Genomic DNA, 288,358 nt, shown 5'->3' with positions numbered 1-288,358 from the left:
TTTGCATAATGGTAACAGAAAATGACATATACTTTTGCCTTCAAGGCTTTGTCAAACTGAATGGTCTCAATAATATTACTATCAATATTCACTGTAGAATCATAAAATAGGCATAGGTTCAATATTACTTTTCAAACATTTTCCTAACTGACAAAAAAAATTGTAAATGTAGTTCACTGCAAAATTATGAACTGGTCTCTCTTTCTCAGCTAAATACTTTTCCATTTAGAATGAAAGTTGAATGTATTTCACTAACAAAAAATTTCTCACTGAATTTTGAACAAACAAAGTTTCTGTTTTCATAGATAGTGGTCTTTCTATTAATTGTTATTTATCCTGAGCATAAAGGATAAACCGTGGATCCTTTTACCTTATTAATATGCACTTTCAATACACAAGAGGAACCCAATATTGTACAGAATTTGAATTGAGTAGCAAGAGTAATTAAAAGTTTCTATAATTAAGTAACTTTATGCATTTGAACTGCTTTCAAAGGGGGGGGGGCTTAGTCTTAACCACTGTAGCAGAGCAAACTAAACACACTTTCAATACACTAGAGAAACAAGTACTTAGCAAGCATGAACATATAACTCTCAACAGTTGCAGTTCTGAACTTTTACTGCAGTTAAACACAAATTTGAGATATTTGTAAGATCCTTTCAACAAACAACATTAATTTTAGCACACTCTAATGCTATATTAATTTTAACATGCCTTCAATAAAGGACACTCGGTAAACACTTTAGAGTGGGAGGGACCCTAAGTGGATATGTGACTGAGGATAAATCATGGTAGGTACAAGAGTTCAGTCAAATTTTACCTTATATTTGGATACAATATAACATCCTATGTTCTGATCTTTCACTGTACATTACTATAGTGTTCCATTACAGTGATTGCGCAATGTGGTGGCGATTGCATGTTGGTAGGTGAATTTGCAGGTAGAATTGATAGACTCTGTCATTTCTTGGTGGCGATGATAGATACCAATTCCAGAATAGTTCCAGCTCTTTATCCATCCATCCGAGACATTGGAAAGCGTCAGGATAAGCCTCTCTCGGAACCAGTACAACACACAACTTTTACATGAGCAGTTGATAGTTTGGTAGCTCATCCCCAACTGACTCTTGTTCCACCTTTTCTACCAAGGCCAACCACAATTTGCGCTCGCTACACAGTTCCGTTCCCGAGGGGAACCACAACACCTTTTACATACAAAATAACTAAGAACCCTAAGTGAAGGTCAGCAGTTTACATAACGGCAAACAAACATTTTAAATAAAACAGGACATTTGCCTATATTGGTAGTTCTACACAAAATTATTTAAATAAAATTATTTAATTTTAAAGATAACCAAAGCGATTATATGAGGAAGACAAAAGATCATTACAGAGATTATACTTCATTACAGTATCGAATTAATCGTACACTAATTACAGAAGTTCAACGATGGGATGTTGAACAAAATAGAAAGCTAAATGAATTAACAAAAGGTATGTAATGTCTAAGCTATGGTGCTACAACGTCAAGTGCAATCTGCACCTTTTGTGTCATCATTCACACTGCAGAGTCTTGTACCATCTGGTACCATGAGAAGCAAGCGGAGGATTTTTATTGGTGGCAGGTATCCTCTTTTTACAACAAAACTGCACGCATGTATTAACAGGATTCCTTATTCATAAGAACGACAAAGTACTTACCTTTAATCAAGTTTTTGTGGTACAAGCTCTTCTGTAAAAGACCACATTAGCCTTACTGCTGGTGAAGTACAAGTACCGCTACAAACACTACACTCTCGTAGCCCGTGGCGTGAACTGACAGATGGCAACTAGAATAGCTTACGCCAGCTAGTAACTGTACTGACTGCAACTGCGACTGACTGCCTGCCAATGGGCTGACTGTCTGCGACTGACTGGACCCTCCAGTCCTCGGCGGCGATCTAAATACTGGCGGTCCAGAGGCCGTTGCACGGCGCGTTGCTAGTGAGTTTGTCTTTGGCCTCTCCCTTGAAAGGCGCGATTGATTCACCGCCTGTTATCAATCTTCTTGCAACCTTTTTGCCGACCGGTGTCCTGGTGACAGCTTACGCCAGGACATGCCTCCTCCCGAAATGCCGCACCGTTGTTGGGCAGGGAGGCTGCGAACGACCAACGGGAGGGAGGCAGGACGCTGGATGTAGAGATGAGCCGGGAGACGTTGTAACCTTCCCGTATATAAAAATTTCCGGTACAAAATTGACTGAGAATTGAAACTGATAAATTTTGGACGTAAGCAGCGCTACCTCATGACCCTGTGAAATCAACCTGAATAAACTGAAAAATTCTTACCTCATAATGGTGTCGCCAGATAACGCTGTCTATATATCTGCTCCTAAATGTCGCAGCTTAGTGCAATGCTGGCCTATCTACTACTACTGAACAACATTTGTCTGAGATTTGCATCATTAGATAAAAAACTGACTTTGCTTGTTGACACAGCTGCATAGCTGGTCCTCTGATTATTAAACAACACATGACTATGATCTGGGAAAATTTGTAAAATATTTAAATTCAGGTAAATGACTGGTGAAAACATATGTTCTGAAAAACCTTATTATTGAAAACATTTCTGCAAACCATTACATAAAAAATTGAACCTTACAAGTCTGACTTAATTAGTGCTGACAAATCACAAAAAGATTGAAACAAATTCATATTAACACGTCAGACAATAAATTTTATGTTACTCATTTATGTGTCTTCAAGGAAGCTTTACATGACAATTTTACAAATTGTTGTGGCGTTCAAAGGCCAAACAATAAAATTAAAACATTAAATAAGTGTAATATAGAAATCATCAGTAGTAATCTTATATATTCTTAGCTGAAGAAGTGTTGGCACTCAGTGGCCTGTCAAAATTTCATTAACTGATACAGTTGATATACAAATCATTCTCCAGAAATAAGTGCTATTACATGTAGCATTTAGCTGTTAGTAAGTACATATAATAATGTGTAAGTGACATGAGAGATACCTAAAATGTATGACGTTTAACCTAGTGATCAAGGTGCCTATCCTAATGATACATACAGGTAATGAAATCTATACATAAGAGCGGAATATTGCAATATATTTTGAACTAGCAATGCATTGCTTTAGGATTGATGGTTAATATTTGCTTTTGATTTACTACTAGAAATAAAATGTTGAACGTCATTTGTCATTCGTCATCAGTCAGCTGCAGCAAGGTTATCAAATAAGTATATGTGATCGCATTCACGAAAGACAGAAAGAAGTAGATAAAATACAAGTAGCGGAGCAGGCTTAATAATTAAGTGTCTATAACATATAACATAAAAAAATATTTCAAAAATGATTATGATGACATAAAATGTTATTCCTGGAAAAAAATACAAAGTGCATTATTAAGCTGAAAGAAGAAATGTTTGCATATTATGCTGAAAAGTAATAAACTCTGGATTAACATGTAATGAAAAAATTGTGTTTAATATGAACGTATTCTAGGTGTCTCTTCCAAAAACATTCAGTCATTATACTATGCGATATATGAATGCTGTCAAAAAGAACTACAACAAATACTTAAATAACTACATAGCATCTCATAACTAAAAGGAAAACATTATTATCATCATATGCAAAAAATAAAGACTTCAGTATTCATCATCATCATTTGTTTGTGTCAGCTCAAGGCATGACTTCTCTAGTATCATTTTCTTCTTATAACATTATTACTATCATTATTCTCTTTCATATTAATTCATTCTCATCATAATTTCATATATTATAGAGTTTCTTACATGTAACATACCTCATCACTAAAATTAACGTACATAGTTTTACTTGATAGTCTGCCATAATCGCGTCATACTCTGAAAGAAAAATAATTAGTCAAGGCTGTTATCACACAGTGTGTATAGTATGTTCTTGTTAATGGTTGTTAATTCCTGTCCAATCACTTTTCATGGCAAGGTGTTGCATTTTCTCTCTTTCGTTCTGATGGTAAAATATCCACGTCAATTGACAGTAAACATTGTGATTGTTTAATTTATTTATTTCACAGGTTATTGCTTTCTGCAAATGATGAATATGTGGATTAATATCTAGCATTTACATTATATACACATTAAGGGAAAACTTATTTCTACTGATGTGATCAAATATAACATAGAAAAATTTTGTTTCGTTTTATAACATACATCAAGGTATGAGCATATAGCATAGCATAATAGAAAACTGTGGTAAGTAAACATCCATAGACAAGATTATTTTCAAGTGCAGAAACGCATACACAATATCACAATGTAGTGGCGTAAAGAAATGTTCAATAAACAAGATAGTGGGATATCATAATTCAAAAATGTCAAAGTGAACTGGTGTTTGCTAAATCTTAAAACCTACATAGTACATACAGAGAATATTCTACTTTCTATAGGAAAACCATCATATATGCTTCATGAAGCGGAAAATGTGTCAGTTCTGTGATTACAGTAAGTGAATTGACCTGCTAAGTTCAAGTTACTGCGACTTTGCCAAGAAAAATTATGTGATTTATAAAATGTGCATGGTCCGATATTACGACAAGAAAAGTGACCTGCTAATCTTTCCTTGCCGGCACTTGCCAAGAAAAATACAAGCATAATCAGTATGTGGGGCATAAATGAAAATGTAACTAGAAATGGCATTACAATATGACAAATCATCAAACAAGTTCATTCTATTAAGGGTTTGACGTTTGAAATATGGTGGTTACCTTTTGACTTTCTGGTTCGTAAAGTTTCGATATGTACTACATTTGGGCGAGGAATACTGCGGATTCTATATGGACCAGCGTATAGAAGTTCAAATTTATTACATCTACTCTTTCCTCTGTTGGATAAATTATGTGTGAGTACCAATATCTTCTGTCCTATGTGAAACTGGCTCAAAAATGGCTCTGAGCGCTATGCGACTTAACTTCTCAGGTCATCAGTCGCCTAGAACTTAGAACTAATTAAACCTAACTAACCTAAGGACATCACACACATCCATGCCCGAGGCAGGATTCGAACCTGCGACCGTAGCTGTCGCTCGATTCCAGACTGTAGCGCCTAGAACCGCACGGCCACTCCGACCGGCTATGTGAAACTCACGGAGTTTACAAACCTGTTTTTGCTGTCTTCTGCGGCGCTGAGCGGCACGCTTGATATAGTTGAGGGCAATGTCAATTATTTCGTGGTGGCTTAGTCGACGTGATGCAGGGAAAGATACCAGTTCTTTAATTTTATTGGGCGGTTCAACGTTCTTCAAAATAACAGAAGGAGATAACATAGTGGAGTCATTTGGTATAGAATTAATAACATCTTGGAATGAAAAAATGTGTGTGTCCAAATCAATATGTTTCTTGTGGCAGTATATTCTACATAGTTTACCAAATTCTTTCATCCATCTTTCAGAAGGGTTCGAAGAAGCATGATACTTGGATATATAAATCGGAGAAATGTTTCTAGCTTGTAACATACGTGTCCATGTTGCAGATGGAAATTGTGGTCCATTGTCGGAAATTACTTTCAATAGATGACCTACATGACGTAGAAAATGTTTTACGAATGCATTTGAAACAGATTTAGCAGTAGCTTTGCGTAGCGGAGTAAAGGTAACAAATTTCGAAATGAGTTCGACAGCAACAAAGATGTAACTAAAACGTCTATTAGATCTAGGAATCGGTCCAAAGATGTCTACAGCGGCCATATGCCTTAATTTAATGAGTACAATAGGATATAACGGTGGAATATGTGAAGTAGTGGCTGATTTAGCTTTCTGACAGATTTTAAGTGACACTAAAACTCGTGGAATACGTTTCTCGATGTTGGCAAAATAACAATTCTGTCTTAGGGTAAGAAAACATTTTCTGGCTCCATAATGGGCGTTGCTTAAATGAGTGTACCAAGTTAATTTGTTAACTAGCTCTTCAGGAATGCAGAGTAACCAATTGTTGCTGTCAGGGCGAGAGCGGCGAAACAAAATGTTGCATACAGTATAATTGTTTCTAATGGTAGCATAATTCCTATCTTGGCAAAGGTATTTAGTTTCTTTCCAAACATTGTCTTTGCTCTGTTCTTTCGCCATGTCTCGTAATGAGGACGAAATGAAATTTTCAAATGCGACTTGTTGAATATACGTGAGACTCAAATTTGTTTGGCAGAAGTTGGCTTCGACGTCTTGCTGATTGTTGCTGAGAGAACGGGATAGTGCGTCTTCTACAATATTTTTCGCACCGGAAATATGAGCAATTGTAAAATTAAACTCCTGTAAATAAGGTTCCCATCTACTTAATCTTTCATGCGTGATTTGGCGGAAAGTAAAAATTATATATCTCCATGGTCTGTGTAAACGGTATTATGTCTTCCATAAAGAAAATACCTAAATCTGGTGAATTTCCTTACAACACATAATGTTTCAAGCTCTGTAACAGAATAATTTTGTTCAGCAGGTGATAGAATGCGACTTGCAAATGCGATGTTTTTGCTTACTGCAGTACCATCTTCTTCGATTTCCTGAAAAATGTGTACGCCTAGAGCGGTGTTAGAACTGTCTGTAGCAATGGAAAAATTTTTGGTGGGATCTGGGTGTGATAAAAGTTGTGCGTTCAACAAGGCACGTTTCAGATTAATAAATTCAGATTGTGCTTGATTATCCAAGGGCCAAATAGAGTTTTCAAAAAATGTTCAAATGTGTGTGAAATATTATGGGACTTAACTGCTAAGGTCATCAGTCCCTAAGCTTAACCTAAATTATCCTAAAGACAAACACACACGCCCACGCCCGAGGGAGGACTCGAACCTCCGTCGGGACCAGCCGCACAGTCCATGACTGCAGCGCCTGAGACCGCACGAACAGAGTTTTCGCCTGTCAACTGGCATAATCTAGGGATGTCTAAAGGAGAGTAATGAATAAATTTACGAAAAAATAAATTAATGCTAGAAAACTAAGTAGTTGTTTCCTATTCGTTGGAACAGTAATGTCACGTAAAGCTTGAAGTTTTTCAGGGTCAGACGCAATGCCTTCTGCTGATATTACATGTCCAAGGAATTTTATGGAAGTTTTACCAAAGTGCGATTTGCTAAGATTAACTGTGAGTCATTGTGCACGAAAAGTTTGTTAACAGTTGTTCAAGAAGGAAATTATGTTGAGACCAATTAGATTTTGCAATAAGGGTGTCGTCTACGTACGTTGTAATTATGTCTTTACGTTCTTTCGGAAGTATTGTACTCATAACACGAATATATGCTGCTGAAGAAATTGTTAAACCAAACGGTAATTTGCAAAATTGATAATAACCACCAAAACAGAGAAAAGCTGTGTACTTTCTGCAGTTCGGATGGAGCTGAATCTACCAAAACACGGATTTTAAATCTAAAGTGGAATAAACCCCTTACAGCGTGACTGTGGAGGACGGAATACTCCCGACCATATCCCCCCTCACATCTGGCTTGCGAGACAACGGGAACATCCTCCACGGCACATATCCAGACGCGATGACGGCGATGGCAACTGCGATGTCGGGTCCAGGTCCATGAGGACTGCGAGCGGGGACGACGGGGACGAGGGCGTACCGTCCATCCACCCCTCCTGGGGTGCCCTGGTGGCACCAGCGGGCGGCTGCAAAGGCCACGCGATCCTATGAGGCCGTGAATCTGGGGGAAGAAAAGCAGCAGAATCACAAAGCAAATGACGTGCGCTAATTTGGTTCTGGTGGCGACGCTGCAATCCATTGAGATCTGCAATCAGATTCATATACGAGACCATGCGCTGCTGGATTACGCCTCTTTCCGAGCGCCCATGCTTGCCATAAACCCTGAAAAGAACAAGAAAGCGCGACGCAAAGCGATACTTGTGGACCATTGACGGCGTTGGATGCTGTGATGGGTGTAGCAAGTGTAGCAGAGTTGGTTCAAATGGCTCTGAGCACTATGGGACTTAAATTCTGAGGTCATCAGTCCCCTAGAACTTAGAACTACTTAAACCTAACTAACCTAAGGACATCACACACGTCCATGCCCGAGGCAGGATTCGAACCTGCGACTGTAGCGGTCGCGCGGTCCCAGACTGTAGCGCCTAGAACCGCTCGGCCACTTCGGCCAGCTGTAGCAGAGTCCGATGGCGGCGGCCATGCAGAAGTTCCGCCGGTGATGGTCTATGTCGTGGGTGGGAGCGATACGAGGCGAGAAAGAGTTGCAGCGCCCGTTCACGTGTGTAGGTGGTGCGCAACTTGATCATGTGTTGTTTGAAAGTGCGTACTAAGCGCTCTGCTTCTCCGTTGGACTGCGGGTAAAACGGAGTACTTGTTATGTGATGAATGTCATTTAGTTCACAAAACTGTTCTAAATCGCGTAAAGTGAACTATGGTCCAATGTCCGACACAAGTACTTCTGGCAAACCTATGCAAAATGTGAAGGACAACACTTGAACTGCGCTACGTGATGTAATAGAGTTCATGGGCACCGCAAATGGAAACGTACTAAAAGAGTCTACCACTATGAGACAACGAGTGTTCCAAAATGATATTGCAAAGTCAAGCGGGCCTGTGTGGCCGAGCGGTTCTAGGCGCTTTAGTCTGGAACCGCGCAACCGCTACAGTCGCAGGTTCGAATCCTGCCTCGGGCATGGATGTGTGTGATGTCTTTAGGTTAGTTAGGTTTAAGTAGTTCTAATTTCTAGGGGACTGATGACCTCAGACGTTAAGTCCCATAGTGCCCAGAGCCATTTGAACCATTTTTGCAAAGTCAGTGTGCTTTCGTTGCCATGGCGATTAAGTCTTAAGTCAAGCTGAGAATGTTTGTGGCGGAGCGGATTGGTTTTCCGCGCATGCGCGGCACTGTGACGCCATCTATTCAATGTGGGCGTTCATGACCTGCCGAGTACAGCGCCGTCGCAATTCTCCAATGTCCTTGGTGGAGCAACCGCCAACACATCCTTTTCCAACACTATGGGAATAAGCACACGCAATTGTCCACTGTCATTGTGAACCAGAATAACACCTTGTTGAACTGAAAGGTTATGCCGACTTGCAAAATATCGGCGTACAGTTAAGTTCTGGATGCTGTTCAATGAACTAGGCCAAGAAGTGCGAATTTAATGCAGCAAAATCTTCAGATCTAGGTCTACTTCCGTGTCCTGTGCTATTTTTCTGTAGCGCACGGAAAATTCAGTCCTGAGCATCGATTTGGCAACAAGATGCGGCATATTGGAAATTTGTGGTAAGGTCTTATGGGACCAAACTGCTGAGGTCATCGGTCCCTAAGCTTACACACTACATTAAAAAAAAATCTTTATTTGATCATTATCATGATACAATTTAACCTACTACCTAATACATTAGTAGGTCCTATTTTTAACTATTACAATATTCTATCTGCAGCTATTATTATGTTTAACACTACAGGTTTCTACTGTGCATTTTCACCACTATGGGGGTTATTCTACTATACTACTGTTAATTAGGATACTACTTGTAAATGGTTATTATTATGACTACTCTACCTGCGGCGTTACAAGTGTGCCAGAATAAGATACAAACCTAATTGTTGGCCATTCCCACTGAGCTAATCCTAGTAGGAGTGTCCCTGGCACTGGGCTGGCCGGTGACGTCATCGCTGCAGTTCTATACTGTTTCAACTATCCTAGTTTGAACCTATAACTAACCTTATATCTAATGTCATAATTGGTGCGTGGTCAGGTCCGGTGGTGATGTACTGCCCCCCCCCCCCCAACCTATTCCAAAAACCTGGCGGATTCCAGCCGTGAGGCGGCTGGCCAAGTCCAAGTCCCGGTGGAACAGGGAGGGTGTACGTGACAAGTCTGGTATTTATTTATTTATTGATTATTTTTTAAATATTCTTTGAGGACTTTTTCGGAGATTACATCTGCTAGACGATTCAAAACATTGAAAGTGTTTTCGTGCCTGAGCAGATGGTGCGTGTCGTTATTCGGCAGTTGTTCCCTAAATTGTTGTGCAACATCGTCGAAGAGGGGACACTCGTAAGCCACGTGGTCTGAAGTGCCCTGCACTGCTCCACAGTCACACGCTGATGTTGCCCTTTTCCCGAACCGACACAGATATGTCGGGTAGGGTTCGTGCCCAGTGAGAAAGTGCAGCAAGCCTCTAGTGGGTTTGATGTAAGTGAGTTTTAGGCGTTCCTTTATGTTTGGAAGCAGCTCGTATGTTCTTCGGCCAGTCTCATCATTATCCCAGAGTTCCTGCCATAATTCAATTCCTCTTCTTTTGATACTTTGTTTATCCCCTACATATACCCCCATGATTGCTTCAATTTTTTCTCTTTTGTTGTTCTTTATCCAATACAAGGTGGCCTGTTCCCTAATTTTTATGTCCATTGGACAACCCCATCAGTACTAAAAGTGCCCCTCCTGGAGTTGTTCTGTATGCTCCTACTGACCGTAGGAGCATATTTCGCTGCACTCTTCTTACGGCCACGGCAGGCATGACCCTCGTGAGCCTGTGTGCCCAGACCGCTGACCCGTAGCCTACTATGGATGTGAGGATGCTGTTATGGTACAATATGATTAGATCAGGTGGGAGATGGAATCTTTTGTGTCCTATTCCGATTAGCTTGTTTAGTACTGTTAGTGATCTCTGTGTTACCGTGTCAATGTGTGATGCATAGTTCCACCTCTCGTCGACGATGACACCAAGATACCGGGCTTCTCTGCGCCTGAGAACTGGTAGGCCATTTATTCTAAATGTAGGATTTCTTAAAAGTTGACCTTTAAGCAACAGGTAGGTTGACTTATTAGGTGCGATGGTCATTTTTGTTTTATGACACCATGTGGTCAATATTGTAATGGCTCTTTCTACTTTTGGTTCTAAATCTTCGCGGCTACGGCCGCCGACCAGTAGGAGGAGGTCGTCTGCGTAGGCTATGACCTCTAGCACATCTTCACTGCTCTTTAGTTCTTCTAAGAGTGGTTCCATGTTTATGTCCCAAAAGAGTGGGCCCAGGACGGATCCCTGGGGACACCCCTTGGTGATTTTCTTGCTGACTTTGCCGCTAGGGGCCGATAGCCAGACCTCCCTTTCTTCACAATAGCTCCTGAGACAGCCATATAGTGGCCCTGGGACATTCCTTCTCCCGGAAGCAGGAGAAGAGCGAAGGCCACCACAGGTTATCAAAGGCGCCACTGATGTCCACCATGATGCCGACTATGTACTTGTGCGGGGTAGAGTCGCAGACATCCGCAGCCAGAGCGATTGCGTCAGACGCCGACCGTCCTGTCCGAAAACCGAATTGTCTGTCACTCATGCCGCACAGGACTCGGTGTGCAGCCAGCCTGTCTGCCAGCAACCTCTCAAAAAGCTTGCCCAACAAGTCCAGTAAACATATAGGTCTGTATGACTAGGCTTCTTTGGGGTCTTTGTCTGGGCCTTTTTTGATTACAACTACATTCGCCTTCTTCCATATTGAGGGGAATGTCTGAAGCCGTAAACACTCATTGTACAGCTGAGTGAGAGGTGCCACCAGCTGGGGGGGCGAGGTACTGTATCACTTCCGCAGTAATGCCGTCTGGGCCAGGAGCTTTGCCTTTTTTAAGAGCTTTTATGTGGGAGCTTACCTCTTCTTCGGAGAAAGGGTAAACCACTCGGTTGTTTTCGTAGACCCGTTGGTTTTCTCTTCTTATTCTCTGTTGTTCATCAGAGTCAGCATCCTCTCTATCGTCAGGTAGCAGAGCACGGAGTAGGACCCCCGCAGTTTCCTGCCAGGTCTCCGTCATCCGGTCCCCGTCGCTGATGGTAGACAGCACCATAGGTGATTTGATTTTTTCCCGTACTATTTTGTTAGGTAATCTCCAGGGGTCTGTAGCCAATTGGCTTTGTACATACTTCTCCCAGCTCCTCATCCTGACAGCCTTGAGTTCCTGTTGGAATTGTTCCCTGCTTCTCTGTATACCTGCAGCCAGTGCTGCTTCTCGTGCCAGACGACACACCGCTGGTAATACCTCCTCGCCCTCCTTACTGCCTGGCGCATTTGCCCCAGTTCGGCTGACCATGGTGAGAGGGAGGCCGCAACGGCCCTCCTCCTGGTTGGTACAGCTGCCTTCACTGCCCTGGTTATCGCACTACTTCATGTAACTGAAACTAACTTAAGCTAAGGACGACACACACACCCATGCCCGAATGAGGATTCGAACCTCCGACGGGGGAAGCCGCGCGGTCCGTGACAAGACGCCTCAGACCACTGGGGTACCCAAGATGCGGCAGACACATCAAAATCAGAGCCTGGGCTAATCGGAAGGCGAGATAGGACGTCTGCATTGCCACGCTTTACCGTATGTCTATACGCAATTTCATGCTGATACCGCGAAAGCAACGAAGCCCAACGTTGCAATTTTTGAGCAGTGAATGTTGGAACCGGCTTTGACAGATGAAACAAGGACTGCAAAGGCTTGTTATCTGTTACTAAATAGAACTTGAGACCATACAAATAGTGATGGACTTTTGTCACACCATACACAATAGCGAGAGCCCTTTTTCTATTTGGGAATAATTGCACTGAGTCTGAGTTAACAACTTTAAGGAGCTCTTTGCGGTGTGGGGGAGTAGCCATGTATGTGAAAAACGGTATCCCATTTGAGTCAATTGATGTTTCAAAGTACTGCACTGAAAAGGTGTTTGAATGTTGTGCAGGTGTGGTTAAATTCAGTGGTGCTAAACGTCTTACTGTTGTTATTTATAGATCCCCAGACTCCGATTTCACAACATTTTTGCTAAAGCTAGAGGAGGTTCTTGGTTCACTTTATAGGAAATACAAAAAGTTAGTTATATGTGGTGACTTCAATATTAATTGTTTAAGTGATTGTGCAAGGAAAAGGATGCTGGTAGATCTCCTTAATTCATATAATCTTATGCAAACCGTATTCTTTCCAACGAGAGTGCAAGGGAACAGTAGAACAACCATAGACAATATTTTTGTTCATTCGTCATTATTAGAAGGGCATTCTGTTAGCAAAAAGGTGAATGGCCTTTCAGATCATGATGCACAAATTTTAAGTCTAAAAGATTTTTGTGCTGCAACACATGTTAAATATAGTTACCAACTTTTTAGGAAAGCTGATCCAGTTGCTGTACAGACTTTTGTAAACCTTATCAAGGAACAAGAGTGGCAAGATGTTTATAGTGCTGATACAGTAGACGATAAATATAATGCTTTCCTCAAGACTTTTCTCGTGCTCTTTGAAAGTTGCTTTCCGTTAGAACGTTCAAAACAGGGTACTAGCACAAACAGGCAGCCTGGGTGGCTGACTAAAGGGATAAGAATATCTTGTAGAACAAAGTGGCAATTATATCAAAACGTTAGAAACAGTCACAATCTAAATGCAGCAGCCCATTACAAACAGTATTGTAAGGTGCTTAAAAAAGTTATTAGGAAGGCAAAAAGTATGTGGTATGCAGATAGAATAGCTAAGTCTGAGGATAAAATTAAAACCATATGGTCAGTCGTAAAGGAAGTGGCTGGTCTGCAGAGACAGGTCGAGAATATAGAATCAGTGCGTAGTGGGGATGTCCGTGTTACTGGTAAGTCGCATATATGTACAGTACTTAATAATCACTTTCTGAATATAGCAGGTGAACTAAATAGAAACCTAGTCCCAACAGGGAATCATATAGCGCTCTTAGAAAAAAGTGTTCCGAGACTGTTACCTGAAATGCTCCTCCATGATACTGACAAGAGGGAGACCGAGTTAATAATTAAATCACTAAAGACCAAGAACTCTCATGCATATGACGGGGTATCTAGCAGAATACTGAAGTATTGTTCCACGTATGTTAGCTCAGTACTTAGCCATATCTGTAACTTTTCCTTTAGGAGTGGTCGGTTTCCTGACCGATTAAAGTACTCGGTAGTGAAGCCACTTTATAAAAAGGGAGACAGGGATAATGTTGACAACTATAGACCTATTTCTATGCCATCGGTGTTTGCTAAAGTTATCGAGAAGGTTGTATATACAAGGTTACTGGAGCATTTAAATTCACATAATTTGCTGTCAAATGTACAGTTTGGTTTTAGAAATGGCTTAACAACTGAAAATGCTATAGTCTCTTTTCTCTGTGAGGTTTTGGACGGATTAAATAAAAGGTTGCGAACGTTAGGTGTTTTCTTTGATTTAACGAAGGCTTTTGACTGTGTTGACCACAAAATATTACTGCAGAAGTTGGAACATTATGGAGTAAGGGGAGTAGCTTACAATTGGTTCGCCTCCTACTTTAAGAACAGAAAGCAGAAGGTAATCCTCCGCAATATTGAGAGTGGTAATGATGTTCAGTCCCAATGGGGCACTGTTAAATGGGGCGTTCCCCAAGGGTCGGTGGTGGGGCCACTGCTGTTTCTTATTTATATAAATGATATGCCTTCTAGTATTACAGGTGATTCAAAAATATTTCTGTTTGCTGATGACACCACCTTGGTAGTGAAGGATCTTGTGTGTAATATTGAAACATTATCAAATAATGTAGTTCATGATATAAGTTCGTGGCTTGTGGAAAATAATTTGATGCTAAATCACAGTAAGACTCAGTTTTTACAGTTTCTAACTCACAATTCAACAAGAACTGACATTTTAATCAGACAGAATGGGCATGTTATAAGCGAGACGGAACAGTTCAAGTTCCTAGGCGTATGGATAGATAGTAAGTTGTTGTGGAAAGCCCATGTTCAGGATCTTGTTCAGAAACTAAATGCCGCTTTATTTACCATTAGAACAGTATCTGAAATAAGTGACATTTCAACACGAAAAGTAGTATACTTCGCATATTTTCATACGCTTATGTCATATGGTATTATTTTTTGGGGTAATTCTTCTGATTCAAAAAGGGTATTTTTGGCTCAAAAACGGGCTGTTCGAGCTATGTATGGTGTAAGTTCGAAAACCTCTTGTCGACCCCTATTCAATAGTCTGGGAATTTTGACATTGCCCTCACAGTATGTATTTTCTTTAATGTCGTTTGTTGTTAGCAATATTAGCTTATTCCCAAGAGTTAGCAGCTTTCACTCAGTTAATACTAGGCAGAAATCAAATCTGCATGTGGATTGCACTTCCTTGACTCTTGTGCAGAAAGGAGTGCAGTATTCTGCTGCATCCATTTTCAATAAGCTACCACAAGAACTCAAAAACCTTAGCAGTAGCCCAAACACTTTTAAGTCTAAACTGAAGAGTTTCCTCATGGCTCACTCCTTCTATTCTGTCGAGGAGCTCCTGGAAGAGCTAAAAATTAAGCAAATTCCCGTGTTACATTCTTGATTTTCTTTATTTAAACTAACGACTTGTCGCCTGAACATGTTTCTTATATTTCATTTCATTCTGTTTCTACAATCGTGTTATAATTTCATGTATTGACTCGTTCCATGACCATGGAGACTTCTCCTAAATGTGGTCACACGGAACAATAAATAAATAAATAAATAAAATAAATAAAGACAAAAGCAATAGGTCTGTCTTGTCCACCAATTTTGTACGAAATCACAGCAAAACCACTGGCGTGGCAGGGTCAAAATGCACGAACATCTGTCTCTAAGCAAGGCATTTCTGAAATGCTTCCTGACAATCTTCAGTCCACACAAAAGGTACATTTTTCCGACGCAAGCGATGCAGTGGAGCCGCGATCAGAGAGAGCATTCGGTATGAACCGAATGCGGTATGTCATCTTGCCTAGTATTGACTGCAGTTCAGACACATTGCGAGGAACAGGCAAGTCACGGACTGCAATCAAATAAATTGGAGGTCATGCACACCCTGACTGTTTATCACGTGAACTAAGTTAAAATGGTTCTGAGCACTATGGGACTTAACAACTGGCGTCATCAGTCTGCTAGAACTTAGAACTACTTAAACCCAACTAACCTAAGAACAGCCGGCCGGAGTGGCCCTGGCGGTTCAAGGCGCTACAGTCTGGAACCGCGCGACCGCTATGGTCGCAGGTTCGAATCCTGCCTCGGGCATGGACGTGTGTGATGTTCTTAGGTTAGTTAGGTTTAAGTAGTTCTAAGTTCTAGGGAACTGATGACCTCATCAGTTAAGTCCCATAGTGCTCAGAGCCATTTGAACCATTTTTTTTAAACCTAAGAATATCACCCGTACCCATGCCGAGGCAGGATTCGAACCTGCGACCGTAGCTGTGAACTAAGTACTGCAGTTCAGTTTTAAAGAGCGACACTTGAGTCTGCTCCTGACAACACTCGAAAAAGAGTACGCAAATTGGTAATGTGTTCCTCTGGTGTACGACCTGAGACAACAATATCGTCAAGGTAGTTTGAACAGAACGGCACTTTTGCAGTCAGTTGTTCAAGTAAAGTTGAAAAATGGCGGGCGCGGAAGCATTCCCGAAGGGAAAACTCAGATACTTGAACAGTCCTAAGTGTGTATTTACAACAAACACTTTCTATGATTCTTCATCCAATGGAATTTGCAAGTAGACATCACGCAAATCTATCTTAGAAAAGTAACATCCTGCACCAAACCCGTCTATGAGTTCCTCAGGGTGAGGTAACGAATAAGTGTCAACTACTGTCTATGGGTTGACTGTAGACTTGAAGTCAACACGAATGCGAATGTCACCAGAAGGCTTAGGCAACAAAACGACAGGGCTTGCCTATTGACTGGCTTGAATGGGAGCAATTGCACCGTTATCTTGCAGTTCTTTCAGTTCACTGACTACTTTGTGTCGTAAAGCAATTAGAACGGGGCGGGCCGGAAAATACTTAGACTGTGCTTTGTCTTTCAATGTAACATGCGCTACCAAGTTAGGGATTTTCTCTGCCTCGTGATGGCTGGGTGTTGTGTGCTGTCCTTAGGTTAGTTAGGTTTAAGTAGTTCTAAGTTCTAGGGGACTGATGACCATAGATGTTAAGTCCCATAGTGCTCAGAGCCATTTGAACGCTACCAAGTTAACTTTTCCCATTGCTTCTGACAATAGTTCAGGAAATTCTTTAACCAACCTAGCGACACTGTCTTTTGATGCAAATGTAGAGACTGACAGCGCATTGTCGTGGATGTTAAGACCAAGCAAATCAAAGGCGCTGGCCGGAGTAGCCGAGCGGTTCTAGGCGCTACAGTCTGGAACCCCGCGACCGCTACGGTCGCTAGTTCGAATCCTGTCTCGGGCATGGATGTGTGTGCTGTGATTAGGTTAGTTAGGTTTAAGTAGTTCTAAGTTCTAGGGGACTGATGACCTCAGAAGTTAAGTCCCATAGAGCTCAGAGCCATTACACAGGAAAGACGAAGCAAGGCAGATGATAGAAGTGGATTGCCACAGGTGAAGAAAACTGTCTTACATCAAAGAGCTCTGTTGGTATCACAAAGAAGTTCCCGATGGTTTTAGGTCTGGAACAAAGCATTGCAAAGAGGTGAAAAGTAGATCATTGCTAATCGGGAAAGAATTATTGGAAGCTTTCAAAATCCGGTACTATTGAAGAATATTAAAACTAATTTTAGGTCAAAGGCATCTAAACCGAGAATGTTCTCACTGTCTCGTGATTTCAACACAGTAAAATTCACTGTCTTAGTGTGGGATTCGTAAGTTGCAGGCAAAATACAATGTCCAAGCACTGGAATTTCCTGTCCATTGTAAGTAGTGAGGTGATTGGTATATTTAGAAACAGAACCTGTTGTAGGTTTGGAAAACACAGCGTTCATTGCATGTGTACGAGCCTGTTTTCTCTGGGAGCAGGCAAATTTTGGTGCCATTGCAAACAAACTGCATGGACATGGTCTGTTATCCTCACGTATAACATGTTGCATTACGTGATGGGCAATCCTGTCTTTTATGGCGAGCAAAACATCGAGGGCAAGATTGTACTAAGTTCGCAGGCCTGTTTACCTGTTTACGCGGCTATGAACGCGCTCGTTGTTGTGGCTGCTTGGGGCGTTCACGAGGAAGCGGTGACTCGACCCGACAAATCGAGGCCTGCTCAAACGTATCGGCCGCTATGGCACCCGAATCATATTGCTCTAAGATTTGCAATACTCAGGGAAGTTATGATTCTAAGTATTTTAAGATCTGTTCCCGTATTCTACTATCTGGTACACTGAATGTTATTGCATCTCTTGTCATTAAATCACTGTAGAAATTGCCACAACAAAGCTTAAATTTACACTTCATAGTCACGCTCTTTAGTTGTGTGTGCCATTGACGGTACGTCTGTTTCGGCTTTTTCTGCAAGCGAAAAAACTGATATCTGCCTGCAGCTATTTGGACTTGCTGGTCGTAATATTGAGTTAATGCAGCGATTACTTCGTCATAACTGAGTTCGTCGGGACATACGTTTGGGAATAGTTCGTGTATTAACCTGAACACTGGGGACCCCACAATCGAAAGAAAGTATTAGCTTTACAGAACCTTCAACACCATGAACTTGACAATGTGCTTGGAACTGTGTCACGTATTCGAGCCATTCCTCTTCGGTGTCGTTAAATTGCCCGAATGGTGTTATGCTGGTCGGCGGCACTTGTTGGGCTGGTCGGTCTGTCGGTTGTTGTCGTGCGGTCGACGCAGCTTCTGCAGCCAGAAGCTGTTGTACCGTCGTCGTTGTTGGTTCTGAAACTGAAAAATTTGTGTTAGATCCATCACATTGACCGTCTGCGGCTGAGGGACTGGGGCGGGGTAGCCACGATTTACACAAATACATTATAGCGAAAAAAGCAAGCAAAGCCTCTGAAAAGAGAAATTTGATTAGTTCTGCGGCTCACCTCCTGGAATACATGCAAGAACTCAACAACAAATTAGCAAAATGATCACCACTGCAAGCTGAAACACAAGAGAAGCAAGCAATATCTTCTTCTGCACTGAATTATCCTCGTCACCACTATTGTGTCGTCGTTGGTAGTGTAGAGTCTTTTACCGTGAGAAGCTATGAGAGGATATTGTTTGGTGGCCAGTATCCTGTTTCTACAACGGAACTTCACACATATATTAACAGGGTTCTTTATTCATAAGAACAAGAAGCTACTTGTTTTTAAGCAAGTTTTTATGGTAGAAGCTCTTCCGTAATAGTTCGCGTTAGCCTCACTGCTGGCGAAGTACAGGTTCCGTTATAAACACTACAGTCTCGTAACCGGTGGCGTGAACTGACAGACGCCAACTAGAATAGCTTAAGCCAGCATGTTGTGGATTGGCAGGAGAGCCAACCCACGAATTTTAGAGGAAGCCGAAAGGCACGCGTTTTAGCTCACGCAGGCTGGCGTGAGGTCTGGAACAGGACAAGGAAATTAGAACTTAGAAAAACGGACGCAGATGGTGGATTACTTAACTTTAATCCATTAATGTTGAACGTAGCTCTTGTCTGTACATTATTTACAATATCATTAGTAACTGAACATGGCACGTTGCTAGGTCGTAGCAAATGACGAAGCTTAAGGCTATGCTAACTATCGTCTCGGCAAATGAGAGCGTATTTTGTCAGTGAACCATCGCTAGCAAAGTCGGTTGTACAACTGGGGGCGAGTGCTAGGAAGTCTCTATAGACCTGCCGTGTGGCGGCGCTCGGTCTGCAATCACTGATAGTGGCGACACGCGGGTCCGACGTATACTAACGGACCGCTGCCGATTTAAAGGCTACCACCTAGCAAGTGTGGTGTCTGGCGGTGACACCACATTCCTCCCCCGCAAATTGGCGTACGGTTGTGTTATAAGGCTTCCGCCCGCCGTGGGGAGGACCCCATGTTGACGTATGCGACGAGGTGGGGAGCCTAACAACAGGCGAGGCTGTGCCACCCGCACCCTGCCATTCGGTCCGCGGGGAGCTAGGAAACGCCTGAAAGCTGCTCCAGGGTGCACGCCAACATGCGGTGTATGCGCCCGCAGAGAGACAGGAGGGGCCGAAGGGTCGACCTCCATCGAGCCGGGGCACCCGACGGGCGAAGACGACATATAGTCCGGAGCGGGCAAGAGTTCCATGTCGGAGGACAACTGGTCACGCGAAGCGATCGGCGGCGCGTGACCCAGGGAGGCGCCCGGCGGTTGCAGCGACGCGTCCACTGTGGGCGTCGCCGGCGGGAGAACAGGCGGCGGCGGCGGCGCGTCGCCATGGGCCAAATGGAAGGCAGCGTCGGTAACACCTGGGGCTGAGGCGAGCCAGTAGATGGGTCCCCAGGGCGCTGACCGGACGGCTCCGTCGCTGAAAGCAGACGGCGAGCGGCAGATCCCGTGCGACGACAGAGGCGCAGCTGGTTGAGATGCCGGCGCACCTCACCAGAGGCCCCCAAAACCAGATACATAGCGCGGCCGAGGCAGCGAAGAATGCGCCCTTAGAGCCAACGCCGTGAACCTCGATAGTGACGATAGTAGACAACGTCGCCTGGAGCAAAAGCAGGTGTCTGCCGCTGCACAGGAACCTGATGCGGCGGATGTAGCAAAGACATCAAGGTGCGATGAGGGCGACCGTTAAGAAACTCAGCCGGCGAGCGACCATCTCGGGGCTGAGAGCGATACGAGGAAAAAAGAGCAATAACGCGTCCTCCCGAGAAGAGACTCTTTCAACTTCAACATCTGTGACTTGAAAGTCCTGACCAATCGTTCAGCGGCACCGTTTGACTATAGCGAAAACGGCGCGGACGTCAGATGTTGAATACCATTGGCCTTGCAGAATGACTGAAATTCTGCTGACATGAATTGTGGGCCATTGTCGGAAACAATAGTCTGTGGAAGACCTTCAATGCAAAAGATAGCAGATAACGCTTGGATGGTGGCAGATGTCGTGGAAGACATCCGGACAACAAAAGGAAAATTACTGAATGAATCGACCAGAACCAACCATCGAGCATTCCAGAATGGACCAGCAAAATCGATGTGTAAGCGTTGCCAAGGGGAAGTGGCTTTCGGCCATACAAAGAATTTCCGCGGTGGTGCGGATTGTTGTTCGGCACACGCCATGCAAGAAGAGCACATATTCGTAATCGCAGCATCGAATCAAATGGTTCAAATGGCTCTGAGCACTATGGGACTTAACACCTGTGGTCATCAGTCCCCTAGAACTTAGAACTACTTAAACCTAACTAACCTAAGGACATCACAAACATCCATGCCCGATGCAGGATTCGAACCTGCGACCGTAGCGGTCACGCGGTTCCAAACTGAAGCGCCTACAACCGCACGGCCATACCGGCCAGCAATCGCAGCATCGATTCCGAACCAAGTACAGTGCTGACGAGCAAGTTGTTTCGTTCTCACTATACCCCAATGTCCTTGGTGGAGAAGCTGTAAGACAGAGGACTGTAACGAAAGTGGGACCACGACCCTGGACTGGTCATTATCAGAACGCAACAGCAAAACACCACGTCGTACAAAAAGTCTCTCCTTGTGAGCAAAAAATCGGCGAACCAACGGGTCCCCGATCCGTGACTTTGACAAGGGCCATTGCGTAGCAACAAAACGCAGAACGGTAGCAAGGACAGGGTCAGCAGCTGTGGCTGTAGCTACACGACGAAAATCAATCGGAAACGATTCGACCACGTCATCGGTTTCCGCATCAATGAACATGCTAGCAAGTTCGGAGGAATCGAATGCTCTATCCTCAGCAATAGTCAAACGGGACAACGCATCGGCGTTTCCGTGCTTAGCAGTGGACCGATACAAGATATCGTAGCGGTACTGCGAGAGGAAAATAGACCAGCGAATGAATTTCTGCGCTGTACGTGGAGGTACAGGCTTGTTCGGATCAAAAAGCGATGTCAAAGGTTTGTGGTTTGTGATGATGGTAAAGTGACGACCATACAAGAAATCGTGAAACTTTGTAACACCAAATACGAGAGCCAATGTTTCTTTCTCGATCTGTGAATAATTTCTTTGCGCAGGCGAGAGCAATTTGGACGCAAAGGCAATAGGGCGATCATGCGATCCATCTTTGTGCACAAGCACAGCACCGATCCCGAAATCCGATGCATCCATCATCAACAAAAGGGGCTTCTGGGGATCGAATGGCGTAAGGCAAGTATTGGAAAGCAACGCCGATTTCAACTGGCGAAAGGCGCGTTCGCATTCCGTCGTCCAGACGAACGGAACACCTTTACGGCGTAAGCGATAATGCGGAGGTGAAATGGAAGAGGCGTGCGGCACATATTTGTTATAATAATTAATTTTTCCCAGCACACTCTGTAGCTGTTTCAAATTCTGCGGCGAAGGCAAGTCTTGTATGGTACGGAGGTGCTTGGGACTAGGATGTATGCCTTGGGCATTGAGTACATGTCCCAGGTAGGGTAAGTCATGAGCAAAAAAACACACATTTGTCCTTCCGCAAGCGAAGACCATTTTGTCGCAAGACCTGAAATAATGTTCTGAGATTGGCTAAATGTTCTTCTTCCGTTTTTCCGGAGATCACAATATCGTCCAGATAGTTTGCTGCAGTAGGGACCGACGCGCAAACAGTTTGCAGATATTGCTGAAATAATGCAGGGGCGTATGCACACCCGAATGGCAGTCGTTTGAATCGATACAAACCAAGATGCGTGTTAACCACCAAAACGCGCTGGGATTCTTCGTCCACTGGTATTTGCAAGTACGCATCTGCTAGGTCCAACTTCGAAAAATATTTACCCAGGCACAGTTTGTCAAAAAGATCTTCTGGGCAGGGTAAAGGAAAAGTTGCAATCACTACTTGTGGATTCACTGTTGCCTTGAAGTCCACACAGAGTCTCAATTTTCCCGAAGGTTTTGGCAAAATTACTAAGGGTGATGCCCAGAGAGAAGCCTGCACACGTTCAATCACACCTTGTGATTCCAAATCGTGTAATGTTTTTGCGACCTCATCACGCAACGCGTGGGGAACATTGCGCGCTCTGAAAAATTTCGGTTGCGCGTTTACTTGCAGTACCAAATGTGCTTTATAGTTCTTAGCGCAACCAACGCCCGGTGCAAAAATTTCTGCAAATTCTTCACATAGACGAGAAACACTGTCTGAAGGCACAGTCTGGTTCATTGATAGGACCTGATTTACTATAGACAAGTTAAACAACTTAAATAAATCGAAACCAAACAAGTTCACTGCAGAAGAAGAACGAAGGACGTAAAATGACACAAGTTTTGTTTGTCCTTTGTATGTTGGAAGAAGACTGCACTGTCCTAACACAGGGAGCCCGTGACCTGAATATGTAGTTAGCTTAACATTTGCGGCACGCAACGGAGGTGTGCCCAGCTGTTTGTACGTGTCTTGATTGATCAGTGAAACTGCAGCTCCGATATCGAGCTGGAATGGTATCACTTTGCCATTAATGTCCAAGTCCACAAAAAGTTTATTGTCCTGTTGACGACAAGAGCTACTGTCTCGTGCAACATGAACTGACACTGGTACAAAATCACTTGCGACTTGACGGGCTTTCCGGCAATGTCGACGCACACTGTTTGTGGGACGAACACAGTCACTGTTAGAGAGAGAGGCACTGGGCGGAGTGGAATGAACTATATGAATTTCCATGGGCGAAGTTTCACGAGCCTGAGTATTCTTGGTTCGATTCCGATTCCGGCGCGGAGCAAAGGGCCTGGAACGGTTGTGAGTTTCCGATCTGAGCTTTTTCTGGCAAACACTCTGAACATATCCCTTTTTGTTACAGAAAAAGTAAATAGCTCGGCGTGACGGGCAATTCTCACGCGAATGTCTAGTAGCACACCGCGGGCGCGATTTTAGCACTGCATTTGCTTGCCTGCACGGCACACGTGGCTGAGAGCCTGGTGGCAGCTGCGCGGCCGGGCGCGAGGACTGTTTACCGCTCCGTGCAGCTCGCCCGGCGGGCCGGTTAATGTGACACACAGCTGACGAAGTTTCAAATGATTCCTGAGCAAAGTCAAGTGTGTCCTGCCGATCCAATATGTCCATCACTTGTTGAAGGGAGGGATTGACTAGTTTCAAAATCTGTTCCCTTATACGAACATCGGAAACGTTCTGTGCAATTGCATCACATACCATAGTATCTGAATAATGGAGTCCACATTGACACTCAAACGCACAATCCCTAGTAAGCCTTTGCAAGGTTGCAACCCATTCCCTATTAGTCTGACCTGCCGTACGTTTTGTGCGAAAGCAGGTATACTGTTTGGCAACTACATTGACTGATTCTTTGAAATATGCATCTAATGCAGACAAAATTTCGTCGTAGGACAGAGTTGCTACGTCGCGTCGGGGAAATAATTTGACGATCACATGGTACGTTTGGGCGCTGACGGAAGACAACAAAAATGGCTGCCACTCGTTACCTTGAATTCTGTAGGCGGCGAGATGGAATCCAAATTGGCGTGACCACTCCGTCCAGCTTTCCAGTACAGCATATAAAGGGCGAAAAGTTGGTGCAACTGTGTGTTGTGGCTGCGTTAGCGGTGGAGCAGCAGCTGCCGCATCGTTTTGCATTGCACGTTGACCCTGGACGAGCTGTCCAAGGGCATCCAGTAAGGCCTGTGTCTGCTGATTTTGTAAGCGATAAAATTCGGACAGTGCATCTGGAGATAGTGGCGAAGCCATTACACATGTAAATCAGGGCAGTATAGTTATGAACGCGGTATGGCCTCGTCGCCAAAATGTTGTGGATTGGCAGGAGAGCCAACCCACGAATTTTAGAGGAAGCCGAAAGGCACGCGTTTTAGCTCACGCAGGCTGGCGTGAGGTCTGGAACAGGACAAGGAAATTAGAACTTAGACAAACGGACGCAGATGGTGGAATACTTAACTTTAATCCATTAATGTTGAATGTAGCTCTTGTCTGTACATTATTTACAATACCATTAGTAACTGAACATGGCGCCTTGCTAGGTCATAGCAAATGACGTAGCTTAAGGCTATGCTAACTATCGTCTCGGCAAATGAGAGCGTATTTTGTCAGTGAACCATCGCTAGCAAAGTCGGTTGTACAACTGGGGGCGAGTGCTAGGAAGTCTCTATAGACCTGCCGTGTGGCGGCGCTCGGTCTGCAATCACTGATAGTGGCTACACGCGGGTCCGACATATACTAACGGACTGCGGCCGATTTAAAGGCTACCACCTAGCAAGTGTGGCGTCTGGCGGTGACACCACACAGCACAACATCATTTATTCTTCAAAATGGCTCTAAGCACTATGGGACTTAACATCTGAGGTCATCAGTCCCCTAGACTTAGAATTACGTAAAGCTGACTAACCTAAGGACATCACACACAGCAATGCCCGAGGCAGGATTCGAACCTGCGACCGTAGCAGCCGCGTGGTTCTGGACTGAAGCGTCTAGAACCGTTCGGTCACAGTGGCCGGCTCATTTATTGTCTAAGGATATCCACACTGCTGGGATGTGGAACTTAGTTCCTATGTATAAGGCTGCAGCGAGTCTACACACATTTCTGGTATCTGCATTGTTCGTTATCTTGTAGTTTCGATCGGTCTGAACGCGATTAGGGATGATTTACCCATTTCAGATTAAAAACTTATGAAAGTGACTGAAATAGAGAATTATCGGAACACCTTGAGATACCAATACTATATTACACTGATCGGCAAAACTTAAGGATGAGGTAGATAAAGTAACATGACATGTGAACTATTTGGTGGAAATGAATACGGGTGCATGGTACCAGGTGTTTTCCAGTCATGCACAGAAAACTAGAAGTCACATGGCGCCAGGTCACTATGGTTATACGGGCAAACAAGAGGCCGTTGCAGGAACAGAGAAAGGCAGTGTGTGACAATCAGCGAGCAGTTACGAGGCACGGTGTTCTTCATCACATCATGGCCCGGAGGCATTATCTCAAATAACTAGACACGGGGAAGAATCACCGGGAAACAAGACGAAGGATGAAGTGCGATGAGTTTAGACCAGGAGTTTGGTACTGTTCCTAGCATGAGGAGTGCTCCGAACAACAGGCACTGCTGTCCGAACTAGAGGACATGATCGCCCACGGTGAAGTACGTCAGCAGATGAGGGTTACATTGTGGAACGCTCAAGAAGGGACCCGCGTCAAAGAGCGGGTGCAATTGCAACCACATATAGCAGGACTGCAACGCATTCCCACGCTCCACAGTGACATACCTACTGCATGGGGGTGGTCTCTTTGCCCGACTACCAGTAAGTTGTGTTCCGCTGACAGCCACACGTTGCCAGTACCGTTTGCGATGGTGCCAGGAGCATACAAACAGCACCAATCAGGAGTGGGATCGCGTGCTCTTCTCAAATGAGAGAAGATTCGGTCTCATTAGTGATTCTGTATCATGTCGAGATGTCGTATGTCGAGATGTGGGAACACATAATGCACCCAGGAACGTTGTCCAACATTTTCGTTTTGGCTGTCCAGGTGTTATGGTGTGGGAAGGCATAGTGTCGCATGGGCGTACTAACCTCCAAATCTATGAATACTTTACACTCACCAGTATTCTTTCTTCATATGCGTCTTTACCGGGGTGCATTCGGCCCAGACTTCATTTTTATGTATGACGTGGGCGACTGCATCGAAGAGCACAGGTGGGAGAGTTCTTGCAACGGGAGGACGTTTGGCGACTGGATTGGCCCGCCCGCTCCTCCAACTTAAATCTTATCGGGCAGGTGTGGGACGCGTTGGGGAGACAAACTGTAGCAAGTCCACACGCACCAATGACCATCCAACAGTTGCCAACTGCGCTGGTGGAGGAATGCACCATTCCCCGTTTTCAAGAAGGGACGTCGAACAGATGTGCAGAACTATAGACCTATATCTCTAACGTCGATCAGTTGTAGAATTTTGGAATACGTATTATGTTCGAGTATAATGACTTTTCTGGGGACTAGAAATCTACTCTGTAGGAATCAGCATGGGTTTCGAAAAAGACGATCGTGTGAAACCCAGCCCGCGCTATTCGTCCACGAGACTCAGAGGGCCATAGACACGGGTTCCCAGGTAGATGCCGTGTTTCTTGACTTCCGCAAGGCGTTCGATACAGTTCCCCACAGTCGTTTAATGAACAAAGTAAGAGCATATGGACTATCATACCAATTGTGAGATTGGATTGAAGAGTTCCTAGATGACAGAATGCAGCATGTCATTCTCAATGGAGAGAAGTCTTCCGAAGTAAGAGTGATTTCAGGTGTGCCGCAGGGGAGCGTCGTAGGACCGTTGCTATTCGCAATATACATAAATTACCATGTGGATAACATCGGAAGTTAACTGAGGCTTTTTGCGGATGATGCTGTGGTATATCGAGAGGTTGCAACAATGGAAAATTGTACTGAAATGCAGGAGGATCTGCAGCGAATTGACGCATGGTGCAGGGAATGGCAATTGAATCTCAATGTAGACAAGTGTAATGTTCTCCGAATACATAGAAAGAAAGATCCCTTATCACTTAGCTACAACATAGCAGGTCAGCAACTGGAAGCAGTCAATTCCATAAATTTTCTGTGAGTACGCATTAGGAGTGATTTAAAATGGAATGATCATATAAAGTTGATCGTCGGTAAAGCAGATGCCAGACTGAGATTCATTGGAAGAATCCTAAGGAAATGCCATCCGAAAATAAAGGAAGTAGGCTACAGTACGCTTGTTCGCCCACTGCTTGAATACTGCTCAGCAGTGTGGGATCCGTACCAGATAGGGTTGATAGAAGAGAGAGAGAGAGAAGATACAACGGAGAGCACCGCGCTTCGTTACAGGATCATTTAGTAATCGCGAAAGCGTTACGGAGATGATAGATAAACTCCAGTGGAAGACTTTGCAGGAGAGACGCTCAGTAGTTCGGTGCGGGCTTTTGTTGAAATTTCGAGAACGTACCTTCACCGAGGAGGCAAGCAGTATATTGCCCCCTCCTACGTATATCTCGCGAACAGACCATGAGGATAAAATCAGAGAGATTAGAGCCCACACAGAGGCATACCGACAATCCTTATTTCCACGAACAATACGAGACTGGAATAGAAGGGAGAACCGATAGAGGTACTCAAGGTACCCTCCGCCACACACCGTCGGGTGGCTTGAAGAGTATGGATGTAGATGTAGATGAACTCCTTACCAACCTCGGGCCAGCTTGGGAACATGTTACAGAACATCACAGACCTATTAACGAACATATACTGCCTTTTTAATGCGCAGGACACCATTACAACTGACGCTGATTTCAGTGTAATTGATGTCTTTGAACAAAAGTGTCTTCTCTTTTCGTCTGATTGCGTATTTCTTTTAGTTACCTTCTGTACTATACCGTTGCATTTCTCTCCATATATGGTCCAAACTCCATCGAGCTTTGTAACTTGACAGTGACATTATTTTTGCACACCAATATACACTCATGCTCATAAATTCAGGATAATTGCAGAATGTGGTGACACACAACGTGGCACTACACAAAACTGGCGCTAATAGCATAGGTACATAGGGAACACACACGACACAGATCAGTAAGTCCACGGTATTGGTGATAAGTTGAGAAAACTATCCCGAAACACATGTGCTACAAAACGCCATTATTTCGTGCGCGTGTACCCTGACATTAATATGGGATATGATCACCATGCACACGTACACAGGCCGCACAACGGGTTGGCATACTCTGGATCAGGTGGTCGAGCAGCTGCTGGGGTATAGCCTCCCATTCTTGCACCAGTGCCTGTCAGAGCTCCTGAAGTGTCCTAGGGGTTTGAGGACGTGTAGCGACACGTCGACCGAGAGCATCCCAGACGTGCTCGATGGGGCTTGGGTCTGGAAAACAGGCAGGTCACTACATTCACCTGATATCTTCTGTTTTAAGGTACTCCTCCACGATGGCAGCTCGCTGGAGCCGTGCGTTATCATCCATCAGGAGGAAGGTGGAAACTTCTGCACCCCTGAAAAGGCGGACATATTGGTGCAAAATGACGTCCCGATACACCTGACCTGTTATAGTTCCTCTGTCAAAGACATGCAGGGCTGTAAGTGCACCAATCATAATCCCACCCACACCAGCAAATCGTGAACATAACCTGGGGCCACAATTCCAATGACCATGTACTGTGTTCTTGACACCAGACTTAACGGGCTCTCCTGTGACCAGGGTCAGTGGAATGCACGTTGCAGGTCTCTGGGCAAATAAACTATGTCTGTTCAGTCGTCTGTAGACTGTGTGTCTGGAGACAACTGTTCCAGTGGCTGCGGTAAGGTCCCGAGCAAGGCTGCCTGCAGTACTCTGTGGCCGTCTGCGGGTACTGATGGTGAGATATCGGTCATCTTGTGGTATTGTACACTGTGGACGTCCTGTACTGTAGCGCCTAGACACGTTTTCTGTCTGCTGGAATCGTTGCCATAATCTTGAGATCACACTTTGTGTCACACGGAGGGCCTGTGCTGCGACCTGCTGTGTTTGACCAGCCTCCAGTCGCCCTAGTATTCTACCCCTCATAACGTCATCGATTTGTGTTCTTTGAGCTATTTTCAACACACAGTCACCATTAGCACTTCTGAAAACGTCTGCACACTTACTCGCTGCACCGTACTCTGACATGCGCCAACACACCTCTGCGTCTGTGGACTGCTGCCAGCGCCACCGTGCGACTACCGCAGGTCAGATGCACCGCATGGTCTCACCCCGAGGTGATTTAAACCCGCAAACCTCCCACCAGAGCGTTGTTTCATCATGTATCAGCATTATCCTTAATTTATGAGAATGAGTGTAGAAGACGCCTGTATAACCAGAATAATTTCTTTCAACACATAAACTATGAATTTTACTGTTTCTCTCGTGGTTTTGTTCCTGCTAGTGGTAACAGAAAATTTAGTGCACCAGATATATTTGCTGTAGTTTGTGACTTTACTGCGTGTGTCTTGCAGGAAACTGACAAGCATTTGCAGTGTTACCGCTGGATATATTTCGTAAACCACATCAAATACTGACGAATCGATTCCACAGACCGAACGTGAGGAGAGGGGCTAGTGTAATTGGTTAATACAAACCATAAAAAAAGGCACGGAAGTATGTTTTTTAACACAAACCTACGTTTTTTAAATGGAACCCCGATAGTTTTGTTAGCACATCTTAACATATAAACAAATACATAATCAGTGCCGTTTGTTGCATTGTAAAATGTTAATTACATCCGGAGATGTTGTAACCTAAAGTTGACGCTTGAGTACCACTCCTCCGCTGTTCGATCGTGTGTATCGGAGAGCACCGAATTATGTAGGGATCCAAAGGGAACGGTGATGGACCTTAGGTACAGAAGAGACTGCAACAGCACATTACGTCCTCATACTAACACCTTTTTGTTGGTCTTCTTCGCTGACGCACATGTACATTACCATGAGGGGTGAGGTATACGTTCGACGGGCGTTTCATAGGACGTGGAGGACACATAAATTGGCCAGCCCGTTCTCCTGTTCTTACACCTCTGGACTTCTTTATGTGGGGTACGTTAAAGGAGAATGTGTACCGTGATGTACCTCCAACCCCAGAGGATATGAAACAACGTATTGTGGCAGCCTGCGGCGACATTACACCAGATGTACTGCGGCGTGTACGACATTCATTACGCCAGAGATTGCAATTGTGTGCAGCAAATAATGGCCACCACATTGAACATCTATTGGCCTGACATGTCGGGACACACTCTATTCCACTCCGTAATTGAAAACGGAAACCACATGTGTACGTGTACCTCACCCCTCATGGTAATGTACTTGTGCGTCAGTGAAAAAGACCAATAAAAAGGTGTTTGCATGTGGACGTAATTTGCTGTTCCAGTCTCTTCTGTACCTAAGGTCCATCACCGTTCCCTTTGGATCCCTACGTAATTCGGTGCTCTCCGATACACACGATCGAACAGCGGAGGAGTGGTACTCAAGCGTCAACTTTAGGTTACAACATCTCCGGATGTAATTAACATTTTACAATGCAACAAACGGCACTGATTACGTATTTGTTTATATGTTCAGATGTGCTAACAAAACTAACGGGGTTCCATTTAAAAAAACGTAGGTTTGTGTTAAAAAACATACTTCCGTGCCTTTTTTATGGTTTGTATTAACCAATTACACTAGCCCCTCTCCTCACGTTCGGTCTGTGGAATCGATTCGTCAGTATTTGATGTGGTTTACGAAATATATCCAGCGGTAACGTTAGGTGACTCACCCTGTATATCATATAGGCTATCTGTTTTCTCAAAATAGATTACATGTAACACCCATATGAACTGTTCATTTTCCTGAAATTATTTAATGTCCTGTTCAAGGAAGTATACTATCGCTTTTACAGCACATGTGTTTATGACAAGACTGATTACACAAAGTTAATTCGTGTAGACTGATATGTAGATGCCCTTGCACAGTTTAGTATAACTTTATAATAAGTTCCGGTCACGAAAGCTGGCAACGACCTGGAGAGCGGTGTGCTGACCACAAGCCTCTCCATATCAATATCCGGTGACGACCATAGGCTGAGGATGACACGGTGGTCGATCAAAAGCGTTAGGGTCTTCAGACCTGTTCGTACGGAGCTTAGTTAGTTCAGTTTTTTAATAAAGAAGTACTTGCCTTGTTAATACGTTATATTTGTTGGTTTTGTCTTGTCTGAGCCAACGATGTTAACTTCTTAAAGAGATACCTGCGCTGTTTACAACACTTGGTTTTTGCGAATAACGCGTATTTAAACGAATGGCTAGTATAGTACGTTACTTATTGATTTTTGCTGCATCTCATGGCGTTCTTTTCAGTGCAGTACAAGGTATGAATAACGCATAAATGAAATAAAGGCCCGCCGGGGTGGCCGAGCGGTTTTAGGCGCTACAGTTTGGAACCGCGCGACCGCTACGGTCGCAGGTTCGAATCCTTCCTGGGGCATGGATGTGTGTGATGTCCTTAGGTTAGTTAGGTTTAAGTAATTCTAAGTTCTAGGGGACTGATGACCTCAGAACCATTTTTTTAAAATAAAGCCGGCCGATGTGGCCGAGCGGTTCTAGCCGCTTCAGTCCGGAACCGCGCTGCTGTTACTGTCGCATGTTCTAATCCTGCTCCGGGCATGGATGCGTGTGATGTCCTTAGGTTAGTTAGGTTTAAGTAGTTCTAAATCTAGGGGACTGATGACCTCCGATAGTGCTTGTAGCCATTTTTTGAAATAAACCAGAATCTGTTTTCTGATCAATTTGTCAATATCCGTATCGCACGAGATTTTTTCCAACTGTACAGCGGAACCATTAATTTCCGATTCTGTGGACAAATGAGGTGTATTCATGAGCTTATTACATTCCATATTCATGATCTATGGAGAACAACATAATGAACTGTTTCAACACTAGTGCAGGAAGCACCTGGGGTTCTGCTGTATAGATTCTGCTTCATTTCACGTACGCTTAACTCTTATCTTGCTTTGTCTTGCAAAAGAACACCATGAGATGCAGTAAAAGTCAATAAATGAGGTATTGTATTAGCCAGACGATTAAATATACGCAATTCGTAACATCAAGTGTAGTACACGATGCACACGCCTCTTACGTATATGGTGTGGTTCCTAAGAATCGTCAAGTGCATTTTCCCGGGTGTTTCCGCAGATATCTGTATTTTCATTTTTTACCATGTCTAGCTGGAGTCAGCCCCAATAATACTGTTGAAGACTCATGCGACGCCCAGGGTGTGGAGAAAGTGTCGCTTTCTCCATTAGAAACAACTCGATTCCTGGTATTCATGGTACACTCATGAAATGGTCGTACGGCAAAATCCCCACTTCATCGCTACCTCGGAGATTCTGTGTCCCATCGCTCGTGCGCCGACTATAACACTATGTTGAAACTCACTTAAATCTTGATAACCTGCCATTGTAGCAACAGTGACCGATCTGACAGCTGCGCCAGACACTTGTTGCCTTATATAGGAGTTGCCGACTACAGCACCGTATTCTGACTGTTTACGTATCTCTGTATTTGAATACGCAAGCCTATACCAGTTTCTTTGGCGCTTCAGTGTACGTTTAAGATGTATCACACACGTTTTGGTAAATAACGTTGCTAACGCACATTGTGGAAAACGACATTTTCAATTAGCTGCCTCGATCAATCTACTGGGGTCTCCAAGCCAACATCCAACATTATTTTTAAGGCTTCATAACGCTGTTGCTGGTGTACCAGCCATTGGATCCCCCGTAAAGTCTGGCAAGTTTTTGTGTCTTTCGGAAAGAATAAACACTGTACCGGTATAACGGCACGAGGTACCCTTCTCTTCTTCCGTTTGGTTTCCATAATAGTCCATAACAAGAACACAACACTGCGATACTTAAAACACCCACTACATTCATCCATAAAGCTGACATATAGCGCTGTTGGATGAGAAGAACCTTTCCTCAGGAGGTATAATGGACACCCATAAGAATGGATCGTAGCGTTGGCGTTATTTTACTTGAAGCATTATTTTCCGGAGTTTCGTGCTTTCGCTTAGCGTGTTTTCTCTGTGAGCACGGCATTTGCGCACGACAGCACTCTGCTTATGTAAGTCCCGTTACGCGGATCGCCTTGGTTCCACGTGCACCTCTTTGTCTGAAACCATTCAGTTAAAATACCACGATATTGCTGCACCTAACTTTGCTGTTGGTGTTACCACAACACTGTTCTTGTTAATGTTTTTTTTTATTTGCATATTCTCCAGTCCCAGAACGTGAAATCTTTGTCTAAAGATGTAAGCCATTACGTAACTGCCTCTTTGTTGAGAGAAATCCGTCATTTCTCCGCATTTTGAATCGTTTAATACACACTAAGAACGTTACTCACAGCTACAGCTTTTTTTCTGCCTGCTTTTAATTCAGCAGAAAACACACGATAGTGACAGTTCGGAGCCACGTAGAGAATAATTAGTTAGCAACAACAGTTTCAGACAGAAACTCCACTGTGAACCAAAGGACCAGTCAATGATATTCCTGCTGTGATGACCATATTATATACTCTTATGGCCTACCTCGAAAAAGACGCCTGTGCATCATGTACCACCTGCTACTAAAAAAAACGCTTTTTGCAAACGAGCTTGCCAACTGTGTAGCCAACGATTAGAAAACGGTATCTTAATCTGGTTGTCTTATGTCGCGAGAGTTTGTCTGCAAATGAGTATGCGACGTTACGACTATGACGATCCGTGGTATAGGCGATATATTTCAGTGAGAAGATTCAACTTGATGGGAAATGAAGGTTGCGGGTTAACTATATATTTATTCCACATCTCCTCCAAAACCACTGTATCGAAGTCAGCGAAACTTAGTACACACATAGCTTATTATCTGAAAATACATCTACATCTACATCTACGTGATTACTCTGCTATTCACAATTAAGTGCCTGGCAGAGGGTTAAATGAACCACCTTCAAGCTGTCTTTCTCTATCGTTCCACTCTCGAACGGCACGCGTGAAAAACGAGCACTTGAATTTTTCAGTTCGAGCCATGATTTCTCTTATTTTATCGTGATGATCATTTCTCCCTTTGTAGGTGGGTGCCAACAGAATGTTTTCGCAATCGGAGGAGAAAACTGGCGATTGAAATTTCATGAGAAGATCCCGTCGTAACGACAACCGCCTTTGTTTTAATGATTGCCTCTCCAATTCACGTATCATATCTGTGACACTATCTCCCCTATTTCGCGATAACACAAACGAGCCGCTCTTCTTTGAACTTTTTCGATGTCATCCGTCAGTCCCACCTGATACGGATCCCAACCCGCTCAGCAATACTCCAGAATAGGGCGGACAAGTGTGGTGCAAGCAGTCTCTTTGGTAGACCTGTTGCACCTTCTAAGTGTTCTGTCAATGAATCTCAGTCTTTAGTTTGCTCTACCCACAACATTATCTATGTGATCGCTCCTATTTAGGTTATTTGTAATTGTAATCCCTAAGTCTTTAGTTGAAAATACAGCCTTCAGATTTATGTGACTTATCGCGTAATCGAAATTTAGCGGATTTCTTTTGGTACTCATATGAATAACTTCACACTTTTCTTTATTCATGGTCAATTGCCACTTCTCGCACCACACAGATATCTTATCTACATCATTTTTCAATTCATTTTGGTCATCTGATGACTTTAGAAGACGGTAAATGACAGCATCATCTGCAAACAATCTAAGACGGCTACTCAGATTGACTCCTATGTCGTTAATATAGATCAGGAACAATAGAGGGCCTATAACACTTCCTTGGGGAACGCCGAATATTGCTTCTGATTTACTTGATGACTTTCCGTCTATTACTACGAACTGTGACCTTTCTGACAGGAAATCACGAATCCAGTCGCACAACTGAGGTGATATTCAATAGGCACTCAGTTTGGTTGGAAGACGCTTGTGGCGATCGGTGTCGAAAGCCTTCCGAAAATCTAGAAATGTGGAGTCAAATTGACATCCCCTGTCCATAGCACTGTCTAGGTAAGAACTATCCTCATCCCCTACGATTGAGGGTGGGCAGATGGTTACAAAAGCATAACTCAGGAACGGCTGGAGTAATTTTTGCCTAATTTGTATACACACATTATCTGCATAAAAATACTGGGGGGGGGGGGGGGGGGGTTACATACCGCTAATAATCCTTGATATGGTAGTGAGCGATGGCAGGTAATAACATCCGAAAACGACCGATATTAGTATTGTACCTATCTATAATTTTCTGGGTCATTCGGTTCACTTATTACAGTCCCGTTGACTTTTCACCTCTAGATTTGGAGGGGGGAGACGCAAAGACAGTAACATACAGATGAACATATCTCTGCAACCCCTGAAGCTGTTTCTACGGGACTTCACACACATGTCACTTGCTATCTGGGAAAAAAGTCTTCTGATAGCAAGACACCCCTAGCATCTCTGTGGCCGAGGTTTGCGGTGGCAGAATAGCATAACTCAGCAACGTCTGTGGCAGTTTCAGCCACATTCGGTAAATACGTAACTCCTGTACCTATACTCTACCGTAAATTCCAGAAGAAAAAACCGTACACAATAGTTGAAAGAAAGCATAGGTCACACCCCTTTGCAAAAAGGTTGGTAGGATTTTACAGAATCTTACGGCATATTCTAAGCTCAAACGTAATGAGACATATCGAACTGAATGATCTCTTCTATGCAAATCAGCATGGATTCCGAAAGCATCGATAATGCGTAAACCAACTAGCACTTTTCTCGAATGACATACGGAAAGCTTTGGACCAAGGGATTCAGGGAGATGCAGTATTTCTTGATTTCGGCGAAGTACTTGACTCACAAGGGGAGGCCGCCAATTGTGAAATTCAGATTCGATTCATACTGCGCATAATAAAAGCTCATGGCCAGAGGTGTAATGTGGCAAAGCATCAAGATGCACTTCTCACCCGTTGTCGAAAAAATCGACAGTTAAAAGAGACCGTTGCTGTGAAATATTCTCTATGTTTTACATTTTCCTACAGCGTCGTGGCGCAGCGGTAAGCGCTCGGGTTCGTAATCCGAAGGTCGGCGGATCGAATCTCGCGCCATTCAACCTTTTTTTTTTAGTATTTGTTTTTTGTAATTCAAATAAATATAAATAAATTCAAATATATATATATATATATATATATATATATATATATATATATATATATCGTGGGGTCTCTACTCTAATTCGAACGTTTGACTTACACTATACGTATTCGTTTAGGAATATCGTTTCTACGTCTTCCGTCAACTATAAGTGTAAACATTATGAAGACAATTAATAACATTTGTGAAATACAACTTTGTTTGCGGAAAACATAATCATGTTCGAAGTCGCCAGTTTTTCCAGGACAAACGACTTTCAACAACTTATATGCATAATTGTTGCAACTGATTGCCGGGAATTTTATATATATATATATATATATATATATATATATATATATATATATATATATATATATATGAATTACAAAAAACAAATACTAAAAAAAAGTTCCATGGTGCGAGATTCGATCCGGCGACCTTCGGATTACGAACCCGAGCGCTTACCGCTGCGACACGACGCTGTAGGAAATTGTAAATCGTAGATGGTATTTCACCGCAGCGGTTTTTTTTAACTGTCGATTTTCTCGACAACGGCTGAGAAGTGCATCTTGGTACTTTGCCACATTACACCTCTAGCCATGAGCTTTTATTATGCGCAGTATGAATCGAATCTGAATTTCACAATTGGCGGTCTCCCCTTGTCAGTCAGTACCAACGCTTAATACCAAAAGCGCGATCGTACAGGGTATCAAGTGAAAGAGGGACGCAGCAAGTTATCTTGAATGAAAAGTCATCGATAGATGTAGAAGTAACTTCAGTCGTGGCCCTGCTACGTGTGTTGCGACCCTTGTTGTTCACGTTGCATATTAATGACCTTTTGAACAATATTAGTGGCTCAAAAGGCTCTGAGCACTATGGGACTCAACATCTTAGGTCATAAGTCCCCTAGAACTTAGAACTACTTAAACCTAACTAACCTAAGGACATCACACACACCCATGCCCGAGGCAGAATTCGAACCTGCGACCGTAACAATATTAGTAGTGTCACACATTTTGCAAGTGATGTAGTCAACTATAACACAGTACTGTCTGAAAGAAGCTGCATAAATAGTCAGTCAGATGTCGACAAGATTTCAAAGTGATGTAAGAATTGGGAACTTGCTTTAAATAATCAGAACTTTAAAATTGAGTCCTTCACAAAACGAAAAAAATGAAGTATCCTATGACCGTCATATCAGTGCGTCACAGCTGGAATCGGTCAACTCATACAAATACCTGGGTATAACATTTTGTGTGGACATGAAATGAAATGATTACTTAGGCCCAGTCGTGGGTGAAGCAGGCGGTAGACTTCGTTTTATTGGTGGAATACTGGGGAAATGTAGTCAGTCTACAAAGAAGATTGATTAAAAAGAACCCGCGCGTCCCATCCTAGAATACTGCTCAAGTGATTGGTACCTGTGCCAAGTAGGACTAACAGAGGATATTGAGCAGATACAGAGAAGGACGGCACAAATGGTCATAGGTTTGTTTGATCCATGGCAGAGTGTCACGGAGATGTTGAAGAAACTGAACTGGCAGTCTCTTGGAGATAGACGTAAACTGTCCCGAGGGAGTCTAAATACGAACTTTGAAGAAACCGGTTTAAACGATGACTCTAGCAATATATTACAAGCCCCCACGTATCGATCCCTTATGGATCATGGAGACAAGGCCAGGTTAATTACAGCATGCATTGGGCCATTAAGAGAATTATTCTTCCCGCGCTCCGTGTGTGAATAGGGCCCTAATAATTGAAGTAGCGTTTTGACGTACCCTCTGACATGCACTTCACAGTGGTTTGCAGGGTACAAATATAGATGTAGCTGTTGATTTAGAGCTCATTATTAGTATACAAATACTGTGGGAGTTAGAGACCCTGTCGTTCCAAGGAGTGAGGGTAGGGATGTAAAGGGGTGAGTTTAAAAAAGTTCGAAAACTACCTGTTGGAATTTCCTTGCAGGATTCAATTGATTTGAAAGCCTTTAAAGGTTTTGACTCTTTTGCAGGAATAATGCGTGATGTTGTAACGAGGTCGTGTAATTTTGGTTTTGTAAGTTATCGATGTGCATGCCAGAAGAGAGAGCAAGCTATATTACTGTTAAACAATCTCTGGTCTTGTCATGGCACAGTCTTTACCTCCGCGCAGTCTGATACATTCTAAGTTGAAGTGTGGTAGGTGGCGGACGTATTCAGTAGTGCTGTTTTGACTTGCGATTGTATATATTAGATGAAGAAAGGTTTATCATAAAGCACAGCAAAGATGAATACGATGTATATACTGAAAAGCGAAGTGAATATAAATTTTGAAGAGTGTTATATTTTTTAAAAGAGAAGACGTTTGATGTAAGACGGCAGCACTGCGCAACTAATTACACTACTGGCCATTAAAATTGCTACACCACGAAGATGACGTGCTACAGACGCGAAATTTAACCGACAGGAAGAAGATGCTGTGATATGAAAATTATTAGCTTTTCAGAGCATTCACACAAGGTTGGCGCCGGTGGCGACACCTACAACGTGCTGACATGAGGAACGTTTCCAACCGATTTCTCATACACAAACAGCAGTTGACCGGCGTTGCCTGGTGAAGCGTTGTTGTGATGCCTCGTGTAAGGAGGAGAAATGCGTACCAGCACGTTTCCGACTTTGATAAAGGTCGGATTGTAGCCTATCACGATTGCGGTTTATCGTATCGGAACATTGCTGCTCGCGTTGGTCGAGATCCAATGACTGTTAGCAGAATGTGGAAACGGTGGGTTCAGGAGGGGAATATGGAACGCCGTGCTGGATCCCAACGGCCTCGTATCACTAGCAGTCGAGATGACAGGCATCTTATCCGCATGGCTGTAACGGATCGTGCAGCCACGTCTCGATCCCTAGATGGGGACGTTTGCAAGACAACAACCATCTTCACGAACAGTTCGACGACGCTTGCAGCAGCATGGACTATCAGCTCAGCTCAGTGACCAAGGCTGCTCTTACATTTGACGCTGAATCACAAACGGGAGCGCCTGCAATGGTGTACTCAACGACGAACCTGGGTGCACGAATGGCAAAACGTCATTTTTTCGGATGAATCCAGGTTCTGTTTAAAGCATCATGATGGTCGCATCCGTGTTTGGCGACATCGCGGTGAACGCACATTGCAAGCGTGTATTCGCCATCGCCATACTAGCGTATCACCCGGCGTGATGGTATGGGGTGTCATTGGTTACACGTCTCGGTCACCTCTTGTTCGCATTGACGGCACTTTGAACAGTGGACGTTACATTTCAGGTGTGTTACGACCCGTGGCTCTACCCTTCATTCGATCCCTGCAAAACCCTACATTTCAGTAGGATAATGCACGACCGCATGTTGCAGGTCCTGTACGGGACTTTCTGGATACGGAAAATGTTCGACTGCTGCCCTGGCCAGCACATTCTCTGGCTCTCGCCAATTGAAAACGTCTGGTCAATGGTGGCCGAGCAACTGGCTCGTCACAATACGGCAGTCACTACTCTTGATGAACTGTGGTATCGTGTTGAAGCTGCATGGGCAGCTGTACCTGTACACGCCATCCAAGCTCTGTTTGACTCAATGTCCAGGCGCACCAATGCCGTTATTACGGGCAGAGGAGGTTGTTCTGGGTACTGATTTCTCAGGATCTATGCACCCAAATTGCGTGAAAATGTAATCACATGTCAGTTCTAGTATAACATATTTGTCCAATGAATACCCGTTTATCATCTGCATTTCTTCTTGGTGTAGCAATTTTAATGGACAGTAGTGTAGTAGAAATAATTATTGGCAGCTGGTTAACTTTGTTCGCAGGCTCCGAGCCGAGAGAAATGACCACTCCACTTTCCTGGACCATGCATTATAAAATCAACTGAATAAGTTGTTTGACTTCTATAGAAATTCTCTGTTGACACTGTCCCTATTTTAAATCATCGTTCACTTTGCTTATCGCAGTAGTGTTCAGACCAAAGTTATATGTGAAGATCACGCGAAGCTTTACTCTGTCTTTTTAAATCATGTTTCATTTTAAAATCCTTGTCTTGGAATATCATTCCATAGGAATAGTTACGCTCTGCATCCCACTGTTTATCATTACGCATGACCACATTGCACCATGCGGTATGAAACAGTTCGAATATTTATTCATAAACAGAAATCTAACATAGCCTGTGCCTGCTTGTTGTTTGTTGTTGTGCGTTAGAGAAATCTGCAACAATGTTGTCAAGAAGGTTAGCGGACATTTTGATTAGGGCCAGATAATTGTTTTATTCCAGTTGCACATTTAATAAAAAGTCAAGTTGTATTGAGAACAGTTACAGTTCAAAGTTCAGCCAAAGGTTAGCATACGAGTTTAAGCTGAATAATTCCTTGTGAGTTATATGTGGACTTTTTATAGAGTGTGAGGCAAGGTTGGGCTAAATTTCATACAGAAACAAAAATTGAGGGAAGGTTACAATGCATGAATCAATTGAACCTACCCTTACAGTACGTTCGCTTCATCCCATTACGTAACGATTTTCTGGCGTGTGACTTCATACATGCGCAATCATAAAGAGAATAGAACACAGACCATATACTTTTTTTAAATATAGGTTGTGTTATCAGACTGAAATGTAGTGTTGCTAGAAGTCTAGGTTAGTTTGAAAGCTGATAGCCGGCCGGGGTGGCCGAGCGGTTCTAAGCACTACAGTTTGGAACCGCGCGACCGCTACAGTCCCAGGTTCGAATCCTACCTCGGGCATGGATGTGTGTGAGGTCCTTAGGTTAGATGGGTTTAAGTAGTTCTAAGTTCTAGGGGACTGATGACCTCAGAACTAAGTCCCATAATGCTCAGAGTCATTTGAACCATTTTTTTGAAAGCTGATATTTCGGTTGTGAGTTGGTGAAGTGGTATCTAAGACTTCAACTAATACAGATTTAGTATCTAAACCTAAAAACAAGTTTCGTGAACATAACGAGTAAGCTGAAATCAATGTTACTTTCAAAACTCCTCGACAATGTTGTTGTTGTGGGTTTCAGTTCGAAGACTGGTTTGGTGCAGCTCTCCACTCTAGTCTGTCCTGTGATAGTTCATTCATCTCCAAATAATTACTACAACCCACAACCGCCTGCACCTGCTTACTTACTCATCTGTTGGTCTCCCTCTACCATTTCTACCTCCCACGCTTCGCTGCATTACCAATCTGGCAATTACTTGATGCCCTAGAATGCGTCTCCCAACTGATTCATTATTTCCTCATTAGTACGTGATGTAACATCTCATGTGCAGCATTCTTCAAAAGCAGCACACTTCGAAAACTTCTACCCTTTTCTTGTCTGAACTGCTTATGGTTCACTTCAATACGAGGTTATACTCCAGGCAAATACCTTCAGAAAAGACTTCTGACGCTTTAATTTATATTGGATGTTAACAAATTTCTCTTTTTCAGAAATGCTTCTCTTGCTACAGCCAGCCTACATTTTATATTACCTCTACTACGATAATTATCAGTTATATTGCTGATCTTATAACCAAATTCATCAACTATTTTTAGTGCCTTATTTCCTTATCTAACTGCCGGAACGTCGACTGATTTAATTCGACTATATTCGTTCCACATGTGTTACTTCAGCTGATTCTTGTCTTATATTGTCTTTTCAAGGCACTACGCGTTCCGTTCAACTGCTTTCACAACCCTCTGCAGTGTCTTGACTACATCAAGACTCGTAATCCCTATTAAGCACACAAAAAGACCTACAAACCCCATAGAACAATGCAAGCGAAAGGCTTAAAGTTCAACAAAAGTGAAAACATTTTCGTAAGGGCAATGTGCATACCAAACTATTATACGAGTTACAGTTACTTATTAAAACACGTGCAAATGAACAATATTAAACCGATTCAAGATAAATGGACGAAACAGACACGATTTCTACATTACATAAGTGAAAGTTACTTATTTAAACACATACAAATGATCAAGATTATATCGATACCAGGTAAAGGGACTGATCAGATCCAATTTGAACACTACACAAGTGAATGGTATTTATTAAAGCAAGTGCAAACTATCAGTATTAACGGATGCAAGATAAATTAAGTAATCAGACACCAATTCTAATCTAATGCAAATCGCCGCGCGGGGTAGCTGTGCGGTCTTGGGCACTTTGTGACGGTTCGCGCGGCTGCTCCCGTCGGAGGTTCGAGTCCTCCCTCGGGCATGGGTGTGTGTCTTGTCTTTAGCGTAAGTTACTTTAAGTTACATTAAGTAGTGTGTAAGCTTAGGGACCGATGACCTCAGCAGTTTGGTCATATGACTTACCACAAATTTTCATTACCATTTCTAATACAAACCAATACAGAATGCTCGTAACTTAAAAACATTAACGAAGTCAAAGACACTTGTAACAGAAAGGTGTCAGCTTCACAAGAAAACACTTGGCATGTACAAAACACATGGCATTGTAATACGGTAAACAGATAACAAGCAACAAAACCACAAATCCGTTACATGTGTCAATGTTGTGCATCATTCTTTAAAGTCATGAGTCATCCTGAATATTCTCACATCTTATTCTGACGTAATACACTTAAGAGCCAAAGAAACTGGTTCACCTGCCTAATATCGCGAAGGGCTCCGGCGAGCACCCAGAAGTGCCGCAAAACCACGTGGCATGGACTCGAATAATGTCTGAAGTAGTGCTGGAGGGAACTGACACCATGAATCCTGCAGGGCTGATCATAAATCCGTAAGTGTACGAGGGGATGGAGATCTCTCTTGAACAGCACGTTGCAAGGCATCCCAGATATGCTCAATAATGTTCACGCCTGGGCGGTTTGCTGGCCAGCGAAAATCTTTAAATTCAGAATAGCGTTCCTGACACCAGTCTGTAGAAATTCTCCGTGTGTGGGATATCGCTTTGTTCCGCTGGAATTGCCCAAGCCTGTCGGAATGCGTAATGGATATGAATGGGTGCAGGTGATGAGACAGGGTGCTTACGTACGTGTCACCTAACAGAGTCGTATTTAGACGTATCAGGGGTCCCTTATCACTCCAACTGCACACGCTCTACACCATTACAGAGCCTCCAACACCTTGAACAGTCCCCTACTCACATGCAAGGTCCATGGATTCATGAGGTTGTCTCTGTACCCATACACTTCCATCCGCTCGATGTAGTTTGAAACGAGACTCGTCCGACCGGGCAACATGTTTCCAGTCATCAACAGTCCGTTCTCGGTGTCGAAGGGTCCAGGCCAGGCGTAAATCTTTGTGTCGTTGAGTTATCAAAGGTACACGAATGAGGATTCGGCTCCGAAAGCCCATAACGATGATGTTTCGTTGTAGGGTTCGCACGCTGACAATTGTTGATGGCCCAGCAATTTGCAGACAGGTTGCCCATCTGTCACGTTGAACGATTCTCTTCAGTCCCGTTCTTCCATGATCTTTTTTCGCCCGCAGCGATGTAAGAGATTTGATGTTTTTTGGATTCCTGATATTCACGGTACTCTCTTGAAATGGCCGTACGGGAAAATCGCCGCTTCATCGCTACCTCGGAGATGTTGTGTCCCATCGCTCGTCCAACGACTATAACACCACGTTCAAACTCATTAAATCTTGATAACCTGCCATTGCATAACCTATCTAACAACTGCGCCAGACACTTGTTGTTCTTATACAGGTGTTGTCGACCGCAGCGCCGTATTCTGCCTGTTTGCATATCTCTGTATTTGAATACGCATGCCTATACCAGAGTCTTTGGCGCTTCAGTCTATAGGCAGATACACGAAATAACGTATACGGTACAGGTTGCAAAAACTTTTAAGTTCGCAAGGCTATGCAGAAGCAAAACACATAGTCACAGAGCAAACGCAACACTAAAGGCGACTAGACACGTTTACAATACCCGATGTATCTGAATGTATTAAAGGTCAACTCGGACGTCACACGCAGGATACTCACAGCGCTGACACATCACGTGGATGTGAATTGGGACAGACCGTGCAAATAAAGCGGTGCTCGTAGACACTGCCAACGTTGAACTGTGGCACCAACATTTTAAAGGTCCATTGTCGCTGACTCTGGTGCTCCCTTGTACTCGAATGGTATTGTTCAATTTCTCGACATTGTTCATCGAAAAAGGTGCCATGCACATGGTACTCAAGGATGGAGCAAAACTAATCCGTTAGCTTGCAGCAACTTACCCTCTGATATTAGATTACGGTTGTCTCCCCCACAGAGAGAACGGTAGCACTGATGGACACCATCGACTGATGGTGGTTCAAAAATGTTCAGATGTGTGTGAAATCTTATGGGACTTAAGTGCTAAGGTCATCAGTCCCTAAGCTTACACACTACCTAACCTAAATTATCGTAAGGACAAACACACACACCCATGCCCGAGGGAGGACTCGAACCTCCGCCGGTACCAGCCGCACAGTCCATAAGTCCAGCGCCTGAGACCGCTCGGCTAATCCCGCGCGGCATGATGGTGGTCTTATTCCAACATTGTTAGGCCAGGGTTGCTTTTTAAACTACACCGTGACAATGAGATGCCGTAAATACTCATATCGATCAGAGGAAGTAATAAATTTTGGAGCAGGATTACCAGACACAGTACTTCATCCATGAGTTATAACAGGAACAGGATTAGAGAGGAAATTAGAATTATATATTATTATCTTCAGCTGCCGACGGGCGTTGATATATATCAACGGGGACAGGTGAAAACGTGTGTCCCGACCGGGAGTCGAACCCGGGATCTCCTGCTTACAAAATAAATGGTTCTAATGGCTCTGACCACTATGGGACTTAACATCTGTGGTCATCAGTCCCCTAGAACTTAGAACTACTTAAACCTAACTAACCTAAGAACATCACACACATCCATGCCCGAAGCAGGATTCGAACCTGCGACCGTAGCGGTCACGCGGTTCCAGACTGACGCGCCTAGAACCGCACGGCCACACCGGCCGGCTCCTGCTTACATGACAGACGCTCTATGCATCTGAACCACCGAGGGCACAGAGGATAGTGCGACTGCAGGGACTACCTCACGCACGCCTCCAGCGAGACCGACATTCTCACCTTATATGACCACACATTACATTCGTAGTGTCCCTACCCAACACACTCATTACTCGTAAGACATTCTTACCAAGTCCCGTAAGAGTTCGGGTAATATGTGTGCATCCGCACAGAAGAAGAAGGTCATGGCTGGTATTCCCAGAACTATATACTTATGTGGGTATGGTATCTGTTCTTTCGGAGTTTTACCGAAGAACAGACACCATTGATGACCTGCAGTCATCTAGAACGAAATTAGAATTATATATTAATACCTTCAGCTGCTGACGGGCGTTGATATATATCAACGGGGACTAGTTAAAATGTGTGCCCCAACCGGGACTCGAACCCGGGATCTTCTACTTACATGGCAGGCGCTCTATCCGTCTTTTTTTTATTATTTATTTATTTATTTATTTTTTATCCAATGTCAGGCTTACCACCTTTGCTGACATACATTTTGTTGTACTGTCGCATAAATAGTGTCTACAAAGTCCATATGTAGACAAATAATGGCTAATTAGAAAATTAATTAATTAAGGAAATGAATAAAACTGAAAATGCCCAAATGAAAGACATGAAGACATTGCGGATAGTACAAATACAAAAGAAACATGCTCCTGTAGCAATGAAATGAAATTCGTGTCGGGGGCGACACCTGCTCACGACCCGACGTTCGATAGAGCAATAGAGCCATCTATCGACCCGTTCTCCAGACGTTGGTGTACGACTGGGTCGTCTTCTCGAAATTAACTAAGGGTCCGTAAGTGTGATCGATGTCTATCTCGGCTTCTTCGTCTATCTCATCTCTCACCCGGCACACCCCATCTGGCCGGCGGGTCGGTAAATGTAAGTCGCAAGTAATTAGCGAAGTCTTGCCTATATTTCTTATGCTGTTGCAGCTTCGTGTGTCCATCCAGGAGAAAATGCCAAAAATCAATTTTGTCCTTTTCCGATTCGTTATACACGTAGCCCACCACCATTCCCCGTACCCACGTCACTGCATTGGTTTTTTGGACCGGAAAATAATATTCTTGGGGGAACAAAAGTGTGTCTGATGAAATTGTGTGAGGGGCGAAGCGTAACAGGAACGCCAATATCTGTTGTGCCAAGTGCCATACTGGAGCCGTCCCACTACATGCTAAACGATGTTGATTAGTATCCACTGTTGCGCAACCTAAACATAGTGGAGTGTCAGCCAAATGAATCGCGTGCCGCCGTTGATTCGTTGCGAACTTCCTATTTATCACCACATACCATGTTGAGCGTACCGACGTTGGAAGGTAAACGGTCCGTATAACGCGCCATATCTGTCGCCAGTTCTTGTCTGGGTACTTCTTTTCCAGGGTATTCCTGGGGCACCGGCGCAGTAAGAGTTGGTATACGTCTCGCGTCGTCGGTAGTCGTGTTGTTGGAAAGGAATCTCTGACATAGCTAAGCTCCAAAAAAAAAAAAGACTTGAAATGTGACAGCTTCGGTGCAATATGGCCCACATTGACTGGAGGCAGCATTGAAGTGGGCGCTAGTACACCGGCCAACGCACCCGAGATATTGCGAAATTGACCGCGCCACTGTCGGAAAATCGTACTGACGAATAACGCCCGTGCCTTTGCATATACGTTCACTAGACCAAGTCCACCCTCTCCAGGTGGTAGCGTAAGCGTTGTGTATCGGATCTTAAACAGGTGTCCCACACCCGTCTCAGCCACCGAGAGCACAGAGGATAGTGCGGCAGCAGGGACTATCTCGCTCACGCCTCCCGCGAGACCCACATTCTCACCTTATATGTCTTCCACGAGTAATGAGTGTGTTGGGTAGGGGCACTATGAATGTAATGTGTGGACTTATAAGGTGAGAATGTGGGTCTCGCGGGAGGCGTGCGTGAGATAGTGCCTGCAGTCGCACTATCCTCTGTGCCCTCGGTGGCTCAGATGGCTAGAGCGTCTGCCAAATAAGCAGGAGATCCCGGATTCGAGTCCCGGTCGTGGCACACATCTTTCGGACACGTCCGAAAAAACAGACACCATATCCATACAAGTGTGCCGCAGACCACGTACGTATCATTCTGAGAAGAACGTCTGTCAGTACCTGTTTAAGGAGCGCCGAAATCTTGCAATTATCCCCATTAGGTGCACAAAGAAATTTCCGAAGTCCATTACCTGTGCTCGCTCGGGATTGTTGAACCCCTCCTGGCCGTAGCTCCATTCTGCTGGTGGCCTCTCGAGCCGCACAGCTTGTCTCATTCCACGGCTTTTGTTGTTTTCCGGCCCACGTGTGTTGTGCCATTACCTCTAGGTCTGCAGGCGCATACCACGCTGCAGCTGGCTATGCTCCCGTCCCCATCTCAGATGGTACAAGGGCTGAGGTGCCCACCGGTACAGTGACGTTCTTTGTGTGGTATCCACTCTCGTTGTCATGTACCCCAGATGTGTGATTGGTTGTCGAGGCTCTCCGTGGTGACAGCTCTGTCGCTCCATTACGTCTGGGTGCCGTGTGCAAAAGTGTCCATCATACTTACGCCACATCTGCACAAAGATAAGACCCTCCCGTTTCAGTCCTATCTCTAGATTAACAAACACATATAATACAGCCGTAACATCTTTACAATGTATATGATAGAAGGTCCACCTGTTTTCCTTTACCTAGGTGGTTACAATAACGAGGATCAACTACTTTCCTTTTTATACTTGAAAAGAGAGACAGCATTGGTCGTATACTTTTACTATCGCAAAATCGATTTTCTGTCACTGAGTGACCATCTTCAGTGCTGTATTATATAACTTAAATTAGTAAGCACTGGTGTCAATAAGCTTACGGCAATCACATAGACTGACAGTCTACGTGATTGCCGTAAGCTTATTGACACCAGTGCTTACTAATTTAAGTTATATAATACAACTAATTTATATAATACAACTAATTTAAGTTATATAATACAACACTGAAGATGGTCACTCAGTGACAGAAAATCGATTTTGCGATAATAAAAATATACGACCAATGCTGTCTCTCTTTTCAAGTATACCCATTATCTGGTCGTAGTGCACAGGACACTATGGAGTCGCCAATCAATACTTTTCTTTTACTAACAAAAACATGTATCACACCCACAAGTTTATGACCCTCCTTCAATTTCTAATTAAAAAACATAAATTAGATTTCTTTTTACTCATGTTGTCACTCATAAGGAGTAAAAATTGTATTAGCAGGTGCACATATACTTTTTATTTATAGTTAGACAGATTATATCCGACACCAGACTAAATAATATTTAACATACACACAGTACCCTACTTCATTACATGCTTAAGAACCACACCTACTTACTATCTGACCTACTGATACGCATATTGGTCTTCATAAGGCATGTCCACCATGCCTCCACATATGCTAATTTACAAAAAGGAAACTAGTATGGAAACCACTTGCTACAGCTACTTATCACATCTTTGTCCCATCGTATTAACAACTTTTCTATAATGTCCTGTCCTACAATAAACTTCTAAACAAAGACAGACAAGTAACATACAACCGACCACACGCGAAATATATTGAAGTAATAGTCATAACTACTTACACCTCATATTATTATCAGTCAAGGAAAAATAAGGAATATCAGTTTACCTGGCGATAATCCTACACATCTCATTCTGGCATACCCAGTTTTATATCGCCTTCACCCTTATTTCTTTCATGTCTTGTATCCTGTTTATATGGTCCATTAGTTATTACACGTCATCATATTGTCTCTGGATCGGCTCCTGGCAATACGGCGCTTCTACCGACCGTGCAGGCCTTGTTTTTTTTATCTCTAACTGCTCTTCTTCATGGTGGTACTTGTGGTTGTCTACAATAGGCAACAATAAAAAGAAAAAAAAACATTAGAGCATTTCGAAAGTTAGTACAGACTGTATGTCACTAATGCTTCACTTCCGGCTGCTTGATGTCCATTCTTTCTTCTTGGTGAACTAGATTCTCATCAATGCTCCTCTTGAACACAACATAATGTAGGGAACTGCCTTACTAATAATCTCTGTTCGAGCTACCCAGAGCCTAGAATAATAATACAAAAACATCATCATCTCCAATACACAGTTCATGTGAACTTGTGTCATTGGACAACAAAAACTGTGCAAAGACTCCAACGCATCATCACTCTCTAACCTAACTCATTCTCTCTGCTACACTATGGACAACATTCCATTGTGTAAACAAAGACTTAATTCCTGCCTATCACTAACCAAGTAACACTCTAACCTACATTAGTTTAGCAGATCTTTCCACCACACACCCACGTCTCCACCTGTACTGATGCTTCACATCTTCTGTGGGAGCCTCTTATTCAAATAATTTCGCGTCTGTTATAACACGACCTTTGCCACAACTTGTATACCATTTATTTCGCGTGAAACATACATAACACCCACAATCCAATGAAAGTCAACAGGAGAATCGAACCCCTAGAAAAGAATATCAATCGCTCAAGACAGACCACAGAAAAGCCAGACAAACCAATACTCTTACATGTCTCACTCAGTAGCCTACATGGCTATTCAAGAACTCATAACCCCTTTTCTCCAAGTAAAACCCAAAATTTTCCCCTGACAATCACCTCTAGATTAGCACTATATTTCTCAATAAGTGAATTAATTTTGACTAGCAAACCCAGTTATTCTACCAAAACACCTCTTGCAGGCTTGTTGCCTCAGTACTCATACTGCTATTGCATGAAGGGCTTAATGTTGCAGATGCGATGTATAATACAAGATTTTCATGACGTCAAATACCTTGCCACAATAATGTTGGCATGCATAAACCTGCGTATGCAGAATTAACCATAACATAGAGAGGAAAACTTGTGGCACAGCGCCCTTTGTATGCTAGACAGTTTGTGTGATTTAATAAGCACCTTCTGACCAGTTTCATAGCGTTGAAAGTTTACCTTCTTATCAATTTGCTCCTTTCTTTTCTTGTCAGCCTCTCATATTGACTAGATGCCCTTGGAAATCACTTCCTTATGTTCGCAGTGCTGATGGAACAACTCCTGAAATCTGTCGTCTGCCAGTTGATTCTGTGGGACAGTTACCGGCTGAGGAGGTTATTCATTACTTACAGGAAGTCCGGCAGAAAGGAATTTCACGATGTTTGATGTCTGACACAGTGCAGATGGCAAAGGGTGCCCAGTGTAAGCATGATCTACATCTACATCTACATTTATACTCCGCAAGCCACCCAACGGTGAGTGGCGGAGGGCACTTTACGTGCCACTGTCATTACCTCCCTTTCCTGTTCCAGTCGCGTATGGTTCGCGGGAAGAACGACTGTCTGAAAGCCTCCGTGCGCGCTCGAATCTCTCTAATTTTACATTCGTGATCTCCTCGGGAGGTATAAGTAGGGGGAAGCAATATATTCGATACCTCATCCAGAAACGCACCCTCTCGAAACCTGGCGAGCAAGCTACACCGCGATGCAGAGCGCCTCTCTTGCAGAGTCTGCCACTTGAGTTTATTAAACATCTCCGTAACGCTATCACGATTACCAAATAACCCTGTGACGAAACGTGCCGCTCTTCTTTGGATCTTCTCTATCTCCTCCGTCAACCCGATCTGGTACGGATCCCACACTGATGAGCAATACTCAAGTATAGGTCGAACGAGTGTTTTGTAAGCCACCTCCTTTGTTGATGGACAACATTTTCTAAGCACTCTCCCAATGAATCTCAACCTGGTACCCGCCTTACCAACAATTAATTTTATATGATCATTCCACTTCAAATCGTTCCGCACGCATACTCCCAGATATTTTACAGAAGTAACTGCTACCAGTGTTTTTTCCGCTATCATATAATCATACAATAAAGGATCCTTTTTTCTATGTATTCGCAATACATTACATTTGTCTATGTTAAGGGACAGTTGCCACTCCCTGCACCAAGTGCCTATCCGCTGCAGATCTTCCTGCATTTCGCTACAATTTTCTAATGCTGCAACTTCTCTGTATACTACAGCATCATCCGCGAAAAGCCGCATGGAACTTCTCCCTGAGGGATTTGAACTCGGGTGGTAAGTTGAAATGAAAACAGTTCTTATTGTATACCTCTTCAGCATATTCTTCCACTTCCATGAGCGAAAGTGTGTGCTGTTATCGGAGATCAGTTTCTCGATTCTCTGTACCTGTTTCAGAAATCTCTTCTGGAACGCATCTCTGCCGTGACTATGCAACAGAACCAAGGTTACAGATTTAGAGGTTAGTTCAATCATGACTGGAACGTAAGAGAACCAGCTCCTCGACCTCGGTAGCCGGCCTAGATGATCAGTGGCTCTGAGATGACACAGTCTTTCTGGTATAATAGGAAACCGGGGCATCTGATGTGAAGTCACGAGTAGTTTCGCTTTTTGTCATTGTCTGCATACCACCGATATTTTCTGGATTCTGCGTTCCGTGTTATTAAAATAGAATATGGGACTCAACTTAAAGAAACACTTCAAAGGTACAAACTCGGCATGGCTCAAATGAGTATATCACATTAACTTATTAAGGAGGTCGTTGGATTTGCACAATAAACTAGGCTTTTTTGAAGAAACAGGACTCCCTTCTGCAAGAAGTGGAAGTCCCGAATTGCTGGGTGTCCGCTGTTCTGCACTTTCCTTTTTAATTCACAAAGGACCGGATGCTTATCCTGCTCTCTTGTTATATCATTCAATGATGCTGAAATACAGTTCTCGAAAGTTACTTTCTCCATGTAGAATAGGATGTAGTGGTTTGCCACTAGTTCTTCTTCTATCACTTCAGACAACTCAGTAGGAGGATGTGACAGTGCGTCTGCCATGACATTAACCGATCCCACGATGTATGTGGTGGCAAACATGAATTATTGCAGATACAGAACCCAGCAGAGTAACCTTCCGTATGTCACTTTGCATTGAACAGGAGTTGCAGCGTCTTATGGTTAGTAAAGACACAAGTTGTTTAGCCATACAAAAGTAAGCGAAACTTCTGGAAGTCCCACACGATGGTAAGTGCTTCAAGTTCTCTAACCAAGTAGTTCTTCTCGCATTTAGACAGGATACTGCCCACAAACCCAACTGCTTTCCTCATCATCCATCCATCCTTTTCAAATTCCTAAAACGGGACTATGTCTAAAGCAGACTTTGCGCTGTCAGTAATAATGCAGATATCTCCTGACAGATCAGACTTTCTTCCCAGTCATCTCGCAAAATCGTGGCATTGACACTGTTGGCACGCTAACGAATCTATTGTTTCCTGGTCCTATGTGTCTGATACCGTTCTGCCACCTCAATTTTCGATGGGTCAGGTGATAAGCCAAACCTCATGATTATGTGTGCCAGAAATTAGCTTGAGCCAAACTGAAACAAGACTTCTCAATATTTTCGGTAACCTCATTACTGTGAAAGGCTCTGAGTAAAGCCTTCAACACTCGATTATGGTGGCTCCATGAGTTCTCAACAGTTAAGATATCACCCACGTACCACGTCACTTTTTGGCACAACAACTCATTTACTGCACTGTCCAGGCTGCGGATACATGCAGAGGAAGACACGACAAACACAAACAGAAGGCATTTGAACTGATAACAGCGATCAAACGTCAGAAAAGCCTATACTGACAACAGCAGGGCTCGAACTCGATATGCCAATAAATGTAAATGTCATCTGACTAGGGCCACCCGTCGGATAGACCGTTCAAAAATGTTCAAATGTGTGTGAAGTTTTATGGGACTTAACTGCTAAGGTCATCAGTCCCTAAGCTTACACACTACTTAATCTAAATTATCCTAAGGACAAACACACACACCCATGCCCAAGGGAGGACTCGAACCCCTGCCGGGACCACCGCACAGTCCATGACTGCAGCGCCCTACAGACCGCTCGGCTAATCCCGTGCGGCGGTAGACCGCTCGCCGGGTGCAAGTCTTTCGATTGACGCCACTTCGGCGACTTGTGCGTCGATGGGGATGAAATGAGGATGATTAGAACAACACAACACCCAGTTCCTAAGCGGAGAAAATCTCCGACCCAGCTGGGAATCGAACCCGGATTGACATTCCGTCGCGCTGACCATTCAGCTACCGGGGGCGGACGATATGCCAGTAACTTTAGCAGACGTCAAGAGATGAAAAAATTCGTACTCCGTGGTATTTTTGGAGCAAATCCTCCAGGTTTTAAGCCCTGTTAGCCTGTGATAATATTATTTATCTGGCGTGAGTCAAGCACTAAACGGATCATCCCATCTCGTCTCTCCACCACTCAGGGGTGTTTATTGTACAAAGGAACTGCAGGTTGGATGACATCTTGATCAAGCTTGACTCTGAAACATTCTGCAGAGCAGGAGACGATGTGCTGGCAGAAGTAAAGATATAAGGAGAGGTCATGAGTCGTGCTTGAGAAGCTCACTCGGCAGTCTGCTTTCGGCACGGCAGCGGCTCGGACGTCCTGTTTACGTCCCTGCAGCGTTAGCGCGCGCGGTGTTGTGGTTTTCAGCCAGCTCCGTGCAGCTTACTTCCGTCGACGCACAATGACATATTCACAACGAAAGTCGACATTGAAATACAATATTACGGAAGAGTACGCACTACCGAAAGCATCAGAATTTGAAGAGCATTTACGAGATGACGTTCACATCGATTACCACGACATAATAGGGAGTCACATCTCCATGAGTTCTCAGCAGTTAAGATATGACCCACGTACCACATCACTTTTCGGTATAACAACTCATTTACTGCGCTGTCCAGCCTGCGGATATATGCAGCAGAAGACACGACCAACACAAACAGAAGGCATCTCGTGAAACTGGTGGAAGACGCGACTCGTGAAAAAGATTCCCAAAAAGATGAGCGACCTTCAGTTCAGGCATTGGGGCAGTCACATTGGCCCTGTGAATGTGTAACATGCAGGTCTCCGCCAGGGGACGGTCCGTGTGTTCGAGTTGCCAATTAAGGTGCCAGCAAAAAACGGTAATCGCAGCCTTGAGACCCTGTGGCACTATCATGAGCACATTTTACCACGCACCTCGATCTGAATGGGGTGCGTCTGGTGCGCATCGACCTTACTAAGCAATTAGAATTATAAATTAATACCTTCAGCTGCTGACGGGCGCTGATATATACAGGGTGTTACAAAAAGGTATGGCTAAACTTTCGGGAAACATTCCTCACACACAAAGAAAGAAAATATGTTATGTGGACATGTGTTCGGAAACGCTTACTTTCCATGTTAGAGCTCATTTTATTACTTCTCTTCAAATCACATTAATCATGGAATGCAAAAACACAGCAACAGAACGTACCAGCGTGACTTCACTTTGTTACAGGAAATGTTCAAAATGTCCTCCGTTAGCGGGGATACATGCATCCACCCTCCGTCGCATGGAATCCCTGATGCGCTGATGCAGCCCTGGAGAATGGCGTATTGTATCACAGCCGTTCACAATACGAGCACGAAGAGTCTCTACATTTGGTACCGGGGTTGCGGAGACAAGAGCTTTCAAATGCCCCCATAAATGAAAGTCAATGGGGTTGAGGTCAGGAGAGCGTGGAGGCCATGGAACTGGTCCGCCTCAACCAATCCGTCGATCACCGAATCTGTTGTTGAGAAGAGTACGAACACTTCGTCTGAAATGTGCAGGAGCTCCATCGTGCATGAACCACATGTTGTGTCGTACTTGTAAAGGCACATGTTCTAGCAGCACAGTTAGAGTATCCCGTATGAAATCATAATAATGTGCTCCATTGAGCGTAGGTGAACGACGAAACTAAAATGAGCTCTAACATGGAAATTAACCGTTTCCAGACACATGTCCACATAACATGATTTCTTTATTTGTGTGTGAGGAATGTTTCCTGAAAGTTTGGCCGTACCTTTTTGTAACACACTGTATATACGGGGACAGGTGAAAACGTGTGCCCCGACCGGGACTCTATCCCGGGATCTCCTGCTTATATGGCAGACGCTCTACCCATCTGAGCCATCGAAGGCACAGAGGATAGTGCGGCTGCAGGGACGATCTCGCGCACGCCTCCCGCGAGACCCACAACCTCACTTTGTATATCGTCCGCCCCCGGTAGCTGAGTGATCAGCGCGACAGAATGTCAATCCTAAGGGTTCGATTCCAGGCTGGGTCGGAGATTTTGTCTGTTCAGGGAATGGGTGTTGTGTTGTCCTAATCATCATCATTTCATCCCCATCGACGCTCTTAAGTCGCCGAAATGACGTCAAATCGAAAGATTTGCACCCGGTGAACGGTCTACCCGACGGGAGGACCTAGTCACACGACATTTACATTTTACCTTATATGTCCATACACTACATTCGTAGTGTCCCTACCCAAAACACTCATTACTCGTGGAAGACATCCTTGCCCTGTCCCATAAGAGTTCGGGTAATATGTGTGCATCCGCACAGAAGAAGGTCATGGCCGGTATTGCCAGAACAGACACCATATCCATATAAGTATACAGTTCTGACAATACCGGCCATGACTTTCTTCTTCTGTGTGGATGCACACATATTACCCGAACTCTTTCGTGACTTGGTAAGACTGTCCTCCACGAGTAATGAGTGTGTCGGGTAGGGACACTATGAATGTGGTGTGTGGACATGTAAGTTGAGAATGTGGGTCTCGTGGGAGGCGTGCGCGAGATAGTCCCTGCAGCCGCACTATCCTCTGTGCCCTCGGTGGCTCAGATGGATAGAGCGTCTGCCATGTAAGCAGGAGACCCCGGGTTCGAGGCCCAGCCGGGGCACACATTTTCACCAGTCCCCGTTGATATATATCAACGCCCGTCAGCAGCTGAAGGTATTAATATATAATTCTAATTTCTGTCTAGATGGCTGCAGATCATCAATGGTGTCTGTTCTTTCGGACATGTCCGAAAGAACATACACCATATACAGAAAAGCTTACTAAAAAAAGGCCAGTCCTCGGCAGATGCCGTGATATCGTAATTTACGACGGCCAGCCAAAAATTTGTTCAGGATGCGGGCAAGAGGGAGATCTCAGATCAAGCTATATGCAACGTCGCATCATGCAACTGCCGTCAGGAGAGGAGAAGATGTCCCCGATCTAACGATGCTCCCATTGAAATGCGTTGGGGCCCCTCAAACTTCCATTTGATCATTGACCGTCGATAGAAGCGTCGCCTTCAATCGACACTGAGCAGCCTCCAATGCAGCTGCATGGAACTACAGACGGACATTCCGCACTGCCAGAGCGAGCCCCAGTATCAGCTTCGGAATGCGAGGAGGGAACGGCCTTGCAGAAGAGGTTAGGTACCGCAGACCTGGTGGTGAGAACCGACGCTTTTGTCCCCGATGGTGACAACCTCCAGTCGTTGCCGGATACCGACGCTCATGTCCGCAAACAACACTCCAAAACGACAGAAAGAACATCGACAGGCTCCATCCATACCTGCAGGACGAAGTCAACAGTAGACGAACATCTCGACAGTAACGACCATGCCCAGTGGGCAGGTATGATTGTCGGTTTCCCTGACAGGATTCGATTAGCAGCGGATTCAAATGAGACCTCTCGCAGTGCATGGTTCAAATGGTTCAAATGACTCTGAGCACTCTTAACATCTGAGGTCATCAGTCCCCTAGAACTTAGAACTACTAAAACCTAACTAACCTAACGACATCATACACATCCATGCCCGAGGCAGGATTCGAACCTGCGACCGTAGCGGTCCCGCCGTTCCGGACTGAAGCGCCTAGAACCGCTTGGTGACATCGGCCGGCCGCAGTGCTTGTTTCTGGATGAAGGGCAGCAGATGTGTTCAGTATCTGACTCCGTCACATAAGTGCGTCAACATTCGACCACACCATTAATTCCAAGGGATGACCGCAACACAAGCCTGCCTGCGTGGGCCGACGATATCAAGGACGTGACGTCAGCTGCAATAGCTAAAGCGGTTGCAGTTGCTTCACATCACGACAGTTAAATGCCATTGGACATTGGAGGGGATCCACTATTGACAGCGGGACCTTCTTCCCGTTTCCCATCTCCATCTCTTCCAACAGACGCCAATGCCAGGCCTACCGCTTTGGCACCATCAGTCTCAATACCATCAGTTCTGAGGTCAAGCTGCAGATGTTTCGTGACTTCTTGCATGTGACAGATCTCGATGTCGCACTCTTCCAGGAAGTGCGCGCCGACCAGTTCCCGTCTGTTTATGAATGCGACGGTTATAAGGCGCCATGCACGGATAATGGCAGTCGTACGGCCGTTTTTGTGAAGGAAGGCATCGTGGTTGATGGTGTGACCTACCTACCGTCTGTATGAGGACTCGCTGTCGCATATCAGGGCATCAGGATTGTGAATGTGTGTGCCCCCTCTGGTACAGACAAGAGGAGCCACCCTTCGAGATTTTATATGGAGGAGGTCACGTCCTCACTCGGGGGACGCTACGGTCATATCCTGCCACCACAGGCTCAAATACCACACTTTGGCACATGCAGAAAACTGCAACGCCTGGTGCAAGATGCCTTGGCGGAGTTCAAATGGTTCCAATGGCTCTAAGCACTATGGGACTTAACATCCGAGGTCATCAGTACCCTACACTTAGAACTACTTAAACCTAACTAACCTAAGGACATCACACACATCCATGCCCGAGGCAGGATTCTAACGTGCGACCTTATCAGCAGCGCGGTTCCGGACTGAAGCGCCTAGAACCGCTCGGACACAGCGGCCGGCCCTTGTCGGAGTATCCATGGCAATGAACAGGGATACACATATGTTAGCGGGCATTCAGCGAGTCGCCTTGCCAGGTCTGTGTCTCCCAGGTACTTACGGCAGCAACGCTAGATGCTGAGATGTGGCCGGCAGGCTTTATAGATTATAATACCTACCTATGCACCATCTCCCTCCCACAACAGAGGGTGTGGCACAGCAGGAGCACATGGAAGATGAATGTAGCGCTCCTCGAGGATCCTGAGTGTAGGCAGGGGATAGTGGAGACCTGGAGGAACTGTGAGAGGTGGCTCCCGACGTTTCTTCCCACGATCCAGTGGTATCTCGAGCGCGCAAAACCTGCACTGCAGTGTATGATGATGAATTACGATCGAGAGGCAGCAGCACGTCATAGAATATCATTTTATGCTATTGCGGAAGATATCCGCCCAGCTACTGTCGCCAAGGAGTCAGGCTGAGATCCGGAGACTGCAATCAAAGATCACAACGCTTACACACCGTAGTGTGGAGCGCGTAGTCAAGACCGGATTGGGAGTGAACCGCCGGCCATGTTTCACATCATCCGCGAACGTCGCAGATGTCGCAGAGTATTGATTTCCGTGCTGTATATGCCAGATGGCCGGCGCCTGACGGGCCGAAAGGATATTGCCAACGCCTCCTTGGATCATTACCGGCGATTCTACGCCGCAGAAGACCAGGATGCTACAGCGATGGATAAAGTCCTCCGCTTGCTACCTCACACCCTCGTTGTCAACGCTGTGGCGACACTCAAGGGCCCCATAATGGACGAAGACGTCACCGATGCTCTCAGCAAACGGGCGAACAACAGATCGCCAGGCCCAGATGATCTCGCGATAGAGTTGTATTTGAGGTTCCGTGATGTTATGATGCCCCGATGGGTTACGATGTACCAAGAGCTGATAGATCCTGCAGTGCAGATGACACCTGCCACCTGCCTTATATTGGTCCCTAAGGCATCTGCCACACGGGGGATTGGCTGTTAACGGCCTCCTACGCTGCTCAACAGCAGTTTCAAGATATTTACGAGAATTCTGGCTGCCCAAATTTGGAGTGTCCTGCACCAAGTTCTCTCTACCAATCAGAACTATCTTGACTGTAACAGTAACATAGATGGCCTCTGTGATTGCTGCGATTTCATGGCACTGGCGAAGGCATGTCACATGCACAGAGCCTTAGTGTCAGTGGACTTCAACCACGCTTTTGAAAGGGTATGACACAATTATCTTGAGAAGGTGCTGCGACAGCTGGTCGTCCCCCAATCCTTCATAAACATCGTCATGCGCCGTCTGCATGGCGCGACTTCATAGGTTACAATCAATGGACATATAGCGGGCAAGATCACTATTTCCCACTCTGTGAGGCAAGGTTACCCCCTGACAGTGGTTATGTATGCCATTTTCATGGAGCCATTGTTATACAGACTACAATACCGCTTGCAGGAACTTACTTTGATTGACCATACCTTTGTCTGCTGAGCGCATGCGGACGATCTGGTGTTTTTAGTGCGATCGTCGGCTGCAGTCCAAAGGTCACTGGAGTGGATTGTCCAATACGGTGCAATAGCTGCAGGCCGCTTGAACTTTGAGAAGTTTGGACTGGTGGTCATCGGCAGCTGCTTCCCAGAAGGGAGCTTGGCCCCACACCCATTCCGGAATACTACCACATGGTTGGGGATTATCTTTGTGTATGACAGTCGACGGACATCACACTTTACCTATACTCGTCTCCTACAAGGCATATGTACAGATATCCATAGCAACTTGTTGCGATCTCTGAACATGGTAAAGCCGGTGGCTTATATCAACCTCTATTTGGCGTCCAGGATGCCCCATCTCGCCACGGTCCTCCTGACCCCAAAGACGATAGCCCACAGTTTACAAGCAGTCTTTGGTTACATTGCCAGTGCAGGAATGATTATTAAAGTGCGATACTACGCTCACACTCCCTACCACAATGGGCAGTCTCAGAATGGTCGATGTGCGGGTTAGGGCAGCTGCCTTATATGTCGCCATGATGATGGAGATGTGAAACCACTGCCAGCGCAGCTTCACAGGAACTCTGATTGAAGAACTAGCCCCCACCTCTCACGAAGCACCCACTGCAGTGGCGCATATTTCGCAACCACTATCTCACTTAAAGGAGTTTTTTGTGGACTTAATTTATGTCAACGCTGGCCTGCGGAGTGAGCGACTGCAGAGGGCCCTTGATGTTTACTGCCATATGATACGAGGCCATCCCCGAAATCCGATTGAAAGTCGTCTACCCTAGGCTATTTGGCTGATGGTCTGGTATTCAGTGTATGGTGCTCTTTTCGATTCTGATGCCAGAGCGGCCTGATATTTACCCACATACTAAGATGAATGCAGTGATATGGATCAAGGGCCTGATCGTATTGTATCTTTACCGTGATGATGGAAAACACCTTCTCGATTTTTGGACCTTCCTATTGGAAAGATTCACTTGTATACGACGCCACCCCCGCTACCGCCAGAACTTTACTAATTATCGGGTAGTGTCTTCTTGGACCCTCCCCACGGTAGGGGTGTACCGGGTATGAGAAGGTAGCCTTATGTGCATGTTAATTTTATGGAACCAACCGGAACAAGTGACAGAATCATATGAACTCTTTCTTCGTGAAGACGTGCCCAGTCCGAATGATGGGTTACAACGATCCATAAACTTGTTGATCGATGGAAGTAGCGGGTGTTGTGCCTAATGTTGATTCCGCCGGAGGGGTAGCCTTTACTTCTATTTATGCTTTAATTTTTTGTTGGTTAGCTACCTTCATTACCCCTAAAAGGGCACCATTGCAAGAATAAAGATATTTTGTTTAACGTGCCTTTCTGCTCCACAAAAACAATATAAAGTAAATGGTAAGGCGACCGCTCACGGTTAAAAAAAGATCGATAGAGCACTTGTCCACAAAGGTCCTGAGTTCGAGTCTCGGTCCGGCACACAGTTTTAATCTGCCAGGAAGTTTCATATCAGTGCTCATACAACGGCAGAGTGGAAATCTCATTTTGGGAGCCTTATTCTAATTTCATCACATACTTTCTGCTTGTATGCCAGCAGAATGTAATACAGGGACACAGAAAACTTAGTGTGGTCCCTCACTGTGAATTTATCCTGGAAGTTCTTAATTACTCCCAGCTTCAGTAAAAATACAGATACGCTGGAATTCAAAATTTTGCACTGTTTCTTCTTCTCTCTCATTCCAACATCTTAAATCGCATCCCTCTACTCCTGAAATTTCCTTCAGATTTCGACTTCCGTCGTGACCTGACCTTCTGATGGGAGCCCCCTCTTTGTTCATACTATTTCAAAGATCCTACTTTCAATTCTTCTGATTCGAAACGAAGTTTTAAGCAGTTTGCAGGAAGTTGTTCCCAAGTTCTTGTTCCTCAAAACAAATGTGTCCGGGGTACCTTTCCATAACATGAATTCTCTGCTTCCTAAGTCCATAATTGACTGATTCTCTTGTGAGAAGTCCATGCCTGAGATCAGCTATATGGCTAGTTTTGGCACCGCTAAAAGTTCCGCTCTAGTCTGTTTCCATAACACGAAAATACAGGAGGACCTTGCTATCGCACCTCCGTGCTCTTCCAGTGTTCCATGGACTCTGCTGCTGTGAAGGCTTAATGTTGGCCAACTACTGTCGCACACATCGAAGAGAAGCAGATTCTGATATTGCCGACAGCTGGCTCCCACTATCTATAATAGAACAGCTTCCAGTGTCACAGTTCCTGCAAATAAAGACATGGCAGGGTGCAAATTGTAAGTTGTAACGTTCACCTTTTCCTCTAACAAAATATCCGTTAAATCTTCATACTCGATGACATTAAGGGATTAGCCGAGCGCCGCGCGAGATTAGCCGAGCGGTCTGGGCGCTGCAGTCATGGACTATGTGGCTGGTTTCGGCGGAGGTTCGAGTCCTCCCTCGGGCATGGGTGTGTGTTTGTCCTTAGGATACTATAGGTTAAGTAGTGTGTAAGCTTAGAGACTGATGACCTTAGCAGTTGAGTCCCATAACATTTCACACACATTTGAAAACACCTATTCGTTGGTTCCGCCCATCATAGCTTCTCGTCATTGCCAAGATGACGGGGCCCAACTGGATTTGATCATGGATCGGGAGTTCGAACGTCAGTTATGTCAACTTGTGATCAGGTTTGTTCCAAATTAGTCTCTCCCGGCCTTACCTTAGAGTTATTCTGGTACTGGTAAAGATTCAAGCCTCCTCCGTTCAGCAGGTATGGCGAGATTTGTTCGTCACCGTTAGTTTGAAACCAATTGTTTCTGTGTTCAGTATGAGATCGCCGTGACTCTGAAAACTTGCGCTCTGGCCCATACTGTCTGTACCAACTAATCTCCTCTTTACGCGAATTCTACCTCTTGTAGCATGTTCTTGAAAGCCTCGATGTCTTCACCACACCAACCTGCAAAAATCCAAACTGTTTCAGCCAAGCCTGAAGATGTAAAGTATTTCCGCTATCACTGAATGGCTGAAACTTTTGTACAGACAAGTACTGTTTGTAGTCAAAGTGCTCCAATTCAGATGACACTGTTCGTATGCTGATGCCCATACACTGACCATCATCAATTCTGACTGATGCAGGAGAACCTGAGCATGTCTAAACTTCTCATGTAGCGTGTCAATTGTGATTTACTTCATACCTCTATGATGTACAGGATCAAACTCTGGTGACAAACAGAGTAAGAAATCACCCCAAATGAAAAATTAATAAAAACATGGATACTGTCATACAATATAAATGTCTTGTTTAAATGAATGTGGCCCCAATGAGCATGAAACAAATGGACATCACATCACTCACTTAGATGTATTAAAGGGAGGAGGGAACGTCTAGCTATGAATGGAAAGAAATGGTTAATATCACAGTTAGGTTTATTGTCTTTAAACATTTAAGTTACCCACGTACTAAAAAAAGCAGTGACAAATGGACAAGAAATTATGACTCTATAGATATAACCTTGGAACAAGTGGATAGGGAGGATGAAATATAGTTACGTTAATAATTTGCAGAGATGACCAATGACTGCATGAGCTGTTAGTTAAATATAGAAAGCACACGGAAATATAGGAGCAAAAACCATAATATTGCCAAAATGCGCTTTGAGAACAACAAGCTGGTTGCGTGTCTTTAAAATCTGGGGCTTGGCTCCTGAAGGGGCCGAATTAACTTCACGTCTGAATGACATCGGCGGGTACGACGTTGGCCTATCTTATTAATATGCAGCTGGTGGCAGCAGCGACTGGAGAATGTGATTTCAGCCCTCTCTTTGTACTTAATTCTCAAGTACAGACATCTTTCCAGCCACAGCAAGGCTCGTCTTATCAATCACCTCTCCTGTCCTAACCTGAAGTCTTAATTCTGCAGATGCCTAAAGTGAAGTGGTTACTCTGGAAAGGCCTACAGTTGACGTATCTACCTGAGGCAACACCTAGGTCCAACGCTCAACATTTTTACTACAGCAAATTCCTCTTGAAAGGATTCCTATGTCATGCAGCCAGCTTTATAATTTTAAGTCTTGGAAACCTCCACTGTACTACACAGAAAAAGTAAAGAACAAACGATGAAAAGAAAAAAGTCACTGGCAATGCTCATCCAGATATGCAATTACAGAGCAGTGTAACTGAATAATTACTTGATGAAGGGAATCTGAAATATGTTAGCGGACAGTTTAGAGAAAGTTGGCCACGTTACAACTGGTACCACATACGCTCCCTCCGACTGTTCACGCACGTTCCCTAACTCTTCCCCTTACAATGTCGTGACTAGCAATCTAAGACGAGCTGTAGCTTCACAAAGATGTCGAACTGTTTCAGCAGATGTTCGTTAAACTTTATCCCCGAGGGTGTCTTCTCATTTATCCGTCTTTTTCATGTGGTTTTCATGTATTCTCTCTGACCTTCTACGTTGTTAAACTGTTCGTTGCTTATCGGAATCTGCTCTAAAGTCTTCACCGTCTAATTAACTCCACTGATGACAAGTTTGACAGATCTGTGGGAGTTTTACTTTAGCTCAGTTCCTGTTTTGTTCACCTTCTTCTTTACCTGCTGATCCACCTTCTTAAGAAAATCGCGGATCATTAATCGAATCTTTCTGTTCTGCAGATTGAGGTGAGGACGGTATGGGCGAAATCAACTCAGCATTTCGTATGATGATACTGGGCATTACTGCAATGTCCTCCTCCTCATGCTTCTGAATACTAACTACTGCATCGATGGGACGAGGTACTATCAATGGTATCTCGTCCTCATCTTCTCAATGTGACCCCTTCCTCTGTCTAATTCTAAATTGTTTAGTGGACTAATTCCAATTACACTTTCATTTGGAACCTCAGGTTACGGATGCAACAAGACCTGCGCTCTGACAGCTGCCATTTCCTCCCTAACGTGACGTGCTTCCATTTCATCTAACTGAATATTTTGTTCCAGAGCTCTGTCCAATCTAGCCTGACTTCTAGAATGCATGTAATTGTTGATAACCAGAAGAAGAAGATTCTCGACACAGTCTATCCTGTTTGGACACGCTGACTAACCTAAAATATATCGACACACAACACACATCAAAACTAACTCCTCCAAAACTTTTCCAGCGCGGTATCGATGCAGGCCAGAAAACTAAAACTAACAGACACTCATAAATATCAGCCCAAATATGACAACTGAAAAAGAAAACATGTAGGTTAAGCAAAATGCGCAATTAGCTTAATAATTTCCATCACCTTTACAAAAACGTTAACCATATGTCACAAAGAATTTAACAGAGCTTTGGCACTAAATTCCTCTCTACTTGGAATGATATGTTCGAAAGACACCACCATAAGTAAAAATGATCATAGACACAATCATCTCTTAGACCGAAGAACAACAAAGAAATCAGACGATAATCAAAATTTTAGAAATTTAGAATTGTTGAGTGCGAACAGATTAAATATAACGACAAACAGCTTCACGTGTTCCGCCATTTTGAAGCACGACGGTACTTTCCTAACTCAAAAATAACGAATGCAGCTTCTCTGACTCGAACTGAATATTACTTATGAGAAAGACCCTTTAGAATCGTCGGCGCCAATTTAGTACAGGACGACACTTGTCTGACACCATCAGAAGATTACCTAAAAGCAAGGTCCTTCGCAGGGTCGACAATTGACTACAAGAGGCCACTGCGCTAGAGCTCAACATATATGGTGCCTTTGACCAGAGTAGATATGCAGATTTTCCACCCCCCTAAAACTCAGGTGTATTGAATAAATGTGCGCAAGGTAAACGGAAGGAGAGGGGATGGTCTTAAGAAGTGAGTGGAGAGTGTGATTCTTGTTGAAGTACATAATGCTGAGTGAAATCGAGGAGTACGCCTGAAGTGAAAGAGCAGTGCCGTTGACTATAGTTTATTACACAGTATTCCACATTGGGAGCAATGCATTGCAAACGATGGAATAATCAGCTCACACACTGGAGATGAGTAAATCATAACATGAGCTACGTACAGTTACATAGTCGCCAGAAGCCAGAAACTGAATGGCAAAGTCCATAGGAAGAGCAAGAGCATGATTGCATCGTTCAGGTGGTTTTAGGAAAATACATGCATGGACCCAAATAACTGATTCATGGTTAGATTATCGACTATCAGAGCGCGTTTTACAGCAAAATCCACAGTGGTCTAACTGAAAACGCACCTATTCCTGGCGCACTAGCATCTCACCTCGTTTTGCTGCGAGACCCCACCACCTTCAAGAGGCAAGATACGAGTCGAAACCTCCGCAACTGCAGACAGCACGCGCGCTCCAGAGATGTCACGACATGGGCACAAGATGAATCCCATGCCTCAAATCCGACCACAGATCTCTATGGCTCTGCGCCCTGACCAAACCTTACTGCTTCGCATCCCGAATGAAGTCTTCCTGCTTCACATCCCATCCAAGAGAAATTTACTGCTCCATGTCCCGTCCAAGAGTCAAGTTTAAACGACGCTCATCTGAGCTTAATGTAGAAAAGACTGTTAACAATTACTGAATACCAGTCAGACTGAGAGTTTAAAATCCTGCTAGTGAGAGGCGACATAGCAAACATTTCCCTCTCTTCCAAAAAGTTTGTTGTTTAATGGGCCAATCACCTAATCTTTTAGTTTAAACAATATGCTGTGAGACTCCCACTCTCGGAAACGGTGGCTGCTTTGTTGTTGTTGTGGTCTTCAGTTCTGAGACTGGTTTGGTGCAGCTCTCCATGCTACTCTATCCTGCACAAGCTTCTTCATATCCCAGTACCTACTGCAAACTACATCCTTCTGAATCTGCTTGGTGTATTCATCTCTTGGTCTCCCTCTACGATTTCTACCCTCCATGCTGCCCTCCAATACTAAATTGGTGATCCCTTGATGCCTCAGAACATGTCCTACCAACCGATCCCTTCTTCTAGTCAAGTTGTGCCACAAACTTCTCTTCTCCCCAATCCTATTCAACACTTCCTCATTAGTTATGTGATCTACCCATCTAATCTTCAGCATTCTTCTGTAGCACCACATTTCGAAAGCTTCTATTCTCTTCTTGTCTAAACTATTAATCGTTCATGTTTCACTTCCATACATGGCTACACCCCATACAAATACTTTCAGAAACGACTTCCTAACACTTAAATCAATACTCGATGTTAACAAATTTCTCTTCTTCAGAAACGCTTTCCTTGCCATTGCCAGTCTACATTTTATATCCTCTCTACTTCGACCATCATCAGTTATTTTGCCCCCCAAATAGCAAAACTCCTTTACTACTTTAAGTGTCTCATTTCCTAATCTAATACCCTCAACATCACCCGACTTAATTCGACTACATTCCATTATCCTCATTTTGCTTTTGTTGATGTTCATCTTATATCCTCCCTTCAAGACATCATCCATTCCGTTCTACTGCTCTTCCAAGTCCTTTGCTGTCTCTGACAGAATTACAATGTCATCGGCGAACCTCAAGGTTTTTATTGCTTCTCCATGGATTTTAATACCTACTCCGAATTTTTCTTTTGTTTCCTTCACTGCTTGCTCAATATACAGATTGAATAACTTTGCTGCTTTAGCCAATCTGAAATCACCAGGATTACCGCCCCTTCGAAAGAAGACACCAGCTCCCCACCAGGGATATCTTAAGAACAGCGTTCAATCACGAAGGCGTAACTTCCCACACCCAACACACAGGTCGATGAACTCTAATAAGCATTGAGACCATGGAGGTGTGGGTGGAAAACAGCATTGGCCTAATGCAAGAAAGCAATCCACGGCCGCGTACGATCTTATCTACGGACCAAACTCCGGCCTAGATATTCGAGGAACATCCGCTTTGCTAACCAGCGCGGTGCCAGGCGGGATATGATCAAAATTCCCAGCCACACCTAGTGGACAGACCTCTGGGAGATCGTATCTGCAAATGGCCAGGAATTTTAGGACAAGTCAGTGCTCAGCACTACCCTGATAGCAAGGCTGTTCTTGCATTGCACTCTAAAGGCTGACCGACAAAAAGTTGGGGGGGGGGGGGGAGGAGGAGGTGTCTGTTTGCTCATCTGGTATATTGGTCATTCGTTCACCTGAGTCTGGCATGCTCCTACACACTGTTCTTAGAAACGCTTTGCTATCATGCCCTCCTGTATCCTGTTCCAAGACGCAGAAAAATCAGTATCCAGCCGTAAGTGCAAATTAACGTGAAATTCATCGAAAAATGTTGAGTCAGAGGGGAATAATAACCTCGGCAATCATCATTTGTGTATCAATACCGGGAATGTAGTAGAAAGAACGCCAAAAATTACCTCTTTATCTACCAGTTGAGAAACTAGTACTCTCAGTGAGAATGAAACCGGTAGGCTAGCTCGAGCTTGACATGTTTCAGCTTCTACTAACATATTCAATTACCAGTATTATAAACTAAACGAGCTTAGGTCACCAGGTATATACACTGTCAATTATGCCATGAAAATTTGGTCGACCATCCATGTTTTGTTTCATATGAGCTGAAGACTTCCTGGGTAATACACAGGTGAAAGTTGTTCCCTTTTACACGAGTAACACACAAAATATGTTTTCTTCCAGCTGTCCTTCCGGGATGCCAAACTGTCGGTTCTTGCACACTTCCAAACAAATACTCTGTGCTAATGACTCTTTTTACGCCCCTGCAGCTGGCAGCACATCCCACAGATGTTCTTTAAGTAGCAAGTGTTTCTTTTTAATTTGGCTGCATAACATTAAGAAACACTTTAATAAAAATGTATAACTCAAAGTCACTGAACATTATTCATATCAGAATACGTTATAAAAGCTTCTGTTATAGTTATCAGGCTCGCAAGGAGGGTGTGCTTGAAATCGCGGCTGAGCAAATCCTAACTACCGCCATTACAATGGGGGAATGTTAAGTGCTGCACGAAATAACTAACTGTACTTTGCTGAATAAAAATATTTCTTATATCCTGAATCACTTTGGACCCATTGTACCTCAAGGTACGAGGGTCACTCCAAAAGAAATGCACACTTTTTTTTTTTTAATCCATCTTCTATTTTACATGTTTGAAAGTTTTACAGTGTGTAGATACATCCTTTAGGAACAGTATTTTCATTTCTCCACATAATTTCCATCCCTCCCAACTGCCTTATGCCATCTTGGAACCAGCGCCTGTATACCCGCACGGTAAAATTCTGGTCCAACCTGTTGGAGCCACTGTTTGGCAGCGTGCACAAGGGAGTCATCATCTTCAAACCTTGTTCCACGAAGAGAGTCTTTCAGTTTCCCAAAGAGATGATAGTCACATGGAGCCAGGTCAGGAATGTAAGGCGGGTGTTTCAGTGTTGTCCATCCGAGTTTTATGATCGCTTCCATTGTTTTTTGACTGACATGTGGCAGTGCATTGTCGTGCAACAGCAAAACGTCCTGCTTTTGTCGATGTGGTCGAACACGACTCAGTCGAGCTTGAAGTTTCTTCAGTGTCGTCACATATGCATCAGAATTTATGGTAGTTCCACTTGGCATGATGTCCACAAGCAAGAGTCCTTCGGAATCGAGAACACCGTAGCCATAACTTTTCCAGCAGAAGGTGTGGTTTTGAATTTTTTTCTTGGATGAATTTGCACAATGTCACTCCATTGATTGCCTCTTCGTCTCTGGTGAAAAATGATGGAGCCATGTATCATCACCTGTCACAATTCTTCCAAGAAATTCATCTCCACCATTCTCGTACTGTTCCAAACGTTCGCTGGATACCGTTTATCTTGTTTCTTTGTGAGCCACTGTCAATATCCTGGGAACCCACCTGGCACAAACCTTTTTTAGCGCCAACATTTTCAGTATTCCGCAAACACTTCCTTCCCCTATCCCAACGTAGCATGACAATTCGTTCACTGTGATGCGTCTGTCAGCAGTCACCAATTCGTTAACTCTCTGCACATTGTCTGGATTGTGTGCAGTACGAGGCCTGCAGCTGCGAGGACAATCCTCAATATTGCCGTGCCCGCTTTCATCACATAACCTGCTTGCCCACCGACTAACTGTACTGCGATCGACAACAGCATCTCCATACACCTTTTTCAATCTCTTGTGGATGTTTCCCACTGTCTCGTTTCCACAGCACAGGAATTCTATGACAGCACGCTGCTTCTGACGAACGTCAAGTGTAGCAGCCATCTTGAAGAAATGCTGTGACGGCGCCACTCACGGGAACAGGTTGAACTAAGTTTGAAAACAAGCGGGAAGGATGTATCTACACCAACGAGTTAAAATTTCATAGAGTGGCTGAGATACTAGTTACAGCGCTCCTAGCGGCAACCAACGCTAACTCGGCCGCCATGTTGTCCTTAGTCAAAACATTAGGAAAGCGTTACTGTTTGTGTTGGAACTGTGTCAGCTGTTGTGATATTACTGCAATATTTAACTTTTCTAGCTGACTTTTTTGTTACAATATATAAAGTCAACATGTCTGCAGTGTGTTCAGCGTTCAACTGCACAGATCGCAGCGATAAAACAACAAATATTTCATATTATAAGTAAGTATATTAGTACCGAAATACGACATTCGTTTTTTAATGTTTATTAAAGAGTCATTTGCATTGGAACTGTAATTATGCTTAAGAAAAATGCAGGAAAGTAATTTATTTATCGTTGATTACAGATTTCCTTTAAAAGATAAGGAAATTACAAAAAGATGGGTTATAAATATGAAGTGAGAAAACTGGTTTCCTACTTCAGTCAGTTACCTTTGTTCAGCTCATTTTGAAGAGAAATATATGTACCACACAAATGTCCAGAGGCGCCTTTTGTCAAGAGCAGTACCTACTATCTTTAATTTTCCACCACATTTACAAAAGCAAGATAAAGTACTACGACCACAACCCGAAAGGCGATCTTTCGACAATTTGCAAGATAGTGCTGTTACAGTGACATCATTAGCACAAAGTAAGTCAATAATTTAATTTTACTCCGTGTTCTTATTACTTTGAATTACATACTTTCTATTATAATCTCATGGTGTAACTCTGTTATAAACTAATGATGTAACTGCATTCTTTCAGTGCCTATCGGACCCACATCTGTTTCTGCTGACCACAATTACTGTCTACCAAGCCCTAAGAAGTTGAAAACACAATATAACAGAGTACAAGCAGAGAATGTGCGACTAAAGAAGCGGATAAAGCAAATGGAGCAACTTAGTGTACGACACAAAAGAAGAATAGTGCAGTTACAGACTTTAGTTGCTGGTTTGAGAGGAAGCCTATGTAGTTCAGTTTCTGATATGTTAAACAGTGAACATGTAGTTTGTTTGTTGAAGGAGCTATTGGAACTCCAGTGCAGTGCTAAAGTATGCCATTATTCTCAGAAAATAAGGAAATTTGCCCTGACCCTACACTTTTATTCTGCCAAGGCATACAGCTACTTACGAAAATTTGTGAAATTACCCCACCCAAGAACGCTTCGCCGTTGGGCAATGTCAGTGGGTGGCCATCCAGGTTTTACTGAGGAGGGTTTCACTAAAATTGCTTCTGAAGTTGAGAATAGCACAACCCAAATTTTTGCAACATTGATGTTTGATGAGATGGCTATTAAGAAGGACCTTTACAGAAACCGAATTTGGTGAAGAAACCCATTATGTTAAACTGATAAAACTGCTGCTCAAACATTATTTTGTATGTCGAATAAATCACTTACGCAAATCAAAATCATCTGAGCAGAGAGGTAAAGTTGTGAGACAACTATACACGAAGCTTATTTTATTTAAAGGTCAGTGAAGACTGAAAAAATACGAATGTCAGTTAAAACATTGTAAAAATTAAATAAAATAAATTATTTTACTTTTCTTGTAGATTATTATTATTATTGAACTACTATGCTTGTGTTAACTACTTGTAACACATATTTCAAATAATATTCTCGTTCACAGTGTACTGGTTTTTGAGGCTTTGACTGTTTACTTTGAAATAGAGACAAAAATATCGCATTTCTGCGCCTGTTACTGTTTCCAATAGTTAACCACAGCATGTTTAGAAGTTTCACTGTAATATTCTGGTGGTACCTGCTGTAATTGCATTAATTTATGGGCAACAAGTAACGTTATAGTGGATAGACAGACTTGTCTTGTAGTGTTATCTACATCGAAAAGTTTAGCCATATTTCGACAAAATCATCCCTTTTTGCTGTTAGTATACACTGAAATCACTGCTGCCTATTGCTTGTTTTAGAAAAAATAAAGCTAGTATGGGCTATTTCAAGTAAGTCAAACGCAGTTACAAGGGGGCGGGACACAGCAGACGAATGCCTTGACTAAAGAAAACATGGCGGACAGAACTTCAATTTGCTTCAAACATGGCGGACCTATAGCCACTCTATGAAATTTTAACTCGTTGATCTACACCATGGAGGTATAAGGAGGGGAGATGCCATGACGTCACAAACTTGAAGCCGACAGAAACCCAGCTCCGCCATTGCAGTTTGGTCAGAAGACTCGTTTCCGATTGTGCTACTGTCTAGAGCTGCTGAAGGTTTTTTCATTTTAAAATGCCGGTTTGCGTTGTTTACGGGTGTACTAACCGTTGGAATAGTGCTACCAAGTTAAAAGGAATCACGTTCCATGCGTAAGTGGCCCCGTTCGTAAAATATTGTCGTTTATATTCGTGAGATGTGCGGCCTTGTTTACGTTTTGTGAAACTGTCTTCTTCTTATTTTATTTCAGATTTCCGATCAATGAAGCTCGTAGGGCTCTGTGGGTTCATATGCTTATTTTTCTTGACAAAGCACAAACGATGTTTGTATTTACAAATGAAATTTTGTATAAGTGTGTAAACGAGTAAGAAATATCATCCGGTATGTAAACTAGCATAGCTTTCGGGTTATGCTTTCAGTTTACATCGACACAAATACAGTAAAAGGTGATTTGAGTTTGAAAAGAGCTTTGTACACTGTTATTTTTCGTCATTCGAAGTTCGTATCCAAAAGAAACACTTAAGTTAACGAGACCAAATCAGTTGTATTGCTGGGGCAAAAACGCATTAAAAACAAAACGAAAACACCTGCAAAAGCTATTCTGACGTTGCGTTATGCATGTAAACATTGTAACACTCATCATCTGAAATTATTTCGCAGACATAACGTTAAATATGAAGAACACGCAATTCTAACAAGAGCTCTGTCACTGTTTTGACCAATCAAACATGGCGGCCCACCGGCTTCAAACAGACGTACAGCAGACGGCCATAGTGCCATCTCCCCTCCTTATACCTCCATGATCTACACACTGTAAAACTTTCACACATGCAGAATGAAAACTGTATTTTTACAAAAATAGTGTGCATTTCTTTTAGAGTGACCCTCTTATTTGCCAGCATTTCGCAACATGGCAATCTGTCTATGTGACATGAAAACACTCAGGAGCAAATCAATTAGAGATCGTTGTTGTAATGGAGCGGTAACGCTTTTGTTGGCACGGCGAATCATACGCCGTCAGACCTCTTGACAGTCGATCGAATGGGGCATGGGAAGCGCAGTACAGCGCATTGGATCGCGGCTATAGCCTGCAGTTGACGTCCAGCGCATGGAATACTCCATCTCGGACGTCGCGCAGGTACTGAGCATTTCACGTACCATCGTGTCAATGGTGTTTCGTGAGTTCCTCCGTCTGATGACAACCACAGCCACCGGAATAAACTGCCGTTGGCAACAACGTGTTGTTGACAGCAATCGCCGTGCGCTATCGCCGGTCGCAACAGTGGTCAGACGGACCAAAGTCCAGTAAATCACTTGCCAGTTCAGTACGGGATAATAGAGATCGGTGAGCAGCCATAATGTCCAGAACACCTTCCTCGGATGGGATACAGAAGTCAATGCCAGTACCACTACTCACTGTAGTCATAAGTCACAAAGATTAGCAGGGATATGAAAGCACTGGTGTGAGAACATTGCTATTGGATGTTGGGAGTGTGAAAGAAGATGAAATGGGCTGATAAGTTGTGTACACGTTGGTACACGCTGCTGGCGAGACACGCGTACATCAGTACCCGTACGATGGGATCCATCCCTTTGATTGCAGGCACCGAGTGAGGTAGCGGAATGGTAAGACAGTGGACTCGCAATTTAAATCTGGTAATCCAGCTTAAGTTTTCCTGTGGTTTCCTTAAATCGATTGACTCAAGGTAAATGATTACAGGGTGCCTTCAGATGGACGGTGAAGCTATTTTCGTGTTAATGGTGTTTATATTGGGTGACATGGGGCCTTTGGTATGCCAGCTGTCGTCTCTTAGCGGTGAACGATGCTGCACACTGGATCACTTGCTTGTGTACCTTTATACACCGCACATCGTAGGCGCCTTGTAGTTTCCACAATATAACCCGCTATCCTATCGCTCCAGAGCTGTAGTATGTCTTCTGCATGAAAGAAGATAAAAACTTGCGGTAAATTTTAACTTATGCATCGAAACCGTAAGTTTACCTCTGCGCCAGTTTCAAGTTCTTGGTTCGTGTGCTGAACAATAGACTAGCTCACGTGTCCATTATCTAATGAGCGCCTATTTGACATGACGATAATACAGCACCGAAAGGTGTTGTTTCCACAGGTGCAACTCAGTTATAATTGTGTGAGTACAGCAAATAAGTCAAACAAAGTTCTCTGCGAAGAGGCGCAAGAGAGATCCTGGGGAAACACCTACATGCGGTTGAATACACGCCTACAGCCTGCAAGAAGTCGTCATTTCTGCATTGTCTACCAGACTTATATAAAAAATCCAGTCCTCCAAAATCAAAAATAAATTGTTCTTCCAATTGCAGATTATGAAGACATTATTCCGCAAGGACTTTGTCAAGAAAGTTCACGCCACTTTGAGATGGTATTATACGTGTAAATGTAAGGTACATCTGTAACCTTCGCCATCTGCACTAGTACTCTACAAGAGGAAGTGAGAGTAGTAGCATGTTGTTCTATATTATTTACATTCACAAGACCACTCTATAATTCACATTTTAATGCCTCGCAGAGGTTTGATCGAACCATTTTCATTGTATTTCTCTATCGTTCAACTCTCAGAAAGCCTGTAGAAAAAGCGAGTATTTAAATGTCTCCGTGTGAGCTCTCTGGACTGTGCGGGATGAGTGGTGGGACCGATGTCCCCAGTGGAAACATTGTTGACAGTTAATAATGATTTTTATTGACTTTTTATAGAACTGATAAACAGCTAACCAGTTGCAAACGGGAAGGTTTATTTCAGCCCCTTTACCATGGTTTCAACGTTTATAAAACTGTCTTCTTCTGAACGAAATACTGACAGCTGGGTTACATGTTGTGGCGGAGATACGTTAAAATATGGCCAAATGGCGTCATGTGCACCCAATTGTATGTGTTTCCTTCTGAAGAAGATGTTTTTTTCAACGTTGAAACCATGCTGAAGGGGTTTAAATAAACATTCCATTTTGAAACTGAATGGTTGTTTTTTAATTCTGCTGTTGCTGCTCCAGCCATGTATAAAATATGACAACTTTTATTGACTTCAGTACATGACGTGAGGCAACAACGCCTCTCTATATTTTCCATGGCTGGCGCTGATGAAACGGCAGTGGCACCTGCCTGGGCTGCTGAGCCGGTGTCCTGCCGTTCTGGCGACAGCGCCCACGGAAGACTGGCAACCTTTAGAGGCCACAAACGCTGATGTCAGTGGCGCAGTAGTTACTTCGGCATCGTCAAGGTCTGGCGGCTCCTCGCTCCGCTCACATCACCTCAACAGCGTGTGAAGATTGCTGTGCGCCGGCCGGAGTGGCCGAACGGTTCTAGGCGCTACAGTCCGGAACCGCGCGACCGCTACGGTCGCAGGTTCGAATCCTGCCTCGGGCATGGATGTGTGTGATGTCCTTAGGTTAGGTTTAAGTGGTTCTAAGTTCTAGGGGACTGATGACCTCAGAAGTTAAGTCCCATAGTGCTCAGAGCCAACCAAGATTGATGTACACAGGTTGCGACTGGTTGCCCTCTGGAGGACTCGGCAAGTCCCACTAGGAACCCGGCGTCGATACCAGCAGGCTTGGATGCCGGGCTGGATCCAGGCGAAGCTCCCTCTCAAATTCATGGCTGCTGCTGGTGGTGCCAGTCGTCTCCGTCATCATGGTGGTGCTACTGGTTTCCAGCGACAAGGATTAGTTCCTGCCTCGAAATTCAGACTTATTTACATGCATCTTGATTGCATTTATTCCACTAAAACCTTGCACCTAATCGCATCGCACATAACAAGAGGCCTGCCATAGAGTGGTGACATAGCCCTGTTGGCTACTCGATTAATTCTGTACGGTAAGAGCTTAGAGCTGCACTCAGCTGTCCTGGCTTGGTTATCCACTTGCGTATTTGTCTACCGGCTGTCGGCCGTTAACATACTGCTCCACGGCGGCTTCCACACTGCTTCTCGTTGCTTTTGCTAGGTAGCGGCATACACCGGCCCCTCCACGGAGAAGATCCAGACCCTTGGGTCTTGCCCCGGCCCGATTCTCTATCGTAATTACTCTTACACTTAATCTGTAAAACAGATACATAATGCCGAAAAGTTCTTCGTAATTACTATACAAATTACAACATTCATGCTCATAAATTAAGGATAATGCTGATACATGGTGAAATAACGCTCTGGTGGGCGGTTTGCGGGTTTAAATCACCTCGGGGTATGACCATGCGGTGCATTTGACCTGCGGTCGTCGAACGGTGGCGCTGGCAGCAGTCCACAGACGTGTGTTGGTGCATGTCAGGGTACGGTGCAGCGAGTAAGTGTGCTGACGTTTTTAGACGTGCTAACGGTGACTGTGTGTTGAAAATGGCTCAAAGAACACATATTGATGACGTTATGAGGGGTAGAATAATAGGGCGATTGGAGGTTAGTCAAACACAGCAGGTCGTAGCATGGGCCCACCGTGTGCCACAAAGTGTGATCTCACGATTATGGCAACAATTTCAGCAGACAGGAAACGTGTCCAGGCGCTAAAGCACTGGATATCCGCAGTGTACAACACCACAAGAAAACCGATATCTCACCATTAGTGCCCGCAGACGGCCACAGAGTACTGCAGGTAGCCTTGCTCGGGATCTTACCGCAGCCACTGGAACAGTTGTCTCCAGACACACAGTCTACAGACGACTGAACAGACATGGTTTATTCGCCCGGAGACCTGCAAGATGCATTCCACTGACCCCTAGTCACAGGAGAACCCGTAAAGCCTGGTGTCAAGAACACAGTACATGGTCATTGGAGCGGTGGTCCCACGTTAAGTTCACGGACGAGTCCATGTATAGTCTGAACAGCGATTCTCACCGGATTTTCATCTGGCGTGAACCAGGAACCAGATACCAACTCCTTAATGTCCTTGAAAGGGACCTGTATGGAGGTCGTGGTTTGATGGTGTGGGGTGGCTGGTTCGAATGGCTCTGTGCACTATGCGACTTAGCTTCTGAGGTCATCAGTCGCCTAGAACTTAGAACTAATTAAACCTAACTAACCTAAGGACATCACACACATCCATGCCCGAGGCAGGATTCGAATCTGCGACCGTAGCGGTCGCTCGGTTCCAGACTGTAGCGCCCAGAACCGCACGGCCTCTCTGGCCGGTGGTGTGGGGTGGGATTATGATTGATTCACGTGTACCCCTGCATGTCTTTGACAGAGGAACTGTAACAGGTCTGGTGTATCGGGACGTCATTTTGCACCAGTATGTCCGCCTTTTCAGGGGTGCAGTGGATCCCACTTTCCTCGTGATGGAAGATAACGCACGGCCCCACCGAGCTGCCATCGTGGAGGAGTACCTCGAAACAGAAGATATCAAGCGAATGGAGTGGCCTGCCTGTTTTCCACACCTAAACCCCATCGAGCACGTCTGGGTCGACGTATCGCCGCACATCTTCAAACCTCTACGACACTTCAGGAGCTCCGACATATACTGGTGCAAGAATGGGAGGCTATACCCCAGCAGCTGCTCGACCACCTGATCCAGAGTATGCCAACCCCTTGTGAGGCCTGTGTACGTGTGCTAGTCATCATATCCTATATTGGTGTCGGGATACATGCGCAGGAAGCAGTGGCGTTTTGTAACACATGTGTTTCGGCACGGTTTTCTCAACTTATCACCAATACTGTGGACTTACAGATCTTTGTCGTGTGTGTCCCGTTGTGCCATTGCTATTAGCGTCAGTTTTGTGTAGTGCCACGTTTTGTGGCACCACATTGTGCAATTATCCTTAATTTCTGAGAATGAGTGTATATTAACCTCAGACTTTGTAAACCTATCTTTCATCCTTCGCTCGCGGGACCAGTCTATCGGATTGGGTTCTCTCACGACTCCGTCATTTCAAACATATAAGGCTGAGTAAAATCAGACTCACTGCAGCGCTAGGAATTTTGACACTGAATATCACAGTCACCTGATATCTACCATCCCAACACTGTTCCACGTGCTGCAACAAATTCTCTGCTGTAATACACCCGTCCTTAATGAACAGTCCGCCGGCCGAAGTGGCCGTGCGGTTAAAGGCGCTGCAGTCTGGAACCGCAAGACCGCTACGGTCGCAGGTTCGAATCCTGCCTCGGGCATGGATGTTTGTGATGTCCTTAGGTTAGTTAGGTTTAACTAGTTCTAAGTTCTAGGGGACTAATGACCTCAGCAGTTGAGTCCCATAGTGCTCAGAGCCATTTGAACCATTTGAATGAACAGTCCAGTCTTGTTTCCCAGGTGTCGTTAAGGAAGGTAAGGTTAAGGTCTGGTCAACATCTTTAGAGGTTCATCTGACCAGTACACCAGTGACTGTGTTACATTCAACATAGTAACTTCTGTCACAGCTTCTGACAAATGAAATGTGGGTCTCGATTTCACACTTAGTCACGTTGATTAACAAGCCACTACCTGCCAATTCTAAAACGCCTTACACCCATGAGTTTTAGTTGCTCATAACAGCTACCAACCACACCCAACCACGTAGTTGTATACAGAGTATAGCTAAAGCAAACTCGTTCTCTGCCAAGGTCGACCTTCCGTTTTACCCGAGAAGAGTTACTTGATGCATGCACTCTCACTCATAGCAGTCTCACGAGTCAGGCATGTGGTGACTACCCCATTCTGCATTGTTTGAGCTCACCCTCGGTCATCACCATGTGTCGGTCCCTGTCTTCTTCTAATAGTAGCACGCCTTCCTCTCTCACTTGCGGGCCGGCCGAAGTGGCCGTGCGGTTCTAGGCGCTGCAGTCTGGAACCGCGAGACCGCTACGGTCGCAGGTTCGAATCCTGCCTCGGGCATGGATGTGTGTGATGTCCATAGGTTAGTTAGGTTTAACTAGTTCTAAGTTCTAGGGGACGAATGATCTCAGAAGTTGAGTCCCATAGTGCTCAGAGCCATTTGAACCATTTCTCTCACTTGCACGGATTTATCGACTGTGCCAACTTCAGCACCCCTTCTTCTCTCGCTTGCACATTTTTCTGAACTGTTGCCAACTTCACCAGATCAGTGTGCAGATGTTGTTACACCCACTGTAGGACAGAACGTTCTGGATGCTCAGCTCCACTGCTAGACGTCGCTCTGGTGCCAGCTCTCGTTGCATCTTCCTAAACCCTTAGGCGACACCAAGATAGGACTTAACTGCCCATGTAACACATTTTTCTGAACTGTTGCCAACTTCACCAGATCAGTGTGCAGATGTTGTTACACCCACTGTAGGACAGAACGTTCTGGATGCTCAGCTCCACTGCTAGACGTCGCTCTGGTGCCAGCTCTCGTTGCATCTTCCTAACCCTTAGGCGACACCAAGATAGGACTTAACTGCCCATGTAACACATTTTTCTGAACTGTTGCCAACTTCACCAGATCAGTGTGCAGATGTTGTTACACCCACTGTAGGACAGAACGTTCTGGATGCTCAGCTCCACTGCTAGACGTCGCTCTGGTGCCAGCTCTCGTTGCATCTTCCTAAACCCTTAGGCGACACCAAGATAGGACTTAACTGCCCATGTAACACATTTTTCTGAACTGTTGCCAACTTCACCAGATCAGTGTGCAGATGTTGTTACACCCACTGTAGGACAGAACGTTCTGGATGCTCAGCTCCACTGCTAGACGTCGCTCTGGTGCCAGCTCTCGTTGCATCTTCCTAAACCCTTAGGCGACACCAAGATAGGACTTAACTGCCCTTGTAACACATTTTTCTGAACTGTTGCCAACTTCACCAGATCAGTGTGCAGATGTTGTTACACCCACTGTAGGACAGAACGTTCTGGATGCTCAGCTCCACTGCTAGACGTCGCTCTGGTGCCAGCTCTCGTTGCATCTTCCTAACCCTTAGGCGACACCAAGATAGGACTTAACTGCCCATGTAACACATTTTTCTGAACTGTTGCCAACTTCACCAGATCAGTGTGCAGATGTTGTTACACCCACTGTAGGACAGAACGTTCTGGATGCTCAGCTCCACTGCTAGACGTCGCTCTGGTGCCAGCTCTCGTTGCATCTTCCTAACCCTTAGGCGACACCAAGATAGGACTTAACTGCCCATGTAACACATTTTTCTGAACTGTTGCCAACTTCACCAGATCAGTGTGCAGATGTTGTTACACCCACTGTAGGACAGAACGTTCTGGATGCTCAGCTCCACTGCTAGACGTCGCTCTGGTGCCAGCTCTCGTTGCATCTTCCTAAACCCTTAGGCGACACCAAGATAGGACTTAACTGCCCATGTAACACATTTTTCTGAACTGTTGCCAACTTCACCAGATCAGTGTGCAGATGTTGTTACACCCACTGTAGGACAGAACGTTCTGGATGCTCAGCTCCACTGCTAGACGTCGCTCTGGTGCCAGCTCTCGTTGCATCTTCCTAAACCCTTAGGCGACACCAAGATAGGACTTAACTGCCCTTGTAACACATTTTTCTGAACTGTTGCCAACTTCACCAGATCAGTGTGCAGATGTTGTTACACCCACTGTAGGACAGAACGTTCTGGATGCTCAGCTCCACTGCTAGACGTCGCTCTGGTGCCAGCTCTCGTTGCATCTTCCTAACCCTTAGGCGACACCAAGATAGGACTTAACTGCCCATGTAACACATTTTTCTGAACTGTTGCCAACTTCACCAGATCAGTGTGCAGATGTTGTTACACCCACTGTAGGACAGAACGTTCTGGATGCTCAGCTCCACTGCTAGACGTCGCTCTGGTGCCAGCTCTCGTTGCATCTTCCTAACCCTTAGGCGACACCAAGATAGGACTTAACTGCCCATGTAACACATTTTTCTGAACTGTTGCCAACTTCACCAGATCAGTGTGCAGATGTTGTTACACCCACTGTAGGACAGAACGTTCTGGATGCTCAGCTCCACTGCTAGACGTCGCTCTGGTGCCAGCTCTCGTTGCATCTTCCTAAACCCTTAGGCGACACCAAGATAGGACTTAACTGCCCATGTAACACATTTTTCTGAACTGTTGCCAACTTCACCAGATCAGTGTGCAGATGTTGTTACACCCACTGTAGGACAGAACGTTCTGGATGCTCAGCTCCACTGCTAGACGTCGCTCTGGTGCCAGCTCTCGTTGCATCTTCCTAAACCCTTAGGCGACACCAAGATAGGACTTAACTGCCCATGTAACACTTAATTGGCAGCTTCTGCAAATATGTTAACTCCCCTCGTGCATCACAGATATAATCCCGTAGTGTCTTCAATGGCCTCTTCATTGTGAAAGGAGTCTACTGGGATACATTTATACGTGATCCCAGAATATTGTAACGATACTAATGAAAACTAAAATGAAACTATTATATTGTAAACTATATACCTTTATGTGATTAAAAGTATCCGGACACCTGGCTGAAAATGACTTACAAGTTCGTAGCGCTCTCCATCGGTGATGCTGGAATTCAGTATGGTGTTGGCCCACCCTTAGAGTTGATGACAGCTTACACTCTCCCAGGCATACATTCAATCAGGTGCTGGAAGGTTTCTTGGGGAATGGCAGCCCATTCTTCACGCAGTGCTGCACTGAGGAGAAATATCGATGTCGGTAGGTGAGACCTGCCACGAAGTCGGCCTTCCAAAACATCCCAATGTGTTTTATAGGATTCAGGTCAGGACTCTGCGCAGGCCAGTTCATTACAGGGATGTTATTGCCGTGTAGGGCCGTGCATTATGAAAAGGTGCTTGATCGTATTAAAAGATGCAATCGCCATCCCCGAATGGCTCTTCAACACTGGGAACCAAGAAGGCGCTTATAACTCAATGTAGACCTGTGCTGTGATAGTGCCAAGCAAAACGACAAGGAGTGCAAGCCCCCTCCGTAAAAAACTCGATCATACTATAACACCACCGCCTCCGAATATTAATGCTGGCACTACACACGTTAGCCAACTGCTTTGGCGCAGTGGTAACATCGGTTCCCGTCAGATAACCGAAGTTAAGCGCTGTCGAGCTGGGCAAGCACTTGGATGTGTGACTATCCGGTCTGCCGAGCGCTGTTGGCAAGTGGGGTCCACTCAGCCCTTGTGAGGCAAACTGGGGAGCTACTTGATTGAGAAGTAGTGACTCCAGTCTCGTACACTGACCTACGGCCAGAAAAGCGGTGTGCTGACCATATGCCCCTTCGTATCAGCATCCATTGACGCCTGTGGGCTGAGGATAGCACGGCGGCCGGTCAGTACCCGTGGGCCTTCCAAGTCCTGTTCGGATGGAGTTTAGTTTTTTAGTTTTACTACACACGCTGGCAGATGACGTTCACCGGACATGCCATGCCCACACCCTGCCACTGGATCGCCACATTGTATACCGTGATTCGTCACTCCACACAATGTTTTTCCACTGTTCAATCGTCCAATGTTCACACTCCTTACACCAAGCGAGGCGTCGTTGGCATTTACTTGCAGTGGATCCTGATGCACTTTGGAATTCCTGTGTGATGGTCTGGATAGATGTCTGCCTATTACACGTTACGACCCTCTTCAACTGTCGGCGGTCTTGTCAGTCAACAGACAAGGTCGACCTGTACGCTTTTGTGCTGTACGTTTCCCTTCACGTTTCCACTTCACTATCACATAGGAAACAGTGGACCTAGGGATGTTTAGGACAGTGGAAATCTCGCGTAATGACGTATGAAACAATTGACACCCAATCACCTGACAACGTTCGAAGTGCGTGAGTTCCGAGGAGCGCCCCATTCTGCTCTCTCACGGTGTCTAATGATTACTGAGGTCGCTGATATCCAGTACCTAGCAATGTGTGGCAGCACACTGCACCTAATATGAGAAATGTATGGTTTTGGACCAATATTCTTAACATCGGTTTGTTGCAGGATTCTCGAACATATCCTCAGTTCGAATATAATGAATTTCCTTGAGACAGATAAGTTGCTGTCCATGTATCAGCACGGCTTTAGAAAGCATCGCTCCTGCGAAACGCAACTCGCTCTTTTTTCACATTATATCTTGCGAACCATGGATGAAGGGTATCAGACGGATGCCATATTCCTTGACTTCCGGAAAGCGTTTGACGCGGTTCCCCAGTGCAGACTCCTAACTATTGTACGAGCATATGGGATTGGTTCCCAAGTATGTGAGTGGCTCGAAGATTTCGTAAGTAATAGAACCCAGTACGTTGTCCTCGATGGTGAGTGTTCATCGGAGGTGAGGGTATCATCTGGAGTGCCCCAGGGAAGTGTGGTAGGTCCGCTGTTGCTTTCTATCTACATAAATAATCTTTTGGATAGGGTGGATAGCAATGTGCGGCTGTTTGCTGATGATGCTGTGGTATACGGGAAGGTGTCGTCGTTGAGTGACTGAAGGAGGATACAAGATGACTCGGACAGGATTTGTGATTGGTGTGAAGAATGGCAGCTAACTCTAAATATAGATAAATGTAAATTAATGCAGATGAATAGGAAAAAGAATCCTTTAATGTTTGAATACTCCATTAGTAGTGTAGCGCTTGACACCGTCACGTCGATTAAATATTTTGGCGTAACACTGCAGAGCGATATGAAGTGGGACAAGCATGTAATGGCAGTTGTGGGGAAGACGGATAGTCGTCTTCGGTTCATTGGTAGAATTTTGGGAAGATGTGGTTCATCTGTAAAGGAGACCGCTTATGAAACACTAATACGACCTATCCTTGAGTACTGCTCGAGCGTTTGGGATCCCTATCAGGTCGGATTGAGGGAGGACATAGAAGCAATTCAGAGGCGGGCTGCTAGATTTGTTATCTTTAAGAAACGTTAATGTTCTGCACTGGACAAAAAAGAAAAGTATTCCAAAATCACACAATTACAATACACATCAGTTACATCCAATGTATACCGAGTATGTGGTATCTAAATCTCTCTCTCTGCTGTTGCCCTCCTTTTTGTTTCTTCCTCTTAGCCGCTTTCCTCGTCTTCACTAATACTTCCTATTAATTTGCCTCCAACGCACCCTTGAATTGTCATAGTTGCCCAACAAGCACAGTCATTGTCATTGTCAGCAGCTGCAGCTTCACATTTACTGGTGATGTAGTTTCAGTTACATTATACCCGGTTCCGTTTTACAAACTTCTTTGTCTTTCCATTTAGAGTATGTGGGCTTGGCGACATGACTCACTGCCCTGCTATGTACTGAGGCACTGTTCCGGTTCGCTTCACGGCCTCTTCTTGTACCTCCAGCGGCATAACTTCTACTCCTACTGGACCTTTCTCCATTGTTCCCTCACCGTTCTCGCAAACTCTCGGAGAGTCTTCCCTTTCCTGCCTCCTTTCTGGCTAATCATGTTCAATGGCGACATATACCACGTCGAATGGCGACAACCTTGTACTAGTGTCAACTTTGAAGCTGTATGCACTCACTACGAAGCATAGGTACATGTTCCAATCTGAATGGTATGCATTCACATAATAACTAAACATCTTTCCAACTGTCCAACGAACTCATTCCGTCCTTTCATTAGCTTGTGGATGGAATGGACTAGTTTTCAATTTTTTTAAGTAATCGTCTCAACTCTATTATCACATCTGTCATGAAGTTCGTCCCATGATCCATAATTATTGTCTCTGAGACCCCAAACTTCAATTTCACCTATTAACCAATGCCCGTACGACTGTGATTGCCTGTTGTTATGGAGTTGGTCCCAGCTCCAAATAATGAGAAAAATGGTCTATTATGGTCAGCACAAAACAATTATCTGATGATATTTGGTTGAATGGGCCTAACACGTCCATCCCAATGAAGCTAAATGGTTCCATAGCTTCTGGAAATCTCTGTAACAGTACGCGCTTCTGTTTTCAATCTGACTGCTATGCAGTATTCACACAGTTTCTGGCATGCTGATCAACATCATTCTTCCTTCCCTTCCACCAGTAATTTTCTCTGACTCTCCAATTCGTCGCCCTCCACCCTCATTGCCAATAAGATGTGATCATGCATTTCACAGATACTTCCAGTTTCAACTTGGCTGGGACCACAACTCATGGTTCTCATTTCGTTTCTGTACATAATAATCCAGCATGCATACTAAAACTCTGTTGCTTGCCATATTGTCTACACTCTTCATTGGCAATCTGTGCTGCTTGTCATTCCCCTGGGTTCTGACCTAGTGCTTGTACTACTGCTGTCTTCTTCCTTAACCCATTTGCATTACTGTGTTTCTTCCCAAATTTGTGGATTACTTCACTCGCAAATTCACTGAGTTTCAGTGCCCACCTTTTCAATCTACTTGGTTGGTTCTTCATACCTTGTAATCACTTCAAAGCAGTATGGTCCATAACCACCTTGAATTTACTATCATACAGGCAACAGTGGAAGTATGTTGCTCTGTACACCAAGCTGAGCATCTCCCTCTCCATTATGGATTAATTCCTTTCCACTGAGTTCAGCTTTCGTGATGCAAAGGCAATAAGAGATTCCTGATCTCCCACCCACATTATGACTTAAAACACATTCAAGAGTAAGATTCGACGCATCACTTCATAATATGAAGTCCTTTTGAAAGCCTAGAACACAAACACTCGACTAGATGTTAACACCTTTTTTAATTCAACAAATGCTCCCTAACATTCCTCCAATAACACAAACTTAACATCTATTTTCAGCAATTGTGTAACTGGTTTTGTAATATCTGCAAACCCTTTCATCTATTTCCTATGATAATTTCTGAGATCAAGAAAGGATTACAATTCTTGTATCATTCCTGGTAGCAGAAGAGCGTGCATTGCTTTCACTAATCTAGAATCACCTTCCTTACTAATGATATGGCCCAAACAGTTATTTCCTCCAGTACAAAGAGACATTTTTCCATGAAGAGCCTGAAACGGGTTGCTCGTAATTGCTTGGACACCCACTTTGGACATAGCCTATACTCTTGCATTTCCCTTGAAAAGACGTTGTGTCATCAGGATACACTGACGCGTTTTCATTCCCTTCAGAACTCCACCCAGCAACCTTTGGAATGTTGTTAGTGTGTTGCCGGCCGCGGTGGTCTCGCGGTTCTAGGCGCGCAGTCCGGAACCGTGCGACTGCTACGGTCGCAGGTTCGAATCCTGCCTCAGGCATGGATGTGTGTGATGTCCTTAGGTTAGCTAGGTTTAAGTAGTTCTAAGTTCTAGGGGACTGATGACCACAGCAGTTGAGTCCCATAGTGCTCAGAGCCATTTGAACCATTTTTTTTTTTTTTTGCTAGTGTGTTCTTCAAGCCAAAAGGCATCTTTCTATATTTGCAGTGTCCCCAGAGGGCAGAAAACGCCGTTTTCGGTCTGTCCTTTGCAGCTATTTCTAACTGATGGTACCCACTCCTAAAGTCCCTTGTCGAGAAGTACTGGCTTTGCCCTAGGTTGACTATCGTCTCTGTGATGCCTTGAACTGGGTAAGCATCCACTGTAGTCTTACTATTCAAGTGACGGTAATATCAACAAAAGCGATTCTTCTTTGAGCCATCCATAAAGTTCTGGGGCACAATCACAATTCCCACCCCCCTAGAGAATACTGATCTCTTCTGCTATCCCATAAGCCAATTATTGATTTACAAAGTCCTCCAAAACTGATTGCAGCGATTGTGGTTGTCTGTACAGCCTTCAATACACCGGTACTTCTTTCCCTATCAGAGTTTTGTGTTGTGTCACTGGTGTTGGAGGCAATGGCCCTTGAGGATAAATTCTAGAAAAAGTCCTCCGTCTGTGTTCTCTCTGTCCCCTTTCAATGCTTCCATTTCCCACGAAATGCAGTCCTAGCGACGTCCCATACCCTCGTGTAGTTTACACCATCTGTGTGGCAATCTTCCTTATACGGAAACCCTAGTGTAGTCAATAACGTTCCGTTCAACAACTTAACCTTCTCGGTGCCAAAATTATCGGTATTTATGGGTACTACTTTACCTCTGTCCCTCCCTCATATGCTTAAAATACTAAGTTTCACCAAACAAGGGGCTACATCCAAATACTTTGTTACCTTCCAGTGGTTCTACTACACATAACGTATCAACTGGTAAGTCAGGCTCTACATTTGTCCATAGGGACTTTCCGGTGCCTCCTAAAACACAGTCATGTGAATCAAGCCTTAGTGTTACTGCTCACAGTTTTACTGGATTGTCTCTTATACTAGACATTCACTACAGCAGAGCAACATTGACAATAGTTTCCCCTAGCTGGAATGTCTTACCACTATGTTCCACTATACATCGTTGAAGGTCAGGTATGGCATGATGTTGATGCAGAAAGTCTAACCCGAAGATTATAGTGTAGCCCTTGCTGATTTGAGACACCACCTCAACATATTGCTTAAATTTGGTTGTCTCCAACGAAATATTCATCACCTGACCCCAGTGGCCATATATCTCTATTCCCTACCCCACACAAATGGTAATACGGTGAGTTCCAACCTCTCCTACCTACAACTCCCTCTATGGCACTGATACAAGTGCCCCTGTGTCCAATAAAACTTTATATTCCCTGTCATCTATCGCCCCCACCTTCACACATTCCGCCTCTGCATTTGGTTTTACTGTTTTCACCTTAAATGAGAGCTCCTTCTGACGGCTCTGGAGTTCTTTCTTGAGTTCAACGGCTACTTCTCACAGACAAGACCACCTCCCTCATTATTCCTATATCCCTGTCGTTGGTGCATACCACGCCTACTATTATTTCCATTAAACTACCTGGAGTCCACGCCATCTCTACTTTGTACCTGATAGCACTCTCTTTGCACATCCCCTGCACAACCACAATGGGCTTTTCCATTCAACAGCGTGGAAATTGAAGTCTTCTCCCTATTACAAAAATGACTGGGAAACTATCTCGCGAGTTTCTACGTGTTCTCTGATGCGCTCTGCCACTGCAGCTCCTAATGCAAGTGGTCCACATAACCTTCCGATTACCGTACCTGTTCCATCTGTTATGCTTAACTTCACCCACATTATTTCACATTCGGAATGTGTAATTACCTTTCTATGTGGCAATAAATACGCTGCCATCGTAGGCAACTAAACTCTCATTGCGATATACAATAACGCGCCAAAACATCATGACTACAGCTCCATTAAGTTTCTGAGTGCAGACGCATAAATTCTACTTCCTCTAAATTCGATCCACGAAAACTTCACTTTACAATGTAAATCGAAAAGCACAGATGCACCTTGTGACACGCAGTATATCGACTGACGACTGAGACAGGTTTATATTTACATGCAAATAGCTGTCACCACCCTTCCCAGGCGATGAGTGTCCTCAGAACTGTGGTTTACAGAACACACAGCTTAGCTGGTGAGAACAGTCTGTAGGATGAGCTTCTACATTTAAAGAGAGTTTTCGAAGTAAATGGGTCTTCTTGACAACAGACACGTAAGATGGTATGAATAAAAACTAAGGTGTACATATGGAACGAGGAATAAGACAGAAAGAGAGATTTAAATCCATGGCTTTTCTGCCATATGTGGTACACTCCTCACCAGAAATAGATCAGATTACTGTCGAACACAAAGCTAAGACGATATTTTGCTCTCCACTCAAGAGAGCAGCATTTTTGGGTTCCGTCAAAGATTACTTGATGCTCCGCAAGGCTGGGGTTTAATAGATTCGCTGCGAGTGCGGCTTATCATACAGTATATCGGCTAGACGATTAGTTCAATCCGTGGAAAGGTGCATGGAACGCCGTAGGTACACCTTGTTTTTACAGCCCAGTAAATCGGCTGTAGCAGAGCACTGCATCGGCACCGGTCAGCGCACGCAGTATGGAAATTTCGAAATTCTAGTGCTGACTTCATCTTTTTGGAACTCGATTGTGAAAGAAGCATTTTAAATTCGTTTGTGGAAGAATTTACTTAACGGATACAATGGTCTCAACCTAGACAAATATCCGGCTGGAGTGGCCGAGCGGTTCTAGGCGCTACAGCCTGGAACCGCGCGATCGCTACGGTCGCAGGTTCGAATCCTACCTCGGGCATGGATGTGTGTGATGTCCTTAGGTTAGTTAGGTTTAAGTAGTTCTAAGTTCTAGGGGACTGAGGAAAACAGCAGTTAAGTCCCATAGTGCTCAGAGCCATTTTTGAACCTAGACAAATCATGGAATCCGGCGCTTTCTTTAATAAACTAGTAAAGATGTCGTTACAGCGCAGATAGTAATGGTACATCGATATGCGAAAACTTGTCGACCGCCTAGCCACGGATTCATTCTGTATATACTCTTTGTCGCCTAACAACGTCTCTGACGTTTTTATATCTTTGGTTTAAAACGCTGGAACGAGTGCTGCACTTTCAGCCTGTGAGCTCATTTTCAAAATGGCTGAAAGATATACGGCCGAAATATTAGAAGAAGAAGAAATAGAGTTCATGCAGCTGCACTCCCGAAATTTGATTGATCCGTTATTGCGCAGCGAAAGCTGTATAATGCACACTATGACCACTACCCCTGCGACACCGAAAGCAACATGTTGGTGCTGTGAGTATGTGACACGCTAAGGAAATAAACAGGGTGTAATGGCTGTAAGTGCAAATATTTCTGTTTACGACTGATAACGGTGTGATGAACAACATTACATCAGTATTACGTCATTTACAGGCGAATAATTATAGTTAATACAAGTCGTATGTTTTTAGGTTGGGTAGTGCCTCCATCTAGGCAGGGCACAAGCAAGCCTTTAATCCTTATTTTCTTCTGCGCAGCAGGTCATGTATTGAAGTGTGGACGCTTAGACATAACACAGTTAGTTTATTTTTGACAGGCGTACTGCAGTTAGTGGTGCAATGTGCGGAAACCGTCAGATAGTAAACTATTGCAATGTGTTTCTGGGAAGACTGTTTGGTGCAGGGAAAAACAACAAACACATTGATGTGTTTACATGTTAATATACCACACATAAAAATATCTGCACTTATACCTGTTAAACCCTGTATACCTGGACCGCAGCAAAAGGGGAATCCACGGATACACTGTGTCATCAAAAGTATCCGGACACCTGGCTGAAAATGACTTACAAGTTCGTAGCGCTCTCCAACGGTAATGCTGGAATTCAGTATGGTGTTGGCCCACCCTTAGAGTTGATGACAGCTTACACTCTCCCAGGCATACATTCAATCAGGTGCTGGAAGGTTTCTTGGGGAATGGCAGCCCATTCTTCACGCAGTGCTGCACTGAGGAGAAATATCGATGTCGGTAGGTGAGACCTGCCACGAAGTCGGCCTTCCAAAACATCCCAATGTGCTTTATAGGATTCAGGTCAGGACTCTGTGCAGGCCAGTTCATTACAGGGATGTTATTGCCGTGTAGGGCCGTGCATTATGAAAAGGTGCTTGATCGTATTAAAAGATGCAATCGCCATCCCCGAATGGCTCTTCAACACTGGGAACCAAGAAGGCGCTTATAACTCAATGTAGACCTGTGCTGTGATAGTGCCAAGCAAAACGACAAGGAGTGCAAGCCCCCTCCGTAAAAAACTCGATCATACTATAACATCACCGCCTCCGAATATTAATGCTGGCGCTACACACGTTAGCCAACTGCTTTGGCGCAGTGGTAACATCGGTTCCCGTCAGATAACCGAAGTTCAGCGCTGTCGAGCTGGGCAAGCACTTAGGTGGGTGACTATCCGGTCTGCCGAGCGCTGTTGGCAAGTGGGGTCCACTCAGCCCTTGTGAGGCAAACTGGGGAGCTACTTGATTGAGAAGTAGTGGCTCCAGTCTCGTAAACCGACCTACGGCCAGAAAAGCGGTGTGCTGACCACATGCCCCTTCGTATCCGCATCCAGTGACGCCTGTGGACTGAGGATAGCACGGCGGCCGATCAGTACCCTTGGGCATTCCAAGTCCTGTTCGGATGGAGTTTAGTTTTTTAGTTTTACTACACACGCTGGCAGATGACGTTCACCGGACATGCCACACCCACACCCTGCCACTGGATCGCCACATTGTGTACCGTGATTCGTCACTCCACACGACGTTTTTCCACTGTTCAATCGTCCAATGTTCACGCTCCTTACACCAAGCGAGGCGTCGTTGGCATTTACCGCGTAATGTGTGGCTTATGAGCAGCCGCTCGACCATGAAATCCAAGTTTTCTCACCTCCCACCTAACTGTCATAGTACTTGCAGTGGATCCTGATGCAGTTTGTAATTCCTGTGTGATGGTCTGGATAGATAGAAGTCTGCCTATTACACATTACGACCCTCTTCAACTGTCGGCGGTCTTGTCAGACAACAGACAAGGTCGACCTGTACTCTTTTGCGCTGTATGTCTCTCTTCACGTTTCCACTTCACTATCGTATGGGACACAGGGGATCTAGGGATGTTTAGGAGTGTGGAAATCTCGCGTAGAGACATATGAAACAAGTGACACCCAACCACCTGACCACCATCGAAGTGCGTGAGTTCCGCGGAGCGCCCCATTCTGCTCTCTCACGATGTCTAACTGCTGCTATCATCTGTTACTTTCTCCTCTTTGGGGAAGTGTGAGGGGGAGTTTGTAGCCTTTCGGCTTTTACTCCCCTGTGTACATGCGTGTGTGATTATATCTGTAGTTTTTTGGTGTCTGTGAAATGTGATGACTGTTCTGTTTGTGTTTGGTATTTGCCTGAGGTTCTACATCTACATTTATACTCCGCAAGCCACCCAATGGTGTGTGGCGGCGGGCACTTTACGTGCCACTGTCATTACCTCCATTTTCTGTTTCAGCCGCGTATGGTTCGCGGGAAGAACGACTGTCTGAAAGCCTCCATGCGCGCTCGAATCTCTCTAATTTTACATTCGTGATGTCCTCGGGAGGTATAAGTAGGGGGAAGCAACATATTCTATACCTCATCCAGAAACGCACCCTCTCGAAACCTGGCGAGCAAGCTACGCCGCGATGCAGAGCGCCTCTCTTGCAGAGTCTGCCACTTGAGTTTGCTAAACATCTCCGTAATGCTATCACGGTTACCAAACAATCCTGTGACGAAACGCGCCGCTCTTCTTTGGATCTTCTCTATCTCCTCCGTCAATCTGATCTGGTACGGATCCCACACTGATGAGCAATACTCAAGTATAGGTCGAACGAGTGTTTTGTAAGCCACCTCCTTTGTTGATGGACTACATTTTCTAAGGACTCTCCCAATGAATCTAAACGTGGTACCTGCCTTACCAACAATTAATTTTATATGATCATTCCACTTCAAATAGTTCCGCATGCATACTCCCAGATATTTTACAGAAGTAACTGCTACCAGTGTTTGTTCCGCTATCATGTAATCATACAATAAAGGATCCTTCTTTCTACGTATTTGCTATAGATTACATTTGTCTATGTTAAGGGTCAGTTGCCACTCCCTGCACCAAGTGCGTATCCGCTGCAGATCTTCCTGCATTTCGCTACAATTTTCTAATGCTGCAACTTCTCTGTATACTACAGCATCATCCACGAAAAGCCGCATGGAACTTCCGACACTATCTACTAGGTCATTTATATATTTTGTGAAAAGCAATGGTCCCATAAGACTCCACTGTGGTACGCCAGAGGTTACTTTAACATCTGTAGACGTCTCTCCATTGATAACAACATGCTGTGTTCTGTTTGCTAAAAATTCTTCAATCCAGCCACACAGCTGGTCTGATATTCCGTAGGCTCTTACTTTGTTTATCAGGCGACAGAGCGGAACTGTATCGAACGCCTTCCGGAAGTCAAGGAAAATAGCATCTATCTGGGAGCCTGTATCTAATATTTTCTGGGTCTCATGAACAAATAAAGCGAGTTTGGTCTCACACGATCGTTGTTTCCGGAATCCATGTTGATTCCTACAGAGTAGATTCTGGGTTTCCAAAAACGACATGATACGCGAGCAAAAAACTTGTTCTAAAATTCTACAACAGATCGACGTCAGAGATATAGGTCTATAGTTTTGCGCATCTGCTCGACGACCCTTCTTGAAGACTGCGACTACCTGTGCTCTTTTCCAATCATTTGGAACCTTCCGTTCCTCTAGAGACTTGCGGTACACGGCTGTTAGAAGGGGGCAAGTACTTTCCCGTACTCTGTGTAGAATCGAATTGGTATCCCGTCAGGTCCAGTGGACTTCCCTCTGTTGAGTGATTCCAGTTGCTTTTCTATTCCTTGGACACTTATTTCGATGTCAGCCATTTTTTCGTTTGTGCGAGGATTTAGAGAAGGAACTGCAGTGCGGTCTTCCTCTGTGAAACAGCTTTGGAAAAAGGTGTTTAGTATTTCAGCTTTACGGGTGTCATCCTCTGTTTCAATGCCATCATCATCCCGGAGTGTCTGGATATGCTGTTTCGAGCCACTTACTGATTTAACGTAAGACCAGAACTTCCTAGGATTTTCTGTCAAGTCGGTACATATAATTTTACTTTCGAATTCACTGAACGCTTCACGCATAGTCCTCCTTACGCTAACTTTGACATCGTTTAGCTTCTGTTTGTCTGAGAGGTTTTGGCTGCGTTTAAACTTGGAGTGAAGCTCTCTTTGCTTTCGCAGTAGTTTCCTAACTTTGTTGTTGAACCACGGTGGGTTTTTCCCGTCCCTCACAGTTTTACTCGGCACGTACCTGTCTAAAACGCATTTTACGATTGCCTTGAACTTTTTCCATAAAAACTCAACATTGTCAGTGTCGGAACAGAAATTTTCGCTTTGATCTGTTAGGTAGTCTGAAATCTGCCTTCTATTACTCTTGCTAAACAGATAAACCTTCCTCCCTGTTTTTATATTCCTATTAACTTCCATATTCAGGGATGCTGCAACGGCCTTATGATCACTGATTCCCTGTTCTGCACTTACAGAGTCGAAGAGTTCGGGCCTGTTTGTTATCAGTAGGTCCAAGATGTTATTTCCACGAGTCGGTTCTCTGTTTAATTGTTCGAGGTAATTTTCGGATAGTGCACTCAGTATAATGTCACTCAATGCTCTGTCCCTACCACCTGACACTGGACTCGCATTCGGGAGGACGACGGTTCAATCCCGCGTCCGGCCATCCTGATTTAGGTTTTCCGTGATTTCCCTAAATCGCTCCAGGCAAATGCCGGGATGGTTCCTTTCAAAGGGCACGGCCGACTTCCTTCCCCGTCATTCCCTAATCCGATGAGACCGATGACCTCGCTGTCTGGTCTCCTTCCCCCAAAACCAACCAACCAACCTACCACCTGTCCTAAACATCTGAGTGTCCCAGTCTATATCTGGTAAATTGAAATCTCCACCTAAGACTATAACATGCTAAGAAAATTTATGTGGAATGTATTCCAAGTTTTCTCTCAGTTGTTCTGCCACTAATGCTGCTGAGTCGGGAGGTCGGTAAAAGGAGCCAATTATTAACCTAGCTCGGTTGTTGAGTGTAACCTCCACCCATAATAATTCACAGGAACTATCCACTTCTACTTCACTACAGGATAAACTACTACTAACAGCGACAAACACGCCACCACCGGTCGCATGCAATCTATCCTTTCCAAACACCGTATGTGCCTTTGTAAAAATTTCGGCAGAATTTATCTCTGCTTTCAGCCAGCTTTCTGTACCTATAACGATTTCAGCTTCGGTGCTTTCTATCAGCGCTTGAAGTTCCGGTACTTTACCAATGCAGCTTTGACAGTTTACAATTACAATACCGATTGCTGCTTGGTCCCCGCATGTCCTGACTTTGCCCCGCACCCTTTGAGGTTGTTGCCCTTTCTGTACTTGCCCGAGGCCATCTAACCTAAAAAACCGCACAGTCCACGCCACACAACCCCTGCTACCCGTGTAGCCGCTTGCTGCATGTAGTGGGCTCCTGACCTATCCAGCAGAACCCGAAACCCCACCACCCTATGGCGCAAGTCGAGGAATCTGCAGCCCACACGGTCGCAGAACCGTCTCAGCCTCTGATTCAGACCCTCCACTCAGCTCTGTACCAAAGATCCGCACTCAGTCCTGTCGACGATGCTGCAGGTGGTAAGCTCTGCTTTCATCCCGCTAGCGAGACTGGCAGTCTTCACCAAATCAGATAGCCGCCGGAAGCCAGAGAGGATTTCCTCCGATCCATAGCGACACACATTTTGGTGCTGACATGAGCGACCACCTCCAGATGGGTGCACCCTGTACCCTTCATGGCATCCGGAAGGACCCTTTCCACATCTGGAATGACTCCCGCCGGTATGCACACGGAGTGCACATTGGTTTTCTTCCCCTCTCTTGCTGCCATATCCCTAAGGGGCCCCATTACGCACCTGACGTTGGAGCTCCCAACTACCAGTAAGCCCACCCTCTGCGACCGCCCGGATCTTGCAGACTGAGGGGCAACCTCTGGAACAGGACAAGCAGCCATGTCCGGCCGAACATCAGTATCAGCCTGAGACAGAGCCTGAAACCGGTTTGTCAGACAAACTGGAGAGGCCTTCCGTTCAGCCCTCCGGAATGTCTTTCGCCCCCTGCCACACCTCGAGACGACCTACCACTCTACCACAGGTGAGGGATCAGCCTCAATGTGGGCAGTATCCCGGGCAGCCACAGTCATAGTCTGATCGGGGGATGCGTGGGACGAGCTGGCCGTCCCCGACAACCCCCCATCCTGACCCCCACAGTGATGCCCATTGGCAACAGCCTCAAGCTGTGTGACCGAAGCCAACACTGCCTGAAGGTGGGAGTGGAGGGATGCCAACTCAGCCTGCATTCTAACACAGCAGTTGCAGTCCCTATCCATGCTAAAAACTGTTGTGCAAAGAACGTCTGAACTAATCTACAGAGAGCGCAAACAAATCGACACAAAATTTAAACGGTTATTAAAATACAAGATTGCCTAGTAAATGCAGTAATGCTGCTACTTGCGCACTGCTGACACACTGCTCGGCGGCGGAAGGAGACCACGCGATTTTACACTATTCAGGTACTAAAACGCGATGTTACAATTCTCAAATACTATAGTACGCCCGAAATTTATGAATTAAACAATGCAAGTACCAAAAACACGCAAAGAAATTAAGAATTAAACTATGTAACAAATAAGTGAGCTAGGAGTATACGACTTTCTGCTGGCAGCTGCTTATCCAACGGCGGCAGGGAGCACACTGGCTGTGGTTGGCGAGATGTTTGGTGTTGTATGGGAAGGAGCAGGATTAGGAATTGGATATTGGGATTTTTTCTTCGACTTAATCGTCGAAGATCGTCATGGGACGCTTGTACTTGTCGCGGGACATGTCATACCGATCTAGGGAATGGATGAGAGCGTTTCCTGATCTGGAAGAACCCTCATAGAAGGCCCTTGCCAGATCTTGGAAACGCTCTCTCAGGAGTGGGATATCGGCTGCGGCGTGCAGATCATCTATGGAGAATCCAAGAGGTAAATGCAATGCCCTTCTGAGGGCGCAGTTCTGCAGCCTCTGGAGTTTGTCCAAGTGCTGCTTTGCCGCGTATCCCCAGACAGGGCACGCATATTCCATTACTGGCTGGATCAGGGCCTGGTACACATTTACTCCTACTGGGCAGGGAAGGGAGCTGGTTGAGTTCAGGATTGGGTATAGGATGGACATTCTGGCGCAGACCTTCCTGTGGACCTCGTCTATGTGGATTTTCCACGTAAGTCGAGAGTCCAAGGTTACGCCAAGGTACCTGGCGGTTCTGCGCCAGGGGAGTTGGGTTCCATTTAGATGAAGTGCCAGGGGAGTTGGGTTCCATTTAGATGAAGTTGGAGAGGGGGGGGACGTTGAGGAGGTTCGCACCTTCCGAGCCTGCGGGTAATCAGCATAGCCTGTGTCTTTTCAGAAAAAAAAAAAATGGTTCAAATGGCTCTGAGCACTATGGGACTCAACTGCTGAGGTCATAAGTCCCCTAGAACTTAGAACTACTTAAACCTAACTAACCTAAGGACAACACACACATCCATGCCCGAGGCAGGATTCGAACCTGCGACCGTAGCGGTCGCGCGGTTCCAGACTGTAGCGCCAGAACCGCTCGGCCACCAGCGGCCGGCGTCTTTTCAGAGTTGATGGTGATGCGCCAGCGACAGGCCCAGGTTTCTGTGTCGTCTAAAACCCTTTGTAGCGTACGAATGACCAGGTCCTTGTTCGCATTTCTCGTGTAGAAGGCTGTGTCGTCCGCATACTATGCAGTGTGCACCAGGGGGTCCGTTGGTGTGTCCACAGTGCACAGGCTGTACAAGACGGGCCCCTGGACCGATCCCTGTGGCACCCCAGAACGAATACACCTTTTGGTTTAGGTGACAGTTTCTACTTTGATGGAGAAAGTTCTATTCGTGAGATAGCTTTTGATCAGCTGAACTATACTCCTGGGAAACCCTTGTGTGTACAGCTTGTAGAGTAGCGCTCTATGCCATACTGAGGCAAAGGCTTTGACTACGTCTAGTAGCACTATCCCGCAGTAGCCTCTGTAGTTGAAGCCCTCTGTGGCTGCTTCAACCATTCTCACGATGTCTAATTACTACTGAGGTCGTTGATATGGAGTACCTGGCAGTAGGTGGCAGCACAATGCACCTAATATGAAAAAGTATGTCTTTGGGGGTGTCCGGATACTTTTCACCACATAGTGTGCATATGACACTGACAGAGGGCAGATCGTTATTGCCTGATACCTGGAAACAAGCATCTCAGAAATGGCGGAGATGGTCGGCTGTTCATGTCTTACTGTGGTGAGCATCTATGGCAAATGGTTGAAGGTCGGTGAAGCCACGAGTGCGTGACAAGATGTTGAAGGTCCGCGTCTCATCATAGATATGGAGGTTGGAGGTTTGCACAGTCTGTGAACGAGAACAGGCGGAGATCTGTAGCAAATCTGACGACAGAACCAATGCTGACGACAGAACCAATGCAAGCACAAGAGTTTGGGAGAACACTGTTCAGTGCACATTATCACACATGGGATTCTGCAGCAGACAACGAATACATATTCTCATGTTGACCAAAAGACATTTTCAATTACTATTGCAGTGAACACACAATCATCAAGATTAGATCGTGGATGAATGAAAGTCCGCAGCTCGTGGTCGTACGGTAGCGTTCTCGCTTCCCGCGCCTGGGTTCCCGGGTTCGATTCCCGGCGGGGTCAGGGATTTTCTCTGCCTCGTGATGACTGGGTGTTGTGTGATGTCCTTAGGTTAGTTAGGTTTAAGTAGTTCTAAGTTCTAGGGGACTGATGACCATAGCTGTTAAGTCCCATAGTGCTCAGAGCCATTTGAACCATTTGATGAATGAAACGGGTCGTCTCGTCGAGTGAATAACGTTTCTTGCTACACGGGTTGACGGTTGCATTCAGATATAACATCATGTGGGTGAACAATTGCTCGAAACATGCACCACACCAAGGACACAGGTTGATGGGTGTAGGGGGAGGGGTGGTGGTGGAGAAAGTTAACTGGGGCTTCCATGTAACTTTTGATAGTAATCGAAAGCACCACAATAGCTAAGGACTACGTACACACTACAGCAGAACATGCGTATACCTTCATATTTGATGTCACATTCCAGCGAGCTAACTGTCTGTGTCGTAAATCCAGAATCGCGCTTTGTTTATTTGACGAGCATGATAGTAAACTCACGTTTACATCTTTGCCATCAGATTAACATTACCTGAACCTGGTGGAACATAACTGGGGCGCTAGCAGGCGCCAGCTGTGCACCCACAAACTACCAGCCCATAATTTACGAGAACTGCATCACCTGTAATTAGACATCTGGTGCCCCATACCTCTGGAAGCCTACCAAGGTTCAAATGGTTCAAATGGCTCTAAGCACTATGGGACTTAACATCTGAGGTCATCAGTCCCCTAGACTTAGAACTACCTAAACCTAACTAACCTAAGGACATCACACACATTCATGCCCGAGGCAGGATTCGAACCTGCGACCATAGCAGCAGCGCCTTTCCGGACTGAAGCGCCTAGAACCGCTCGGCCACAGCGGCCGGCGTCTACCAAGGGTTTGCTGAATTAATGCACACAGAATGGCTTCTTTATTGCTTTCCAAAGGTGGACCAGCATGTTATTGAGCACATGGCCATAGTGTTTTGGCTCAACGCTGTGTATTTCAATGTGAATTTACAATTTCGCAGCTATTCACTTCTGGTTCCAGTCAGCTTCCTGTCCTTAATAAAATGTGGGGGGGGGGGGGCATCTTTCATAATGAATTCTACTCTTGTTTCTTTAGCAGCGATGCTCCTACTGTTTACTAATATCACATTAACATTTCCTTCTACCGATCTTGAAGGACGAAAAATTTTCTTATGCATGCAGCATGTACACTGCCAGCTGCTCCTTTTATGTACTGTAAACTTTACCTATTATCTGGGAGAAAAATACGCATCTGATACCATCGCAGAATCATCTCAGTGTCTGGTTTAGACCTTCCTCTCGATTCCAGAGCAGAGGACTGTGATCGACTCTGAGTACAATGCAGCAAATAGTGCAGCGAATAGTGAGCCGTTCTCGCATTCTGTTCGAGATGCTAGAGCTGTCTTCACTACCCAGTCAATCGCCTACATGAACCGAGGATAGCCCTAGAATCCAGGTGGCAAACATCTTTAATGCCAACATGCGCTACAATATGTAGCCAATTGCACGCAATCCGTTCAATAGTTATCGGCTCTGTTTCATCCACATCTCGGACGAGACCTCCTGGCAAACATAGAATGCACACTGGTTCTTTCTCCCACCTGCCTGTTATTTCCTCATTCAGCTCCATTACTTGTCTAAAAGCCCCCATTCATAAGCCAATCAGTCGGCTGACCACCTGCTGAGCAGGTCTACCCCGACCACTTCGCCTCTGTGTGGGCGATTTTATCGCAGTTGGGTCTGTGATCCATGTACGTCGGTTTGCTGTCGGACCCCTGCCTGCTTGCACCAGCTGCTACCTGCCATCCCACACACCATCAGTGCAGGCAGGCAGGGTCTATAATGTAGTCGCAGCGAGCCCCCACACAATCAGAGTGGGAGGGGTGGCAGGATTCGGCTAACTGGTTCAGCTGTGGACAGGGAGCTTTAGAACTCGCAATGACCAGGATACCCAGCCTCTGTGTTTGTCCAGAGTTGGACTTATCAGGAAAAAGAGCCACTGCCACAACAGATGAGGTATCCTGTGCTAGCTCATGAGTTGTCTAGTCTTGGGCAGCAGCTCTTACCCGTTGTCAAGGCATAAGGAGACAACTGTGTGGTTAGTTCCTTGTTTCCCCCTCCATCCAGAGATAGGCACAGATGCAGACGGTTAATGCGCTGACAGCATTTTCGTACATCCACCTTCCGATGGATCTTGGGCAGACAGATTTTGCGTAGTAAGGATGGTATTCTTTTTAGGTCTTATTTTTATTGCAATCGATTTCGGTGCAAAAGAACACTGCAGTAAAAAGAAGACCTAAAAATACAGCTACGAGTGCCATCCCTACTACATAAAACGAGTGACAACGCGGTTTCAAAGCGATTCCAACGGCATCGAAGGTGACACAACGTTCGCCATTGCAGACCTGACGTCAATGTAGTTTAAAGAAACAGACTGAATTCTGTCAACTGTGGCCAACGCAGCATCTAGCTCTTTCGGACAGTAGCCAATTCTCTTTGTGTCCGCACAAAACAAGCATAGTTCGTATAGATTTCTTAATGTGTAAGACCATATAAATATCACGAAAGAATATACTAACGAAAGCAGTCAGATACTAACTGAGCAAGAACGAACAGACCGCAAGAAGAGATAAATTACTCTAGCGTGTAGTTAGTAAAGCTGCGGTGTATGCAAATTATGAAAATGGGAAAAAAACTAGCTCTAAAATCTGCTCTAGAAAGTTTTCAGTCTACACTAAATATCGCAAATTGGACAACTTCATACAACAAAACAAATAACATTATTCATAACAGCTGGTCTTGCCCCGGTGGTTGCAGCACTACTACTAACAAAAAAAAATTCGAGAACTAAATTTTGAGATTATTTGCTGAAATTATTTAGTAGCTTCTTGAAAAATATGGGAATGAAACTTCGTCGTCGAAACAAGTTCCTTAGGAGTGCCACAGAAATTAGTCCTAGTGCCCTTGTATATCAATGACATCTAATTGGCTCTGTCTTCCCGGAAATACTATTTCAGCACAGATCACCTCCAGCTTTACTTAACCGCCAGACTTGAAAACGTCAGCTCTGTCTCTATAAACTGAATGACGACCTCCCACAATGCGCAGATGGGCACAAATCCTGGGCCTTAAACTAAGTGCGAAGAAATTCCACGTGGCCTTAAGATTTCATCAGAAGTTTATCAGTCCTGCATTCCACGAACAAATGTCTCCTACTCATCTCTACACTATTGGAAAACGTCAAAGAACTTGGGTGCAACTTCGGATGAGCGCATCTACTTAACTCTCACTTAAATAAGATATTCCTAACTCTTGCTATCCATGTTAGAAGTTACGCTCATGATTGAACTCAGATTTTGCAATATAAGCTTCTTACGACGATATGAAGTCTGCCTTTCTGTAATCCTATCTTCTTACCGTTATACAAGGACATTCCCTATTAGTCTCTCTCTCTCTCTCTCTCTCTCTCTCTCTCTCTCTGTGTGTGTGTGTGTGGGGGGGGGGGGGCGTTCGGGGGGTGACACAATTGTTGTAATACACAGGGAAACCTCAATGAAAACAGACGAAGGAAGAAGTTTGTTTAGTCTCCAAATAAGAAAAGGACGAGATACTCTATAAAGAACATTTATTATCAAGGCGCGCTGGCTTCCAGAAACCTTGCTTAACATAAATACCAGTTTCGACGTAATCTGTGGTTGGCATCATATTGCAAGAAGCTGACACGGAGAACCATAAAGTTAGAACATGCCTTCCACAAGGCGTCTACGCAACATAATGGAATCCATAAAAATATTTTTTATAGCAGGAGCATCGAAACTCGATTACGAAAACAAAAACCTCCAAAAAACTTTCCTGCGGCACCGGTATTTAAACAAAACTCAACAAGCTTTTGAACGCTAAACTCAACAAGCTTTTGAACGCTGCGTCTACCATTAGAAAGTTTACTACACAAAGTTACAACGGTCTTATAAAATCACACGTCGCGCTGTGCCGCAACCAAGTAGCCATTAGTAGTATAACACCCACATTGAGAAACGAAACCAATGCAAGCAAATTCCATGGCGTCCTGTATCTTCTTTATCCACGATTGAAAGTTCACTTAAAAACAATTAAACTTCGTAAATATATCTAAATCCTGTCTCACTCAATTTTCGTGACCGGTTAATTTTCCAGCCATAGTCTCAGTTTCTCATAATCTCTTCTAAAGTTTCCGGCCCTAAATTTGGCGGTGTCAATTACTGACTTGTTTCCTAGCCATGTATCTTCGAAGGCACGCTTGTAAGAACTGATACGGACATCTACTATGTGTGCCATAACCTTCGCCTCACAATGTTTGCAAACATGTAGAATGTACTGCGACTGGCGGGCTTCTCAGGTGACAGTGCTGCTCTCTTCTTCCCAGGCGCCTGTTATACTGTGTTCTCGCTCTTATTTATTACCTCGAACCACCCCTTGTGACTTCTTTCACCATAACATATGGTGACTCAACAAATTTATGCTTTACTGACACATCTGTTATACGTTAAACTTCAACGTGAAATTATCTCCGGATTTTTTCTCTCTTCCCATGTCAGAACTATTACTCGGACCGCACTATTTTCCTTTCATCCGCCCATCAATTCCGATGGACAAATCCATTCTCTTGGGTGAGGAGTCTGTCGGCGTAAGCACAGAGTTTACACGTAGAATATTTTGAGTCCCATTCCATCTTTGTGTTTTGCCCTCCCCCCCCCCCCCCCTCCACCGTCCCATCTATAGGCCGAGATTACACCTTTATGTCATTCATTGATACTAGTGCGAACGCAAAACAAAGTAATTTTCCGAGGGTCCCTATGCGTAATGGTGTCTGCCGTATTCCATCAAATTAACATACAGACTGCTTGTTTCATTTCTTACAAATGTATTACATACGTCACGTGTGAATCATATCGTCTTTCGCCTGGACGAATTTAAAACTCATCTTTTGAATTACTACGTCCGAACAGACCTCGGAAGGCCCAACTGTACGACCGACCGCCACGTCATACTCAGACAACAGGCGTCACTATATGCAGATATGGATGGGCATGCGGTCAGTACACCGCTCTCACAGCTCTGACGGGAACCTGTGCAACCACTGTTACAAGGCCGTTGGCTTATTGAATTAAGTTTATATATGTTTTGCTGTGAGGTACAGAACGCATTATGGTTGGCTGGTTGATTTGGGGTGAGGAACCAAACAGTGAGGTCATCGGTCCCATCGGATTAGGGAAGGATGGTGAAGGAAATCGGCCGTGCCCTTTCAAAGGAAGCATCCTGCACTTGCCTGAAGCGATTTAGCGAAATCACGGAAAACCTAAATCAGGATGGCCGGACGCGGATATGAACCGCCGTCCTCCCGAAAAAACGCACTGTGGACACAAAGATTCTTCACAAGTCCTACTCTTAAACACAATCGAGTTGACATGCTTAAGGTCCGCCTTCCTTCTTTTTAAAAGTTACCAAGTTTTTAAAGCACTAGAATGATAAAGTAATAATCCGAAATTATTATGAGTTGCCGCGCTTCAGACTGGACATAAAATACTCGTACTATTGCCATGTGCCGAAAGACTTCCTCTTGCGTTTACAGTTTCGAGAAGTTTCAGGACATTTTTCTGCAGATTGCAAAACGTAAACTTACGCTGTCATTCGATCTGTCGAACCTCCACCACTGTTATGTAATCCATCACTGCACGAGGAGTGTAAACAGTGGACGATCAGAACTATTATGTAAATTGAAGGTGGAGGGGGGAGGAATGAAAGGAAAGGGGAGGGAAGGAACTATTGATTTCAGCTGCATCGGAATTTTGTGCAGAATCAGCGGCGACGAGTGAAAATGCATACTATAGCAGGATTTGGATTCGAACCCAGTATTTCCTGCTTACTAGGCAACTGCAATAACCACTGCGCCATCTGGACACAGTGTTTATCGGAGTTGAGCGGACTACCTCGGCACGGCTGTCGGCCGACCTAAATTCCCACCTAGAGTCACCTATTCCCAGTTCTCGTCCAGGTCCATGTTCTCCTTACTCTCTACTCTGATGATGATGGTGATGATGTTCGATTTGTGGGGCGCTCGACTGTGTGGTTATCAGCTCCTGTGCAAATTCCCAATCTTCGCTCAGTCCAATCTCGCCACATTCATGAATGATGAGGAAATGATGAGTGCAGCACAAACACCCAGTCATCTCGAGGCACGCTACTTCGAGATTCCCATAGGAACGTAATTGTGCATCCGCACTGAAGGTGGTTGATTCATTTCCCAGTGAGGCAAATAAATTATATGAATGTGCCCATGACCAAAAGAACACATGCAATGCATATAACTGATCAGCACTATGTTTATCTGTGTGTGTTACATGTGCAAGATCTGTTAGTTTATCCATGTCTGTGCTTCATATGCTCAGCTATAAAGGTTGTGAACAGACAAGTTATGTAAGTACTGTACGCTGTATCTACTTCATATATTTGCCTCAAAGTGCATGCATCCCAGTACCTCGCATCACAGTCTGGAACACGTCATCGCAGCGTAACTGGAATGCAAGTCTTCTCTAGTATCCTAGCTGGGTAAATCAAAAAAAAAAACCGAGACGTCCTCAAACTGCTTCCCCACTGCTGCACTCCACCTCTGAAACAAGATACTCTGCACTCATCAGACAATTCAATATGCTGTTTAATTCAAGAAAAAAAAAGCCCAAATACTTTCTTTTGTCAGCCTCATAACTTTACTCTCAAAACTCAACAAATATGGTCATTTATCTCTATCACACTGTAAAGAAAATGCTCACTTTTTTTGCTAGTTACTTTTCTTTCTGTTTCCGTTTCTCAGTCAGTCACTTTTTATCCCTCTCTTCACTACTTGTGTTTTGCCCATTCCTCTTTCACTCCCCCTTCCACGCCTTCGCTCACATTTAGTGCTGACACGGTCCACAATCTTAATCCACATGCCTATAAATTATCTTTATCATGCCATATTAGCTGTAAGATCTCACAGCATGTGTGTCATAACGTATGTAATTTAAAATATGAAGAATACTAGGTTCGATAGAAGAGGGCCTTGTTGTCTTAATCTTACCAGGATAAAAAGATCAGTAAATGATAAATTTAATAAATATGCCTTAACATCAACACAATACAAGATGTTCGTTGTCCCCATAGTACGGTATGCCACTGAATGCTGGGCAATAACACCAAAACACTGAAAGATACAGCATATTCTACCATACCCAAACCTTCATACAATTAGGAACTAATGGCTAGTGAACGCGAGGACTACTTATATATATGCCATGAAGCTATAAATAAATTCATAAAGATAATAGTTCATCGTTCGGAAGATGCAACAGACTGAAGAAAGTGTCGTTCAAAGATCTGAGCCCTGCTAAACCAGAGATATGCAAGAAAAAGGAAGAACTCGAGCAGGCTGAATATCTGCTTTACAGAAGCAGTTCTTAATCCACTTTCCCACTCACATATAAGGGAACTTTCCCATCTCGTACTCCTCGCGGGGTAGCCATGCGGTCTGGGGTGCCTTGCCAAGGCTCGCGCGGCTCCTCCAGTCGGAGGTTCGAGTCCTTCCTCGGGCATGGGTGTGTTTGTTGTCCTTAGCGTAAGTTAGTTAGATTAAATAGTGTGTAAGCCTAACAGTTTGGTCCCATAGTCACCACAAATTTCCATCTCGTACTTATCCTATAGCTGCTGGCTGCTCTTATTCTCCATTACACATTGAGAGATTTGTAACGTATCACTCGACATTATGGTCCGATTATAATTACTTGATAGCTGATGTCTGTCAGCTGCTACTCCAGTGTTGCCATATCGGCTGCCAGCCACCGCTCGGTTACAGGTGATGCGCAAACAAGGTGGGTCACTTCAAAAGTGCACAGAGCAATACTGAAAGTGGCCGTCGCGCGGTATGTCAGAAATGTAAGATGCTCTGTCGACAGCTGGTTTTAAGTGAAGAATGACTGAACTGCGGCAGACGACGCGTTTTATAGCCCTGAATTTAAAGTCACCTCCGAAACTAACCGCAACCTCGTGATGCGCTTTGTATCCGAAGAGACGGCGGTCAGCAATTTGTAGCAGGAAATAAATAACGATCGTTTTGTTCAAGGCGATTAAAGCTAATCTCTACGAGCAAACTCATGACAGAAAAAACTCAGGTTCAGCGCTAAAAGGAAACTGTAATTTCTGGTTATCATTGGTTAGCTGTTGTTACCCCACACTGTCTACACAAGCTGCCGCGTTACTAACCGATTGGCGCTTGATTGCAGGTCATAGAATAAACAGGCAGGTTCCAAACGAGAAGATAATGATATGAATAAAAAAAAGAAAAAATTTAAAAAGTCAGTACGATAATGAAAATGACGCAATAAAGAAAATATATTTAAATCAATTAATTGAATAAAAACAATAATAAAACTCTTTTGGCTATATTTTAAAATAAAATTTTACCCCATTCGAGAAGACTCGCACCTACGACCTCTTACACGTCAGGTTTATACACCAACCATTGTACTACACAACACTGGCTTTAGTAGTTATATTTATGACTGTTGTGACGCAGTCGCAACGCCAAGATGAATTGCAGCCTTCAAAAATTTGGCTTCATGTAACTTCATGCGAAGCTTATCTATTGTAAGCAGATCTTCATGAATACGATAACTACATATGTGACGCTCAATCGCGTCTTGTGTGGAAGTATCCAGTAGTGTTTGGTAGTGATGTGTAGGAAATGTGTGTGTTTCATTAGTATCGCTGCGTGTGTGTGTGTATGTTGTTTTTGGTGTGGTTATCATTTTTTATGAGATACAAAATAAATGTGCCAGACCCATAATTCGGGATCCAAATAAATAAAGAAAGAATGCCGAACTATGAACTGAAATCGAACTAACCAGTTGTTGTGGCAGTCTGACAACAGTGAAAGATTCGGGCGTGACATTGAGTGGTCTGATTGGAGGAAACCAGCTCCATCGCGTGAAGTAAATCGCGTCAAGTAATTTTAATCGGACTATAGTGTTGCCAGTAGATGTCACGCTTAGTGATTCGTCCTTAGAGATCTTACATGCAAAGAGAGAGTGTGTGTGAGAGAGAGAGAGAGAGAGAGAGAGAGAGAGAGGTCAACGAGAGAGAGAGAGAGAGAGAGAGAGAGGTCAACGCCTCTGTGCAGCAGTGTTTCTGTCAGGCTGTGGCGACATGTATGAACAGACAACAGCCAAGCGCAAAGTCCGCTGTTATAGCTCTGGCACTGGCAAAAAAGTAAGATGAAATTGCGGAGCCGGACTGAGTGGCCGAGCGGTTCTAGGCGCTACGGTCTGGAACCGCGCGACCGCTACGGTCGCAGGTTCGACACCTGCCTCGGGCATGGATGAGTGTGATGTCCTTAGGCTAGTTAGGTTTAAGTAGTTCTAAGCTCTAGGGGACTGATGACCTCAGAAGTTAAGTCCCATAGTGCTCAGAGCCATTTGAACAATTTGAAATTGCGGAAAATACGCTAGTACGCGTGTTTTGGACAATTGTATGCTTACTGGACCAATAATACATCTACCTAGCGCTATTTACGCTAACAGTACCGTCTGTATCAAAAAGAATCATCCGATTTGGCACATCTATATTTATGAAACCAATAAACGTATACAATGAATTTTGTTTTTTGATGGACAGTAAATTCAATAAGGATTTTTCTCATACCTTCTCAAAGGTGTTCAGAATGCCTCTCTTGAGATGCATGGCACATGTCAATGCGGTATTCAGGTTGTTCCCACACTGCAGCAAGCATGTCTTGGGTTACATCTTTCACAGCTGTTGTGCGATGTCTCAGTTCATTCATTGTTGTTAGTTATGGGGACACATAAACAGGTTCAAATGGCTCTGAGCACTATGGGACTTAACTTCTGAGGTCATCAGTCCCCTAGAACTTAGAACTACTTAAACCTAACTAACCTAAGGACATCACATACATCCATGCCCGAGGCAGGATTCGAACCTGCGACCGTAGCGGTCACGCGGTTCCAAACTGAAGCGCCTAGAACCGCACGGCCACACCGGCCGGCGACACATAAACAGAGTCTTTTATAAACCCCCACAAGGAATAATCACATACAGTCAGGTCTGGTGACCTTGGAGGCCAGTAATGTAAGGCTGAATCATTTGGTCCAGTGTGACCGATCCATTCTTCAGTAAACCTTTGATTTCAAAGTTCCTGCACTTCCAGATACCAGTGTGGCGGTGCCCCATCCTGGTGGTAAATGAAATCGTTCAAATCAGTCTCCAACTGTGGGAAAAGAAAGCTCTCAAGCATATCGAGATACGTGCGTCTTGTAACAGTGTTCTCGGCAAAGAAAAATGGACCATACACATTTCCCCATGAAAATGCGCAAGACACATTAAATTTTGGAGAGTCCCTCTCATCTTGTATAACTTCCTGTGGTTGTTCCGTACCTCATATTCTGACATTATGACGGTACACCTTTCCATTTAAATGGAATGTTGCTTTGTCACTAAACTCTAAGTGTGGAAGAAAACTGTCATCCTCCATCTTGCTAAGAACGAAATTATAGAACTCCACACTTTGTTGTTTGTCACTTTCACTAAGAGCTTGCAGTAGCTGAATTTTGTGTGCTCTCATGTGTAAAGGTCGACGCAACACACGCCAGACGGACATCGGGGGCATGTTGAGCTGTCGAGCTGCACGGCGAATGGATTTCTGCGGACTCCTTGTGAAACTATGGCGGATGGATGTGACGTCTGTGTCAGACGCTCGGGGACGGCCCTGCCTTTACACAAACAACCTGTTTCTCGAATTGTTCATGCCATCGTCTAATGCTCTGTGCTATAGGAGAATCCACACCATAGCTTGTACGAAAGTCAAGCTCAACAGTTATTACTGAACCGCACTGCACAAAACTTAGAACAGATAACGGCTCTCTGTTGTACCGACACCATTTTTACAAGAACTGAAGTGGGCGCACACTGCTGCTACCTAGCGGGAACCGTGTAAAACTCGAGGGTTTGCTCTTTCCAACAGTACGTTGTTCATGCACGTGTCTCAAATAGTTATGATTTTTTTTTTAAATCGTATGATTCTTTTTGATACACCCTGTTTATTGAGTTCAGTATAGTGAATGTAAAAGACATTTATGCAGCTTATACACTGATCAGTTTACATACGTGTCACCTGCCAGAGTCGTATCTAGACTTATCAGGGGTCCCATATCACTCCAGCTGCACACGCCCAACACCATTACAGAGCATCCACCAGCCTGAACAGTCCCCTGCTGACATGCAGGATCCATGGACTAATGAGGTTGTTTCCATACCCGTACACTTCCATCCACTCGATACAATTTGAAACGATTTATGAAGCAAAAAGCATCGTCTTTTGTCATTTGTGTCTCCTCCTCTTGGCTACATGTTTTATAGTCTACTGTTTTTTTTTTTTCCTTCGCTGTTAGCGATAATGGGAGTATAAAAACGTATTTGCACTATTGCTGAGAGCGGAACAGGTGAAACTACATTTCGATTTCTATGAAAGCAACTTTTATCAAGCTTGCAAAAGTGAAATGAAGTGAACAACATCGTAAATACCAGAAAAGAAAAAAAGCGAGTTGGTGAAAGCCATTAAATCGCGGAAGGTAAGTGTTCAACCATGCGTTTTTCTACTCCAAACTCTGTTAACAAAGAAGGAAAAGCAGTGGTTTTTAAAACATGTAAACTGCAGCGAACACAGAAGATGTTATGTAAACGTAAGCACCCACAGTCGGCTTCCTAAAAATCTTCAACAAATTACCACTCTCAGCCTAGGCCATGCCAGCTAAATTATTTCAAAGAAAACTGTACAGCTGGCTGGCTGAAAATCCATTTTATAATATAACGAATTTTTCGAAGAAAAAAATGTGAACATATTTTAAAATTTGTGACGTTCATTCAAATGAAACCTGGCCAGTGCGTCTACCTTTTCCTTACACGAGAGGTGGCGCCATCTATTGGTAGAGAGACTGACGCCTGCACACCGTTTGATGTTGCATAACGCCAGTGTGGTTTCAAGCTGAAGAGAAGGTGGTCAAACAAGTTATCGTCCACAACCGAACATGCATGTGAGTAAGCAGGAACAGCGAGAAGTGATTCGATTTTTGGCGACGGAGGGAGTTGAAGGCTGTGAAATGTATCGACAGATGAAGGCTGTGTACGGTGAGTACAATCTGAGCCGTTCAAGTTTTCGGGAATGGCGCAAACGATTCCTTGAGGGGCGCGAGTGACTGGAAGATGATTATCGTCCTGGACAGGCTCATCGTGTTATCACACCGGAAATGGTTGCGGAAGTGAATGCTTTTGTCTTGGACAATCGCAGAATCACCGTGGACGAGTCCATCGTTTACTGGGTATTCCCTACGAAGTGTGTGGCTGGGTCCAGGCCTGGATCCGACAGCAGCCTACTAGCTTCTTCAGAGACGGAATCGTCCGGCTACTGTCGCAATGGGATAAATGCATCAACAGTTTTGGTGACTATTTTTCAGTATGTATACTGTGTATAACTACATTTTTGAGTTAGTAAAATCGTTGCCGTTACTTTACTCTAGTGACCGGGTTGATTTAATGCCTCTTATAAAACATATGGCTAAATGTTTGTAGTTGTGTAGGTGATTCAGTATAAATGCTTTAAATTGTGTATATAATTAAGTATAAATATCTGTGACTGAGCATGTAAAAAAGGATGCCGAACATATGTTAAAGTGTACGGTTATCGACTGTAATTGTAACTAAACATGTTAGTGCTATGTACAAGACATAAAGCCTCTTCCGTTATGTTACTGGCTAATAAAGATGAAAAAGATGAAACACATCTGGTGAAAAATATCTTTTAAACTGCAGGAAGCGTAACACAGGGAAACATATTAATAATAAACTGCAAATAATGAAGCGATTGTTCTTCACGGCTCGTATAGTGCCACCATTCAAATGTCACACTTGTTCAAGACTGCCATGAAGTTGCGGCAGGCCTACCTTATAAGTTTCATGTAATTAGTTTTATTTGTATCCTAACATTTGCTATTTGGGGAGCAAAATAACTGATGATGGTCGAAGTAGAGAGGATATAAAATGTAGACTGGCAATGGCAAGGAAAGCGTTTCTGAAGAAGAGAAATTTGTTAACATCGAGTATAGATTTAAGTGTCAGGAAGTCATTTCTGAAAGTATTTGTATGGAGTGTAGCCATGTATGGAAGTGAAACATGGACGATAAATAGTTTGGACAAGAAGAGAATAGAAGCTTTCGAAATGTGGTGCTACAGAAGAATGCTGAAGATTAGATGGGTAGATCACATAACTAATGAGGAAGTATTGAATAGGATTGGGGAGAAGAGAAGTTTGTGGCACAACTTGACCAGAAGAAGGGATCGGTTGGTAGGACATGTTCTGAGGCATCAAGGGATCACAAATTTAGTATTGGAGGGCAGCGTGGAGGGTAAAAATCGTAGAGGGAGACCAAGAGATGAATACACTAAGCAGATTCAGAAGGATGTAGGTTGCAGTAGGTACTGGGAGATGAAAAAGCTTGCACAGGATAGAGTAGCATGGAGAGCTGCATCAAACCAGTCTCAGGACTGAAGACCACAACAACAACAACAACAACAACAACATAATTCCACAAGGAACCCCTTGATTGCGAGTTCGCAAAAGCCCAATTATGTTTACGGCATTCGACGCTCCACATATTGCCTGCCATGCAGCCACAATATTGGCTGCTAATGGTAACAGAGAGTGGGACTGGAGGTATCCAGTGGTGAGCAGAGTATGAGGCTAAGGAGCTTAGCTGAACCTCTTAGTCAACGATTAATTTACAACAGTACTGTAGTCATAGTCGTGTTGATACAAAGCAGAACAACGGCAACGATAAAGAAAGAAAACATTGCATTACATCTACAACAGTTAACGAAACTGACGTTTCGTCAGAAAGGAGCCCAAGGAATTTCGCAGAGTGTATAAGAAGTGGCAGATGAAACGTTTCTGCAAGATGAATCAGTGGAATGTGTGGTGTCGTATGCGCTCTACTGCGAGGACAATGTACATGAGAAGTGCAACGATGACGATGAGTGCTTAAAAAATGAAAGTGATATTGAAATATGTGTCGAGCCGCGTAGTTCATGATCCTCGTCGGGCAGCTAGCCACAAATCCCGTCTCCAGTGAACCGTAGTTGACAATAGTTGTACAAGGAGTGAATACTAAACACAATTACGTAGGTCTACATGGAAAATCATCTGCAGCATAGTTATAAAGAAAATCATTATGAACAGATTTCGAATAAGTCCGCAGCAATATGACCTTAAGAAATGCTAGGGATATTCAAGGAAAGACAAGGTGCACTTGTTACAAAAACTGGTTTTGTGTTTTTCAAGGATGCTCCATATGATTCACAGGATGTGCATGATAGTGACCTACTACGTTACGCACATCAAATTGCGCGCGAATAGGTTACAGCAGGGGCAGGCAAACGTTGCACGCGGCTCATGAGCACACAGCGCTGCACGTGTGCTGCTCGCGTGCAATCGTCGAACGGAGCAGTGGCGACAGTCGGCGGGTTGCCGCAGCGTAGTTCCAGGCTAAGCTGCGGACGTTGAAGCGAAGCGACCACTACGTAGTGAATTTCAATAACCGGAAAATGCAGAGTGAATCAAGGAAACGGAGAATTGGAAAAAAATGGTTCAAATGGCTCTGAGCACTATGGGACTCAACTGCTGAGGTCATTAGTCCCCTAGAACTTAGAACTAGTTAAACCTAACTAACCTAAGGACATCACAAACATCCATGCCCGAGGCAGGATTCGAACCTGCGACCGTAGCGGTCTTGCGGTTCCAGACTGCAGCGCCTTTAACCGCACGGCCACTTCGGCCGGCCTGGAGAAGTGGAGATTTGCTATCTTTTAAAAAGGAATGGGAGAATCATTTTTTCTCTGTGCAAAAACGTGGAAATTGGAATTGTATAATATGTGACAGTATTCTCGCTGGTCAGCGGAAGTTTAATATTGAACGCCATTATAATAAATTTCAGTATGTTGCCGTTCTTAGTGCAATAAAAGAGGAATTTCTCAAGCGATTTGGAGATATATCTTACTTATCCCAAGGTTTTGAATAGTTCTCGAGACAATCTGCTGTTTCTGTAGATGATATTCATCCCAGTTTGAAAATGGAATTAATAGGTCTACAGCGTAATTCTCGTCTGAGAGACAGGTTCCTTTTGGCAAGACGTGTGATAGATTTTTATCACGACTTTCCACAGCAAGTTTCCTCGTCTCCATCGTGAAGCCGCGAAGATAATGTCAATGTTTGGCTCGACATAAGTTTGCGAGAGATTTTTTTCTGTTATGAAAATTAATAAGTCTCGGTTAAGAGCAAACATCAGCAATGAAAATTTGCGTAACTGTTTGCGTTTGTCTGTATGTAGAAATGTTGTTCCAGACATTAAACGTATTGTAAACTCCACCTGTGATAATTAAATAAAACGTATCGTAGGTAATAGGTACTCTTTCAAACGATGATTACTTTCAAGCACTCCTACTAACCTTATTCCTTCATTCAATAAAGCAGGCCAGGAAACAAAACGCATTACAGAGGAAGAAGCGGAGAGACGATATGGTGGGGAGGGGAGAGAAGCGGGTGGCCAGCTTGCCCCTGTGTGCACGCAGAACACCTGTTAACTGCACACGTGCAAGTGCACCGCACACGTGCACAACTCCTGCCCGCCCCTGGGTTTCAGCGATTTCAAAGGAAGCAATGGATGGCTGTATAACTTCAAACACTGCTCAGAATTGGAAGACATAAGATAACGAATTTCAGACAAAGCATCAGCTTGACGATGCACAACTAACTGCAGAATCGGTCCGAAAATTTGTAGATGAGATAAACAAGCTAATCCCATCGTTCAGTAAGGAATTCCTTTTTAACTCCGATCAATCGGGATTTGAAGAGGAAACGCATATGAAAGGAACCGCTGAAATTTGACGTACCAAGAAAGTTGTATCATGATCAACTAACATCAATGCCTTAATGCATTCTTTTACAACTGTGCCGACCGTTTACCGTTGGATGGTGAATTGGCCGGAAAGTTATTTACAGTGCTGCGGTAACTTGGAGGTGCTCTGACCCCTGCGATTCTTTCTCGTGTGTGTGACCTTGCATGGCGGTAGAGAATATTTACATCACAGCAAGCAAGAATGGGAAAATGGGCTTAACAGAACAACAAATATGGTATGAGCACTGCATTTGGCCAATAGCTGGTCAAAATGATTGGCTTTTGATTGATTCCTGGTCTGCAAATAAAAATCATTCTTCTTTAGAGCAAACTATCCGTAAGAAAAGTGCGTGACATTGCAATTCATAACACCTGTAACCAAGGGACAAATTCAGCCTCTGGAGGTTTCCCTCCGTGTCTATAAAACATATTATTGCACTATCTGCAGCTACTCCTTAAAGAATACCCAGTTTCATGATAAGCTCCACGACAAACTGTTTCGCATTCGGTTACATGCCATCGCATTCAAACAGTTCTCATCATCCCGTTGCACCAACATGATTCTACAGTACTCTTTATAAGAGTTGATACCCAGCTGAACGTCCTGAACGGTTTGAAACTCCCAAGCAGATCGCCTTCGATCTTGATGGTGCGAACCTTTGTGATCACTTTGGCGCGTCAGTTCTCAGTCGATGTTCATGGTGCAAGTCAGTGATTTGTATTGAACATTTTGAATATTGTTGATGTCCATTTTGTGAAGTGTAAACCCATAGTAGCTTGATCTCTACACCTTCTGAACACTCATTTTCTGTCGCCCTCCTGATGTACATGTTGAGTCATTAGCAGCTGACATTTTTCCTGTCATAATTGTCAACACGAGACTTTCATAGGAGCCTTACTAAAGACTGAACTTGGGACCTCGTACTCAAGGTGTTCCTTGTCAGTCAGTACCTTCAAATGTTATAATGCATCAAATTGTGGGTTAGCCAGCCGGAGTGTCAGTCTGGAACCGCGCGACCGCTACGGTCGCAGGTTCGAATCCTGCCCCGGGCATAGATGTGTGTGATGTCCTTAGGTTAGTTAGGTTTAAGTAGTTCTAAGTTCTAGGAGACTGATGACCTCAGAAGTTAAGTCCTATAGTGCTCAGAGCCATTTGAACCCAAATTGTGGGTTATCACTTCTCTACGCCGAATATTTATGAAGAGAGAATGTCTTCTGTTTTCATACTCACATTGTCAAAAGCGAGAGAAACAATGAGTAGATTTAAGTTGTCCTAATGTTAATTGTAATGTATAGTTAGGTTATATGCAGTATTTGGAACAAACAATGTTGATTCAGTGTCTTCATTATATACAAATATTGCGCTTGGGCGCCCCTCTCAGCTTGGTTTCAGAAGCGGCCACTACTAACTGTGGTATGTCCTGTCCAGAAATCTCCCAGGCGCTGCTCTCAGCGTAGCGCCCAAAGTCATGGCTGTTATCATTCGGGCCTTAAATTGCCCTGGTTACAGCAATCCATGCTGAGTCATCGTAAGTACAAGGCAACTACATACCATTATACGAAACAGTGGTTAGGTGGCAAAGATGCTTCCATTGTGGCCAAACAACTCGTAACAATGAATAACGAAGTTACAGGTAGGTAGGTGGTAAGTTCCCATGGGACCAAACTGCTGAGGTCATCGGTCCCTAGGCTTACACATTAATTAATCTAACTTAAATTAACTTACACTAAGGACAACACACACACCCATCCCCGAGGGAGGACTTGAACCACCGACGGGAGGGAGCCGCACGAACCGTGTCAAGGCGCCTGAGACCGCGCGGTTACCCCGCGCTGCACGAAGTTACAAATGGCTCTGAGCACTATGGGACTCAACTGCTGAGGTCATTAGTCCCCTAGAACTTAGAACTAGTTAAACCTAACTAACCTAAGGACATCACAAACAGCCATGCCCGAAGCAGGATTCGAACCTGCGACCGCAGCGGTCCTGCGGTTCCAGACTGCAGCGCCTTTAACCGCACGGCCACGAAGTTACAGACCGTCCCTCTGTGCAGAACCCGGAATCGCTAGAGAACAGTCGGCCCTGGTCTCGAAGACCGACGTTGCACAATCAAAACGTGAAAATCAGTTATGAATCAATTTTCAAATGTTGCACGACATTCTGAACATGAAAAACTTCGCAACCTGCTGGGAACAGCTACCGTTCACACTCACAGGATGCTCGCCGAATCGAGGCAGTAGCAGAAATATTGCAGCTGTGTCAAGCTAATACAGGTCGCTTAACCACCATGGGTGAGTGTTGGTTGTATCATTATGACCTCGACCCAAAGGAACAAAGCAAGCAGTGGAAACATGTGGGTTTGCCACCGCTCAAAGAGGCAACGATTTTTCTCTTTTTGGAGGGAGTATGTGGGGAGGGGGTAGGTTTTCATTTCATTTCATTTCATTTCATTATCTCCCTGTATATCATTTAAATGATGTAGGAATTGTCACAGCAAAGTTATCATACTAGTACAAGTACTACAGACATAATAATGGAATATCACTTTCAAGGCATTTTTTAAAAGTACAAATTTAGACATATAAATTAAAATTTTTGACAATAAATTTACACACAATCAAAGTACTCATCTACGTCATAGAAAGTTTTGCTTAAAAGGTAATTTTTAAGCTCAGTCTTAAATTTTACTTCCTCTATTATTGCCTTCATGTACACTGGCAGAGCATTGTAGAGTTTTATTCCAAAATAACTTACATGCTTTTGGGTTTGTGTAGTCCTTACCCTTTCTACATACAAATTCTTACGAGTTCTAGTATTATAATTATGGCAGTCCTCATTTGTACGTAGATTTTTCATATGTGCTCTTGTACACAGAATGCTTTTAAAAATATACAGTGATGGTATTGTGAATATTTGCAGTTCTTTGAAAAGGGGCCTACTATGAGTTCTTGGAGAGTTATGTGTTATGATTCGTATAGCTCTTTTCTGAAATTTGAAGATATCTGCTAAGTTTGATTTAGTTTTACCCCAGAACACTATGCCATAAGACACGATGGACTGAAAGTAAGCAAAATACACTAGTCTAGTACAGTCTGTGCTGCATACTCTAGATAATATCCTCAATGCAAAACATGCCGAATTGAGCCTTTGGGATAAGTACTTGAGATGGTCTTTCCAGCTTAAGTTTTGATCAATGTTCATGCCCAAAAACTTTGTGGATTGTACACTCTCTATCTTCTTATCCATTAGTTTTAACTGGAGGTCCATATCTTGAGTTGCTTTGCCGTATTGTATATAATTTGTTTTACTTAGATTAAGTGTTAACTCATTAGCATTAAACCAATGTTGAATATATTTCAGGACTATATCAGTTGTGGTGGTTAATGATTTTTTTATCATCACTTATAATTATGCTAGTGTCGGGGGGGGGGGGGGGGGTGGCATTAACAGATTATGTTTGTAAGGGGTAAAAGCAAACGGGCAAACGGTCATAGGAGCACACTACTAAAAACTCCTGACAAGGTCATCAGAGGCTGCTAAGATGAAACGTCAGGGGAAGCAGTCCGAGGGGGTGCTTTTACTCCACGACAATCATCCAGCTCATTCTGTACTCACTCCACATATTCTCTTCGCATGGTAACCAGTGACTTTTTCCGCTTTCCTTGGATACAAAAACCAGTACAAAAAGAAATAAAAACCTGTCGTGTCCTGACACAAGACAGAGGGAAGACAGGGACTTACAGGTCAGTCTGGAATCTCCGAGTGATTAGAACCAAATCAAATTCATATGCACAGACGTCCAGTGAAGGCAGGTTGATTGCATGAATCAGCGCCGAACATTGTCAGAGCACACCAATGAGAGGCGCGGACTTTGTAACTCGATGTTTGCAGCAGCTTACTCAATTATACTCAAGGGTCTGATTAACACTATTTATGTGTCATCAGATTAACTACGGCGCTGAAGGCAAATTCTAACCATTAGAAAAAGCAATGGATGCAACTGGTTGCACAAAAGCAGAAGTGTCTGAGTCCTTGGGATGAGACCTAACAGACATAGGAGTCACTAGCAGTATTGTAAAACACGAAACTTTGGGAGCAGCACGCTGAGTGAGAGAAACAGGCTTGTCAGAGCTTACCTGGTGCAGGCGATGAGAAACACGCAGTTGGCGCCCCAACGATCTGACTGGGAATACAAAAACATGGATTTCTGGTGGCGCAGTGTATCTCCCTTCCTATAGACAGCCCACAAGTCCACTGGCATTCTGAAGGCTTTGGCCAATCTGACGACTGGCTCTGCACCTCCACAGCACCTCTGGCCAACAACATCCGGATTCTTCCGCTTCTCCTCCAACTCGGTAGGGACGGATGTTTCTGTTCTTTATTCTGGTCTTTAAATTATCAAACGCCAGGTTTAATAGCACCAGCGTTCAGCTGAAAGCTGCATGTCACAGCCTTCCCCTCATGGCTAACAACAACAGTGCTTTACATCAGATGGCACCGTCCAGACGTCTCTCGTGAGTGAGGACTGTTGTCATAGCACTCTCACCTTTGTAGACCCACTGACATTGTCATTAAGTTAGCAGTTAATTCTCTGAAGTGAAACTTCTCCCCTGGAACAGCTGCCCAGAGTTTCTGCAATTCGCATGGCTCTAACGTTACTGTTTACCTCTGGTAACCTAAATGCTATCATATTTGCCTGCTCTCTAAATTGCGTCTCTGATTTCCTACCTTGGAGTGCCCTAGCTGACTTCCATCAGCCTAAGCTTCACAATACAACACACAAGTCAATACGTCTTCAGTATATGATAAACCACTGCTTGGCAGGCATTTCCAGGACAATGAGGTGGAACAGACAACGTGCAGACTTCTACAATGAAGGCTTCGCCTCCTCCTCCTCCTTGGGTGTCTTTGGCATTTAAAACAAGATAATGACTCTGACACTGGGGTGTAACACAAGGTCCATCTTGCCTGTATAGCCATGCAGTATTTCCAAATGTGTTTCTTGGGTCATGCCAGTTTCCTTAGACTTCAACACTGTGCCAAATGCACACAACATGCAGTTGGATCAACTTTACACGCAAGACCTATGACCATATGGATTTTTGCAGGGACACTAAAGTCTTGTACTCACACGCCATGTATATCACTTGTTTCCATGTTGTCCTACTACTGTTAAGTCTGACAGTGTTACCTAAATGCACTGCAGTTTTTTGAATCTTGAACATCCCTTGTATTTATGCGAAGAGGAGTGTTAGTGCTGGTACTCAGTCAGTAATGGTGTATACAATCACAGATACCCCAGTCGTACAACTTTTTTATTCTGTGAAATACAACAAGGACTGCTCCATGCACAAAATTCCTTGATACTCTGCTGAACGACAAATTACAGCACACCAAGTATACTGGAGCCTGTTATTAACAACCAGATCTATCCTAAAAAAAGTGTCTTACCCTTTACATTACTCAAATATGTTTAGCTTTATGTAAATCCAAAATATTTCGCAGAAATGATATATGTTATGAAAGGTTAGGCCCACAGCTTCTCAGCATTTGAAAACAGAAGACACGGCCACTGGAAAACCGCAATATCACTTCATTTTATTCAGTGATTATTTCTGATACTTTATTATCATCTGATTGAAACTAATCAGATCTTACTGTCTATCTATGGTGATAGTCATTATCATAATGTGTAACGAATCATTAAATTATACAAGCATTTGTATCAGTAACTGTACAATTAGTACAGTCTGAAATTTGTGACCTTTACAATAAAGATGCATCTGTACATTGCAAAATTCATAAATACCATAGTCCATGTTAATTATATAGCTATATACCAAATATAAATCTTTATTCTGTACAATTATTCATGACAGAAAATGACAATTGTTCACCATAGTTGCTCAGTAAGACAGACATGTGTTTTACTAGATGGTGATAATAATAATGCTATGAAAACTAGTCCTTCAATGACGTAAAATCATACTGCAGCATTCTGGGGGTCAACTCTATAGAAATTTTTGCCACCAACAACAGATGAAATCAACATACTACTAACGAATCTCTGTAATCAGTATCCCCTGATGTGGACATTTCACCTGTAAGATTTTGGTTATAATTCAAACTTCATATTTAGTAATGAGGTTGGATGGGGGGAAACAGACTAGCAGAAAATGAAAAGTGAAAAAGACAGTGATTCCACATAAATGTAGAATTAATCACTCACTATACAGACTATACCATCTATATGACTGTAATTACATGGTTCTGTACGTATAGGCAGATTTTATTGGACAACAATTTCAATTTTTTGTACAGCATCATCTTGTTCCTGTGCAGGTCTATGCCCATGTACAGAAACACTCATAAAGCATTGTATTTCATCTAGGGAGATGTGTTGAATGCTACTTCCATTTGCTGCTAAAACTGAGCAAGACATGTTGCCAGTACTCCAGATTGGACAAGCTGCCATCCCATCATATCCCATATAGTGTTCTTTCAATGTGCTCTTAAGAAGTGATAGATATGCACAGTGGTAGTACAACAAGATGCATCTGCTTGATAAAGATTAATACAAAGCCAACAAGTCACATCTAATGTGTTGGGCTCTACAAGAAGAATCACTGTATCCAGATATGTTCTGTACTTACTCATTGTGTTAACAGAAATGTTATCAGCATTTTAAATAAAGCAAATAAAAAATACATTACTTCTTCATTGATTGAATAAAAGCTTATGACTACACTCACAGGCAAAGCCTTTGGAATTTAGTGATGGAATTTGGATTTCCAATTAAACTCATAAATCTTTGTAAAATGTGCTTGGATGATAATACAAGCAGAATTTTGCCAAGTGAAATAAATTCTGACCATTTTAAAAATAAAACTAGATTAAGACAGGGTAAAACTCTGTCCCCTCTTCTCTTTACTGTAGTCTAGAGAACAGTTGTTAGGAAATTGAAACTAATACCTGCTGGTATGCTGAGGTGTTAGCAAATACAGATGATGTGCTCATAAGAAAAAGTGAAAGAGATATTAAACAATTATTTATGGAGTTCACAGAAAAAGCGTCCAAACTTGGCCTCAAAATAAATGATCAGAAAACCAAATAAGTACAGTTCAAAGATACAGAGATAAAGAAGACAGTTCATCACATCTAACAATCAGCTAACATTTATTTGAATGTGTTGAGCACTTCAAATTTATGGCACAAAGTTAAACAAAATTAGAGAAAAGTAGAAGTGAAAATGAGACAGCAAAACGCTAACTGAACTACCCATACAAAAACTTCAAGCAACTAAATCACTGAGAAAGAAAAATAAAATGAAGCTGCACAACAGAATCATCAGACCAGTCCTAATCGATGAAGTAGAAACAACGAGTTTACCTAAAATGGAAAAACATCACTTACCTGCTTTTGAAAACAAAGTTTCTATGATAAAGAATCACAAAACTGGATTAGGCACACAAAACAGAATTCCACATGCTATCACAATGAGCATAACAACTTCCAGAAGACTTCAACGGGCCAGCCAGCTGGTAGGTTCAAAAATATTCAAGGAGAAGTCAACTGGTAAAAGACCAATGAGGAGCCCCAGAATTACATGGTTAAATGAAGTTAAAACAATATGCAACAAGGAAAGGCATAAATAATAGGCAAGAAATAACATGAGATAGAAGCATTTGTAAGCAACATGTGAGATCAGCATAGGATTTTTGAGACCCTAAAAAGCCAAAAATAAGAATAAGAAGAAGTAGACAAAGATATTCAAAGATCATAATATTAGCATAAGCTAGAAAGAGATGGAGAACAGCAGCAAACCTGTGAAAGGGCTGAGATAAATGCCACTCACTATGAGATGTGTACAGCTTGCCTTTCCCATAATGTAACATTATGTCACAGTTCAGGAGAACTCAAAAGAACCTCACTCCACTTCTTTGTCAGACAAGCAAGAGTCCTCTGAAAGCAAAGATGAACCTGAGTGCTAATTAAGATCACTGTACAAGCATGAACCACTAAGGAAAGGAAAATGTACATGAATGTGTACAAAAAACAGCAACTATGCTCATAAAAATAAAACTATTGAACAACTGTAAATGCTTAAACTTGTCTATTTACACAATACTGAAGTGGAGAACCTGATAAAGGTATTACATGAGGACAGACAAATAACTGAAGAGTTGACACACAAGAGTATGTAAGTGACAAATTGGTCAAAATTCCAATTTTGCATGGGGAACAACCTATGTTTCTTTACCAACAGTGTTTAGAGAAATCTAAGTGAGGAGTGTCTGCTTGCAGTTCCCAAGATGCCATCAGATGGCATCTGATGCAAGTTCAGGGTTGTTGGCATGGAGAATGATGCATGTGACATTTTTTACTCCAGGAGAATGAATACCATGTTTAGTAAGCACTGCATGTTGTGTTGTATTCACTACTTGTTTATGTGCATCATTCACTTACCATAATTGAGCAGAGTTAAGATGTCAAGTAACATCCCAAAAACAAAGAAGGCATGTAACCTGCCAAAAAGGTAAGTTTTAGCCATTTCTTTGGGAAGTCTTCAAGCCATAGCGAATATAAACTATGTAGTTACATTACAACCCCTTCATTGATTCCACTTTGTTCATTCTATCCAGGCATGCTGTAAATGCCACTATGGATGCCAATGACATCCAGATGCTGCATGAGGTTTTCTGACATTTATGAAGGGAAGCCCAAAGCATGTATTCAATGAGTTGTATTCTTTTTGTGAACATTGCAAGAAGATGCCATGGAAGCTATGAAGCTCCATCGGAGAGCAGAAGACAGGTGGCAACTACATTTACTATTCCAACACATCGAAGCACAGTATGGGTCTGCAGTAATACCTTCTTAGCAGTAATATGGATATCGAAGAACAAATTCTCTTGGAAGTGAGAAGAAAGGGGATACTGTGTTCAGGGATGCCCAATGCACATTGCCATGTCACACAAGAGAAAATATTGTTATTGTTTGATTGTTTGATTTGCGGGACGCTCAACTGTGGGGTTATCAGCGCAAGAGAAAATATAATGGCACTGACATACGTATCATTAAAAATCATGTGTGATCATTGCAAACAGGAGAGAGAGCCACTACTCCAGGCAGAAGATCCAAAGTTTAACTAGAATATTAACTGGCTTTATCATGTTTTCATGGAGAAATTTCCTAGCACACATATCAATGCTCGATTACTGTAGAGTTATCAAACGGGACTTTCGCAATCTCTGTTTTAATGGTGAAAACAGATACCTGCAACACCTGCAATAAACTGACCTGTGAAATCAAATGCCATTAGAAGGTTCTCTGTGATTGCTACAAATGAACTTCACCTCAGGATAGGTGAGAAATGTGCAAGACAACTTCCTAATTCCATGGTATCTAGTCAATGTCCTTCAAGCACTGTAGTGACTGTGGCTATTGGTGTACAAAAGGTTATGTTAACGCCTAGTTTGACTCACAGCAACATATTCTACATGCACTGTCAAATCACAATTTGTGTGTTCATGAGGGATATTCTGCTTTCATGTGTATGTGGCATCAAGGAGGAGGAGGAGAATATGGAAGCAACACTATTCATGTCTTTTAAAGATTCTGTTGACTCAGTTTACACCCAAACACTACTGAAAATATGGTTTGACAGCTGCGCTGAACACAATAACAGGACGATGCTGCGTATTCTAATGTATCTAGTGGCTACAGAATACTATGATTACACTGAACTGAAGTTTCTGGTCTCCAGACATTCTTATATGCCTTGAGATCAAGATTTTGGCATTACCGAGAAACAAAAACATGTTTGCAAGGCCATGGTATCTGAAGAAATTCAGACAGTAGTTAGAATTGCAGATCTTAGACTCCTTTTCTGCTGAAGACTATAGATAAAACTGATTTCTTTGGTGTCTCTCATGAATCTGGTATGTTCATAAACACATCATCATTCAATATAATTAATAAAATGTGGATTAAAATATCAGTGAGAAATTTTTCACAAATAAATACAAAGGCCCGCATCTCGTGGTCGTGCGGTAGCGTTCTCACTTCCCACGCCCGGGTTCCCGGGTTCGATTCCCGGCGGGGTCAGGGATTTTCTCTGCCTCGTGATGGCTGGGTGTTGTGTGATGTCCTTAGGTTAGTTAGGTTTAAGTAGTTCTAAGTTCTAGGGGACTGATGACCATAGATGTTAAGTCCCATAGTGCTCAGATCCATTTGAAATAAATACAAAGAAAATCTTCAGAAAAATGGAAGAGTGGGAGGATCACATTGTTTTGAGAAAGGGAAAATACGCAGAATTCAAGAACGTACACACCTACAACTACCCACTAGTGATGGCAAGAAAAAAGATTTACTGGCAATGCTGGACTATCTGGACCCAAAATATCATGAGTTCTATGATGAAATCTGTTCTTCCTAATTTTGTATTTTGTGGATACAATGATTATTAAAATTACTGATAAAATTATTAATGATAATAGTCCAAAACACAACATGGCACTGATTTTACATAAAAATACACAAATAAATCATTTTCAAGATCCCAGTTAAATTTCTTCTTTCTCCTGAAAATTTTACTTTTTGTCACTTGCATGCTTTTCCATGTTAGCACCTCAGCTAGGTATCTCATTTATACAATTTTCCTATACAACACACCTCCCTCACAAGAAATGAAATATTTTTTGAAAAGTACTTCTACATATGAATAACTGACATGCACTGATGATAAACGTACATCACTATAATTATTTGTTTTCCTTCAAATACTTCTCTGGAAGAAATGAAATATTTTTTGAAAAGTACTTCTACATGTAAATAACTGAAATGCACTGATGATAAACGTACATCACTATAATTATTTGTTTCCTTCAAATACTTCTCGGGATGAAAGATTTATCTGTAGTCAATCAACCAACCAATCAAATAGTTACTAAAAAATAAAATTTGTGTGCATTCATAACTGAAAAATTTTATTTGTGGTCTCAAAAATTATAAATTGTCCGCATTTTAATATATACGGGATACAAAAGTCATTTTCCGTTTTTTGCAATAAAAAATATTTGCAACAAACAATGTAAAATTGGCATAACATGTAGCACAACACAATATCACCATACATACATTCTATGTATTTGTATGTAAATATAAATTAAAGTAATTCTGTTTGTATTAACAGATGACTAGACAAAGTAATCAGTGATTACAAACAAAAATATTAAAAAATTGGCACATTCTTATAAAAGTTAAGTACTTCTTCAAGTATTTTCTCTGCATTTAAAATTTAAGATGACATAATGCACTATCAATATCACTGCACTTTGCTCACAATTAAATAGTGTCTGTTACGGAAGAACATGGAATTCCAGTCACTGGTTGCATTTAATGTGAAAGTAAAATAGAGAATGAAAGAAAGATTGGCATTTAAACCAGTCAACCATGGGTGGAAATAAAAGCTGTAATTTCCGAAGTATGTTAATTGTATCACAGGTGCACATTATGTCACACGCACATTATAAACTACAATAAATAAAAATTATTTGTGCTCTTTGTACTATTTCTAACAGGATTTCTAAACCATTTATTTAATTCAACAATAGAATAAATTAGATTTTAGTAAATGAGATCATAACACTAAGCAGTACAACATCAAGAAATAAAGCAACAGTAATTTGTCATATCCTACGATGGAATGACTTTCTTAGAGGAACCTCATTCTGTGTTTATATAATATTACATTTCCAGTCTGCAGGAATAACACAACAAATACATCTTTGGTACATTGGCTTTGGAGGCAATAAATTAAGATCATCTTCATCTGGAGAAACATCAAAATCTTCAATACTAAATGTGTCAGTGAGTTCTTGTTTACCATCCTTCATTCTTGAAAGTGGGAAGAAATTGATGTCTTCATCACTACAAATAAAGAAGATCTCACATTATCACATGCACAGGAAAAATTTTTAAATAAATGATTAATTTTCATTTACAAAAATGTTCTTTTTATTACTTCTCAAATAAATTTCTAAATTTCTTCATAATTAGCATATAATAAATTTCCTTTACTTCACATCTATGGTCACCTTTTTTTCTGATCATGCTACAAGTTTCATTCTATAATGACAAAGAAAAACATTGTGACCATAGACATGAAGTAAAGGAAATTTATTCCATACACAGGTCACTGTTTAATTCATGACAATGTGAAATTAGCATATACAGGGTGTACATAAAGTCCACGAACAGATTCAACTATTTACTGCACAAGAACCAAACATTGTACAGATATCATACACGTCATTTTGAAGAGAAAACCGGAAAGTTATTTATTTATTTATTTATTTATTTATTTCCGACTTAATTTCATCCACCCCAGCTGCTTTATTGCACTGCAATCTATTGACCATTTTCTCCACTTCCTCAAATGTGATCCTATTTCCATCATCATTCCTATCCCATTGTACATCGAAATCTGACACATTACTGATTGTATTTTCACCTACATTGAGCAACTCTTCAAATATTCCCTCCATCTGCCCAAGGCATCCCCAGGATTCACCAGCAGTTTTCCTGACCTGTCCAAAATACTTGTCATTTCCTTCTTACCTCCCTTTCGAAGACTGCTAATTACACTCCAGAATGGTTATCCCGCAGCTTGACCCATAGTCTTCAACCTGTTTCCAAAGTCTTCCCAAGATTTCTTCTTGGATGCTGCAATTATCTGTTTGGCTTTGTTTCTTTCTTCAACATAACTTTCTCTGTCTACCTGAGTTCTAGTATGTAGCCATTTTTGATATGCCTTCTTTTTCCTTTTACAGGCTGCCTTGACTGTGTCATTCCACCAAGCTGTTTGCTTCATCCTACCTTTACACACTACTGTCCCAAGACATTCTTTAGCCACTTCTAGTACTGTGTCCCTGTACCTTGTCCATTTCTTTTCCAATGACTGTAATTGACTACATTCAACTAACTGGTACCTTTCCGAGATCACTGTTATGAACTTGTGACTGATTTCCTTATCCTGAAGTTTCTCCACTCTTATCCTCCTACATATGGACCTGACCTCCTGCACTTTCGGCCTCACAATCCCAATTTCACTGCAGATTAAATAATGATCAGTGTCATCAAAGAATCACCTGAATACACGTGTGTCTCTCACAGCCTTCCTGAATTCCTGATATGTTATTATATAGTCAATGACAGATCTCGTTCCCCTGCCTTCCCAAGTATACCGGTGAATGTTCTTATGTTTAAAAAAGGAGTTTGTGATTGATTGAGTGATTGACTGATTGATTGATTGATTTATTTTGTCCATCTTTCAGCACTAACATGCAATCGATGTCATCAGAAGAGTTACAGCTATTTGTACAGTATGTTTTTACATACCAAAATATTACATAGTAAAAATATAGCAATGTTGTAAACTATTAGCTTACAACAGCCTTGACACCTAGATCCATACATAACAGTAAGCCATAATTTATCAGCATTAATATGCAATCAATGTTGTCAGAAGTATTATAGCTATTTGTACATTATGTTTCATATAGCAAAAATATTACATGGAAAATAAAAGACAGTGTTGTACCCTATTAGCTTACAGCTAGCTGCCTCTACATCCATAACTATACGTAACAGTATGCCTTAGTTTATCAATAAATTAGATCATCTTTTCAACTATTCTGAAATTCTTCTACACTGTAGAAAGTATTTTTCTTCATCCACACTTTGGTTTTAGTTTTGAAAATATCCATTGAAACCAATTGATCCTGTACGGGTAAAGTGTTGAATAATTTGATGCCTATGTATTCATAGCTAGATTGGGTTTTCTTAAGCCTGGTTGTGGGTATATCAATCATATTGTTTGTCGAGTATTGTGTTGATGAACTGATTTCCTTATAGTGTAGTGGTTTAAGTTTTCTTTTATGTTTAATAGGCAACAATATATGTAAAGAGATGGGACTGTGAGAATTTTTAAGTCTCTAAAATAAGGTCTACATGAGGTCTTGTTGTCAGTGATTCCGTAAAAACGTCTAATTGCTTTCTTCTGCCAAGTGAAAATTTTTTTGGCTCCTGGAGAGTTACCCCATAAAAGAATGCCATATTGTAGATGGCAATGAAAGAAGGCATAGTATGACTGAAGCAATAAATCTTGTGTAACACATGTGTGTAGTTTGGCTAGTAGGTAGATAACTCGTGATAGCTTTCGACATACATAATCTGTATGTGTCCCAAGTTAATTTTGAGTCAATGTGTATTCCTAGTAGTTTAACAGATGATAACTCCATGTTACTGTTTGATAAACTGAAGATTATTTTGACAGTCTTTTCATGGTTCATAGATAAGTCATTAGCTTTAAACCAGATATTAGATATTTTGAGACACTCTTCACTTTCCTCCTTCAGTATGTTTATATCCTTTCCAGAATTAGCTAATGTTGTGTCATCAGCATAGAGGATAGATTTACAGGGTAAGTTATTCGGAAAGTCATTTACAAACAATATAAATAGTAGAGGGCCAAGCACTGAGCCCTGAGGAACACCTCGTTTTATACTTAAAGTCTGTGACTGTTGGTCATTATGGCATACTGGCATACTGGCACAGAGATCCAAGAGTTGTTTCCCATTCCCGTTGGCCTCCATATCCTCTCCAAATTTACCCATAACCTTTTCATACCCTTCTGTTCGATTTCCAATCCTGGCATTAAAATCACCCACGAGCAGAGCACTGTCCTTGTCCTTTACTCTAACAACTACATCACTGAGTGCATCATAAAAACTATCCATCTTATCTTGATCTGTCCCTTCACAATGCGAATATACTGACACAATCCTAATTTTCTTGCTAGACACTGTCAAATCTATCCACATCAGTTGTTCATTTACATACCTTATTGCAACTACGCTGGGTTCCATTTCTTTCCTGATGTAAAGCCCTACACCCCACTGTGCTATTCCTGCTTTGACTCCTGACAGGTAGACCTTGTATTCTCCCACTTCCTCTTCTTTCTCACCCCTTACCCGAATGTCATTAACAGCTAAAACGTCAAGCCCCATCTTACTTGCAGCCTCTGCCAGCTCTACCTTCTTCCCAGAGTAGCCCCCATTGATATTAATAGCTCCCCATCTCATTACCATTTGTTTGCCAAGTCTTATCTTAGGAGGTGGGACTCCGTCACCTCGAAAGGTCCGAGGCATTTTGCTCTAATTGTTGCCAGCATCATATTTAAAGCACCAGGGAAGCAGGTTGCTAGCCTTACTTGCCCTGAGTCCCATATATGTAGTTACATGCTTTGTTAATACAAAAGCAGTCAATAAGCAGATTCAGAGGTCTGAAAGTCTATTTCTTTAAAAAAGCAGCCTACAAATAAGAATAAGCTTACCTGAACGATTGGCAATGAATAGAAAAATAAAGAAAGACCACCACTGTTTTGCAGAAAAATTTTCTTTTTTTTCTAAATAACAGTCACTCATATGAATCAATCATGTGTTATGCAATACAATGAGGTTTCCCATCCTTTGGTGACAGACAGTGGCACACTGCACTACTTCTCCATTTTGGACTTTGGTTAACTGCCAGTGGGACATTCTCTTCTCATACATACCATTTCTCTGAACAAATGGAAATTTCAATGTCCAAGACCACACTATCAGGAGAGCAATCCCTTGCAGTATGGGTAACATAAGAACATATATTATCACAGGCCAACTGTACACATCATGTAAACAGACTAGGTTGTTGATGTTATGACAAACTAGTGGACACTGGTCGTCGATATTGGTGTGATTAAAAAGAGAAACTTGTTTTTCCATTTAATCTTGTGTATGAAAAATTATTTTGTGTTTAAAAATAAGTTCACACTCTTACTGCACCAACTCTATGAGACACCTTCAAATCTGAAATTCACTAAGTTCCTTAGTTACTGCAAAATATCAAAACTAACTAAAATGCTTTTAACCCTCGAGCAGGTGCACCTATACAGGGTGTTACGAAAAGGTATGGCCAAACTTTCAGGGAACATTCCTCACACACAAATAAAGAAAAGATGTTATGTGGACATGTGTCCGGAAATGCTTAATTTCCATGTTAGAGATAATTTTAGTTTCGTCAGTATGTACTGTACTTCCTCGATTCACCGCCAGTTGGCCCAATTGAAGGAAGGTGATGTTGACTTCGGTGCTTGTATTGACATGCGACTCATTGCTCTACAGTACTAGCATCAAGCACATCAGTACGTAGCATCAACAGGTTAGTGTTCATCACGAACGTGGTTTTGCAGTCAGTGCAATGTTTACAAATGCGGAGTTGGCAGATGCCCATTTGATGTATGGATTAGCATGGGGCAATAGCCGTGGTGCGATACGTTTGTATCGAGACAGATTTCCAGAACGAAGGTGTCCCGACAGGAAGACGTTCGAAGCAATTGATCGGCGTCTTAGGGAGCATGGAACATTCCAGCCTATGACTCGTGACTGGAGAAGACCTAGAATGACGAGGACACCTGCAATGGACGAGGCAATTCTTCGTGCAGTTGACGATAACCCTAATGTCAGAGTCAGAGAAGTTGCTGCTGTACAAGGTAACGTTGACCACGTCACTGTATGGAGAGTACTACGGGAGAACCAGTTCTTTCCGTACCATGTAGAGCGTGTGCAGGCACTATCAGCAGCTGATTGGCCTCCACGGGTACACTTCTGCGAATGGTTCATCCAACAACGTGTCAATCCTCCTTTCAGTGCAAATTTTCTCTTTACGGATGAACCTTAATTCCAACATGATCAAATTGTAAATTTTCACAATCAACATGTGTAAGCTGACGAGAATCCTCACACAATTGTGCAATCACGTCATCAACACAGATTTTCTGTGAACGTTTGGGCAGGCATTGTTGGTGATGTCTTGATTGGGCCCCATGTTCTTCCACCTACGTTCAATGGAGCACATTATCATGATTTCATACGGGATACTCTACCTGTGCTGCTAGAACATGTGCCTTTACAAGTACGACACCACATGTGGTTCATGCATGATGGAGCTCCTGCACATTTCAGTTGAAGTGTTCGTATGCTTCTCAACAACAGATTCGCTGACTGATGGATTGGTAGAGGCGGACCAATTCCATGGCCTCCACGCTCTCCTGACCTCAACCCTCTTGACTTTCATTTATGGGGGCATTTGAAAGCTCTTGTCTACGCAACCCCGGTACCAAATGTAGAGACTCTTCGTGCTCGTATTGTGGACAGCTGTGATACAATACGCCATTCTCCGGGGCTGCATCAGGGGTTCCATGTGACAGAGGGTGGATGCATGTATCCTCGCTAATGGAAGACATTTTGAACATTTCCTGTAACAAAGTGTTTGAAGTCACGCTGGTATGTTCTGTTGCTGTGTGTTTCCATTCCATGATTAATGTGATTTGAAGAGAAGTAATAAAATGAGCTCTAACATGGAAAGTGAGCATTTCCGGACACATGTCCACATAACATATTTTCTTTCTTTGTGCGTGAGGAATGTTTCCTGAAAGTTTGGCCGTACCTTTTTGTAACACCCTGTATATAAAATGTGCCAAACACAAATAAAACTGTTTTGCTCTGTTCCATTGTTTTTTCACAGTTGTAAGCCCATATTTATTGCTTCATTACTGTGTCAGCACAATGACAAATTTTGTTGTAATATGTACAAGTGAGCAGCAGTAACAAAAAATAAACAGTGAGCTAGGTCAGAAACAATTCATGATCCATTTAAGAAAATAACCTACATTATGAGCCAACAGCACAATCCCGCAATGAGGTACTTGTCTATGAGATAATGAGTAATCAAATAAGTGGTTGGCTGAGATCTGATACAACTGGACTGTTTAATGCACTGAGTGGATTATTACAATTGGGTAACACTTGTGATGGCAACAGAATGATACAATGAAACTTTATTTTATTATTGTTTCTTAAAAAGTGCTTTAGTTCATATGATGTAAGTTTATTTTATCATTGTTTAATTAAATTAAACTATGATTTTTCCCTTACATTCTTACCTTGGTAACACAAAGACAGCTATTCTTTACATGTGTACAATGTACTCCACCCACCCTCTTTGGTTATGAAAATTGGCACACCCACTCAGTGGGTTAAATGATAGTGAGAAACCTTCTCATAGACTACTGTTGTTACTCTGCATCTTCAAATAAATCAGTAGGTGTCTTACAATGAAAACTGTGTAAAAAGTTACTAAGCACTCATTTGGGAATCTCAGTATCTTATGTCATATTTGCAAATTTGGTCATCAGTATCCTCACTCCAGAACTATTATGAAAGAGGACAAACACATAGTGGCTGACAAATGTATGTTAAGAACTTGGTGCTGTTTAGAAGTATAGAGGGAGCAGACTTTCTAAATTTATGACAAACATTGACTAAAATATGAAGGAAAAAAAAAATTGCTCAGTGGATCTGGAAAATCTTACGGTTTCTCGTGTGACAGTATCTATGAAAATCCAAACCTGACATAGTGCGTGCAATTTATTGTGGTATATGCGCAAGTAAATGTGATTTATGAACAGGCAATTACAAACGAATGCCTTTTACGTTTGTCACAATGCACCACTGAAATTCAGACTGGCATCTGAATAAGTATGTATTAATATGTTCAGTATTTCCTGACTGTCCAAAAACTGGAACAAACATTTGAAGTGAGTCAGTTGGTGTTACTCTTAAGGGAACTGCCAAAATTACATTTTCACCAACTGCGACATAGTCGCGTATACAAACAGTGACCCAGTACTGTCAAATGTTTTTTATTCCAATCTTTGATCACAATATCAATTCTTTAGACAATGACCAGTTTCAGTCTGTAATAACCATCCTCAGATCTTTTTTACACCATGTCCTAAAGTGATAAGGCCATAATAGTATCGTCAAAACATATAAATATAATGTGACGTATAAATATAATGTGATGATGCTGTGCTGATTATATGTTTTGATGATGCAATTATGGCCTTATCACTTTAGGACATGGTGTAAAAAAGATCCGAGGATGGTCGATACGGACTGAAACTGGTCATCGTCTAAAGAATTGATATTGTGGTCAAAAACTGGAATAAAAAAACATTTAAAATTACATTTGTCACAGATCATGCAATAATAATGTTAAGGCTTTCAACACATATAAATGTCTTCCACCCAAGTATAAACAAGGTTTTCAGGCACATTTTGAGCAAACAAATTTTGAAAGAAAATGTCCCAGATGTATTAGACATTCTTAATTCAATTAGGACTATGGTTACCTACTTTAAGAGAAGAGGATAGTTTACTACTTCAAGAGAAGAGGTCACTGTATGAGGTTAAATTCATCTTTAAAGCAGAAAGCTCGTTTTGTATTATCACGTAATATGGGAGAGAGTGTGGCAGATATGATATGCGAGTTGGGATGGGAGTCATTAAAGCAAAGACGTTTTTCATCGCAGCAAGATCTATTTACAAAATTTCAGTCACCAACTTTCTCTTCCTAATGCGAAAATATTTTGTTGAGCCTAACCTACATAGGTAGGAATGATCATCAAAATAAAATAAGAGAAATCAGAGCTCAAACAGAAAGGTTTAGGTGTTTGTTTTTCCCGTGCACTGTTCGGGAGTGGAATGGTAGAGAGATAGTATGATTGTGGTTCGATGAACCCTCTGCCAAGCACTTAAATTTGAATTGCAGAGTAGTCATGTAGATGTAGATGAACACTGTGAATAATGATCTTTTGCTGTAAAGTTGGAGGTTAAACCAATTGTGAGCTACTACCCGTATTCCATAATGGTCCAACTTCTGGAGCAATATTTTGTGATCAACACAATCAAATGCCTTAGTTAAACCAAAATAGATGCCTAGCATTCAAAACCTTTTGTTTAATCCATCCAGTATCTCATACAGAAAAGAGAATATAGCATTTTCAGTTGTTAAACCACTTCTAAAGCCGAACTGTACATTTTATGCCTCAAAAGTACACTGTATTCTGCAGGATAATGATGAAGATGTATGTAATTTTATTTCATCTGTATCTTATGATATCTCTTGTGAAGTTTAAATGTTGATATTAATGTGTTTTCAGAGCCTGAAACCTTTGGAACAAGCTGCGAGTTCCTTTCCAGAGCAGAAAATGGACATTAGTATGTTGTATAAAACTGCAATGTTTGTGGTTCCTAAATACCACTCATTAAGGAAGCTAACTGATGAAAAAATGTGTGTTTATCAAGCAGCTCAAAATATGTGTGCTAAAGGTAAGTTTCTAAGTTTTTGTAGACTTTATTTTAATTATGTGTGGGTTAACTAATTGTAGGATCGCAACATTATTTTGAAATTATTAGTTTGAACATATATACACTCATGTTCAGAAAAAACGGAATGCCTTGAACTACAGGAGATAGGAAATTCATATTCACAGGACATGTACATTACTGTGTTCTGCAGAAATGATTAGCATTTGAATCATGTCAGCCCACAGGTTCAAGTTCAATATCGATATCACAGTGCAACATCACCTACTGGTAAAATGTGCCCACAGCTCCTGTTGTTGCTATAAACCAAAGGTAATGGATCAGTGTGACTTGAGCAGAAGTGCAGGATACTTCACAGATGTATGCACAAACTGTACCATCAAATCAGTGAGTTTGAAAAAGGATGCATTATTGGCCTGTGTTTCAGCAGCGCAACAGGTGTGTGCCGAATGGTTCACGGAAGGCCATAGGGCAGATCGCACCACTCAGACCATCCCCCGAAAAGACCAACACCTTGTTCAAATGGCATTGCAGAACAGATCTGCTTCCTCTTCAGTTCTAGAGGAACAGTGTAACACATCATACACTATCAGACGTGAGAGTCCGTCGCTGGTTATCATGGCACGCGTTATGTGCGCGTCATCCACTTCTCCGCCTACCTTTAACGAATGTGCACGAACATTCTAGATGGAAATGGTGTATGAAATGACATCCCTGGGGCAGGAATGGCATCAAATAGTTCTATTTGCTTGAAAATGATGGTCGCATTTTGGTTTGCCGCAGACAGGGAGAGCGGCATCACAGTGACTGCATTCGCACAAGACATACAATGCCAACTTGAGCCCTTACAGTGTGCAGTGCTATTGGGTACAGCCACAAATCACAGTTCATGCACATCTAGGGCACTGTGAAGAGAGTGACCTATGTGAATGACATCCTGCGACCCATAGCCATACCCTTTCTGCATAACACCCGACACCATTTTTCAGCGATACAATGCACAACCACATGTTGCTGCACAAACACATGCGCTCTTGGTGTCACAGGACATCAGCCTTTTACCCTGGCATGCCAAGTCACAGACTTGCCGCCAGTAGAAAATTTATCGGATATGCCTATATCACAGGACACCATTCGCATCTTATATATGTCGATGCCATCACACATGTACCAAGTTATCATGGCCCACAGCGGGTCCTGGGCTTTCTAGGCAACAGGACACATGCTGAACCGAGGTGGCTGAAATGCTGATCACTTCTGCAGAACATACTAATGCACAAGGCCTATGAATATGAACATCCTATCTCTAATTGTTCAAGGCGTTCTGTTTTTTCTGAACGTGAATGAACACACACACACACACACACACACACACACACACACACACACACACACTCTCACACACACATGCAAAGCAACTTTCCTTCTCAAAATATTGTTATATTTTCAGTGCATTAGATGAAATTTGAGAACTAGGCAAGAGATTCTCCTCTCCTACATGATGAAGTCAGTACATGAAACTTCCTGGTAGATTAAAATTATGAGCCTAGCCGAGACAAACTTGGGACCTTTACCTTCCACTGGCAAGTGTTCTACTGACTGAGCTACCCTAGCACAGCTCACAATCCACCAGAAGCTCATCATGTATCTTCCAAAGTGGCAGAAGCGCTAGGGTAGGGGCAAAGATCTCTAGTTTGAATAGTCTGGCACACAGTTTTACTCTGGCAGGAAGTTTCACATCAGTACCCAGTCCAATCAGTATGAAAATCTATTTCTGTAAGTCAGTAGATACTTACATGAAAGCTACATATTCAACAAAAGTTCTATAAAGTGGTGGAAAAATAACTCCCAATGGCTTCCTCAGCTTACTTTCGTGGCAAGAAAAATACTAAATATACCTGCCATGAGTGCCTCCAGTGACAGAATCTTTTGCTGCATGGCAAACATAATTACTGAAAGATGATCACGTCTTCATGTAGAAAGGCGTAACAATCTCATCGAAGCACAATCACACCATAGTTGGTTGTTGTTGTTGTGGTCTTCAGTCCTGAGACTGGTTTGATGCAGCTCTCCATGCTACCTTATCCTGTGCAAGCTTCTTCATCTCCCAGTACCTACCGCAAACTACATCCTTCTGAATCTGCTTAGTGTATTGATCTCTTGGTCTCCCTCTACGATTTTTACCCTCCACACTACCCTCCAATGCTAAATTTGTGATCCCTTGATGCCTCAAAACATGTCCTACCAACCGATCCCTTCTTCTAGTCACGTTGTGCCACAAACTTCTCTTCTCCCCAATCCTATTCAATACCTCCTCATTAGTTACGTGATCTACCCACCTTATCTTCAGCATTCTTCTGTAGCACAACATTTCGAAAGCTTCTATTCTCTTCTTGTCCAAACTGGTTATCATCCATGTTTCACTTCCATACATGGCTACACTCCATACAAGTACTTTCAGAAACGACTTCCTGACACTTAAATCTATACTCGATGTTAACAAATTTCTCTTCTTCAGAAACGATTTCCTTGCCATTGCCAGCCTACATTTTATATCCTCTCTACTTCGACCATCATCAGTTATTTTACTCCCTAAATAGCAAAACTCCTTTACTACTTTAAGTGTCTCATTTCCTAATCTAATCCCCTCAGCATCACCCGATTTAATTTGACTACATTCCATTATCCTCGTTTTGCTTATGTTGATGTTCATCTTATATCCTCCTTTCAAGACACTGTCCATTCCGTTCAACTACCTACTCCGAATTTTTCTTTTGCTTCCTTTACTGCTTGCTCAATATACACATTGAATAACATCAGGGAGAGGCTACAACCCTGTCTCACTCCTTTCCCAACCACTGCTTCCCTTCCATGCCCCTTGGCTCTTATAACTGCCATCTGGTTTCTGTACAAATTGTAAATAGCCTTTCGCCCCCTGTATTTTACCCCTGCCACCTTCAGAATCTGAAAGAGAGTATTCCAGTTAACGTTGTCAAAAGCTTTCTCTAAGTCTACAAATGCTAGAAACGTAGGTTTGCCTTTTCTTAATCTTTCTTCTAAGATAAGTCGTAAGGTTAGTATCGCCTCACGTGTTCCAACATTTCTACGGAATCCAAACTGATCTTCCCCGAGGTCCGCTTCTACTAGTTTTTCCATTCATCTGTAAAGAATTCGCGTTAGTATTTTGCAGCTGTGACTTACTAAACTGATAGTTCGGTAATTTTCACATCTGCCAACACCTGCTTTCTTTGGGATTGGAATTATTATATTCTTCTTGAAGTCTGTGGGTATTTCGCCTGTCTCATACATCTTGCTCACCAGATTGTAGAGTTTTGTCATGACTGGCTCTCCCAAGGCCATCAGTAGTTCTAATGGAATGTTGTCTACTCCCGGGGCCTTGTTTCGACTCAGGTCTTTCAGTGCTCTGTCAAACTCTTCACGCAGTATCTTATCTCCCATTTCATCTTCATCTACATCCTCTTCCATTTCCATAATATTGTCCTCAAGTACATCGCCCTTGTATAAACACTCTATATAGTCCTTCCACCTTTCTGCCTTCCCTTCTTTGCTTAGAACTGGGTTGCCATCTGAGCCCTTGATATTCATACAAGTGGTTCTCTTCTCTCCAAAGGTCTCTTTAATTTTCCTGTAGGCAGTATCTATCTTACCCCTAGTGAGACAAGCCTCTACATCCTTATATTTGTCCTCTAGCCATCCCTGCTTAGCCATTTTGCACTTCTTGTCGATCTCATTTTTGAGATGTTTGTATTCCTTTTTGCCTGCTTCATTTACTGCATTTTTATATTTTCTCCTTTCATCAATTAAATTCAATCTTTCTTCTGTTACCCAAGGATTTCTACTAGCCCTCGTCTTTTTACCTACTTGATCCTCTGCTGCCTTCACTACTTCATCCCTCAGAGCTACCCATTCTTCTTCTACTGTATTTCTTTCCCCCATTCCTGTCAATTGTTCCCTTATGCTCTCCCTGAAACTCTCTACAACCTCTGGTTCTTTCGGTTTATCCAGGTCCCATCTCCTTAAATTCCCACCTTTTTGCAGTTTCTTCAGTTTCAATCTGCAGTTCATAACCAATAGATTGTGGTCAAAATCCACATCTGCCCCTGGAAATGTCTTACAATTTAAAACCTGGTTCCTAAATCTCTGTCTTACCATTATATAATCTATCTGATACCTTTTAGTATCTCCAGGATTCTTCCAGGTATACAACCTTCTTTTATGATTCTTGAACCAAGTGCTAGCTATGATTAAGTTATGCTCTGTGCAAAATTCTACAAGGCGGCTTCCTCTTTCATTTCTTAGCCCCAATCCATATTCACATACTATGTTTCCTTCTCTCCCTTTTCCCACTGACGAATTCCAGTCACCCATGACTATTAAATTTTCGTCTCCCTTCACTACCTGAATAATTTCTTTTATCTCGTCATACATTTCATCAATTTCTTCTTCATCTGCAGAGCTAGTTGGCATATAAACTTTTACTACTGTAGTAGGCATGGGCTTTGTGTCTATCTTGGCCACAATAATGCATTCACTATGCTGTTTGTAGTAGCTAACCCGCACTCCTATTCTTTTATTCATTATTAAACCTACTCCTGCATTACCCCTATTTGATTTTGTATTTATAACCCTGTAATCAACTGACCAAAAGTCTTGTTCCTCCTGCCACCGAACTTCACTAATTCCCACTATATCTAACTTTAACCTATCCATTTCCCTTTTTAAATTTTCTAACCTACCTGCCCGATTAATGGATCTGACATTCCACGCTCCAATCCATAGAACGCCAGTTTTCTTTCTCCTGATAATGACTTCCTCTTGAGTAGTCCCCGCCCGGAGATCCGAATGGGGGACTATTTTACCTCCGGAATATTTTACCCAAGAGGACGCCATCATCATTTAATCATACAGTAAAGCTGCATGTCCTCGGGAAAAATTACGGCTGTAGTTTCCCCTTGCTTTCAGCCGTTCGCAGTACCAGCACAGCAAGGCCATTTTGGTTAATGTTACAAGGCCAGATCAGTCAATCATCCAGACTGTTGCCCCTGCAACTACTGAAAAGGCTGCTGCCCCTCTTCAGGAACCACATGTTTGTCTGGCCTCTCAACAGATACCCCTCCGTTGTGGTTGCACCTACGGTACGGCCATCTGTATTGCTGAGGCACGCAAGCCTCCCCACCAATGGCAAGGTCCATGGTTCATGGGGGGACCATAGTTGGTACACCCACTAAGAATACAGTCAGCTTAAACATCAGAATTAAAAAACCACAAATGGTACATAGGAAAATATGAGTTAAAATTTTGTATTAAAGTGTTTAGCTTTCTTTGTTGTTATTTTTCGGAGACGATTCCTGAGGTAATGTATTGTAAGGTATTGCTAAGCAATTTATTTTTGTTTGAGATTAAACCTTTTCATTTTAATCGTCTCAAATGATATTTATTGTTGCTGACAAACTATTTTCACTTACTTATGTTTGCTAATTAGTGAAACATTTTTAAGATGATCTGGTTTGGTTGAAATAATTCATTCAGTGGAAATGAAGGATATTTTGTACATATTTAAATCTGACCTGCAGAATAATATATTCATTTCCTATCGATCAAGGCAATACCTAATATAAATTGTTTAAATGAACAATGTTTTGTGTTGAGTCCCGTATACACTACAGAAAGTAATTTCATTCTTGCATTTTTATATTAACGGAAGTCTCATAATTATGGTTCATAAGTTGCAGACTTACAAACTGCCTGAAAATAGTTATAAAAATAGCCTGAAACACTCCTATAAAGACATAAAGCCTGGAAAATAGCACAAAAATATAAACCAAATTAAAAATACAAAATTCTGGTGGTACATAACTTAGTGTAAAGAAAGCATAATATGAATGAAAAGCTTCTTCTTTCTGACACATATTTTGTGGATTAACATAATATAAAAAATGAACTTCGCATAACTTAAAATGTATTGGGGGAATTTATAGTGAACTATTTCGGCAATTCAGAATGAATTCAGCAAACCCCCAACACCCATCCTGGAAAAAGTATTAAAGTTGGTATAACTGGGGTCATATTTAGCTAAAACACACTGAGGTTACAGAAACTGGTCTTCCTAAACCTTACTTTAATAGGCATTGCAGTACAACAGTAGTATTCATGTTCTTAGGTGTAAAGGAACTCTATTTTCAGAGCAGGTTCTGCTTACTACAGAAAATGTGTTACATGTGACTCAATGACAGCCCAAATCAAGAATTAAGAATGGCAAGTACTAGTCAAAACAACATGCAGCTCCAGAGAAAAACATTCATATCTAAAAATAAATAAGCCCCAAAAATGCCAAACAGGAAAAAATGACAAATAAAATCCACAATTTTCTGGCCTACAATGACTCGAAATGAATATATACAAGGGTGGTTTGAAAAGTTTCGGAATCACCACGAGAGGTCAGCACTAGCACGAGTTGTTCCTGTGATATTCATTGAACTGTTTCCTGTAATCACATGCCAAGTCAGTACTCTTGGAGGAGAGCTGTGGCAGGGATGTGGCTCTGTTGTTGTTCCCGCAAAGTGATTTGCAAAGATGGAAAAAATTGAGATTTGATCAATGATTAAGTACTTCATAAAGAAAGGTATGAAAGCAAAGGACATTCATGCAAATTTCCAGAATACATTGGGAGACTCTGCTCCTTCATATTCAACTTTTGCCAAGTGGACAAATGAATTTAAATTTGGTCAGGAGAGATTAGATGATGATCCATGCAGTGGTCGGCCACGATTTGTCACAACTCCAGAAATCATTGCAAAATTGCACAAAATGGCAATGGAGAATCACCGATTGAAAGTGCGTGAAATTGCTCTTGCTTGCCAGATGTCATCTGAAAGGGTATATCACATTTTAACTGAAGAATTAGAAATGAAAAAATTATCTGCAAGATGGGTGCTGCGACTCTTGACGCTAGATCAAAAACGCATGAGAATGGACATATTGGAACAATGTTTGGCCCATTTTAGGAGAAACAAACAAGATTTTTTGTGCCAGTTTGTGACCACAGACAAAACCTAGGTGCACTAGTATATCCCAAAGACAAAACAACAAAGCAGTGAAAACATGCTGATTCTCTGCCACCAAAGAAAGCAACGACAATTCCTTCAGTGGGAAAGGTCATGGCAACAGTGTTCTGGGATGTGAAGGAGATTTTGTTTGTAGATTATCTACCCACTGGGCAACCAATTACTGGAGAATACTGCGCTAAGCTCCTGGACAAATTGCAACAAAACTTAGATGAAAAAAGGCCCAGGTTTAGCAAGGAAGAAAGTAATCTTCCATCATGACGATACAGTCATCTTCCATCATGACAATCTGCGCCCACACACGTGCCATTGGCATGGCAAAATTACACAAACTAAGATATGCATTGTTGCCATACTCGCCTTTCTCACCTGATATGGCTCCATCAGATTTCCATCGCTTCCCAAAACTAAATTTTTCTGACAAAGATTCACTTCAAATGAAGAATTGATAGCTGGAGTTGACAACTATTTTGCAGGTCTGGAGCAAACTCATTTTCGAGATGGGATCAAGGCACTGGGACATTGTTGGACCAAGCACATTAATCTGCAAGGAGACTACATTGAAAAAAAAATAATAATTATGTATCTATAATCCCTACATCGATGGCTCCACCCATGTCTTCTCTGTCGACTTCGCTCCTCCGAGCAATCACTTCGACCCTAAAAGCTTCTGGCTCAGTCAAAGTTAAAGTTCACCTATCACAATCCTTGCGTTTCCCCTGGACTTTTTACATAGCCGACATAGACAAGCCAATCCCAGGGGTGGATTTCTTGTCACACCACAAACTTTCTGCAAACATCATTCAGGGTACAGTGCTGCACCACCCTACGAACACACACGTACAGTGCGCTCGCTTTCACTTTCCTGCTCAAGTGTTCTCACAGCAAATCGTTTGATGCACAAGTGTTTCACCCTCATTGGTGACATTCTGAGGAGTGTGAATGTTTCACTGTCAGAGTATGAGTCTGCGATGAAAATCCGTCAGGAGAATGATGTCACATTTCACTCACCTCCAACGAGCTCACCCCTGCCAGCATTCAGCTGCAGAACCTTCAAGTCGTGACACCAGTGACATGACAAGTTTCTTCTACCGGCTCCGGCCCAGCCACTTCTCAGGTCAATCCTATGAAACATTTTGCGTGTGATGAAATGGTTTCTGCAGCAGGCGTACCACCCACAATGTGCCTGTCCCTCCCTGTGTCGTATGTACCAGTCAGGGTGCACGAACGCCAACCCTGCCCTCATACAAGCGACACGCCCACCTCCTCCACATGGACTGACATGATGCGTGTTGATAAACAATCCCCCTCTCCCGCGTGCCAGCCACATGACTAAGCCGACATCTCTGTTTCTCACACTCACCCAACACCACTCACGGCTGCACCGGCTTCCATGCGCACTAGTGACAGTCAACATTCGCCACACATCCTTGCTAGTCATTCGCTGCACTCGCTACCGGTCTCCCGGCATTCGCACACGTCACATGTGCGAGCCAAACATGTAACTTTCACACTGCCATTCCCTACTCATTTCATTGGTCATACTTCAACCCATGGGTGTACTCACCACACCACGGACATGTTTGTAAACAAGGAACCTCTCATGTGCAGCATTCAGTATTTCTGTCACTGACAGGACAATGCATAAGATACTTATTACTGACTGCCCTCCTATCCAGCATAAAGGCAAACACCTCAACTCTATTAAATTATGTGTGGCACAACAGCAAATTAATAATCTGTTTGCTGCAGGTATACTACAGACGTTGGACAGTAATTGGTTGTTGCCTATTTTCCTCGCTACCAAACATGACGGCTCATTTCACACATGTGGGGACTACAGGCAATAGACAATTACCCAGTGCCGAACCTCAACAACTTCACCCACCTGTTACCGGACGCTTCAATCTTCAGTGTAATTGACTGTTAGCGTGCCTGTGACACTGGCACTGGCCCGTGGGACTGGAAGATATACCCAAGACTGCAATTATCGCACCGCTAGGTTCATTTTGTGTCTAACAATGCTCTAAATTTCTTTCATTTTCTTATTGTAATGTTTAATTTTTTTTATGCTGAGTGCATGACTTTTCCTTTTTGATGACAGGATGAAGAACTGTGCAACACCGATTTTCATACAGATTCAATGTATGATTAAAACTAGTCCTTTCTATTAAATAACACACTTCCTTCTGGCACAAGGTACTTTGATCCCAGATGTTAGCCACCTTTCCTCTCATCTTCCACTGTACTTTCCCCAACTTGTGAAGGGAAACTGGACTCATCTTATTGTAATAATACCTAATGTGCCACCAGTGAACTTCTTCCCATTGCTCATCCAGTATATTCTCTGCATAACACTGTAACTGAGTCAATATATATGATTCTGTGAAACTATTCATCTTCCTTATTAGCAGAAACCAGCTGTTTGGACTGCTCTATTGCTGCCATTTGACCACCATGGTCTAACGAACCATTTCTTATGGCACTCGCACCTGTTTCATGAAATAACAGTTGGATTTAGGAATCTGTTATCTGTTATTACTACTGTGCTGTGCCATTTTCTTGTTGGGAAATTTACTGTTAAAAACAAACCAATATTAGTAGCTCTAGGTGCCAACAAATTGGGACAAATGTGTCCTAACAAAATACAGAGAAGCTTGTAGCTCAGATAAAGAGGAGTTCAGTGTTCATTCTCAGTTCATCCAATGATCAGCTAAAGTAGGGGTCAAGGCTCTAATAATCTGAGGACTTTCCATATTATCCACACACAAAACACAATTAGCTAAAATCTGGCGTACTGTAATCAGTAAATCAATATGCTAAAAGTGATTAGAGCTGCAAGGGAAGGAATTCATGGCTCATGATGCAAAGTCATTTCCTATACTCATTCCTAGAGGAAGTCAAGAACCCTCATTTTGTTGATTTCATTAACTACTAACTTCATTTTCAACTAGATATCTATCATCCACTAATTACTTTACTTTTCTCAAAAGCAAGAAGTTGACATGAAGGGGATTCACAAACTGTTTCACTGTTTGGTCTCCTTTAGCCCTTATCAGAGCAGTAGTTCATTTCCCTGAGTTTCCAATTCCCAAGACTCAACAAATACATATAGGGTGTAAATGGTAACTGTTTAAAATGTATAACAGTGCTGTAGTGGAAGTCGAGGTGAACAAATTAGTACACAACACATGTGACTGTCAAGCCAGAAAACAGACCAAATTGGTCTACAAAAGCCACCTAAGATACAGCGCATCCATGCTGAATGAGATTCTGGCTAATATCATTCTTGAATTTTAAAAACCCCCTGCTCTTGAACTTAAAAATGTAAATTGATTTTGTGTAAATTTTTCCTAAAGATATTGTACATTTTAACAATATAAAATTTGGAATTAAATCATTTTATTTATCTGGCCCTCTTACTTACTGTGCTTGAGAGGATTAAATTTAGATGATATTGTAAACAAAATTAGTTTCTGCATAATGTTTACAAAAGTCTCTATTCTTTTTTACTCTCATGGGAAAGTTTAAATTTATGTCACTGAAAAAGCCAACTAAGACAGCAGCATTAGAGGGAAAACAGATACTGACAATCTTGCACATGACTAAAAATAATAATGCATTCATTAATGTTGATACTAATCATGTATACACATCCCGTAGACTGTCCCACTGCCCATCATTTTGATATAAAGAATCATTCAAATGATTTATGAAACATGTAACTAACTAATTAACTACCTAATTTGTGCAATGAGCGTGTGCTGTAGCTTAATTAACTTTTGCTGGCCAATGTGAGGTGGTTTTCGGCTTTAAAAATCGCAAGTGTCCTGTATCGAACTGTTCATCACCACTGTGGTACATTGCAAATAGTCATCATTTACATCCCGAAATTTATTTTTCAATTAGTGCAACTGATGGATAGTCTTAACATTACCCACAGAATCTAAGACAATGAGGAAGTTGGTGCTATTATGTTATATTATCGGTTCTAACAACCCCATGAGTTTATGGATCCCAGCAGCAGGTAACAGAATTTCCAGAGAAAGGCAAGACCTGGAGATGTGATAAGCAGGAAAAAATGAAACAATTAGGGTGCCTTCACATTGTTCACACACCATTCACATTAACATTTAAGAATATGCTAATAATCACTTGCAGATGACAAAGGCAGAGAGCATACTGTGGGATTCATCAGATTATACAGATGTTGCACTACCAGGAACAAGACAGCATCTGTGCCTGCTCCCGGTAAGCAACATGATGGAATTTTGGTGACACTGAAAGAGATGGTGATGTATGTTTCACACATCATGAGGGGACTTCTCAAATGTCAAGTGGCAGTTACTTGGTCTCAGCACACAAGCCAGGAAAATGACTACTCTAGTCTTTCAACCTAATCCTCCCGTTGTTAATTATCTTTATATATCAGTAAATAAAAGGAAACCCATTGTGGCACAACCTACCATCTCTACAAACAAAGTTTATCTACACAATCTAAGTTTATCTACACAATCTAAGTTTATCTACACAATCTAAGTTTATCTACACAATCTAAGTTTATCTACACAATCTAAGTTTATCTACACAATTTAAGTTTATCTACACAATCTAAGTTTGAGAGGATGTGGAAGTTATGGGAGTGAGAAATGGCTGGAATTGCAGACACCACTTTCACCCTTATACAATTTAAAAAGTAGAATAAATTTTTCAATGCAGATCATCAAGAGCACACCCAAGATTTAAGCTATGGGAGAGACACTTATATAAGCTTCAGTGGAATAGTGGAGGAAATGAAGGACAATTTATTACAAAATAAAATTCAAAATTGTGGTGCATTTGTTTAAACATTGATAAATGCAAAGATGGAAGTAAAAGTTTTGTTAATATATACAGTCCTGATTTTTTTCTGTTTCTTATTTATCTTTAAGATTAATTACACAGAAAACTACTTTACTGTTCACAAGGCATAGCAACACAGTAATGTATTACAATATAACATTGTAATACCATATTTTTCCATAAATGCTTGCTAAGCAGAAGTGCAAAATAGCAACAAATATTACTGAAATACAACACAAAATACTGCCTACACAATACTGCAATTTAAACAAAATCATAAAACCCTTCCCCTTCTTTTGGTAAAAATGCTTCATAAGTTTTAAGACATCATTTTTCTTTTCCTTGCTGATTATGTTCCTCTGTTCCAAGGTGGCTACTTTCCTTACTCTGTGGCTGTAGTTTCTGGATTTCCATACCTCAACCTCTACAACACTTCCACATTATAAATGGCTCATACTTACACCACCACATTCTTCACACACTTTTCATAACTCATCACTTACTGAGCAGTTATTTTGAAAGGCGTCTTAGATCACAAGACTTTTAGTGCACTGGACTTGAGATCGTTTACTTCTCAATCTTTATTTAGTACCTTGACAATGCCATGTTGTTACAGCACTTTACAGCATTCAGTCAGTGAATGAACATTTTCCTTTTTCAGTAGTCTTTTTAGACTTTACAAACACCCTACAACAAGGCATACAGCTGTGACCAAGAATAGGGAAATAATGTGCCAGCTTATTAACAGGACAGCCATCAGAGAGGAGGAGGAGGCCAATGTCCAGGAATGTAGCACACTGTGTTGAGGACTAGGTAAAGTGACTGGGAGAGAAGTGTTGAGGCTGTGAAGTAATGAGGATGTGTGTGTCTTGGACCTGAGTCCAGATCACAGAGATATCATCAATGAACCTGAACCAGACCAGCAGTTTGGGATTTCTGCAAACTAGGAAGGCTTCCTCTACATGGCCCATGTAGAGGCCATGGAGGGTGCCATGTTGATGCCCATGGCTGTGCCACAGATTTTTCTGTATAGCTGCCCTTCAAAAGAGAATTAGTTTCGTGTTAGGATAAAGTTAGTAAAGTGTACGAGGAATGGTGTAGTGGATTTAAAATCCGATGGACACTGGGAGAGGTAGTGTTCAATAGCAGCCAGACCAGAGGTGTGAGGGATGTCAGAGCACAAGCAGTGATGAACAGTGATCCAGGAGTTAAAGGAATGGGGATGGTGGAGAGTTGGTGAAGGAAGTGGCTGGTATCTTTAATGAGGGAGGCTAGATTTTGGGCAATTAGTTGGACATAGTTGATCAATGAGGGCCAAAATTCTTTCAGTGGGGGGCACAATAGCCAGCTACGATAGTGCATCCAGAATTGTTAGGTTTGTGGAACTTTGGCAGCATGCAGAATGTAGGTGTGTGGGGTGTCATAGAGGTGAGGACAGAAGTGGACTCAGGTGAGAGGTTCTGGGAAGGGCCTAAGGGTTTATGCAGGGATTGGAGGTTATGTTCACTTTGTAAAGGGATGCCCTCCTCTAGTATTACCTTTCTTCAACAAGTAATCGATACCAAAAATGTTTTTTCAAATTTTGAGTAGGTTAATATTATCTCAGCTGTTTTTCTAAAAGAACTTCAAATGATTTTGTACACTATGTATTATATTTACAGCTAAAATCCTTAAAAAGGAATTGCTTTATTTTCTTTGTTACAATCGATATCTACTACCTCCGAATATACAGTTAAAATGACTTTTCTTTTATAAATGTTTAAAATTACAAAATATTTGGCACATTTAAAATCTATATTATTAATTTTGCAATTTAGTGCAATTTATTTCTGGATTTATTTATAAATCCTTTGGAATATTGTTAGTACCACAGAGTGAAGTAGTAGTGGGCATGCCTCTGATGTGATCAGATATGGTTTTTTTTTTTTTTTTTTTTTTTTTTTTTTTTTTTTTTTTTTTTTTAAAGAACAATGTAATTCATGGCTTTGTAAAGACAGTGTGATATAGAAAAACGTGAGACGATAAAATTTGGAGTAAAACAAAGATAAGTCAGTGCAGGATTACTTCAAAATTATTACATCAGTTGGAACCATGAGAACCTACAATGTTAAAAATTTCAGCTTCAAGAATCAGCCCCTAGACATGAAGAACTGGAGCCAACTATGAGAAAAGAAGATAAGTAAAAAGTTTATTCTAAATCTTACTCCTCTTGAAGCTTATTAAAAGAGTTAACTATGAAGACAGTGACTAACAACAAATGATGAAAGGGAAGGATAGATTACAAGTGGTGGCATCATCCGGGATCATTTGACTTATAATGAAAATTTGTTTGATGCATAAGAAGAAGGGAGAGTGATTTGTATCAATTGCAGTTTATCTACAAATGAATTTCCGATCACTCGAAGAAAGAAGACTGAGAGCTGGCCATCAAAGTAAATTACATCAGTAGTAATGATGTATTACCAACAATGACGAACTGGATCAAATGAAAGAGGCCTTTACAACTACAACCAGGGACATCAAAGAGGAAGGATAAGTACAAACTATTTGCAAAATTAATTTGTTTGTGAACTCGTGTGCTTGTTAACAAAATGAGATGATGTCAGGTGTGGTGTCGATGTGTAAGCTGTAGGACCCAGCCAGGACATGTTTGAACTGAACAAAATCATAGGCAGTAAAGAAACAGTAAAAACTGATATTTTGCAGTTAATTTTGACGAATCTATAGGAAATGAAGACAGATAACAATAGCAAATTTAGTGCAGTTAATGATTAGTTAACTGAAAAATTTACTTCACTACAAGGACAATTAAATGACCTGAAAACTGAAAACAATAGTAAAATGGGTAGGTTACAATACCAAATAGACCAAATTAGTATGAAGGAGATATCAATCTGTGGATTGACGCCACAAGTAATCAGGTTTCAGAGCTAAAAATGGGTTGTCAGAGGGGTTAAAAAGTGTGAATAAAAAAGTTTGGTGTGTTCAAAAATAAATTTGTTTGGAAAATGAGCTAATAAATGAATTGACAAGACAATTGAAGAATGTTAACGAAGTCAGAGTTGAACAGAAGGCCATAGCAGAAAATATGGAACAAAACATCACCAGTTTAGACCAAAAAATTTTAAAAGTTGAAAACAATATGCAAACTAATGTAAATGTTTTAGATCAAAAACTTTCAGCAATTCAGGAGTATTGCATTCACAAAAATCTGTATTCAAACAATGGTATTGCATGGTCCTACACTCCAATCAAAAGTTTTCCATCAGACAATTTACAGCCAGTAGATTTCTGCACCACTGTAGAGAGCAGTTGTGTGCCACGTATGTGTGGCAATCAAAAAATTAAATTTATTACAACATGTCTTCAAGGCGAAACTCTGTCATGGGTAAATTTAATTTAAGTCAGTGGGAAACATACCAAAGTTTCGAGAAAAGCTTTTTAAATGAGTTTTGGTCAGAAGCTAAACAGGGGAGGATTAAAAGAGAATTTTTTAATGGTCCTAATTATAAGAATAGGGACAGTACTCTCAAAGAGTTTTATACGAATCAACTTAAAAAATTAACACAACTAGACAAACCATCTGACAAAATGATCTTGACTGATGCACTTAGAAGGAGATTGCATAGAAGGCTGCAGTGGGATTTAGTACACAGACCTGATGGTTGTCCTGGACAATTTTTACGGTCGACAGGCTGTATAGATCAGTAGAAAGAAGTATGTACCATAACAAACAGAATGATAGAAATCACAATAGGAATAACTTCAGAAACAGAGATAATGGTAACTTCTATCAGGATCAAAATGTTAATAGAGACGGAAAATTTAAACATCAGCAGAACAGGAATAATGGGGATAACCATGGTCAATTTAATAGAAGAAACAATCATAGAAGTAACTACTCAGGAAATGGCAGTTTGCCTCAATGAAGGTCCACAGTTTTGGGGCGCAGAAACATAACAAGCAAAGGACCCTCAATTTTTGCAGATAGACAACAATAACAGTGTTAATGATATGGCACAGGTATCTGACATTGAGCAGAACAAATATCGGATTTCTTATTTATGTTTTGATCAAAAGGTTTGGGATACTATACTTCATTATGGTGATGTAGGTGCTAATCCCAAACCAGAATGTGAGATTAGTGAGAATTTTGATTTAATGTGTATTAATGATTTCTTCTCTTGGTCAGAAAACAGTGTTATTGATGTATGTAAATCAGGTGATGACTGTATTGGATCTGAAATAGGTGGTATTTTTGATGTAGATGTGAATGAGAGCTGTGAAATAACTAAGGTTGGTACATCTCAGGTGGGTGATATTGCAAATGAATGTAGGTGAGGTAAGTGATTTTCATAGAGATGAGACTTGTATTCTTAGTGATGTTGTTGATGAAGTAATTCTGGAAGAATATTATGATGGTGGTGGTGGTGGTGGTGGTGGTGGTGGTGGTGGTTTGTGGAGTTTAAGAATAATGAAGTTTCAGTGTTATTTGTGAATGATGTTGACAATACATGTAAGGTAAGTGATGTATGTGATATTGAAAGTGAGAGTCATGGAATACCAGTCTAGTCAAAGCAGTTTTCATTAATGTCAAGCAGAGTAATGATCCAAACAGTAATGGTGAGTTATCTGTGAGCCTAGAGAATAAAGATGAAATATTTTTGAAGTTTGTTTGGTACCTGATTGATAATAACATAGATAAATCTGCATTCTGGAATAAGTTAGCTGTAGTTAGTCAAAATTTGTATCCAAATTGATGGAATGAAGTGAAAGAAGATATAAGCAGGAAATGTAATTTTGACAGCAATGTATTTTGTGTTCCTTCTGCAATAATCAATGTTAGTTGTGCTATGGAAGCCATTCGTTGTGTTCAATTGTTACCTGACAACATGAGTAACCAAAGTAATGTTATGATATCAGTAAAGTTGATAAAACCCTGTAATTACACTGTGGATGTAGGTAGCATTTGATGAAATTGAAAGTGATCTTTCACATGAAGTGTCAAATAGCAGAGAAGATGATTCAGATTTTGGGTGTCTTTACATTAAAATTAAGACTGATCAGTGGGAACACAACTGTTTGATTGATATGGGTAGCCTGATTTGTAGTATATCTGAACAGTTTAGAGACAAGACCCAGTATAGTAAGAATTTTGTGGAAATGCCCATTGTAGGTGTAAAGATAATAGGAGCTACTGGTGAGCAAAGCAAGTATGTAAAATGTCGAGTACTGTTACCTTTTAGTATAGAAGATAAGATCTTTGAACATGGATGCATAGTGATCCCTAGTCTGGAAGAAAATATACATTATATTTGCACATTCATATGACTATATAATTGTGTTTTGTTTGTCAGGGATGTAGTATGTAAGATACGGTAATTTCTAAAGTTCTGTCATATTTATTGAGTAAGTTTAAATCTACACTATACTATGTTTGCAGATTCATACACCTATATAATCATGTTTTGTAATAGATTTGTGCTTAAGAATTCAATACATATATGCCATGAGACTAAATGAGTTGATCCTTTTACAATACTGAAATGAGACAATACCATTAAATGTCTAGTAGTGAGTCCTCATATCCTGTACTATAAAAATTAGGAATAGTACCTTAATATATCTTTGTGCATCATCTTATTTGTTGATTTTTTTTTCACTGCATTTAGCTATGTTTATTAAGGTTTTAATCCTATCTGACGAAAATCCTATATACTTGCTTGTGGAATATAAATAGGGAGAGCATATGCCATGTGATGTGAGGAAGGTATTAAACAGCTTATTTAGTACACAAAACAATGTTTCAGGATTTGATGTGAATGCTAGACAGGAAGTTACCTATCCGTTGGAGCTTATGATGAGAACTCTAGGGAGGAAACTGGAAGATATGGGTGGATCCACTCCCCTCACTGCTGTATGACTGTACCCTGCTGGCCCAGTTGACTTACAAGATATCATAGGTGCTGGGTAATGTACTCACACATCTGTCAACTACATCAGTGTTGTGACTGAGATTTGTAAATTGTTAGGCAAGACTGCCAAAGACAGTGTTATTCCTCAAAAATGTATGGTTTTTTTTTTTTCAATTAGGAGGATCAACTTCCCAATATATTATGTAACGTGAAATCAGAATGTATTTTTTTACCAATTGTAAATGAATTTCTAGGTCTCTATGTACATAGCTTGGTTTTTATGAACAATGATCAAATAGAGTGGAAGACTTTACTACTATAGAGACCTTTACTAGTATAGGCAGTACAACAAGATGTATACACGTCTGATTTTATACACTGATTTTGGTTCTCAAGCTACTCGATTATGTCATCATTCAAAGCTATGTATGACTCTGATTGCCTGTGTTTATCCTGAGTAAAGTAATATTGTATCTGATTGAAACTTGAATTGTGGGCAAACTCATGCTTACCTCTGTTTTGGGTACTCCTGGTCATTGCGACTGTGTGTGTGCTCAAGGAGAGTGTGCAACTATTAATTGAGGCTAGATGCTTCCTATAACTAATCTTTACATACGATTGAACTTATTGATATGCTCATGAACTTTATTCATTTTGTTGTGTCGAAACATTTTTTGCTGGTTTGTATCCAGTGTGGTTTGGATTCATGAGTTGGTCCCCACTTCATAAGCTTAGGCTCTGATATTTTTTCATTGTTTTGTCCTTTCATGAGTCAACATATCCTTAAATGCTCTGGTTTATGTGGCTGATTAATACTGTGCTATATTCCTACTCATGACTGAGTATATTCTTCTGGTCTGTACCCGTCGTCGTGAGTTTTTCGAGTCAGCTCATTTAGGCTCTGAATTTTTACTCTTCTCTTTTGGCGATTTTGAAGGTGTGATTTATGGATGTAATCTTGTAATTAGCAATTCTAGTATTTTACCTTGTCTCTGCATTTATTTCTATAGTTTAATTTTGTAATGTTGTAGTTTTGACTTTATATCAATTGTCTTGTGGCAGAATGTTCCACAGATCTGAAAATCTGAATGCCATTTCCTGATATATGTATAAATTATGACTTGTATAATAGATATTTTTCTTATGTTTTCTGTAATATATTATGTATCAGATACTTATAAACATCTGTATTACGTCTTTTGGCATCATTTTGTACACCATTTGGCAAACTTTACAGCCTGTCACAAGATACTGTAAACACATTGTTTCCAAATTTTGTGAGGGGGATATTGTAAAGGGACACGCTCCTCTAGTATTGCCTTTCTTCAACAGAAGTAATCGATACCAAAAATATTTTTTTCAAATTTTGAATAGGTTAATATTATCTCAGTTGTTTTTCTAAAAGAACTTCAAATGCTTTTGTATGCTATGTATTATATTTATGGCTAAATTTTTCTTTGTTACAATCGATATCTACTAACTCTGAATATACAGTTAAAATGACTTTTCTTTTATAAATGTTTAAAATTACAAAATATTTGGCACATTTAAAATCTCTATTATTAATTTTGCAATTTAGTGCAATTTATTAAATTTTTTTCTGGATTTATTTATAAAATAAAAATAGAAATTAATAGGAATTTATTTGTCAAGATATTTTTTTAAATTCTTTGGAATATTGTTAGTACCGCAGAGTGAAGTAGTAGTGGGCATGCCTCTGATGTGATCAGATGTGTTTTTTTTTTTATTTTTTAGAAGAACAATGTAATTTGAGGTTTTGTTGAAGGGGAAGCTGTAAAGACAGCGTGATATAGAAAAATGTGAGAGAATAAATTTTTGAGTAAAACAAAGAAAAGTCAGCGCAGGATTACTTTGAAATTATTACGTCAGTTGGAACCAGGAGAACCTACAGTGTCAAAAATTTCAGCTTCAAGAATCAGCCCCTAGAAGTGAAGAACTGGAACCAACTACGAGAAAAGGTGATATGTAAAAAGTTTATTGTAAATCTTACTCCTCTCAAAGTTTATTAAAACAGTTAACTATGAAGACAGTGAAAATCAACAAATGATGTGGGGGAGGGGTAGATTACAACTTCTGGGATAGGATCACACTGGCAGAGTTTATAGGTGGTGGAGTCACACAAAGCCGCACAACTGTGATTCCTAATGACAGTGGTAGAACTTTTAACCTTTGTCTGGAGGTAGGATGATTAATCTGGATCTGTTTTGAGGTTGTGTATGGCTATCCTTTCTTCTGCGGAAAGGTTAGTGTTATTAGGAAGGAAGCTGGGGAAGGATGGTGAGGCAAGGTTGGAGGTAAGAAATTCCTAGAAGGTGACTAGGGAGTGGTTAGGTGGGAGGTGGGGGAGGATCACAGCTGGATAGTGGTGTGACCTGCGAGAGGCAGGGTTCAACATTGGGATTCAACATAGAATTTCATTCTAATCCATGGCATACCATGCCAATGCAAATATTCTATCACTGGGGCCAGACAAAAACACCTCACCACGTCTGCTGTCACACTGAGGATCAACCTCCAACACACCTCAAAGACCTGTTACTAACAGCATTGCATGTCAAGTAAATGACAGTCGAGGATCACCTTCTACAGCATGTATTTGACTACATCTGCAATAGCTGGTCTATAGGATTTTGATAAAAAAAGTCTGAGGGCCAATAGCCTGCTCGCCATCCATCTACTTGAAATGCACTAGGTAGCGCTCCTGCTGTCCACAATGACTGAAGGCAACTATGTAATTATTTCACAGACCCTCCAGTCAGACATCTTAGCATTCCTTATAACAGACTGTGGAACAACACTAGAGACAAACAGCTTGTGCACCACTATGTGTACTTGCGTAGCATGAACAGGGACACAACTGAGATGGCTGCACATTGTAAGGTGTGTGGTACATCCCAGTAAACACCTCATCAGTAGTGTCAGTCCACCCACAAGCAAAGGGCAGTACTATTGCTTTCAGGTGATCTCTACAGAACCATTTCAGAAACATATGTGAATGGTAGTGCAGATGCAAAGACATATTTCTCATGTGTGATCTGGATGTCTAACATCTCAGTGGAAGTCACCATTAAGGTATTAGTCAACAAATTCACAATAGATCTCTCCCAGGTCCAACACCAAGTATTCAAGAACTTCAGTGACATTACTAGTATCTGCCATGTACTATATGCAATATTCTGCAGCTCATGGTCTAGTGGCTAGCATTGCTGCCACTGGATCACGGGGTCCCAGGTTGGATTCCTGGCTGGCTCAGGGATTTTCTCCTCCCAGGGACTGGGTGTTTGTGTTGTTCTTATCACCTCATCATCATTTGGGTAGTGGCGAGACTGGAAATGGAAAGAATGGAACCTGTACAGGTGCTGATAACCACGATGTTGAGCACCCCACAAACCACCATAATCATCATCATCATTCCATTCATATATTAATGGTCCAGTGGAACACCTAGTATAGAGTCACCATACACAAATGGCCTCTGCCCCTCAGGAGACTGACTGTGCAACACTATTAACCACCTTTAGAATCACCTACCACAACATTGGTAAGAGCACTGTTGAATTATTCCATTGACACCAATCACGAACAGTACTTAATTTATCCAACAGCTTTGGCCATCAACACCATTGGGTATGCAGAACCATCATTGACCTCCAAGGAGCAGCTATGGACACCACAAACAGGAATCATTCAATGACCCATCTACTAAGCCATCCCTATAGCCCATAGCAGGACAGACTGCTCCCTCTTTCGTAGGCAGAGCCCAGCTCAACGTCACAACCAACAAGGAAATTTGGTTCAAAAGTGGGGACAGCACAACCCCATACACCCTATGTCAGCAGACATGTCAACACCAACCACTCTGAGGTCAGAATCATGCCTCAACCACCACTATAACATCCACTGCCAAGATACAGCGTGAAGCTAAGGCAATTCACAGCAGATCACTGGAATCCTCCACTGCCATCATGAAGTACTCTGCTAGGCTTCACCACTGCCACCTCACCCAGCTGCTTCTCTACAGGCTTTGACTCCATCCACAGCACTTTTTGATAGGTCATTAACTCTGGAATATTTCCCAGATTCATATTAAATAGTCTTGTCTGATAGGCTCTAAATCTTCAGCAATATTCCGTGTGTTAATAATGACTGTTGGCAGAATCAAGTAGGTGCTGCACCTCCTGAAAAATATTTATTGTCCAGATCCACAGTTCTTGAATTACTTCATTGTGTGTTCCTGGATAGAAGGATCCAGTATCGACTTGCATGCATGTCTTGCATATGTATAAACTAACTGCATCCAGACTAGTGTTGACTATTTGCTGTGGGATGCAGTACTGTGAGCAGAACAGTAGAGTACCAAAATATCTATTATGTTCCGTTGGTGATTCTGTATTAATACACATATCAGCGAGATGTAAATTTCAGTGAGAATGCAGTAAACTCAATATGTATGTGGTTTAATGCAAGAACAACCAACACAAAAAAATATTGTTTGTGGAAGTCAAGAATTGAAATTTAGAGAAAAGTTTCAAACTTATTTTTGATAATATGAGTGGAAAACAGTGATCTAAATTCAATTTTAATAAAGCAATCCATCTTGATTGCATTTTGCAATAAAGCCTAATCACTTTATTAAACATTAGTACTTTATTCTGCGCTAATAAACATGATCATAAATGCTATTATTGGTGCTATCTAAAAGCTCTTGTGCTTTTCTGAACTATAATTTTTTGACATTGAACATCTTTGTATTGAATTAGTTCCAGTAACTTTTAGAATTTGATTATTTTTATTACCTTTATTAATTAAGAAATATGCATATTTTTGCTGTTTTAGGTAACAGAATAAAACCAGGTACTTGTGTAATTAAAACCAGAGTATGTTCTACATTTCAGTCTTATCCCTTTATATTGGTATAAAAAGATACAATATTTGATAATGTTGCCTATAAAATCTGAAGATCTTCTCCACATGGAATCACTGCTGTGTGTATCAGTTCATAATAGCAAAAGCTGAAACAACTCCTAAAAACTCAAATAAAATATAATTTTCATACTGTAACATTATTCATCATTGCTTTCATCTGATAAGTACCCCACACAGTCTCCTGATGGTAAAATGCCCTATTCTGTGGATGTATAAAAGACATTGATGGCTGTAAGGTTTTTGACCTTTTCTGCAGATAACGGTTTAGGTGTCATGTGAATGGGTTGCAAGTTATAATTCAAGAGATATTTGCCTCTTTGGTAGATTTAATATCCTGAACTACTCTTATGGACTGAAGGTAAAATTTATAGTATACATTCCCAGGTGAATTACACCTGTATTGCAACCATTTTATCTTTATCCAAGGAACTGACTCTCCCAAAGTGTTTTATCATCAACAAAGAAGGTCACTGAAATTAAGAAAAATGCTGTGCTCATGTTCAAGTGCATTTATCAGTGGTTGCCTAGGAACTAATCTGATCAAATTAGCCCAATTCCTTGATATATAAATTTTTGCAGTTTTTTCTGACAGTTGGATGGTGTCACTCTCCATTTGGGTGCAACCAATTCAAGAACCTATGGCTAATAACCTCCAACTAACTAACACAGTATTTTTTGTCATAAAATATATTCATGAGCACAACTGAGAAATTACTCTTCATGTCCTAGCCCCTGCAAGGCGCTAAATATACTGACATTGCTTGTTCTAGTAGTGCAAACAGAGTACATAGTATTATGCATTTATGATATGACACTGGTTGCCGAGAAATCATATTCTCCTGTTCACATTAAAGTTAGGCTTTAGTTACTCTGGAATCAAATAACAATGGCTGGAAACTGATTGAATTTCCTTTTAGCAAAGGACTGGTAATTAAAAGTATGTGCTTCCCACACAAAGACATCCATAAGGAGACTTGGATATCACCAAATGGGCTGATAAGAAATTAAAGTAATAAGATACCTGATGCAAAATTCAGAATTTGTTGACTGCCATGCTATAGCCCTAGATATTCACTTTCAGGAAGTTCATTTCCAAAATTCCACAGTTTTTCTTCATTGTTTACATTTTTGCCATTATGACACAGTAATAATTCTATTTGCACCTTATTCTGTTAGCCAATAGTCACCACAAGGGTATTCTGTTATGATCAATCAGTTCCAAAGTGTTTTCATTTATCATCTTACCTCTTACTCATTGCACTAACCATTCCACAGTGTAAGACCCACATTTTCCCTAGTTCTTCTCATCACCGCTTTCACTACTCCACATACTTTCACTGCATCAACATTTGAAAGAAAACTTATCTCCTCACAAACAGATAATACTATGATCAAATTAAAAAGTAAAAAGATACAGTACCTTTCATCTGTTTCCCACTCAACTAATGGTTGTTGTTCCCTTTGGGTTGAGGCACCTGGTTTATTTGGAATTGGTAGTCTCTGTATAGGTATTAGACTGGAATTCTTTTTATATTCTTGAAGTCTGTGATTCTTTTTAGCTTGCTCTATCCTTTGCTCTGAAAATAAGAAGACTTGTGCTGTTTGTAAAATTAAAGTGATATGACAGTCACAAAACTGTTTTATAAGCCTTAGATACAACAAAGCTAAACAGTGAAAAGGTCAGGGGTGGGGCATGGCTCTTTTCTGTAGAGCTTCATATCTCAATGCTCCATAGTAGTCACAATAAGCACTACTATTCTATTTCCCATTGTTATGCAATTAGTGGAATTCAAACAGTTAGTTACACATGTCCCACACTAAGACCATTGTACAACAAGAATGCTGCATTGGGGGAAGAGAACACAGGTTCTAGATTTCCTGCCAACATATTTCCATCATGGTGTGGTTAACATGTGAACTATAATGTTGGGGTGAAATGGTGTGGCAACTGGAAGCATACACCAAAGTTGATGTACAAGGAATAGTACAATTCTTGTAGGCAAAATGTCTTAAATTGCACACAGAGGCACCATGACATTCTGGCACTATAGAGACCAAATGCAAAGCAGTGTCCAACCATAATGGAAAAGTGCGAACAATTTGACCAAGGGTGTACATGACGCTGATCAGGAAAGGCCGTAGACACTAAAAATTAGAGACAATGTCTAGGCAACTGAGGAACTGATTTGCAGTGAAGACATAATGCATAGTGTGGAGATCACACTGTTGTAGAAATAATTCAAAAGCCAAGACCCCTTAAATACTGTTAACTGGATAACCGGTTTCAACACACTAAAGGTGCCATCATTGGATCTGAATGCATATTAACATTTATAAACCATTTGGATATAACGATACATGAGGCAGACCAGCTGACATAAAATCATTGTCACAAAAAATAAAAGAACAACTGCTCTCATGGTCATTCATTTCATAAGATATGTAACACCGCAGCCACAGGATAAAATTATTTGGTACATGACCGCTGCTCGACTAACAATGGCCGGCATATCGGTTATCCAGTAAACAGTATTTAAGCGATCTTGGCTTTTGAATTATTTCTAGAACTGATTTGCACTAATCACATAAGGTCCAACAATGAGGACATTCGCATAGCAGTTCTCGAGTGCCTCTGCAACAAACAAGTGGATTTCTGATCAAGGACTTGAACGAGATTAGATTAGATTAGATTGACTAACAGAACATTCTGCCAATTGTTGACTTGTGACTGTTGCAAAATAGTGTCATGTGTCTGTGTCACTTTGAAATGTAGTGCAGCATTCGGTGAAAATTACTTGACCTGCCATAATCATGCGTAGCTTACATTTTGAAGTCTCCTCATAGCTTTCCATACAATTAAATTTTATTTTATTCTGTTCATATTCAACACATCAACAAAGACATTGGGTAGGTAGCCAGCTTTCACCTGTCACAAGCCGAAATGATCTGTGGGTCTCAAGGATGAGTGACACCTCTTACAACGTTTCTGTTCAGGCTTCCCACTGATGTTCTGGCCTACAGTTATATGAATGGAAATTATACTTTCTGTATTGGATAAAAATTCAAAGCCAGTGAGGACAAAAGCAGAAGTATCATTACTGACACAAGAAAAAAGATTTCTGGATCAAACACAATTACAAATGCATATATCTACACCTACATCCATACTCTGGAAACCACTGGGAAGTGTATGAGAGAGGGTACTAAGTGTTGTTCCACACTGACCACCAGATGCAATGGTTTTTTCACATACCACTCGTGAATGGAGTGCAGAAAGAATAACTGCTGCAATGCCTCTGTGCATGCTGTAATTAGTCTTATCTTGTCTTCAAGGTCCTTATGGGAAGAATATGTAGGGGACTGAAAAATACCTCTATATTCCTCACTTGATATTTTTTGTGTAGGCTTTTGTGGGATATTTTGCATCTATCTTCACAAGTCTGCCAAATCCAACATTTCCATGATGTTCTCTCACAATTCAAACAAACCTTGACAATAGTTAAAATATTTAGACCATAATAACAACACAGTTTCAAAAGTAACAGGAAAACTAGTTTTGTTATATACATGAAATACATAGTCACAAGGATTTGAATCATTATAGCAATCAGATATCAGAGTCTGGAAATAGAATATCCAATTATTTTGAAAATAACACACAGAAAAATCACTTTGAACTACTTGGTTGCAAAAGTGTCAAAAAATTAAAAAAAGGAAGAGAATTGAATCAAACGGTCAAATGGCAACTGTGAAATAAATTGAAAGGACATTATAACATTTATAATGCTTGATATGTCTGCAGCTCGTGGTCTTGCAGTAGCGTTCTCACTTCCTGCGCACGGGGTCCCGGGTTCGATTCCTGGTGGGGTCAGGGATTTTTCCTGCCTCAAGATGACTGGGTGTTGTTGTGTCATCTTCATCATCATCATTCATCCACATTACAGTCGGAGGAAGGCAATGGGAAGCCACCTTGGCTAGGACCTTTCCTAGTACGGCAGTGCGGGTCTCCCGCATTGTCCCCTACGCTCCTCGGAGTATGGGACCTCATCATCATCATCATCATCATCATCATCATGCTTGGTATGTGGCACACAGATACATATAACAGCACAGGGGCTTAACTAGCTTTTATACTACTACTTGCATTTGACATTTTGTGTTGTCATGACTGCAGACGGGTGCATTTAGGTATGTGTGGGATTGTGTTTGTCAGAATAAATACTAATGACAAATAGTGGTAGTTAGAAAGTTAATCAAATTTCTGTGCTTATGCATATGTATATGCATCATACCACAATCAGCTACAGGTGAGTTATTGTCTTCCTTCACTTCTGTTTATCATTTCCATCCTTTTATATCTACACAAGGTGTGACATGAGCACAGACTCATTGTTGGCACAAACATAAATTATATGAGTTGATGGTGGCTCAAAAGCAAAGCTGAGAACTGAACTCTGGAGGAGGGAATGAAACTCAATGAGCAAGTCAATCTATGGGGAGCAGAGTGTCCTGACACCACCTGAACATGAGCATGAGAATAAACACAAATTTCACAAGCTGTGAGATGGTCGCAAAAGGCACAAACATCCAGAAAGTGTAGAATAAATTTCTTTATTTCTTGTCTATGATCACAAACTTATTAGGTTCTCAGACTACCAGTTTTGGTCAGCAATGACCATTTACAGATCTGCAGGAAAACATGGGAAAATAACAAATGCAGCTAGTGGATTGTCTACAGATTAAAACAATAAAATAAGCCATGATGAAAATTATTATTGACATACATGTGAAAATTATACTCCTCCCCCCCCCCCCCCCCTGAAAAGGCCTTTTCTTCACATAGGGCCAAAAACGGCATGGCTTTGGCTGCAATCTCCATCAAAAAACCAGCAAGAGCAAGAGATTCCGACCACAAAAGGATGCAGCTAGTTCCGCTGGAGAGGTGGAAGATTGAGGAGGCTGTGGTGAAGATTGGCCATCAGCAGGAGTGAGGACTCAACCTCTGGCAAGTAGGGGAAGGAGGGTGCCAGGTCAAATTCATGGCCTTCTCATCAGCGGTCATAAGATTGAGGAGGCTGTGGTGAAGATTGGCCATCAGCAGGAGTGAGGACTCAACCTCTGGCAAGTAGGGGAAGGAGGGTGCCAGGTCAAATTCATGGCCTTCTCATCAGCGGTCATGGGAGCTGTCCCTGCTGGTGCCCCATTTTCTGCTCGAAGATAGAATGGCAGAAGGTGTAGAGGGAGCAGCAGAGAGCGCATGGTGAGGTAACTGGGAGACTTCTACCTGACCAATGCTGTGACCAACTCCATCACATGGTCTATTTGGAGATGGTGGCAGTGGGGGCCCCACAGGTCATGGGTGCAATTCATTGGAGTCATGAGTCAGCTGCTCCCATATGACATCCACCATAAACAAATGCCAACTTTTATGGCCCACCACTTTGCTGGCAGCCCCCTGCTGTCAGGCAAAAGACTGGGCCCAAACAGTAGCCCTGTGAGGAAAACAGGGTGGGCCGCGATGGTCAAGGCATGTGACATGACGCAACAGATTCAAAAATCCAAAATCTGGCAGCCACGCGAACACTCCGCTGGGCTGCACTGCACTCATTAACCAGCATCACCGGGTATATGGCAAGAAAACTAGACATTGCTTCGTCATGGGATGTGGCAGACACAGTCTTTTTTATCCGAGTGTTAAACATCTGCACAAATTACTCCACCTCCACCTTAGAAGCTGGGTGGTAGTCATATGCTGGATACCACTGTGGATAAAAAATGAAAAATCTGCAAACTCCCAAGGAACTAATTCCTGAGTGTTATTAGAGACTAGGGTCTGAGGAGAGCCCAGTACCAGAAATCGCCAGCCACACATTAATGTAGATGTAGGAAAAGTGGCTGTCAGCGTAGCGGAGGACAGTTTGGCAATGTACGGAAAATTTGAAAAAGCACTTACCACCAAAAATACATGCTACCCAAGGAGAGGCCCTCAAAATCAATTATCGCCCTGTCCAAAGGATGCTATGGAACTGGCCGAAGGGAAAACTGACATGGCAATGCAGACTGATTCTGCACACAGGCCACACAAGCCCGCAAAAGGTGTTCAATATCGCGATCTATTCTATCCTCTGGGATCCACCATTATGCAACACAGACATGTACTGCAGGCTGCTGCCTCTCCAAGCCGCTGGCAACATCACCATGAGAGGTGCAGGATAAACAGTACAACCACAACATAAGCACTCTGTGTTTGTTGCCAATTGCATTTCCTACAGATGCTACAGTAACACATGGGACAAGCTTCATCGCTAGAGGTGTGAGAGGTGTGGCATTTGGCACAGCAATTGCAGACACCAATTCTTCCTCCGCAGATCACATGCCTGTTGATCACCTTAGCAGTGTCCTTCCATTGGCTATAAAATATGACGCCCAGCTGATAGGATCCAGTTTGAATCAGGATTCACTTTGGGCTGAGCACCAACAGCATCCACTGGGCCCTCAATCAGAGATCCTTTCATCCCAACACAGTCGTTCACTCAGAGTAGCATCCAAGGCTTCTCTCCAAATCTTATCTGAGTTCTCCGTACAAGCTGCTGACATCTTTATTCTGAGCCATATCTGAAGTCTTCACCCCACATCTCATCCAAGTTCTCCATGTTGGACCTGACATCAGCAGCCATCAGGGCACAGCTCACCATCACTTCCAGATCACACCAGCTGGGTCTATGGTCTCTCCAGTGTAGCCCATCTCTCCACAGTAGCCATGCTACTTATGACTGGCTACAACCTTCTCCCTTGCCAGGACCTCTATCCTGGACCATCCTTGATCCCTACTGCTCTCCACCAATCTGGGCACACTGTATAACCCTTTTTGGGTCCCTCACAGTGCTATGTCAGTGGAATGGAAAAAGTAGTGCTGATTCAAGTCCGAACGAATGCTTTGTTGTATTCAGTTGATGAGAGTAAATAAAGTTCATTTATTTCTTGCTTCTTGGGTACATTAAATGGTGTAGCTCTCTCAGTCATGAGACAAAAGTGATCAGTCACCAGCCAGCAAATATAATGCTACACCAAAGCCTTCAGATGATACATACTCCAGCACAACACATGCAGCAGCTGGAGTATTCAAGGATGTAATGCCACATGGATGACTACTCAACAGCTTTTCTCCTCTGTGGCAAACACGAGGACACCCTGGACAATACTAAACTTAGCAGAAAAAACATATGCCATACCAAAGCTGCTTCAGAAGGAGCGCGCTGGGGTCATCCTCTATCTGGACTGGGGAAATTATTTTCCAGAAAAGCGGGACAGTGGCCATGGCAGCCATAGCCTGCTGTACTATCAAGAAGAATCCAGCAATGTCTCATCAACAGGGGTAAGGCAATCTTTGTTTAGCATATGCCCCAAAAACTGCACCTTTGGGGAGGAAAAAAACTACAGTTTTCCAGATTACAACAAAGGTTATTCTACAGAAGGTGTTGGAAGGCCAGCTGCAGATTTTGTAAATGCTCTTCTCATGTAGACCCACTATCCAGATGTCACTGAGGCAGTTTATGCAACAGAGAATGCACTGAGTCAACTGCTCAAAATATCGTCGATAAATTGTTGGTGCAGACGAGATTCCAAAAGGCAAGCAATTAAAATAATAAAGGCCTTCAGCACATTTTGAGCACCAGGAAATTCCAAGAAGCAGCATCCATCAGTAACTCCAGTTATGTGTCGCACAGGACAATGCATGGAAAATACTGGCCCCCTGACAACTTTGCTAACAATTCTTTTGGCCATGGAATTGGATACAAATCCGCAATACATTGCATGTTGACCATGTGTTTAAAATCACTGCAAATGCGCACGGTGCTGTCTGGGTTCTGAATCACAACCAAAGGTGTGGCCCACTGACTCGAGGAAATAAGAGAAACGACCCCGAGGTCCAACCAATCCTGCAACTCGGCCATGAACTTGTCACGCATGGCAAAGGGAATGGGGTGGGGGGCAACAAAATTAGATTTCACCAATGGCTTAAGGGAGACGTGTGCCTTGAAATTTTCTGTTCGACCCAAGATATTCTGAAACAGCTGGTTGTACATCCATAGTAACAAGTTCAAATATTGGAAGGGGTCTGAGCGACACTAAATGTAGTTTGTCAACTACATGGAAGCCAAAAACACAACAGGTGTCTAACCCCAAAATATTTTGCATCAAAAGTGAATTCGCTACTAATACATTAAGTTGCCTTTCAATGTTCTTATATCATGCAGAAGCTGAGAATTGCTTCCTCAAATGAATGCATTGTTCCTGTAAGTCACAAATTGACATAGTGGCTGTTGCAACACAGGGCAACCCAAGAGCCTTTAACTATCTGAGTTAATTAGGCTGACTGTTGTGCCCATGTCTACCCAAAAATCAATCTTTCATGCATTCACTACCAACATTATTAGAATATGTTGAGGTGATGTTTGTGGGGTGCCAGAGACAGTACCCTGGGAGATAATAGGTGAAATTTATAATGTCTAATAAAGAGACACAAGAATGGTGCACTTCACAAGAATGGTGCACTTCATTGTTTACATTACATAAATTGTAAAATTTTACGTAAGCTGTGACTTTTAAATAAAAATTAAAACTGATTACAAATTTAACATGGCATTTTAGTCGCTGTACTCATGTAAGCAAGTGCTGAAGCCTGGTATTAGCTGAATAATTGATGATATTCCAGATGAACAAAACCGATGTACCAAGTTTGAATTTTAAATAGTATTAATGCAATCATGTAAAAAAATAATTTTTCAGTGAAAAAAAACAAAGCAAGAACTACACAGCATTAAAAGCAATGTAAAATTATTGTAATATGAGTAATTTAATTGTAAATTAACTACACAGTAACAGTATGTTTCAAGATGATTGTTATACTTTTACAAACAGAAATTCAGTGGAGGCCAGGTGGCTTAGGGCTGAAATAGTAGAGATTGTATGATTTTTTCACTTTATGTATTAAAGTACAAATGGAAGAAAAGGTATTTCGTTAAAGATACTCAAGGACCAGCTCATCTGGCTACCAATTTCAATTGGTGTATATATATATATATATATATATATATATATATATGTATGTGTGTGTGTGTGTGTGTGTGTGTGTGTGTGTGTGTGTGTGTGTGTGTGGAATGTTTCCCTCTATTATATATATATATATATATATATATATATATATATATATATATATATATATCTGCTTGTGTCTGTATATGTGTGGATGGATATGTGTGTGTGTGTGTGCGCGCGAGTGTATACCCGTCCTTTTTTCCCCCTAAGGTAAGTCTTTCCGCTCCCGGGATTGGAATGACTCCTTACCCTCTCCCTTAAAACCCACATCCTTTCGTCTTTCCCTCTCCTTCCCTCTTTCCTGATGAGGCAACAGTTTGTTGCGAAAGCTTGAATTCTGTGTGTACGTTTGTGTTTGTTTGTGTGTCTGTCGACCTGCCAGCACTTTCATTTGGTAAGTCACATCATCTTTGTTTTCAGATATATTTTTCCTACGTGGAATGTTTCCCTCTATATATATATATATATATATATATATATATATATATATATATTATCCCTAGGACTGCTATCTCCACCACTGACATGTGGTGGTGATTATGTGGTTTTTGTGCTAAAAAGAAATAAATATCATTATAGTGCTATGTTAATTATATCTAAAATTATTAATTTTGAATATATTTTGATGGAATAGTGACATTTGAAGCACAAGTTCTGATTAGAGATGGATGGGGAAGATACTCGACCATGCCCTTTCAAAGTAACCATCCCAATATGCCTTTCTACAATTCAGGAAAACCATACAAAACATAATTCTGGATGCCAATGTGAATTTCAACCATTGTCCTCCTGTATAAGTGACCAGTGTCTTACCACTGTATTACCTTGCTCTATGCAAGCCATCTGAACTCCCCCTTTCTCCCACCATTTCTCATAAGCTCCTCTGATGACCCTACAGAACTATCACTCCTGGGAAACAAAACATAGTGTAATAAGTAAGTTGACAACCACCACAGGGTTGCTACTTGAATGAATTTTTTCTCTCTGTATAGTTTTTATACACCAAAACATTAAAGACACTTTACAACCATGTAAGGAACCATAATCCATCCATAAAAACCTGCTTTTTGTTATCTGTTTTCCGTCAATTGTATTGCCAAGTCATAACTTACAAATTATTTTAAAAGCTTTAATATGAACATAGTGTAATTTACCTGGATAGGTTTAGAGAAGCTATGAGTTATCAAGTTCTATCCTTTTACTATCATGTTATGAAGCACCACTGGGGGTAAATGACAAGTCCCAACTGACTGAAATGTTTTGAAAGCAACATTGGTATCTCCCATCTCTTTCTTCATAACGCCTTACAACAGAGAGTTGATTCTGCCTTCGTTTTCTCTCTGTCAGATGTGGGAACCATGTAGTATGAACAACTGGTAAGCACTTGTGACACATAGTGTTGTATTTGAACTGTTATAAATATGTTTATCATACGTTGTGGCATGATATGAACCAGTATGTAAAATTTTTGAAGAGAGATGAATGCAGGTATAAACAAATGCCGGTATGAACAAAATGACAGGTGGAGCCAATTTTTCAACTCTCAAATCCACAGGTGTATGTGGGGGACATTACAATGTGCATATTTGATGATAGCGGAGATGGAAATAAAAGCAACAATGAAACCATAAAAATGACACAATATAAAAATGAACATCACCAACAAATATTGCCAATTTTACAAATAAAAAAATAGTGTGTGCTTATCAATTTCCATAATAGACACTGAAAAATGGCAAACACACAAATAAAAATACGAGGTATAATCTTGCAATTAGTTTAATACTAACTTACATGTGAAAAGTTAAAACTATATGCTAGTCTGGAATTCAGACCTAATTCCTGCCTTTTTCAAGCAGTGTCCTGTTAATTACACCACCTGAGCACAGTTTATGTATCACGTTCTTATCCATGATTCACGGCATTTAATTATTCAACAGAATCTTTATATTTTTCTCTTTCATTTTTTCTAATTATCTCATTTCCTCTTTTAGAAGGAATTGTTAACTTCGTAACTGGTAATGGTACACCACTACAATCCCATTAAATTAAGTCATAGTGTGAATGTGTTAGTATTACATTACCATTTTCACATCACTGATTGTCTCAGGTTAGGCAGAGTACATTTCACCTTTAATTTCCTCAATATTTTGTCCTTTAGACAACAGTTTTCCACATCATTTTCTCTCATCCCAGTTACTAGATATCATAATGTCATGTGCTCATAAATAAATGGAAAGGCAGGCAAGTAGTGTATTATTCTTGACAGGACATTTCATGGAATAGTGACTTCATAAAAAGGAAGAATGCAAATATCATCTGTAGCTTCAAGCTGCAGAAAGCAAATAGGAGGTGTTGGCAAGAAAGTTAGAGCACTTGTAAGCTACAAAATGCCATCAAAATAACCGAGAGTATTGCCAGAACACTTCACTGTATATCCTTGAAATCATACATAATGTTTCATATAAATGATCGGCTACTACTGAGTTTGGAATAATACCTCTGACAAGTTTGTAAAAAAAAATTTCATACTGATTTATAAAAAATAAAGGTTACTTTTGGAGAAATGGATAGATATCACTGTTTGATGGCCACAATCAGCATGATTTTTTTTTACTTCATGAGGGGCATTCAATAAGTAATTTAACATTTTTGTCTGAAAACAGGATGGTTTTATTCAGTATTCCAATACTCCATGTTATTCCCCAATATTTTGGCTGTAAACCCCTACTTTTCACCACAACCTCATTCAATGCAAAGGTCTAATGCCACCTTACTATAAGTGCTTATATGCCTGTGTGGTACCACTCTACTGGTCAAAGTCAGAGCGATCATCCTGTTTCATCAATAACCTTCCATACATCAACATACTGCTTCCTGTGGAGTGCATCCTTCATAGGGCCAAACAAATGGAAATCACAAGCTGTGTGGCTGTAGGTTGGATTATCAAGAACAGTCCAATGAAGTTTTTTGAGTTCCTCTCAGGTGTGCAAACTTATTTGAGGCCTTGTATTGTCATGAAGGAGACATTTATTTTCATTTTTGTGGTGATGAACATGTCGACGTCATTTCTTCAATTTCTTGAGGATAGCACAATACACTTCAGAGTTGGTTGTTGCATTATAAGGGAGAACATCAAACAGAATAACCCCTTCAAAATCCCAAAGGGCCATCACCATGACTTTACCAGCCAACCAACTTTTTATTCAGAGAAGAGGTGGTGGGGTGCCACTCCTTGTATTGCCATTTTGTTTCCAGTTCATAGTGATAAACCCATGTTCCATCACCTGTGGTGATGTTTGACAAAAAATTATCATGTTCAGCCTCGTAAAGTGCTATCAGTTCTATACAGAATCCTTTGTTGCTCTTTATGGTTCTCTGTTAGATGACACAGAACCTAGTGGGAAGACACACTTTAAGTATCACAACTGATGGATGAGTGTGTCAGCACTAGCAACAGATAAATCCAGTTGAGCAGTGTGATGTTTCATTTTGATCTGTCGATCACCTCAAAATAGAGTGCCCATATGTTCCAACACTGCAGAAGTCACAGCTGTGTGCAGCTGGTTGGCACATGGGAGATCAGATAGGTCTCTGAGATCTTTCTGCGATGATTACAGACACGTTATCCAACAAGTCACCATGCTTTTGTTCACTGCCAGGTCTCTGCAGACATTCTGCAAGTGTCTATGAATATCTGTGATGCTCTGATTGTCCACCAAAATAAACCCAATTGTAGCTCTCTATTTAGAAAGCACCTATATTCCTGATGCCATTTTGAAAGCTACATACAGCATCCCGAGGAAACTATAGAAGTTGAAACATGAATATTCCATGAGTCCCACAACAAACTCCACATTTTTCAACCAAAATTGGTTGACAAAAAAATTTGTTGCATTACTTGCTGAACGTCCCTCATTTACTGGTTTGAGAAGATTACCATCCATTTTCAAAGCCACACCTTCCACTGGCTTGAGTTGGTGTTCTATTAAAATGTTAGTCGGTAGATGCACACATCAGTGGTAAACAGCACTGGAAGCCATTGCATGTACTGTTTACCTTTTACAGACACATCAAAGGTGTAACATACTGCCAGCTTATCAGATTCAGTCACCTGAAAATGAGTCGTAATATCCTGAATCCAATAATGTAACAAAGTAAACTTTACTGAATACGGCTTTTGGACAATTATTTCTAAGTCCTGTTCAATCCCAAACAGAATCACCAGACAGATAAAACCCTTTGACTGTGCACCTTTTGTGGTGTTCGCGAGTCAACAAAAGTATAATGCATTTTACATAAGTCACACGGTATATACCCTGTTATGAGATTGATAATTCAAAGTACAGAAAATGCATTTTTAACTTTTATTTATTTTATCCCAGCTCAATTTACTACTGTGTGATGACTGCTGAACAAATGTTCAAGTGTTGTTTCAAAGACTGCTAAGAAACATTTACAAAATCTCCAGCCAATCAAGAAGTCAATCTAGTCCTAATTCTCTAGCACACGCAAATAATCTTAAGTGAAACTAAATTATAAATGGCTGTCATTTTGGACATAGGTAACTAATGTCACATTGTAAACAAAATAATTCTGTGTGTGACTTGACTAGTATTGGTACGGCAGTCAAGAGCAAGATGGGCAAGGTGCTTGACATTAATACATCAGTCACAGCCAAAGCATGGGTGTCCATTTAATGGGACATTTCATCTTTAAGGTAATGCTGGCACTGGTACTTTCACATGCCAGAATTGTCAAAGGTGCAGAGTCAGCATTAATAAAATTTCAGCAATATTTTTCTTATACAATTTAGTTTTATAAGTGATGACATAATGTAATAATATGTACAGTCAAACATTAAAATGAGCAAAGGTCCACTATATTAATTTATTTGTGCTTTCTTGTTTTTCAGTAATAGCTGTAACACCCAATATTTGGGTCCAGTGTGACAGTATGCACAGTAAACAAGAATACTGATCAGCTACATTCATACCGAGCTTTCTGTGGAGCTGTTTTGCACTGCTTTTTTGAGGAGTTGCCACAGTGGTGCTACTGCATGAACTGTCACTGGCCTGGAAATAAACAGAAACAAGATAAAACAAATTATTAATTCTTCATTTCTTAACAGTGAACTGAAAATATAGACTTAACCACAATATAATATCGGCATACTCCAGAAAGACCTCAACAATATCCACAGTCAACATAATACGATTATCACAATGTATTGCAGTACAAAAGTTAGTTTTGGTGACAGTCACTGTTAAAGTACAAGACAGTCACTGTTAAAGTACAACATATCAGAGAGGTTGCAAATAAGGTTTCTGACAAAGAGGCTCCTGCTGTGAAAAGAAAGATGTAATGCACAGCACGTAGAACTTGATCATGGGACATTGATGGCATCTTTGTCGACTGCATCTGGCAACCCGCTCACAGTTACATGGGAGATGGCACTTTTAAATCTCCACCTGTGTGCTGCCAGTCAGCTCGCTCTTCCATTGCTTGCCATCTCGGATGGGGTGAGGGTGGTCGGTGGGTGGGTGGGTGGGTGGGTGGGTGGTAGTGGGGGGGGGGGAGGATGAGGGATGGGGGGAGGGTTGGGGGAGGGAGGGGGAGGGATGGAGGTAGGGGAGAGAGGGGAAGGGGTGTCATGCGTAAACACTGCCAGAGAATGCTGAATTAACATGCAACTCTGATTGACTGGTGCATCTTTTTAAGCAGCCACATTCACAGCTTCACCCCAGATTCGGTGAACTTTCAGACTTGCATCAACATATCACAATGCTATTAAGCATTTCTGAGTTTCAGTGACTTACCAGGTCATATCAGCATCCAAAACTATTTCTTTCTGTATTAGGAACACCACACACATTGCAGATAACTGAGCACCACAGAAGACCTACAGCTACACAAAGTTGTGTGTATCTCAATTATTAACTGTACATATTGTAAATAAACTCATTAAAGCATTATCTTTTTGTAGATGTCTGACTGTATTAATTGGCCCCTTAAACTACTGGCACAACATATATCCACTGGAAATGAGTCTTCTGCATAAGTGTGGCAGTTGTTAGAAATTCAGAAAACTTTTAATAATTTTTGTACGGGATATATTTCACAGCATTTTGTGTGGTATTTATTTCACAGCATCTCTAATTTCTGTATGTTATGGCAACTTATGTAGAGCAGTTACTCACTGCACTTACCCTTCACTAACCAATATTGCCAGATTGATGGATGCACAATGAAACCAGCAAACAACATCAACCAAAGCACAGAATGCCAAGTGCCATATCCTCCCTTCCACTCTTTTGATGTAAAACAAGAGAACTGGACAGAGTACTACCTGCAACTCAAGCAATATTTAGCAGCATACAACATTTCAGGTGAATCATGATGATCTCCCTTGTTTTCATAGGTAGGAGTGTATATTTTTACATTTTCAGAAAGTCTTTCCTTAGTTAAGTGCCACAAACCCTACCCTACAAAACATTGCTTGGAAATGGACAACTTCTTCAGAGCCCAGATTCATGTAGCTGGACTCATTTAAAATTTCTTCATACATGTCATAATAATCAGTCTTACAAGGAATGAATAGCTGAACTCAAGTGCATGACTAGAAACTGTAAATTTTATATGCTTTTGTGGAGCCCCATTTCAAGATATGTTTCACGATGCCATTATTCAAAACCCTGCTGATAACAGAATGTGGACTGACATTCTAAAGCATCTTAATAACATGCTTAAAGTAATCAGAGCTCAGGAAATGCAAGACTCAGCTGAAGTTGACTGTAATGTACCTATTGTTGCAAAAGTGACTGCAGATAGTTTGCAGTGACCTGGTATGAATTGCGTGGGATAACTGCCACCACAGGCAATAACTTAACAACACTGCGGGGCTCCCAGCATGTGTGCATGTGAAACAAACACAATGTAACTTCTGTTCCATGCAAATATTGATTTGAGAAAATTGAAATAAATATGAGCTCTCATTTTAAGTCTGTACACAGTCCTGGCAATCCAGATAGGTAACATGGACAAAAGCAAAACTTGTCTCACTCAAACCAGCTCTCCTCTATTAGATGTACAGCTAAAGGCTTTTTCAATAGCAGTTCACACAAAGACAGTTCCCTGAAAGTCTGAACAGGCAATCATATTCAGAGAGCAAATTGCAAACAATTTACCTCTCTCCTAGCAAATTGCAAACAATTTACCTCTCTACAGGTTTGTAATCAATATGTACCACTTTAGTTGCATACTGATTCTTCAGTCACACTAGTTAATGAAAATATTTATGAGGAATTGGGAGATATTCATATACAAAAACAAAACTGCCTTCAGTTCATGGCCTAAGTAGGAAAAGTATCTCTGTTCTCGGAATGCATACTTTACAAGCAAAATACAAAAATACAACTACATCAGCACCTTTCACAATAGTTCAGTCACAGCCTAGTCACAATATTTTTGGCATGAATGCTTTTGAGTTTTTTTTTTTTTTTTTTTTTTTTTTTTTTTTATACAATTCTCCCACACCAGTGGTCACCAGTTGTTTGGTAGCACACTAGGACATATGACGAATTTTTGTGTGTAGATTACTCTCAAAGAACAATGCAAAATCTCAGTTTTGCTGTGCTTGTCCAGTATACGATGCCATTCATGAAGAAGTTCCTTTTGAACTCCACAGATTAGAAAAAACTGGAATTTTTAAACCCATTTCTACAGGTTTATTGGCATCTCCCCTTATGATCATGAGAAAAGTAAATGGGAAGATCAGACTTTGTGCTAACTTTAAAGCTATAATTAACACTCAAACAGTGATTGACTTATTTCTTGTTCCATGTACTGCTGAACTTGTGGATCACCTAGCATGTGGACAATTCTTTCCAAACATTGATTTAGCCAATGCTTATCTTCATCTTCCCCCTGGATGAGGAAACAAAACTTTTATGGTCATTAGTGTGCACAACAGCTTGTTTTGATAATGACAGCTTCCATTTGGAAATGCCTTTGCTCCTTTATTATTTCAACGCTTTCTTTAAAAAAATTATGTCAGAAGTTCCACCCTGTTTCCAGCCAAACACCAGAACAGCATCTTAAAAATTTGTAGTTTCTTTTCTAAGTTTTATCCAATGCAGGGCTCAAGAGCAATTCACAGAAATGTTCATTTTTCAATACTGAAATTTAATATTTGGGAGATATCACTGACCTCCATTGCACTTGTCCCTCAGCTAAGATTTAGAGGTCATACAGAGACTGTCTTCTCCCATAAATGTATGAAAACTCCAACCTGTTCCTGGCAAACTGACATACTTGCATTAACTTCAGTCTCAGTGCAGTGCAAATATCTGCTACTTTGCATTGCCTTCAGCATAAAACTGCTGCTCTTGAATGGAATATGAAAGTTAACAATATTTTCAGAAACTGAAATACATTTGTTTTGTCACCCATGTTTATGCATTTTGATCAGCAAAACCCAGTAGTGCTTGAATGTAGTGCTTGGAGTTGATGCATCATCACATGAAATAGGGGCAGTTCTATATCACAAGTTTGGTAACACAGAATGCCCCATAGTTGTTGTTGTTGTGGTCTTCAGTCCTGAGACTGGTTTGATGCAGCTCTCCATGCTACTCTATCCTGTGCAAGCTTCTTCATCTCCCAGTACCTACTGCAACCTACATCCTTCTGAATCTGCTTAGTGTATTGATCTCTTGGTCTCCCTCTACGATTTTTACCCTCCACGCTGCCCTCCAATGCTAAATTTGTGATCCCTTGATGCCTCAAAACATGTCCTACCAACCGATCCCTTCTTCTAGTCAAGTTGTGCCACAAACTTCTCTTCTCCCCAATCCTATTCAATACCTCCTCATTAGTTACGTGATCTACCCACCTTATCTTCAGCATTCTTCTGTAGCACCACATTTCGAATGCTTCTATTCTCTTCTTGTCCAAACTGGTTATCGTCCATGTTTCACTTCCATACATGGCTACACTCCATACAAATACTTTCAGAAACGACTTCCTGACACTTAAATCTATACTCGATGTTAACAAATTTCTCTTTTTCAGAAACGATTTCCTTGCCATTGCCAGTCTACATTTTATATCCTCTCTACTTTGACCATCATCAGTTATTTTGCTCCCTAAATAGCAAAACTCCTTTACTACTTTAAGTGTCTCATTTCCTAATCTAATCTCCTCAGCATCACCCGATTTAATTTGACTACATTCCTTTATCCTCGTTTTGCTTTTGTTGATGGTCATCTTATATCCTCCTTTCAAGACACTGTCCATTCCGTTCAACTGCTCTTCCAAGTCCTTTGCTGTCTCTGACAGAATTACAATGTCATCGGCGAACCTCAAAGTTTTTACTTCTTCTCCATGAATTTTAATACCTACTCTGAATTTTTCTTTTGTTTCCTTTACTGCTTGTTCAATATACAGATTGAATAACAACGGGGAGAGGCTACAACCCTGTCTCACTCCTTTCCCAACCACTGCTTCCCTTTCATGTCCCTCGACTCTTATAACTGCCATCTGGTTTCTGTACAAATTGTAAATAGCCTTCCGCTCCCTGTATTTTACCTCTGCCACCTTCAGAATTTGAAAGAGAGTATTCCAGTTAACGTTGTCAAAAGCTTTCTCTAAGTCTACAAATGCTAGAAACGTAGGTTTGCCTTTTCTTAATCTTTCTTCTAAGATAAGACGTAAGGTTAGTACTGCCTCACGTGTTCCAACATTTCTACGGAATCCAAACTGATCTTCCCCGAGGTCTGCTTCTACCAGTTTTTCCATTCGTCTGTAAAGAATTCGCGTTAGTATTTTGCAGCTGTGACTTATTAAACTGATAGTTCGGTAATTTTCACATCTGTCAACACCTGCTTTCTTTGGGATGGGAATTATTATATTCTTCTTGAAGTCTGTGGGTATTTCGCCTGTCTCATACATCTTGCTCACCAGATGGTAGAGTTTTGTGATGACTGGCTCTCCCAAGGCCATCAGTAGTTCTAATGGAATGTTGTCTACTCCCGGGGCCTTGTTTCGACTCAGGTCTTTCACTGCTCTGTCAAACTCTTCACGCAGTATCTTATCTCCCATTTCATCTTCATCTACATCCTCTTCCATTTCCATAATATTGTCCTCAAGTACATCGACTTGTATAAACCCTCTATATACTCCTTCCACCTTTCTGCCTTCCCTTCTTTGCTTAGAACTGGGTTGCCATCTGAGCTCTTGATATTCATACAAGTGGTTCTCTTCTCTCCAAAGGTCTCTTTAATTTTCCTGTAGGCAGTATCTATCTTACCCCTAGTGAGACAAGCCTCTACATCCTTACATTTGTCCTCTAGCCATCCCTGCTTAGCCATTTTGCACTTCCTGTCGATCTCATTTTTGAGACGTTTGTATTCCTTTTTGCCTGCTTCATTTACTGCATTTTTATATTTTCTCCTTTCATCAATTAAATTCAATATTTCTTCTGTTACCCAAGGATTTCTATTAGCCCTCGTCATTTTACCTACTTGATCCTCTGCTGCCTTCACTACTTCATCCCTCAGAGCTACCCATTCTTCTACTACTGTATTTCTTTCCCCCATTCTTGTCAATTGTTCCTTTATGCTCTTCCTGAAACTCTCTACAACCTCTGGTTCTTTCAGTTTATCCAGGTCCCATCTCCTTAAATTCCCACCTTTTTGCAGTTTCTTCAGTTTCAATCTGCAGTTCATAACCAATAGATTGTGGTCAGAATCCACATCTGCCCCTGGAAATGTCTTACAATTTAAAACCTGGTTCCTAAATCTCTGTCTTACCATTATATAATCTATCTGATAACTTTTAGTATCTCCAGGATTCTTCCAGGTATACAACCTTCTTTTATGATTCTTGAACCAAGTGTTAGCTATGATTAAGTTATGCTCTGTGCAAAATTCTACAAGGCGGCTTCCTCTTTCATTTCTTCCCCCCAATCCATATTCACCTACTATGTTTCCTTCTCTCCCTTTTCCTACTGATGAATTCCAGTCACCCATGACTATTAAATTTTCGTCTCCCTTCACTACCTGAATAATTTCTTTTATCTCGTCATACATTTCATCAATTTCTTCATCTTCTGCAGAGCTAGTTGGCATATAAACTTGTACTACTGTATTTGCATCAAAGATATTGAACAAGGATCAGGTCAACTACCATGAGCTAGAAACTGAGCTTGTCATAATTTATGGTCTCACAAAATTTCATCAATATTTGGGTAGTAGATTTTTTTTTTTTTTATCCTTGTGACTGATCATAAGCCAAGGACTGCTTTACTTCATCTGGTAAAAGAAGTACCTGATCGTATAGTACAGAAGCTGAAACATCAGTCACTACTTCTTTCCAATTACAAGTATGAAATTCTCAATGGCCCTCTGGCACAGCATGCAAATGCAGATACACTGTCTCTTATGTATAGGAAGTGATCTGTGTTTAGACACATCAGAAGTTCCTCATCTCCAAACTGATCACTCTGATTCACAAGCACTGCAAATGTTTCCCACTAAACCTCAGTGGATCAAACAATCTACTGAACACCATCAGCCATGACTACTCAAATACTACATTCAGATGGGTTGGCCTCGTAATCTGAAATAAATCTTGTTTGCAAATACCATGCACAGCAGCCTCTCTCTTCAGAATGGTGTAATTTTACTGCATTCTCCTAATGAACAAACATGAGTCCTCATCCCCACACCTTTGCAACAACATGTGTTGAAACTATCACACAGAGGACATTAAGGAATCATTAGAACTAAGCAGTTAGCTCGCCAGCATTGTTCGTGGCTTGGGCTTGATAAACAGACTGAAGATATGACAGCCCAATGCTGCTCATGTATAGATACCCTTGCAGCACCAGACCAAAAATTTTTTAAATGGGCCTCGACCTGACCTGATGGTCCTTGATGACAATTTCTTATTGATTCTGCTTATTCTTCCTGGAACACAAGATGGCTCATTATCATTTATGCATACAGCAAATATTCTTTTGAATGGTGGGCTCCATGTGGTTCCCAAGTCGTGCAGCGACCGCAAACCATAAAATTACCAAATATTCAGCAACCAGTTGCAAAATCCTGTTTTATTTATTCACTTTTGCAAATCGATTTCAACTGATTAACGGCCACCATCGGTGCTTACAACCAATATGTGCCCTGAGTGGTAATACTGTCTTAAGCAGAGGTCAAACATAAAAAAAAACCTCTGCTTAAGACAGTATTACTACTCAGGGCACATATTGGTTGTAAGCATCGATGATGGTTGTTAATCAGTTGAAATCGATTTGCAAAAGTGAATAAATAAAACATGATTTTGCGACTGGTTGCTGCATATTTGGTAATTTCAAATATTCTTTTGTTATTCCAGTGCATTCAACTACTAGTGCTACAATTATTGAAGAATTTGCTTCTGTCTTTGGTTAGAACGTCTCTCACAAACAATTGTTTTGGAAAACTGCAATTGTCTTCATCAGGCTTTCAACAATTTTGCCAATCAAATTTAATTCAACATATCCAGATGGCATCATCCTCTCCTCAATTGAACAGTGAAGTCGAATGTTTCACTCACACTTTCAAAGCTCAGGCCCGTGATCATCACTGAGTTTATTTGCGGGTAACAAAAAACACAAATTGTATCTTTATTATTGTACTTGACTGTGCCTGAGACAGCTTGGCTTCCATTCCATGTGAAACAAAATCCAATGAGGTTCCAGCAAACACAGAAGAATACAGCATGTAATGTATACATCACGTTTATGAATGCAGGATAGTATTCTAAAATTGAGCCACAGTTCCCCTACATTTGTCTGTTCCAATGCTACCCAATAAGGTGTTAGCACTGCCAGGTACTTACTTGCGGGCATACACATGTTGGGTATGCTACCCGCCAAATGGCTCTCCTGCACATTTCCTGGTCATTTGGCCACTGCTGCCCACAGGCTGCCAGTCATTGTAGTACAATCACATATGGTACAGCTCAACTGTCTGACTACCCATGCATTAGCTGTTTTTCCATTCCTAGCTACCTGTGCCTGTGGGCACCTGGCTGCTGCTAGCAGCTATACGAGCTGGTAAAGCCCACTCTATCATCTTCCAGCTCACAGTTAAACATTACAGTTTCCACTTTCATGTACAAAACTACACCTCTTTATTTGTTTTACTCAACATGTAAATCTAGCTATTTGTTTTAGGTTCCCTTTCTAATTTGGTAATCACTGTTGCTTTATCACCTAATAGTCACTGACACCAGTTCCATCATGGATGTACACACTAGGGTTACCGTTAAATCTATTTGCATCATGAGTAAGTTTCGTAACTATCTGTTGTAGATAGTTTTCAGAGAAAATGTTTAATATTATTTTGCAGGACATCTTGTTAAGTCCAACATTTATAAAATTGTAATTAACTCAATCAACTGTTGGATGATTAAAGCCTCCTTCAAAGATGGCAGTATTATGGGAAAAAGTATGTACTAGATAGCTGAGGTTTTCTTAAAAGTTTTTCACCAATAGCACTACTTCCTACTGCCTGTATCAGCTTACATTCTTCTACATTTATGGCAAGTTGTCCATCACTCCAAATAGAAATTCTATGTCATCCTGTATCTTCCTACAGTTACCTAACAACTGGCAGTAGGCCTACAAGGCATTAGGAAGTAGTGCCATTAGTGAGAAACTTTTAAGAAAACCTCAGCTGTCTAGTACATACTTTCTCCAATAATACTGCCATCATTGAAGAAGACTTTAATCATCCAACAGTTGAGTTAATTACAGTTTTATAAATGTTTGACATAACAAAATGTCCTGCAAAATAATATTAAACATTTTCTCTGAAAACTATCTAAAACAGATAGTTAGGAAACTTACTCATAATGCAAATAGATTTAATGGTAACCCTAGTGTGTACATCCATGTTGGAACTGGTGTAAGTAACTATTAGGTGATAAAGCAACAGTGATTACCAAATTAGAAACAGTTGCAGGTTACTACTCAACTTATCCATCAAATCATTCACATATACAGAGAACAAGAATAGTCCTTTTACACTTCCCTGGAACAACTTTACAATACCCTTGCTGCCAATGAACATTCACTGTCCAGGACAACATACTGGGTTCTATTGTTTAAGATGAAGATGACGACGATGACGATGATATGTGGGTGAGAAAAAAGCAAGGTAATCAGCAGCCTTGCATGAATGATATACAGACAAGCATGACAAAAATCTATTAAAAAAATAATAAATCCGAAAGTCAAGTTGCATTGACCAACAAGAAATGAAGAGACAACCTGATAAGGTGAGCAGAAAAAAGACCTCAAAAAAGTCAGACAAAATACTGCAGAATAACTAGATAAAATGAAGGATAAAATACCAGTAAAGACATTGTTTAAAAAAAGCACAGGTGACTTTGGCTGGGTGATCACTTAGATACAATGAGTGACTGAGCCACTCTGTGACAAATTAAAATTTCACATCTAGTATTTTGGGAAGTGCTACAGAAAAATGCTGGAGATTAGATGGGTAGATCACATAACTAATGAGGAGGTATTGAAGAGAATTGGGGAGAAGAGGAGCTTGTGGCACAACTTGACTAGAAGAAGGGATCGGTTGGTAGGACATGTTCTGAGATATCGAGGGATCACCAATTTAGTACTGGAGGGCAGTGTGGAGGGTAAAAATCGTAGAGGGAGGCCAAGAGATGAATACACTAAGCAGATTCAGAAGGATGTAGGCTGCAGTAGGTACTGGGAGATGAAGAAGCTTGCACAGGATAGAGTAGCATCAAATAGCATCAAACCAGTCTCAGGACTGAAGACCATAACAACAACAACATTTTGGGAAGAATTCCAGACATCACACAAACATTTCAAACGCAAACCAGACTCACCTCATTATCAGTTAAAATGGATGACAGGTCATGTGGGAGACACAGACCACCCCTCAGGCTGTCATATAAAATACACTCAGTTACAATTTGTCATATCGACAGCTTTGTCCCACATCTGTGACACACCAGTGGCTCCTATTGATGCAAGAGAAAGCCATGTGTTAATGGGCAATGTCCCACTCTAAACCCGTGTAAGGGCCACTTCTTCACCTCATCATGGTCACGAGGAGGTAAATCACAATCCCACTGAAGGTTTTATGGAATGTAGCTTATTGTTTCTCATTTCCAATCACTGAACATACCAACAATACCTGTTGATATTGGTCACAAATGAGGTAACAGTCTGCATGAGGGGTGAACACCAGCCACGAAGTGGGAAGGAGCTAGCCTCCTTGGCAGCAGCAGCATCAGCAACTTCACTGCCCGAGTCCATGTGTGGCCCGGAACCTAGCAGAAAATTATTTCTTTGCCCTGTCTTTGCAAGAGAAGATGACCATCCTGTACTTCTTGCACCACTGATGTTCTGGGTACATCTGACCTATAGTGAGAAGAGCACTGTGAGAATCTGAGCAGATGAGGAATTTCTTGCCATGGTCTGCCATCTACTCCAGTGCCCTCAGGATAGCTAAAAATTATATGTAAAAACTGACAACTGCTCTGGGAACCCTTTCCTGACGATGATGTTGGGGAACATAACAGAGCAGCAGATAAAATCCTTTTGCTTAATCCCATCCATGTACACAGCAATACAATCTAGGTGGTGGTGTAAAATCTGGTTTAATTTACTTTTAAAAATATAGCGTGCTGTACAGTTATTCTCATAAGTAGCCAATTCGAAAAGTAAGGTGGGCCTCTTTAGTAGCGAGGAGGATCCCCTACTCCAACAGTGGCATTGGACATTAAAGCCCCTCCCCCCTCCACATGTAGTAACTCAAGAACCTCCCTTGCATGGATTCCAAATAACCTCTTTGCCCATGGTTGGTTATGGAACAGTTGTTCCAGTAATGGCTGTGCAACAGAGATGGATACTCATGATTTTTGGAATGGCCAAAGCCATGTACGCTTGGTGTACCATGATGAGATGACATTAAATAGACAGCGGAGGCTCACCATAGGGATAGGCTATGATCGCGCTCGAGAAACGCGCGACGCGAAGGCAATTTCTCGAGAATTTCTGGGGTACGCTCGAGAAGTTGACAGTGCTGCGCTCTGAGAAATTGCGTAAACCATCGGTACACCAAGTACTGAGCCGCAGCGGTCGTACTCGTCGTGTGTACGTGCTCGGAAAACTTTGAAATTCTATGATTGATATCAACTGTATCGTTATTAATGTGTACTGAAGTATTAGTATATGTCTCATAAGACAAAAATCATAGAATTGTTGTTTAAAACAAAGCACAGAATTCGCATAAACAGAAGCTTTATTCTTACAACATAAATTATCTTGTACATTCTGCATGTATGCATGCTTAAACGTAAAAGAGAAGTGCTATAACCTTTTATATACAGAAACTGCGTACATGCGTTTACTTACTGAAGAAAGAAAGGAAACAAAAGTTGTTCAGCAGAAGGCATTTTTAAATCCCATGGCTACACTGCCGTCGATTTTGTTTAGAAATATGATGTTATTAACCAATTGGCCTTTTAGTCTGCTTCTTTGTTTATAAGTAGTCCTGTTTTCGAAAATATTCTTTCACTGAGAACAGAAGTTGTAGGTATTGCAAGATTTTTTTTTTTTTTTTTTTTTTTTTTTTTTTGCCACGACAGCTAGACCTGGGTAACTGTTTTCATTTTTTTTCAGTAGTGTAAAGGATTATCCGTGCGTTGCAGGTACGGTTCTTCCAAATATCGTTGTACCTCCAGGTCTATCTTATCACAACCGCTTTTCATTAGATTTTTATTGGAAACCTCTTCATCGAAAGAAGCCCATAAGGAACTACTGGCGTTTTGTACGACATAGTACTCGTGGCTAGTGTCGTTAGCAGCCGAATGAGTAGATCGTAGTCTCAACCACGTTTGCGCACTCTGCAATTAGGCTTGCAACGGCATGTTTTGAATGAATGGGATTCGTAAATGGTAATGTTTTGAATCTTGGGTCGAGAACTGTGGCAACAGCATGTACTTTGTTTCTGTTAAGCCTAGCCGGGCTATTGTGAGTTGTCCAGACATTGCTGTAGCTCTTGCGCTGTCGTGGTAGCCCACTTCCCATTGCATACGGTTATGATTAGCTGTCTGATTATTGGAATAGCTTTCGAAAGAGACGTATAGTTTTCAGTTGAGATTTCACTTGTTACCACTTCAAATGGCTCTAGTATACATAAACATTCGCTCAAAATTCGCCACTCGTCAGCTGTGAGGTTCTTTACACCTGAATACAAAGTTGATAAACAGGCTGCAATGCATTCCTTTAGCTCCACTAGACGTTGTCGCATATAAAACTTACTGTTCCATCGGCTTTCGGTTTCCTGAATCAATTTATGAACAGTTTTTTTCATTAGATCCTGAATCTCATGGAGTTTTTCATTAGCATTGCAACTTGTTTTAAAATAGCTAACAATTTTTCTGGCCTTTTCCCGCATTATGCAGAACTCACTGTTGCTGTTCAAAGAACTTTTCACAACTAAATTGATAGCGTGTGTTAAACAAGGCACATGTTGCATATCTATGTTGCCCTGTGAATAAGTTGTACGGCCGCCGTCATGTTACTGGCGTTGTCAGTTGTGATGCTTACAACTTTGTTTTCAATGTTCCATTTTGAAATCACGTTATCTATCGCCTCACTAATATTTAGCGCTGTATGCTTTTCCGGGAAACGGAATGTCTCGAGAGCTAAAGCTTTCTGGCACCAATTAGCGTTAATGAAATGACCAGTTACAGCAGCATATGCCTCACTATTGGGTGAGGTCCAAATATCGGTCGTTAAAGAAACACAAGTAGAGTCTTCCAAGGCCAAGTTTACAGCCTCTTTCTGTTTATGGTAATCGTCCTCAATCATGAGGCGCAATTTTTTTTCGATTTCGTATCGAGTATTGTGGGTCCAACAGTGAAACAAAACGTCGAAAACCAGTGTCCTCGACGATTGAAAGCGGTTGAAAATCGTCTGTTACCATGGCCACTAGTATTTCATCTAGCTGTTGTTGCCGTTTACTTCCCTCTATGAAGAGAAACGTAAGATTTAGATCAGTGATCCTGCGAGGGGATACTTATGCTCGACAAATCGTCCAATAAAATTACATATCGTATCGTGCAAAAGCTAGGATAGTATAGGTTTGATTTTGGGGTATGTTGTAGATTATCGGAGTACGATTAAAAAATATTTTTTTTTTTTAAGCGTGGCGGACCGCTTAGAACACTATCCGAACTTTCGCACGGAATACATCTTTTGTACCATACGTACCTGAATATTTTGTCTGCCTCACACTATTGGAAGAATGAGCCTCTGTATCGACGGACGTCACTGTTTTATTGCTCGATAAATTGTGCAGTTTAAGATGTCTAATCATGCCCGTTGTATGTTTTTATACATTACGGAGATTTTTACGACAAATGTTGCAAGTAACGTTATCTCCATCCTCCGCAAAGTATTGCCAGCACCATGACGTTCGTTTTCGAGTGTCCATATTGATTTGAATAACAACTTTACTCGAATGAAACCAGAGACATACTAGTTACGAGCACAGCGAGCAGCGCGCGTGTTTGTCTAGCGGCGACATTCAATTCATAAAACAGCGGCGCGGCGTATGTTGTGGCAGCCATCTGGCGCGCAGCGGCACACGCCGCCCAGCAATTTCTCGTGAGCTTCTCGAGAATTGTTTGAGAACTAGAGGCTCGAGGAATTCTCGGTGCGCTCGAGTCGCTGCGCCTCGCCATCCCATCACTGGTTCACCAGCCTTTGTGCACAGGCTAGTAACTGGACTCATGCGATAAGCCCCTGCTGACATCCTAATACCCTCATGCTGAACCACATTTAGCAACTTGAGGTATGAAGGCCTTTGTTACGTTGCCATTTGTTACGTTTTATATATATATATATATATTAATTTATCAGGTGAATTTTTCATTTGTTAGAGCATGATTCTTTCTCTCAGGAATATTATCTTTTCTTATCACTTTTACTTACGTGCATAAGTAAATATGAAACGCGTTCTTGAAGGGCCCCCGTTATTTATGTACCAACTTTAGATATTGAAAGTGATGACTAAAATATAGTTGCCGTTAACTGAACTGAATGTTATTTTGGTAATTTCTATTCACTGATTGCAAAGCAAGGCTCGAGAGAATTACTTACTGAACTCATGGAATCTGTATAATTTAAAACATGAACTTTAATGTAAATTAATTATCTGTTGAAATTTAGAAAGGTTCTTACGACTAAATCTCTCGCATTTACAGTTACTGTTAACGCTTCGAAAAATAAATTAATACTTCAGCGCGTAATGGCCGACCAGAGGCTGCATCAGAAGATGAGCTTCCCGCAGCGCAAATTACTGAAAATATGCTTATTAAAAATAATTAGCCGCTGCAACCATTTGAGGTGACAACTATCACGAAGAAATTCATTTTGTGATAACAATAACTAGTTTATTTTAGCAGAATACCGAATAACTTACATAAAATGTGTAGCTGCTCAATGGCTGCCTTCCGTATCGCAAACAAAACAGTGTGTGTACTATAAAGTATGTCCTTCCTCCTCGGCCGTACAATCGCGTCTCTTTTCGATCCTTTTTTATTTTCATAGACATGTTTTAAATAAAGATGCTACTCTTAAATTATCGATCCATATCAATTGTTTCAAGAACATTAACTGTATCTTCTATACTAATTATATTCATAAAATACGTTAACTACTGTTTACAACCGGTAAAAATGTCAATATTTATGTGACGTACCGTCACGACTTGCTAATCCATAAATGTAACCAGGGTGTATACGTGGACGAGGAAAAAAAATTCCCAAATTTTTCCCAGATTTCCCCGTTTAAAAATACACTTTTTTCGTCTTAAGTAACAGCATACTTTTCCTCGAAACTGTAAAACTTATCATTCCTTTCAGTGGCTGTGGTTTCTTACACCAGCGTAGAATTTCCCAGCACTTTAGAAAATGAAACCGGGGGGGGGGAACACGTTTTGGATAGATGTCAGATGTGCAACAAGATGTACAATGCATATTATCGTATTAAAAAAGTATAAATTCGAATTCCACCACACACCGCATGTTACTTTCCGAAGGATTGAAATCGAGATTGCGATGCGCTTTTGCAAGCCAGTAGTACCTCATGTCAAGTGATCTCGCCAGCCGATGATTGTGGATATTCAGAGCATAGGACACGTGATGTTGCCAATAGCAACATCGCTGTTAAGAAGCGCGAACACACAAATAGGAAAAGGTAATGGTTTAAGTTAATATACATAGTATTGCTACAAGAAAAGAAAAGCTTTCACGTATAATATTGGTCTCTAATATTAATAGGCAGCAAGAGAAGCTAAGCTGTCACACATTAAGTTGACCTTTTTAGCGCGTGTTACACTTTAAGATACATCACACAAATGTGCCAGTAAATTTTTTAACGCCGACAGAAATGTCTGATCTTCTGGGCGAAAAATATTCTAAATGGTCGTCCTCAAAGATCTGATTTTTGAATGAGTCAAACGCTCTGTGATTTAAGAAATTCATCGGACATTCGCATACAGAGTTCATATTGCGAAAAAGGAAATTTACTTTGAAAGTAACGTTTTTCAAACAACCATTAGGAATATTTTCCGGCGACCTGTTAGAAATAGATTCGTTTCAGCAGTTGCCAGAGAGCGCCAGATAACGGTTAGCATTCATCTCACACTAGGTGAGGAGAACCCTACGTCATAGTGACGTAACGCTACGTCATCGTGACGTAAGTAAACCTAAATCAACTTCATGAGTACGTATGTCGATCTTTGCAGCTGTACCACAGAGGTTGCTCGGTAACGTGAAAGCTAAATGTAAATACATGTGTAGGAACGAAGTTATAGCAGTTGTGTGGCATGTTCAGCCCAGTTGAATTAGTTATTGTGTGTTTCTTGAACATAATGAATGTCTGAACGAAGGAACCATAATGAAAGTAAAAAAAGAAAGGCTTTCAGTTTTTTTAAATCCGATGAATCCACCATAAATCATATGGACAGAAACATGAAATAAGTAATTATTAAGCTGTAGTCCAAAGAATTTGAGATGTTATTGGGTGCTTCATGAACATAACAAAAGTCAAAAAAAGCTTGTAGTCATTTTTAAAAAATCCCATAAATCGTGAATGATTGCGTCGACAGAAACGTGAAATAATTAATTATTAAGCTCTAATCGCAAGAATGTAAGATGTTATTGTATGTTTCATGAATATAACAAATATCTGTACGAAGGAACTATAACCACAAACAAAGTAAAAAAAAGCGAGTAAACATTGTTTTTTTTAATCCGGTTAATTGAGCATAAATCATGTGGATAGAAACGTGAAATATGGAGAAATTAAAGTGTTCCATATTTTTATAAAAGCCTATGGATTGTACATAATTCTTCTGGGCAGAAACGTTAAGTCTACAAATTAATGTGGTTCCAAAGATAATTACGAATGTTGCTGGAATTTTAATTTCTCAGTTTAACGTTTCTGCCCAGAAGAATTATGTACAATCCATTGGCTTTTATAAAAATACGAAACTATTTAACTTCTCTCTATTTCACGTTTCTACACTCCTGGAAATTGAAATAAGAACACCGTGAATTCATTGTCCCAGGAAGGGGAAACTTTATTGACACATTCCTGGGGTCAGATACATCACATGATCACACTGACAGAACCACAGGCACATAGACGCAGGCAACAGAGCATGCACAATGTCGGCACTAGTTCAGTGTATATCCACCTTTCGCAGCAATGCAGGCTGCTATTCTCCCATGGAGACGATCGTAGAGATGCTGGATGTAGTCCTGTGGAACGGCTTGCCATGCCATTTCCACCTGGCACCTCAGTTGGACCAGCGTTCGTGCTGGACGTGCAGACCGCGTGAGACGATGCTTCATCCAGTCCCAAACATGCTCAATGGGGGACAGATCCGGAGATCTTGCTGGCCAGGGTAGTTGACTTACACCTTCTAGAGCACGTTGGGTGGCACGGGATACATGCGGACGTGCATTGTCCTGTTGGAACAGCAAGTTCCCTTGCCGGTCTAGGAATGGTAGAACGATGGGTTCGATGACGGTTTGGATGTACCGTGCACTATTCAGTGTCCCCTCGACGATCACCAGTGGTGTACGTCCAGTGTAGGAGATCGCTCCCCACACCATGATGCTGGGTGTTGGCCCTGTGTGCCTCGGTCGTATGCAGTCCTGATTGTGGCGCTCACCCGCACGGCGCCGAACACATGAAAAGCGACTCTCATCGCTGAAGACGACACGTCTCCATTCGTCCCTCCATTCACGCCTGTCGCGACACCACTGGAGGCGGGCTGCACGATGTTGGGGCGTGAGCGGAAGACGGCCTAACGGTGTGCGGGACCGTAGCCCAGCTTCATGGAGACGGTTGCGAATGGTCCTCGCCGATACCCCAGGAGCAACAGTGTCCCTAATTTGCTGGGAAGTGGCGGTGCGGTCCCCTACGGCACTGCGTAGGATCCTACGGTCTTGGCGTGCATCCGTGCGTCGCTGCGGTCCGGTCCCACGTCGACGGGCACGTGCACCTTCCGCCGACCACTGGCGACAACATTGATGTACTGTGGAGACCTCACGCCCCACGTGTTGAGCAATTCGGCGGTACGTCCACCTGACCTCCCGCATGCCCACTATACGCCCTCGCTCAAAGTCCGTCAACTGCACATACGGTTCACGTCCACGCTGTCGCGGCATGCTACCAGTGTTAAAGACTGCGATGGAGCTCCGTATGCCACGGCAAACTGGCTGACACTGACGGCGGCGGTGCACAAATGCTGCGCAGCTAGCGCCATTCGACGGCCAACACCGCGGTTCCTGGTGTGTCCGCTGTGCCGTGCGTGTGATCATTGCTTGTACAGCCCTCTCGCAGTGTCCGGAGCAAGTATGGCGGGTCTGACACACCGGTGTCAATGTGTTCTTTTTTCCATTTCCAGGAGTGTATTTACATGATTTAATCACTTTTAATTGGATTTTTTTAAAATGACTAGACGCTGTTTTATACTTTCATTATTGTTACGGTTCCTTTGTTCAGACATTCATTACATCAAGAAACAAATAATAACATACAAAATTGTTGTGATTACAGCTTAATAAGTAATTCAACTGGGTTGAGCATACCGCACAACTGTTGTGACTTCGTTTGTACACGTCTATTTACATTTAGATTTCACGTTATCGGTACAACTTCTGTGGTACAACTGCAAAGATCGATATACGTACTCACGAAGTCGATTTAGGTTTAATTACGTCACGGTGACGTAGCGTTACGTCACTATGATGTACGGTTCTCCTCGCCTAGCGTAAGATGAATGCTGCCCCCAGATAATAGGCGTCGCCGCACTTGCGCAGCTACAATGACACAGGAAGCCCTTGCGTTCGTACGTGTAAAACATTAAAAGATTACATTATGTCATAAAAGAAACAAGACATTAGAGGATACTCCAAGAACATGGGAATTTTGTGAACCATACTAAAATGCATAATTTGACTTAAAAGTGCACATTCGTATGTCCAGATTCAGATTTAAATTTTTTTAGAGTACCAGTACTGGATTATCTCATGTTTGGTTCTTTATTATGGCCATACGTGCTAGAAGATGAAAACGTGAACTTGAAATGCAGCGAACAGTTGAAACTATCCAATAGTGCTCAATTAAGCACTTCGTTTCAAATAAATTGACTGCCTCAGCAGAAAAGATTAATAAGAGACAAATTTCTTTAACAAACCGACAAAAATAACTTCATTGTTCTGCAAGGCGATTAATGCTTGACTGTCAGAAAGGTGGAAATAAAAATAAAATCTGAAACTAATAACATATTTTAGCCTTCCGTAATTATGTGAATGTATTTTAATTCACTTGATAGCTCTCCCGGCCACAGAAATCCGTTTTGTTTTCATTTGACATGAGAGCAATAAACGAAGAAGAAACAGCAAAATCACTTAATGTAAACACGGTCACGTAGAGACTACCATGTCCCCACAACTCAGATGACTCTGTGTATCAAGCCCGGATCTACGGTATTTCCGAACCGGGGCAATATTAGATAGCGGCACTCCCCCTCCCTTGAGCGTTTGAGGCAGGACACCAAAAATTTAAAAAATCAATTTTTCAAAGATATCTTCATATCTTACCGCACACCTTTCTGAAGAGTCTGATACATAAAACATATGTGTTCGAGGGAACATAAAGACATGTTATTTGGTCTTAAGTGTGCCAAAGTGCACTACCACGCCTCTTCACACGGCATTCTTCCATTGCACTTCTCTGTATTTCGCTCTTTGGAATTCAAACGTGTAATATTTTGTAATGGGTTCCATCAAAGTATATTCAGGCCAGTGGAAATTAAAATGTCCTGTGGTGCCTCTCCTGCTCTCAGTCGGCCGGTTTGGTATCCTACCCCTTTTTAAAAAAAATCTCGCAATTATTACTGGATGGGATTATTTGTAACCGGCAGAACAAGAGCTCTTCAGAAAATTTGCAGTCTTTACTGTCTATTGGCTAATAGCTGTTTTGTGTGACATAAAAATAAATATAGGATACATAAAACGAGTAAAGACAAGAGACAAGCAAGATAGTATACATTTCTTCAATCCTTAAGTCCTAGCGTTTTTCTCTCTAATCTTGCCACAGCTTTATATGGCGTACTTTCCTTTCTGGGAAAGAATTTCGTCAACATTTTGCTACATGAAAAAACGAAATGTCGTTGTCTAATACTAGAAAATCTGTTAATACAAATAGTACCCAAGACTGGAGTGGTTTCACGATCTGATGATGTATATTTTGTCACTGTTTGTTAGATAAAACGAAATAGCCCTGGCTAATATTGCAGCAATTGTTACGCACACCAAATAAACGAGACTCTTTTGGCAAAAATGGTCATTTTTATAATACGACAGAATATAATTCACGAAGCACCAATATCAAATACCTATTAGGCCTACTACAAGCAAAAAGTTTTGTGTTAGGAAATAGTTTCACATATTCATTCATGCTCCCTAGCTTCTGAAACATGAGATCAAAAGTAGTTGTACGAAATTTTTATATAAATTTGGAGTCGTCATATTCTTCCGTAATTTGTGAGAGTCCCCGTTTCTTCTCCTTCCACGTTCGAACAAACAATTTTGTCATAACTATTCCTAACCAGTGTCAAAACTTATTCTACGGTTAACTTCACTAAACCTGCCACAATCACCGGTTTAGTTATTCCGCATTCATTCTCCGGTTAGGTGTTATTACGCGTTCGTACAATGCGTTTTCCGCGCGATTTCCAGAATATAACTTAAGCGACTGTTAGCTGGGGACTGTGTAACTGGTCCTTAGTAGTGCAGCGGTCTGGCAAAAATTTACTGTTAAAATTTCGTTTTCTTGGATACACGGAGAAGACAATGCATAATCTTTGTTGCCTGTTATTCCTGTTAGTCGTTTATTTCCACTCTGGTAGTCTGAATCTATGGAATTCGCTAGTAACATGGAGGTATACGGAGGGGAGATGCCATGACGTCACAAACTTGAAGCCGACAGAAACCGAGCTCCGCCATTGCAGTTTGGTCAGAAGACTCGTTTCCGACTGTGCTACTGTCTAGAGCTGCTGAAGGTTTTTTCATTTTAAAGTGCCGGTTTGCGTTGTTTACGGGTGTACTAACCGTTGGAATAGTGCTACCAAGTTAAAAGGAATCACGTTCCATGCGTAAGTGGCCCCGTTCGTAAAATATTGTCGTTTATATTCGTGAGATGTCCGGCCTTGTTTACGCTTTGTGAAACTGTTTTCTTCTTGTTTTATTTCAGATTTCCGATCAATGAAGCTCGTAGGGCTCTGTGGGTTCATATGCTTATTTTTCTTGACAAAGCACAAACGATGTTTGTATTTACAAATGAAATTTTGTATAAGTGTGTAAACGAGTAAGAAATATCATCCGGTATGTAAACTAGCATAGCTTTCGGGTTCTGCTTTCAGTTTACATCGACACAAATACAGTAAAAGGTGATTTGAGTTTGAAAAGAGCTTTGTACACTGTTATTTTTCATCATTCGAAGTTCGTATCCAAAAGAAACACTTAAGTTAATGAGACCAAATCAGTTGTATTGCTGGGGCAAAAACGCATTAAAAACAAAACGAAAACACCTGAAAAAGCTATTCTGACGTTGTGTTATGCATGTAAACATTGTAACACTCATCATCTGAAATTATTTCGCAGACATAACGTTAAATATGAAGAACACGCAATTCTAACAAGAGCTCTGTCACTGTTTTGACCAATCAAACATGGCGGCCAACCGGCTTCAAACAGACGTACATCAGACGGCCATAGTGCCATCTCCCCTCCTTATACCTCCATTGCTAGTAATTATAACAACGCTGATCAGTTGCAAACCCAGTTCACCACATAAACAGCGATTGGCATTCACCCGTTCGGCTTTATTCGCTCAGCTCGTATAGCCCCGTCCTCTTTTTGTCTGCAGGAAAGTTTATTTCTAGATGCGACGGGGATTACCCTGGCAGAGACATAACGTACTATGCACGCATTCAAAAAATCAACTTACGATTCACTCACAAATCAACTTAGAATTTGATCAAAAATGTTAAAAGCCAACAGGGATGCGTTCAAAATCATATGAGTAATCGATAGATCAACGTGCGTTGGATGCTAGGCGCTTTGTGGAACAAGGTTTTTCCTCAATAATCAGCCCTCTTCTCTGTCCCCCCAATACAACAGAAAGTTGAATCATGTCTAGAATCAGGCATAATGGTCTTATGCAATCGAGCCATTGAGGAATGTCTCTTTGTGGTGTTAGGAGGCATACCTATTCTCGTACAGCCGCTATTGGTGGTCTTGATTTCCGCTTTGAGATCCTCCTGATGGCCTCCCATACTTTACTTGCAGATGAGGACGTATTGCTGGAGTTCAAGAACTCTTGCCAAGATCTCTGGTTATCCTCCCGAATGTTATCCAAGACGAAGTAAATATTCCAGAATTCGAATCGATAACAGCTGCCAACATGAGTAACGTAGAAGCAAATATCCTCGGAGCAGTGAAGCAACTTAAATCACTTAATACAAGCAAGTCTTCTGGTCCTGACTGCATCCTTTCGGAGTATGCTGATGTATTAGCTCCATACTTCGTTCGCTCAATGAAAGATCCGTAACCCAAAGACTGGAAAGTTGCACACGTCACCCCAATATTCAAGAAAGGTAGTAGGAGTAATCCACTAAATTACAAGCCTACATCGTTTACATCGATATGCAGCACGATTTTGGAACATACATTGTGTTCAAACATTAAGGATTACCTCGAAGAAAACTGTCTACTGACACACAGTCAAAATGGATGTAGAAAATATCTTTCCTGTGAAACACAGCTATCTCTTTAATCACATGGAGTGTTGAGTGCTATTCACAAGGGATTTCAGATCGATTCCGTATTTCTGGATTTCTGTAAGGCTTTTGACACTGTACCACACAAGCGGCTTGTAGTGAAATTGGAATGCATATGGAATATCGTCTCATTTATGTGACTGGATTTGTGATTTCCTGTCAAAGAGGTCACAGTTTGTAGTAATCGACGGAAAGTCATCGAGTAAAACAGAAGCGATTACTGGCGTTCGCCAAGGTAGTGTTATAGGCCCTCTGCCGTTCCTTATCTATATAAACGATTTGGGAGACGATCTGAGCAGCCATCGTAGGTTGTTTGCAGATGACGCTGTCCTTTCTCAACTAATAGTCATCAGAAGACCAAAACAAATTGCAAAACGATTTAGAAAAGATACCTGAATGGTGCGAAAATTGGCAGTTGACCCTAAATAACGAGAAGTGTGAGGTCATCCAGGTGACTGCTAAAAGGAATTCGCTAAACTTCGGTTACACGAAAAATGTTTAATCTAAAAGCCGTAAATTCAACTAAATACCTAGGTATTCCATCCCCATGAACCATGGACCTTGCCGTTGGTGGGGAGGCTTGCGTGCCTCAATGATACAGATAGCCGTACCGTAGGTGCAACCACAACGGAGGGGTATCTGTTGAGAGGCCAGACAAACGTGTGGTTCCTGAAGAGGGGCAGCAGCCTTTTCAGTAGTTGCAGGGGCAACAGTCTGAATGACTGACTGACCTGGCATTGTAACACCAACCAAAACGGCCTCGCTGTACCACGGCTGCAAAATACTAACGCGAGTTCTTTACAGACGAATGGAAAAACTGGTAGAAGCCGACCTCGGGGAAGATCAGTTTGGATTCCGTAGAAATGTTGGAACACGTGAGGTAATACTGACCCTAAGACTTATCTTAGAAGAAAGATTAAGGAAAGGCAAACCTACGTTTCTAGCATTTGTAGACTTAGAAAAATCTTTTGACAATGTTGACTGGAATACTCTCTTGCAAATTCTAAAGGTGGCAGGGGTAAACTACAGGGAGCGAAAGGCTATTTCCAATTTGTACAGAAACCAGATGGCAGTTATAAGAGTCGATGGACATGAAAGGGAAGCAGTGGTTGGGAAGGGAGTAAGACAGGGTTGTAGCCTGTCCCCAATGCTATTCAATCTGTATATTGAGGAAGCAGTAAAGGAAACAAAAGAAAAGTTCGTAGTAGGTATTAAAATCCATGGAGAAGAAATAAAAACTTTGAGGTTCGCCAATGACATTGTAATTCTGTCAGAGACAGCAAAGGCCTTGGAAGAGCAGCTGAACGGAATGGACAGTGTCTTGAAAGGAGGGTATAAGATGAACATCAACAAAAGCAAAACGAGGATAATGGAATGTAGTCGAATTAAGTCGGGTGATGCTGAGGGAATTAGATTAGGAAATGAGGCACTTAAAGTAATAAAGGAGTTTTGCTATTTGGGGAGCAAAATAACTGATGATGGTCGAAGTAGAGAGGATATAAAATGTAGACTGGCTATGGCAAGGAAAGCGTTTCTGAAGAAGAGAAATTTTTTAACATCGAGTATAGATTTAAGTATCAGGAAGTCGTTTCTGAAAGTATTTGTATGGAGTGTGGCCGTGTATGGAAGTGAAACATAGACGATAAACAGTTTAGACAAGAAGAGAATAGAAGCTTTCGAAATGTAGTGCAACAGAAGAATGCTGAAGATTAGATGGATAGATCACATAACTAATGAGGAGGTATTGAATGGAACTGGGGAGAAGAGGAGTTTGTGGCACAACTTGACCAGAAGAAGGGGTCGGTTGGTAGGACATGTTCTGAGGCATCAAGGGATCACCAATTCAGTACTGGAGGGCAGCGTGGAGGGTAAAAATCGTAGATGGAGACCAAGAGATGAATACACTAAGTAGATTCAGAAGGATGTAGGCTGCAATAGGTACTGGGAGATGAAGAAGGTTGCACAGGATAGAGTAGTGTGGAGAGCTGCATCAAACCAGTCTCAGGACTGAAGACCACAACAACAACCACCTATGTATCACAATTACGAACAACTTAAATTGGAAGGAACACATAGAAAATGTGGGGAAGGCTACCCAAAGACTGCGTTTTATTGGCAGGACACTTAGAAAATGTAACAGATCTGCTAAGGATTGTCCGTCCTCTTTCAGAATACTGCTGCGCAGTGTGTGATCCTTACCAGACAGGACTGACAGAGTACATCGAAAAAATTCAAAGAAGGGCAGCACGTTTTGTACTATCGCGAAATGAGAGAGAGTGTCACAGAAATGAAACAGGAGTTGGGCTGGACATCATTAAAATAAAGGTGTTTTTCATTGCGATGGAATCTTCTCGCGAAATTCCAATCACCAACTTTCTCCTCTGAATGCGAAAATATTTTGTTGACACCGACCTACATAGGGAGAAACAATCACCAAAATAAAATAAGGGAAATCAGAGCTCGTACAGAAAGATATAGGTGTTCGTTCTTTCCATGCGCTATACGAGATTGGAATAATAGAGAATTGTGAAGGTGGATCGATAAAACCTCTGCCAGGCACTTCAATGTGATTTGCAGAGTATCGATATAGATATATATGTAGAAGTCCTGGACAATGTCAACATCACTCAAAACCAATTAATTGCCTGTAAACCATTCATTTAGGATTTCTGAACAGCCATTTTGACAGGATCCTTTCGGGATCTGCTCCATTAGACAAATGGGTCCACATAGTGTAATGGTCGTTACCACGAATGTCATCATTCACTCCACAATGAGGAGTCTCTGCATGGGTGGGCGAGCAGAAGGATAGGTCTATGGGTGCAGACGAACCAATAGCAGTGCTAAAATGCTTAGCTTGACTCATGTCTGTAGTTAATGTCAGATCCTGAAGTATCAAAATGCAATGACAAGTGATGTTACAGCCCCATGCCACAATGTGTACATTTAAGTCCCCTAAAAGTGGAAAGGAACTTGGTAGTTCATCAAGAAAATGTGTGAGAACCTCACTGTCAATGGGATAATGGGGGCAGTAGATAAACGGGTCACACCATGACTGCAAGATGGGCCAGTACCCAAACAACTGCTTGTAGCATTGCGGATAACTACATGTGAGGATTGGAATATGTCCTTGATGAACACTGCTACTCCACCTTTCGCCCTGTCACCAGTAAGATATTTTTTTCTGTAGAGGTGACAGCCTTCAAATGTAGATGCATAAGTCGGTTTAAAGTGGGTCTCTTGGAGACAGAAAAAGGTCTGTTCTCTACAAATAGCCTCAGTTCCTCCAGATGAATCCTGTATCTGTTCATATTCCAATGAAGAACGGGAATCTTCTCAGCCATATGGTTTTGTTTTACCTGTATCCTTGCACTGGAATGAGACATTTGTAGAGAGAGGGGGAGTTGAGGGGCTACCTGGGTCCTGGGACGAGGTAGTGAAATCCATTATGTCCTCCTCAACAGTCACACATGACAGAATGACATCTGATGGCACCCAGGACAGTCTTTGACCTGAATATCGTGACCCTTTCCCTATTTCCTCTCCCTTTGAGGATGATGAGAAAGGAAGCATTGAGAGGTACTCTGCTTTTGCGGTGCCTTCTCAATGCTTACTGTGAAAATGTTGCTGGTCTCTTCTGTTGTTGCTATGTCTTTATTCACTCTAATTTGGCATGTACAGGTGCTCTGGGCTCTGTGGCAAAGCGTCTACCTTGGGAACAGGTTTCTGCACCATGCAAAAATATGAAGTGGCAAAAAAAGGAGGTTTTGTTGCCTTATATTCTCTTTTGGTTTCTTAGTAGTTTAGTTACCACATTTTGCATTTTTTAGTAAAAACACGGCAGTCTCAGCTCCAGAATGGGTGGTTCTCAGAGCAGTCAATGCATACTGCAGGATACAGGCGTTCAGTCCCAGAGTCATGTGCTACCTTTCTACACTTACCATAAGTCGCTTCACCTCCACAACTCAGTGGTGCATGGCGAATTTGCTGACATTCGTAGTACCACATAGGGTGAGGTACAAAACGTGTAACCTTAAGTCAGAGGAAACCTGCACAATATGTTCACACAGCATTGGAGAATTGAAGGTCACAATAAAGCTGGCAGTCTTCTCAATTTCACGATTATTTATTCGTGTCCTTTGCTCCACATCCACTGTCCCCTGTTATGCCCATACTTGTTTAAGTTCTCAGATGTTTATGTCCATAATAACACAGCATGTGACCACGCGCTTGCCTCAATGGATGGAGTCATGCAACTCAACAATCATATCATAGTCACCCAATTTTTCTGATTTCCTAAGAACTTCAACTTGCTTTGCCCTGTTAGTCTTAATCAATTATGAAGTCTTGTAATCACATAATAAGACTCTAAAGGTACCAGTACGACCTTTTAAGCCTTTATGAATACAGAAATGGGACACTTTTTCAAACATCCTCTCCTTCCTCTCGATCACTACAGACAAATTCTGTTTTATGACTTCTTAAGCCCTGTTACTAACTACAAATTGATTATCAGGAGGACTACCCTCCCTCATTCATTTGGATGTGTGGGCGTGAGTAATTCCAAATGGTCCAAGCATCTCATCTCTGTTCCATGAGCAGCTAGGAAAATAAGGGTCCACTCAAACAAAGTCCCACTCGTCGGAGTACACCTTATACAAATGAGGGACAAGAGGTCCACAGTGGTTGCCGACTAATGACCGTTTCCCTCCAACAGCCATGCATCTCATGAGCGTGCACAACTCTTTAAGACTGACGGTTTTTCTTTAGAGAGGTCTGCACCATTCTCATGACCCAGGCAGTTAAGCTGATATCCTCAGTCAGGTTATGGTGACAGAGGACTCACCAGTCCATAGCTCAGGAACCTCCGGTTTGCCGAGCTTATATTTAAAAAAGGCTGCATCCCTGAAGGCTATTATTTAAGAGGTCTTCAAGCCACGGGGCACCAAGTCAAACAGTTTCAAGAAATCTACGAATATGGTAGCTATATCTTGCCCTTCATCCATGGTTTGCAGGATATCATGCGAGAAAAGCACAAGCTGAGTTTTGTGGAACGCTTTCCAAATCTGTACTAAATTGTGGACAGAAGCTTTCAAACTTAGAATATTCTTAAGAATTCTGCAATAAACCAATTTTAAGGATATTGGTTTGTGATTTTCTGGGTCCATTCTTTAGCCTTCCTATATACAGGAGGGAAGCTCTTTTTCCCAGTGTTGCTTGCTCATATTTCCGAATCTTGTTATTGAACCACAGTTGGTCTCTCCCATCTTTAATACACTTACATCACATACACTTCTCCACAGTGCAATTTACAATTAGTTTATACTTTGCTCATAATTCCTCTATGTCCATTATATCTGAATTAAATGGCTGGCTCTGAGCACTATGGGACTCAACTGCTGTGGTCATCAGTCCCCTAGAACTTAGAACTACTTAAACCTAACTATCCTAAGAACATCACACACATCCATGCCCGAGGCAGGATTCGAACCTGCGACCGTAGCAGTCGCACGGTTCCGGACTGCGCGCCTAGAACCGCGAGACCACCGCGGCCGGCTCTGAATTAAATAATGTATACTAATTGTCAAGTAGGATGCTAACAATTGCTTATTTACTCTTTCCATTATAAAAACTCTGCTAGCCTTCTTGATGGATTTATGAAGTTCAGTAAGCATTGTCATTATGATGACATCGTGGTCACTAATACCTGTCTCTGTACTGACACTATCGATAAGGTCATGCTTGTTTGTAGTTACAAGGTCTACAGTATTTGCACTGTAAGAAGGATGTCAAACTAGCTGCTCAAAACAGTTTTCAGAAAATGTCCTGAAAACTGCTTCACAAGAACATTTGTCTGTGCCAACTGCAGTGCACTCACAAGACATCCTTGTCTATACTCAATTAGAGTAAGGTCGCCTCCTACTAGTACTGCTTGTCATGGTACTTCTGCACTGCTTTTAGCAGACTTTCTTTGCATGATTCTTCAGATGTAAAAACTTGAGTTCACCTAAGCCAGTTACTTACATCCAGATAACTTCGCAATCAGACCCAACTTCGATCTCTACAGACAACTAACCTGTCTGTTCTACAATGAATCGCCAAAGAAACTGGTATAAACAGGCTTATTCAAATGTAAGCAGGCAGAATACGGCACTGCCGTCGCCTTAATAAGACAACAAGTGTCTGAGGCAGTTGTTACATTGCTTATTACAGTCAGTGCACGAGTGATGGGACACAGCATCTCCAAGGTAGCGATGAAGTGGGGACTTTCCCGTACGTCCATTTCACAAGTGTACCGTGAATACCAAGAATCTGGTAAAACATCAAATCTCCAACCGTGCAAGAATGGAACCAACGACGACTGAAAAGAATCGTTCATTGTGACAGAAGTGCAACCCTTCCACAAATTGCTGCAGATTTTAATGCTGGTGTGCAAACCATTCAACAAAACATCATTGATATGGGCTTTCATAGCCGAAGGCCCACTCGTGTATCCTTGATGACTGCACAGCACAAAGATTTACACCTCGCCTGGGCCCAACACCGACATTGGACCATTGATGACTGGAAACATGTTGCCTGCTCGGAAGAGTCTCATTTCCAATTTTATCAAGCAGATGGGGGAGTATGGGTATGGAGACAACCACATGAATCCATGGACCCTGCATGTCAACAGGAGACTGTTCAAGCTGGTGGAGGCTCTGTAATGGTGTGGGGCGTGTGCAGTAGGAGTGATATGGGATCCCTGATATTTCCAGATACAGATCTGACAGGTAAGAATCCTGTCTGATCACCTACATTCATTCATGCTCATCGTGCATTCCGATGGACGTGGACAATTCCAGCAGCACAATGCGACACCACACATATCCAGAATTGCTACAGAGTGGCTCCAGGAATACTCTTCTGAGCTTAAAAACTTCTACTGACCACCAAACTCCCCAGACACAAACATTATTGAGCAACGTGCTGTTCAGAAGATATCTCCACCTGCTTGTACTCATATGGATTTATGGACAGCCCTGCAGGATTCATGGTGTCAGTTCCCTCCAGCACTACTTCAGACTTAGTCGAGTCCATGCCACGTCGTGTTATGGCACTTCTGCAAGCTCGCAGGGGCCCTACACAATATTAGGCAGGTGTACCAGTGTCTTTCGCTCTTCAGTGTGTGTGTGTGTGTTCACTGCTTCATTAAATATTACAGTTCTTTCTACTTTGGGTCCCGTCCAGCTCTCGGTTCTGAGTATGATTTGAGTGCAACAGCTTTCCTAGAAGATAATAAATTCATGAACTTTGTTATGGATGCTTCAGCAATTTACTGATAAAATTATGACACTCAAAGTATATTCCCTTTGTATGTGATTTGATTTTACTCTCTGCATATCGACTGGGGTGCATTCATCAGATGACATCACACTACCACCTAGCCAAAAGAAACACCCATTTGCATTCCACATGAGGAGGGTGATTACAGTTAAACTTTTGCTACTAGAGGCCATGTATGCAGAAAACTATTGACCTTACAGGTACCCAGCTTTTTGAGAATGACGTTTAGACTGTGTGCTGCAGGATTTGCATTGTCTGTAGTGTTAATGTCATGGCTTGCCGGTAATGCTACGGCAATGTAGGGTTGAAACACAGGCATCAGTGTGCATTACAGTTGCAGGCAGTCAACATGGTCTGGAGAAGGCAAGCAAGGCTTTACTGATGAAGCAGTTTTATCAAAACAATAACACATTTGGTGAAAATAAATCATTGGCCAATCATTCCAAACTGTGTGGCCACCAAGACCACCAGATCTGAATCTGTGTGATTTCTGGCTGTGGCGTTATCTGAAGGAAGGTACCCAACATCCTACTTGAGGTATTTCCAGCAGCGATAGATCAATCTATAGAGGGGTTCCAGGTTGTTGTGGATGCAGATGGTTGTCACATTTGAGTAATGTTTGTAACTTGGAACATAAACAAGATACACAAATAACAAACATTACCCTCTCATAAGGAAATTAATATGTGTTAATTTCAATGGTTCATATATTATTTGTTTTGTGAATGTCCTTAAAAATGTTTCCACAAAGTTTCATTGTCTTTCATGGGAGCCCTCTCAAGTAGCTAAAATTTAATTATAATACCAAGTACTCTGCCGCCCCCTCCCTCCCCCAAGTTACTGCTTTCTCTGTGTAGTGCAACGCTGATCTATCAAGGGAATCCTACAATTCTCCACTTCGCAACATAGTGCCAGAATTCTGCAGACAAACTGTCACAGAATAGATGGAACCTCTGGTTGAGACCCTCCTGGCTGCAAACCAGAGGCCTGTGATCAATTCTGCTCTGCAAACTGTAAGCTCTGCTTGCACCCCACGAGCAATGCCAGCCCTCTTCTTCATTTCCATCATCGTCTGTATAAACAGAGAATGGCCTCGGAACACCAACAACAAATGTCATCGGTGCCGACATGAGCCACAACTAGGAGGTGACTACACCCTGCACATTATCATACTTATATACTAGAACTACAGTTCTGTAGTATTTGTTAAGACCATTTAGGTTTGTTATTCAGCTGGACCCACGGAATTGTAAACACAGTATTTCATTTAGTATATGATCATTAACGTTTATTAATAGTTACACAAGGGTCGATCAAGGAGTACTGCATCCTGTGTCATAAAAAAATTAATAATGAATATATAATGGCAGGATTAGTGCAGATTATTGCCTGAACTATCCTTTACACAACACTAGCATTCAACATAGTCACCATGCGTTTCTCCACATTTGCACCACCATTGAACCCAGGCATCAAGACCACTAGGGAAAAATTCAGTGTTTTGATTGTTGATACATGATTTTAAGGTTGTTTTAATCTTATTAATGCAGAAAGTGGATGAGGACACTTGATGGACATCAGCAATGCATAAGAAGTTTGGTAATGGAGAAACAGACATCGCACTGAGCAGCAGCTGACCGACAACATGTGTCACGGATGCCAGTCGAAGATGTGCTAATGAAACAATTCGAAGAGACAGGCATGTTATAATTCACAATCAACAGTGAAACCTGAATTTTTAGAATCATGGGTTAAGAAACAAAACCATCAATTTTTACAAACTGGTATTGATGCCTGGATTCAAAGATGGTGCAAATGCTTGGTGATGAACAGTAGTGCTGTGAAGAGGACAGATCAGGCTATGATCTGTACTAATTCCATAGTTATGAATTCATTACCAAATTCATGATACAGGAGGCACTACTTTTTCTTCATCCTTGTATTTTCTTACTTAAAATTGCAAAATAACACGCTCTGTGATATTCAGACATAAAATGTTGGCTGTGAACCAATTGCAGACCTGTTCAGCTAAAGCCTATATCTTACTTAATATAATTGAATTTGGGCCCTTCTGAAAAATTCCATAAAATATCAGGAAGGTCATTTACGTCTATCCAAAGAAAAGTGCACCACTAACTGTTGTAACATTTTAGTTTACCACGTAGAATTTCATAATTCACACAATCAAAGGCCTGATCAAGGACATGAAACATACCAACAAGATATGTTTTCTCATTTACCACTATCAGGATTGCACCATGGAAACCACGTACGACAATCATTGTAATGAATCCCTTATGAAAGGAAACTGGGAGACATTTATCGAGTTACGCTACAAACAATGAATCAGTATTCAGCAATAGGCTACTTTCTCACTTATTTATAGTTTTAAACAATAAAATGAATTAATGTCTGTGTAATTATTGATGATTTAATTATATTCATTTCTTTTTAGACGAGTATCACTACTTCAAATATTAATATTTTATTGATTACAAAGATAGCTCGTAAGTCTCCCCATCAAATCAGCTGAAGATTTTAATACTATGCAAGAAACATTTCCTTAGTTAAAACAAGTACTCCGTTTTAGCAGATTACTGTTTTTGATATTTCCTTTTGAGTTGCAATTCTCAAACTAATGGATGCTGACAGTGTAAATGTGTCATCATTTAAGCCACTGATATTACCTGAGGATTCAGTTTCATTTGCCTCACTGTTGCTAGATCTCCCTCTCTTTAACAATGCTACAGTGGTTTATTTTCATGCTTAATGCACGTTTTTCACTTTTTTACAACATTTTGGAAATTCTACAACACTGGTGGTAATGGAACTTCACCTTTTAATTATAGCTTGGCTTCTGAATTGTGAAGAGGTATCTTTTCCTAATACAACATACATTCATCCTACATGTTGTCCAACCTTTGTCCATGCTTCTTTTTAATTTTTACATTCATTCATTTTAGGGGGTAACAGGACTGGAAGTGCTGTTGGGAAGAACTTTTTTTATTTAGTCTCTGGTTTCAAAATCATTTACTTGTAATCTTCCCATTGCGACTAAGCAGTGTTAATAAATTTGATCTGCAGTTTTCCTATGTAGCTAGATGTAACTTTTAACCACAATGTTTGAAGATATTAAAAGAATGGAAAAGGAAAAACAAAAGATTATGCTCTCCTGTCAATGACGAGGATGTTGGAGAGACAGAGCATACACTCAGATTGGGGAAGGAAATCAATTGCATTTCTTTCAAAGGGGCCTTGCTGGCCTTACACTATTGGAGGAAATTGCAGAAACCATAAACCTGACTGCTCAAACTGGAGGGAGAGGGAGAGAGACTTTTTCCATCCAACAAAAAACTGCTCTTCGGATACACTGTGTAAGCTCATACCACCTGTTTTCATAGATTCCTTTACACTTGTAATTTTTAACTGCTCCAAGACCTTTCCATGCATTATGGTCTTCAGCTATACATACCCAAATTTCTTCTGAAAATTTTCTAAGTTCACACGCTCATCTTCCATTTAGTTGTTTTCTCAGTCCTTACTTGTTTCTTGTAATCCACCAAAGAACTTCCATCATCCAGCCACATCCCATTTGCCATGTCCTGTCCACTTGCATTTTATTTTTTGGCATGATTATGACCCCTACTCCAGTCTGTGCTCTGATCCGTTTGTTTATTTTTATGTCGCCCTATAGTTTGCAAAGGAAACCTGTTTCTGAATGATTTTCACATCAAAAAATCACTTATTACTGCAGACAAAACTGGCAATACGCAATGATCAGATATCATAATTTTCAAAAAATATATAAAAATTCTATTTAATTTAGAAAAAGCACTCCAAGTCATTCTTACTCTGCTGCTCATTTCCTTTGCTGTCCACCTGGTCCTTATCTTCAACTGTCCTAAATACATTCATTAAATGATCCTAAAATTTCATTGTTAAGTTCTACAATTCTCTTTTTGATGTGTTGATTGTATTTTATTTTCTGGACCTACTTTCCAACTTGCTGTATTATGTCCATCCACTCACTGTAGAAGTTTATCTGCATCAGAGGTTCAAATGGCTCTAAGCACTATGGGACTTAACATCTGATGTTATCAGTCCCCTAGACTTAGAACTACTTAAACCTAATTAACCTAAAGACATCACACACAACCATGCCCGAGGCAGGATTCGAACCTGCGACTGTAGCAGCAATGCAGTTCTGGACTGAAGTGCCTAGAACCGCTCGGCCACAACGGCCGGCTTGCATTAGAAGCAAACAGTACACTGTAATCAACAAAATGCATATGAGTCGCATGATTGTGAATTTATGGCAGACTGCCTAATGCACATAATAAAAATATTCTGTCCATCATCTACATCTACATGATTACTCTGCTATTCACAATAAAGTGCCTGGCAGAGGGTTCAATGAACCACCTTCATGCTGTCTCTCTATCGTTTCACTCTCGAACGGCATGTGGGAAAAACAAGCACGTAAATTTTTCTGTGCGAGCCTTGATTTCTCTATTTTATTGTGATGATCATTTCTCCCTATGTAGATGGGTACCAACAGAATGGTTTCCCAATTGGAGGGGAAAACTGGTGATTGAAATTTCATGAGAAGATCCCGTCGCAACGAAAAACGCCTTTGTTTTAATGATTGCCACTCCAATTCACGTATCATGTCTGTGACACTATCTCCCCTATTTCACAATAATACAAAACAAGCTGCCCTTCTTTGTACTTTTTCAATGTCATCCGTCAGTCCCACCTGATGCGGATCCCACACCACACAGCAATACTCCAGAAAAGGGCAGACAAGCGTAGTGTAAGCAGTCTCTTTGGCAGACCTGTTGCACCTTTTAAGTGTTCTGCCAATGAATCGCTGTCTTTAGTTTGCTCTACCCACAATATTATCTATGTGATCGTTCCAATTTAGGTTATTTGTAATTGTAATCCATAAGTATTTAGTTGAATTTACAGCCCTCAGATTTGTGTGAGTAATCACATAATCAAAATTTAGCTGATTTCTTTTAGTACTCATGTGAATAACTTCACACTTTTATTTATTCAGGGTCAACTGCCACTTTTCCCACCATACAGATATCTTATCTAAATCATTTTGCAAGTCGTTTTGATCATCTGATGACTTTACAAGATGGTAAATGACAGCATCATCTGCAAACAATCTAAGACGGCTACTCAGATTGTCTCCTGTGTCCTTAATATAGATCAGGAACAAGAGAGGGCCTATAACACTTCCTTGGGGAACGGTGGATATTACTTCTGTTTTACTCGATGACTTTCTGTTTATTACTACGAACTGTGACCTTTCTGGCAGGAAATCACAAATCCAGTCGCACAACTGAGGTGATACTCCATAGGCACAGTTTGGTTAGAAGACGCTTGTGAGGAAAGGCGTTGAAAGCCTTCTACAAATCTAAAAATATGGAATCAATCTGACATCCCCTGTCGATAGCACTTATTACTTCATGAGCATAAAGAGCTAGTTGTGTTTCGCAAGAATGATCCATGCTGACTATACGTCAATAAATTTTCTTTGAGGTACTTCATAATGAACAAATACAGTAATAGTTCTAAAACCATACTGCAAATCGATGTTAGTGATGTAGGCCTATAATTCTGCGGATTACTCCTACTTCCATTTTTGGGTATTGGTGTGACTTGAGCAATTTTCCAATCTTTAGGTAAGCATCTTTCTGTGAGCAAGTGGTTGTATATAATTGCTAAATATGCAGCTATTTTATCAGCATACTCTAAGAGGAACCTGACTGGTATACAATCTGGACCAGATGCCTTGCCTAAGTGATTTAAGCTGCTTTGTTACAGCAAGGATATCTACTTCTATGTTTCTCATCTTGGAAGTTGTTCTTGATTGGAATTCAGGAATATTTACTTTGTCTTCTTTGGTGAAGGAGTTTCGGAAAACCGTGTTCAATAACTCTGCTTTAGTGGCACTGTCATCAATGACTTCACCGTTGTTATCGCGCAGTGAAGGTATTGGTGAAGGAGTTTCGGAAAACCGTGTTCAATAACTCTGCTTTAGTGGCACTGTCATCAATGACTTCACCGTTGTTATTGCGCAGTGAAGGTATTGATTGCGTCTTGCCACAGGTGTGCTTTATGTATGACCAGAATCTCTTTGGGTTTTCTGCCACATTTCGAGAGAGAATTTCATTGTGGAAATTATTAAAAGCATCTCGCATTAAAGTATGCGCTATATTTCGAACTTCTGTAAAACTTTGCCAATCTTGAGGATTTTGCATTCTTTTAAATTTGGCATGCTTTTTTCGTTGCTTCTGTAACAACGATCTGACCCGTTTTGTGTACCATGGGGGATCAGTACCATCACTTATTAATTTATGTGGTATATATCTCTCAACTGCTGTTGATACTACCTCTTTTAAAACATTCCACAACTTTTCTACACCTACATGATCAGATCGGAAGGAGTGAAGCCTGGCTCTTAAAAAGGTGTTAAGAGCATTTTTATCAGCTTTTTTAAATAGATATACTTTGCGTTTCTTTTTTATGGTTGTAGGTGTTACAGTATTCAGTCTAGCAGCAACTGCCTTGTGGTCGCTAATCCCTGTATTCGTCACAACACTCACTATTTATCCACGATTATTTGTTGCTAAAAGGTTAAGTATGCCTTCACAACCATTTACGCTTCGAGTGGGCTCATTAAATAATTGTTCAAAATAATTTTCTGAGAAAGCATTCAATACAATTTTGGATGTTTTATGCCTGCCGCCAGCTTTAAACATATAATTTTTCCAGCATATTAAGGGTAGATTGAAGTCACCACTGACTATAATTGTATGAGAGGGGTACTTATTTCAAATGAGATTCAAGTATTTTTTGAACTGTTCAGTAACTATGTCTTCTGAGTTGGGGGGAGGGGGGGTCGGTAAAACGATCCAATTAATAGTTTAGTCCGATTGTCAGGTATAGCCTGTACCCATACTATTTAACAAGAACTTCAATTTTGATACAATGCTAGCTATGTCTGACAGCAATAAATACTCCACCACCAACAGTATTTAATCTATCCTTTCTGAACACTGTTAGATCGTTTGAAAAAATTTTGGCTGAACGTATTTCCGGCTAAAGCCAGCTCTCTGTACCTAAAACTATTTGAGCTTCAGTGCTTTCTATTAGGGCTTTGAACTCTGATTCTTTCCAAACACAGCTACAACAATTTACAACTACAATACCAATCGTTTCTACAACTACCTTACTGTGTTTTACCTGCCCACTTTTAGACGGACGTCCCTTCTGTGGTTCCCTGAGACCCTCTAACCTAAAAAATCGCCCAGTCCCTTGCACACAGCCCCTGATACCCGTGGAGCCACCTCCTGTGTGTAGTGGACTCCTGACCTATTAAGCAGAACCTGGAAACACACCACCCAATGGCGCAAGTCAAGGAATCTGCAGCCTACATGGTCACAGAACTGTCTGAGACTCTGATTCAGACCCTCTACTCGGTTCTGCACCAAAGGACCACAGTCAGTTCTATCGATGATGTTGCAGGTGGTGAGCTCCTCCTTAATCTCGGAAGCGAGACTGGCAGTCTTTACTATTTCCGCAGGCCACCTGAAACCAGACAGAATCTGCTACGATCCAAAGCGAAACATGTCACTGGTACTGACATGAGCCACCACCTGCAGTTGGCTGCACCCTGTACTCTTCATGGCATCCGGAAGCACCCTTTTCACATTCGGAATGACTCTCCCCAGAATGCACACGGAGTGCACACTGGCTTCCTTCCCCTCCTTGGCAGCCATGTTCGTAAGGGGCCCCATTATGCGCCTAACGTTGAGAGCTCCCAACTACCAGCAAACCCAATCTCTGTAAATGCCCAGACCTTGCGGACCGAGAAGCTTCCTCTGGAACTGGGTGAAAGACTGCATCCGGCTCAGAGACATTGTCAGCCAAAGATAACATCCGAAACCTGTTCGTCAAACGAACCAGGGAGGCCCTATGATCGGCCCCTCAGAAAGTTTTTCGCTGCCTGCCAGACTTTGGAACGATCTCTCACTTGGCCATGGGAGAGGGGTCAACTTCAGTGCAGGCAGAACCCGGGGACGTCGCAGCAGTGGACCAAACGGAGGACACATGGGACATGCCCAACGTCGCTCACATCCCCACGTCCAATCCTCCACAGTGATGCCCCTTGGCAGCAGCCTCAAGATGTGTGATGGAAGCCAACGCAGCCTGAAGCTGTGAGCGAAGGGTCGCCAGCTCAGCTTGCATCTGTACACAACAATCACAGTTCCTATCCATTACTGCAGTTGCTCCTGTTTGAAGCTCGTAAAAATTTGCAACAAGCGAATGGTGTACTCGCCTTATTAGTAGCAGGAACTAGCGGTGCGCTCTCGCTGACCGTGTAACTGACACTGAGCTCATCATATGGAAATAAATTCAAAGAACTAAACTGTCTGATCAGTAGTTGCTTATTGTAATTTCTGAAATGGTAGATTATACAGAAGAGAGGCATGGTGTTTAAAGTGGGATCTGGTATTATGCAGGAACCAATAATTTGGAGGCATTCCTTGAAAACGGCACACACTGAGGCTCATTCCTTCAACTCTGGCTAGTGACCTATGGTTTTAGCCAAACTAGAAGAGTTAGGGGACTCACTTAGCGCTTCAGACTAGTGTGTTAGAACATTTGGACACAAATGCAAACAAATTTGTAAGTGATAGTAGGACATCAAACTATTAACTCAATTCAGCTACAAAATGTTTAAATAATTGTCATTTGCTTGCCTCGCACAAACTACCCAAAATTTTAGATATTTTAGATTGTACCAACTTTCACATAATGAACAAATGATTACACTTTGTTTAATCAGAATGAGGACATCACTAAAAGGAAGCTTAACTTTTGTGGATAATATGGGTGTGCAGGGATGCATGAAGTTCTTTATTTGTAGTTTGTTGGTTAATTACATCAAGGAGAAATATTGATCCAACTCAACACTGGCAACTCAGACAGATGGTATTGGCACCACAAAATTACTGAGAAAAAGCAGTACCATGACTGTCTGTCTATCTGCAGGCTCCTTCAGATGTATACCTTGAAAGACAATTCCTACACTGGTTTAGTGTGGTGGTGATTGACTACAGAGAAGAAAAACACAGTACGTATATTTTGGAACAAACTCTTCAAAAACACGTAACTCAATCAAGTCCTTCACAGCCATTGTATATGTAATTTGCTCCTCACAGTTGACATTCAGAGCCCATACTCACCATAGCTTTACAAACTGACAGAGAAGTTGCAATTTATGTCCGAAAAATTCATTTAACTGCTCACAATAAAGAATGTTCTGGTAACTATAAAGTTCAATTAAAATTCCTTAATCTGAAAAAAATCCACTCACCACAGGATCATATGTGTTGATGTTACACAAGAAACAGTTTATAAGGTTTATCTTGCTCCAGTACCTCAACAAAACTTTAGAGTCTGAAATTGAGTACGAAATCTAGCCTAATGAAAAATCATCTAAGTTCACATGGTTTCCAAGGCAAAGCACAGACTGCCACAGTGATGGAGTCCTCGTATCACCCCCACTCCCCTCTGGCCAGTGAGGGGCACACGGTTCACCTGGTGGAATAGATGGGACATCCACTCTCAATTCACTAGTGGCTGCTTTCATTCCAAGAAAAATGTGGTTTATCCAACCAACTAAATCACTTAAAGCATTCTCATTTGGGTCTCTGTTATAGCTTTATATTGTTTTAACATACATGGAAATTTTTATGAATGCAGCCCAGAGAAAAGTATCATCCTAGTCTGCAAAATAAAGGCACATGAATTTAATTAAAGTCTTGGCTGGGCCAGCTGAGGGAGCTGAAGCAACTTATAAAAAAAAAATTTTTTTTGCTGGAGTAAGAGCTTTGCATTTCTCTAAAACCACACATCCCTACAACTTCTGTACTTCTATAATGTACAACACACCAAAATATTGATACTGAGTGATAAAAATCAAAGGTAGTTAATAAACAGTTTTCACAATATTTATTGAAATCATTAATTTCAAAAGAGTCAGATAAAATTGAAAGATAGTTATAAATGAGCATTGGGAATGTTTACTTTATAGGAAATACACATTACTGCTGAATTACACCTCTCTAGTGCCATTCCCTAGTGGTGATAAACATATTAAAGAGACATCTCCACAATTTTGACAAACTTTCCAAAACATGCTTTCATCGTGTATTCTATGCATTGACCTCATTATATTTATTGCACCAGTTTTCTTGTGGGGGTCTAAAATGAGTGCACAACAGGCTGCAAGGTCACTGTTGCGCTCTGGATATGGATAACTTACAGAGTGGTGGCAGCTACGAGAAAGCTCACTTGCCTCCCCAGAATAGGACATCGTGCATCACAAAAGATACTTAAAATACTATGAACTGATGTTTCAAAATGCATAAACATAGATTACTTTCTACTATATATATCTCACATAATGATCATTATGGCAAGGCAAAATTAGAGAGATTCCAGCTTTCAGAATATGTACTAAGACTCATTTTACCTGTGCATCATTTGTAAATGGTATACTGGAGCTAAAATGACACTGACACACTATGTAACTTTCAACAAATATCATAAGGGGGTTATCTGAATCTACATCGATAATTGCAAATGAATGTGAAATATATGTCACAGGATACCCCTAACTGTACTATGTACTATGGTTTCTCTACTGAAAAATGGAGTGCAGAAAGAGCAACTGCCTAACTGCCTCTGTGCATGCAGCAGTTAGTTAATCTTGTCTACACAATCCATATGGCACATTAACTGGTCAACACAGTTAGTTCTGAAAGAACCTCTTAACTGCAGCTGTCACAAAACTCTTCAGAAACGTGTTATATAGCAATTTGTGCTCTATATGTACTAATCAAGAAATCATTTTAATAATCATACAACTGAAAGCAGCTCTGGAAGAGTTTCAAATATAGTATCATACTCATCAATACAAATATTTCAGAGAATGGGCATTTTACAGAGCACAGAGTGCCAAAGAATGTATATGGTAATATACTTCCGGCTAAGGTGATATCAGATTTGAAATATGTAATAAAAATAGATCATACATCAATTTCATTGCCAAATAAATTAACTCAACAAATCTCTTCCTCACTTTTTCCTGTCTTTATATCCTTTTTTCCCACTTGCATACTTTTCACATTAATCTCTTGCCCCTGACTTACTAAAACCTCACTACTATTACTCCTGCTTTTAAATATTTGTTCCACTTCCTTTATTAATTTTAGCAATACTGTTGTACCTGATGTATCTTCTAACCTTAAAGAGTTAAGTAACTTTTTCTTTTCTCAATGCTATACACACCAATCTTTCTTCTTTTCTAGATCATTATGGTTTAAAAGTTCTGGAAGGAGGCTAGTGGTAGTGGTGGTTCACTCTGAGGATACACGGTGGCTAGTCTTAGGGCTTACACAATCATAATTTTAAAATAAAGTCTCTGTACTGACTCCGTAATAGGACTTGTGTGTTAAAATTTACTAATACTTGAAATTTGATATAACAAGACACAAGATAAAATTCCTCCACAGATAAATTGGACTATCTTCCCAAAGATACAAAATGAGGGACGAGTCAGCCATTCTGTTACACAATAAAATTTCCACCCAAAAGCTAACGGAGGTTGTACAGTTTATCTCAAACTTTAAATGTAAGTGACTTTTGCACTATTAAATAAAACTTCTTGTACTGGGCCAAGTGGAAGTTGAATGCCTGCAGGAACAAAGGGATCACAATGGCTTATAGATGGCAGTGTTGCCACAGCATTGAGGGCAGTGTCACCATGGCATTGCACTCGCCTACTGAGTGTGCCACCGTCTCATCACATGAATACAGCAGCCAATAGTGTCCCTTGTAGCTGGTATAAATACTGCCGCACATCAACCGCTCAGTCATTCATGCACTTTGTCTGATTGCGTTCACTACTATTTCCTCCGTACTACTGACTATTGCTGAAGAATGCTTGACAAAGACTTTCTGGTCTCAATTTGAATTGTGGCTTCTACTTGATCTGTTGGCAGCATTGTGTCAAAAGATTCTGGCACTTTGTTGTAGCCTAGTTTGCTATTGTCTTGCTCCTTTTGTGTCGAGATCCACCATTTGCCCACCCTGTTGCTTGACTCTGCCGTGGGTTTGAGTCCTGACCGCAGGCTGTCTTCCCATCTTGTATCACCATCATTTTCCATGTTCTCTGAATGAGCACCAGTATCCAACGACTCGTGCACATAGCAAAACTGGTGATAGTTCATCTGAAAGTATAGGGTTGTCTTCCTGCCAGAATTTGACACACCTAGAATTAAAGCATTAAATACAGGGCAAGCAAACACCTAAGGAATCACACATTGTGGGTTTTCACATTTAGGAAGATAGTTTATAATGCAGTCTATTTTCAGCTACTCAGCCATGATGGGCATCCAGCAATGCCAGCATTTGCAGTCCCCGTCTCACAAACCTCTGTCAGGAAGTGAATATTATCAGTGTTTTTATCTGATTGTCTAGTGTTTATTTATATTTAGAGCTTGCATATTTATTTCCTAAAGTAGCTTTTGGGTGAACTGAATTTCTAGTGCAAAAGTAACTTTTGCTGCATCTGTTTTCAGTAGTGAAATTTATTTCAGTTTTAATATCATGTGGATCTCATGATCTTTTGTTTAGTGAGAACTCTGCAGATCAGATGCTACTGTCTGTTTATTCTTTTTGTTTATATTTTGTGTACATTCCAACCTCAGCTGCAACACAGTTGCGAGATTTTCTCTCCTATGGGGGTCCGCTTGTTCTTCCTCAATTAGTCCTGGCTGCTTTTCTCATATTTTTGAGATTTTATGCAGATATATTTTTACACAGTACGATATGGGTAGGGACTGTGCTTCTAGTGTGTGGACGCAAGGAGAAACAGCTGCTATTCACAAACAGCTGGAAGCTGTGTTGGTCATGGTTGACAGGCTTAAAGCTACTGCTCAAAGCTGTGACCCTGTGCCACCAGTGATGAGCTCTGCAATACCATTGGTGACAATGGAATCCCCTAGTAACGTCCATCGTCACTGTGTCTTCCAATAAGCAACATCTTCACCCGAGAATGAGTGGTGAACGGTGGTGGGTTTGCATATCTCTGGGCAGAAGGCAAAAGTGGGAACAGGCTGTACAGCTGACTCCTTACACCTTACCAACTGGTATGACATGCTATCCAGTGCTGATAAAACTTCTGAGCCAGCATGGGATCTCTCTCTTGTTAGACCAGACGCTGACTTTCCTGTCCAGTCTAGACAAATGCAGAGGACAAGTATGCTAGTCTTTGGGAGCTCCAATGTTATGTGGGTTATGGAGCCCCTCAGAAAAGTAGCAGGCAGGTCAGGACAGAATGCCAATGTGCATCCAGTAAATATTTGTCATGTATTATTGTTTTTCTGACATGTTCCACATACTGGAGGACCTCATCACTATGAATCAATTGGAATGAAAGTAAATGTAACCTAATCTACATTTGCCAGAGGCAGGAATCTCATCCAAGATGTGGAGGAGGCTCTGCCAGCACACGTTAACACATTAAAATCTCCCTAAAATTTTAGGAAACAAGTTGGACATATCAAAAAACCTTAAAATTCTAACGACATTCATTTGAAAGTCACTTAAAACAGAAGACAGATCTGTTGGCAAAACTGGTCTGAAAATAAAACACAGACTAATAGAATGTGGTACACAGTGATCTGCCTGCTTCAAGCACCATTGGAAAATTCTCTCACTGGAGCAAGAAGCATGCATCACATGCTCTGGCCTATGTGAAGACAAGTAAGGAGGACCTCATCCTGTCTGCGTGGCTGGAAGGAGGTACACCGTGGATGCATTGTGGGCTTTATTAAGCAGAGGTTATTGTCTGTCACTTCCAACCACTCATCTTCCCAGTGACACACGACTGTACCTCAACAGTGAGATGGCAGCATGCACGGGGATGGGATGGGAACTAACTGAGGATCATGACACACCTCCTTGGCTGCTATATGTGCCATTTCATTCCCTGCAATAACCATGTGTCCTGGCACCCAGCAGAAAGACAGCTCCTTCCATAGACTTTGTAAGTGGAGAAGGGCATCCTGTATACCTTGGATTACTTTATTGGCTGGATAAGGAGACTGAAGGGCACTCAGGGAGTCGGAATACACGAGGAACTTAGCAGGCATGGTACGTCTCATCTGCTCCAGCACCCTCAAGATTGCGGATAATTCGGCGTTGAATACATCGAATTCTGGAGGCAATCGAATAGTGAGGATATGATCTGGAAAAACAAAAGAGTAGCCAACAGAAAACCCCTGTTTTGACCCATCTGTGAATACAGCTACATAGTTGTTGTGCTCATTTAAAATGTTGGAAAATATACAAATGCAACAGCAGAGAGTGTCCAGGAATGCTTGCCCTGACCTTCTCTCATTCTCCTTGTGATGCATCAAGCCTTCATCTACATCTAAATGGATGCTTCACAAATCACACTGAAGTGCCTGGCAGAGGGTTCATCGAACCACATTCACAATAATTCTCTATTACTGCACTCTTGAACACCATGTGGAAAAAATGGACATCTATATCTTTCTGTGCGAGTTCTAGTTTCCCTTATTTTATTATTATGTTCATTTCTCTCTACATAAATTGGTGCAAACAAAATATTTTTGCATTCAGAGGAGGAAGTTGGTGACTGATATTTTTTGAGAAGATCCTGCAGCAACGAGAAACACCTCTGTTTCAATTATGTCCACTCCATATCCCGAATCATGTGCGTGACATTCTCCTCCTTATTTTTGGATAATACGAGGGTAATCCCAAAAGTAAGGTCTCCTATTGTTTTATAAGTACAGAACTCTGTTTGTGTGGCAGTTGGACACACTGTTATGAAGAGGGCTTCACACACTGTGTGTAAACATGCGCACACCACGCTTAGGTGCTCAGTCTTGGCTTGGCAGCCGTTGAGAATGGAGCTCCCACTGGATGTTACCGCCAAGTGCGAATTGCGTGCAGTTATTCGGTTTTGAATGCAAAGGGCACTGCACCGATTGAAATCCATCGCCAATTGACGGAAGTGTATGGTGAGTCGTGCATCGGTGTCAAAAATGTTCGTAAGTGGTGTTAGAGAATGTCGGACCAAAATTCACGACGAACAAAGGAGCGGGAGACCATCAATTTCTGAGGAGACAGTGTTGAAGGTTGAGAAAAGCATGCGTGAAGATCGGCGGGTCACCCTGGATGATATCTGCACATTGGTTCCTGAGGTTTCCTGAAGCACCGCTCACAGACTTGTAACAGAAACATTGAACTAACGGAAGGTGTTCACAAGATGGGTGCTACGCATGCTGACTGAGGACCACAAGTGGAAACAAGTTGATGCTTCCCATGCATTTCTTCACCGCCTTGCACCCGAACGGGAAAACTTTCTGGACTCAATTGTCACGGTTGATGAAACCTGGACATACCACTTTACACGTGAGACCAAAGCAACAATCATGCCAGTTGCGGCATCCTTCTTCGCAGCATGGCGGCAAGCTGGTATGACATGGGCATACAAAAACTGCCACAGCGTCTACAACAATGCATTGACAGAATTGGTGATTATGTCAAAAACTAACTAAAGGTTCAAGCTGTAAACTGATGTAAACCACTGTAGAAATAAACAGGTCTGTGTACTTATAAAAAAATAGGAGATCTTACTTTTGGGATAACCCTCGAACAAAATGTGTTGCTCTTCTTTGAACTTTCTCGATGTAGTCCATTAATCTTATCTGGTAAGAATCTCACACTGTGCAGCAGTACTCCAAAAGACAGCAGACAAACATCATGTAGGCAGTCTCTTTATTAGATCTGTTGCATCTTCTAAGTATTCCGGCAATAAAACACAGTATTTAGTTCACCTTCCCCGCAAAATTTTCTGTGTGTTCGTTCCAAATTAATTTGTTCGTAATTGTAATTCCTAAGAACTTATTGAATTTATGGCTTTTAGATTTGACTGATTTATCATGTAACTGAAGTGTAATGGGTTCCTTTTAGCACACATGTGGATTATCTCACACTTTTCATTATTTAGTGTCAACTGACAATTTTCACATTGTGGCGCCGATGAGGTTGACACCAGCATCAATCTGAGTATAGTCTTTGAACTAAGCTAAGATTATCTTTGTGCAGTTCCGCCATGTCAGATCTTTGTAAGTCTTGCTTGTGTAAAGAGGTGAATAAATGAACTACTGTTAAAATGGTGTAGTTTGGTGTAACCAACCTGAACTTCTTCACTGCTGACCCCGATTTGTAACATATTCTGTTTTCACTGTTTTACTGTGTCCGCGACCTCCGTGTTGGTTATTTTCAGTTGTATTACACTGAAACAGCATTCGAACAATGACTTCGGCCCAGCGCCTAACGCCGGATTTTGTGATCGACAGGCATCATGTTGCCAGCGATGTACAACCGCCAGGACTGCAACACGATGCCTCTCACTTGACGATTATGCCGATTTCACCAATTTCACCAGACGTTTTTGAGCCAGCAACAATAAGTGAGGTTCGGAGTGTGCATGACTCCGGCTATCAAATGCCTTTGTTCCCACCACATGTGCCCTCCCTCATCGACTGTGCAGTTACCTCTTACGGATCTCCATGCAGTGCGCGACCAATGCCGATTTCTGCAAATGCTTCATTGGACAACCTACCACCGCCAGGACAACAATTTGCCACGCCGCAATCCATGCAGTACCACGCAGATACCTGCCACGTGGCCAGAACTACTTAGTTCACAGGTCAACCTCCTCAGCATCCGACCACACCCACGCCTGCCTTGGTTCAGCATCAGCACATGCCTTCCTACTTCGATACCTCGGCCTGCAACAGGAAGTGTTTTGTGCCACGACATTTACCTTATCCACACACCGTTTTGAGGTTCGACACCCGCTACCATTCTCGGCACATCTCGGTACCTCATCCGCGTCTTGTTCCGCGATGCGTCAATCCGGACACACCTGCTACGTGTTGAGCTTCCGCAACTGCAATCGACACATTATGGTGTCTCACCCGCATTGGCCTTCCGCGTCGCAATGGATCGCACTCAACCACAACGTGTCACCTTCACGCTGCCACCCGAACAGCCGTCGTTGCCTCATCCCCTGGAGGCACGCTCTCTGGGAACACTTCAGCAACAACAGCTAGATTCAGGGTGTGCCCCGACGAACTCAACTCAACCTGTTCTTCCGAACATTCAACAACGCTTACTGATGCTCCCACCGTTTAATCCCGACAGAGCAACAACCTGTTTCAAAATTGTGGACGAAGTGTTGCTCGAGCTTTCGTCGAGTCACGAGTATCACGTTTCAGATGTCCAGCTATCATCACAAGTGACCAGGACAGACAATTTGAGTCGGCCCTCTTCAATGAGATTTGTAACGTATGCAGCATCGAGTGCATCCATACCACAGCATATCACCCGCAAAGTAACGGGCTAGTCGAGTGCTGGCACCGCACTTTCAAGGTGGCTCTTCGATGCCACGACACTCTATGGACGGAGGCCCTTCCCCTTGTGCTACTCAGCATTCGTGCAATCTAGAAGGAAGACCTCAAAGGCACAATAGCCGAGTTCGTATATGGCCAGAACATTTTTCTGCCTGGCGAACTTGTGAGCCCTTCCGCTTCTCTCCCTCAGTCTGACTTACCTTCCTTTGTGGACCGCGTCACACGTCACTTTATCAACCTCCACGTCCCCGCCCGCTAGCCATTCCCGCCCTAAGGTTCACATCCCAAAATCTCTGGACAATTGTGAGTATGTCATGCTCTGAGATGACACTGTCCGTGCTCCCCTCCAACCTCCGTATACCGGCCCGTACCAGGTTCTCAGGCACTCAGCCAACACCTATGACATCCAGATGAAAGATTCAGCTGTTACAATCTTTATCAACAGACGTAAGCCTGCTCATGTCGAGCCTTCTTCTACTCCCCCTTCAGGCCATGACCATGCCACTCACCGTCATGGCTCACGATACTCCGACCACTCCCTCCATGTCAGACTCGCACACTTGGTCGAGTGACTTCCAGCTCCAATTGTCGAGCTCTCCTCCGACCTCGCCCTCTACTCCAGACTCACGCACTCCGTCAAGTGACCACGTGCTCCCCACATCGAGCTTACCTACGATCATGCCCTCGCCGCCAGGCCCTTCTCCGGTCCCTTCGACCTCTCCACCATCGCCTGCCTCGCCCTGTCGAGGTTTCTCACGCCCCCCCCCCCCATCCTGAACGTGCCCTCGCTCGAAGTGTTTGTGCCTGTCCCCCGGACATAATCCACGACATCTCAATAATACTACGCGATGATACACTGTTCGTCGCGTGTTTCCCTTCATCCAGTACTTATGACACAACCGCCGCCATTCCCTGCCATCTGTCGAGCTGACCATGGTCCGGCTCCCGCGGACCACCCCTGCCGACTCCATAGTAACCCCCCCCCCCCGGCCTATCAAGAGCACTCCGTACTGCGGGGGGGGGGGGGGGGGGGGGGGGGGGGGAGCTAGGCTTTGTGGCGCTGATGAGGTAAACACCAGCATCGATCTGAGTATCGTCTTTGAACTAAGCTAAGATTATCTCTGTGCAGTTCCGCCATGTCAGTTCTTTGTAAGCCTTGCTTGTGTAAAGAAGTGAATAAATGAACTTCCACCTCAACATCATGCAGCCCTTGCCAAGGGAAAGGCTGTGAGGTTTTCCGCCATTGGGCAGCGCTTAAGCCATCACAGAGCTGCATGCCTGAAGTGGATTACTGAACAGCACTCATCAGTTCACCATGGGACAGGTGGTCTCCTAGGATGACAAGAGGACTTTGGGATGGAGAAGTCAGCTGCGTGGTGGATTACTCATGTGGTGTAGTCTACCCACTCCTGGATTCTGTCGTGGCATTCAAACACAGTCAGCTGGCTGAAGAGTGCCAAGTTTGCTCTGCTCGTCATTAATTGTGGCTCTGTCCTTAGAAGGAGAGCTACATTCAGTAGATGAATCCAGAGTGGGAAGTGCTCACTGGAAGGACTTCGCAAAAAGAGAGGTTGATGGCTGGAGATGACCCACTGACAGCACAGAAACAAGTGGGAGAATTGTGTGGAGGATGTACAGCTCATGAGATGTCTTGGGGCTCTCCAAATCCTGATCCCGAGGGCAAGTAGAGGTCAAGCCCCAAAAGACATGATGGGCATTGCAGCCTTCCAGTAGGAGAAATGGTTGGGGGGATATGTTCTATAAGATCGGTGGGAGCCTCAGAGTCTATCACATCTTGGAGGAGGTAAATACAATGAGCAACAGTGGCCCTCTGAGTCAAATGAATTTCAACTGCAACTTCTTGCAGGTCAGTGGCCAGGGGAAGATCAGAGGAGTGGTGTGCATTATCTTTATCAACAAGCACAGTGGCCCCTCCCTGGCCCTATCTCCCATCAGGTTATCCTTCCCATGGAGGAATAGCTCCTTATACAGGGTTATCAGGTGCTTTAAAATGTGTTTCCTGCAAAATATAAGCACAGGGCACGTTCCTGTGCAAGGAGTTCCAGTTTCTCCACCTTTGTCCTGAACCTATTAATGTTCCACTGCAGTATGGGGGCCATTTATTATATGGGGTAGCATCTTCACTCTATCTTTCCATCAGGGTGGGAGTCTGTAGTGGTTGGAGGATTGGTCTTAAGGTGAGATGAGCAGTCCACGCTCACATCACGACCCACTGACTTTGAAGACAAGTAATGGCAGACATCAGAGAGAGCTATGTCGACATCATCAGACTGCTTATTTCTCATCTCCATCAATGGTTGATTATTTGCTTTGATATCGATTTTTTTGCTTGCGGAAGCTTCAGAGCCACAACATTTGAAGTGGTAATGACAGCAGTGGACAGTGAATCAGACTGAATCTTTGGAGGAGGCATAGAGCTCCACAACATTGGAAACCACAGCCTTTTCTGATGTTTTGGTTGGATATATGAGTTTTGAAGTAACTACAGAAGCACAAGGTCACTGATAAATGCAGGTAATACTGTCAACATTAGCAACCTCTTTTTGTGTAGCAGCACTGATCTTACGAACTGGCTGTTTAAGAACAGAAGCAAAGAAGGTAGCAAACGTGAGTGGCAGCATGGCTTTATACATCTTTTTGGCCTCACCATATGGGATGTACTCATCCCTTTAAGCCCTTGTAGCTTCTGTTCTTCAAGATATACACCACAGATGCTACTCAAGACAGGCTGATCACTGGAGCAATTTGTGCACTTCAAAGGAGATGAACAAGGAACTCTTTCATTAGCAGACTTGCCACATTTGCTGCACATGGTGGCTTCTCCCCTACACCCAAGAGTAGTATTCCCAAAATGCTGTCATTGGAAATAGCAGATTAGGTTGGGGACATAAGGCCAGATGCTTAGGTATAGGAAACCTGCCTTGACATGCTCTGGAAGTTTAGTGCTGTTAGAAATAAGTATAAATGATTCCGAGTTAACCCCGATCACCATCCACCCTTTTCATTATATTCTGGACATCAACAATGCCTTCTTGGGCCCATACAGCTTTAAGTTTGTCTATGGGAATGTCCACTAGATTCCTGCATGACATAACAGCTTTGTTATAGTTAAGGCGATAAGCTCAGTCTCAATGGCATATTCCCCAAGGCTTTTGGCTTTCTGCAGGTTTGTTGCTTGCTGGGAATTTGTGGTTTTGACCAATTGCTTAACATATTTTAATATACCTTCACTCCCCTCTAACCTCTTTTGAATGTAAAAAGGTGAGACTTTTTCAGTGCTGCCCTCTTTCCTTTTAACTAATAAAAACACATTCTGATTAGCAGCATGTGTTCATGCACTAGAGCTCAGAAATATTCCTTGAGTTTGGAGGGCTGGCTACATGAGCCCTCTTGTTAGATTGGTCGTTAGTAACAACCAGCAGCCCACCCATTCCACTGGAAGGAGGAGAAGCAAATTTCGAGGGTTCCATCTCAGTCCATGAGCAGCTAGGGATACAAAGGTCTACTCAGACAGAGCTCCGCTTGTCTAAGTAAGCCTTTTATGACTAAGGTGTGGCAGTTCCCCAGAGGTTGCCTGCTACCAACTGTTCTGCCTCAACAGCCACATATCTCATTGGCACGCAGCAAACTTGAGGGGTTTTTATAGAAGTTTTTACCATCCTCGCGATCCGGACAGTCAAGCCAAGACCCCTGTTCTCTGTCACACACAATGTTCCACTGTTGTGCTGCATGGTGCTTGCTGAAGCATGTCCAGAGCTTATGGTGACAGAGGACTGGCAGCACTTACCAGCCCCAGCTCAGGGGACCCAGGGTCGCCAGGCCAATAACCAGCAAATGAATGCCAAGCCCCTGAGAGGGCTCTGGCAGTGGCTATCAAGAACACTGGGTTCAACAGGCAGCAAATCATAACACATGTTGGCATGAATGACACCTGCCGCTTGGTTTCTGAGGCCATCCTTGGTTACTTTTGGCAGATGGCTGATTTGGAGAAGGTAGCTAGTATCATACTCGGGGTTCAGGCTACACTACATTTTGCACAACTGTACCCAAAACCAATCACAGTCCTCTCACTTGGAGCAATGTGGAAGGTCTGAACCAGAGGCTCAGACAATTCTGTGATGGTATAGGATGCGAATTTCTCGACCTCCACGCTTGGGTGGAGAGTTTTTGGGTTCCTCTTAATAGGTCAGGTGTGCATTACATCCAGGAAGCAACTACTAGGGTAGTGGAGTATGTGTGGCATGCACATACAGGTTTTAAGGTTAAAGGAACATTCACCTGGGGTAAGAGATGAACTGCCTCCCAAAATTGAAGATACATCAGCCACACTATTCTTATAGAATGCTAGACCTCACAGATCAGAAACAGTAAAAGACAATTGATATCAGTAAACTGCAGGAGCTTCTATAGAATTAGTATCACTTATTGAAGGTAATAATGCCTGGATAGTATTAGCAACAGTGGTGGGTTGAAACTGGAAGTGAACAGCACTGAAATCCTAAATTCAAAGTGGGATAATTATTGAAAGGATAGGTTTCACACCAGAGATGGTGGTGTATTTGCTTCAGTAATGAATTTAATAGTATTTAGTCAGGTTATCTAAGATTCAGAATGTATGTCAATTTGGGTGAAGTTAGCCTCAGAAAGGGGTCAAAAATAGTAATCAGATGCTTTCATAGATCACCTGAATCAGAAGCTGTAGTGGTAGAGCACTTTTAAAAGAATTTGCACAATTTTGTGAAAGTGTCCTGATGATACTATTGTACTTCGGAGTGACTTGAACTTACGAGGTACAGAATGAGAGTCATGTGATCAAAACTGGTGCCAGAGATGTGGGTTCATGCAATATTATTCTGAGTGTCTTGTCTGAAAATTACTTCAGGCAGATAGAGAGAGTACCAACTTGTGGAGGTAATGCCTTAGACCTCTTAGTAACGAAAACACCTGAACTTTTTGAATCAGTTACTGTAAAGGAGGGCATCAGTGATCATAAGGCTGTGACAGTATCTATGTCTACATCCATTACAAGGAATTCTGAGAAAGGCAGGAAAATATTTTTGCTTAACAAGGATAACAGGATACAAATTGGGGAGTATCGGAGTAGTCAACATCAAATATTCAGTGCTGGGGAAGAATATGTGGGGTACAAATGGAAAAAAATTCAAATGTATCATTCAATATGCTGTAGATAACTATGTTACAAGCAATGTCTTAAAGAGATGGGAAGGACTAGTCAAAACCTAGGTGACAAAAAGAAGCTGAAAGAAGCAAAAATAAGTGTAAGAGGTGCAACGACGGCAGTCAATGATCCCAAAAGTTAAGATTTTGTCAACAGATCTGACTAAAAATCCTAAGAGGTTTTGATCTTATGTAAAATCAGTAAGCAAATCAAAGTCATCTGTTTGGTAACTCAGTGATTATAGTGGCACCAAAACAAAAAGTGACAGAGAGAAGACAGAATACTTAATTCGCTCTCCCGAAATCGTTTCACCATGGATGATGGTAATATGATCTCCTCCTTTCAATCATTGTACGAATGTCGAAATGGCAAATATTGAGGTAAGTAAACCTGCAGTAGCAAAGCACCAAATCACTTAGTAGTGGAAAGACATCAGGACCAATGCCACAGAAATAATGCAAAAGAACTTGCAGAAGTTTATCGAATGTTGCTGGAGCAAAGAAGCGTTCCTAGCAACTGGAAAAAAGTGCAGGTTATTTATGGTTTCAAGAAGGTTCACTGGACAGATGCACATAATCATATATTATTCCACTGATGTCAATCCACTATAGAATTAAGGAACATGTTTTCTGCTCATGTATTTTGATATTTTCGGATAATGGAAATCTTCTCTATAAAAATCAACATGGACTCCGTAAACAGAAATCTTGCGAAACTCAGCTAGCTCTGTTCCTCCATGAGGTCCACCATGACGTAGACATCAGCACTCAGGTCGTAGTAGTGTCCTTTGATCTCCGTTGAAGTATTCCACACCCTCGTGCACTGCCATCCTGAGAAAAAATATGAGCTTACCAAATATCAGACCAGATTTGTGACTGGGTTCAAGGCTTTCTTCCAGATAGAAATCAACATGTTGCTCTTAACAGAAAAAAACTGATACGTAAGGATAATTTTACTCCAAGGAAGAGTCATCAGTCTTGTGACTGGTTTGATGCAGCCCGCCATGAGTTCCTCTAGTGTGCCAACCTCTTCATCTCATAGTATCACTTGCAACCTATGCCCTCAATTATTTGTTGGATGTTTTCCAATCTCTGCCTTCCTCTACAGTTTTTGTCCTCTACAGCTCCCTCTAGTACCATGAAGTCATTCCTTTATGTCTTAACAGATGTCCTATCACCCTGTACCTTCTCCTTGTCAGTGTCCACATATTCCTTTTCTCTCCAATTCAGCACAGAACCTCCTCATTCCTCACCTTATCAGTCCACTTAATTTTCAACATTCGCCTGTAGCAGCACATCTCAAATGCTTTGATTCTCTTCTGTTCCGATTTTCCCCACAGTCCATATGCTTCAAATATACATTATCAGAAATTTCTTCCTCATGAAGGCCTATGTTTGATACTAGCAGACTTCTCTTGGCCAGAAATGCCACTTCCGCCAGTGCTACTCTGTTTTTGATGTTCTCCTTGCTCTGTCCATCATTGTTTATTTTGCTGCCTAGGTAGAAGAATTCCTTAACTTCATCTACTTCATGAGTATCAATCCTTATGTTAAGTTTCTCGCTCTGTCCTGATTTCTGCTACTCCTCATTACTTTCGTCTTTCTTCAGTTTACTCTCAATCCATATTCTGTATTCATTAGACTGTTCATTCCATTTAGCAGATCATATGATTCTTCTTTACTGTCACTGATAATAGCAATGTCATCAGTGAATTGTATCACTGATATCATTTCACCTTGAATTTTAATTCTACTCCTGAACCTTTCTTTATTCCCATCATTGCTTACTCGATATACGGATTGAACAGTAGGGCTTAAATTGCTTCTTTGATGTACAAATTGAACAGCAGAGGCGAAATACTACATCCCTGCCTTACCCCCCCCCCCCCCCCCTTTTAATCCAAGCACTTTGTTGTCGTTCGTCAGCTCTTATTATTCCCTCTTAGCTCCTGTACATGTTGTACATTACCCATCTCCCCCTATAGCTTACCACTGTTTTTCTCAGAATTTTGGACATCTTGCATCATTTTACATTGTTCAATTCTTTTTCCAGGTTGACAAATCCTATGAATGTGTCTTGATTTTTCTTTAGTGTTGCTTCCATTATCAACGGAAATGTCAGAATTGCATCTGTGGTGCTTTTACCTTTCCTAAACTCAAGCTGATCATCATCTGGCAAATCCTCAATTTTCTTTTCCATTCTTCTGTGTATTATTTTTGTCAGTAACTTGGATGCATGGACTGTTAAGCTGATTGTGCAATAATTCTTGCACTTTTCAGCACTTGCAGTCTTTGAAATTATGTGGATGATGTTTTTCTGAAAGTCAAATGGTATGTCGTCAGACTCATACATTCTACACACCAATGTGAATAGACATTTTGTTGCAATTTCCTTCAATGATTTTAGAAATTCTGACTGAATGTTATCTATCCCTTCTGCCTTATTTGATCTTACATCCTCCAAAGGTCTCTTAAATTCTGATTCCAACTTTGGATCCCCTATCTTCTAAATCAGATCCTGTTTCTTCTTCTATCATATCAGACAAGTCTTCCCCCTCATAGAGGCCTTCAGTGTACTCTTTCCATCTATTCCCTATCTTTTCTGCATTTAACACTGGATTTCCCATTGCACTCTTAATGTTACCAGCCCTGCTTTTAATTGACTTTCCTATATGCTGAGTACATCCTTCCAACAATAATTTCTTTTTCGATTTCTTCACGTTTTTCAAGCACCCATTTCTTCTTAGCTTCCCTGCATTTCCTATTTATTTCTTTTCTCAGTGACTTGTGTATCTGTATTCCTAAATTTCCATGAACATTTTTATACTTCCTCCTTTCATCGATCAATTGAAGTATTTCTTCTGTTACCTGTGGTTTTTTTCACAGTTAGCTTCTTTGTACTTATGTTTTTCTTTCTAATTTCTATGACTGCCCTTTTTAAAGATGTCCATTCCTCTTCAACTGCACTGCCTACAGACTATTCCTTATTGCTGTACCTATAGCCTTAGAGAAATTCAAGCACTTCTCTTCATTCCTTAATACTTCCATATCCCACTTCTTTGAGTATTGATTCTTCCTGGCTAATCTCTTAAACTTCAGCCTACTCTTCAGCACTTCTACTTTGTGATCTGAGTCTGTATCTGCTCCTGGGTATGCCCTACAATCCAGTATCCAATTTTGCAATCTCTTTCTGACCATGATGTAATCTAACAAATCTTCCCGTATCACCCGGCCTTTTCCAAGTATACCTCCTCCTCTTGTGATTATTGAACAAGGTATTCGCTACTACTAGCTGAAATTTATTACAGAACTCAATCGGTCTTTCTACTCTCTTATTCCTTGTCCCAAGCCCATACTCTCCAGTAACCTTTTCTTCTACTCCTTCCCCTACAACTGCATTCCAATCTCCCATGACTATTAGATTTTCATTTCCATTTACATACTGTATTACCCTTTCAATATCCTCATATACTTTCTCTCTCTCTCTCTCTCTCTCTCTCTCTCTCTCTCTCTCTCTCTCTCTCCATCTTCAGTTTGCGAAATCAATGCATATATCTGAACTACCATTGTCGGTGTTCACCTACTGTCAATTCTGATAAGAACAACCCTATCACTGAACTGCTCACAGTAACACACTCTCCTCCCTATCTTCCTATTCACAATGACATCCGTTACACCTTTTTCTGCTATACTCATCTGGCCAGAAATGCTTGTCTTCTTTTCATTTCACTTCACTGACCCCCCACTATATCTAGATTGAGCCTTTGCATTTTCCTTTCCAGATTTTGTAGCTTCTCTACCATGTTCAAGCTTCAGGCACTGGCACTGGCTCATAAACCATTATCCTTTCATTGGTTATCCAATCTTTTTCTCATGGTCACCTCTCCTATCACCAACCTTCTCCCAGAGATCCAAATGGGGGCCTATTCCAGAATATTTTGCCAATTGAGAGATCACCATGACACTTTTTCAGTTGAAGGCCATATGTCCTGTGGATATGTGTTATAAGTGCAGTTGTTTCCATTGCCTCCTGCATCATCATGCCATTGATTATTGCTGATTCTTCCACCTTTAGGGGCAGTTTCCCACCCCAAGGACAAGAGTGTTCCCTGAACCTCTGTCCACTACTCTGCCCTCTTTGACAAGGCTGTTGGCAGAATGAAGGTGACATCATACATACACGATCTCATAGAAAATGTCAGAGGCTCCGTAAGGTTTTACATATGATGTGATTGTCTATAAAAAGTTAGCCACACCAGAAGAATGTAGTGATTTGCAAAAGGACCTGTATAGGGTTGATAAATGATACAGGGACTGACAGTTAACACAAGAGGAGAGCAAATGCAACATATTGCTCATGTATAGGAGAATAAACCCACAACTGTACAACCACAACATTGACGACAAATTGCTGGAAACCGTTATCTGCCATAAACTATCTAGGAGTAAACATCTGGAGTGAGTGTAAGTGTAGTGACCACATAAAGTGAACAGTAGGAAAAGCAGATGCCCAACAGAGACTTGTAGGGCATGAATCTTAAGGAAATGGAAGTCATTCGAGAAAGAAATGGTTTACAAAATCCATTTGCTATCAATTCTTGAATACTGCTCATCACTCTTGGACCCCTAGCAGGTAAGACTAACAAAAAGGAGAGAAGAACCTATAAAGAGTGGTGCGTTTCGTCACAGGATTGTTTAGTTACCATAAAAGCGCTACAAAGATTTTCAAGAAGATCTAGTGGCAGACACTACATGAGTGCCATTGTGCATCACAGACTAATTTACTATTAAAATTCTGAGAGGTTACATTCTGGGAAGAGTCGAACAAAATATTATTTCCTCCCACATACATCTTGCAAAATGACCAGAATGAGAAAATTCGAGGAATCAGAGATGCACCATTTGTGAATGGAACAGGAAGGAGGGAATCAGTCAGTGGTACAAGAAGTACCCTCTGCCATACACAGTCAGTGGTACAAGAAGTACCCTCTGCCATACACAGTCAGGTGGCTTGCAGAGTACTGCTCTAGATCAGTTAATGACTTAATCTAAGTATGGTTTGTATCACTTCCTTCTGTCTTTGTGTTAGGGAGGGTACGCACCATGGCTAGAATGTTGACTTTATGAGAGTAATTTTATAAGTCTGGTAGAAAAACAAGAAAAAATTTTTCGTTCATAAAAGAACTCACCTTACTTCTCGACATAGTCTCCTTCGAGAGGTATACACTTAGTCCATCAATCCCCCTGCTTTTCCATCCCATTGGAAAAACAGACAAACTCCGCAAAATGCTCATTGACTGCAACTATCACTTCCTCATTTGATGAAAACTATTTCACAGCAAGTTAAAGTTTCAAGTTAGGGAATAGGAAGAAGTCACTTGGGACTACGTTTGATGAACAGGGTGGATGAAAAACCAAGCTTAATTCATCCAATTTTGCAATTGTTATTGGCCGGCCGGAGTGGCCGTGCGGTTATAGGCGCTTCAGTCTGGAACTGCGTGACCGCTACGGTCGCAGGTTCGAATCCTGCCTCGGGCATGGATGTGTGTGTTGTCCTTAGGTTAGTTAGGTTTAAGTAGTTCTAAGTTCTAGGGGACTGATGACCTCAGATGTTAAGTCCCATAATGCTCAGAGCCATTTTTTTGCAATTGTTATCAATGATGTGTAGGATGGTGCATTATCCTGGTAAAAGAGCACTTTTTGTGTGCCAACCTTAGTCCATTTTCAGCCACCATTAAGTTTCAAACAACCCAACAATGAAGCATAATATGGTCCAGTTATGGTTCTGCCTTTTTTCCATATTATCTACAAGGATTATTGTTGGGAATCCCAAAAACCAGGGCCATTGGCTTATCAGCTGACAAAATGTTCTTTGCCTTCTTCGGTAACTTTCACCAGCCTTTGTCCATTGTCTTGTCTGGCATTTTGACTCAGGCGTGTAATGGCAGATCCAGGTTTCATCAACAGTCACAAATCATCACAAAAAGTCTTGCGAACTGTGATTAAACATCACCAAGCATTGTGCTGAAATAATGCCACATGTGCTTTCGGTCAATCGCGGCACTCACCTTGCACACAGCTCCTTCATAGCAAATTCTCCATGTGGGATTTATGCACTTGCTCAGTTGAGATGCCTAGTGTCTCAGTAATCTTAAAAATCTTTATTCAGTGGTTTTGCATTACAACATAATGGATTTTGTCAATGATTTCTTTTGTGATAACCTCAACTGAACGGCCTGAGCAAACTTCTTCTTCACTGTTTGCTGACCACATTTAAATTCATTAATCCAAAAGTAAATAGTCTTCAATGATAGATGCAGAGTCTGCAAGTACTTCATCCAGTTCTGTTTTGATGTGAGCATCAGTCCATGTCTTCAAATAGAAATGTTTTAAAGTTGGTTTTCTCCATTTTCAATCGCAGCCGACTTACTGACCAACTGAGATGGCTGCCAAATGTGAAATGTGTGCTGTACTCCGTTGAAATTCTTCACACAATCCTTGGAATAATCAAGCTTACCAGCCATGAAGGTGCAACAAAAATGTTCCATTCTTTCATGGAAATTTACCAGACTTATCAAACCACCCTCATATTAGTCACAGTTTGTTGTCTATTACTTGCAGCGACTCTTCTTCCCACTGACTCATTACATTAATATTTCTTCCATGGATCTTCAGTACAACATTTCAGAACGATGTGGAATGTGGCAGTTTCACAAAAGGTTTCTTTACATGGTATAATTAAATTTTTCTGTTTTTATAATTACTGCTTCATGTCTAAAAGTTCATCTACTGAGTAGGAGTTGTTATTCAGAAATGCCTTTAACTTGTTTGTAAATGCCGGTTAGCTCTCTCTCAGACTTTTGATGCTGTTTGGTAAATGACCAAAGACTTTTGTGGTACCCCTTTCTGTGCCAATGTCAGATTTAACCTGGAATAGTGAAGATGATCCTTTATGCTCTTTAACACATGGCATGGCACCTAACAAAAAATTCCCTTCATTTTGAATGATCAGGAGGGCTCTGTGAGTAGTGCAAACCATTCTCTCTGCTGTCTGGATCTCCCATGTTAAGTGGAAGGTATTCAGAGAGTCAACAGATGAGAAATTTCTTAGTATGGTGGCATGTCATCCACTTAAATGCTTTATATAAAGCAGAAAGTGCCCTACTACACATGCTATACGTTTCAATTACATGGAATTAGAGAGTGCAATTACCTGTTTCAGTCTTAGCCTCATCGACACCTAACCACAGAAGCTATTATCGTAGCTCAGATTATGAATAGTTTTGTTATACATTACCCATACCTAAACAGTCACCTACAAACTGGACCAAGAAAATTAATTATATTTTAACAATTACAGTAACAATAATATGGTCTAGGGTATCTTACTCTTGGGAGACATTATTCAGTTGAGGCTGATGGCTTATGAGCTCCTGCACATATACTGGATGTTGGGTTGGTGCAGTAAACAATGAGTTTGAGCCTAATCAATCTCACATTCACTGAAGCTGTTACGTCTGTATATTTCATTGATGTGACTGGTTCCAATGACATTTTGCATTTAATATGTCAAACACCATAGAATATTTTCACTTATTTGCTTGCTGCCAGTTTTCTCATTAAGGAATTTTACCCCACATTTTTTCTCCATTTCAACACAATTTTCTGCTAACTTCTCTGAAGCACGCAAATACTAGATTAGATTAGATTAGATTAATACTTGTTCCATAGATCATGAATACGACACTTCGTAATGATGTAGAACGTGTCGGTTAATAAAAGATGTCTGTACAAGATATTACATTACACAAAATATTGCATGACATTAATGTTTAAGTTCCCCCCCCCCCCCCCCCCCCTTAATTTATATCTAAAAATTCAGCCAATGAGTAGAAGGAGTTGTCATCTAGAAATTCTTTTAACTTATTTTTAAATGTATGTTGGCTATCTGTCAGGCTTTTGATGCTGTTTGGTAGGTGACCAAAGACTTTTGTGGCAGCATAATTTACCCCTTTCTGTGCCAAAGTCAGGTTTAACCCTGCATAGTGAAGATCATCCTTTCTCCTGGTGTTATAGCTATGCACACTGCTATTACTTTTGAACTGGGCTGGTTTATTAACAACAATTTTCATAAGTGACTATATATACTGTGAGGATCCCTAGATCCTTAAATAGATGTCTGCAGGATGGCCGTGGGTGGGCTCCAGCAATTATTCTGATTACACGTTTTTGAGCAATGAATACTTTTCTACTCAATGATGAATTACCCCAGAATATGATGCCATGCAAAAGCAGTGAATGAAAGTAGGCATAGTAAGCTAATTTACTGAGATTCTTATCACCAAAATTTGCAATAACCCTAATAGCATACGTAGCTGAACTCAAGACGTTTCAGCAGACCATCAATGTGTTGCTTCCAGTTTAACCTCTCATCAATGGACACACCTAAAAATTTTGAAAATTCTACCTTAGCTACAGACTTCTGTTCAAAGTCTATATTTATTACTGGAGTTGTGCCATTTACTGTACGGAACTGTATATACTGTGTTTTATCAAAATTTAAAGAGAGTCCGTTTGCTGAGAACCACTGAATAATTTTGTGAAAAACATCATTTACAATTACATCACTTAGTTCTTGGTTTTTGGATGTTATTACTATACTTGTATCATCAGCAAAAAGAACTAACTTTGCATCTTCATCAATGTGGAATGGTAAGTCATTAATGTATATCAAGAACAGTAAAGGACCTAAAACCGAACACTGTGAGACCCCGTACTTGATAGCCCCCCAGTTTGAGGAATCAGCTGTTGTTTTAACATAACATGAACCACTTATTTCAACTTTCTGCATTCTTCCAGTTAAGTATGAATTAAACCATTTGTGCACTGCCCCCCTCAAACCATAATGATTTAGCTTATCTAAAAGAATTCAATGATTTACACAGTCAAAGGCCTTTGAGAGATCACAAAAAATACCAATGGGTGATGTCCGGTTATTAAGAGCATTTAATATTTGATCAGTGAAAGTGTATATAGCATTTTCTGTTGAAAAGCCTTTCTGAAAACCGAACTGACATTTTGTTAGTACTTTATTTTTACAAATATGGGAGGCTACTCTTGAATACATTACTTTCTCAAAAATTTTTGATAGAGCTGTCAGAAGAGAGATTGGGCGGTAGTTGTTCGCATCCGACGTATCCCCCTTTTTATGCAATGGTTTTACAATGGCGTATTTCAGTCTATCGGAGAAAACGCCCTGCTCCAAAGAGCTATTACATACGTGGCTGAGAATCCTACTTATCTGTGGGGAACAAGCTTTAAGTACCTTGCTGGAAATGCCATCAATTCCGTAAGAGCTTTTACTTTTGTTACGTTTGTTACTAACAATTACAACTGATTGGTGATGGAATTTTAGCATAATAGTACATTTTTCTAAATTAACAATATCAACTGATTGGCTATGGAATTTTAGTATAATACTACTTTTGTTACTAACATCAACCGAATGGTGTTTTTTTTTTATCCCCCCTCTACTTCAGAAGAAGGCCCTTTGGCTGAAAGTTTAACTGTATACAAGTTTTTTGTTGTGTCTGTCTGCAACTCAACATCATCTCTATAAGGTGACTAGCAATCTAGCCTTTTTATAATACTGACATTGTATCTAAGAATATAAAATTCGTTGTTGGGATCAAGCAGTACAGTTTTACTTTCTCTTCAGTGCAAATTGGCAGCTCACTTCGGAAGCTACAGAACAGAGGTGAGACAGATGTGACGTTATGCTTCATCTTATGCAAAAGTGGAAGCCAGTTGTGATATGACTGACCCCGAGCCCTCCCTCCAATATAAAAGATGGAGGATTGATTTGCTGTGGCCACTTCCAGAATTTAAATCTTAACTGCCGTCAATACAGCTGGATGCACCAGCACTTCAACAGAAGTTGAGAAGAGGAAGTGTCCCACTTACAATGCTGCTAACACCCTGTGAACAGATGTGATCAGAAAATAAACAAGCCTTTATAGTATTTGAGAGAGTGAATTCTTTACTGTTATGTTCTTATGTCTACGTGACATCATACTGGATAAAGATGAGTTTTCAATGCAAGCCATATGCTTTGGACACTGATATCTGTGTACCAACTGCACATGAGGCAAACATAATCTCTGAATATTGACCATCTATAGAATTACTACTGGAACTATTAACCCACGATCAAGTGCATGTATGTAAAAAGTGTGCCAATCACAAAATAATAAAACAAATTTTTGTACCATTCCCCTGTTGTTTTTACAATTGTGAGCCCGTACCTAAGTCTTCAACACTACTTCAGGTAACACACTGATAAGTTGTGTTTCCCAAGTGAGCAGTAATCTGAAGAAAAAATTACAATCCGTGCCAGAAAAAGACCCAGCTTCTGAGCTAGCAGCACAATCCAACAGTGAGGCAGTTATCAATGAGGTAAATAGTAATCAAATAAACAGTTGGCAGGGATCTGATGCAACTGCACTGTTTAATACTTTTAGTGGGTCAATAGTGTGGGGTAACAAATGCAGGAGGCAACAGAATGATATAATGTAAGTTTGTTTCATTATTGTTTAATTAACCAGTGATTTAGCTGATATAATGTAAGTTTATTTTATCTTCATGTAAGTAAACTAAGATTAAACTCTGATTCTGCTCACACACATTTATCTTGGTAACATAAAGACAACTTTTCATTACAAAGGTACAAAGTACGCTGCGCGGCCACTCGTGTTATGAAAAACAGTGCACTAGCTTGAGTGTTAAGCAACTGGAGATAAGCTTTATCTGGTGTCGCATTTATTGACACCAAATCTTAACAATAACATCATCTTACAACTTAATCTAAGACTTCTAGTTACTTTACAGAGCAGTTAAGTTACTGCCAGTTTCATTCCAAACACATACCGCCAACAGAATTACATCTTCAGCTTAAAGTCGCATGACAGGATTGCGAAAGTTACATGGACCATCATGTCGTATTTTGGATATTACTTAATAATCTGGGCAATATGGTGAAAATACAGAAATTTTATTAAAATTTGGATGGTGGTAAACCACAATTGTTTATGTAATATACTGTCTTAATTCCACAAAGTGGTTCACTGATTCCCTTATTTGCTTTCTTTCTTGTACCTAGGATCTACGTACGGAAACGATCAACCATAATTTTTTTTCTGTATAAAGTATTATGGTGAAATAATAAGTGTTTTTTTTTTTGTTTTGGTTTTGGGGCGCAAAACTTCTATGGTCATTAGCGCCCGGTCCGTGACTTAGGAAGCAGTAAAAAACCGAAATTTAAAACCTGCAGCAATGAGAACGAAAGTCATAAAATTGGAGAAACTAAAAGCGGAAGGAAGGCTTAAAAATCCACTACAGAAAGGGGTTGGTTGTCCCCAAAAAAAGCTTCAAATGACTGACGTCATTTCACTGGCACTAATAAACTTGAGAACGCGGTTGGCGGAGCACGTGTCATCTGCTAAAATCGACGATATATCAGGCGATAGCTGTAGACGGGAGCGTAACGGATTAAAATAAAGGCACTCAATTAAAAGGTGTCTTACCGTCCACAGCTGAGAGCAGTGGGGACAGAGTGGTGGAGGATCGCCGCTTAAAAGATGTCGATGGCTAAAAAGGCAGTGCCCTATCCGGAGTCTAGTTAAAATTACCTCCTCCCGACAACGCGGTCGGGAGGAAGAGGTCCAAGCACAAGGAAGAGCTTTCATGTCCCGCAATTTATTATGGGTAAGTGTCGACCAATGCGTGTGCCATAAATGGACAACATGTCGTACCCCCTGGTAACGGCCAGGCCCAAGGAGGGGTGATTACCCAAGCTGATACCTTCCGTAAGTGCCGATTGGTCCCTCCGTCCGTTTGTCGGGAGGTGTGACCTGAGGTGTGAACAATCACCTAAGGCGGGAGTGCCCTCAGAGAGGGCCCCCACATGGGAGGAGCACGCCATCGGAGACGCCGGTAATCATGGGGGATTCTTCCGCAATGGTTTCCTCACCTTCCACTATGTCTGCTCACAAACGTAAGTTCACTGAGTCTCAGCCACAGTCAGTTCTTCCATCATTGCCACAGTTCCTTGTTGTTTCTCGGTCTGACAAAGGTCACGACTTCTCCACCGTCAACCCTTTCATTATTCAGAAAGGTGTCGACGCAATTGCAGGTCCTGTAAAGTCTTGTTCCAGATTACAGAATGGCACCCTGTTGTTAGAAACAGTCAGTGCCCTCCAGGCACAAAAATTGCTGCGTACCTCACTACTACACACTTTCCCTGTCCGGGTGGAACCGCACCGTACCTTAAATTCCTCGCATGGAGTCGTTTATACACGCTCCCTCGATGGACTGTCTGACGAAGAAATTCAGCACTACCTGTCTGACCAGGGCGTAACGGCTGTTCATAGAGTTATGAAAAGGATTGACACGAACATCATTCCAACCCGCACTGTCTTCTTGACATTTGACAAAGTTCAACTCCCATCGAAAATCAAAGCAGGCTATGAGATAATTTCCGTTCGCCCTTACGTCCCAAACCCTACGCGTTGCTATCGGTGTCAGCGGTTCAATCACACCAGCCAGTCCTGTTCCAATCCGGCCAAATGTGTTACGTGTGGCAAGGATGCCCATGAGGGTGCTTGTCCACCTCCATCCCCTCGCTGCATCAACTGTATGGGTGACCACGCTGCTTCCTCTCGATATTGTCCCGTTTTTAAGGACGAAAAGCTCATCCAGGAAATTAGAGTAAAGGAAAAGGTGTCGACCTTTGCTGCTCGAAAATTATTCGCCAGTCGGCAGCCCACCGTGCCTCAGAAAGGAAACTACAGCACTGTCCTTGCTTCTCCTCGGCCAACAAAGGAGGCGGCCACGCAGACATGCGACCTCACCTTTAGTGCCACGGTCGTCAGATCGGCCAGCGCAAAGATCGCCCGTTCAACCTCACCACTTTCGCCTGCCCTCTCTCTGGCTCACCCTTCGTCGAGTTCTGCTAAATCTCGAGCCCAAAAGTCAGACACCAAGACTTCGAAAAAAGAGCATACTCGTGAAGAGTTTTTACGTACGGCAACTTCCCAACCATCGGTTCCTCCTTCCTCTAAACATCATACTTCCAAGAAGGCTACAAAGAAACCCAGTTCCTCTCCTTCTCCGCCAAGGCGTGTCCCATCTACAGCACCACCTGGCGGAAATCGCCCTCGGCCATCTTCTGTGTCGCCGAGGCGCACTGCTGGCGGCCGATCAACCGGCCGGTCGCTGGTGGCAGGAGCTGCTCCTGACCAACCTATGGATCAGGATCTTCTGCCTTCGGCTGAATGCCATTCCATGCTGTCGGTCGCAAGCTCAGAGCAGTCGTTGAGTTGACACCGACCTTGGTCACATTCCTCCATTTTCTGTTCACCCTATGTCCATTATCCACTGGAATATCCGCGGTATTCGAGCCAATCAGGATGAATTGTCGATCCTCTTACGATCCTACTCGCCGGTCATCTTCTGTCTTCAGGAAACAAAGCTGCGTCCCCATGACCACTTTGTTCTCCCTCATTTTCAGTCCGTCCGATATGTTTTCCCCTCTGTTGAAGGCACTCCAGCACATGGAGGACTCATGATTCTTCTCCATGAAACTCTCCATTATCACCCAATCCATTTAAACACTTCCTTCCAAGCTGTCGCCGTCCGTCTTTCCCTTTCCGGATACACGTTCTCTCTTTGCACTGTATACATTCCATCGTCCACACCAATGGCACGAGCTGATCTCCTTCATCTTCTTGGTCAGCTTACACCCCCATATTTGCTGGTTGGGGACTTCAATGCCCACCACCCGCTTTGGGGATCTCCACATCCTTGTCCACGTGGCTCACTATTGCTAGACGTCTTCCACCAAGCAGATCTAGTTTGCCTCAACACTGGGGTCCCTACATTTTTGTCTGCCTCCACGACAAATTTATCTCATTTGGACCTTGCGGTCGGTACTGTTCCGCTAGCTCGGCGCTTCGAATGGTTCGCCCTTGATGATACACACTCGAGTGACCACTTTCCTTGTGTCCTTAGACTGCAGCCTCAACTGCCCTACATGCGCCCGCGACGCTGGAAGTTTGCCCAAGCCGATTGGACACTTTTTTCGTCTCTAGCGACATTCGATGACCGTTACTTTCCCAGCATCGACGATGAGGTCACACATATTACCGACGTTATTCTTACAGCTGCGGAACATTCAATACCACGCACCTCCGAATTGCCCCGGCGCCCCCCAGTTCCTTGGTGGAACGAGGCGTGTCGTGATGCACTACGTGAGCGGCGACGTGCTCTCCGCGTTTTCCGCCACCATCCTACTTTGGCCAACTGTATCCGCTATAAGCAGCTCCGAGCGCGATGCCGTCGTGTCATCCGCGATAGCAAGAAGGCAAGCTGGAAATTCTTTATTAGCTCATTTAACACCTTCACTCCCTCCTTGGAAGTTTGGAGTCGGCTTCGACGGTTCTCAGGCGCGCCTAGTTTCTCCCCGGTCTCTGGGCTCACTGTCGCGCATGACACATTAGTGGACCCCGTCGCAATTTCTAACACGTTGGGTCAGCACTTTGCTGAGATTTCGAGCTCTTCAAATTACCCGCCTGCGTTTCTCCCGAAGAAATGTGCAGCGGAAGTGCGACCTCTTGCTTTCTCCTCTCAAAATCGCGAAAGCTACAATACTGTTTTCTCCTTGCGGGAACTCCAACATGCACTCTCTTCTTCTCGCTCCTCCGCCCCAGGACCGGATGGTCTCCACGTCCAAATGTTGCTGCATTTATCAACCAATAGTCTGCGTTACCTCCTTCGCCTTTATAATCGAATTTGGACCGACAGTACTTTTCCCAGATGATGGCGGGAAGCTATCATCGTTCCTGTTCCGAAACCTGGAAAGGACAAACATCTCCCCTCTAGCTATCGCCCCATTTCTCTCACGAGTAGTGTCTGTAAGGTTTTGGAGCGTATGGTAAATTACCGTTTAGTGTGGTGGCTGGAATCCCGCAGTCTTTTAACACCTGCCCAATGCGGATTCTGAAAGCATCGTTCTGCAGTTGACCATCTTGTTGCTCTCTCCACTTATATCATGAACAATTTTCTCAGGAAACGCCAAACAGTAGCAATATTTTTTGATCTGGAGAGAGCATACGATACCTGTTCTCTTGGGGATTTCGAGGTCGGCTGCCCCTTTTCCTTCGCGAATTTATGGCAGAGCGCACATTTAGGTTGCGGGTGAACACTACTCTCTCCCGTACCTTCTCCCAAGAAAACGGGGTACCCCAGGGCTCCGTGCTGAGTGTTGTACTGTTTGCCATTGCCATCAATCCAATTATGGATTGTCTCCTTCCTGATGTCTCGGGCTCCCTCTTTGTGGATGATTTTGCGATCTACTACAGCTCTCAACGGACCAGCCTTCTTGAACGACGTCTTCAAGGATGTCTCGATCGCCTCCACTCTTGGAGCATCGAAACCGGCTTCAGTTTTTCTCCCAGTAAGACCGTGTGTGTTAATTTTTGGCGACGTAAGGAGTTTCTTCTGCCCTCCTTACATCTAGGTCCTGTCAACCTTCCGTTTTCCAATGTCGCTAAATTCTTGGGTCTTATGTTTGACAGAAAACTGTGCTGGTCCTCCCACGTTTCCTATCTTTCGGCTCGCTGTCTGCGATCCCTCAACACCCTCCGTGTCCTGAATGGTACCTCCTGGGGAGCGGACCGAGTGGTCCTTTTCCGCCTCTACCGCGCCTTAGTGCGCTCGAAATTGGACTATGGAAGCATGGTCTACTCCTCTGCTTGGCCGTCTATTCTTCGGCGTCTCGACTCTATCCACCACCGTGGATTACGTTTAGTGTCTGGAGCTTTTTACACCAGCCCTGTGGAAAGCCTTTATGCTGAGACTGCTGAACCTCCGCTGTCCAATCGGCGAGCGGTCCTTCTGAGTCGTTATGCTAGCCATCTGTCTTCCATGCCTGCTAATCCAGCCCATGACCTTTTTTTCGACGCCTCCTTTGATGTAGGGTATGCAGGTCACCCCTCCTCCCTACTACCACTGGGAGTCCGCTTCCGTCAACTACTCCATTCTCTTTCCTTCCGCTTTCCTAAAACCTTCTTGACAACTTGGGGTACAGCACCACCTTGGCTCCGTCCCCGGATCTGCCTGCTCCGTGACCTTTGTCGATTTCCCAAGGATGGTACCCCTTCACTTGTTTATCGTCGGGCATTTGCTGCTCTATGTGCACAAATGACGGACGCCACATTTATTTACACCGACGGCTCGAAAACATCGTTAGGTGTAGGGAGTGCCTATATTGTTGGCGACACCCCAAATCACTTTCGGCTTCCCGACCAGTGTTCGGTTTATACTGCGGAGCTTTACGCTGTTCTCCAGGCTGTCCACTACATCCGCCGCCATCAGCGGATACAGTACGTAATCTGCTCAGATTCTCTCAGCTCTCTCCTCAGTCTCCAAGCTCTTTACCCTGTGCACCCTCTGGTCCACCGGATTCAGGACTGTCTGCGCTTGCTCCACCTGGGGGGCGTCTCGGTGGCGTTCCTCTGGCTCCTGGGACACGTTGGTATCTGTGGAAATGAGGCGGCCGATATTGCAGCCAAGGCTGCAGTCTCACTTCCTCGGCCAGCTATTCAATCGCTTCCCTTCGCCGATCTACTGACTGTGGCTGAGACTCAGTGAACTTACGTTTGTGAGCAGACATAGTGGAAGGTGAGGAAACCATTGCGGAAGAATCCCCCATGATTACCGGCATCTCCGATGGCGCGCTCCTCCCTTGTGGGGGCCCTCTCTGAGGGCACTCCCGCCTTAGGTGATTGTTCACACCTCAGGTCACACCTCCCGACAAACGGACGGAGGGACCAATCGGCACTTTCGGAAGGTATCAGCTCGGGTAATCACCCCTCCTTGGGCCTGGCCGTTACCAGGGGGTACGACATGTTGTCCATTTATGGCACACGCATTGGTCGACACTTACCCATAATAAATTGCGGGACATGAAAGCTCTTCCTTGTGCTTGGACGTACGTGTCCTACCTGTCTACCCGGGGCGGGGAATTAGGCGTTACCCCGTCACCGGCTACGCATGGAAGTGCGTGGGTCGGCCTTCGGACACACACAGGGAGGAAGAAAGAGAAAGGGAAAGGAAAGAAGAGAGGTCTCAAACGCCGCAGCGGAGAAAAGGGTAGAGAGAAGAGGTAAGGAAAAGAGAAAAGGAAGGATGAAGACTTACAAGCAAGGAAGGCGAAGAATGTGGCACATTTACAAGCGTCCGTCTCCGGACGTAGGCACAAACCATACCCCCAGAGGGGGAGAAAGGGAAGGAAAGAGCCAATGGTTGGGGGGGGGGGGGGGGGCGAAGATGGGGGATGGGGAAGGAGGCGGAAAGGGAAGGTATGCAGCCCGGAAAGGAAGGAAGGCCACATCAGCTCGGGGTCCCGTGCTCGCTACGCACGTATCCACAAAACAGTTGTGGATCCCCTGGGGGGAAATAATAAGTGTGTAGGCTACCCATGTAATACATGTCACATATTATAAATTAAAGCCCCCTGCCACATTTTGCTGTTTGTGTGTCAAGGCTAATCTCAGGACCTACTTTAGGAATTTTGGTATGGTTTTCACTAACAGATGTAAGGATTCATAAAGAATGTTTGTGTACGTAAGGTATTTCTGATACGAAAGACAAGTTGTCCTGTCATAGACAATAATGCTACCCCTGTGAAATTGAGGGAACTCATTAGTTTCTAATTTTTTTTTCTGTTCTCTGTTGAATGGCTTGACTCCCTACTGTTATTCCTGACCTAGACTACGTAATTTACTTTTTTAAGATGCATTGTTGCAATACTTTTGACGTATTTTTTCAGCTTACTTTGTCTGTTTTAATGCTGTCTACAAATCTTGGCTCAAGTTTGATACTTTTTTTAATTATGACAACTCCTAATTCTGTAGTTCCAATTTTTCCACTCTTCAAAAGAAATTTTCATTCTGAAATGAATTGCAAAATATCTGTTGTAAACAGGAAACCAGCTGTAATAGACTGTAATTGATAACTTTTATTAAAAATAAACTGGGCCAAACGCAATACTTAGCTTTCTCATACCAAAAACTAAAAATTACAATTTTCCTTGTACTTGCAACTTGATATTACACTTAAAACTATTCAATCACCTTTTCACCAACAGTGCAGTTGAACTGGCCTACATAACATTGTGTATCACATACACTATGTGATCAAAAGTATCTGGACAGCCCCAAAAAACATACGTTTTTCACATTAGGTGCACTGTGCTGCCACCTACTGCCAGGTACTCCATATCAGCGACCTCAGTAGTCATTAGACATCATAAGAGAGCAGAATGGGGCGCTCCACAGAGCTCACGGTCTGCGAATGTGGTCAGGTGATTGGGTGTCACTTGTGTCTTACGTCTGTATGCAAGATTTCCACACACACTGAAACATCCCTAGGTCCTCTGTATCCAATGGGACAGTGGAGTGAATACGTGAAGGGACGCATACAGTACATAAGCGTACACGACGACCTCGTCTGTTGACTGACAGAGACCACCGACAGCTGAAGAGTGTCGTAACATGTAATAGGCAGACAGCTATCGGAACCATCACACAGGAATTCCAAACAGCATCAGGATCCAATGCAAGTACTATGACAGTGAGGCAGGTGAGAAATCTTGGATTTCATGGGCACGCGGCTGCTCGTAAGCTACACATCATGCTGGTAAATGCCAAACGACACCTCACTTGGTGTAAGCAGAGTAAACATTGGACGTTTGAACAGTGGAAAAATGTTGTGCGGAGTGACGAATCATGGCACACAATGTGGTGATCCAATGGAAAGGTGTGGGTATGGTGAATGCCTAGTGAACGTCATCTGCCAGCGTGTGTAGTGCCAACAGTAAAATTCGGAGGCAGTGGTGTTATGGTGTGGTTGTGTTTTTCATGGAGGGGGCTTGCACCCCTTGTTGTTTTGCATGGCACTATCACAGCACAGGCCTACATTGATGTTTTAAGCACATTTTTGCTTCCCACTGTTGAAGAGCAATTCGGCAATGGCAATTGCATCTTTCAACACAATTGGGCACCTGTTCATAATGCACGGCCTATGGCAGAATGGTTACAAGACAATAACATCCCTGTAATGGACTGGTCTGCACAGAGTTCTTACCTGAACCCTATACAACACCTTTGGGATGTTTTGGAATGCTGACTTCATGCCAGGCCTCATTGACAGACACCAATACCTCTCCTCAGTAAAGGACTCCTTGAAGAAAGGGCTGCCATTCCACATGAAACCTTGCAGTACCTGACTGAAAGTACGCCTGCAAGAGTGGAAGCTGTCATCAAGGCTAAGGGTGGGCCAACACCATACTGAATTCCAGTGCTAACAATGGAGAGTGCCACAAACTTGTAAGTCATTTTCAACTAGTTGTCCGGATGCTTTTGATAACACAGCATATACATGCCAGCCATTAAATGAACTGTTCTACAGTTATGGTGTAGTACTGCCTTTATCAAGTATGAAAAAAAATCTCTGTAAAAAGATGATGTATCTGCAAATAATGAAGAATTCAATGTGAGGTCTCGGGTTTCATCAAATAGTTGTGTTGTCCTCATACAAAAGTTCGACTGCTCATGCACATTTTACAATTAATGTTCCTTCAGTACAAACATTACTTAACACAAACAATGAATTACTGTGTTATCATAAATGCGTGTAATAGCAGGAAACTGGCCCTGAAGATGTACACTTTTCACTGAAGTGTCATTGAGATGTGAGGCTACAAAAGACACCCTCAATCTGTCAACAATTTGTGCGTATAATTGACGGTAAATATTTTCACTCATATGTGATCATGATTTCTCTTCTCATCACAGTTTGGCATGTTGACTCAAGTACTTACCTTTTGTTGCTATTAACGCAAAACTGTTTTCATGTGCAAGTTGTTCTGCATGCATTATTATACATAGGGTCGAGGCCCCAGTTATGGCCACATTAAGGGTAATTTGAGATACATCACATTTTTAGTATGGGAAGAAAGTATACAATTTACTTCAAAAAATCATATCTATTGCTTCAAAGTCTACACATTACAACCATGCAAAAACAAATATTCTAAGTTGTATAACAAAAGCAGAAAAAAATACTGAAAAATAAATGGCGCATTTCCCTGGTTTTGGCCATGTTAACCCTACCTATGGCCAGTTGTTTCCCCACTTATGGCCACTTCATATTATAATACAACTATGGCTAAAATAACTGTCAATCCATGTGCCAGAAAGTAATTTGTGCTTTATACAAGTATATAAGACAACAGACAACAAACATACAGGAAATAGGTAAAAGGTACAGCAACTGAACGAACAGAACAAAAAAGTCATTAGGCAAAGTATTATCCCAGTAATTACTTAAATCAACTTGCAGACAAGTTTATTTCTCACGAGTATCAATGGAACCAGGAAAATTTGTTTTTAATGAACATCCTTCTTGCATCAAGACTGGATCTGGCAGTTCCCTATAATATCTTCACCCTTTATAGTCGAAACATCATTTTCAATGTATTCGAAAAAAAATTTCTGAACATTAGAACTTTTTAGGCACTGAATTTCATATTCAGAATGAGAAAGCACTTTCAAAATTACAGATACATACTTAAAAATTGCAGGTCTTGTTCTTCTATTTCCTGTTAAACTAAATTTTACCAAAATAATGTCCCCTACTTTCAAATTCTTACTCGAAGATAATTTCACATTTTCTGGTATTTCACCTTCATCTCCTCCTACGTAGTCATCTAAACTGCTTCCACTGTCCATTCATTCTTCTTCCTCACGAGAACTTGTTGGCCTATCACTTAACTCTTGTCTGTTTCTTGTTTTCCCCTTTTTTACATGAGACAATGCCAAGTGCTGCTCTTTGGACCTTAACTCCTTCATAGCTTTTCTCTTCCTTTTTTCCTGCTTCTCTTTTTCCTTCAGCTCATTATATTCCACCCACTTGTCACTAGTCACAACAGTGGGTGTGTGTGCTTTCTTTCTCAATGTGCTTCGTTGTTTGGGTTCTGGCCAAGTGATGAGACTTTCAAAAACTGTTGCTAATGATTTTGGTAGTGTCACTTGGATATGCACTGAAGATGGACTATGGTTGGATGGTGGAGTACCTGAATTATATGAAATACTACTGAGGGTTGTTGATATATCTGCAGGAATAAGACGGCTGGTGGGTGTTGAAGGAACATCTGAATTTTGTAAAATGCTGTGTGTTGAAGATATGTCAATATTATCAACATTCTGAATGGATGAAAGATTAAGTCTGTCTGTGTTTTGTGAAAGATTCTCTGTTGGATTATCTTTAGAGGGAGGTGCTATGCTATCTGTCAGAATGTCATCAGTGTTACCACTAGCACCATGCATTTTAACTTCATCAGCTATTTTTCTCCAGAACTTGAAAAGCAATAATGCTTCTCGATTTCCTTCCCACTCATGATTCCTTTTCTTGGTTGCTCTGAACTCATCAAGGAAGACAGAATCAATTTGCTTTTCTATATATGAGAAATATCTCTGAAGCTCCTCATTTGTCTGAACTGTGGTTGAGGCTGGTACACTACGAACAACTGTCTTGCTGTAATCTACATTGTTCACATTAAATGGAAACAGACCAGTTGCCCTGAAATCAGCATGAATATTTGCCACCATTTTAGGTTCTGCAATAATTTGTGACAGAACAGAAGGTACATCAGATTTTGAAATTTCAGTGCCATTATTTTCAAAACGCCATTTCTGAACAATCTTCTTCCACATTTTTTTCATAGATCCAAAGACAGCTACATCTAATGGTTGCAAGATGTGTGTAGAATCGGGATGCAGAGCAACTAGAATGATCTGATTTTCCCTACAATATCTGCTCAAAGGAAGTTTCAAATGAGAGCAGTGCCCATCTAAAAATATTACTACAGGCCAGGGAATTTAAGCTTCTTTCAAGAACGAATCAAATACATTTGTTATATTCTCAAAAAAACTTTCACCTGTCATCCACCCATTTTCTGTTTTTCCAATGCACCAGTTTGGAGGAGCTGCTTTCACCAATGATGCTGGAATCCTTGCATATTTGAACAGTGTTAAGGGAGGAACAAATTTTCCAGCAGCATTCACTGCAAACAATGTAGTAACGTTATCTTTGTCAGAGTTACATGACTCATCATAAACATGACGGCCACGAGGGCCTATGATTAATTCCCCTTTAGGAGCCAGCAAAAAAGAAGTTTCAGTTTCATCCATATTAAAAATTCTATTTGGGTCATTTAACACATCCATATCAGAATGAGATTTTCACTCTGCAGCGGAGTATGCACTGATATGAAACTTCCTGGCAGATTAAAACTGTGTGCCCGACCAAGACTCGAACCGAGTTCGAGTCTCGGTCGGGCACACAGTTTTAATCTGCCAGGAAGTTTCACATCCATATCATTTAAAGTGATGGATACTTCATGAAACTAGTTTCTTATTTTCTCTTCTGTAACAGAACCTCTAGCGCTATTGACATATTCTGCATGTTTTTGTGACAGAACCTTGTGTCTCTTAAGAAAACCATAATACCACTTTTTTCCAGATCGATTGTTAGTAAATGTACCCCTACAACTTTCCATATCTGCACTCTCAATAGGTTTTAGCAGAGATGCACAGAGATTTTCTTTAGTAACTGGCAATCCCATGCTAGAACAGTCCAAAACCCAGTCCTAAGACAGAATGTGGACCACAGTGCCCGGTAGATTCTTGTGGAGGTACACCAGAAATTTTCTTTCTTAATGTTGTCCTTGGAACTTTGTACAACTTGCCTGCAATAGCAACCTTCATTCCCTCATCAACAGCCTCTAGAGCATCTTTAACGTTGCTGGGAGAATAATGAAACCTCTTATTCTTTGGCTGACTCATTTTTTCTATAAATAATGCACAAAGATGGAGTTACAGAATGTTGCATATTTGAATAGTGCCTATTGCATATTTTGTATCTTACAACCATGGGTAAATTAGTATGATATGCCAAGACAATACTCACAATGAGGTATATATTGATATAAAAATACCAAAAATATTTTAATAAGCCTATTTAAATAAAATTAGCCTAGTGTAATGTAGGACAGAACACCAATATTGATGTTTATGTACCAGTTTTTAGAAGTGGCCAAAACAGGATACATATAGGCCTATGTCTCCACTTACGGCCACATGCATGGCCATAACACGGAACCAGGACTAAATATGGATCTTGTTAATGGCCACATACTTTTGATAACATGTTTTTAGGCTGAGCCACATAAAACTTAAAAGAAATGAAAATATAATGTCTTATCTTACCTTCTTCAACACTGATCATTTCACAAAATGGTGTCTCCAAACAGACAAAATAATGATTATGTAGACAAATGAATAGAGCCTTTCACAAAGTTTATAATAATCTATGGTACAACTGGCTGGTATTCCAGAGAAGCTTAAAAATTAATCTTCGACATCAAGGTGGCCATAAGTAGGGTAGTGGCCAAAACTAGAGCCTTCACCCTACTCATATGTAAATCATAATCAAATGGTAAATATATGTGGTACAAATTACAATGCCCATCACGAATGATTACATGCATTAAAGAGTTACTGATGTGATGCACTTCTTGGCCTTCTTAAGGTATAGGAAAACATAATGCTATGATGTTTCTTGTTGATTTCACGTGTAATGTGCATTCCACCTCTTACAAATAACATTTTTCTCATTATAAAATTAGTGAGTAGAAACTGTCAGTTATGCATAACATTCACTTAGAATTATTTTAGGAAAAATAACAAATAAAAAGAGAAAAAGGAAGGAAGATAACCAACTCAAGCAACACAAGTCCTTCTTAATTATACTTGAGAATATTTACATACTTAATATGAACCAGCAGGGCACTGAAATTAATTTGAAATTATGTACAGTTGGGGAAAGGAGTGAAAATAAATAAGCTCTGGCAGTACAGTGCAAATTGAGCGAAGCATTGTTGAAGCAGAAAATAATCAAACCCACACTTGTCACTGCCATGCTGCTTTGTAAAAGACATATGTTTTCGTCCACAAATCATGTCATTTCGCTTCCGCGTAAGTGCTACTGCTGATAGTTTTGTTACACGATTTGTAAACAAATACGAAATAAAAACAAAGAATATACATTTCACTCCCCATGCGGCACGCTATAATAAAGCGTTTAAAAATACTGATCCGCGTGTACATCCATGACAAGACATATTACCCCGCCTTGATATCTGACGTGTCAGTGGAGCTACGTTCATCCTCATTCCACAACTATAAAAATGTTGTCCAAAGCTATGTTTTATGTTACTTCATAAAAAAAACTTTTAACATTACGTTCTACGCCTATATCAAAGTTGCCCCTTTTCCCCCCTGAAGATTGACTGTTTCGATACAATTGTCACATCACCAGACTCTAGATCAGGTTCCCAATTTTAACTCATTTCAAGTCGCACGATGAGTGATTTAGGAAATGAGTAACTCTAGTTTTAGGAATTTCAAATGACTTGTTTTTGGCTTGTTATGATGTGTGCGTTTGATCGACAAGCAACTACATCGCTGCATCTACGAACGGTATAATTTGAATGAAGTGCCGAAAATGAACTATTTCCATTCTTACATGAAAGCTTTTGTCGTCTTCGTGAGCTGTTTGCTGTTTTGGATCGCTGTCAATTCCGCTATCGTCCACTGCAGCCCCATTCCCAGAATCCTTTCTAGAGCTCCAAATAAGTGTGCTGTTATCCAAAATTTTGACAGATCCATTTCCTGCCATTTAATGTCTTGCAGCAATTCAGGTAACGATGTGACAAAATATTACTAGGTGCTACTACATACTCATTTTCCCACAATCAACACCATATGCTACAAGACACTTGACATAAACACAAAATCTGTTTGTATTTCAAAGAGTAGCACCAGTCAACGTAAGAAACAACACTCACCCATGTGAGCTCTGATAACTTCATTCTTATACGCGAGCAGCAATGAAAATTTCGCCAAACATGTGATATAAATGGCTAGATTTTATAGCCTAATCCTCATGCGCACAGGATTAGCGAATACGTATTTTATCGCTAGCGACTGATCTTGTACGCGAGACTTTGTAGTGTTTTTGTTACAACTATGTTTACGTGGGTTCGATAAACTGGGTTTATGTATTCCTATTTCTTCTTGATGATCATATAAACATTCTAATTTCGTTTCTGAAAACGTGTATCTTGTAGGATTTCGATTACGCCATCGGGTTTCGTTCCTTTTAAACGTTAAACTGTAACGAATTTAAAGTGTTACTTGCTTCTTACGTCACTAAATGCTTTTAAAATGATGGTTTATGAGGGCGAAGAAATTTTGTATAGAGTGAAAGGAAAGAAGTTTTGGACTAACGAGGAAATTTTTCGTTTATTTACCTAACGAGAAGTATATGTTATAGGCATAAATTCTCAAACACTAATATATTTACTTAATTACCAAAGTCGAACTGTAAAGCCCGGTCCACACGCAACGATCTGTCTGCGCAGACATCGGCGCAGATGTTTGTACATGCAAAAGATCGCTGCAAATATGGTGAGTTCACACGACACAAACCCCAATCTACTACTCGCCCGCCATCTGTCGGTGTAGAAAAGAAATATCAGTGGCAAGCGACCACGTTCCCCGTAAACGTCAAAAATTTAATTCAGTTATTTTGAAATATAGAAATGGAGGAAGTTCTGTTGTGGTCTGTGTTCGCAACTTGTGTTGCAAAAACCTTCAGACCAACCGCAGGAAACAGAGAAAGCGGTCAAAATGGTGTAGACAGTGGCTGCGAAAGCGAAAGCAGTTACCTCACTAAATTTACTGCGAGATTTGCAGGGCGAAGCTTAAGAAAGCCAAGCAGATCAAAATACCATAACGTTGGCTGGTATACTTGATCTACTCCTACACCAGATCCTCTACATTTCTGAGCTTTGGATAACTCTTTTCGGTAAACAGTTCGCAACAATTTTTTTTATTTTTTATTACTGTTTCTCTGTTTGCCGAGGCGTCAACTGCCCCCAATTTTTCAATTAGAGCATTGTATGGTGCTGTCTTTTTGTTGCGGTCACCATATTCTTTACTTTTAATCTTCCACAAACATGGGTGGTTTCTATATATTTCAATGAATTCACTAACAAACTCTCGAAAACACTGACGAGTATCAGCCATTTTAATGCCCTGTGCGCTCAAATAAAAACACTAGACTGAGCAAACAGCTGTTTCGCGCCAGATTTGCGGCGATCTCCTGTCCACACGCTCCAACTTGTCTGCGCAGATGTGGTTTGAACCCACAGATTTGAGAGGTTTCGCTCAAACCTCCAGCTGCAACTAACAGGTTTGCACACACCTCAGGTTGGTGCAAATCTTCTGTCCACACGCAACGATCTGTCTGTGCAGATGTGATGTGCGCAGACATTTGCGCAGACAGATCGTTGCGTGTGGACGGGCCTATATTCTCCGTAGCTAGTTAATTTGTAAATTTTTCCACTCACTGTCGCTTTCAATGGCAAAATTCTCTTATACATAAGTAACTTGCCACAAACGACACGTGTTTCGGATTCCTCCCTTTCCATAGTTGGTGAGTGGTTGGGGACACGCAAGTCGCCGAAGCAGCGTGCAACTGAAAGACTTACACCAGGCCATTGAGGCACGTGAAATTATTATTATTGTCAGAATATTCGCTAATCCATTTCGCAAGATTAACAATGTGTTTTAAATTTCGCGTTTAAAAGCTCGTTCTCGCAAGAGAATGGTAGAGATATACCATACCCCAGTTTGACAGTTGCAACGTCTTCCGTGCGAAAGACATATAAACAGGCATCCCTAACACTGAGAAGCAATTGTAAATGTTGAAGACATACCAGATGCCAGGTCTCGATACAATCTCAGTTCGGTTTCACCAAGAGTACTCTTCAGTACTGGAGCCTTACTTAGCTTCCATCTATCACGAATCTCCCACTCAGAACAAAACCCCAAGTAATTGGGAATAAGTGCAGCTGGCTCTTGTATATAGAAGGGTAAAAGAAAGATCTGCATGCTTAACAGCGATTTGCTACAGAAATCTTTCGCATGTTCTAAGTTCAAATACAATTAATTTCCTTGAGACAGAAGAACTTCTATCCACAACTCATCACAGTTTTAGAAAGCATCGCTCGTGCGAAACTCAGCTTGTCATCCACTCACATGACATTCTTCATACCATGGATGATGGACAACAGGTAGATATTGTGTTTCTCGTACCCCAGAAAGTGTTTGACACAGTCTCCCACCGAAGACTGTTAATGAAGATCCGAACATACAGAATAGGTTTCCAAAGATATGAGTGGCTCGAAATCTGATCCGACAGACAGGGTGAGCAGCAATCATAACACTGTTACCTGATGCTGTATTGTACAAGAAGGTGTCGTCGTTGTGACTTGTGCGGGACTGTAGGACTATACACGATGACTTACAGTATTTTTGTTCAGTGTGATAAATGACAGCTTGCTCTAGATGTAGAAAAATGAAGCAATTCAGTGGCGTGCTGCTAGATTAATTACCAGCAGGTTCATCTACATCTACGTGATTACTCTGCTATTCACAATAAAGTGCCTGGCACACGGTTCAATGAACCACCTTCAAGCTCTCTCTCTACTGTTCCACTCTCGAAAGGCGCGCGGGAAAAACGAGCACTTAAATTTTTCTGTGCTAGCCCACATTTCTCTTATTTTTGCGTGATGATCATTTCTCCCAATGTAGGTGGGTCCAAACAGAATGTTTTTGCAATCGGAGGAGATAACTGGTGATTGAATGAGAGGGTCCCATCACAAAGAAAAACGCCTTTGTTTTAATGATTGCCACTCCAATTCACATATCATGTCTGTTGCACTATCTTCCCTATTTCGCGATAGTACAAAACGAGTCGCCCTTCCTTGAACTTTTTCAATGTCATCAATCAGTCTCACCTGCTGTGGATCCCACGCTGCACAGCAATACTCCAAAATAGGGCGGACAAGCGTGGTGTAAGCAATCTCTTTAGTAGATCTGTTCAGTCAAAATGAGAGTCTTATAGAAATGCTCCCTGAACTCAAATGGAAATCCCAAGAGGGAGGATAAGTTCTTTTCGTAAAACATTACTAGCTTTTATAGGTGACTATGATACTAATTTCACCAAATAAATTTTGCGAAAAGCCTGTGAAAAAAAAATAAATATTATGGAATAATGGAGGCATATAGATAGTCATTTTTCCCTCGCTCTATTTGCGAGTGGAACAGGAGAGGGAATGGCTAGTAGAGGTGCAAGGTGTATACCACCATGTATCATATGGTGGCTTGTGGAGTACATATGTATGTAGGTGTACGATTCAATAGTAGTCACATAACTAAAAGCATAAAGTGTCTTATGGAACAACATTCGTGATCTTCCATTGGCAAGTGTTCTGGATAAGAGTTCTGTGGGTGTATTTCGAGAGCCAGAGCACCACATGTCATAAGATAGTGTTTCTGAAACTGTAAATTGCTGGTTGATTAAGTGTTGGAACACTCGGAAAACAGTCAGCACTTACGATAGTTTCATGATAGTGAGTTCTGAGCTTTAAATTCTTTGGGGTTCAAGGATTCTGTTGTGTATTAAGTTGCTGCTTGTTGTGATCTCGCGAACTTTATCGTCATTTATATAGTTTACGTGGCTGGGAACCGTATTATTTCACTGCAATCATTATTTCCAATTGTGTCTCAAACGTGTTAAGTATTTGTTGCAATAGTGTTCTTGAATGATGAACTTTAGTTTTTGCCGTGACTATTGGTGAGATTCCATGACGATGGCCTTTCAGATTTGGCTGCTAAACTTCAAGATTTCCTACTGTTTTTTGTGAGTTAATTCATGGCTGTATGAAATTATTTTGTCCATGCTACTGTGTGTAAATGCTCTACTTGCACTACATCACCACATTTTGCACTACTGGTTTAACTATTTTCAACTCATTTATTACTCATATATTTATGTGCACATTTCTGGAATAAAAATTTATTTTGAACTTTAAACTATTCGTTTGAGCCCGCATTACCTTGCTACAGGATTTTATGTAATTATATATTCATTAATTAAATTATTTATTTATTACACATTTTCATTTTCACTAATCTGTCTCTGCTAACAAAATATGTCAGGAATATTTAATTGTGTTAGGATTTGGACTTAAAAGAGATGGAAAACAACAACAGTGGGAAAATGTGCATTCTGGGACAATCTGCAGTCTTGCCATATTTCCATGACGTTACCAATGACATCATGTAATTTGCCAGAATGCTCTCCCACTCATTTGACATCACATTCCAAAATGGCAAATTGCCCTAAGTATAAAATGGCGAGAAATTCTCAAAAACCTCAGTTTTCTCCACCATTCTAATGCCTCAGTTCACTTGTGTTAAGAGCCCACTTGTCCTAAGTGTAAACCGATGGGAAAGTCAAAAAATCAAAGATGGGCAATTGTACTATTGATGGGATAGTCAGACGATCCAAGATAGCAGAAATACGACACTTCTGCTAAGTATAGACTTCCAGATGATAGACCTGAGATTACTGGGTCATCTTGCATGGTTGTCAGGTCGCTTGCACTAAGTAAAGAATCCAAGATATCCACTTGTCCCACCGGATTTTCTTCTCATGTCACAGATAACGGGAACAGCCTATATGGTTTCCAAGTGACTCATGCTAAGAGGCCATTTGTGCCAAGTTTATAGTCCCAGTTCAAAATGGTGCGATATTAAACATTTACGATGTCTGTAGTAGGATAGGATAGGATAGGAGCAATTGCATTAGTATCATCGCATCAGTTTGTTTAAACAAACGCCACATGGGAAAGGCCACTCATGTTGTGCTGCAGAGGGCTTCAAAAACCACCACTCCATTAGCCGAATGTGTGTTCTGTCAGTTCTGGAGTGTAGTGTGGAGTTTTCTAAAAACCTTACCACCACCCTGTGTCCAGCTGCATGGCATCACTTGTGTCTGCAATGACTTTCAGTCCCTAGGGCATGCCACTGACAACTGACAAGTATGGTGTGACACATGGCCAATGACACACTGCTATGACCATGCCGACTGCCACCTGATGCATATGTCAGCAGGCGGGCTGGAGCCTGGGTTGATGTGTCTGAACTTACATTATAGTTTTTGGTATTCCATTTATAACATGTAGGAATGCACTTAGGCCTGCACATACATACTTTCTTGACCTACTTTCCTCTAAGCCATTACCTTGCAGGTTGAAACTGATGCACACATGTCTAAATCTTTAGCGTATTCCAACGTAGGACGGTTGCTGTTCATAGTTGATTTACTACACCTAGCCTCCTTCCAGCACGAAACTGCTGGGTCACTCCATTTACGTATTGCAAAAATGAAACTGGAAATATCTACAGAAACACCAGAAACATGTGTCTCATCACTTTTAGGATGGACACTGTATATAGTGCCTCAAGCCATTGCGCGCGCGCGCATATATACACATACAGTGGGTATGTTTGGACAAAATCGATGCAGGGCAGTTCACACATATTTCCAAATACAATGAATCTATATGCTTACAAGGCTATGAACTTTCAGATACTAGTGTAACTACTAAACCCATAGACATGGTAATGAAAGAACATATTTAGTGAAAACTGATGGGGGGGGGGGGGGAGGAGGCTTGAAGCTCACAGTTACTGCATTCTTCTTATATCATCACCCACCTAAAAGTTCATCAAAATGCATAGTCAGTGTAGTGCATTTGGTAAAGTAGGTAGTGGTAGTAGGTAGGTGGTAGTAGTAGTAGTAGTAGTAGTAGTAGTAGTAGCAACAGCAGCAGCAGTGCATTAAACCCATAGATTCAAACATAAGGTTCCTCTACTACTTTATCACATTTCACGTTTTCCTCAGTTGGTACTTACACTATATGGGAAAATACAGTAATATGTACACATATTCCAGCAATAAAGAATAATTTCAGTTATAAATGAAATGTTAAAGAGTTAACATCACTACTATTCAGTATACTGCACCAAACACCAAAACTGCCCATATTACCATCATGTAAGCATTGTCAATATATATACAGGGTGGTCCATTGATAGTGACCGGGCCCAATATCTCGCGAAATAAGCATCAAACGAAAATCTACAAAGAACGAAACTCGTCTAGCTTGAAGGGGGAAACCACAGGGCGCTATGGTTGGCCTACTAGATGGCCATCTATCACAAAGCGAAAAAAGTGGTCCAACTAAATCAGTCTTATCTCTTTACATACTTCACGAATATGTAGTAAAAATCGGGGTTCCTACACTCCTGGAAATGGAAAAAAGAACACATTGACACCGGTGTGTCAGACCCACCATACTTGCTCCGGACACTGCGAGAGGGCTGTACAAGCAATGATCACACGCACGGCACAGCGGACACACCAGGAACCGCGGTGTTGGCCGTCGAATGGCGCTAGCTGCGCAGCATTTGTGCACCGCCGCCGTCAGTGTCAGCCAGTTTGCCGTGGCATACGGAGCTCCATCGCAGTCTTTAACACTGGTAGCATGCCGCGACAGCGTGGACGTGAACCGTATGTGCAGTTGACGGACTTTGAGCGAGGGCGTATAGTGGGTATGCGGGAGGCCGGGTGGACGTACCGCCGAATTGCTCAACACGTGGGGTGTGAGGTCTCCACAGTACATCGATGTTGTCGCCAGTGGTCGGCGGAAGGTGCACGTGCCCGTCGACCTGGGACCGGACCGCAGCGACGCACGGATGCACGCCAAGACCGTAGGATCCTACGCAGTGCCGTAGGGGACCGCACCGCCACTTCCCAGCAAATCAGGGACACTGTTGCTCCTGGGGTATCGGCGAGGACCATTCGCAACCGTCTCCATGAAGCTGGGCTACGGTCCCGCACACCGTTAGGCCGTCTTCCGCTCACGCCCCAACATCGTGCAGCCCGCCTCCAGTGGTGTCGCGACAGGCGTGAATGGAGGGACGAATGGAGACGTGTCGTCTTCAGCGATGAGAGTCGCTTCTGCCTTGGTGCCAATGATGGTCGTATGCGTGTTTGGCGCCGTGCAGGTGAGCGCCACAATCAGGACTGCATACGACCGAGGCACACAGGGCCAACACCCAGCATCATGGTGTGGGGAGCGATCTCCTACACTGGCCGTACACCACTGGTGATCGTCGAGGGGACACTGAATAGTGCACGGTACATCCAAACCGTCATCGAACCCATCGTTCTACCATTCCTAGACTGGCAAGGGAACTTGCTGTTCCAACAGGACAATGCACGTCCGCATGTATCCCGTGCCACCCAACGTGCTCTAGAAGGTGTAAGTCAACTACCCTGGCCAGCAAGATCTCCGGATCTGTCCCCCGTTGAGCATGTTTGGGACTGGCTGAAGCGTCGTCTCACGCGGTCTGCACATCCAGCATGAACGCTGGTCCAACTGAGGCGCCAGGTGGAAATGGCATGGCAAGCCGTTCCACAGGACTACATCCAGCATCTCTACGATCGTCTCCATGGGAGAATAGCAGCCTGCATTGCTGCGAAAGGTGGATATACACTGTACTAGTGCCGACATTGTGCATGCTCTGTTGCCTGTGTCTATGTGCCTGTGGTTCTGTCAGTGTGATCATGTGATGTATCTGACCCCAGGAATGTGTCAATAAAGTTTCCCCTTCCTGGGACAATGAATTCACGGTGTTCTTATTTCAATTTCCAGGAGTGTATTTAAAAAAAACGCAGTTGATATCCCTTTGACCTATGGCAGCGCCATCTAGCGGGTCAACTATAGCGCCATCTGGTTTCCCCCTTCAAGCTAGACAAGTTTTGTTCTTTGTAGTTTTTTCGTTTGACGCTTATTTCATGAGATATTTGGCCCGGTCATGATGAATGGACCACCCTGTATACATGTATATGTGTGCATATGTATATGTGAATGGTTTTGCTGATTTTTTTGTTTTGTTTTTGTTATTTCCAGGTAACATGGTGGAGCACCACTGATGAAAACACTATAAAAGGAGAGCATATCAGTATTCAATGTATTATTTAATTTATATTCTAGCCAAAATAAAAATGTCAGTGTTGGAATGATGTCTGACAGTGAGTTCTACCCAATTGTGGTATTTGAAAACCAACGATACTGCTACAGGAAAGTGATACTAGCTGGATCAGAATGGTGTTGGTTATGCAGTAACTGAGTTGCAATAGCAGGCACATTTGCTCGAAATAGATTCCCACAGTGTTATTACGCAATCACAAGATCACTGCAGATTACTTTCCATGGGCAACTGAACTTCTCAATTAAACAGGGAGTAGTCATATGCAGGCAAAGACTTTTAAGAATTTAACGTATGCTAGTTACACTATACAGTGTGCACTCGACCAGAGGCTGAGTGGGCAGCCTTGTATGTTCAGATTTGATGAAAGCCTATGGTTCAATTTAACAAAATTACTATGGCAAACAGCTGAGCCCCCAGTAGAAAACTTAGTTCAATATTTTGCACTTGTTACACATCAATATGCAGTAATATGTATAGGTTTAGCACATTTAGAACTGTATTCTTATTTGAGCATTTACATATATCCAACTATATGTATGAGCTTACAAGATACTAAAAGAAATGTGTAAGACATGTGTGTGTTTTTTCCTACAAAATCCCATGTATGCTGATGGAATCACACAGTTGTTATAATGAGTGAATGGTGATAATGATGATGTTTGGTTTGTGGGGCGCTCATCTGCGTGGTCTTCATCGCCCATACAAAGCCCCAACTTTGACACAGTCCAAGTTCTACACAATCAAATCGAGTCACTATCACGAATGACGGTGATGATGATGATGATGAAGTAATAAGGACAACACAAACACCCAGTCCCTGGGCAGAGAAAATCCCCATCCTGGCCGGTAAATGTACCTGGGATGAGTGGATGGATGAAACACTGCCTGCAGAAGGACTATGTGGCAGTTAATTGGTCTGAGAACAATGCAGAAAAACAGAATAAGAAGAGGAATGGTTCACTACTGCCAGGCAATATACGATCGATAGTTGTAGGTCTATTGGACAGTGACAAGAGAAATGTTCTTATGGTTCTGCTAGTGCATCCTGACTTCACTTCACTTCAAACATTTATAAATATTTTCAAAAACAATATTCTAGCCCACGCATCAACTATTGTAGCAGTACTGACAGACATCAATGGTATTACAAAGAAAACTTCCAGACAAAGCAGTGATATCCCACCACCTCAAGGAGTAAAGCTGAATCCTGTCTTTATATTTGATGATGTACTGGTGGAAAATGCAGGTGACATATGAAGTTAATGTGCCAGCTGCTGTGGCCGAGCGGTTTTAGGCGCTTCAGTCCAGAACCGTGCTGCTGCTATGGTTGCAGATTCGAATCCTGCTGCGGGCATGGATGTGTGTGATGTCCTTAGCTTAGTTAGGTTTAAGTAGTTCTAAGTCTAGGGGACTGATGACCTCAAATGTTAAATCCCATAATGCTTAGAGCCATTTTTTGAAGTCGATGTCTTTTGTTTGGGTCAGACATACTCTGGGATTCCAAATCGTTGGTAAGAGATAATTCGAACCTTATTATTGCTTTCAAGCAAGATAATATGAATTTAAAACATATTTATCTAACAAATGTGTGAATTGACATGACATTCAATGAATTTATAAATTTATACAGAGACTGCTAGAATCAGACAACGGATGGGTTTTTGGTTACTTATAAAATAAGGCATCTGAATGATGGTCAGTACCAACAAAATTTTCAGAAGTTTATATAGGGTGAAGAAAAAATGTGTCACGGAATTTTAACCCCAGATTGCTGATGCCATTAGGAACCAAAATTACTGCTGATGTGTAGGCCGACAATGCACCATTTTTAAAATATGGAAACTTGGTGCCTCACACTCTGATTGGCCGTGGGATTGCCCTGTTGGCATTCATCAGTTGATGGACAGCACTATGGTTGTCAGTTCACACGTACAAATGTCCCTCGCCCTAACACTGCCCCAATCTGATATTGCTGTTTGTCTGTACCTCACATCAGAAGCATTCTCACATATGCTTTGCTTCGGAGCACACACACATCACCTATGATTTAGTCATAGAGTAAGCATGGAGGCACAGTATTCATTTGAAGAACAATGAGATATGGTTTTTGTTTATGGACTAGCCAATGGTAATGCACATGAAGCTCAACAGTTGTATGTGGAACGGTACCCAGCAAGACGCCACCCACACCCACAAATGTTTACAGCAATTCACCGGCGACTTGGCGAAACAGGCTTGTTAGTGGGGTATCATGATAATGCTGGAAGACCTCGAACTCGATGGGATGTTACAGTTAAAGAGATTGTTCTCGAGCACTTCAAGGAAGCACATACAACAAGTACTCAAGTGGGTGGACATGACACAGGGGTTACTCATCAGTTAGACTGGTATGTTTTGAGGGATGATGCTAGCATCCATTTAATTTCCACCCTAGTCAAGACCTAAATCCTGTGGCGGACTATGAACACAGGCTAGGGTTTTGCCGGTGGTGTCTGCAATGTGTTGCATGAGATCCCAACTTTCCTGCCATTGTATTGTTTACCGACAAGTGCATCTTCTATCAGGATGGCCTTTACAACAGTCGAAATGTTCGTTCTGGGCAAGGGGAAATCCTCACATCACGTACATGCATGGACAGCAGGAACGATTTTCGCTCAACATTTCGGAAGGCGTTGTGGATGACCATCTGATTTGGCAAGTCTGTCTACCTCCTCGACTTACTGGAGCAAATTACCTTCACTTTTGGCAAGAACTATAACTGGCCTGCTGGAAGATGTTCCCCTGGACATACCGCTATGCATGTGGTCGCAGCATGAGGAACACCCACACATAAGAGGGTGCTGTGTGCAGATATTTAAATGAATTCTTCGACGGTCGGATAATTGGCAGAGGTGCTCGTAGGACATGGCCCCTGCCATCACCAGACCTCACGCCACTGGACTTTTCCCTGTGGGGATTCTTCAACGTTCTAGTTCACCCACCTGGTCGCAAACCACCTAGAAATGAAGAGGAATTAATGGACTGCATTCAACATGCTGCCAATCACATCAGGGCAATGCCAGGAATCTTTGAAAGAGTTCAGAAAAACACTGTTCGACGTTACAAAACTTTTGTCGCGTCAGAGGGACGACAGTTCGAGCACCTCTTTATGTAAACAATGTCCTAGCTACAAAAAAGGCCCTTTTCAGCGCTGACACAACTTGTAAAAGACTTTCTGTAAGCGAACTAACACTTGTTGATGGGTTTGTTTCTGGTACATCTTATCATGAAACTACAAAGGATGTTTCAGGATCCCGGGGGATTCGCCTCCGGGCCCCCAGAGTGGGAGGCTGGCGCGCTACCACCGAGTGTGCAGGCCACCTTCGATACATCATGATCTCCGGCAGGCAAAGCATTCGTGGTCATGCATTGTACAGAGCATCCAGCAACAGGGCAATCCTGTGGCCAGTAGGAGCATGTGGCGCCAAGTTTCCGTAGTTAAAATATTATGTGTTGTCTATCTGCACAAAATTAGTAATTTTGGTTCCCACTGGCATCAGCTATCCAGGATTAAAATTTTGTGACACTATTTTTCTCCACACTGTATATGCACGTGCATGGTCGCACGTGCGTAAGTGTGTGTTTGTGTGTATGTGTGTGTGTGTGTGTGTGTGTGTGTGTACTTAGAGACTGTTGTTTTGTTCCAGTTGGAAATGTAAAACAGGTGCCATTGTTGCATGGCTGGCTACACATCATGGGCCAATACATCTGGAACAGTGATTCATACCAGTTCATGTCATCTCAGGACTGTGATGATATGGCACCCAAACCACCATATGTTGATGATGAAAGAAGTATAACTATCATACAATAATTTTTTTATATATGTGTATATGTATACTTTCAGATCAATATTTTTTCCTATGCAAAAATAACAGTGCATAGGCAATGTCTCAGGGCAGGTGGCCTAACAATCTGGGTAATGAGTTGACTGCACCATCTCAGGGCTTGTAACTTGATTTTGCAGATGACTAAGAGTGTGCATGCATATTCGAGAAGGAGCTAGAGGGTTACGCATTTTCACAAGGAAACTTGAGTGAAGTGGCTGCGAATGAGATTATACACTCCTGGAAATTGAAATAAGAACACCGTGAATTCATTGTCCCAGGAAGGGGAAACTTTATTGACACATTCCTGGGGTCAGATACATCACATGATCACACTGACAGAACCACAGGCACATAGACACAGGCAACAGAGCATGCACAATGTCGGCACTAGTACAGTGTATATCCACCTTTCGCAGCAATGCAGGCTGCTATTCTCCCATGGAGACGATCGTAGAGATGCTGGATGTAGTCCTGTGGAACGGCTTGCCATGCCATTTCCACCTGGCGCCTCAGTTGGACCAGCGTTCATGCTGGATGTGCAGACCGCGTGAGACGACGCTTCAGCCAGTCCCAAACATGCTCAACGGGGGACAGATCCGGAGATCTTGCTGGCCAGGGTAGTTGACTTACACCTTCTAGAGCACGTTGGGTGGCACGGGATACATGCGGACGTGCATTGTCCTGTTGGAACAGCAAGTTCCCTTGCCAGTCTAGGAATGGTAGAACGATGGGTTCGATGACGGTTTGGATGTACCGTGCACTATTCAGTGTCCCCTCGACGATCACCAGTGGTGTACGGCCAGTGTAGGAGATCGCTCCCCACACCATGATGCTGGGTGTTGGCCCTGTGTGCCTCGGTCGTATGCAGTCCTGATTGTGGCGCTCACCTGCACGGCGCCAAACACGCATACGACCATCATTGGCACCAAGGCAGAAGCGACTCTCATCGCTGAAGACGACACGTCTCCATTCGTCCCTCCATTCACGCCTGTCGCGACACCACTGGAGGCGGGCTGCACGATGTTGGGGCGTGAGCGGAAGACGGCCTAACGGTGTGCGGGACCATAGCCCAGCTTCATGGAGACGGTTGCGAATGGTCCTCGCCGATACCCCAGGAGCAACAGTGTCCCTGATTTGCTGGGAAGTGGCGGTGCGGTCCCCTACGGCACTGCGTAGGATCCTACGGTCTTGGCGTGCATCCGTGCGTCGCTGCGGTCCGGTCCCAGGTCGACGGGCACGTGCACCTTCCGCCGACCACTGGCGACAACATCGATGTACTGTGGAGACCTCACACCCCACGTGTTGAGCAATTCGGTGGTACGTCCACCTGACCTCCCGCATGCCCACTATACGCCCTCGCTCAAAGTCCGTCAACTGCACATACGGTTCACGTCCACGCTGTTGCGGCATGCTACCAGTGTTAAAGACTGCGATGGAGCTCCGTATGCCACGGCAAACTGGCTGACACTGACGGCGGCGGTGCTCAAATGCTGCGCAGCTAGCGCCATTCGACAGCCAACACCACGGTTCCTGGTGTGTCCGCTGTGCCGTGCGTGTGATCATTGCTTGTACAGCCCTCTCGCAGTGTCCGGAGCAAGTATGGTGGGTCTGACACACCTGTGTCAATGTGTTCTTTTTTCCATTTCCAGGAGTGTATGTATCTGTCTTTCAATCTCTATATTTGTCTATATAATTTTTTTACATGGTACTTACAGACTGTTGTATTGTTATCAGAAATTCTGAATAATTTCAGTCTGCCACTACCTATGCCCACACCTGGACCATAACAAGTGACAGTACTACCACCAGCATCATTGCCCATATTTGGACCATTCCTAGCACTGCCACAGACATTGTTGCCCACACTCAGAGTGTCATGAGTGTTGCGGTATCATCTGCTCTGTCACCAGCTCTCTGGCCTGCACCATTACCCACATTGATGACATCTACATAAACCTGACCCAGACTGTCAATCTCTGGATGTGGATATCAAACTGTTAATAATGATCATTTTTTGGGGCAGCAGCAGCTTCTCAGCCTTCTCTGTTAGTGCCCATGCACATCAGGTATGTTGCACCACAGCATAGTCACACTCAGTAATTTGAAAAGCACTTGAGGACAGGATATAAATCGCTCACATCGATAACTGAGTTAGGTATCGTGAGCCTACCCTACTCCTAACCAACTGTCAACAAGTTTTGTAATGAGAAGTTTCCAAGATCGTAGGCAATTCATGATATCCCACCATTAAGTGTAGTGATGCAATATGTTGTAAGTTCATAGGTCTGCCAAAACTGGAAGGTGTTGTTAGCACATCCCTCATACCTGTCTGGGATGAAATTGACATGGCATTGCAAGGCACCTTAACTGGTGAATGGTATAGGAACTTTATCTTAAAACACATACATATGCGATTCTGTGATTCAAAGGAAGAGATTCCAGGGAAGCTGTTAGTATGAGGGTTGGAACTTTAACAGTGGCAAATATTTATTTACAGATCGTACAAAATGGATACCTGTTTCAAAGTTTTACTGCCCTTCAAAGTAGTCAGCTGCATTGTGTGTAACACGTTGCCAGCGATGTGGAAGTCGTAGGATACTCTTAGCAGTGCCAGTTGTGTTGACAGTTCGAGCGGCGCAGTCTATTGGCCGACGAATTTGTAGCAGTTCTGAAGCGAATGCCGTGAAGTGTTTCCTTCAGTTTAGAAATCGAGTTGAACTTATGGGGGCTTAAGTCAGGGGAGTACAGTAGGTGGTATCGCACTTAGCAGCCCCATCAGTGAAGCAAATCAGTAATAGCTTGCACTCTACGTGCTTGAGCATTGTCTTGCAAAATGATGGTCAGGTCCTGCAGAAAGTGTCATCACTTCTGTCTCTATGCTGTTCATTTTTGGAACATAACCTATGACCAGGTTAGAGACAGAAGTGATGAAACTTTCTGCAGGATCTGGCCATCATTTTGCAGGATAATGTTCAAGTACGTACAGTGCAAGCTGTTACTGATTTGTTTGACTGATGGGGCTGCTAAGTGCTATACCACCTGCTGCACTCCCTTCACTTAAGCCCTCGTGAGTTCAACTCGATTACTAAACTGAAGAAAACACTTCACGGCATTCACTTCGGAACTGTTACAAATTCGTCGGGTAATAGACTCGAACTGTCAACACAGCTGGCACTGATAAGAGTATCCTACGATTTCCACATCACTGGCAACAGGTTATACACAATGCTGGTGACTACTTTGAAGGTCAGTAAAACTTTGTCCGCAACTCGTGGTCGTGCGGTAGCGTTCTCGCTTCCCACGCCCGGGTTCCCGGGTTCGATTCCCGGCGGGGTCAGGGATTTTCTCTGCTTCGTGATGACTGGGTGTTGTGTGCTGTCCTTAGGTTAGTTAGGTTTAAGTAGTTCTAGGGGACTGATGACCATAGATGTTAAGTCCCATAGTGCTCAGAGCCAGTAAAACTTTGAAACACGTATGTATTTTGTAAGAGCTGTAAATAAATAGTTGCTACTATTAAAGTTCCAACCCTCGTAGATACTGTTATTTGGGCGTTAAGAGACGTGTATTTGATCCAGTAAGTAGGGAGTTTTCTTACACTCCTCTTCCAAAGGGTACTGCTAGTAAAAAGGACGTTATTAATGATCAAAATGACAACAACTTTTGCTTTTCATGCTCACTTCTGCGCTGAAAGAGAAATATTAAGATACATCCTGAATATAAATATCACTAACTCACGGGTGATATTCGTAGGTATTATGATAGTGAATTCCTCACGAAACTCCAGGATGTCGCTAAATTTCAGAGACAGAATTCCCATATACTTATTTATGTACGCAGCTTGGAAGAGTGCAAGCCTGATAAGCAGAATAATGATTTTCATAAACTTGCTGGACCGCTTCACTTCTCTGATATCGCTAGTCAGCATGTGAAATATGTAGATTTGTTGACGATCTCCTAGGAGAAGAACCAGCACTACTGATGGATCAAGAAAATGTCCCACCTAATTTAATCCCAATTTCAAGACGTCATGGTTTATTGCATATTTGTCCTAGGTACCCAAACCCATTTTATTCAAGTGAGGAATTAACAGTGCATCTGCTACACAGGAACCAGCGCATGTAGAGATGCTTACTTGGGTGAAAAAATTAAGTTCTTGAAGTTGAAGAATTTTCTGCATAAGGAGCATGTAGACTTTATAGTATAAATGATCTTCTGTGGCAGGCTGTGAGGGTGACGCCACTGCCTCAGATAAAACCCTCGTAGAACGACAAGTGCCATTTGCAATAGTGTATCAGATTGCATATTCATACAACTTGAGCAGTAACTGTTACAGATAATACATTAGGGAAGATCCTGAAGATGGTTGCATTCTATGCTTGAAGAGCTTGCAAAGGAAGTTGTGATTTAACACACTAACATTCCTGTAATTATCACATGGGAAATACAATCTTTGTATGATAATGCAACTCTGCTGTAGTTTGAGGTTGCCATTAGCTAATACAGCTGGAATGTAGCTTACCCTCCATTGCTATTGAATCGCTAAATTCTATGGTTCAGTGCACACTTCATTGCAGTCTGAATTACTCCGATGACATATTGTACAATTTGAGTGGGTTTGATGCTCATTTCTTTATTGAGCATTTTGCTGATTTTTGTTTGTACAATGATCAGGTTATTATCCTAGCTGAGAACACAGAGAAATATATTTCATTTTCCTGCAAAGACACCAAGAATTTTATGTTGCGTTCCCTGCATTCATTAAGATTCATGCATCTCTTCGGAAACTAGCTGAAACCAGTTTCTGAAGAGATGCCTGCATGAACCAGGAAGATATACATGTGGCAGTGTAACACCTCTGGCTGGAGAAAAGGAAGACCGCTGCCCTGGGAGGCAAGGAAAGTTTAGCATGCTCTGTATGCTTGTAATGATTACACAAGTTACGTATATTGTGCTCAGTAATAAATAGTGAGGATATCGTATCTCTATGGTGTGTCACTATTTTACCGCTACACCTCCGATACTCTATCTGTCCCAGTGGTGACCCGAATTTCCGCGTCGTGCCGCGATTTTGCTGTTAAGTCGAAAACCTTCCATGTCGATTACACTATCGAGAATGCTGCCGTTACTAACGGTACAACCTCGCCGACAGCATCTCTCAACAAGTGATAGTGACATGCATGATCATTCCGTGGGCAAAGTCGCTAAGTACCCACCGAGACTTGGGCGATACTACAATGCCGAACGATGTAGCGACAATACCTTCATTGTTCGCCGACATCTTTGGCGCTGATGTCAAACAGCAAATTGTGCCACGATGAGAGTCAAAATATCAGAGTGACTTCACCATAAACTTTCAAGATTTGACACTGAGTGAATCACTTCCTGGAACTTCAGACAAAAGTGCTGCAGAGAATCACAATGACCTATGGCCACCTGCTTCCGAAACAATCTTTAATTTAGATGCCTTCGAGCTTCTCACAGAACAAAACACCGCGAGTTCCAGTACTGGTTATCATGAACATTATGACACTCGTGTTAGTGACCTGAACCATATGGACGCCTCCCACAGTGCCGTTACGGTTGGACAACAATGGCTGCACCATACCACTCCGCCATTCTGTTTCGCCATCCATCTATCAATGGACTGTTGGATCAAGGTTTACATAATCTTTCAGTTCCTGTGAATTCTAATTTTCGAAATTCGGTTCCGACTGTTGCGACTAAATGCGAGGTCCACGAAACAGACTATGACACCATTCAAATCGCAGCCACACAGGTCATCACAACCGAATCGCTTCCAGTCCAGCATCGTGCTTCGCATGTGTATAACCCACACCCAACACCAAAGCTAACAATGGAATCCGTGAACGCGTTTTTCACGACCTCGCCTCAGAAAGATCAGATTCTGCTGCCTCCCAGTTCGAGTGACGTCACACCCGCGTCAGCCGCGTCACTGCTACAATGTCTAACACGCTCGTCATCAACGAGAACAGTTTGGGCAACAGCACGCTGTCTTCACTGCGGTGCCACCTGAGAGTTCTAATTGATCCAATGCTACTGCCTGATCGTGCGCTATGGCCACTTTGGCTCCTAAAACTGCCAGAGGACTCTCAGACAGCGATGATAGCGCGTGGGAAGGTACCTCTGCAGTTAAAACTTTGTCTCGTTGACAGAATGCAGCTACTATCGCAGCACAGCATTCCAATCAACAAACAAGAGCACTACACTGCAGTTGACACCCAGTACACTTGCACCGAAACCGATTTTGTACGATCCCAGCCGAGTCACCACGCCTTCTGCGCAGCCGCGGACTGCCCGTCGACGACTTGATGGACCCGAACCGAGCTGTACCCCACGCCTCTACCACTCAGAGCGCCCTTCATGGCTCCGACTTCACAACAGTCGCCTACTGCGACAGCCAAGGCTGTTACCCCCCTCCCCCAACCGGCCACTGCCCTAACTCTGTGTATAAATAAAACCCACCCCGACCAAGTGCATCACTTGCTTCCACGCCCAAAACACAGCACCACTACTGCTGGTTTCATACCAGATTCGGGCAGCTGCACAGCAATGCAGGCAAGCCTGCACCTACCCAAAGTAGAATGGCGACCTGAGGTAAGCGCACCAGGCCGCCCTTCGTTAACAAGACGCCTCTGCACACCATGACAAAACAGGCACCGAATCAGCATTTTAATGGGCAGATAGTTGCCGACTGTTCGTCCATGACAGTCTCCTGCACACGTATTTCCTTGTTGATACTGGCGCTGATATGAGCACTCTATCACCTGCATTCACACCTGCTACTCTGTCGCCATAGCAGCTCCAACTGCATGCAGCAATGACTCTGTAATCACAGCTGCTGGAACTGCACACATCACGCTCGACCTCAGAATAGTTATGCAAATAGCTTGGACATTCCTAGTAGAAGAGACAACTGAACCAGTCCTGGGAGCCGACCCAGATATTACAGTAAGAGATCAGTGGAATCTGACTCTGTGCACTTGTAATGATTACATGAGTTATGTATATTGTACTCAGTAATAGATAGTATGGAAATCGTACTGCATGTTGTGTCACTATTCTGCTATCCCACCTGCAGTACTCCATATCCAACATGCATCTCACTCAAGCTGCACATCCTGATGATGCTATGGTTTAGCTCATAACAAAGAAAGGGATCTTCCCATACAAATATCTAGATTCAACAGAGAAACCATACTGCCCAACATAATCGCATCTCCAGTAAACTTACAGGCAGTACCATAATGAATATGGAATACAGATAGTCAGTGAGTGGCAGAAGTTCAACATCTCTAATATAGGTGTGCTTGCAAGCCTTTATGTGGACACAGAAATATCATACATCATACTTGGAGATATTTCTGAGCAGTTCTGGAATGTATGCGTGGAAACATACATGGTACATCCTGATTCTACTACAACATACCAGAGTTTTCGCGGAACACCATGCAGAAATGTACAGCTGTTGAAATCGAACTCTTAATCAATCTTGTCGTTTTCCTTTTTTTTTAGGATGAGATTCACAGAGGACTTTGCCACTGTGTCCATGAGCATGCTGAGACAAATAACCCAGAGATGGATGAGAAGTTCAATAAAATATCTAACCATTACAGTTACATCCTGTACTTAGATGTCAACAATTTACACCAGGCTGACATGTAACAATTTCTATCTACTGCAGGGTTTCAAGTCTAGTACTGCAGTCGCCAGATTAGGTAATTTATCAAGTGTGGCACCATATTTTGGTGTAGGATACGTTTTGGCATTAGACATAATGTATCCTGGCAGTTTGCATGATGCTCACAGCGACTTCAGCAAAATGGTTCCCACCCCAAGCTGTTGACAACGCAAGAAAAAAAAAAAAAACAAGACACATACTACATTACTGAAACCCCCAGAAATATCTCAAGTTAGGATTGCAGCTGAATAGAGTCAACAGCATTATTGACTTCAAGTAGAATCCGTTGTTGAAAGGCATACATCGATAAAAATAGCGAAATAGGGCTTCCATGTCATGTTCATTTGCTAAGGACTTCTACAGGTTAATGGCAAATGCAATTTTTACGAAACAATGCAGACTGTTAGAAACATTATAACTTTTCTTTAGTCAGTTTGTGGGAGAAGCAGTGTGGTGGAAGACAATAGATCGTCAAGTCAAATCTTAAATGGGCTACAATGTTCAAAAAAAAGAATATGTGGCTCTGGAGGTGTTGAAAGTTTTGATACAGTGCATGACAACTGTTTATGTAAGTATGAGTACATAAAATCAATCTAAAGTCCACATGTATCCGTTTCATTTTGAAGACCCACAGTTATTTTATAAGCAGATGGGTAGCATTATCTATTTGGTGAAGGGTGTGATCCATAAGAAGCAGTAAGGTGCCATTCCCATGCATTCGACATGTCTGGATATGCAGCTGATAATCCTAATACATAAAGCTGACAGGCAATAAGGTTATAAGCTTGATGAAAGACAAGGTGAAAGGGCCACAGACTGTGGAGTTTGTAGGCTTCCACTAAAAATGTACAGATGCCTTACAGAGAGGGGTGCCATCCTAAGATAGGCTAAGGCTATACAGCATGTGGTCACAATGGCTCTCGTGGTTGAAGATTACTTTGAGTGCTTGTAGGGTAGTATTGGCAGTGCAGATGGTGCGCCTCCTCCTTCTTCCCATCTGGTGTGTCAAGTCAGTTATCAATCATAAGAACATGTGGTACTAGTGTGTTGCACCTGAAAATTGCGCTGTCATGCCATGGCAATAAGCAAGTCATTTGTCAAGATAGGATGAGAGTAGAGTGACCCATATATATATGTATGGGTGTGTGTGCATGTGTTTGTGAACTGTAAAGCTGTTAAATATACAGGACCTAAATTTTGTAAATACTTCAGTATTGTAAACTGTTAAACTACTATATTATTATAAATAGTATATTGTAAAATATTATTCACAGTTTTGTAGCCTGTTATTTGTGAAAACATGTTATTGGCTTAACTGTGAAATTGTATGAACTGTTCCAACCTATAGGGCATACAGTTTGTACCTGTGAGAAAAGTAAGTATACTTCATTACACTCTAGCTAATTGTTTCTTTTCTACATCAACTCTACCATATTTTTCAAATAATTGTTTATAACAGATCAATAAATATTGTTAGATCACGCAACATGCAGTCACAATAGAATTGCACACATGATTCCTACAAGAAATAATGCATTTACACTTTATTAACAGTAGCCCGTTGTGTTCAATGTTACCACAGAGTCTTAGGATAATTTATGTTTAGTGTAAGGTATTCTTATTTGAAATGAAGGGAGAAGATTACTCAGATGTAATCTCACATTGTGATGAGTGATATAAAATCAAAACTGAAAGGAAATGTGCTGCTGGCTATAGGAATTCTCCACACTAGACTCTAGAGCTGACAGAATGGCTCTCAACCAGCAGAGTGTTGGTGGCCTGCAGGTTGGCAGTTCAGTGTGGAAGCTCTCTCCTGCATAGCACAAGGTGCCTTCCCAGTGTAGCATTTGTTTAAACAAACAAAACGTTGATGTAGCTTTTCCTATCTTATCGTTATAAACACACTATAAATGTTTAACTTGACACCATTTTAAACTAGTAATTTAAACTTGACACAAGTGCACCCTTAGAACAAGTCACCCGGCAACTACGCTGGCTCTGTTAGTGAGCTATGATGTAATGAGAAAACCCAGAAGGAGAAGTGGCCGTCTTGGATTCTATATCTAGCACAAGTGATGTTGTTGTTGATGTTGTGGTCTTCAGTCCTGAGACTGGTTTGATGCAGCTCTCCATGCCACTCTATCCTGTGCAAGCCTCTTCATCTCCCAGTACCTACTGCAACCTACATCCTTCTGAATTTGCTTAGTGTACTGATCTCTTGGTCTCCCTCTACGATTTTTACCTTCCACGCTGCCCTCCAATGCTAAATTTGTGATCCCTTGATGCCTCAAAACATGTCCTACCAACCGATCCCTTCTTCTAGTCAAGTTGTGCCACAAACTTCTCTTCTCCCCAATCCTATTCAATACCTCCTCATTAGTTACGTGACCTACCCACCTTATCTTCAGCATTCTTCTGTAGCACCACATTTCGAAAGCTTCTATTCTCTTCTTGGCCAAACTATTTATCGTCCATGTTTCACTTCCATACATGTCTACACTCCATAAAAATACTTTCAGAAACGACTTCCTGACGTTTAAATCTATACTCGATGTTAACAAATTTCTCTTCTTCAGAAACGATTTCCTTGCCATTGCCAGTCTACATTTTATATCTTCTTGTCCAAACTATTTATCGTCCATTATTCACTTCCATACAAATACTTTCAGAAACGACTTCCTCATGATTAAGTTATGCTCTGTGCAAAATTCTACAAGTGATATGGTAACCGAACAGGCTGTGCCAATATCCTCAGGTCCATCACCTAGGATTCTATACTTGGGACATGGGATATGGCAACTCTACCGCCAGTCCCAGTAGCCTGCCCAGTAGCTTCAGGTCCATTATTTTGGATTCTCTACCTAGCACAAGTTACCTGATTCTTTGTCTTGGATTTTTTGACTAACCCACCAATATAGTATTTTCCCATCTTGGATTTTTTGAATTTTCCGCCAGTTTGCTCTTAGGAGAATTACGTTCTTAGCACAAGTGAGCTACGACATCAATGACAGCCAGGAGTTTTTCAATTTAGCGCCATTTTTTGAATTTCCCACCATTTTATACTTAGGACAATTGTCTTGCGTCCACCATCTTGAATTATGATGTCAGAGTAGTGGGAGAAGAGTGGGGTAGAGATCTGGCAGATGTCATTAGGTGATGTCATTAGGTGGTGACATCATCAGAAATCTGGTAATAATCCATACTGTTCCAGAACGCACATACAACGCTTCTCACGTCACTTATATACTCTGCCAGACCTGGTATCGACATGAACAATAGTAATATACTCTGCTGGCAGTTCTACTTGCTACAGAGAATTGAAACTCTAATTATTCACATGTCTGCTGATTGTATGTACATCTGCAAACCGTTTCTTCTGGGTGCTTCACTTTTTTTATCATATTTTATATGCCTGGCAAGAAAGCTATGGATCTATAGTTTTCTGGTTTGTACATGTTCCGCTTTACATGCATTGCCAGAAGTACTTACAGCAATAGTTACAGCATTACAATAATATATGGAGGAAAGATCTCACAAATAATTACTTACTAATTAGTTAATTTATAGCGTATTGTAGAAGGGGATACGGCCGTGCCGCAGTGGATACACCAGTTCCTGTCAGATCACCGAAGTTAAGTGCTGTCGGATGTGGCCAGCATTTGGATTGGTGACCATCCAGGGCGCCACGCGCTGTTGCCATTTTTCGGGGTGCACTCAGCCTCTTGATGCCAGTTGAGGACGCCACGGCGGTCGGAAGGTCCCGATGGACCACTTGTGGCCTGAAGACGGACTGCTTCTTTGTATTGTAGAAGAAAAGAGTGGGCCTGTCTTTGTATATCGTGTAATAAGCATTTATAAAAGAGGAGAACATTCTTAGCAATACTGCTGCGTTAAAAGTAAATAAATGCAGAAAAGTGCGAGTATATATTGGGGTTGTCACTGCTAACAACTATGTCAATCATGTTGTTGTTGTTGTGGTCCTCAGTCCAGAGACTGGTTTGATGCAGCTCTCCATGCAACTCCATCCTGTGCAAACTTCTTCATCTCCCAGTACCTACTGCAACCTACATCCTTCTGAATCTGCTTAGTGTGTTCATCTCTTGGTCTCCCTCTATGATTTTTACCCTCCGTGCTGCCCTCCAATACTAAATTGGTGATCCCTTTATGCCTCAGAATATGTCCTACCAACCGATCCCTTCTTCTAGTCTAGTTGTGCCAGACATCTCTCATCTCCCCAATTCTATTCAATACCTCCTCATTAGTTATGTGATCTACCCATCTAATCTTCAGCATCCTTCTGTAGCACTACATTTCGAAAGCTCCTATTCTCTTGTTGTCTAAACTATGTATCGTCCACGTTTCAATTCCATACTTGGCTACACTCTATAAAAATACCTTCAGAAAAGACTTCCTGACACTTAAATCTATACTCAATGTTAACAAATTTCTCCTCTTCAGAAACGCTTTCCTTGCCATTGCCAGTCTACATTTTATATCCTCTCTACTTCGACAATCATCAGTTATTTTGCTCCCCAAATAGCAAAACTCCTTTACTATTTTAAGCGTCTCATTTCCTAATCTAATTCCCGCAGCATCATCCGATTTAATTCCACTACATTCCATTATCCTCGTTTTGCTTTTGTTGATGTTCATCTTATATCCTCCTTTCAAGACACTGTCCATTCCGTTCAGCTGCTCTTCCAGGTCCTTTGCTGTCTCTGACAGAATTACAATGTCATCAGCAAACCTCAAAGTTTTTATTTCTTCTCCATGGATTTTAATTCCTTCTCCGATTTTTCTTTTGTTTCCTTTACTGCTTGCTCAATATAAAGATTGAATAACATCGGGGATAGGCTATAACCCTGTCTCACTCCCTTCCCAACCACTACTTCCCTTTCATGCCCCTCGACTCTTATAACTGCCATATGGTTTCTGTACAGATTGTAAATAGCCTTTCCCTCCCTGTATTTTACCCCTGCCACCTTCAGAATTTGAAAGAGAGTAATCCAGTCAACATTGTCAAAAGCTTTCTCTAAGTCTACATATGCTAGAAACGTAGGTTTGCCTCTCCTTAATCTATTTTCTAAGATAAGTCATAGGGTCAGTATTGCCTCATGTGTACCAACGTTCCTATGGAATTCAAACTGATCTTCCCCGAGGTCGGCTTCTACCAGTTTTTCCATTTATCTGTAAAGAATTCGTGTTAGTATTTTGCAGCCGTGGCTTATTAAACTGATAGTTCGGTAATTTTCACATCTGTCAACACCTGCTTTCTTTGGGATTGAAATTATTATATTCTTCTTGAAGTCTGATGGTATTTCGTCTGTCTCATACATCTTGCTCACCAGATGGTAGAATTTTGTCAGGACTGGCTCTCCCAAGGCTATCAGTAGTTCTAATGGAATTTTGTCTACTCCCGGGGCCTTGTTTCGACTTAGGTCTTTCAGTGCTCTGTCAAACTCTTCACGCAGTATCATATCTCCCATTTCATCTTCATCTACATCCTCTTCCATTTCCATAATATTGTCCTCAAGTACATCGCCCTTGTATAGACCCTCTGTATACTCCTTCCACCTTTCTGCTTTCCCTTCTTTGCTTAGAAGTGGGTTTCCATCTGAGCTCTTGATACTCATGCAAGTGGGTCTCTTTTCTCCAAAGGTCTCTTTATTTTTCCTGTAGGCAGTATCTATCTTACCCCTAGTGATATACGCCTCTACATCCTTACATTTGTCCTCTAGCCATCCCTGCTTAGCCATTTTGCACTTCCTGTCGATCTTATTTTTGAAACGTTTATATTCCTTTTTGCCTGCTTCATTTACTGAATTTTTGTATTTTCTTCTTTCATCAATTAAATTCAGTATCTCTTCTCCTACCCAAGGATTTCTATGAGCCCTCGTCTTTTTACCTACTTGATCCTCTGCTGCCTTTACTATTTCATCTCTCAAAGCTACCCATTCTTCTTATACTGTATTTCTTTCCCCCATTCTTGTCAATCGTTCCCTAATGCTTTCTCTGAAACTCTCTACAACCTCTGGTTCTGTCAGTTTATCCAGGTCCCATCTCCTTAAATTCCCACCTTTTTGCAGTGCCACGTGGCACTGGGAAATCGCTTTGGGTGAATGTGATGCCAGGGCTACCTGTGGACATTTTCGCTGTGGTAGACAATTCTGCCATGGTACAACCAAGCATCGCCTGGGGCCAAAGTAAATACGGTATCATCATGTGTACATGACACTAGCTTCAAAGCCACATGGCCAGCTTAAGTAACAAGGCCGCTGGCACACAGCAGAGATTCCATGTCAGCATCATGAATCATGCAAGCAGCCAGTCCAGGAGAACACAGCAGCCAGCCGGCAACTGAATCTGTGTACTACACAGTGCAGCTGCAACAATTAAGAACATGCTACCTTTGCAGCCACCTTTCTCTGGAGCCTCCTGGGCTCCCTCTCATCTCAGCTACCAGCTTACATCATCCTGGCTCTTGGTCACCGCTCCCTGCAGTGTGTTTGCTGTAGTGTAAAGGAAGTTGACAGATCTAGTAGCTATCTGCTAAAAAAGAGGGAGTTGGGAGATCTGTCATCTCAAGCTTTTAAAATGAATGGGAATGACAGAAAAGTAGGATGAGAATTCTCAATATCTATTATGCAGTCGTATTATGGATGGGTAGCATAAATTTGCTATGGAATGACAACACTATATGGAAAGAATTTAAAGATTTAGTTGACGATAAACGAGCCAAAAATTATGACAATCGACGAAGGGATTCATTGTTCTGTACATCAAGAAATAGTGCTAGATCTGTAAGCACTGAGAACGTGATGAAGTTGATGGTGCGAATAGTAAATTTACTGATGGCGCATGCATTATTAAACACTCAGTTGCAGCTGCGTTCGATGGAATTGTGGAAGGGTGTGGAGACTTCATATACTACTGCAAAGTACGTTGTTTAATTCAAGGGGGCGGGGGGGGGGGGGGGGAGCTGGAACAACTTTTTGACTTAAAACTTGCTGTTGTTGAATTTATGAAGGAAAAACCAAAGCAGGAACTGCGAAGTAATTCTCTTTTGAAAGAGAAATTCGTTTACGTTAAAGCTGTTTAGGTGGCCTATATTGTTTTCCTTGATCAGAGTTTCCACATCTCCACAAAGAGATAGCAAACGTCATAAAGATTTTGATCAGCATAATGTGTGAAAAACTTTTTCGATTATGAAACTAAATACGAGGGCAGTTTGAAAAGTAAGTTCCATTTGGTAATAAAAAAGGAGTCGAATACAAATAAAGAAAGCAATTTATTTCACAAAAATCTATAACAATTACACTACTTTTCATTATAGCCCCGTCCCCCCTTTTGTATCGTTTCACACATTTCTCATAGTGTGGTGTAAGTTTATGTATTACTTTGTCATAGACATTTGTCGCAAGTTGCCCTAAGAAGTTTAGACACCAACGCATGCAAGATTTATGAAACCCCAGTTTTTCAGTAAGAATCTCGTAAATGAAATTTGTGGAAGCTAACGAGCAATAACATTAATCGTAAACCTACGGTTTTTCTTAATCGTTGCTTCGACTGCACTAACCAGTTCATCAAAAATCACAGATGGACGCCCACTTCGTTCATCGTCATGCAATTGATCACACCCTTCCTTAAATTGTTGGAACCTGCTTCTCACCAATAAAATACTCATTGCATTTTCTCCGTAAACCTCGCAGATTGGTCGATGAATGTCACTTGGTTTACCGTTATTAGCATTCAGAATACGAATCACAGATCTGAATTAACACGGGGTGGGATTTTCTATCAATGATGCCATTATAAACAATCGCTACGAACGACACTCAACACAGAGAGAGCTCGAAATGGAATCATTTCGTTCTGCCTCAACCAGAGTTGCTATCGGCATGAGTGGAACTGCGATCGTAGCAGTGTCGTGGAGAAAAATCGAAACGGAACTTACTTTCCGAGCTACCTTCTTAAGTCACTACTATGCGGCAATTTGAATATGAAAATATATGAAATTATCTGCGTCTGTCCATTACCGACAATTTCTACCAGATATAAATTATATTATTCCTCAGCAGAAACGAAAATAGTAAAATAATAATGAAAATTTGTTTTGTTTGTTATCTATTGCGAAATATCAAACCAAGTCATATGCAGTGTGAAAGTAGTGCCATCTAAATGGGGTGCTTTCACACTTTCCAACTCTTCCTCCTTCACACACTCAGACGGCAGATGTGGAGGCAGGGGAAGTGTGCAGCCAGGTGGGAAAGCTTTCCACATGTGCACTGCTCGTGTACCAAATTCCTGGCTGTCCTGCGTAAGCATCTGCTAGTCTAGCAAATGGCCATTGCTGCTACTGCACTCTCTGGGAGTGTCATGTGTATAAATAATTGATCTACTAGTAAATTGCCGTGCGGTTAAAGGCGCTTCAGTCTGGAACCGCGTGACCGCTACGGTGGCAGGTTCGAATCCTGCCTCGGGCATGGATGTGTGTGATGTCCTTAGGTTAGTTAGGTTTAATTAGTTCTAAGTTCTAGGCGACTAATGACCTCAGAAGTTAAGTCGCATAGTGTTCAGAGCCATTACTAGTAAATTAAAGAAATTAAAATATTTAGCTACATATAAAAGATAACCTGTAAGATCTGTGCAAATAGCACACTCTATTGACCACCAATAGGGGGGCAAAGGAGGCATCACTCCACTCTGCACTGTTGCCAAATTTCTACAAGATGATGAATCCATGGTGGCAATCATACAGGCAATTGGCTACCTCCACTAACCTAACTCCAGCCTCCCTCCCCTTGCCCCTTTCCCGTCACCAACCCTCCACTCCCCCATCTGGCAATTGGTGGAAGAAGGACTGTCTGTGCTGAGCTGCTGGATAGGATGGACAAAAGTCTTTATTTTGCATGCATTGTTTGTTTAAACAATTTGTAGCAGGACCACCGTTTAGGATAGGGAACGTTAGTTTTGTGCGATATTCGGAGCACGAATTACAGCCAGGTGCGGACCGGATTGCGGTGGGTTGCGCATACCAACAGTTGCGAAGTCAAATAGAGGCCACAAGGGCGTAGAACTGCCAGAGACGGCACACACAACAGTTTGAATGACGCTCAAGTCACAGGCAGAAGGGGCCACTGGCCAACTTAGCGTGGACTGGATACCGAGGACGTGAGACAAGTAGGTAAGGGGTTGATTGAGCAGTGGTCGTCCACTGAGGAATTTTTACGTTTTGTTTCATGTCATGGTTTTAAGAGGTCACTAGACCACATTTAAGTTTGCTAGTAGTAAGGAATTATGCTATAGGTGCCGACCCAAACAAGTTCAGAGCTAGCTAAGGATCGACACAGGGACTGGGTCTGTCTGAAGAGGGGGATAATGCAGCGGCACCACCATTTAGGATAGGGAAAGTTAGTTTTGTGTAATATTCAGAGCATGAGTTAGAGCCAGGTACGGGCCGGACTGCAGTAGGTTGCGCATACCAGCAGTTGCGAAGGCAAATAGACGCCTCAGGAGCGTAGAACTGTTGAAGAAGGCACACACAGCAGTTTGCATGGCACAAGTCACAGGCAGAAGGGGCCACTGGCCAACTTAGCGTGCTATGTGTACGTGACGTGAAGCGGCGCGCTTGGCAAAACAGAGGTGCACAGCCAAATATAAATAGGTGCCATTTTCTAACGAGATTCATTCAAGTGTGGCAGCTCCCCTGGATGGCGGGGCACGTGGCACCACCAGCTTCACACAGCAGCAGATGGAGCGCCAGCATTCGAGTCCACGGCTGGTCATTGGTTTAGCCCTCTGAGGCCAACGCAGGGTCCGTAGCCAACCAGCCAGCAGTGGGCCACTCCACAGCTCACTACCGCGGGCAGTCGTCCTGGCTTCAAACACACGCTGATGACAACCGAGGCTGCGGATCACTGCCGCTTGTCGTCGCCACATCCTAAGCCATGCCGGCGAAGAGACCATCTTGCAGTTGTCAGCGGGCTGCTTGGCAGCTCCTCAGAGTGGCGCAGAGACAACGAGGATGGGGACAGCTGAGTCAGCAGGGACGCAGACTGCCGAGTCCACTGTGACATCCTGACAATGATGCAACTCCACTGGCGTACAAAGCTGTCTGGACACAGCATTGCATTACATGAGCTGCTGGTGTGCTTCCTCAGCATTGTGGAGTCCTGTGACGCAGACCAAGAGGAACAAGGGCACTGTAGCTAAGAAACAATAAATCACTTGGAAAGTTCTCGCCGAGTTTTAATATGGCACCTCCTGGCACCCACCCACTACAAATTTGAGTTATCATAGGCAGTAGCTCTATTCGGTGTGTTCACCTTGATGTTCAGAGTCCAACTGACCTAGTTCACGACGCCACCACCAGAGGGCACTTTGGCCCTGCCCCCTCCCCTTCCCATGGTGTAATCAAAGACGGCAGTCTGGGGAAAAATGGCGAGAAATTTGCTCACTCTGTATCTAGCTGCTGGGCATAATTGTTTGCAGTGTGTACTATGTGTTCAATGGATGAGATGTTTGTGATGGAGGAGGAGTTTAACAGGTATATTAGCAGTAATCATGCTGCTGAGGACTGTGTCCGTAGCCACCTGGATGATGTTTGAAAAGCAATTATATTTGGTGAGTGTATGAAGAAGATAAATACGCTTAATCAAATAATGAAGATGCATTAGCATGGGGATAAGTTAGACTTTGCAACTAATGTCGGTAAACGAGTGTGCTGTAACTGTTGGTTTGTGTGTATTGAACTAAGGACCTAGAAACGACGGAGAGGCTTTGTCCCACTGTAGCTTTCAGTGCTTCACAACCCCACAACAGGCCATAGCAGTCCACCAACCCCTCCACCGCCCCACATCGATTCCAGGGTTATTGTTTGGTTTCGCCCCCAGTGGACCCCCCCCCCCCCAGGAATGTCTCACACCAGATGAGTGTAGCCCCAAATGTTTGCTTGGTAGAGTAATTATAGTGTACGCATATGAGGAGACAGTGTTTGGGCAGCAATCATTGACATAGTGTAACTGAGGTGGAATAAGGGTAACCAGCCCACATTCGCTGAGCCACATGGAACAACGCGTTAAAACCAACCATAAGCTGGTAGGCACACTGGACCTCGACACTAATCTGCCAGACGGATTCATGCTGGGGACTGGCACGCCTTCTGGCTGTGGGAAGCAGCGTGTTACACTGCGCGAATAGCTGGGTAGGCTAACTGTAGGTCATTCGATAAAAGTCCAGTCTGTCTTCTTAAGTGCCAGAGGCAAGACATTTACCCCGGAGTCTCCACATCCACTGGAAGAGAGGCCACGCGCTGGGCTCACAGCACCACTGCGTGGTATCAGCAGGAGCAGCCATGTCCTTCCTGTTGGATTACAAATACCCGCAGCCGTCCCTCTTCCGATCTCTGGCGCACAGACACCGTTTGTCATTGAACATGAACTGCTTTGGGAGTTATTACATCAGGTGTTCAAGCAATGTGCGTAATACTGTCACATACATAAGTTGAAGATGTCACAGGAACTAAATGTACCATTGCACAAAGAGAGTGAGAGAGCTTTGAAGATGTCGCAAGAATATTTAAACAATTTTCGATGGTGTTACATGTTTTATTCCGAGGAATACCACCACTGCACTTACACGTGAATTTAAAAAAAAGATCGCGGCGCACTTAGGAACCATCCCTGAGACAATTCGCGCGCTTTTGTGGAAAATACCCTTGTCTTTGAGAACGAGCTACTTCAGGAGATCCTAAATCCAATTGCATATGTCTATAAATGCGCTTTCAAAAATGTCGCTGCACAGTAGTTTGTCTCAGTTTTGCGGTGTATACCGCCACACTTGAACACTGACTCTAAAAACATCACGGCACACTTGTGAAACCACCCTTGAGACACTTGACGCGCTTTTGTGGGAAATACCCTTGTCTTTGATAAAGGGCCGCTTCAGGAGTTACTAAATTAAACTCAGCTATGTTCATGATTTTTATGAAACGGTGAGTGGGCTTAGTTTATGTTTGCTGCTGCTGGAGTCAAATGTTCAAAATGTGTGTGAAATCTTATGGGACTCAACTACTAAGGTCATCAGTCCCTAAGCTTACACACTACTTAACCTAAATTATCCTAAGAACAAACACACACACCCATAACCAAGGAAGGACTCGAACCTCCACCGGGACCATCCGCACAGTCCATCACCGCAGCGCCTCAGACCGCTCGGCTAAGCTCCGCGCGGCTGCTGGAGTCAGGGTTATTATTTTCCTCTCAAAGCACACACTGGTGTCCAAGCACAGACGGGAATATCAGATAATTACACAAACATAATGTGAAGCATTGTCCTACAGATGGGAAAAAGGCTAAATTTTCAGTGAATTTTCAATGTCCTAAAGCTACTGGTCTCGAGATGCTCTAAAGCCACAATGGCAGATGAGAGACTGCATCCCACCTGACCGTACTCTCGAACAAAGAAGACATCATATGACTCTCAGAATTCAATGAAGTTTTCGTAGATCCCTCGCCCCCGTCTTGCTCGAACCAGTCTGTAGAGACTACTATCCCACGCACGAGAGTTGTCTTGTGACTCTATGATGTCATGGTCCTTCTTGTGAATGGAGCATTCTGAATGGTTCTTACTGAATTTACTCACCAAAGTGCTGATGCTGCCGGTGTGGGAGAACTGTGCGCCATTTTCTGCAGACAGACAAATTACGAGAGTTTAAGCGGCAAAACTATTCTGTACAGATCGAGAAAAATACGTACAGCAGTCATTCTGCACTGACAATGAAACTCTGCAAAAGTGGTCTACAGATCAAGAAAAACGGAAACTACTGCCGATGACACTTACTCAATTAGACTGTTCTGCCACTGTTGAGGACAGTTTGAATTTCTCAGCTTGAAACCGATCTCCATATATTTCATCACTGTAATTATAATTAAATATTACGATTGCAGTCTCAGTCTGGTGATATTCGACAATGAGCAAAGTGTGGAAGCACCTCATTCTGACGACTGTGGCTTTGTAAATACGAAAATCTGTTCAAATGGCTCTGAGCACTATAGGACTTTATTTATTTATTTATATGGGAACATATCCCTGGATACAGAACGAGTCAAGATTTTTTTACAGATTATTGTTTTGTGCACAGATACATTTATCTTATCATTAGATTAAAGAAACTGTGAAGTTTAGCGTATACCCTTACATATTAGTTAAGATACAGGACATCTGAAAGAATATACAGTTATACATAAATTTGGGTATTGTTCTTAAGTTATACAGGCGTCATATACAGACATACATAAATTTGGGTATTGTATTAAGTTACACTGTACTTACAGAGTATGATTAATCAATTGTAGAGGTTACACAGTAAGGTTTAAGCACAAACAACAGATTCTATGCATTTTTGCTAAGAAATTCATCAATACTGTAACAAGATTCATCTAAAAGTAACTGCTTCAGATTTTCTTTAAACTTTGGCATGTTTCCAACCAGTTCTTTAATGTACGGTAGGAGGGCATTAAAAATCTTGGTGCCACTGTATAAAACCCCCTTCTGGACCATGCTTTTCGTCTTTAGCTCATAATGGATATCCAGTTTCCTTCGGGTGTTGGTTCAAATGGCTCTGAGCACCATGGGACTTAACATCTGAGGTCAGCAGTCCCCTAGAACTTAGAACTACTTAAACCTAACTAATCTAAGGACATCACACACATCCATGACCGAGGCAGGATTCGAACCTGCGACCGTAGCGGTCGCGCGGTTCCAGACTGAAGCGCCTAGAACCGCTCGGCCACCCCGGGCGGCGAAAATCTGTATCCTTCTTATGTCTGGACATAATTTTTCAGGTAAAAAAAATCTTTCATTCCCCTTACTTTAATGTGGTACCAGTGTGTCTTAGAAAGAGAGACGCAATCGCCTTATAAGCGGTCAGCTGTTACAAAACACGATACCAACGGCTACGTTACTGTCACCCTGGATAAAACACAGTCTTGGTTCCACTGGCGCATACATGTATCGCTAATGATATCCATGTCAAATACTATACAAGATTTATAAAACGAAACATGGTGTTGCCTCCTAATGAAGTGGTCTTCCAGGCACTGAATATAGACAGTGATCGCGGGGTATGTATTAATAGACCAAAGGTGCGGGTGAACGTCGCCAGTGCTGTAAGCTCGTAATAAAATCACCGAATTTAGAAATTGTTTCGGCTAAGGAACGTGGTATTAAGCCGGTATTTTCAACTCCCTCATGCCACCGCTAGATATTTCTCACGGTAACAGACAGTATCTCTAACACATTGATGCCATGCCACAGATTCTGCGATATATACACTGGGTCGTAGGTGAGGGAGCATCATGGGTGACTGAGAGTGATCACTTACAGTAGAAGGTGTATTACGCCACAAATCGCTTAAAAAGATGCAACGCTAGATTGAGGATGTAAGAAATGTACAAAATCCTAAGACCAATACACTGGTTTTGCAGATGTCTGGTGTTACGCTTTTAGGGAGAAATGCTGTCTGCGATTTAGAATCAAGTCTTTCCATTCAACCACATACGTGTTTTGGATCCAATGGAGGTGTATTTTTATGATTAAAGCCACTAGTGAATCATATTTGTGGCACTCTCATACCTGGAAACGAGTCAACTTTTCCGAACCTATCTGCTACAGTAAAACTCCAACATGCTTCTAGACAGTACCTCTGCACCTTCACCCGTTCCTCAGTCTGCCCCCGCCATCCCTGCAGCTTTGTCCATGTGATCGTCCCAATTTAAGTCGGAACTGAGCAGAAGTCGGAGACTCATACACGTCGTCCTCTAAACTGACTTGTATCTGCCTCAAAGGATGACAGAAAGGGGATGGAATGGTAGGTAGAGATGGAGTTGTAAAGAGTTATGATCTTATAGTAGTCTGCTGATGCACTGTAGAGAGAGAGAGAGAGAGAGAGAGAGAGAGAGGGAGAGGGAGATGTGCTGCAGGTCATTCAACCATTTTTTCCCGTTGTTCTGTCAGGTCATATCAGTTGTGCGGCATAACCTGCGTTCGACTCGTATACAATGGTGTGTTCTATGTACAATGGTGTGTTCTATGTGTGACTTGAGCAGTATCTACCTGCGACCGTTAACAGCAGACCTCTCTGTAACACAGTCATCAGATGACTTCCAGCTTACGTGTAATGATGATGAAACAAGTCCAGTCTGTTTTAGCACCCTCCTCTAGACGAATGAAGATGTATGCGACGTACTCCATTCCCCTGCCGCCTCTTGGGCATAGAATCGAGTCTTCAGTTCATAACTATGGTGTTTCTAAGTTAGTGACAGGTGTTTTTGAGGTACTGAAATCCCTGTGTATACATCTGCTTGACAGATGTCGTGTTTACGGAGTTAGTGGCAGCATGACATGTAATTTCACAAGTCTAACACCGCTGCTATGCGTTTGTTTCATTGTAAGAGGCATTCTCCATTACTAACGATCATTTTTTGTAGGGCCCATACGAGCATAGTATAATTTCTGAACCATGATCGGATGTGAGCAGCGGGCAATATATACCTCTGGAAAGCTCTGTTGTGAATGTATCACAAAGACTGTATGTTTTAAGGAAGTAATTTTTCCCTTCTTCAAACTTGTCACTGTAGTGAGTGAGATAGAGAACTTGCAGTGTGGAGGTATGTCAGATATTGGAGATTTATGTCCTGCAGTAGAGTGCATGTGTTTATGTTCCCCTTACCGGTATGTTCTTGGTATTGACCCCTGACACTAGTAAGCTACTTTAGAATTGATAGCTCAGGTGATTGACGCAAAATGCTTCAAACTCCACCCATCTGGAGCTCGATTAGGCGTAAAAACCACACGTTGCTTCTTCTTCTTAACCATATGTCATATCATCACAACACTTCATATCTACTATACACCGGTGAGGCTTGCTGACCTCCTCGAAATACAGGTATCTAGAGAAATCTTGTGCCCTTGGATGGGTGCTGCCAGGAAGATTGGTGTGGAACAGCACTTGTGGGCTCAGCTCGCTCTGCTGGTTCACGAGACGTAGAATGAAGCGGTCTACTTCTGGTCAGCTGCAGGGAGGGTTGGTCAATGGAAATGCAAGGAAATCTTTCAATCTCTAAATTTATTCTAAGAATGCGAGAATGCTCTGCAACTTCCATTCATATAGAGAAAGATGGGCTATTGTACCATAAATTACGCAGTATGATCGAAGTGCTAGAAATATGTAGATCCCAGTCTGGCATAATTTGGTACATACGTTTCAGAATTAACAATGAAGAGATGTACTGCACAGTCATCTATCTACATTTGCAATGGTACTCGCAAAGTAGTGGAGGTGTGGTTTAGTGATGATACACAAACCAGGAAGCATGTTGCTGTGTCACTGGTCAGTGTCGAAATTGTGGAAAGAAGCTGGTAAAATTGCTAAAATTGATTGCACTATCAACTGTGATGCTTAAAACAGTGCATCGATAGTGTCTTTCCTATCCCATCCATTCACTGGTAAGCTGTTGATTATCACATAATGATTGATTGACATCAAGTGTTTGAGATGAAGAAAGAGTCTTGGTGGAGGGGCAACAACCCCCGGAGATGGTTAGCACCGAAACAGCAATATGGGGAATCAGTCGAAATGGAACACCAATCTACCTGCTGCCCTATCACTGTGAAAGATGAGTTTAAACGTAGAGGTTGTCAATCACCTTTGGGCAGGTGTTTGGTGATGCTCCACAATGCTGCAAAACTGCCAGTTTCCATATGTTGAAACGTCTTCTGCATGTTTGTCAATAAGAAACACAGCCTCTGTCTTTTTTATTTCAATTATTCCGTGTGTGTTGTTAGAGCAGCAGCATAATTTACACTGTGTGATGTCCCATTTTCTGTGAAAGCAAATTGATTGAAATGTATTATTGTCAGTTTACAATCTGACACAGGCCTCAAAGTCGTGGTAGAAAAAACAAAATGTATGGCAGTGTACAAATCTGTAGTCATACACTGCTTAGATGTGTTACAGCAGAAAAAACAATGCATCATACAACAAAACAGGGATCCTCTCTTGCGTCTGATAGTCTGTGGGATATGGTCCCCCTACAGCACAGGTAATGAAACTTTACACTAGTCGGTGCAGGTGACTTTGATCACTGGTCGCCTGCTCCCATGGATCAATACCAGTATATTTAATAGGATCGCCACGTACCCTCGACACCAGCACACAGACAGTATTTGTTTTCAATATATATATCGAGTTCTCTGTCAGATGAAGTAAGTGGAGCTATTATAGTCTGCAGTTTTCTCTGTGTTGGATGGTAGAAAATGATGATGATAGAGAGAATGTTTGGGTGACAGATGTGGATGCACTCTGAGGGACGCAGATCTCCTTCACACTCTAGTACTCTTATGTATCTTGGAAACACGTCACAATGCAGTAGCAAAATCCTAGTCCTCCCAGTTCCTGTAATTGTATGTACTGGCTTTTCCACTACATTGTGTTGCAGAAAAAAGCTTCATTTGGTGTTGGCAGAGTTAAGACAACATGTTCCCATTTTCCAGTGGTCAAAACATGGTCCTGTCGCATTAACTCAGTTCTTCTTGTTTCTACACAGGTTGCAGAAACTGGTTGATACAGCACTCTGACTTCTGCTTAGTTTCGATGTAAATTGGGACCAACACATGGACAAAGCTGCAGGCATGGCAGGGAGAGAATGAGAAACAGTTAAAAGATGCAGCCATTCGTCATGTTGTTGGGCCCATCTGTACCGCAATGCATGGTGTTGTGGTTGCAAAGATGGGCCTCGCCATGGACATCGCACAGTTTGAATCACAACAGGACGTCCTGTGGCTGCACGAAAATCATTATTCAACATGGTGGCATTGCTGTCACGGTTCCTCCGAGCCATAATCTGTGCGTACTAATCATCCACTGCTGTAGCAGCCCTTGGGCAGCTTGAGCGAGACATGTCATCGACAGTTCCTGTCTCTCTGTATCTCCTCCATGTCCAAACAACATCGCTTTGGTTTACTCCAAGACGCCCGGATACTTCCCTTGTTGAGGGTCCTTCTTAGCACAAAGTAAGTATGCTTACGCGGTCGAACCGCGGTATTGACCGTCTAGGCATGGTTGAAATACAAACAACACGAGCCATGTACCTCCTTCCTGGTGGAATGACTGAAACTGATCGACTGTTGGACCCCCTCTGTCTAATTGATGCTGCTCATGCATTGCTGCTTACATCTTTGGGAGGGTTTCTTTTAGTACCCATGTTTATAACCTAGCACTTTTCTTTTTTTACTGATAATTGTCACTTTTCGCACCCTACAGAAATTCTCTCTGGATCATTTTGTAATTGGAATTGATCGTCGGATTATTTTACTAGACGGTAAATTACAGCGTCATCTGCAAACAATCTAAGGAAGTTGCTCAGATTATCATCTAGATCATTTATGTCAAGAATCATGAACTGGAATGTTCTGTAGCTGTGTACACAGGGTGTTACAAAAAGGTACGGCCAAACTTTTAGGAAACATTCCTCATACACAAATAAAGAAAAGATGTTATGTGGACATGTGTCCGGAAACGCTTAATTTCCATGTTAGAGCTCATTTTAGTTTCGCCAGTATGTACTGTACTTCCTCGATTCACCGCCAGTTGGCCCAATTGAATGAAGGTAATGTTGACTTCGGTGCTTGTGTTGACATGCGACTCATTGCTCTACAGTACTAGCATCAAGCATATCAGTACGTCGCATCAACAGGTTAGTGTTCATCACGAACGTGGTTTTGCAGTCAGTGCAATGTTTACAAATGCGGAGTTGGCAGATGCCCATTTGATGTATGGATTAGCATGGGGCAATAGCCGTGGCGCGGTATGTTTGTATCGAGACAGGATTCCAGAACGAAGGTGTCCCGACAGGAAGACGTTCGAAGCAATTGATCGGCGTCTTGGGGAGCACGGAGCATTCCAGCCTATGACTGGCGACTGGGGAAGACCTAGAACGACGAGGACACCTGCAATGGACGAGGCAATTCTTCGTACAGTTGACGATGACCCTAATGTCAGCGTCAGAGAAGTTGCTGCTGTACAAGGTAACGTTGACCCTGTCACTGTATGGAGAGTGCTACGGGAGAACCAGTTGTTTCCCTACCATGTACAGCGTGTGCAGGCACTATCAGCAGCTGATTGTCCTTCACGGGTACACTTCTGCAAATGGTTCATCCAACAATGTGTCAATCCTCATTTCAGTGCAAATGTTCTCTTTACACAATCAACATGTGTAAGCTGACGAGAATCCGCATGCAATTGTGAAATCACGTCATCAACAGAGATTTTCTGTGAATGTTTGGGCAGGCATTGTTGGTGATGTCTTGATTGGGCCCCATGTTCTTCCACCTACGCTCAATGGAGCACGTTATGATGATTTCATACGGGATACTCTACCTGTGCCGCTAGAACATGTGCCTTTACAAGCACGACACAACATGTGGTTCATGCACGATGGAGCTCCTGCACATTTCAGTCGAAGTGTTCGTATGCTTCTCAACAACAGATTCGGTGACCGATGGATTGGTAGAGGCGGACCAGTTCCGTAGCCTCCACGCTCACCTGACCTCAACCCTCTTGACTTTCATTTATGGGGGCATTTGAAAGCTCTTGTCTACGCAGCCCCAGTACCAAATGTAGAGACTCTTCGTGCTCGTATTGTGGACGGCTGTGATAC

At 42.3% G+C, this 288,358-nt stretch overlaps 1 protein-coding gene and 1 non-coding gene across 2 annotated transcripts; both read right to left on the bottom strand.

The window, feature by feature from the left end:
• Positions 1–55,400: 55,400 nt before the first annotated feature.
• On the bottom strand, positions 55,401–55,475 carry Trnai-uau (transfer RNA isoleucine (anticodon UAU)). The gene has a single exon. It is a non-coding gene; the product is annotated as a tRNA-Ile (tRNA).
• A 69,882-nt stretch (positions 55,476–125,357) lies between these two features.
• On the bottom strand, positions 125,358–248,897 carry LOC126263160 (protein FAM219A). Its single transcript, XM_049960200.1, has 4 exons — positions 248,623–248,897; positions 171,388–171,466; positions 158,713–158,869; positions 125,358–126,161 (listed from the first exon to the last, which is right to left on the bottom strand). Exons 1-4 carry the CDS (start codon positions 248,773–248,775, stop codon positions 125,969–125,971), a joined length of 582 nt encoding a protein of 193 aa, XP_049816157.1. The 5' UTR covers positions 248,776–248,897; the 3' UTR covers positions 125,358–125,968.
• Between the last annotated feature and the right edge of the window lie 39,461 nt (positions 248,898–288,358).

Source organism: Schistocerca nitens, chromosome 6, assembly GCF_023898315.1.
Source record: "Schistocerca nitens isolate TAMUIC-IGC-003100 chromosome 6, iqSchNite1.1, whole genome shotgun sequence".
Taxonomy (NCBI): Eukaryota; Metazoa; Arthropoda; class Insecta; order Orthoptera; family Acrididae; genus Schistocerca; species Schistocerca nitens.
This window is presented reverse-complemented; position numbering and strand designations above follow the sequence as displayed.

Bases quoted from the DNA above. Each gene is read 5' to 3' on its own strand.
- LOC126263160 (XM_049960200.1), bottom strand. From the start codon at position 248,775: ATGGCAGGAAATGGATCTGTCAAAATTTTGGATAACAGCACACTTATT. The intron at 158,870-171,387 runs GTATGAATGTAG...TCTTATTTTCAG, and splicing joins ACAGCTCCACAGAAAGCTCG to AGCAAAGGATAGAGCAAGCT. The intron at 126,162-158,712 runs GTACTGTATCTT...CTTTATTTGTAG, and splicing joins GAGTGGGAAACAGATGAAAG to TGATGAAGACATCAATTTCT.